At 43.9% G+C, this 215,586-nt stretch overlaps 3 protein-coding genes and 1 long non-coding RNA gene across 8 annotated transcripts; 1 reads left to right on the top strand and 3 right to left on the bottom strand.

Moving 5' to 3' along the window:
* Window positions 1-37,258: 37,258 nt before the first annotated feature.
* On the top strand, window positions 37,259-67,993 carry TMEM45B (transmembrane protein 45B). Its single transcript, XM_082476247.1, has 6 exons — window positions 37,259-37,350; window positions 61,799-61,995; window positions 64,171-64,377; window positions 65,193-65,377; window positions 65,873-66,018; window positions 67,113-67,993. The coding sequence occupies exons 2-6, from the start codon at window positions 61,815-61,817 to the stop codon at window positions 67,222-67,224; spliced, it is 831 nt and encodes a 276-aa protein (XP_082332373.1). The 5' UTR covers window positions 37,259-37,350; window positions 61,799-61,814; the 3' UTR covers window positions 67,225-67,993.
* On the bottom strand, window positions 53,353-63,807 carry LOC309667639. Its single transcript, XR_014267869.1, has 2 exons — window positions 63,035-63,807; window positions 53,353-60,601 (listed from the first exon to the last, which is right to left on the bottom strand). It is a non-coding gene; the product is annotated as an uncharacterized lncRNA (long non-coding RNA).
* A 2,676-nt stretch (window positions 67,994-70,669) lies between the features above and the next one.
* NFRKB (nuclear factor related to kappaB binding protein) lies at window positions 70,670-105,980 on the bottom strand. 3 transcript variants are annotated; one of them, XM_082476193.1, is made up of 27 exons: window positions 105,878-105,980; window positions 104,672-104,825; window positions 103,297-103,452; window positions 101,112-101,313; window positions 94,727-94,854; window positions 93,918-94,092; window positions 93,315-93,416; window positions 92,493-92,566; window positions 91,587-91,671; window positions 91,046-91,226; window positions 90,358-90,466; window positions 90,029-90,155; window positions 89,716-89,781; window positions 86,448-86,527; window positions 86,295-86,341; window positions 82,450-82,510; window positions 81,861-82,035; window positions 80,646-80,752; window positions 80,039-80,162; window positions 79,775-79,854; window positions 79,461-79,681; window positions 79,094-79,361; window positions 78,284-78,496; window positions 75,542-76,309; window positions 72,689-72,795; window positions 71,819-71,954; window positions 70,670-71,706 (listed from the first exon to the last, which is right to left on the bottom strand). In XM_082476193.1, the coding sequence occupies exons 3-27, from the start codon at window positions 103,429-103,431 to the stop codon at window positions 71,581-71,583; spliced, it is 3,897 nt and encodes a 1,298-aa protein (XP_082332319.1). In that variant the 5' UTR covers window positions 103,432-103,452; window positions 104,672-104,825; window positions 105,878-105,980; the 3' UTR covers window positions 70,670-71,580. The 3 variants fall into 3 exon arrangements, with proteins under 3 accessions (XP_082332319.1, XP_082332320.1, XP_082332321.1); XM_082476194.1 differs by having other exon boundaries at window positions 82,450-82,507; XM_082476195.1 differs by lacking the exons at window positions 70,670-71,706; window positions 71,819-71,954 and adding an exon at window positions 71,961-72,201.
* A 952-nt stretch (window positions 105,981-106,932) lies between these two features.
* Window positions 106,933-212,301, bottom strand: PRDM10 (PR/SET domain 10). 3 transcript variants are annotated; one of them, XM_082476196.1, is made up of 23 exons: window positions 193,228-212,301; window positions 164,377-164,558; window positions 161,830-161,994; window positions 159,476-159,535; window positions 152,829-152,900; window positions 148,527-148,752; window positions 146,513-146,754; window positions 144,597-144,800; window positions 140,297-140,369; window positions 137,967-138,084; window positions 134,882-135,011; window positions 134,130-134,372; window positions 128,291-128,638; window positions 125,736-125,891; window positions 123,837-124,016; window positions 122,872-122,982; window positions 121,640-121,840; window positions 120,847-120,990; window positions 120,209-120,379; window positions 118,833-118,973; window positions 116,439-116,607; window positions 112,674-112,777; window positions 106,933-109,989 (listed from the first exon to the last, which is right to left on the bottom strand). In XM_082476196.1, exons 2-23 carry the CDS (start codon window positions 164,443-164,445, stop codon window positions 109,792-109,794), a joined length of 3,525 nt encoding a protein of 1,174 aa, XP_082332322.1. In that variant the 5' UTR covers window positions 164,446-164,558; window positions 193,228-212,301; the 3' UTR covers window positions 106,933-109,791. The 3 variants fall into 3 exon arrangements, with proteins under 3 accessions (XP_082332322.1, XP_082332323.1, XP_082332324.1); XM_082476197.1 differs by having other exon boundaries at window positions 194,090-212,301; XM_082476198.1 differs by lacking the exon at window positions 152,829-152,900.
* Window positions 212,302-215,586: the final 3,285 nt, after the last annotated feature.

Below are 215,586 nucleotides of genomic sequence, written 5' to 3'. Positions count from 1 at the left end.
TTGTACAAGGAAGAGGATTCCTTGTGTCCTCTTTGTGTAGTTTTAATTTGCATTGTTCATATTATGAGTGAGGTTGAACATCATTTTCATATACTTAGGGGTCATTTCTGTTTTCCACCCTATGAACTATCTGTTCATATCCTTCACCCAATTTCCTTTGGGGTTTCTGGTCTTTTGCTGATTGGTAACTATGAATTCTTTATCCATTAGGAAGACTAGCCTTTTTCTGCAATATGAGTTGCAAATCTTTTTCCTAGTTTATCATACTTACAAGTGATGTTTTGCCAGGCAGAATTTTTTATATTGTTAAATTTGTCAATCTTCTATGATTTCTATAGTCTTGTGATTTCTGGATTTTGAATCAGAGTTAGAAACATATTACTCACCTCGAGGTTATAAAGGTTTTAACCCAGAAATTTTCCCAGGTTCTTGTTTGTACTTACTTGGATTTTTTAAAAAAAAAACATTTAAATCTTTTGTCTGTTTGAAGTTTTTTTTTTCAACTTCTTCTCGCACAGGGAAGAGGATTCCTTGCGTCCTCTCTCTCCATGCAGCCCCCCTAGACTCCTCTTCTATCCTAACCTGAACTTGGCCCTGGCACCACCTTTAGACATTACAGCAGCTGCCAGCAATGCAGACTTCAGGGGAAGGCAGCAGCCCTCAGGCCCCTCCCAGAGGGATCAGAATTTCCACATGAGTCCGAGCTGTCTGGGATCAAACAAGGTTTGGGGGGATTGAAGGAACCCAATAGCAGGGACCCCAAAGTTGGTTGCCTCAGTCACTTAAAATTCTTGGAGGCACTGAACAGCGTCACTTGGAAAGGGAGAGAAACGGACTTAAAAGCAATTCCAGTGTCTCGACGTGTGTTCTTCGCTGGCAGAGTTCAGGATGAGGATTTGAAGGGCCCTGTGGGAGTATCCTCTCACGGCTCGCCCCTAATCCTGTCCAAATCACCCGGGCTCTACAGCTGTTGGTTAGCCAGATAAACTATTTGTTCAATTATTCTTGGCCTCGATGGGGCGGCTTGCCTCAAAGGCTTTGGGCTTCATAATTCGGGCCACTTCAATCAGCCTGGGGCCCTCCCAGGGCTGCGGACAGGAGACAGGGCCTGTTTGAAGACGGCAGTGGTCCCCGTAGCCTCTGCTTCCACGGGCCTTTCATCTCCACCCAGACGGGGCTGGGGCGCTGACACCTCCCCACGGACCCCAGTGTCGGGGAGCAGAGTTCGCTTTGGGAACGATGCCAAAGCAGAGAATCAAGGCGATAAAATAATTACAAACGAAAAGAAGGATTAGCTGGCACTGTTGGGACAACTGCTTCCAGAATGGTCCCTGAAATCTCAGGCGGCACATTCTCAAAGGAGACGCTGCTGCAGCTGCTGTCTCCATGGCAATGGGGGCAACAGACGCCCGGCTGGGAGCGCTGGCCGCAAATGTCAGACCCAACAAAACCCCAGCCCCGGGGAGGGAGGTGGCAGACCGGGTCACCTTTCCATCATGGAAATGGACTGGTAATTAACACAGTTTTATTTTCTCCATTTGTCTGCTCTCCCTCCGCCTTCCCTTGGCTTCAGTAGAGACCCACTAATAAATGGTTGACAGCTGCTGAGAGGTGGGTCCAGTCTGGCGGTTGCTGTGAGAAACCCTCTCGTCTTGGGTTTGAGCCTCCAGGCTGCTGCAGGGTCCGGGCAGCGCAGCTCGTACGCTGGCTCCTCAGCTGCGCTCTCGTCTCCAGCCCTCTGCCCGGTCTTTATTTCGGTTTCTCAGGACGTCCCGAGGCAGCACTGACAAGTGGCTTGGGATAGCTGTACACATCTCCACCCCATAATCTCCATCATCTCCCTGAGACCCAGTCTAACAAAATCTAAGCAACGGGAATGGAATCGCTGTATGAGCCCCCAGGCTTCATCCTTCCAAAGACATGGCTACTCCTCAGCACTTTGTCTATAAAAATTCTAGAATTATAGAGACTTCTCTGGCAGTCCAGTGGTTAAGGCTTCACCTTCCAATTCAGGGGGTGCGGGTTCGATCCCTGGTTGGGGAGCTAAAATCCCACATGCCTCAGGGCCAAAAAACCAAAAGATAAAACAGAAGCAGTATTGTAACAAACTCAATAAAAAGACTTTCAAAATGGTCCACATCAAAAAATCTTTAAAAAAAATTTCTAGAATTACTACCAATAGTGCCTCTCTACCTAAGATGATTATAAACTCAGACGCCCTCCTTCACATCGCATACCAACTCAGGCTTCCCTATGGGATCCCTTCCCTAGAAACCAGGCATCTCAGCGATGTGAGCACAGGGTATGGAGAGGTACTTTCTAAATACGCACTGAGAGACCCTTCTTTAAAAAAATGAAGTTACTGACTTGAGTCAAATAAACCAGACACAATCTCAGCTCCACCTACTGTGTACAAGTGTAAACCATAAGCTCCCAGAGAGTAGGGATCACACAGATTTTTGGTGTATCTCCAATGCCTAGCAGAACGCTCAGTGCAAGCCTCAACAAAACATAAAAGTTCTATTAGGCAGGATATTCCAAACTTTTGAAATCATGTACCCTTATCAGTAAGTTTTTAACAGGCATCCCCAATATAGATGTGTTTATTTAAATAACACGACCTAGTCTCATAATAAAATGAGCATTACGGAACATACAGAAAAATAGAAACTTGAAAGGGGTAAAGATTAAAAATAAGTAGAAGTTCTAATATTTTCTTCTTATACTACAATGGATCTTCTTGTTCTTCCACTTTAGAGAGCGCCATTGAGGAGGATATACAGTTCCTACATTCAACAGACTTATGGTCTAGTTGAGAAGACTTGAAAAAAAACAACACTGGAACTTCTGGAAAAAATATAAAATAAAATGAAAGTTTAGAGGGGGAAGTGATCGCCAAACTCATGGATGGCCTTCATGGAGCCCAAGAACCCCACTAAAATTGAATGCCAGAGTTTACAGGTGTGTGCATATTTTTCTAAGAAAAGATCCAAAGCTTTCATATGATTCCCAAATGGATCTGGAAGACACAAAAATTACAGAACAAGTGGCTTACAGGGAGAAAGGAAACAAGGGAAGACAGAAGCCTCCTGTCCAAAGTTGTCTTGCTTTTGCAGATAGAACAAGCTAGACCTGATGGCATCCTGCTCCAAAAGTTACCTGAGGAGACTGTGTTGTTTCCAAGGACTGAAACTTTGTCTCCAGGTTAGAGACTTTTTTCATTTCTTTTAGCAGTGCCCACTAAACGAAGTCTGACATGGAAGCCACATATATAAAAGTAGATCAGCGTGAAGATGCTCTGGGTGAAGCAGGGTTGATCCCAAACCACCATCCCCTCATCATCCCCAACCTCAGCATCCCCACATTGGTGAGTCCAGAGGACTGGGGGTCTCCTTCAAATACAGCTGGAAACCCCTGTACCTGGCATTCTTGAGCCTGTGAGCTGACAGTTTTCCATAATGAATATGCTCTTCACTCTGTTCAGAATCACTCCTTTGCTACAGGGTCCACCTTTGGCTACTTTACTTCCTTTGTTTCCTTTGACAGAGTCCCCATTGGCTGCAGCTGGAGGATGGCCCATGACCTACCCTCACCAGAATTACTGGCTTGCTTGTTAAAGACGCAGGTTCCTGGCCATCACCCCAGGCCTACTGACTCAGAACCACCGGGCATGACCTCCCATCCTGTGCAGCTTCCACCAGCTCCTCACACACCGCTCACGCGGCCTTGAGTTTGGGATCTACCACAGGGCTCTCGCCAGCACTCCCACCAAAAGCACTCAGCGTCACCTGAGCCCACCCGAAAGCTAAAGATAGAGCCAGAAGGAGATGAAAACCTCAGGCCCGGGTGTCTGTGGCTCCAGGGGAACAATAGCTGAGTGTCCTCTGAGGTGACAATCCTCTTTCTCCAGTCTGGACACACAGTGGCAGGGATTTTCCTTTAAATGTAGTGTATAATGCCCTGCAGGCTTCTGCAGGGAACCAGGGCAGCTCAGAGGCCTGGGATTTACCCACCAGGAGGTCAGTCACCTGCAGCTGTGACTCGGTGGGATGGCAGAGCCCCTGAACCTTTGCACTTTTCCCACAGTTAAAAAGACAGCAGTGGGCTTCCCTAGTGGCGCAGTGGTTAAGAATCCGCCTGCCAATGCAGGGGACACGGGTTCAAGCCCTGGTCTGGGAAGATCCCACATGTTGCGGAGCAGCTAAGCCCCTGAGCCACAACTACTGAGCCCGCGCGCCTAGAGCCCGTGCTCCGCAACAAGAGAAGACACCGCAATGAGAAGCCCACGCACCACAACAAAGAGTAGCCCCCGCTCACCGCAACTGGAGAAAGCCCGCGCGCAGCAACGAAGACCCAAAGCAGCCAAAAAAAAAAAGACAGCAGTGGCCTAAGGCCATGACTAAGCTACCTGGTAAAGTGGCATCATGGGAATTTCCCTGAGTGAAGCAGTTTTGCAGTGCTGACTCGGAAGCAAGGACCATTCAGAGAGCTGTGAGTGGCAGCGTGTAAAGTCATAAAACTAATTCTCCATATTCTGCCCTTCTTTAGACCCAGATCCAGTTCTGCTTCTTCCACGAAGCCTTCAGCTCACACCACTCTCTCCTAAACTCCTCACACGTGTGTATCAGCAGCACACATTTTAGCACAAACTAATTCATCATGTTCAGTATTTTGCTTTTGTCTCCACCTCTCCACATGGTAAGCCCTGAGCGCAGAGACCACATCTGACCTCAGCACCTGCCTCTGCCTGAGACAGCATCAGAGTCCCTGCTGAACAGAGAGACCACAGCAAAGGGGAAATAACAGTGACAGCCAGTGTTTACTGAGTACCAATCATTTACTGATGTGCCCGCACTGCTGTATGGACTTAACACATATTAATCTACTTAATTTTCACAACACCCTTTTGAGGTGAACCCCACATTACAGACGAGATGATAAATCATCATCATTACAGAGAAGTTAAGCGAATGGCCCAAGGGCACACAGTTACTAAGAAGAAAGGCCAGGATTTGAAGGCAGGAAGCCTAGTTCCAGAGCCCACGCTCTCATACACACCCCAATACTGCAGGAGGAGAGCGAACCCCTACGGACTCGTGAGAATCATAATAGATGAGGTCAGAGAAATGGAGAAGGTACATGCTTCCCAGAAAAAAGAAACCAGACCCCAGCACCTTGACCCCAACTCAATCTGTAACAACCAACAGCAAAACGGCAAGGAGCCTTTTTCCAGTGACTCAGCTCTGCTTCCAGCTCCTGACAGGTCTACCCAGAGGGCGGCTCTTCCCTCTGCCCATGGACGGCAGCCTCCCACTCCCCACCTCCCAGAGGTCCTCCTGCCTCTGCATGGATGGGGGGTGGTCGGGGGAGAGGGTGGCACCTGTCAGTGGAGAGTGGCTCCAGGTCAGAGCCCCAGCTGGCTCCCTGGAGTCACCTGGTGGGGACAATCCCCAACCGGGCTGCACCAGGAGACCCCTCAGCGCCCTAGAAAAGCAGCCCCAATTTAAAACAATCCCTCACCCACCTCCTGCCCCTTGCCACAGACTTTCTTTCAAACCCTCTAACGCTGAGTAGTGGGATGGCCCTGCATCCCACCCCTACCGCCCACCTCAGCTGGCCACGTCCCAACCCACCAGGGCCACTCGCCACCAGGAGACAAGGTGGCATCTACGCCTCACGAGAAAGGACCCTGCCGCGTGGAGCCAGAGAAGAAACTTCCAGTGAGGTGGGGAAGCCTTTCCTTTGAAGGCAGTGACTATATGAAGGTTTTAATATATGAATATATGAAGTAAAAGTGAACTTCTGGCTCTGGTAGCAATTTAAACATATCCCTGAATAGATTTATCAACATGGATAAAGCATCAGACCAACTGTCCAAGGCATAAAATATCAGTACAGTTCAAAGAGACACTGGCTTGGTTTGGTTTTTATGGAAATCTGTGTGTGTAAATTCTTTCTAAATACAAAGTGAAGAGTGCTTTTATTCCTTCGTTCATTCACTCAGCAAACCCCTACTGGCGTCTAGCAGGCTGGGCTCTTCCCGGGCTGTCTGCTGCAGCTGGGGATGGGCTACGCCCTCAAGGAGCTGACAGCCCAGAAGACGCGAATGGAGAAGTGAAGGCTCGGGTTTCTGGGGTGGATGTCTACAAAGGGACTTGATCCTGAAGGCCTCAAGGCGGGGACAGTAAGAGCTGCAAAGGGCCTTGGGAAGGGCGCTATGGAGAAGGCGCTGCCGGAAATCGCGGGAGATGCAGGCACCCACCCGGCACAGGTCAGGGGACTGCAAGGCGGGCAGCAGGGGTAAAGATGGGGGAGCACGGGGACTGGAGAGGTGGGCGGGAGGCAGGTCACGGATTTACAGAATTATTCCAGTAATTCAGCTCCTGTAAGCACGTCCATCTGAAGTAGCCAAGGACCTGATTCGAAGTCCTTCTCTGTAAATCATCTGGACTTTTTTTTTTCTTTTTGGCTGTGCTGCGGGGCGTGTGGGATCCTAGTTCCCCCACTGGGGATCGAACCCGTGCCCCCTGCAGTGAAAGCGCAGAGTCTTAACCTCTGGACCGCCAGGGAAGTCCCTGGACATCTTCAAGGGAGGGAACAACCTTCCACTCTCACAGAGGGAGGCCTGGTCACAGTGGACGGGCCGCAGGGGACTGGCCAGGGTGTGGCACGAAGGATCCAGGGAGCTGGTGCCCTCACCGTCCCCGGGGAAGTAGGCGCGCCTTGCGGTCCTGGCTGCTTCACACACTTGATTTTGCCTAAAGTTCAAGGATTTCCAATACTTTTCACACCATAAATATTAACTGGCCCAAAAGTTTTGTGTTTCTTTTTTTATGTGATCGCTTTTGGACAGTAGGCCACGTTTTCTCTGTATTAGTTCTATATGGCTGAGCAAAGGTACTGACTGAGGGCAGAGAAATACACTGGTCACCACTATTTACTGTCAACCACCTGCCAGGCCCTGTACGTTTATATACATATATATAATATATAGTATATATTGAGATATATTATATATTATATAATATATATAATATATATTATATATAATATATATTTATATCTATATAATATTTATATTATACATAAATTATAATTTATATCGATATATAATTTATATATTATATAATATATAAATATATTCTACCCATATTCTGCACATAAAGAAAGCCAGCTCAGTCTGTAGTCAAAGCCCCGTAAAAGGCAGGTCAGGGATTCAAACTCAGGTGTGCTTGGCCTGGGCTCTGTCCCCTCCATTACCTACACCCTGGGCTGGCTGTGGGGCTCACACAGGGCCCACAAGCTTTCAGCCAAGGGTCTAAGACGTGAGTTCAGTGAATACTGCATTCTTCCCCTTCTTGGCCTTCTTACATCACTCCTGGAAACAGAGCAAAGGTCTCGGAAAGACACCACTGTCTTTGGGTCCTCTCAATCCAAAATTTCATCCACTCTTCTTTTTTTTTTTTTTGCAGTGCGGCATGCAGGATCTTAGTTCCCCAACCAGGGATCGAACCCGCACCCCCTGCAGTGGAAGCGCTGAGTCTTAACCACTGGACCACCAGGGAAATCCCTCCTCTAACGTTCTGATTGGCCCAATTCCTACCAGGTTCACATCCTTCCGTTTCCCATGTTGGATTTTCCCTCTTCCCTCCTGCCCCTGCCTGAGAGAGAGGAAACTCCTAGAAGTCAACACATGTGCAGGTAAATGAAAGACTTCTGGACTCCAGGAAATTGCTGACTGCACAGCTGGGATAACTTGAGGGGGTTAGACGCCTCAAAGCCTGCAGTCTTCTGCCCTCTGCCCAGGGCCAGTGGAGAAGAGGCTTTGGGAAGGATGAGGCAGGCTTGCAGCATTCACCTCTGACTGAGGTCACGCAGCCTCCCCGGTCTCATGTTCCCACTCGCTCTGATGAAACTCCAGGTGCTAACAGGGCAAGATCAGGACAAGGAGATGTGCTCCTTTCACCCTGGAAAACAAAGACTTGCCACAGAAATTTCTATTTGCCTTAAGTGACAGTGTGTTAACAGAATCCAGGTTTGTGTCTCAACGGCAGGCTTCTGCTGACGGACAAACGCCAAGGCGGAGCTGGGACACCTCTATCCATCACTGTGTCTGCTTGTTCAGAACACCCATTCATGCCTCTCACCTTTCACAGTGATACAAGCCTAAGAAGCCAGGATAGAATACTGTTGTGAAACTGTCTTGGACCTGGGATGTGTAGGATCAAAACTATATCTTGGCCACTAGAGATTACCACACTAAGTGAAGTAAGTCAGATAGAGAAAGACAAATGCCATACGAGGTCATGTATATGTGGAATCTAAAATATGACATGAATGAACCTATCTATGAAACAGAAACAGAATCACAGACATAGAGAACAGACTGGCGGTTGCCAAGGGGGAGGGAGTTGGGGGAGGGATGGAGTGGGAGGGTGGGATCAGCAGATGTAAACTATTATATACGGAATGGATAAACAACAAGGTCCTACTGTATAGCACAGAGAATTATGTTCAAAATCCTATGATAAACCATAATGGAAAAGAATATTATTTAAAAAAGGTGTGTATATGTATAACTGAGTCACTTTGCTGTACAGCAGAAATTAACATTGTAAATCAACTATACCTCAATTAAAAATTGATTTAAAGAAAACTATATCTTGGAAGATAACAGGATAAGAAAAGAGGAGATGGACCCAGTGGCTGGTGCAGCGAGTTCTGCACGGTTTCATACTTCTCTAGGAGAGTTGAACATAAGCCTGTCTCGTGGGTTAAACTTGGTCCAGAAGCCTATTAACATTAGAGCTCTGGCTGGAGACACGGGGAGATGGGACTGTGGGGTCCCACGCTGGAGAAGAGAATACACTGAGATCGCTCCAGGGCTCTGGTCCCAGCTGCAGGGAGGAAGAATGGACCGCGCTCTCAGCAGTGACACTTCTCCGGGTAGCACAGCACCCCCTGGTGGCAGGATGGGTGTGCACGTCATCGCAATAGCAAGGAAACAGCGCCACCTGCTGAGCACTTGGCAGCATGCTGACTTGCCAACTCAAGTTTTCTGCAGGTACTATGAATTTGCTGGCTTAAATGAGGCAGTATTGGGCCTATTGGGCGTGTACTGGTGAAATCTAAAAAGAAAGTGAAAATACAACATAGTTTGTTTACTGGAACAATGGGAATCAAGGGAAATGGGGCAACAATTATTTCCATAGTATGTGCTGCCCATCCGACCTGAGGTGTGAATATAAAGCAGCACCTTACAGTGAAAAAAGCATGAATTTTGGAGTCAGACAACTGAGATCAAATTTTCATTAGCTTTGTGAACTTGGGAAAGTAACTTAACGTCTCTGAGCTTCAGTTTTCCTTATCTTTAAAGGGGGGGAGGGGCTTACCTTGCAGTGTGACAACAAAATTTAAATGAGATAATGTACATAAGTTAAAAAGGAAATGTGTATAAAGTAAATCAGATAATATGTATAATAATTAGGTTTTAAAAGTATAACATACAATTTTAACATAGAAATTTTCCCCTAACTGTTAGAACTGTGAAATATTCCTGAAATGGATGTATCAAATGAGAAGACGATCTCTGAGGTGTTTTTTTTTAATAGTCTAGATTTTCTTTTCTCTAGAAAGATTAAGTCTGACCCTTCTCCAAAAACCAGTCTATTTCTGGTCACTGGGCCTAGAAACAGAACTCTATCAAACTGAGATTCCACTAACATTTATCGAATGTCTGCCACTTTCAGAGCCGCTCTTTCATTTTCACCAGTAAAATCTAGAGCATCAAGACACATCCCTTTTTTCCACCAGAAAAGTCTTTGCCAAGAATATTAGAACCTCCTGCTTTCACACTCTCTCAAGTACTTTCAAGATTACTCAGAAAAGCCCAACACTGGAAACAGCCCAAATGTCCATTAATAGAGGGCTAGATTGTAGTCTATCCATACAACGAAGTACAAATGCACAATAGAAAAGACAAACAACCAGATAAACACAACAATATGGGTGAATCTCAAATCTCAGCCAAAAAAAAAAAGACAGACCAAAAAATATGTATACTGCATTTTTATGAGGTTCTAGAATATCTAATCTGTGGTGATAGAAATCAGAATAGTAGTTTGCTCAGAGTCGGGGTGAGAATTGACTCCAAGAGTGCACTAGGTAACTGGTGGGGGGATGGAAATGTTCTAAGTCTTGATTTGGGTGATGGTCACACAGGTGTATACAGGCAGGGGTGCGCTGCAGCCCGCTGGAACCACCAGCAGTACTGATGGTTCACTTTTCAGGAAGTTTGCAAGCCAGCTGACAATCACATTGGTGGCTTGGAATCCACTATGGTGAACGTATTTATACCACAGAGCTGCTCGCAGAACTCAGGGAAACATTTTGCTCACTAGGTCATCGTTTATTATAAATGGATATAACTCAGGAACAGCCAGATGGATGCAAGGGCAAGGTATGCGGGAAGGGGGCGGAGAGGTGTTCCTATCCAACACCTGGAACCCCGTCCTTTTGGGGTTTTCAAAAAGGCTTCATTACAGAGGCATGGTGGATGACTTCATCGGCCACTGGGGACTGATCTCAACCTCCAGCCTCTCTCCCCTCCCCGACGTAGGGGTGGGACTGAAAGTGCCAACCTTCTAAGCACGTGGTTGGATCCCCTGGCAACCAGCCCCCATACCTAGATGACCTAGGGGCTTTCCTAAAAGCTTTTCATTAACATAACAGAAGACACCTTTATCACTCTGGTCACAAGAAATTCCAAGAGTTTTAGGAGCTCTGTGCCAGGCAGGGGGACGAAGACCAAATATATATAATATTTCTTATCATAAATCACACGTCACAGGATCTCAGACACTTGGAGCAGACTTTGAAGGGGCTAGAGATTCTGTGAGATCCTGGCGGTACAAGAACCAGTGAAACGGAAGTTTTTAACTCATGATATGCTGTTTCCACAGGCCTGTGAAGTCAAGAGAAAGTGTAAATAGAAAGGAGAATTTCACCATTGTCCCTTTAAAACTCACCTGCCCCTCTCCTCCATCACAACACCTTTGAGATCTGTTCGGCCCACCCTCTCTGCTGAGCTGGAGGCTCTGGGGTAGTGTGACCCCAGTCACACTGCTAAAGCTGGCAGGTGTCACCTGACTCAACATCAAGCTGGTAGTCATTATGCCCCCTTGCGCTCCGCTTACTTTTCTATCATCCCGTGGACGAGTTCTCCAGGCCACAGAAATCACTCTCCAAACAATATGTGCCCTCGACACCATTGTCTCTTCCCTCCCTTTCCTCTGTGAACCACCTTCCTCTTCTGCCCCTTCCTCCAGCTCAGATAATAGCTTCCCTCCAACCTACACCCAATCCTCCCCATCCTTTCTCCTCCCTCTGTCCCAATTCCCCCCGCCAAGATCGAACACTTGCCAGAAACCATGCTACCCCGGGCCGCTCGGAAGCTTGGAAGCTCGTGCAGCCCAGCGCCCCATGACTTCCTATCTGCCCTCGGCTCCCTGTTGTCCCTGGGCCTCCCGACAGCTGGGCCCTTCCTGGATCCCCTCACATCACCAGCCTAAGCCAATGTTCCAAAACGGCCTCCCGAACAATGATGACAACTGCACAGTTATTCTGGAAGGTCTTGTGTGGCCAAGACTCGGGACAATGGAGAAAAGACAGGTCCCTACAGCTCCCATCCCTTAAATACACAAGGACTGTAAAAACAGGGGGATAGCTTCCCTTAAAATGCTGTACTGTTCTCACAGGATGACCAGAATCCGGGGCCTGGATCACAGCAAGTCAGGGCCTATTCTAAGCACAAGCACTGTTCAAACTCAGTTTCCAAAGTCACCAAAATAGCCCAGGATGGAATCCAATTATACATGGCAATACAGTTCTTGTTTATTTTTCGCGAGTTTTGTAAAACATGCATACAGAAACATACGTTTAAGTCATGAAGTCACCAGGTGAGCACATCTGTAAAACCAGCATCCAAGCCCCTATGGAAAACAGCATGCAAGTTCCTTAAAAATAAAAATAGAGCTACCATATGATCCAGCAATCCCACTCCTGGACATATATCCAGAAAAAAATGAAAACCCTAATTCGAAAAGATACATGCACCCCTATATTCAGAGCAGCACTCTTTATGATAGCCAAGACATGGAAGCCACCTGAGTGTCTATCAACAGATGAAAGGATAAAGAAGATACGGTACATATATACAGTGGAATATTACTCAGCCATAAAAGAAGAATGAAATAATGCCATTTGCAGCAACATGGATGGACCTAGAGATTATCATACTAAATGAAATAAGTCAGACAGAGAAAGACAAATAGCATATGATAACACTTATATGTGGAATCTAAAAAGCAATACAAATGAACTTATTTATAAAACCGAAACAGACTCACAGACATAGAAACAAACTTATGGTTACCAGTGGGGAAAGGGGGGAGAGATAAATTAGGAGTATGGGATTAACAGATACACACCAATATATGTAAAACTGATAAACAACAGCGATTTACTATGTAGCACAGGGAACTATATTCAATAACCTCTAATGGAAAAGAATCTGAAAATATATATTTATATATGTGTGTATGTATAACCAAATCACTTTGCTGTACACCTGAAACTAATACAATATTGTAAGTCAACTACTTCAATTAAAAAAAAAAATAGCACCCAAATCAAGAAACAGAATATTACAACCCACCCCCACCCCCACCCCCACCCCCGCCGCCAGAAGCTCCCAACCCCACTTCCAGTCACTACTGTACCACCAACCCCAGGGCAACCTCTGTCCTGACTTCTAACATAGTAGATCAGTTTTCCTGTTTTTTGAAATGTATATAGTAACATCACAGAATGTGTACACTTTGGTGCCTGGCTTTTTTCACTCAACTATAAGTCTGTGCAATTCACCCTTCTCCCGTGTAGTTGAGGTTAATTCATTCTCACTGTGGTGCAGTCTTCCAAGGAATAAATACACCACTGTCCATTCTCCATCCTGCTGCTGGGCATTTGGGTGGTTTCCAGTTTGGAGACACGAGTAATAAAGCATCGTGAACATCCCAGAACATGTTTTTTTGGTAAACATACGCATGCAGTTCTGCTGGGTATATATCTTGGAGTGGGATTGCAGTTCCCAGAAACATAGCTCAAAGAGAAGAAAACAAATTCAACTTTGATATAGAGTTGAAATGGATTCCGTGATTGCAGTGGACCCAAGCTGGCCAAGAGCAGGGCTTGGTAAAGGACAACTATCACATTCGGAGGCACACAGATCCCCAGGAGTTGTTCAGAGAAGCACCCGATTTATTTAAGATGAAAGGAAAGAGCTCTGAAAAAAGATCGTAGAATCGTTCAGGGAAATAAGGCTGGTGGGTGGGGCCCATAACTACCTTCAGAGAATCTGTGTGAGATCATACAGTTAATGCTTCATTCTTATGTGCAGAACTTTCTGACAGTGAGAGCTGCAAGTCACTGAAAAAGGAGACAAACAGGGTGGGGCGAGGGGGGGGGGGTGGTCCGATATGGGCACATGGGTTCTAAAAACTCTGCCCTGGGAGTATTTTTAATAATCCTGGGACTTCCCTGGCGGTCCAGTCGTTAAGACTCCGTGCTTCCACTACAGGGGGCGCAGGTTTGATCCCTGGTCTGGGAAGTTCAGCATGCCAAGCTGAGCAAAAAAAAAAAAAAAATCCTGGACCGAGGTAAGGAGGCCAGTGAGATTGTTATCTTAAGGAAAGAAGATTCCATGTCACCATTCTCTGTCCTGAGCCCTCCGACTGTGTGTGAGGGAAAGAACTTATTAATGCTGTCAGATCCCCTCACTGAGACTCGCAAAATATTTATGTCATCCTCACTGTCTTGTAAGGGGCAAAATTAATCTTCCCATTTTAAAAATAGAAAAATGAAGTCCCACGGGGATCTGCGTTTTCTAAGTTCAGTTTTAGTCAACCATCCTGGAAGTTCTGTCCTAGTAACTGAAGGACGCAGCCTGTGAACGATTCGGGGCCAGGCTCACCTTTCCACCTGCGAGGCAGCGAGGCCGAGCCGACAGCGCCACCTGGTGTTCACGACGAGGCAGCTACCTTTCTTGCCCCTATTCTATCGAGTATTATTCAGTATTGAGTACTGAGTATGTAAGTACTATGCCTCCCTCATTACCTTAGATGCAGGACATTCAGAATGAGTAAGACAGTTTTAGAGTTCAAGTTTTAATCGTCATATAGCTTTGCGCAACTTATTTTACCTCACTGTGCTTCAATTTCCTAAACCTGAAAATGGAGATAAAACAAAGAAACTCCTACAATTTCTCAGACGAGTATATAAGTTAAGCAACATAAGGCATATAAAATGTTTATCAACTTAGTAATCACTCCACACGTGGTAACTACAAAGCATGATCCCTTAAAGAGTTGATATTCTTGTGGAGACGGGGGCAGACAAGAAAATGGAACAAAGAAAACACATGATGAAAAATGAAATAGAAATAGAAAAATTTTCCATGAATATTCCATCCACATAGACAAGGATCAAAGTGAATATTGCTCTCACATGTGACCTTTAGGCATGTGGTAAATTTCTTTGATCTCAGTCAAAAAATAAGTACGTACTAAAATGACAGGGGACCTCCTGTGTGACCTCTGCAGCCTGTAGACACTACCTACAACTTCTCTGCAAGCAGCTCCCCTCCTCTGGCCAGTTGGTTCTTCCTCTCTTTGATTTAGCTGCTTTCCTCTCTCTCTCCATGGCTCACTTTATTGACACTAAACCTCTCCCCTAATTGCACTTGAGCTCTGCTGGGTCCTGTGGCTGGGAACACTACCCTTCCCATAAACCCTTCTTTCCTAGTCACCATCACTGCTTCTGGCCTGAACCTCAGACCCTCTGGGAGCCTCGGTCCAGAGTGGGGACTGGAGGAGCTGCTCCTGGAGAGGGTGGCCACTTCTCGCCTTTCCTGGCTGCGTCCACAAGAGGGAGCCTCATGCCAGCTTCTCCAGCCAGGCTAGCAGCCAGCAGGACACTTGTTCTACTCTCTTTTAGGTGCAGCACCCAATAAGGTAAAATTTACGATGTCATGCATCCAGTCAAAAATTATCAGGCATGCAAAAAACAAGAAAAAGAAAAAGAAACAGGAAAATACCATCCATAATGAAGAGAAAACCAAACATGAAACCAACCCAGAAATGACACAGATTACAGAATTAGTGGACAAGGACATTAAAAGAGTTATTATAACTATATCCTACACATTCCAGAAGTTAGAGGAAAGATGAACATATTGATAGAGAAGTGGTAGATATTTTGAACTTCTGAGAATAAAACTAAAATGTCTGAGATGAAAACACACTAGATGAGATTAACAGCAGCTTAGACACTCAAAAAGAAAAGACTAGTGAACTTGAACACATAGCAATGTAAACCATCCACAATGAAACACAGAGAGAAAAAACACTGAAAAAAAGGAAAAGAGCACCTGTGCACTGTGGGATGACTTCAAGCGTCTAATTGTGAAAAGACAGACATTAAAAAGCTTCCAAATGTAAAAAGGAATCTTCTAAAGCAGCAGTCCCCAACCTTTTTGGCACCAGGGACCGGTTTTGTGGAAGACAATTTTTCCACGGATGGAGGGCGGGGGCGGGGATGGTTCAGGCGGTAATGCGAGCGATGGGGAGAGATGGGGAGCGATGGGGAGTGATGGGCAGCGGCAGATGAAGCTTCGCTCGCTCGCGCACCCGCTGCTCACCTCCCGCTCTGCGGCCCGGTTCTTCAGCCCGGGGGTTGGGGACTCCTGGTCTAAAATGCCAGGGAGCCCGTTTTTTGTTTTTTTTTTTTTTAAACGTAGTTGTCAGTCATATTGTTCTTCCCCCCCACCCCAGCTTATGTATTTATTTATTTATTTTTATATTTATTTTTGACTGTGTTGGGTCTTCGTTTCTGTGCGAGGGCTTTCTCTAGTTGTGGCAAGTGGGGGCCACTCTTCATCGCGGTGCGCGGGCCTCTCACTATCGCGGCCTCTCTTGTTGCCGTTCACAGGCTCCAGACGCGCAGGTTCACGGGCCTAGTTGCTCCGCGGCATGTGGGATCTTCCCGGACCAGGGCTCGAACCCGTGTCCCCTGAATTGGCAGGCAGATTCTCAACCACTGCGCCACCAGGGAAGCCCCCAGGGAGCCCATTTTTAAATACAGATCTTCCTCATCCTACAATGGAGTTACATGCCAATAAACCCATCATAAATTGAAAATATTGTAAGCTGATAATGCATTTACTACACCTAACCTACTGAACGTCATAGCTCAGCCTAGCCGACCTTAAACATGCTCAGAACACTTACATTAGCCTAAAGCTGGGCAAAATCATCTAACACAAAGCCCATTTTGTAATAAAGTGTTGAATATCTCATGTCACTGAATTCTGTACTGAAAGTGGAAAACATAATGGTTGTTAAGTGTTTGCCCTCGTGATGGCAGAGCTGATGAGGAGCTGCAGCTCACCGCCCTGCCCGGCATCATGAGACTCGTATCTCACGTTGCTAGCCCTGCAAAAGATCAAAATTTGAAATTTGGAATACAGTTTCTACTGAATGCATATCACTCCAGCATCATCCTGAAGTCAAGAAATTGTAAGTCAAACCGTCGTAAGTCGGGGACTGTCTGTAGCTTTATTGGAGAAAAAACTTTATTTTGCCGCCCAAGATCCTAACATGTAAATCTTTGTGATGCACTCTCTTAGGTTTCACCGATCCAGGCACTCTGCTCTTATGCTGACACAGCCGTCATTCCAGGACTTACTTACCATCACATTGTTCATTTAGTAACATTTTAAAATAATATAAAAATAATACAGCTATATATAAAATAGATAACTAATAAAGACCTACTGTATACTACAGGGAACTCTACTCAATACTCTGCAATGACCTAGATGGAAAGAGAATCTAAAAAAGAGGGGATATATGTATATGTATAACTGATCCACTTTGCTGTACAGCAGAAACTAACACAACATTGTAAATCAACTATACTCCAATAAAAATTTTAAAATAACAGTAATAATAATACATGACCAAGAAGGGCTCATTCCAGGAATGAGCAAAAGTTGTTCAACAATGGAAATCCTACCAACATAAATCATTAGGTTTATATACTAAAGCAAAAAGCTCACATGATTTTATTGCAAAGAAAGTTTTTTCCTACTATTTAATATCATTTCTAATAAAAAAACAAATAACATTCATTAAAATAGGAATATAGAGAAACTACTTAAACATGATGAAGAAAGACTGTTTACCAAAAACCAACATTAGACGTCTGCTTTCAATCCTGATGCCATAACAGAGTCTGGATTTACCCTCCCTCTTTAAGCAACTAACTATATGAAACAAAAGATCTCATCGCCTGAGATCCACAGGTGATGCAGGATCTCAGCGATCCCTGAGAGAAGGAAACAAATGAAGTGAGCCCTAAGAGTGCCCCAGCTCACCACCAGGCTGAACGAAGAAAGGGGAAACTAAAACAGAGCCCAGGGACTTCCCTGGTGGTGCAGTGGATAAGACTCCGCACTCCTAATGCAGCGGGCCTGGGTTCAATCCCTGGTCAGGGAACTAGATCCCACATGCATGCCACAACTAAGTACACATGCCACAACTAAGGAGCCCAGGAGCTGCAACTGAGGAGCCCGCTTGCCACAACTAAGACCTGGTGCAACCAAATAAAGGAATAAATAAATATTAAAAGAAAAAAAAAACAGAGCCCAAGGTTCTCACTGGGTTGAGGAGACAGGTGCAGAGCTCAAGGAGGGCAAGGTGGTGACAAGGTGTGAGGCAAAGCATTCAGAGAAGAGCCGCTGAGAGACGGGGCTCCCAAGATCTGCAGGGGGTCCCTCAAGTCTTCGGCTGAGAGCTGCAGTGGGCGTGTGTGAGGACATCTCCAAGGCCGCGGAAGGAGCGTCAGAAAGGGGGAGGCGGAGCCAGCCTAGGAGCTCACAGGAGGCCAGGAACAGCGCTCCCACTAACCAGGGGGGAAAGACCGCCTAACGCCCGGGGCACTGGGCACAGTTCTCAGAAGCATGTTCCCTCCGTTGGGCCAAGTTAGTCCTCGATGAAAAGTTCTGTTAGACCTGTCCCATCAGGGCTTAAAAGCAAGCCCCTAGAGAATCAAACTGATTCCAAGGAACTTACTGCATCCTAAACCAAGCCCATAAAAGTCTAAAGGAATTCCAAAAATCCAGCCTTCGATAGCGTAAAATGTACAGTGTCCGGCATCCAAGCAAACATTACCAGGTATGCAAATAAACAGGAACAATGACCTTAACCAGGAAAAGACATCAAAATCAATCCGTTGATCCAAAAAAATCAACTCCAAGGAGCACAGAGAACACCCATTAACCATGTCGTGGCCACGATTTCACACTCTTGCCTCACAAAGCTTTTAGCGGTAGATGCTGACTCAAACATTACAGCAACATGCATGGACCTAAAGAATATTACACTTAGTGAAGTAAGTCAGACAGAGAAGGACAAATATTATATATCACTTACATGTGGAATCTAAAAACAATACAAATGAATCTATATACAAAACAGAAACAGACTCACAGACGTAGAAAACAAACTTACGGTTACCAAAGGGGAAAGGGGGTAATAAATTAGGAGTATGGGATTAACAGATACAACTACTGCACATAAAATAGATAAGCAACAAGGATTTACTCTATAGCCAGGGAATTATATTCAATGTCTTGTAATAACCGATAATGGAAAAGAATCTGAAAAAATATATACATACATATTTAACTGAATCACTTTGCTTTACACCTGAAACTAACACAATATTGTAAATGAACTACTTCAATTTAAAAAATTACAAAAGTGATAATTTCCTTTCCCAAACTTTTGGTGTTAATAAACCAAAAAGTTATTAAGAAGAAAGAAAAACAAAAGCCGTACTGACATAGGTTATTTCCTCAGAATTCTCTGATCTTCAAAATTTCAAACCCTGCTTCACTCTCAGCTCCTTTTCATTCTTTCTGCTTTCAGTTTATTCCTTCCTTCCCTTTGGTAAGTATTTTCCCACTTTATTTTTAATAAAAAATATTTCAAAAACAAAAATAGTATATATATCAATTTATGCATGTCTACTACTAAACAGATGCTTGTTTTGTCATGCTTGCTTTAGGTCTAATAATAGAAAACACATGTAACACGCTGCTTTGTGCCAAGCACAGAAAGTACCACGTAAATATGTGTATATTCTCAGATAAAATACATACATTTTGGTTGTCACATCAGTCCTATGTGGTAGATATTATCATCTGTCCCATTTTACAGATGAAGAAATTGAGGCGCAGAGAGGTTCAGAAGTTTACACTAAGTCACACAGTTGATAACTGGCAGATTTGGGTTTCAACTCAGATCATCTACCCCAGAGCCCATGATTTTAATCCCGATACTATACTTCCTCTGACTAACACAGAAGCTATAGGATAGATTATTTTAAAAAATAAAACTGCACAGATGGAACTAATACAGCTTCCTCACACTCTTTTTCCTCCCTACATGCCTGCCCCAAAGGAACCACTAATCTGAAGATGTAGGTTGTTCTCACACGTGATTTTCCCTTCTCCTCTCCCCACCTTTGGATCTCAGATGAAAATGACTGAGTGAATGACAATACCCAGTTCTTAGCATAAAACCCCCATGGGTCCACACAAGACCCCCATCTTTTATGTAAATGAATTTATGTGTATCTTTCTATCCCTGTTCTCCATCCCCATTCCCTTCATCTCCATGGTTAACTGGTCTAATGCATTTTGCATGGTTTTTTGTTTTTGTTTTTTGGCTGCGCTGCGCAGCATGTAGGGTCTTAATTCCCCGACCAGGGATGGAACCCACACCCCTTGCATTGGAAGCATGGAGTCTTAACCACTGGACCACCAGGGAAGTCCCTGTATGTATTTTTGAATTTCCATATTTCTTTGTAAAATGCATATTGGTGGTGGTATGTGTGTGTGTTAAATTTATATAAAGGGCATCTTACTATGTAGAGCTTGTGTTGTTTCTTACTATTTTTACTCAGCACTCTTTTTACAACATACGCACGCTGTTGTGTACATTTCACTGTGGTTTTTTTGTCTGTTTTTTTGTTTTTTCTTTGGCTGCTTTGGGTCTCTGTTGCTGTGCGCGGGCTCTCTCCAGTTGTGGCAGCGGCCACCACCCTTGGTTGCAGTGTGCGGGCTCCTCATTGTGGTGGCCTCTCCCTTTCCGGAGCACGGGCTCTAGGCACACGGGTTTCAGTAGTTGTGGCACGCGGGCTCAGCAGTTGTGGCTTGCGGGCTCCAGAGCGCAGGCTGAGCAGCTGTGGTGCACGGGACCAGCTGCTCCGTGGCATATGGGATCCTCCCGGAGTAGGACTCGAACCCATGTCCCCTGCACTGGTAGGCGGACTCCTAACCACTGAGCCACCAGGGAAGCCCCCATTTCACTGTTGCTTCTAATGCTGCACAATAAATGCCTCCCACTCCCTATTACAAATAGAATTGCAATGACCGTTTGTGCACATGCCCTGTTCTGAGCCTGTGTGGGAATTTCTCTGGAACTTATGAATGCTTAATTTAGCCAAATACTTACAACCTACTTTGCAAAAAAAACCCAAAAAAAACAAAAAAAAACTGTACCAGTCAACACTCCGCCAGAAATGCAGGAGGGTTCCTATTTTCCCCAAAGTCCTATGTCCTATACCATCTGATGTTATCCAGTTTCTAATTTTTGCAAATCTGATGTCCAGTGTTTCAATACACTGTACATTTTTAAATTGTAATGAGTTGGTGTATCTCTTTATCTTTTTTTTAATTTAGGTCTCTCCATTTGGAAATTCCTGTTTCTATCACTTGCCCAGTTATCTGTCGTGCTTTTCCGTGTTGATTCACAAGAGTTGTTTGTACCATTCTAGCTAATAGCTACAGACTAATAGTCTCTTGTCTTAACTATTGCAAATGTATTCTCCCAATCTATCACCTGCATGTTGGCCTTGTCTATAGGGTCTTTCATTTAACAGAAATCTATAATTTTGATGCAATGAAATCCATTGAATTTTTTTTTTTTTGCCTTATGCTTTGTGTTTTTGTGGTCTTAAGAAGTCACAACCATATTTTTATATAAGCTTAAAGATGTGCCTTTAGACCTTTAACCCATCTGAAGTCCACCTCTATAAATAAGGTAAAGGATAAGGTAGAGATCCAGTGTTATTTTGCTATTTATGGGCCAATTTCTCCAACATCATCTACTATGCATTGATTAGTGGCACCAAATTTATCATATATCAGATTTATATAAACAGGAGGGTCTACCTCTTAACTCTCGATTCTGTTCCCTTATGCGATTTGTTAATTCTCTTTGAATTGTTTTTGTCTAAAATCAATTGAGCGTGAATGTAAGGGCTTATTTCTTGACGCTCAATTCTGTTCCACTGATCTACATGACTATCCTTATACCAGTTCTGCACTGTCTTCACTAATATATTAAAATTTAAAATCAGACAGTGTAAATCCTCCAACTTTATTCACATGTAACAGAGCTAGCCCTCAATTTTAAAGAACATTTTATTACGTAATTTTTTTAACATACACAAAAGTAGAAGGCATTGTAAAACGAACTTTCATTACCCATGCTGCAGCTTCAACAATCTTGTTTCATCTATACTTCTCCACCTCTTACCTATTGCTAGTTATGATTTTTAACACCTTTATTGAGGTATAACTTATTTACCAAAAAATTCACCCACTGTAACTGCACAATGCAAGGATTTTTAGTAAACTTCTAAACATGTGAAAACGTTACCACAATTCAGTTTTAGAAAACTTCCATTGTCCCAAAATATTCCATCTTGCTCAACTGCTGTCAATACCTACCCCCTCTCCCACTCCAGCAACCATTCTTCAGCTTTCAATCTCTAAGTATTTGTCTTCTCTGAACATTTCTTATAAATGGAATCATACAGTATGTGGTCTTTTCCATCTGGCTTCTTTCACTTACCATAATATTTTTTAGGATTATACATGTTAAGCATATATTAGTTCAATCATTTCTGTTGTTGAATAATATTCCATTTTACAGTTATACTACATTTTGTTTATCCATTCACCAGTTTATGGACATTTGAATTGTTTCCAGTTTTGAATCTTATGTATAATGCTATTATGAACATGTGCATATAAGTCTTTGTGTGGCTACATATTTGCATTTCTCTTGGATACTCGCCTAGGAGTAAAATATCTGGGTCATATAAATTTGTTTAACTTTTTAAGAAACTGCCAGATTGTAATCCAGAGTGGCTAAACCACTTCACATCCCCTGAAGTAATGTATGAGGGTTCCAGTTTATCCATATTGTCCCCAATTCTTATTATTTTCTGTATTTTTTTTTTCGGCCCGACCGAGGCTTGTGAGATCTTAGTTCCCCAACCAGGGATCGAACCCATGCCCCGGCAGTGAAAGCGGCAAGTCCTAACCAGTGGACCGCCCGAGGAGTCCCTCTTTATTTTCTATTATAGTTATTCTAGTGGGTACATCAGTATCTCATGATAGTCTAATTTGCATTTCCTAATACTAGTTTTGTTAACTATTTTTTTCACGTGACTTTCAGATATTAGTATACCTTTGTGCATGAAATGTCTATTCAAATAGTTTGCCCATTTTTTAAAAATTTTATTTATTTATTTTATTTTTGGCTGCGTTGGGTCTTCGTTGCTGCGCGCAGGCTTTCTCTAGTTGCAGCGAGCAGGGGTTACTCTTGGTTGCAGTGCGCAGGCTTCTCATTGCGCTGGCTTCTCTTTTTGCAGAGCACAGGCTCTAGGCACGTGGGCTTCAGTAGTTGGGGCACACGGGCTCAGTAGTTGTGGCTCGCGGGCTCTAGAGTGCAGGCTCAGTAGTTGTGGCACACGGGCTTAGTTGCTCCGTGGCATGTGGGATCTTCCGGACCAGGTCTCGGACCCGTGTCCCCTGCATTGGCAGGTAGATTCTTAACCACTGCACCACCAGGGAAGTCCCTATTTTGCCCATTTTTAATTGGGCCTCCTTATTACTGAGTGGTAAGACTTCTTTGTATATTCTAGATCCAAGTCCTTTTATCAGATATATAACTTGGAAATAGTTTCCTCCAGTCTGTGGCTTGACTTTCCATTTTCTCAGTGGTATCTTCTGAGTTTTTAATTTTGATGATGTACAATTTATCAAATTTTTTTTTCATGGATCGTTCTGTTGGTGTGGATAGCCTAGCTCCTCTCCAGTCTATCCTGTGCAGATGTGTGGAAACTTATCCAGACCCTATGACTGTCTCATATTCCAAATCTTCCTATTAAATTTTTGGCTAACTTTATTGCTTGTTCCAGGCAGGACTGCAACTTCAGGCTAGCTGAGGCACTGGTTTACACGTTTGTTTGCCACTGAGATCACAGCTATTACCTACAGTGCTGCTGGGGTGGGGTTTTCCTGCTCATTCAGAATCAAGTGAGACCCCTCTGGCAGGGAAGGTGTGGATTTTTACAGCTTGAACACCCTGGTAAGACCTCCCACAAACTGAGATGGAGGGTGGGGAAAATGAGAGCAGTCCCAGGTAAGATTGCCACAGACCTATGGTTTTTAGTCAGAGTTCAGTGTTTCATTAATAACCACCTGTAAATTGCTCAGATGGCTTTGGTTGTTTTTGAAATGGTTGTTTTTGACAATTTAGTCCAGTTTTATAGTTTATTTTGGAGGGTAGAATTTGCTGCAGTTTCCTCTTGGCACTGAGCAATGCTGGCGTGGGGGATGGGATGATGCAGGCAAAATGAAGCTTTTCCTCTAAGATGAGGAGTGAGACAAGGGTGGTCGCTCTCATCACTCCTATTCAACATAGTACTGGAAGCATTAGCCAGAACAATAAGGCAAGAAAAAGAAATAAAACGTATTGGAAATTCCCTGGCAGTCCAGTGGTTAGGACTCCGAGCTTTCACTGCCTAGGGCCCGGGTTCTGTCCCTGGACGGGAAACTAAGATCCCTCAAGCCTCGCGGCGCAGCCAGGAAGGTATCAAAATCAGAAAAGAAGTAAATTGTCTTTGTTTGCAGATGATATGATCTTATAGAGAATTCTAAAGACTCCACCAAAAAACTGTTAATAAACAAATTCAGTAAAATTGCAGGATACAAAATCAACATACAGATAACAGCTGCATTTCTATATACTAACAACAGAATATCTGAAAAAGTAGTGAAGAAAACAATCTCATTCAAAAAGGTATCAAAAATGATAAAATACTTAGGAATACAGGCATACCTCAGAAGTACTGCAGGTTCAGTTCCAGGCCATCACAGTAAATCGAATATCGCAACAAAGCGAGTCACAAGAATTATTTGGTTTCCCAGTGCATATAGTATTACGTCTAAATAAACAAGGTACACACCTTAACTTAAAAATAAAGCTGTTAGAAAAATGACACCAGTAGACTTACTCAACACAGGGCTGCCACAAGCCTTCATTTTGTTAAAAAAAAAAAAAAAAAAAAACAACACGCAATGTCTGTAAAGTGCAATAAAGAAAAACTCAATTAAGGAAATCACAATAAAATGAGGACTGCCTTTAAATTTAACCAAGGAGATAAAAGATCTGTACACTGAAAATTACAAGAATTTGATTAAAGAAATTGAAGAAGACACAAAGAAATGGAAAGATAGCTAATGTTCATGTATTGAAAGATTTAATGTTGTTAAAATGTCCATACTACCCAAAGCCATCTCTAAATTCAGTGCAATTCCTATCAAAATTCCAGTGGCATTTTTCACAGAAATAGAGAAAACAATTCTAAAACATGTATGAAATCACAAGACTCTGAATAGCCAAAGCAATCTTGAGAAAGAAGAACAAAGCTGTAGGCATCACACTTCCTGATTTCAAATTATACTACAAAGCTACAGTAATTACAACATATGATATTGTCAAACGGTAAAAATAAAACACATAAAAATAAACACATATACCAATGGAACAGAATCAAGAGCCCAGAAATTAACCATCATACACATGGTCAACTAATATTTGATGGAGAAGTCAAAAATACTCAGTGGGGAAAGGATAGTCTCTTCAATAAATGGTGTTGGGAAAACTAGATAGTCACATGCAAAAGAATGCAATTGGACTGCTGTCTTACACCATTCACAAAAATTAGCTCAAAATGGGCAGAAGAACTAAAGAGACTTAAACACAAGACCTGAAACCATAAAACTCCTAGAAGAAAACACAGGAGGAAAGCTCCTTGAAATTGGTCCTGGCAACAATTTTTTGTACGTTACGTGACACCAAAAGCACAAGCAACACAAGCAAAAATTAATAAGTGGGACTACGTCAAACTAAAACCTTCTGCACAGCAAGAGAAATAATAAACAAAATAAAAAGGCAACCCACTGAATGGGAGGAAATATTTGTATCGTATATCTGATAAGAGGTTCATATCCAAAATATTTAAGGAGCTCATACAACTCAATAACAAAAATAAAACAAAACAAAAAACAGAAAATCTGATTTTAAAGTGGGCAAAGAAATTGGATGGATAGTTTTCCAAAGAAGACATACAAATGGCCAACAGGTGCATGAAATGATGCTTAACATTACTAATCATTGAGGAAATGCAAATCAAAACCACAATGATATATCACCCTACGCCTGTTAGGATGGCTATTATCAAAACGACAACAGATAACAAATGTTGGTGAAGATGTGAAAAAAAGGGAACCTTTGTGCACTGCTGGTGGGAATGTAAGCTGTTACAGGAATCATTATGGAGGTTCCTCAAAAAATTAAAAATAGAACTACCATGTGACCCAGCAATCCCACTTCTGTGTATATATCCAAAAGAAATGAGATCACTATCTTGTACAGATATCTGCCCCTCCATGTTCTTTGAAGCATTATTCACAATAGCCAAGACATGGAAACAACTTACTGATGGATGAATGACTGAAGAAAATAATTCAGGGACTTCCCTGGTGGTGCAGTGGTTAAAAATCCGCCTGGCAATGCAGGGGACACAGGTTCAAGCCATGGTCCAGGGGGATCCCACATGCCGCGGAGCAACTAAGCCCACGTGCCACAACTACTGAGCCTGCGCTCTAGAGCCCGCAAGCCACAACTACGGAACCCAAGTGCCACAAGTACTGAAGCCCATGTGCCTAGAGCCCATGCTCCACAACAAGAGAAGCCACCGCAATGAGAAGCCCACGCACCGCAATGAAGAGTAGCCCTTGCTCACCACAACTAGAGAAAGCCTGCACGCAGCAACGAAGACCCAATGCAGCCAAAAGATATAAATAAATATGAAAATAATTCAGTCGTAAAAAAGAAGGAAATCCTGCCCTTTGTGGCCCTTTGTGACAACAAGGATGCACCTTGAGGGCATTATGATAAGTGAAATAAGTCAGATAGAGAAAGACAAATACTATACGTTCTCACTTATATGTGGAATCCAAACTCAGAAACAGAAGGTAAATTGGCAGTTGCCAGGGTTTGGGGGGTAGGGGAAATGACAAGACTCTGGTCCAAGGGTACAAACTTTCAGTTATAAGTTGAATACGTTCTGGGAATCTAATGTCAGAATAGTGACTATAGTTAACATTACTGTACTGTATAGCTGAAAGCTGCTAAAAAACTAGACCTTAAATGTTCTCACTATAACAACAACCAAAAAACAAACAAACAAACCTGTAATTAGGTGAAGTGAAAGATGCGTTAACTAACCTTATTGTGATAAACATTTCACAATATATACATATATCAAATCATTACATTTTACATCTTAAACTTACACAATGTTATATGTCAAACATATCAAAAAAGCTGGGGTGAGGGGGAGATTGAGAATTTGTACCTATTTTACTGACTATTAGTCCTCTTTGTTAAAGTAGCTATTTAACTTCCTTTGCTTATTTTTTAAATGTGTGGTCTGCCTGTTTCTTACTGGTTTGTAGGGGCTTCTTGTACATTCTGTATATGAATCTTTTATCAGATATGTATTGCAAATATTAATATTTTCTCCCAGTCTGTGGCTTGCCTTTTCGTTTTCTTAATGTTGCCCTTCTATAAACAGAAGTTCTTAATTACAATGAAGTCTCATTTATCAGTCTCTTTTTTATGGTTGGTGCTTTTTTGTGCCCTTTGTAGAAAATATTTTTATTCCCTAGGGTGTAAAAATATTCTTCTATATTGTTTTCTAAAACCTTTGTTGTTTCACCTTTCACACTTAGATCTTATGAATGAAAAATATTGCTGCCATATCAGTAAACAAAGGATGTTGCAGCCTTCAAGCCATCACATTACGGCCTCCCCAGGTGAGCCCTGAGGGAACTCAGGATAGAACAGGATGCCCACCATCAAGTTGTCAACTGCTGCAGCCACCCCAGGCGATGGTTCACCCTGAGGAAACTCAGGATGAGAAAACACAGGATACTGGCCCCAGATAGCTGAGGTGCAGATCAAAGGAATGTTTCAGTGAGCCCAGACTTTGCATCTTCCCATACATAGAAAAGCACTAAATTCCTTAACTTGAGATATCTGGTTTTCTTTCATTAACAGTAAACTTTTTGATGTTCCGACTACCTGGTCTTAGCTGCAAAAACTCCTAATATATCTCCTGGCTTCCCCCTCGCCTCTTCAGAGCAGTCCCTCAGAGTTATCTGAGAGTCCTGTCTCCCGGGCTCCGGGCTTAAAGTCCTCAGAATGTCTGCCTCATAAAACATAACTCTCAACTTTTAGGTTGTGCTTTTTTTTTTCCAGTTAACAATCTACAATCCACTGTAACTGATTTCGTGTACCAGTGAGAGGGATAGATCAATATATAAAAATGTCCATATGGGTGTACAATTGACCCAGCTCTGTTAATTCAAAGACTACCCTCTCCACCCCACCCACTGCACTGCACTGCAAACTTGGCATAAATCAAGTGACTGTATCTGTGTGGGTCAGTTTCTAGACTCCGTTTCCTGTTCTTTTTGTTAATTGGTCTACTCTTGTACCAATTTTCATACTCTCTTGTTTATACAACTTCATAATAAGCCTTGACATCTGATAATGCAAGTCTTTCCGCTTTGTTTTTCAAGTTTGTCTTAGCTATTCTTACCCTTTTTGCATTTCCATGTTTGTTATAAAATCAGTTTATTGTTTTTCGACCACACATGAAAACAATCTTCCAGCGATTGACTGAGATTGCACTGACTATAGATCAATTTGGAGAGGATTAAATCATTAATATACTGAGTCTTTCAATATACGAGCATGGTATACCCCCCTTTTACATAGGTCTTCTTTAAATTCTCTCAGTATTGTTTTATAGGTTTCAGTGTTGAAGCCTTGGATATATTTTGTTAGATCTACTTATTAGTGATTATTACCTGAATCAATCATTTTATTAGAAATCGCCAAATGGTGATTTTCTAATTCTATCATTCATTATGCACTTAGCTAGAATTTTTCTTCAAAGATCTCCTTCATCCTCTAAGACTATCTAATTTCCCTGATGCATAGTTCATACCAGAAAGGCGGGATAAATGCTTCCTCTTCTTTCCATGTAGTTACTAATTTTTAACCTAATGAGTTGGTGTCCCAGCAACCCCCAAAACCATCTCATTAGTTTTGTTTTTGTTGGGAAAAGCAGTCTCATGGGCAGTCTTTCAACCCGTACTTGGCCCCATAAGAATGGGCCATGGGCCTGGACCACTTCTTACCAAAAGACAGAGGGCCCACACCGCTGTGCCGGCCTATGGCCTGTATGGGAATATCTTTCCCTGATTCAGACTCAACCTGTGCTCATCTGTCCTGCTTGCACATGTGCACAACCCCAGGGGGGGAGTCGGGGTCCTTCTGCTCTAGCACGAAAGGGGTGCTTCTAGACCAATTGCCCTGTGATGGCTGCCAGGGTGGAGAGGGACCCGCTGGCCACGGGGGACCAATGCGCGCTACTGAGGCTGATCTCGCTCTATCTCTATGTGAGCACAGCGATGCCCCCCCCCACGGATGTACCGTGTTGTTTTCCTTGGCAACTCTGACACCAAGACGCAGTGGGCAGCATGTCTGGACATCTACTGCTGGTGGCTGGTGGTGTGATGGGCTTTGCTCTCCTCCACGAAGTGGGCGTCCTCCCTGGGACTGGGAACGGGTTCATTGTATTCTACTCGACAAATTTTATTTTTCTCTTTAGAATATCATTATGAATGAATGGTTTTTAATATATCCAATATGCTTTTTATATTGTTGGCATTCTATTGGTTTTTCAAATGGTCCCATCTTTAGAGTGTTCCTTCAAGCTAGCTCCTGTGTCCTTTTAACAAAGCTCCTGCCTTTACGTAGGTTTCTGCAAGTCAGAGCCTGAGAAAAAAGTTTGTGTGCAGGTAGTGTCTCTGGGAAGTTGATTCCAGAGAGCAGGAGTGAGAGATGTAGGGAGTGTCACACGGAAGAAGGGACAGGTCAGCCACCAAGACTTTCTTTCTGACCGGTACTTTTTGAGGAGTTTTTTTTGAAATATGTCTCAGAACTATCTGCCCATGGGACAGAAGAGAAGCATTTATGGATTGGCTACTATTCCCCATTCATGGAAAATGGCCTCATGGGCATTTATTCCCCGCAAACTCCTAGTTGCACATGCATGACCACTAAGTGGGTTTGTGCCAAGAGTCTGCACCCTGTGAGCCTCAGAGAAGTCCCAAGTCAGGAAGAAGAAATCATAGCATAAGCACTCATGTAAATCTCTGACCACACCTGCACAAAGCCTGTCAAAGGTTGCACTGTCACCACAATCATGACTGAATAAGAGGTGGGGCTGAGAGGGTTCTGTAGCGTTGCAGCAGAGGTGCTAGCGCTGTCCACTAGAGCCACTCATGCCTCTCTTAAGTCCAATTCATCACAGAGCCTTCTTCCATGTAGTGGTCAATCAGGATTTCTGCAAGACTCCGTGGAAGAGTGTTAGTGGAAAAAACTACAGTCCTCACAGCTCAGCTGGTCCTGAGACCATGATTGAGACAATCATCACATACAACCCAATCTAGATTCCCTCACTGCCACCAGCACTTCAGCTTGGAACACACTTCTAAAATGGAGTTAACAATCTCACCCCTACCTCTATCCTGTCCAGTGTTATTACTACCATGAGGTAACCAAGGTAGCTTTCCATACCTTCCTTTATGCTCATTCATGTACCAAACACACACACACACACACACCACACACTTGTGTATGTATGTAATATGATCTCATTATTGCAAAACAAAAGAACGGACAAACAAACAAAAAGAAAAGAAAAAATTAACTAGATCTAATAGACATACACACCCAACAGCAACAGAATATAAATTCTTCTCAAGTGCACATGGACCATTCTCTAGGATAGACCATATGTTAGGCCACAAATCAACTCTCAATAGATTTTAAAAGATAAATATCAGATACATGTATATGTATAACTGAATCACTTTGTTGTATACCTGAAACTAACACAACATTGTTAATCAACTATAGTCCAATATAAAATAAAAAGTTAAAAATTAATAAATAAAAGTATCTTCTCTGACCACAACAGGATGAAGTTAGCAATCAATAACCAAAGGAGAACTTGAAAATTCACAAATTAAACATCACACACTTAAACACTCAATGGGTCAAAGAAGAAATCACAAGGGGAATTTAAAAATACTTATACATGAATGAAAATGAAAACACAACATACTAAAATTTATGGGATGCAATAGTAAGAGAAAATTTTATAGCTGTGAATGTTTGCACTAAAATCAAGAAAGATCTCAAATTAACAATCTACCTTTACTACTCAAAGAACTAGGAAAAGAGGAATTCCCTGGCAGTCCAGTGGTTAGGACTCTGCACTTTCACTGCTGAGGGCACAGGTTCAATCACTGGTCAGGCAACTAAGAACCCACAAGCCACACAGCACAGCCAAAAAAAAAGAGAAAAAGGAACTAGAAAAAGAAGAAAAAACTAAACCCAACAGTAGCAAAAGAAAGGAAATAATAAAAGTTATAGCAGAGGTAAGTAAAATCAAGAACAGAAAAACAATAGAAAAAAATCAATGAAACAAAAAGTTGGTTCTTGAAAAAGATTAACAAAATTGAGAAACCTTTAGCTAGACTGACTAATTTAAAAAGAAAGAGAAGACTCCAATTACTAAAATCTGAAATATAAGTGGCGGCATTACTACCAATTCTATAGAAATAAAAAGGATTACAAGAGAAAAACTGTACTATGAACAACTGTATGCCAACAAATCAGATAACCTAGATGAAATGAACAAATTCCTAGAATCACACAACCTACCAGAACTGAATCATGAAGAAACAGAAAATCTGAACAAGCCTAAAACTAGTAAGGAGATTGAATCAAAAATCAAAAACCTCCCAACAAAGAAAAGCCCTGGGCCTAATAAGTTCATGGGTTAATTCTACCAAACATTTAAAGAATTAACACCAATCCTTCTCAAACTTTCAAAAAAATTGAAGAGAAAGGAATACATCCTTACTCATTCTATGAGGTCAGCATTGTCCTGATACCAAAGTCAATAAAACCATTACAAGAAAATTACAAACCAATATTATTTATGAATATTGATGCAAAAATCCTTAACAAAATACTGGTAAAGAGAATTCAACAGCATATCAAAGGGATTATACACCATGACCGAATGGAATTTATTCCTAGAATGCAAGGGTAGCTCAACATATGAAAATCAATTAATGTAATACACTACATTAACAGAATGAAAAGGGGGAAGAAAACTATATGATCATATCAAACAACACAGAAAAACATTTGAAAACAATTCAACAGCTTTTTATGAAAATAACACTCAATAAACAAGGCATAGAAAGAAACTACCCTAAAATAACAAAGTCCATAAATGAAAAACCCACAGCTTACAGAATACTCAGTGGTGAAAGACTAAAAGCTTTTCCTCTAAAAATAGGAACTAGACAAGGATACTCACTTTTTCCAATTCTATTCAACATAGTATTAGAAGTTCTAGCCAGAGTAATAAGGCAAGGAAAAGAAACAAAAGGCATCCAAGTTAGAAAGGAAGAAATAAAATGATCTGTATTCACCGATGACATGATCTTGTATGTAGAAAACCCTATTACACACACAACAACAAAAAACAAAACAAAACAAAAACAAACTTTAGAAATAATAAACAACAAAGTAGCAGAACACAAAATCAACACTCAAAAATCAGTTGTGTTTCTATACACTAACAACAAAAACCTGAAATTAAGAAAATAATTCCATTTACAATAGCACTCAGAAAGAATAAAGCACTTAGGAATTAACTTAACCAAGGGGACTTCCCTGGTGGCGCAGTGGTTAAGAATCTGCCTGCCAATGAAGGGGATGCGAGTTCAATCCCTGGTCTGGGAAGATCCCACATCCCGCAGAGCAACTAAGCCCATGTGCCACAACTACTGAGCCTGCGCTCTAGACCCCATGAGCCACAACTACTGAGCCCGCATGCTGCAACTACTGAAGCCCATGTGCCTAGAGACCGTGCTCTGCAACAAGAGAAGCCACCGCAATAAGAAGCCCACACACTGCAACAAAGAGTAGCCCCCACTCGCCACAACTAGAGAAAGCCCACACGCAGCAACGAAGACCCAACGCAGCCCAAAAAAAAAAAAAAAAAATTTAAAAGAAAAACAAACAAAACAAAACAAACAAAGAAAACCTTAACCAAGGAGGTGAAAGACTTGTACACTGAAAACTGCAAAACATTGCTGAAAGAAATTAAAGAAGACATAAATAAATGGAAGGACACCTTGTGTTCATGGATTAGAAGACTTAATTTTAAAATGTTAATACTACCTGAAGCAATCTACAGAGTCAATGCAAACCCTATCAAAATCCCAAAGATTTTATTTTTGCAGAAATGGAAAAATCCATCTTAAAATTCATATGGAATATCAAAGAACACCACATAGCCAAAGCAATCTTGAAAAAGAAAAACAAATTTGGAAGGCTTACACTTCCTGATTTCAAAATTTACTACAAAGCTGCAATAATGAAAACAGTATGGTTCTGGTAAGACAGATATATAGGCCAATGTAATAAAACAGAGAGCCTAGAAATAAACCCACGCATATATATGGTCAAGTGATCTTTTACAAGGGTGACAAGACAATTCAATGGGGAAAGAACAGTCTTTTCAACAAATAATGCAGGGAAAACTGGATATACACATTCTAAATAGTGAAGTTGGACCCTCACTTAACACCATATACAAAAAATTAACTCAAAATGGATAAAAGGGGGACTTCCCTGGTGGCGCAATGGATAAGACTCCGTGCTTGCAATGCAGGGGGCGTGGTTCGATCCCTGGTCAGGGAACTAGATTCCACGTGCATGCCACAACTAAGGAGCCCGCATGCCACTACTAAGGAGCCCTGGAGCCACAACTAAGGAGCCCACCTGCCACAACTAAGACCCAGAGCAACCAAGTAAATAAATAAATATTTTAAAACTGGATAAAAGATCTAAGCATAAGAGCTAAAACTATAAAACTCTTAGAAGAAGACATAGGGGGAAATCTTCATGGTGTTGGATTTGACAGTGGTTTCTTGGATATGACATGAAAATCCCAGGAACAAAAGCAAAAATAGCAAACTGGACTTTATCAAAATTAAAACTTTTTTGCATCAAAGGACACTATCAACAGAGTAAAAAGGCAGCCCACAGAATGGGAGAAAATATTTGCAGATCACATATCTGATAAGAGATTAATATCCAGAATATTTAGAGACTTTCTAAAACTCAACAACAAAAATCAAAATACCCAATTCAAAAATGGGCAAAGCGTTCAGACATTTCTCCAGAGAAGATATACAAATGGCCAATAAGCACACGAAAAGATGCTCAACAGCACTAATCATTAGAGAGCTGCAAATCAAAACCACAGTGAGATACTACTTCACACCTATTAGGATGGCTATTACCCAAAAACCAAAAACAAGCATTGTCAAGGATGTGGAGAAATTGGAACGCTTGTGCACTGCTGGTGGGAACGTAAAATGGTGCAGCTGCTGTGGAAAACAGTATGGCAGTTCCTCAAAAACTTAAACATAGAATAACCATTTGATCCAGCAATTCCACTTCTGGGTATATACACCAAAGAACTGAAAGCAAGAACCCGAACAGATATTTGTACACCAAATAAAACCAAGATTTATAGCAGCATCATTCACCGTAGCCAAAAGCAGAAACAATACAAATGTCCATCAACAGGTGAATGGATAAACAAAATATAGTATACACGTACAACAGAATCTTATTCAGCCTTAGAAAGCAATGAAATTGTGATACATGCTACAATATGGATGAACCTTGAAGACACTATGCTAAATGAAATAAGTGAGACCTAATAGGACAGATTCTGTATGATTCCACTTAAAAGAGATACCTTGAGTAGTCAGATTCATAGAGAATGTGGAACAGTGGTTACCAGGGGCTTGGGGAGCAAGGAATGGGCAGTTATTGTTTAATAGGTGTACAGTTTCAGTATAGGACAATAAAAAGTTCTGGAGATAGATAGATAGATGGTTGTACAGCAATGTGAACATACTTAATGCCACTGTAGTGTACAATTAAAATGGTTAAAATGTTAATTTTTATGTTATGTATATTTTATCACAAAAAAAAAAAGAAAAACAAAAATCTCTCACCACTCTGCAGACTTAACTTTAACAATACATTATGACTATTTTCCTGGTCAACAAATATAAATCTAATTCACCCTTTTTAATCACTGCACAATATATCATAGAAAGGGCATGCTATACCCTATTTAACTACTCCCATATTGAGAAACACTTGCTGTTATAAATAATGTTGCAGTCAGAATCTTTAAGGTTCTTACGATGTATTTGTTCTGTGCAATGGCGTCTCCAAACTGTGATTCCTGGTGAATGGTATATTTATATCTTTATTTAATCCATTTTCAGTTTTTGTTTGTTCAAGGTATCAAGCAGGAGGGAAGATGTTCTGCATTAGTTAGGTCATGGACTTGGTTGCATGTGACGAAAACCTCCAATAGCTGTGACTTACAGCTGTAATATAATTTTATTTCTCTTTCACATTACAGTCTGGAGATGGGCATTCCAGGACTGGTACAGAGACTACTGAGCGAGATCACCCAAGCATCCAGACTCCTTTTATTCTCTTACTCCACCATTCATTTTCATGGTCCCTGATGGCCCACTGTCATGTCCATATTCCAGTCAGCAGGAGAGGGGAGGGGAGAAGCCCGGCACAAGCCCTTTCTCTCAGGACTCCACCCAGAGGTTGCCTAAACCACTTCCACTCATAGCCTATTTTCCTGAACTTAGTCACGTAACCCATCCTACCTAAAAGGGAGGCTGAGAAAGATAGTGTTCCTGCTGGGTGGCCGTGTGCCCCGTTAGCACCATGATGGCCAAGAGGAGGTGGGATGATGAACAACTCTATGATAAGATCCTCCAAAAGAACAGTCAATTATGTCAGCAATATTTATAAAATAACCATTTCCCACCAAATTAAAATGCCATCCTTGTGTTCATTTAGGCACATACGACCAATCTGTTTCTAAATGCTAATCTGCTCCACTTTTATATTAAATGAACTTTGTAATAATTGTTAGCTGCTCTTATTGTATTACAGTTGTTGATACATTAGTAATTTAGCTTTTGTTAACTGTTTGATTTAAGCTGTTTGATTTATACTATTTCCACAGATCAAGTTAAAGATGGTCAAACTTATTTTGTAAAAACTGGTTTGTCCTGGCTCTTGGACATTATCATTTGAGGCAGAAGTAATTTTCTTAGTTCTAGGTATTCAATGTTAAGAAGCATCTCTACCCACCTTTGACTACAGCTAAGAGGTCACACATTTGTTTCATCATCGTTGCCTTAGAGGAAAAGAGACCATTACCAAAGAGAAAGCCTGACCACAGCAAGGGTCTGTTGAGAGGGACAGCATTTCCCAGGGTAACAGGCATGCAGGACTCCGCCTTACCATCCATTTCACAAACAGTGGGTGTGAGCAAGTGCCAGGATGAGGCCTAATGGTTAAATCAATTCCCACGTTGATGGGAAATTAAAGTGGTACTCTCCAGCTCCTGGCTCTGGCACACTATCCATCTCAAGTATGTGGCTCCATTAGCCTTTTAACTGATAGCACTGTCTCTGGCTTTATCTCCTTCCACCAGGCCTCATGCACTCTATTTATAGAGGAAAATTTTGCTCAGGTTTATGCCTTATGCTCAAAAGTGCCTTCCTTTGACTTTGGCTTTAGAGAAAAGAAAAGCTACGTGATCAAAAGAAGCTGCACTGGGGATCCTGTCCTCTTTCCACCCTGCTTTTGCCTCTCTCTAAAACCTAAATACAGCACCTCTTCCATGAAGCCTTCCTGGTTTCCAGTGCCTACAACAATGGAATAAGCTGGAAGGCATCTTAGAGACCTGGAGGCTCCATTCTCAGCCCTGACTTCCTCTGCTCCCCTGAATCTGCCCGCACTCCTCCCCTAGATTCTGATCAGTGGTCTGAGATGGAGCCGTAGCTCTTGCATTATTTTAACTTCTACAAGCGATTATGAGCAACAGACAGCATGGGAAACTATACAACTAGGCCAACCCCTTAACTTAGAGATGAGAGCATGGAGACCACATGACACTACAAAGTCATGCCTTCCTTCCTAGAAGCAGCTCCTTCAAGGCAGGGACGTTATTTCCTTTGCAGCTGTGTCTCCAGAACCTAGAACTGTGTCTACCTAGCATGTAGATTTGTTGGCAGATTTGTTGAATGAATGAATGAACTAATGAATATGACACCAAGCTTAAACTAGAAAACTGGTCCGGGATATGACACCAGAGCCTTCCTTTGCTGGAGGGTGATCTGTGCCTAGCTGGCAGGCCTGTTCACCACGATTGCTTGGCTTGGTAAACAGTCTTCCTTGAGCCAGCCTCCGCTGTCACCTCCCAAGCTCTGTAATTGCTTTGCATCATAGGAGGTCAAGGTTAGTCACGGCTGGCCTTACGTGTCTGGGAACCGGCCCCCGTTGGAACACACATCTTAGGGAGTGTCTGGAGCGGGAGGGTCAGGGGCGTGGAGGGCAGTGCGGACTTTGAGACGGGCGGCCCAGCCCCCGGGCAGGTGCGGGGAGGGGCGGGCGGGGTTGGGGGAGGGCCGGCTGGCGGCGGGGAGGCGGCCGGGCGGGGAGGGGCGCTCGCACCTGCGGGGCGGCAGCTGCACTCGGCGCGCAAAGCGGCCGCGGACTGACGGCTCGGAGGCGCTCGGCGTAGGTGAGACGCCGGCTGCGGGCAGGGCGCTCGGCCCGGAGGGGTTCCGACGCGGAGGGGCTCGGCCAGGGGAGGGGCTCGGCTGGGGAGGGCAGGGAGGCGCTGGAGGTCCAGGGATGGGGAAGCTGACCCGGGGGCCCCCTCGGGGCTGGAGTTGGGGCCGCACTGGGCGGCTCCCACCGCGCCCGCGCACCTGTGGCCGATCGCCAGCGGCCCTGGGGTGAATATTGGCGCGACCCCGGCCTGGCAGGGCGACCGTGTCGCCCGGTGAGAGGAGCTTCCAATTGTGAAGCCCCTGCCCTCCGTTCCGCCCCGAGGATCGGAAACCCGGCGGTGATGGCTCGTGTCCCGCCCGGAGACCGAAGCTGTCTCGAGTCCGCGGCTCGCAGCGGAGGCACCTCCACCCCGACCCTCCCCGGGCCGGCGCCGCCGCCCCCCCACGAATGCGCCCACCACATACTCTCCTTAGGCCAGCAAGCCTGGAGGCTAATAGCAAGAGGCGACTGACAGATAATGTCCCCCGAGCCATTATTTAGCTTTCACCGACAGGCCAGTGGGCAGAGGGATGCGAGGGGTCAAGGGGGGAAGGTTAGCAGTGGTTGGAGAGGTTTAGTGGGACCTGAAAATAGTTTTAGGTGTCCCCGTCTGGGTCCAGAGTGATAGCCTCTGGAGACAGGAGCTAGCCCTCCATGTAAGAAGGGTTGTGCTGCAGCAAGGGAAGCCCCTTATGAAATAAACCATTTAAAAATTTTAGCCAGAAATGACCACTTCCTTCCTGTTCTCTTCCACCACTGCCCTCGTCTGCCATTTTCCCCACATCCCTGACCGTCTGCCCCGTTGCCCTACCCACCGCTCTGCTGGGCTCATAAAGTGACAAAAGAATTTTACCTGTATTTTTACATTCACTTTAATAAGTAGTATGGCTTATTGTTAAAGGAAACGTGTACTCTTTTTAACCAGATTGCAACCTATTCAATATATTCTGGGTTTTGTACCATGTTGAACACTGCTGGGGAGAAAAATAATACACTCTGAGATAGGGGCGTGCGGCCTGCTTCAGACTGAGCTCTTCCTGACTGAGACTTCCTCTGTAGTTACCCTCTGTTCCTAAAGTTTCTGGAAAAGATATGGAACTGATATGAGGGCTTTGTTGAATAAGGCCCCTTAATTTTACAAGGGGAGAGCACCTGACATAAGCAGAGAAAAAGGCTTTATTTCTGGTTATGCATTATTTGTTCTGGTACTACAGGAGGCAAGCATTCAGTTTTCTTTTTAAAGACCTTTGATTTCCTCTCACTTCTTCCATGGACGGTGGAAACAGTATTACCACTTACCACATACTCTGCATTTTTCCTTATATTCTATGGGTTCCTCCCCGACCCTTCTGGGGCATGTTGGTTGTGATGGACTATGTGAAGTTATTGAATCTCACGTTTGGCACCAGTAATTTTATTTAAAGTATTCCCCAATATATCCTTGGTTATGTGCCTTGCCTAATCTTAGCAAATAGCACTTTGAAATTGTCAGGATTTGGCAAGGGCTGAGGTGAAAGGGGGATAAAGAGGAAGAAATAATTCTGCTTTCTTATCTCCCCACCACCTTCACATTCACTTTGGCTGCCATGCTCAGTTGGTCAAAGTACAGATGTTACCTACGTTGGTTGTAATCAAAAGATTGTCTCTTTCTCTCAAATGCATCTGCTGTTGAAAATGGATACGGGCAATTTTACCGTGTGTAGAACCACTCCCATAGCCAAAGTTCCTGTTACTGCAAAACTTTTTATAATTGTGAGTAAGAGAATGGAAGTCATGACTGCGTCATCAGCTAATGGCTGCATATGTAGACAAATTTCCCATCTACACTTGAGACAGGTTATAAGGCAAAACCCAGATTATTCACAACACTATACAATACTGAATGTGGACAATTAGAGGCCACAGGTAAGTGATGTAATTCCCACACTTCGTTTGAACCCAGCTTCCCTTTTAACCAGCCAGCCCTTTCTCCCAACCTTTACTGGGGCTAGAAACAGAGATGATTTCAGTTTTAGCTGTTCTTGTTTCTCTTGCCTGTTCTCTTATGTAAAAATAAAATGGGCCACAAGGTACACTATGGCAGGCAGAAGGAAACTCAAAAGATCTATCTGCCTCGTGTAATGAAGAATTAAACTGAAAACATCAAAGCACACTCATGTATTCCCCTAGCAGGATTTAGATTTCTAAGCCATTATCAATATCTTGCTGGTATCAAATCATAATGGGGCTTTACAGAGTACCAGGCATTTTCCTTAATAAGCAGCACTTTGAGGTCAGAGTAATAGCCCTATTTTTTTTTTTTAGTATGCTTTTTATTTTTTTTATTTTTTTAATAGATCTTTATTGGAGTATAATTGCTTCATATTTTATAAATGAGGAAATTGAGACTTAGAGACACTGAGTGTCCGTCCCAGGGTTACTCAGCTGTTACGTGGCAGAGCCGGGTCTCAAACCAGAACTCCCTCCAGCGTGTTCTTTTTCCCTTTGTTTGTTTAATTTGGAGTGGGCAGTTGTTTGTGATTTGTTTAATATATCCTCTGACTTGAACTCTTAGAGTCTAAATTTAGAAACACTCTTGTCTGGTATATTTCATGGCCATCTTTGTTCAATGTAATCACAAAATATTTTAGAGCTGAGCCCAATCTTCTTGTTTTTCAAAGAAGAAAAGTGGATTCGGGAAAAATTAAGCCATCACCCCCTGTAGCTTCCCGAAATGTACTTTGCTAATGAATTACAGAGAAAACCTAGGTCTCCCAATGTCCAGACTATTGCTCCTTCTGGCATGTGGTCCCCTGAGGACTTCCTACATACATAAATCAAGTGGTTTATTTCGATTGACTCTGTTGCTTTAGGGTCTGTGACAGCAAACCATAGCCCCTCTGAATCCTGGACTCAGACACCTGTAGATTCTTCTACTCTAACTGTATTCCACATTCCATGGGGGAAAGAGCCTTATTTGTCTGGCCCATTGTATTATTCCTAGCACAGTGCCCAAAGCACTCAAAAAAATGTGTTCAATATACAGTATATCAAATACACATTTGAACAAGTATGAGATGTCATCAGGATTTCATTCAGCTACAAGTCACAGAAGACCCCACTCTGGGGGCTTAATAAGTAAGGAGTTTATTCTTCTCAGAGAACCAGAGGTCTGCAGGTGCAAAGTCCAGGGCCGGAGCAGGCTCCTTCCACCCTTAGCACGCTTTCGTCCTCACTGAAGGACAGGCACCTCTTCTGTGCTTAACAGAAAGAAGGGCAGAAGGCATGTACCAGCTGAGTCTGTCCCTTTTTGATAATACAGTAAGTCCCCTACATACGAACCTTTAAGTTGCGAACTTTCAAAGATGCGAACATGTGTTCGCATGTCCAATCACGTAAGTTAGTTCACGTGAAACTGCAGCTTGCCCTCTGTCTCCTATTGCTGACAGTCCTTCAGCTCTACCATCTCCCACCTCCTCTCCCTCCTCCAGTCAGTAACTCTTCTTGCCTGTTCACTCGATGCCAGACCCTGGATGCCAGCTGTTGGACTGTACTACTGTACTTTTCAAGGTACTGTACTGTAAGATTTAAAATGTTTTATTTTTTGTGTATTATTTGTGTGAAAAGTATTATAAACCTATTACAGTACAGTACTACATAGCTGAACGTGTTAGTTGGGTACTTAGGCTAACTTAGCTGGACTTACAAACAAATTGGACTTAACGAACGTGCTCTCAGAACAGAACTCGTTTATGTAGGGGACTTACTGTAATATTAAGATCTTCCCTGGAAGCTCCACCCAGTAGACCTCTTATACATCTCACTGGTATAAAGACTATGTCACACAACTACCCCAAACTGTAAGGAGCCTGAGAAAATCCAGTGTTTTCGTTGGACATGTTGCCAATACAACAAAATAGGGATTCTGTTAATAAGGAAGAATGGATATCAGGTAAGCAAATAGCAGTGTCTGCCATGGTGCTTTTTATGGGTCACTGACTCTGTTTCTACATCTGTTATTCTTTTTCATTTTATTTTTTGTTGTTTGGTTTACTAAAAAGCAATAGATAATGCAGTGGGTCTAGGGGAACTTTTTGAAATTGTAGGTTCCAAGTCCCGCCCTGAGAAATGCTGATTACTTAGGTCTGGGATGGGTCTCTAAATCTGAATGATAAACTGGCACTGCAGGTAATTTGAATGCAGGTAGTCACAGGACCACAACTTGAAAAACACTGAATTTGGGGTAGTTTAGCAGAGGCACCTTCATTTTATTTCCAACAGCTTTCTGTCTCACTCCTCTTGGGGCATCACTTTCTTTTTTTAATTCTCTATTTTGGTCAAAACAAATAAATGTGTAGTCTTAAAAGTTCTACAAGGTTTTTATGGAGTTTATACAAAGCTGCATCCCCAGAGGCAACTACTTTCCATGCTTTTGGCTACATTTTTCTCATGTTTACCATCATATTCCCAAATAACATGCAAATATTGGCTCTTCCCCCCACCCCCCGGCCACACACACACAGTTCTAGATAATATCTACTGACATTCTACCTTGAAGGATGTGGCTTTAGCTCTCTTATACCCTCATAATTCTACTTCACATTCACTTCCCTTTCTTGCAAGGTCCCAATATATCAAGTTATATCATAATATTTTTCGATATAGTAATGTTTAGTGTTTGCATTATTATGACTATGTAAATATTATTCACAACCGAGCCATATGATAAACCATGATTTTTACACCTCCTCTCTTGTACAACCTTTTCTATTGTCCTGGAGTAAGTCACTGCTACATCTTCAATTACTTAAGTGTTGAGTACTCATTACTAATTCTTGCTCAACCTTTGACAGGATGGTAAAATTCCTCTCAGTAGAGTTAGTCAACGTCAAGTAAGTAGCCAGTTTTCTTTTTTTTTTTTTTTTTTCCTTGGGAAATCCCTGCTCGGCCAGCTCCCCCATTCTCTGGAACTGGTCCTTCTCTGAGCCCCTTGTTACCCTGGGAGCTCCCTCATTGGCATCCTGTGGATTGTACAGGATTCCTGTCCCTTGGAGTCCATGCCTTTTCGTTCCTTGGTTCTGCTGGAGCATAGCTTCCTGAGGAAGGATGCATGGAGGTAGAGGCAGCTTTACCCGGAGCTGATGAAGTCACAGGGCCACTGTGAGGGCTGCAAATCGCTGCAAGCTGTCGGGGGTGTGGGCAGGGAGCCAGGTTGCCTTCGAGAGGCATTTTTGGTCAATTTTCTAAAGAGATTTTAAAAGAAAGAGCCCTGAATCTCCATGGCTCCGGTTTGTTGTGATTTCTTTCCTCAATGTAAATAAATATTCACCTTCACACCCAACTTTGTAATTCAATGATTTTTTTTTTTGTTTTTGAATTTTTGGATTTTATTTTTTATACAGCAGGTTCTTATTAGTCATCAATTTTATACACATCAGTGTATATATATGTCAATCCCAATCTCCTAATTCATCCCACCACCACTCCCACCCCCCTGCTGCTTTCCCCCCTTGGTGTCCATACATTTGTTCTCTACATCTGTGTCTCAATTTCTGCCCTGCAAACCGGTTCATCTGTACCATTTTTCTAGGTTCCACATATATGCGTTAATATACGATATTTGTTTTTCTCTTTCTGACTTACTTCACTCTGTATGACAGTCTCTAGATCCATCCACGACTCCACAAATGACCCAATTTTGCTCCTTTTTATGGTTGAGTAATATTCCATTGTATATATGTACCACATCTTCTTTATCCATTCATCTGTTGATGAGCATTTAGGTTGCTTCCATGACCTGACTATTGTAAATAGTCCTGCAATGAACATTGGGGTGCAAGTGCCTTTTTGAATTATGGTTTTCTCTGGGTATATGCCCAGTAGTGGGATTGCTGGATCATATGGTAATTCTATTTTTAGTTTTTTAAGGAACCTCCATACTGTTCTCCATAGTGGCTGTATCAATTTACATTCCCACCAACAGTGCAAGAGGGTTCCCTTTTCTCCACACCCTCTCCAGCATTTGTTGTTTCTAGATTTTCTGATGATGCCCATTCTAACTGGTGTGAGGTGATATCTCATTGTAGTTTTGATTTGCATTTCTCTAATAATTAGTGATGTTGAGCAGCTTTTCATGTGCTTCTTGGCCATCTGTATGTCTTCTTTGGAGAAATGTCGATTTAGGTCTTCTGCCCATTTTTGGATTGGGTTGTTTGTTTTTTTAATATTGAGCTGCACGAACTGTTTATATATTTTGGAGATTAATCCTTTGTCCATTGATTCGTTTGCAAATATTTTCTCCCATTCTGAGGGCTGTCTTTTCGTCTTGTTTATGGTTTCCTTTGCTGTGCAAAAGCTGTGAAGTTTCATTAGGTCCCATTTGTTTATTTTTGTTTTTATTTCCATTACTCTAGAAGGTGGATAAAAAAATATCTTGCTGTGATTTATGTCAAAGGGTGTTCTTCCTATGTTCTCCTCTAAGAGCTTTATAGTGTCCAGTCTTACATTTAGGTCTCTAATCCATTTTGAGTTTATTTTTGTGTATGGTGTTAGGGAGTGTTCTAATTTCATTCTTTTACATGTAGCTGTCCAGTTTTCCCAGCACCACTTATTGAAGAAACTGTCTTTTCTCCATTGTATATCCTTGCCTCCTTTGTCATAGATTAGCTGACCATAGGTGCGTGGGTTTATCTCTGAGCTTTCTATCTTGTTCCATTGATCTATATTTCTGTTTTTGTGCCAGTACCATATTGTCTTGATTACTGTAGCTTTGTAGTATAGTCTGAAGTCAGGGAGTCTGATTCCTCCAGCTCCGCTTTTTTCCCTCAAGACTGCTTTGGCTATTCTGGGTCTTTTGTGTCTCCGTACAAATTTTAAGATTTTTTGTTCTAGTTCTGTAAAAACTGCCATTGGTAATTTGATAGGGATTGCATTGAATCTGTAGATTGCTTTGGGTAGTATAGTCATTTTCACAATATTGATTCTTCCAATCCAAGAACATGGTATATCTCTCCATCTGTTGGTATCATCTTTAATTTCTTTCATCAGTGTCTTATAGTTTTCTGCATACAGGTCTTTTGTCTCCCTAGGTAGGTTTATTCCTAGGTATTTTATTCTTTTTGTTGCAATGGTAAATGGGAGTGTTTCCTTAATTTCTCTTTCAGATTTTTCATCATTAGTATCTAGGAATGCAAGAGATTTCTGTGCATTAATTTTGTATCCTGCAACTTTACCAAATTCATTGATTAGCTCTAGTAGTTTTCTGGTAGCATCTTCAGGATTCTCTATGTATAGTATCATGTCATCGGCAAACAGTGACAGTTTTACTTCTTCTTTTCCAATTTGTATTCCTTTTATTTCTTTTTCTTCTCTGATTGCCAAGGCTAGGACTTCCAAAACTATGTTGAATAATATTGGCGAGAGTGGACATCCTTGTCTTCTTCCTGATCTTAGAGGAAATGCTTTCAGTTTTTCACCATTGAGAATGATGTTTGCTGTGGGTTTTTCACATATGGCCTTTATTATGTTGAGGTAGGTTCCCTCCAAGCCCACTTTCTGGAGAGTTTTTATCATAAATGGGTGTTGAATTTTGTCAAAAGCTTTTTATGTATCTATTGAGATGATCATACGGTTTTTATTCTTCAATTTGTTAATATGGTGAATCACATTGATTGATTTGTGTATATTGAAGAATCCTTGCATCCCTGGGATAAATCCCACTTAATCATGGTGTATGATCCTTTTAATGTGTTGTTGGATTCTGTTTGCTAGTATTTTGTTGAGGATTTTTGCATCTATATTCATCAGTGATATTTGTCTGTAATTTTCTTTTTTTTGTAGTATCTTTGTCTGGTTTTGGTATTAGGGTGATTGTGGCCTCATAGAGTGAATTTGGAAGTGTTCCTCTGCAATTTTTTGGAAGAGTTTGAGAAGGATGGGTGTTAGCTCTTCTCTAAATGTTTGTTAGAATTCACCTGTGAAGCCATCTGGTCCTGGACTTTTGTTTGTTGGAAGATTTTTAATCAAAGCTTCAACTTCATTACTTGTGATTGGTGTGTTCATATTTTCTACTTCTTCCTGGTTCAGTCTTGGAAGGTTATACCTTTCTAAGAATTTGTCCATTTCTTCCAGGTTGTCCATTTTATTGGCATATAGTTGCTTGTAGTAGTCTCTTAGGATGCTTTGTTATTTCTGCGGTGTCTGTTGTAACTTCTCCTGTTTCATTTTTAATTTTATTGATTTGAGTCCTCTCCCTCTTTTTCTTGATGAGTCTGGCTAATGGTTTATCAATTTTGTTTATCTTCTCAAAGAACCAGCTTTTAGTTTTATTGATCTTTGCTATTGTTTTGTTTCTATTTCATTTATTTCTCTCTGATCTTTATGATGTCTTTCCTTCTGCTAACTTTGGGTTTTGTTTGTTCTTTCTCTAGTTCCTTTAGGTGTAAGGTTAGATTGTTTGAGATTTTTCTTGTTTCTTGAGGTAGGCTTGTATAGCTATAAACTTCCCTCTTAGAACTGCTTTTGCTGCATCCCATAGGTTCTGGATCATCATGTTTTCATTGTCATTTGTCTCTAGGTATTTTTTTATTTCCTCTTTGATTTCTTCAGTGATCTCTTGGCTATTTAGTAACATACTGTTTAGCCTCCATGTGTTTGTGTTTTTTGGGGTTTTCCCTGTAATTCATTTCTAATCTCATAACGTTGTGGTCAGAAAAGATGCTTGATATGATTTCAATTTTCTTAAATTTACTGAGGCTTGATTTGAGACTCAAGATGTGATCTATCCTGGAGAATGTTCCATGTGCACTTGAGAAGAAAGTGTAATCTGCTGTTTTTGGATGGAATGTCCTACAAATATCAATTAAATCTATCTGGTCTATTCTGTCATTTAAAGCTTCTGTTTCCCTATTTATTTTCATTTTGGATGATCTGTCCATTGGTGTGAGGTGTTAAAGTCCCCCACTATTATTGTGTTACTGTCAATTTCCTCTTTTGTAACTGTTAGCAGTTGCCTTATGTATTGAAGTGCTCCTATGTTGGGTGCATATATAATTGTTATATCTTCTTCTTGGATTGATCCTTTAATTATTATGTAGTGTCCTTCCTTGTCTCTTGCAACATTCTTTATTTTAAAGTCTATTTTATCTGATATGAGTATTGCTACTCCAACTTTCTTTTGATTTCCATTTGCATGGAATATCTTTTTCCATCCCCTCACTTTCAGTCTGTATGTGTCCCTAGGTCTGAAGTGGGTCTCTTGTAGACAGCATATATGTGGGTCTTGTTTTTGTATCCATTCAGCAAGCCTGTGTCTTTTGGTTGGAACATTTAATCCATTCACGTTTAAGGTAATTATCGATATGTTGCTCCTATTACCATTTTCTTAATTGTTTTGGGTTTGTTTTTGTAGGTCCTTTTCTTCTCTTGTGTTTCCCACTTAGAGAAGTTCCTTTAGCATTTGTTGTAGAGCTGGTTTGGTGGTGCTGAATTCTCTTAGCTTTTGCTTGTCTGTAAGGCTTTTGATTTCTCCATCAAATCGGAATGAGATCCTTGCTGGGTAGAGTAATCTTGGTTGTAGGTTCTTCCCTTTCATCACTTTAAGTATATCATGCCACTCCCTTCTGGCTTGCAGAGTTTCTGCTGAGAAATCAGCTGTTAACCTTATGGGAGTTCCCTTGTACGTTATTTGTCGTTTTTCCCTTGCTGTTTCTATAATTTTTCTTTGTCTTTAATTTTTGCCAATTTGATTATTATGTGTCTCGGTGTGTTTCTCCTTGGGTTTATCCTGTATGGGAGTCTCTGTGCTTCCTGGACTTGGGTGGCTATTTCCTTTCCCATATTAGGGGAGTTTTCGACTATAATCTCTTCAAGTATTTTCTCGGGTCCTTCCTCTCTCTTTTCTCCTTCTGGGACCCCTATAATGCGAATGTTGTTACATTTAATGTCGTCCCAGAGGTCTCTTAGGCTGTCTTCATTTCTTTTCATTCTTTTTTCTTTATTCTGTTCCACAGCATTGAATTCCACCATTGTGTCTTCCAGGTCACTTATCCGTTCTTCTGCCTCAGTTATTCTGGTATTGATTCCTTCTAGTATAGTTTTCATTTCAGTTATTGTATGTTCATCTCTGTTTGTTTGTTCTTTAATTCTTCTGGGTCTTTGTTAAACATTTCTTTCATCTTCTCAATCTTTGCCTCCTTTCTTTTTCTGAGGTCCTGGATCATCTTCACTATCATTATTCTGAATTCTTTTTCTGGAAGGTTGCCTATCTCCACTTCATTTAGTTGTTTTTCTGGGGTTTTATCTTGTTCCTTCCTCTGGTACATAGCCCTCTGCCTTTTCATCTTGTCTTTCTGTGAATGTGGTTTTTGTTCCATAGGCTGCAGGACTGTAGTTCTTCTTGCTTCTGCTGTTTGTCCTCTGGTGGATGAGGCTATCTAAGAGGATTGTGTAAGTTTCCTAATGGGGACTTTTTCTTAAAGTGGGTAAGATTCAGGCCACACAAGATCTGGTTGGTTTTTGAGACCTTGCGCACTTAAGATGTCATCTTTCTTCCTTCACACTTGACTGATGGTTTGATGAACTGAAAATAATTTCCCCTCAGAATTTTGAAGGCATTGCTCCATTTCCTTCCACCTTCTCATAGTGCTCTTGAGAAGCTAATGCCATTCTGATTTTTGATCCCTTATATTTTGTTTTAATCTCTGGAAGTTTGTAGGGTTTTTTCTTTTTTCCTCATGTCCTGATATTTCACAATGTTGTAAGTTGATGTTGGGCTTTTTTTGGTTTGGTCATTGTTCTAGGTACTTTAAAGACCTTTTCAATCTAAAAATCATATTCTTCAGTTCTTGTGTTATATAATTCCCTCTGTTGTTTCTGAAACTATATTAATTACTTAGATGTTGGATCTCTTGAATCTGTCTTGAATCTTGTCATTTAGTTCTAATAAATCTTCCAACCCTTCTATTAAATTTTTGCATTTCTACCATCATATGTTTAATTCCCAAGGGCTTTAATTTGGGGTGGAGGGGAACTTCCAATTTTTTTTTTTTAATAGCATCCCGTTCTTATTTCATGGATGCAGTATCTCCTCATACTTCTCTGAAAATATTGAATTAACTCTGTATCTTTTCTGCATTTTAAAAGTTTTCTTCAGCTGCCTACAATGTCTGTGTTTATTTTCAAAGTCCCCTTTTCTGTTGTTCTGGTTCTGTCTTTCATGTTGGAAGCAGTATTCAAATGTCCATGTTTAAGAATGTTGTACAAACACGCAGTCTGTGAGCGTGTCTTGTAGATGGGAGAGCCTCATTGCAGGGTGATTAGGCAGAGCAGGCTTTTTTTGATGGCTTATCATTATGTCTCTAGCAGCTTTCTAGTACAATCAGTTTCTCATTAGAAAGCTGTTTATTCTTGTTTGAGAGAAGGCCATTGATAACTTAGACTGATTTATTATGTAATTTGTTTAATAGTAGAGGTTCCTGTTTTGAGGTGGCTCCGTGGTAGTCTAGCATTCAAAACCAGAATTTGTTCTTGACTCCCCCCCCACCGCTTTGAAGTACCTGGTGCTTTTGTGCCCCTCTGTGCATCACCTTCTATCAGCAGCACAGAGACCATCAGAAGCCTTCCAGAGACACAGCTCTTTTCTATTACAAAAAAAAAAAAGTCTGAGATCCTAGGGCAGTGAAAGTCCTGTGAACACGTGTATGAGTAATTGTTTTGTAATAACCATTTGCAAAATATTCATTACCCACCTACAAGGAAATACTTATTAATCCAGGATAAATTAGGGCTTTTGGAGAAGTTCCACATCAGGATAGTGTTTGTCTTAGCAGGTCATTTGGGAGAAGATTTAATTATGATGGAAAAGTATATTAGACTAGTATTTTTCTTTAGGAGGTTATATTGGGAAAATATTTTCCTAATATCTCTGGAGGATGTCTTGGTGATAGATCTGGGGAGAGAGTTTCTGCCCTTGAAGGTCACTCTCCAAATCCGTATCATTTTCCCCTTGTGCAGCCTGACGTGTGACAATCAAAACTTGGGGCAGATTTGTCACTCTTTTTTTTTTGCTGGGAAAGCTTTACAGCACCAGATAACAGAAATGGTACAGGAGTGATTCTTGGTTTATCTTTCAAAGACCTCTTAACTGGAAGGTGAAAGCATTAGATACTGGATTTTCTACTGTTGGCTTTTCCTTCTCAGACACCTTCAAAGAAGCCTGCAAACTCCTTCAAGGCTGGGGCCCAGTCTTACCTCTCTTCCTCCACCCCCAGAACAATGCCTCGTACATAACAGGCACTGAATACACATGGCTTGAATTAAATTGGCTCCGTTATCCATTTTATTTATTTTTTCCTTTGTCAATTTGTTGGGGTTTTTTTCCCATTATCCATTTTAAATTAACCCTTCCTACTTCTCCCCTTGCTGTTTCCTCTGTTCCTTTTGCATCTTTTTATGTCACTCCCTCTGGGAGGATGCTACCTCATTCTCAAATCTGATGTGTGAAACGGCTGTCAGAACCCAGACTGGGAAGATCTCAAACTCAGGACTCCAGGTAGAATTTCCGGGGGTGAAGATGCCCCCTATCACCTTACTAAAGACGTAATCGTTTCTTGGGTTTTTGGCAGACACCCCACCTCCATCCCATCTGTGGCCACAGTTCAGTTTGACTCTTTTCCCTCCTCATGCTCCACGCCTTGCTGTCCTGTCCCTCACTTCCTTCCACTCTCCTTGATCTGGTCCCCACCTTGACCCAAACCTTCTCTTTGTTTGGTTCTAACATTGTTTTCCTGCCTTCCCTCCCCTTCCTTTATCTACCACCTGGCATATTTTGTACAAAGCACGGTGATGTACTAATTTCTGAAGACCTACTCTGCCTGAGGCAGACACCTTTTCAAACCTCACTCAGCCCAGGATGAAAAATCTCTCTTCTGCCTGTTTCTGAGATCGTTTCTATGCTTTGGTCTCACTGGGGTTGTTTATTTTTATATGGAAGGCTCTAGAACAAGAACTAGGCTACAGCGTAATACAGTGCCCTGTAGATTACTGTTTCTCAAACACTACCACTCACCATAGAACGTGTGCTCCCACGACACAGAGGCTTAGCAGGGAACAGCCTGGCATAAGCTGAAGCTTCTCTTAATGCCAACAAAAAACATAGGCTACCTCAAAACACATCTCTTTCCAAAAATCTTTTGGTGAAACTGACTCTCTAGAACGGTACGCCATATTGGACCTGTGAGTTCAGATATTCCTTTGGGAGGAGGGGCTTCCCCACACCAGCCAAAGAGGCACAGCACTTGTAAGATGCTCTTGTAAGGACTTATCTAGGCTGAAAAATTATATGGAAAAGCAATGGTACCAGCAACCTTCTAAATGCCTGGATTAGGAGATAGTTTCCCCATGGTTCAGGATCAAAGCTAGGTTGCATCAGTTCAGTTCAGACCAGGAACTATAATTGTATGTTGAGGCTTGTGCTAAGCCATGGGAAGTTGAAGATGAAGCAGATAAGGTCTCTGCTCTTGAGGAGCTATAGTCTAGTGAGTAAGACATGTAACTGTGTAATTTTAATATGACACGGTAAGTGATAAAAATCAAGATGTCTAAGGTAGTATGGTAGCACAGAGGTGGAGCACATAGCCCGACCTGGAGGTTCCAGAAGGTTTCCAGAGGAGATAAGCCCACCTATTGAAAACTGAGTAAAGGTAAGCCAGGTGAAGAGGAAATGAGAACGACATACTAGGGGGAGGGAATAGCACGGGTGAAGTGCATACTGTAAAGGTCGTGGTGGGAAGAAATGGGTGATGAAGCTGGATACACACACCAACAGCCAAGACCTGGGGACACGCAATGCAAATCCATGAGGTGGTTAGTCAAAGAAATATTCTAAATTCCATCGTGTTGTAGTCAGATTCACACTGTAAGTAGGTGATGGTGGCTGCAGAGTGGAAGGATTTATGGACGGCAGGACTACAGGGGGTGCAGTAGTCCAGGCAAAAGACCACGAGAGCCTAAATGAGATCACTGCTGTAGGAATCAAAGGAAAAGGGAGAACACCAGAAAATTTGGGGAAGCAAAATAAGCAGAATGTCTAGTCTCTCGGGGAACTGGGACACTGCAGGGCAGAGCGAAGGTCAAAGAGGAATCTAGGATGACCGCCCCCTCCCAGGATTCTGGCTTTGAGAGTGACTGGATGCTAAGCCATTACCTGAGTTTGGGATACAGAAGAGAAGCTGATCTGGTGGGGAAGGAAGATGGGGAATTCAGTTTGGGACATGTTGACTCTGCAGCTTTGTGTTTCCATGCATGTCTGTCCATTCAGCAGGTGGTTAGATATGTGAGTCTGAAATTTCAGCAGTCAGGGTCAGAGTCCCGGAGTCATCAGCGTGCACGTGGTAGGTGAACCGTGGGTGGGTGTGAGTTCTTGAGACAAGAAGACACATAAAATGGACCCGAGGCTGCTTGTGTTAAAGGAGAGGAAGAAGGTTATGGCAGATGAACAGAGAGAGCCAGGAGAGATGCATTACAAAAGCCAAAGGGCATAGGTAATCTCAAAGATAAGTGACTAGTTGACAGTGTCAACTACAGAGTAGCCTCGGGAACAGAAGAGAGGTCTATTAGATACTACTTTAGAGATTTCCATTGGATGAAACAATACAGAGGGCATTTGAATACAATTTCAGTGCGGTGGTGAAGAGGGAGGACCAAATGGAGTCAGCAATTGTCTTTCCAGGTTTTTTTCAAGAAACTTAACTGATGTTGACAATATTTGATTGCATTACACAAAACCACCCAAATTCCTTTCTATCCAAAGAAAATGTCATTCAAGTGGTAATTGAGTTCAATAATTAATGACTTCTCAAGTAATTTTTAATATTAAAGATTGTTTTTAATTATCTATAAATAATTATCAAAGTTATTTATTGGCTACTAACTGGGTGAGATGATGAGGAAAAGATCTACATGTTTTCTGTTTTTTTAATTCTTATTGGAGTATAGTTGATTCACAATGTTGTGTTAGTTTCAGGTGTACAGCAAAGTGAATCAGTTATACATATACATATATCCACTCTTTTTTAGTCTTTTCCCATATAGGTCATTACAGAGCATTGAGTAGAGTTCCCTGTGCTATACAGCAGGTCCTTATTAGTTATCTATTTTATATGCAGTAGTGTGGATATGTCAATCCCAATCTCCCAATTTATCCCTCTCCCCAAAGATCCACATATTTTGACTATATAAAGCGTAAAATTTTGCAAAATTATATGCTCTTTGGAGATAATGTACATAGTAAATGTATGCACTATATAGTAAAACAGAAAGAAGTGAATGCTAAACGCACAATTCATGATGATGGTTGCTTCTCAGGGGGAAGTAGGGGGAGATGGTCAAGGAGGGGTCAATGGGGGATTTCTCTGGCAGTCCAGTGGTTAAGACTCCGCGCTTCCAATGCAGGGGGCATGGGTTCAATCCCTGGTTGGGGAACGAAGATCCCACATGCCGCATGGCACGGCCCAAAAAAAAAAAAAAAAAAAAAGAGGGGTGGAAGGGTCAAAGAACAGGAAGCCCCAAGGATGTTAGGAATGTTTTATTTCTTAAGCTGGCTCGTGGGACACAGTTGTTAAGTTATTCTTTGCACCTTTTATATACATTAGATGTATCATTCTTATGATTGAAATAGTAAATAGGAAGAAACACACTGTTGTTCTTTTTCCTTTTTCTGTTATTATTTTGTGTGAAAAAGTCTTGGGCCTGGTCATAGTCAAAGGGGAAAAGGCTATAAAGGGTGAGAGAAGTTCACATCGACAGAACGAGGCCCAGAGGGCACAGGTGAGGATGAAATCGGAAGCACAGATGGAGGACGGTCTGTGAGAGGAGGGGTGAGTCTGAGGAGAAGAATGGGTGTGGGTATGTATGAATTTGTAGGTGAAGGGGAGGAAATTGAGGTGATGATGCCTTAGTCTCAATGATGTTGTCAACAAATATCCACAACCTAGAAGTTGAGAGTTATGTTTTATTCGGCGGGAATTTTTAGCACTTCAAGCCCACGAGGCAGCATCTCAAGTAACCCTGAGAGAACTGCTCCGAGGAGGTGAGGGGGGAGCTAGGATATATAGGAGTTTTGCAACAAAGGGCAGGTAGTCTGAACATCAAACAATTATTGGAAATTAAAGAAAACCAGATATCCCAAGTTAAGGAATTTAGCGCTTTTCTATGTATGGGAAGATGCAAGACTCTGGACTCACTGACATCATTCCTTTGATGTGCACCTCAGCTATCTGGGGCCAGTATCCTGTGTTTTCTCATCCTGAGTCCCCTCAGGGCTCACCAGCTCACTGTCTGGTATCCTTGGCTTACTGACCTGGTAGGAAATATTCCATTTCTCAGTGTTAACAGAATGAGAGAAAAGGTTGACCTGGAGTTGGCTGAACTCAGGTTTGAGGGAAGCTATGAGTTTCCAAAGACTAGTCTACGGGAGATGGAAGGAAAAGCTTGCACATGGCAAGAAGGGCTGCTAGTGAAGCAGAAGGCCCAGCAGCCACATTGTTCACTGAGGCAAGTACTGGACAAGTTCACTGAAAGGAGGGAAGGAAGGGAAATATATTAAACTTTTTTGCTTGTTGCTTGGAAAATAAGCCAACCTTTCAAGTCCAGAGATGCCCCTTTCACTCTAACGTATGCTGAAGCGGCAACTGGTAACTGCCTCTCTGTTGGTGACATCCGTAACCTGAGTTCCATTTTCCCTCGCCATGACTCAACCTGCTCTAATTCCTTTTCATTTTTCATTTCAGAAGAGGGATTTTAGAACTAGGAAGGGCCACGGAGATTACCTCTTCCAAACTATACCCATTTAACAAACAAGGACATTCTGATCCTGAGAGATTACATATCTTGCTCAAGATCAGAGTAAGTTCACAGCAAAACTTGGACTAGAAGCTAGGTCTTCTGACTCAGAGGCCGAAGTTCTTTATTAGAGCTTGAGAAATAATGAAACTTAGCCTAGATTTGTTCTTCAGTCCTTAATTCAAGATTCCAGTAAGATCGCCTAATTCTCATGAGTTTGAAAGAGGCAATCGAGAAACGCCCAGCTCCAATGCCAGCCCCCTCTGTGAAGCCTTCTCAGACTCTCTCGTGAAAGTTATTCACTTTCTACTCATGTCTCCAAGCACTGCTGTCAGTATATCTCATGACGTTCAATTTTTCACAAGTATATAGCTCCCTGCTGGATTATAAACTCCCAGACGGGAGGGATCCCTTCTTATTCATTTGATTATTTACTCAGCATGCAGCATTGACTCTTGTATTTCATAGGTGCACTTGGGGGGGGGGGGAAGCAGAAATGAGAACATCTTTTGTTTAGGAACCCAACCGAGCTGGGAGGTCACTGAGCTCTTGTTCATGGTGATTTTTTCTATGTCATCATGAATTCATGCCAGAACAAGGTTCAGACTCATTCTGGTCTTACTCCTTCTGACCATGCTGTTCGAGGACCTGACCCACAGAGAAAATAAAAATGACACAGTAGCTGTTAAAATCTGAAGACGAGTGATGGACTTCAGAGTTGCTTAAGGCCTCTCAGGCTAGTGTAGAGCAGGGATACACGGTGCCTGAAGTTCAGGGCTAAGCCATGGTCACAGCTGCCTGTTGGAACTTCCAACACTGCACCTTGTGCTTCTTCCACATTTTATTACTAAGCAGCTCATAGAACAAGGAGGGGTATCAACCTTGTTATTTGCAGAGGAACAGAAAGCTGAGTCAGGCACGGTTGGTTGTATTCCAAAGTAAACACAGACCAGAAACCATCTGAGTGTTTCTGTTGGCAAGGACAGATTCAGAAAGTATAAAAACCATGTTCTGCCGTAAAAGAATATGCTATATCCTTCCCATAACCTATTCCCTACTGACCAAACACACTTCCTGTTCCCATTAAAAAAAAAAAAAAATACACTCAACCACCGCCCTCTCCAAGGTGAGGTAAAGGTTCAACAGTGATTTCCCCACTTTAGGGTCAGCCACTCAAAGCAAAGGACAGCAGCTTTGGTTCAATCATTTACTTCTCCTAAGAGAGAAGCCCAGGTTTCTCCCCCATGGACTGCGGGAATGGGTATAAGAGCACCAGAGAAGAGAGGAAACTGACATTTATTACACACTTGTTCTAGTTAGCTGCTGGACATTTTCAGTTAATGCTCACGAGATCCCTGTGAGGTAGACATTAATGTCCCTTTTTAGAAGGACGGGTACTGAGATTCAGCGAGTTTATAGGACTCAGCCAAGGTCTTTGACTTTTTTAAGTAGACTGTCTTTTTCCATTCCCAATCGAAGATGATTTCAAGGCTTAATGCATTCCCCCCAAGGAAGAGAAAGACACCTGGTCTTTTCGGTAAAGACGGTGGGGATGGCAGGGCAGAGACAGTGAGTAGCACCGCCCAGCCCCAGGGGTGACCAGCTGCAGCTGCCGCTCAGCCTTCACATGTGCTGTCTGCTCTGCCTAGAACTCCACGAATACTACCTGTGTTTACCTGTTTTTCAAGGAAGCTTCAGTGACACTTCCCTCTGTAATCTTCCTCCTCTTTCCCTCAGGCTGAATTGGAGTCCTCCCTTTATTGTCCCAACACTCTATTAAAATAGTTAATATATGTGTCACAATAGCTAAATTACTCTTTTTTCACCACAGTTTGACATTATTATAGGCAAAGCCCTCCCCTGAAGATTGATGAAATCCATTTTCAAGAGTAAAAGGGGAGACAAGGCCACCAAGACAATTCAATGGGGGAAAGAAGAATCTTTTCAACAAATGGCTGGGATGACTAGATATGCGAAAGGATAAAGTTGGATCCATACCTAAAAAGTTAATTAAAATGGATCAAAGACATAAACATAAGAGCAAAAATTAGAAGAATATTAGAAGAAAACATAGGAGTGAATCTTCATGATGGTGAGTTAAGCAGTGGTTTCCTAGATATGACACAGAAAGTACAAACAAGGAGGAAAAAAAAAAAAAAAGATAAACTGGATTTCATCAAAATTCAAAGCTTCTGTGCTTCAAAGGACACAATCAAGAAAGTAAAAAGACAACCCACAGAAAGGGAGAAAATATTTTCAAATCATGTATCTGATACAGGACTTGTATCTATAATATATAAAGAACTATGACAACCCAACAATAAAAAGACAAATAACCCAACTTCAGATGAGCAATGGATGTGAATAGGCATTTCTCCAAAGAAGATATACAAATGCCCAATAAGTGCATGAAAAGATGCTCCACCTCACTAATCATTAGGGAAGCAAAATTGAACAAAACAATGAGCTACCACTTCACACCCACTAGGATGGCTGAACTAAAAAAGATGGACATAATAAGTGTTGGTAAGGATGTAGAAAAACTGGAGCCTTCATACATTGTCGGTGGGATTGTAAAGTGGTGCAGCCACTTTGGAAAACAGGGATGAACCTTGAAAACATGCTAAGTGAAAGAGGCCAGCACAAAAGACCACATACCGTATGATTCAATTTATATGAAATGTCCAGAATAGGCAAATCTATAAAGTAGATTAGTGGTTGCCTCGGGCTGTGGGGGACAGGATGGAGGACTGGGGGAAACGGAGTGACTGATGGGTGACAGGTTTCTTTTGGGGGTGATGAAAATGTTATAAAATTGACTGTGGTGATGGTTGCACAACTCAGTGAATATACTCAAAAATCACTGAATTTTACACTTTAGGTAAATTGTATGGTATGTGAATTATATCTCAATAAAGCTGTTATTATAAAAAACAAAAACAAAAAACAAAAGGATATGGACAGCCAAGAAAAAAACTGTTAGGGAAGTGGGCTTACACTCCGTAAAATTCTGAAGGGAGAAGAACACCCTGGCATAAATAACAAAGAAAGGCAGGCAGCCTGATTTCTATTTCCTTCCAGAAAAAAGGAAAATAGGAAGCTGACCTCGAATACAGCAGGGCCTCACAACCCCATCACTAGGAGCTCGGGGCTGCACATCTGTTGCTGTGGGGGACTGTCTTGTGCGCTGTAAGATGTCATGCCTAGTGGCTGGTCTCTGCCCACCAGATGCCAGTAACACCACCACCAGCCGCGCGGTAACCGTCAAAAACATCTGCAGGGCTCCCCAGGTGGCGCAGTGGTTAAGAGAGTCCGCCTGCCAGCACAGGGGACACAGGTCCCAGCCCTGGCCCGGGAAGATCCCACATGCCGCGGAGCAGCTAAGCCCGTGCGCCACAACTACTGAGCCTGCGCTCTACAGCCCGCGAGCCACAGCTACTGAAGCCCACGGGCCACAACTACTGAAGCCCACGGGCCTAGAGCCTGTGCTCCGCAACAAGAGAAGCCACCTCAATGAGAAGCCCGTGCACTGCAACGAAGAGTAGCCCCTGCTCGCCGCAGCTAGAGAAAGCCTGCACGCAGCAATGAAGACCCAACGCAGCCAAAAATAAATAGATAAATAAATAAATATATATATATATCTCTCTCTTCAGACAAACGGTCCCCCACAGAGGACTGCTGGACTTGAGAAATGGACCTCTGGGTTTGCCCTGCAATGTAACAGACCCCTGGGTGCCTGAATTCAAATTAGGTTGTCTTTTTAGGCAGGGCAGTAAGGTGGGGCTGGAAGAACCATTTCAAGAGAGGAAATGCATCTATGTGATATCAGGTAGGAAAGGAGGTGACGAGTCAGGGCAGCTCAGAGAGAATTTACCACAATTGTCTTTGGCACCTTTTTGGTACAATTTCTGCCATTCTTATGGCACCACAACTTCTTCCCTGGATTTAATAAAGATTGTCAATATTTAAAAAAAAAAAACAAAACTATGAAAGCCTGAGTGTCCCACCTGTTAATGTCAGCCTAGAATACAGCTGTATGATTCAGAACAGGATAGGTTCTGCTGGATAATAACAGCCCACAGAGCTCAGTGATGCTTTACCGTTTACTTCTCACGCCACGTGTTCATCGCGGCTGATTTGGGGCTCTGCTCCGTGTCTCCTCACTCTGGGATCTAGGCTGACGGAGGAGCTACCATCATGAACACTGATAGTGATGAGGGAGAGGTGACTGTTCTGGGGGTCTTGAACTGGCAATTACACACGTCAGCCCAGAAGCAACACACGTCACTTACGCTCACAACTCACAAGACCCCACCCAACCGCAAGGGGGCCAGAAAGTGCAACCATACCATGTGCCTAGAAGACAGAGCCAGAAATGCTCAATGAACATGAAATACCCTCGAATTATCTTCCTTACTGCTTTCCCCGTTCATGCAAATCATACACCTGTACACATGTGTATACAGATATGCGGAACGTTCACTGCTGCACAAAACAGGGTCGCATTATAAGCAGTCTTTTCCATCTTTCATGTCTCCCCCAACAGTAACTCGTGCAAAACCTCCCAGAAGAGCAGGTACAGTGCTAATTCATTCTTGTTAGTGGTTACGTAACATTCCATGGTGAAGATAACTTAAGTCACAGGTGTGACTGGAACTAAGCAGAGGTCCAGGCTGTGTAGTTGGTAGTCTATGTATCTGTATCCTGTCCTCACGAATTTGAGGAAATTGGCTTTAACTCTAAAATAGGGGGAAATGTTGGATTTATTAAAAAAGAAAAGGCACCACATCATTTTATTTTTAACTACAGGCAAATGGCACCGACCACGGTTTCTCCTCTCCTCTGCACCATCACCCCCTACTCCTAGAATTCTCCCTTCCTCCTCTTTCCTTGCTCCCCACTCTTCCCCACTCTCACCTCCTTTTTCTCTTTTTGACACCTTCTACCTTGTCTTCCATTTCAATTACTTTAAATGAAAAAAAGGGAATGCAGACTGGGGAAAATGGTTAAAAACTAGGAGTACAAGGAAAGCTGGTGAAACCTTACTCAGACAATGTTCCTTTTCCAGTGATCTCCCCAGACGTGAAATGAAAAGTTGCCTAAACCTCTAGCCTTCTTGGTTTCCAGCTTTAACTCAAAGCTACTACCCCTCAAAACATTTAATCCTCCCTTCATACTCCCATTCCATCTCATGTAATATTAAAAGAGAGTAAACATATTAAAAATAAGGGAATTTGTCTTTGTGGAAGCACTTTCTAATGTTTTCCTATCTGTGGCTTTTCTGTAGATCGACGTATTTTACAGTGCAATGGCCCCACCATTCTGTGTATTCAAGGGCACTCACCCCGTAAATGTTTGCTTTCTTATTTAATATTTTTAAATTATTTTTTAAGCTAGACTTCTCAGGGACTTAGTCTATCTGAATGGTATTATTCAAATTATTGGAAGTCTAAATTTTTATTGTTGTTTGAAGTTACTGTCTTGTTTCTTTTTTAAAACTGGACCCATCCTCTCTCTCTAGACGTTCTATAATGTAGCTAATCTAATAACCTATTAATTTGTTAATGGAAGAAATCTACCTCCCCTGCTCCTCTTCCCCATCAAATCAACGTACTCAGACTTCCAGAAAGTTAAAAGGAGTTAACTTTCTGAGTCTTAACTCAGAAAATTAAAAGGAGTTTCTTCAGACATGCTGCAGGCCCTACGATCCCCTGGCATGAATTTTAAACCAGGTAAAAGGGAAGGGTGAGGCTTGACAAATCGGTATGGACGCCACACAAGCAGACGAGGACCGTGCCTCCACTTAGGGTTCTGCCTCTCAGAAAAAATAGGGAAGGGCAGGGAGAATTTGTAAAGCTGGTTTTTCTGCACTTCTGACTAGGAAAACAAAGTAGTGTAACAGGCTTGACCTGGAAAGGGACCTGTGTTAAACATTAAATGAAAAGTGGAGCTTTTTTTCTTTTTTAATGTTTTTCAGTAGAGGATTAGAAAAGAATGAGAAGGCCTTCCAGTTACAGCAGCATAAAGAGATAGGCAATTCCTTTCTGCAAAACACCACCCCCGCCCCCCGCAAAAATATAAGCACAGCACTAGACAAAATTATCAAAACCAACAATTGCAGGGAACTGGAAATTGACCAAAGGTAGACAACAAATTGAGCCGTGGTGATTGTTAAATTACTTGTTAAATAAGGGTCCTGGAATGTTGGATGTCGCATCGTGAGCCTCAGTCCGACAAAATCCCACAAGAGAACCGAAATAGAGAAGTTGACTACTCACAGTCTTGGAGGAGTACAGGGTGGGAGGTCAAGGCAGGGTGCAGGCAGGAGGAGGCCAGACTGGGACATACGCCTTTATTAAGGTCCACAGACGGAGTGCTTCAGGGTTCCCAGGGAAGCTAGACTGGTCAATTCAAACCAAAAAGATCAGGGTTCTGGTAAGTTCTGCAGGGGGCTCATCCAAGGGGTACACCAGGGGGAAGGCCCCGGGACGTGGAAGAGACTGTTTATCACTATGGCTCTGCAGCTGTTTCAAGGGCATACTCACAGGAAGGGCCCATGTCAGTTCAAGTCCCCTGCAGGCCACGGGCCACACAAAGGGATGCTGAGGCGGCAATATTATGGAGCACTTCAGCTCAACAGTGGAAGGCTGTGGGTTCTGTGGCCACACCCTAATAAGAGTCCCCCTCACTCAGTGACTTTTAAATATGCTGGTACTGGCCATGAAAACAAGTTGCTCGGCTGCCAGGACACAGACACAGGCTCAGGGCAGTGACGGGGGTCAGAAATGCTTGGCTTCACGAGCTAAGCATGGAAATGAACACTCTGGAATGAGCAGGGGAAACGCACAGCTGGGGTGAGTGGCCGACCAACCAGGAATTTAACAGGGAAAAGCCTAGAAATGAGTCATGGAAGGGCTGATACAAGCTCTCCACACATCTCTGGCTGAATAGCCTGTCATTTTACCAAATCTGAATGACTGTATTCATTTATACTTAGAGGGCTGCATAAAAACCCTCAATTTTTCAAATTAGGTGAAAAATAGTTTTCCATTTGCATTATCTTTACAGTGAGATTTATTATCAATTTGTGTTATTTTGTGAATTATGTGGTTTGTGTCTTCTGCCCATTCTTCTACATACAGTCTTTTTCTTATTAACTCGTAAAGGCTCTGTAGCGGAAAATCCATTGATCACAGCTGTTGCGAACGTTTTCCCAAATGGTTTGCCTTTTGATGTGTGTTATATGTAAATTGCTTATGCAGATGACTTTCTCTTTTCTAGTTCCCTCCTTTACCTCTCTGTTTACAAACGCTTTTCTACTCTAAGATCAGGAAGTATTTACCCATCCTCCTTCTCCTCCCTTCTATTTTACCCACGTTTTTAAAGCCTCAGGGCCAGTGGTATTCTCCTGGGCTTGTAACTCACTGAGTGGACAAGACTTCAATGATATAACACAAGCTTATTCTATGAGAATAACGGGCTCCTTCTCAATATGGCTTACAGCTCGGAATCCTTGGTCATGGATTGTGTTTCCTGCCAAGTTATCCATTTATGTCTTCCCCATTCAGCCACCTAACAGCTGTCCCTTTATCGTTTAGGTATCCTGGGACCCTGATGGCAAATTTCAAGGGCCACGCTCTCCCAGGGAGCTTCTTCCTGATAGTTGGACTGTGGTGGTCAGTGAAGTACCCACTGAAGTACTTTCACCAAAAGGGGAAGAGCAGCCGACTGACGCACCACTATCAGCGTCTTGAGATCACTGAGGCCGCCATCAGAACTTTATTTTCAGTCGTCGGTAAGGAGGGGGGTCATTTGGCCCAGGGATCTCCTTGTCATACCCAGAACCCGTAACCCACTTCCTGGACCCTGTGAAAAATGGATGTCTCCACTGGCAGGGATAACATAACAAGAATTTACGGCGCTAAATATTTTACCATCGCATCTATTGTGTACCGAGCTTGGTAACGTTGACAGTTTAATAGCACCTTATATCATAGTTCTAAGTTTCACACTATGAAAAACTACCACATAGACTACAGCATTCTTTGCCCCAGAAGGATACAGGTATAATTTGTAAGAACACAGGCATAAGTTGTAGAAATAGAAGACATACTTTATGAAAAAGACAGAACAGAAAAAGAGAAAAAAAAGAACAAATTAGAGTTAAGCTCAGGTACGTGAGTTATGAGAAAGTACTAAACGGAGCTTAGTTTTAGAAGAGTCATCTTTTCTCCCCCCAGCTGTCTCCCTCCACTAGAAGCTCAGGAGTGGTTAACACCCAGCTCGTACCCTCCATCCCCAAATCTCAAGCGCTTAGAGATGGGGATTCATGCTGGAAGGCTAGTCAGAGAGGCAGTGGAAGAGAGTGAGAAAAGCCAACAGACAGCTGTCTGAGGGGGACTTTCCTTCACTGCGCCCCATTCCAACAAACCCACCCACTCCCATGGCCACCTGACAGCCGTGCAGCCCACTGGCGGCCCTCGTGGAACAAGCGGTGTCAAGCGCAGACAGAATTCCTTGTCAGGACCAGCCCGTCACGCGAGTGAGGAGGGAGCTCACCCTGCAGCTACGTCCTGCCTCCTGTCCCCTTTGGCCTAGTTTCTCCAAGAATGGAAGCAAGGGCAGTAGCTCCCCGTGGAGTGAGCAAAGGTCACAGTCTAGCTGCATGCCCCCTTCACCGGTCACCCAAGCATCGGAAAGGCTTTGTCATCTCTCTGAAGCTGAGAAGCGATAGGGCCCATGTGGCTTAAACGGTAAAGGACAGCATCAACTTGGCCTTAGAAAAGCTAGAAAAATGATATTTGGCCTCCTTCCTATGTGAAAATAATACTCACTCAACAACGGTCTCTTGGGCCTCTGCCACGTGCCAGGAGCTCGCTGTCTGGGTGCCGGGGGTGCACGAGGGGGAACAGACACAGTCCCTGCTCTCGGAGGTCTTCTCTCCTGTCACTGGGAGGTCCTTTTCCTGGGTTGCTTCCACCAGCACCTTCATCCTTTATACATGATTCAGAAAGGGCTGGGGACTTCCCTGATGGTCCAGTGGTTAAGGTTCCGTGCTCCCAATGCACGGGGTCCGGGTCTGACCCCTGGTCGGGGAACTAGATCCCACATGCTGCAACCAAGAGCCCGCACGTGGCAACAAAGACCCCACATGCCGCAACGAAGACCCAGGGCAGCCAAATAAGTAAATAAATATTTAAAAAAAAAACGTGGGGGGGGGATCTGGGTTGAGAAAGAAATGTTTGGGAAACAGGGTCCAGAACGTTGTCACGGAGGACTTATTCTAGGCTCCGAGAACATTCTGGGCACCAGGCAAAAGGCCAATCTTTTGCTTCCGAGAAGTGAGAGCTGCCCTGTGGCACTGCTTCACCTGTGTGCCGGCCCCGTCTCCTGAGCTACAGGGTGGCCAGGATCACCAAGGTGTGGCCTTGCCCTTGTTCTCCCAGCTTCTGGGACAGAGGCCAAGCGCCATGGGAGGGACCCTCAGCTCCGAGCTCGCCCCGGGTGCAGGAAAAGCCCACACCCGGGAGTCGCTGGGCTTGCCACGGCTATGTTCACCAGCAGTGTGTCTCGCTGGGATTGTATCATTTTCCACCGAATTGTTCCTTTCCAGGTTTATTTCACAGCTCGCTCGGCAGAGGGGACCCACAGAGAACACATCAGCCACACTCTCGCTTAGGAGGCGATGCCTTGCTGTCACCTCAACTGCTCGACAAATGTCCTGGGGGCCTGTGTGGCTGCGTTCCTATTGCCGTTTCTCCCCCCTCCCCCAAAGGAACGGCAACAAAGGCAACATGTCTGCACAGGTTCCTCAGCAAATACGTATTTTATCCTGAAACAGCTGCATCTGAGGCAGCAGCGTAGGTCCACAGAGCTGTGGGCCGCCTTCGCCATGACTGGGGGTCACTCCGCCGTCTATTTGTCTCGGAGCTGTTCTTCCCTCCCTAACCTCCACTCCGCCTCCCTGCAGGCATGCTGGCAGAGCAGTTTGTTCCCGACGGGCCCCACCTCCACCTGTCCCACGAGGACCACTGGGTAAAGCTCAGTAACTGGCAGCACAGCACCATGTACCTGTTCTTTGGGGTCTCGGGAGTCGTGGACGTGCTGACCTCCCTCCTCACCCACATCCCCCTGGGGCTGGACAGACTGGTCATGGCTGTGGCAGCTGCCAACGAAGGTGACTGGGAGGTGTGGACGGAGCCTTAGAGGGACTGGGGCGCAGCAGATCAGAAACACTGCAAATTTAATCATCTTCCCCAGAAAACCCCAGTCTCTGAGCTTCAAAATCCTACACAGGACTTGATCCTGTGCTCTGGATGGTACAGGTGGCACAGGAAAAGCACGAGGCTTTTAGCCAGAGCTCTGGCTGACACAGCACCAACTCCCCCTGCCCGCCCAGCGCCCACCCCAGCCCCACCCTCCGCACGAAGACTGGTGGGGTGCCAGCACGCAAGGGGGTGACCCTCTGGTTAGGGGAGAGGTTCTCCGTGCTCCACCCCAACCTTGCGCTGTCACCGTCCGGACTCCCACCCAGTGGCTAGGACACATCTCCCCACGCAACTCACGCTAACTGGATGAGAGAAAGCATGTTGCAATCCAACCCCCTCATCGACTTCTCAACCTCAGAAGAACTGAAAAAAGGTTGAATGAGGGTAAAACTGAATGTCAAGTACACACACACAGCTGGTCACAAATCAACACCATCTCACCTTCCCATCCTGGACTGAACTCTACCACTGATTCGGTAAAGAGATGTTAAGATTCATCCTCTGCTGCTTATATCTGCTTACACACACACACACACACACTATAACCTGCATTGGCTTGTTGCCCTAGATTGTCACATAAACTGATTTCCTAAGTGCCAGAAAATCTAGCTTTGAGGCAGACATTTCCTAATCAGGCTGAAGTTGGGAACGGATCCCCTGGGGCGGGGGACGGGGGTGCGGGGGGGGGGGGGGCGGGCCCGACAGCATCTCCTGCCCCACACAGGCTTCCTCTTGTACCACCACGTCCACCACCGGCCACCGCTGGACCAGCACATCCACTCCCTCCTGCTGTGCGCCGTGTTCGCAGGGGCTGTCAGCCTCACCTTGGAAGTGATCCTCCGGGACAACATCGTGCTGGAACTCTTCCGTACCAGCCTCGTTATTCTTCAGGGCACCTGGTTCTGGCAGGTAATTACTCAAAACCATGCTCCTCACCTGGTGCAAGGACGAAGCAGGCCCGCTGAGCGCGTCCAGGAGATGCAGCACTGACACACCGCTCGAAGGGGGTCAGAAGCCACTTCTGCGCCCATGCCCACCCCTGACCTAGTGACTTTAGCCATCCATATCCTGCTGACGCGTGAACAAGCGTCATCAACAGAGCACAGGTAGCGAGCAGGCTGAGGGTTTGCCTGCCTGCCCCTCCCAGCAGAGCTACTGACACCACTTACAGCCTCTACTTGCTAAAAACTGTTCCTCTGAAATGTGGGCCCTGAAATTTTACGTAAGGCTACACTAAAACCAGAGCTAACAGAGCAATTTCCTGCGCAGAGGCCGTTCGATGCCAACAGAGGCATGGGGGATGAGTTGTCTGGGCAACTACAGACACTCTGGCAGCCACAGGAGGCTCGGGGGCTTCTCAGGCCCACCTAATGACAAGGCTGGCTTCTCTGTATAATCCACCAGATCGGGTTTGTGCTGTTCCCGCTTTTTGGAGCACCCGAATGGGACCAGGAGGATGACGCCAACATCATGTTCATCACCATGTGCTTCTGCTGGCACTACTTGGCCGCCCTCTGCATTGTGGCCGTCAGCTACTCGCTGGTTTACGGGTATGTCCGAGAGAAGATGACTTTTGTCAAGTTTGTCCTAACCCGCCCGGTCCCCGAAATGTATTACACTGCATCCTTTTTACCTCCACGCCCCACCCTTCATAACTAAGCAGTGCTAACGTCTACCACTTAATGAGGGCCAACTATATGCCAAGCTCTGTGCAAGGCACTCTATGCCTGCACGTGAGGGTGATGAAGTCTGAGAAGTTAAAGGACCTGTCTGTCTGGTCACGGCGACCTGACAGACCCAGGTTTCAAATGCAGTTCTGACGGATTTTAAGTCTGCAGTTTGATAGGAAAAAACTCTGCATTAGGCATCAGTACTGAACCGCAGTCCCTGCTGTGTCCCTGGTTCATTCAGAGCCCAACACCTTATTCCTGGATTTGCCCTACTTCCCAGGGACATGTGACGGTCAGGTAAGACACCACAGCAGCAAGCGCTCACGACAGCACTCGCTCTCCCGAGGTTACGAGAGTAGCTAGTAATTCCTAAGCACTGACTGTGTCCCAGCACTGTGGTCAGCACTTAAAGTGTGTAAATTACCCCTCTTAATGCTCACTTTATAAAGGATGCATGCGATGTTTATAGACGGGGAAACCAAGGCTTCAAAAGACTGAGGAACTGGATCAAGGTCACCCAAGGGGTAAACGGCAGAGCCCGGCTCTTCAACCACTGCACACCCGGCCCTGCTAGTTCTGTGTCGTCAGAGCCGCCCCTGTTCTTTCCTAGTTCCCGATTTCCCTACCCAAAGCAGGGATACTTCACCCAGAGAGAGTTCCACACAGACCAAACAGAAGGGAAAGCAGGCCATGGTTTCCTTGAGTTCTACTGCCCAGCCAGTGAAACAACAAATTGTGGGGCGGGGGAACTAAGTTGAGTCTCAGTTACATCACTGACCTTTAAGTGACCGTGAGTCCTTTCACCACCAAAGAGCGTTGTCTAAGAAATCGGAGATGCAGACGAGGCAGCACAGTATTTGATAGAGACATAAAAAACATGCTCTAAGGGCCGGCGGACGCCTTCGCATCCTCGGGTGAGGGAATAAGGCAACTTGGGGCTCACTCCATCTGCAATTATTGTCTCCCCGTTACAGCTTCCTGACACGGGCAAAGAGGCCTGGAGACAGAGAAATCATTGGGATTCAGAAGCTGAAGTCAGATCACACCTACCAGAAGGCCCTCCTGAGCGGCTCTGATGAGGACTAGGGGCGGCCATCGGTCACCAACGGAGGATGGAGTGTCCTCTGGGTGCACAGCTGGTGGTCAATGGGGTAGCTCACTTCCTCCACTGAAACCCTCATTGTGATCCACTCTCAAGGGTCTGTATATTTGCACCTGCTCATTTAACCAACTAAAGTCTGTGCTGGTATGGTACACTTTGTAGAGAAAAACAAAGCAAGCCTTTGTGTCTCAGTGTGAAGAGAACTCAGACTCTGAAAGTTTCAGAACAGGAAGCGACCTCATGGGTGAATTCAGGATATGAATCCAGCAGAATTTACTGCTTTTGATAATTTAGCCCTTTTTCCCTCAAGAAGGCAGGTACTTTCTTATCCGAAAGTGAATGACAGAGCCCTTATTTTAGAGATATAATTCTAATCCGTATTGTTGAAAGTAAAATAATTCACGAGCTTTGGTATTTTAAACATTACTTGCCAAGCATCTCCTAACTAATCAATGTTCCGGAGTACTGCAATACCACGTGCTGTTGATGAGTGACGAAGCTGGGCCAAAGGTGATTTTTTTGGTTAAATCAGGAAGCCAGTGAGTGGTCCAGCTGAGAGCTGGAACCCAGATATTCTGACTTCTCAAAAGTACCCTAGTAAGAGGGTGCTGACAGGAAACCTCTATAATGAGGTAGAGAGAAAAATGTCAGGTTATGGAAGGCCTTGAATTTCAACATAGCTGAAAGCAAAAGATAAGAATCCTGCAAAGGATGTGAATCTTGAACTAGTGACATAAAGTCTTGATACTCGAATCTTGGTTCTGGAACTGTTCTTTTTTTCTTTACGTTTCCTTCAACAAATATTTATTAATCATCTACTTTGCACCAGCACTGAAATGGTTGAAAGGATTAACGAAATATGTGTCCAGCAAAGAATTCACAGTCTAAAGGGAGAGATATAAGCGGTTATGTGCAGGGTGACTGGTGCCCTAAGGGGTAAGTACAGATACCATGGGAAACGAAGGAGGGGAGGAGGTGTTTGGGGGGTGCCCTACAGAAAAGCACATTCCAGGCACAGAGAATCCAGGCACAAAGACAGTGAGAACACGAAAGAACGCGGACAGTTAATCAAGCTCTGTAAACTGATACAAGTGGGTTAGGACAAATCTGAAAGGTCGTAGGGACCCACAGTACCATTCATTTGTACACGATTTCCCAGACCTTAAACTGCATTCTATCTCGTCTTGATTCTCACAACCACCTGTACTGCAAGAACACCAGGGCCCCTCAGAGAACCGGATCAGCCTGAGGCCACACAGCCAGGAAGTCCTAAAGCCAGCCTTCAGTAGGACTCAGAGGCCAGCTTCTCTCCCGCTGTGCCCTCCGCTACTTCACACCAACACGGCAGGGATCACCTGTGTGAAGTGAAGCACGTATGCTCTTTGGAAGGAACGCTGTACTTACACGAAAGGCAACCTCCCACGGTCAGCCAGCATCTCAGGGTCGAAGCCACATCTTAGGGATTAAGAATGAGCTACCTGAAGACACTGAATTTTAAGAAGAGAACCCGGGGGCCCCCTTTCAGGACCCACTTTGGCCTGCCCGCTGAGTAGGAACCCAAATGTTCATTCGGCAAGTCCTGAATGAAGCATGTTCTATTCAGCAAGTTCTACTGTTGGCCTTTAATGTAAAACATGTTCTCGCCACAGGGACTGGAGGTGGGAAGAAGGAACACAGTCGCAGTTTTACTTTCACAGTAAAGATCTCCATTTTAGATTTTAAAAGTGGGGAGGGGACAGAACACTTTTAAGGAAATGCAGCATTTTCTAGACAGTGAGGGGCTGAGGTGTGACAGTCAGATACAAAATATTAAAGTTTGTTCTGATGCCCCTGACACAGCACTGTTTGGGATACCTTCAAGGAAGTGATCAGCCTGCATAAATATTCTCAGATGTGGTGATAAAGTACAAACCGATCACAATGCCATTCACCAAATCTAGTCTCAGATACATGGTCTGAATAACTTCACCAGCCTCTGAGCCTCTGAACCAGGTTCTTCTGGAATTGTTCCCTCCAAAACACCCACCCACTACCATGTCTCTACAAGACCCCTGAGGTCTGCACGCAAGGCACCATGCCTGGTGCAAATGCCGGTGGTGTCACCCAAGCAGCTCCGGCAGGGGATGCCATCCTCTGGGACACAAGGGCAGGCCGGGCAGGAAGCACCAGGTCACACTTACCACCAGCATCCTGAAACTAACCTGCGGGCTAGGATGTAAATATCTGCGGGCACCAAGGAGATAGGCAGAGTCAAGTGACTTCAGCAAATAAAAGTGGAGGTTAGAGTTGAGGCTGAACAAATGATGAAATCATTTGTTAAGTAAATTCAAAAGGGGTTTGTTTTAACCAGCAGTAAATGCCAGAGCCAGGATCCCTCAAGTTTCTACCTCTTTCCCGTTTGGAAACCGGCACACAGGCTTTTCACGTGACATGTGCTCTAGGAAACAATGCCATGCAGACGTGCTCTCCTCCACTCAGGTCAAAAACCAGTCTTTTCCTTCCCTGCAGTCTCCGCCTCTCCCCATTACCAATCTTATTTCTGCACCAGCCCTCTACCACCCACCAAAAGCTCAATCTCACCCCCGCCAATTCAGCTCTGCTCTTTATGATCCAGGCTCACCACTCCCAGCTCCGGACGGTCCCCACGTCTCACCAGGACACATCACAGCCACGTCCGCACAGGAAGGCAGCAGAAAGGGCACTCGAATTAAAAGACTGCACTCACAGCTTGGTTCTCTTTAACTTCAACTCAGGCTTGGATTTTCTCACAGTTACAACAGGGATGGCCATGTCTATTTTACAGAACTGCTTTACGAATCAAATGTCTGTGTACCCAGTGAGCCACTCTTTCTCTGCACCACTGCAACCTGCCTGATCACTCAGCTTCCACCCAGCAACCCCTCCAAAGGAGGCCATTCCAATTCTTTGCCCTCCAACTCCACTTCCTCACAGAGACCCCGTCAAAGATCATCACTAAATTTCCACGAGTCAGGGATACATTTTTAATAATCTGGATACTTTCAAAAGACAGGGAAGCCCTGTCGCTACAGAAAAGCTTCACCACCCAACCCCTGCTCCAATACGAAAGAGGCGTACACTGTCAATCATCAGTGCTTTTAATTACATTTTAAAATATCACTCTGAGTTCTGCCTACAGCTCGACGGAGGCTGAGAACCGTGCAGCAGCCAGGAGCAAATGACTGTAACCCCAGACCCACCTCCTCTGTGGCTGGTGCTGCCTCGTGGCTGCTCCCACCCCCACCCCTTCTCCCCACCTCTACTCCGGAGCAGAAGCGAGCAAAGTCCTCCTTAATAGGGCACGTAAGAAACATTTCAGGCTTGAGGCCGTGTGGTCTCTATGACAACTACTCAGTTCTGCCTCCTAACTGAAAGCAGCCACAGGCAGTACGTAAATGAATGGGCACGGGCTGTGTTTCAATAAAGCTTTATTTACAAAACCGGGTAGCCAGCCCAAGGGGCATGGTTTGCTGACTCTTGCTCTGGAACAAAGCAAAACATATCATCTCTGAACTGCAATAAAGCTTGTGCTGCAAAAGCAGCATCTCTGCTGGCGTCCGCCTGCTCTGTCCACTGGCCCTGGGCTCGCGTGTGAACAGGCTCGATAAGGGGGTCTAAGTCTGCAGGTGAAGGTATGGACCACAGTCAAGATCCTGACAGCCCGTCTTGAAGAGGGGCTGCCAAACTAGTCCCATTTCAGGGGGCCCACGTGACCTCACTTCCCACGTTTCTCCCCCACCTCACGGCCTCTTTGTTACCATGCAGAGATCAAGTCAGCCTCCAACTTACTAAGAATCTTGCTCTTCTCTCATCTGGTCAAAAGAATAAATAATCAGTTCGGGGGGAGGAGGCGTGCTAAGCCCAGGTTTCTACTTGATAAGGATGTACAAGTTGTTCTTTAAAAAAATAAGTTACATAAAAATGTCTGGACACAGAGCTCCTAACTAGACCACCAGCCACAGAGAAGCCCAGAGCTAAACAAAGCCCGCACAGCACGAGCCTCGTCTGCCGTCTGCACACCTTCTCACCGTCCGCCCGTCCTCAGAGCCTCGCTCCAGGAGGCAGCTGGGCTTGCATGGCCACGGCGTGCTCACACGACCCCACCAGAGAAGCTTCTCCTGGACCAGACAGAACAGACCTCGGAACCCCAGCGCAGCTGGTGCAGTGCGCTCCCCGCCGAGCGGCGGCCGGGCCGCCACGGTCCCTCCGCGGGCCTTTCTCAGACAGACGTGCCCGGGGGGCGATGCACCACCCCGCTCTCCCTTTCAGCCAGAAGGCCGACCGGGTGTGGCTTTCGCGGCCACCGTCTTCCTCCCTGAGAATCACTGCTGTTCAGGTGCCTGTTTAGGAGACGGGGCTGTGGTCACGACGACCGTGGAGACGGCTTTGGAGGAACCAGAAGCTGTTCCTTGTTGAAGGTGGGACGCGGGGACGGTCTGGATGCGCACCTGTTTGCAGAAAGAGCGTCTGGTCGGCAGACTGCCCACGGCCCGTCAGCTGAGGACGAGCGGCACGGGCAAGAGGGCCGCCCGACACACGCGGCGGGTGCCCGGACCTCACCTGTGTGGCCTGACCCTGCTGCTGGAGCTGCTGCAACTGCTGGGCGGTGAGGAAGCTAACCGGCTTGTTGCCAGCAATGAGCTTCGTGCCCGCTGGCATGGTGGTGAGGATGATGTTGCGGCCCAGCCCGCCGAGGCTGCGGAGGGGAAGCGGGAGTGAGGCACGGCCGGGCCGGGCCAGCGGAACACCCCGGCACTCTGGACTGAAATGGAAACCGGCTGCCGAGACCTTTCTTCCAGCTTCCATGCTTCCCGTGTCAGAGAAGAGAGCGAGGCCAAAGGCTCCCGGTGCTTTGGATGAAATGGCCCCGTATCCGCTCCGCGACCAGCAGGAGTAAGGGACGGGGCCCCAGCAGGTGTGCGCTCCTGACCAGAAACCCGGCCCTGCCAAGGCAGCCGCCCTGAGACCAGCAGACTCATCTCATCATGCCCTCCATCCCCATCTAAGTCAGAGCCATGGGACGCCCAGGCCCCCAGGAGGCCCTCCCCTCTGAGCCATCATCACAGCCCAGGGCTCAGACATCGAGGCGAGGCCTTCCCTAACGCCCATGCGGGGGACTGCCCCCAGCTGTGTCACCACCCACCCCATCCAGCTCCTCCTGTGCCCTCCCTTGCTTTTCCCTAGAGCGCATCACCGGCCACAGAGTACTTTAACTCACTATTCCTCTCCCCACTCACTCCACAGTGTAAGCCTGAAGGCAGCACCAACTTCCATCTGTTTTAATCGCTGCTGTATCCACAGCACCTACAACAACGCAGGGTGCTCGAGACTCACTGCTGAGCGCAACGAAGGAGCCCGGGAAACCAACCGCCTTCCCCTCCACGTCCAGGCGTCCCACCAGCCGCCCACCCAACCCTCTCCAGCACTTACTTGGCTCCAAGGTTGCCTTTGATGATGGGGGCTGTGACCACACCCTTGCCCTTCATGGGCTGGCTAATGACAGACAGCGGAACCGTGATCCGCGTAGGCAGCTTCCCCTAGAGAGACAAAGCAACTGGGTTTACGGAGGAACGGAAGGAGAGAAGGACCGCCACGCAGCGCCACCCCGCGCCACCCAGCGCCACCCAGCTGCCGTGAGCCTCCTCTCTCCTGCCTCAGGAAGCAGCGCAGCCGCGCGCACCTGCTGTCGTCAGGGCAAGACGTGTGCCTGAACCACCAAGGAAAGCGTGTGTCCGCTTAGGCACAATATGAGCCTGGGCTCCCAGAGGGGAGGGTCTTACTCATCCACGTACCCCCAACACTGGGGACACAGCCAGGCGGAGGAACTGAGCAAGGACAGAGGCACTCAGGAGTGAATACAGCAGGTGCATAACTGCCGCGCTCCTCGAGCAGGCGCACTGCTGGGGAGCACACAGCAGGACACATTCCCCGAGTGCTCTGTTTCTCCCAGAGACAAGGGAGGTTAGTCAGGGGACGCTAGTAAGAAACTCAACCACATGAAAAGTCCAACCCACAGCTAATAAGAAGGCCCAAAGGAACACAAGAGGAGCTGGAAAGACCTGGTATCTTTGGGATTTCAGGATGGCTGGGGTTCGGTCACTACACTAGCCTGTTTTTAGGTTGCCTGGTTTTTAACCCTTGGTTGATGATAAAATTTATATACAGTAGGATCCTGTGTACATACAACTTTAAAAAATGATTCAAGAGGGGCAGCTGACAAGATGCAAAGAAAAGGAATCAACATTTCCTACGGGCAAGCTGGTTCTAAAGAAGCCAGGCCTTCAGGAGGAAAGCTGTATACCAGGGCACCACACTGATCTCCACAGCTGAGCTCAACTGTAGCCCCTTAGAAAGCACGGAAAGATGTCAGTGGGCAAGAGAACACGGCCAGATGGGGCCTCCAGGGGAACCTACTAGGGTTGTATTGTCATCTTAAGAATCCCTAGTGTTGAGAACAAGAGCACTTCAGACCAGCCGTCCACCAGCTTGTGTCCCTCCACGAACTAGCCTACCAGCTGCCTAGACAGACGGGCAGCACCACTCAGTACTTCCTGCCCCACCAAATGCTCTCCGGTTACAGTTACCCTGGTTGATGACAACAGGGTAGATACCGCTGGATTCACCTGTTTCAGAAGGACTCAAGAGAAACAAAAATGGATCAAGTAAGCACCGTCTCCTTGCTTCCTTATTTTAACTTCTCTGACATGAGAACCTAAACAAACATTTCCTTTAAGGCGACACTGCACTTCAGGGTTGGCTGGTTGGCTTTACTACCGTGTAGGTCCTCCTTCCTCCCACTAATCCTCTGGATTTTATCCAAATTAGTGAGGTTTTACTATATTGCCTGCTTAGAAAAGTAAACTGTATTTTATACTGTCCAGATGTACCCATACAGAACAGTGCCCCTTATCTAGAGGTTAAAGAATAAACACATGCACCCAGAAACACACCTGTTGATATGGAAATTTGGTTTATGATAAAGGTAGTACCTCAAGTTAGTGGGGATGAGATATACTAGTCATTGATGTTGGAATAATTTGAAAAATATGAGATCTATACCACATGCCATTCACAAAAATATATTTCAAATGCATTTCTCAATTACAGTTTTTTTAAACTCTAAAAATATTTTATGAAAATGAGGGCTGACATCTTTATAACCCTGGAGTAAGAAAGGCACAAGACAGGAAACCTAGGAGCCATAAAAGAAAATGTTGATGGATCTAATCAGATAAAATACCTGTAGAGCAAAAGGCTTCACATGCAAGGTTAAAAATTGACAGACTGGAAGAAAATATTTTCTACACATACAAGAACTAATATGCAGAAGACACAAAGGCTGGTGCCAGCTCACACAATACGAAAAGGCCAAATCCCCCAGAAGAAAACTGGCAAAGATTTATTCACCCCTGGAGAGCCCAGGCCAACCTCTGGATGAATGGCTGCCCATCCTCACTAAAGATCCAGGAAACAGAAAAAGAACTCTCTTTGTACCAGTAAGATAGGGACATAAAGTTTAAAACAACAGGATACCCAGCACGAGGTTAGGGTACGAGGGAAACAGGAAACGAGCTGATGGAGTGTAGGCTGGTGTGGCCTTTTTGCTAATACAACTGGAGTATGAGAACTTTCAATGTGTACCTCCCAGACCCATGCCAGGAACCTCTGCTCCTGAAATACTGATACATGTTCACATACACAAACATGCACTGTAGCAATGGTTTTTAACGAGATACTAAGTATCGTAGGATCTGGAATGAGGCCCAAGACACTTTTTTAAATATTTAAATAAAGCAAATCACAGATTGAGGTCTCTCATAGGGATTTTACAACCACGTAAATATATACGAAAATGCTCAGAAAAAGAACTAGGAGAATAAATGCCAAAACACGACGAGTGATGAGCCTCACGAAAGGAGAATCAGAGGTGATGAGAGGAACTTCATACTTACTCCGTGTACCTCTGCACCGTTTTACTTTTCTTTTTTTCTTATAACATCTTTATTGGAGTAGAGTTGCTTTACAACCTTGTGTTAGTTTCTGCTGTATAACAAAGTGAATCAGCTATATGCATACGTATATCCCCTGCACTGTTTTACTTTTATGAGAACGTATGCCCGTGCTACACTTTTGTAAATTTGTCTCAGAATTAAACAGGCAAGTATTTTAGTAAATAAGCCTGTTTGGGTCAAAGGAGGAGACAGACAGGGCTTCTAGTCTGCACTCCCAACAAGAGAAGTTTCCCAAGCAGAAGGGCTGGTCTCCACCACCAATGTTACTCACAGCCTGAGACGTGGAAACAACCGTGGTGCTGACGGGGACCTGCCGCACGGCAGGGGCTCCCGTCCCGATGCTGATGGGCGTGCTGGCGGCCCCAGAAGCCACGGCCACAGTCTTGGACACGGCAGCATTCACACTGGGTAAGGACACCGCGGACGTATGGACAGTTCCGGACCCACTGGCCACGGAGGGCCCTTGCTTGGCATGGGCTGCGACGGTGATGGTCTGGCCCGCTTTGGGGGGCATCACCCCCAGGCCCTGCACGATGCGGATGGTGGCGGCTGGTTTGGCTTCAGACGAGGCCACAGTGCTTTTCCCCTTCTGGTCAGCCACACTCACGCCAAGCGCCGGCATCAAGCGAAAAGCTGAACTCGAGGCTTCTGTCGGCTTGAGGTCGGGAGTCACTTTGACCACGGTGGTTCCTGGTGGAGTGGAGGAGGGGGCACTGGCTGCACTGGCCTTGGCAGGGCTGTCAGCTGCGTGGACCGGGTTGGAAGTGACGTGTAAGGTAGCGGAGATGCCTTTGCCCGAGGGGCCGCTGCCTGTCCCAAAGAGGTCCTGTGTCAGTTTGACTGTGGTGACCTGGGACTTGGCCAACGTGGCCATCATGTCTGGAGTGATGCGCAGAACAGTCTGGCCTTTGGCGTCCGTGGTGATGGAGGAGGGCGGTAGCCGCAGCACGTCCTTGCCCTGGATACGGAAGTTAGTGGCTGTGAGTGGGATGCTACCGCCCGTCTGGGGCTTCACGCCAAGCTGCCCGGTGATGGCCACCTGGAGGGGAAGGAGAGCGCTGACAAAGGCGTTCGCGAGGCTGAGCCTCCATGTTCCCCCGGAGCGTGACTGGGGGAACCTCCGCTGCGGGGAATGTGGGCCTCATGTATTTTTCTAACTTTCTATTTTGAAAAATGGAGAACATTCATTCGCCAAAGCAGAAAACAGTCTAACAAATCCATGTACCCATCACGCAATTTCACAAGTCAACACTTGGCCAATTTTATCTATCTTTCCCCACTCTTCAGGGAGCTGGGGTGGGGGGAGGGAGGAGCTGGAATATTTTAAAGTAAACCAATAAGTATCATTCTGCTGATCAACACATTTGTCCCTGGGTATCCAGGGCTGCTCAAGTCCCTGACATAAAATGGCACAGGACAGTCAGCCCTCCGTACCTGCGGGTTCAAAACCAAAATTCAGTCAGTGGTTGGTTGAATCCGTGGAGGTGGAACCCAAGGAAAGAGAGGGCCGACTGGACTCTACATGTCTCTAACCTAGAAGAGGACTTCTAAATGTAAAAGTAATCCCCTATCATCCCCTCGTAATCACCTGTAAATATTATAACACACACTCGCATTTCCCCTACAGACTCAGAAACGCCTCACTGTTGTGCCAACCTCCACTCTGAGGCAGCAGCAGGGCCCGGCACTAAAGGGCATGAGCCCCGGGGCCAGGCTTCCTGGGTTCCCACACCAACTCCTACCTACGGCCAATGTCCACGTGCAACAGGTGCGGTCCTTCTAGGCGGGGGGCTCTGTGTCTCACGAGCCGTCCCCCCTCTACTGGACCACTCACGCCATCAGTCGAGTTCACTCACTATCCACCTCCACTGAGCGGTCACTTCTCAGGCCTCGTCTCACTGCCCTTCACACGCCTGGTGCTGCTACCGACTTCGTGAGCACACTTTCCTCTCAGCCTGTCTCAGTCTCCACACCACAGTGTTTCCTTCTGTCTCAGTGAACGACAGTACCGCCCACCCAGTCACTCAAGCCAAGAGCCACAGCGTCATTCCTGACCCCGTCCTCAAACCACCAGGAAATCACACTGCTCTGCCGCCAGGCCCTTGCTCGAAGCCCGGCCCACCGCCCACCTGCACGGCTGCAACTCCCTCCCACCTGGCTTCCCTGCTTCCACCCTTGGCCCCTAGAGTCCATGCCACGCAAAAGCAGTGAAATGGACTTCAGATTTCTGTAAATGTAAACTAGGTCAAGTCATCCTGGCTCACAATCTTTCGATGGCTCCCATCACATTTAAAGTGAAAGCAAAGTCTGACGTGACTTAACCACTGGCAACCTCGCCTTCTAACACCCGCGCACTTGCTCACGAGCCTCCAACAGCCTTCCTGCCATTCCTCAAGCGTTCCCAACTCGAGGCCTTTTCACATGCTGTTCCCACGCCTGGGATGCTTGACCCCGGACAAGCACGGTTCCACACGCTCTCCAGCCTCGCTCACCGCTCTCACAAGCCTCCTCCCCAGAGAGGTCTTCTCTATGACACTAGGAGCCCCAGGAAGGCAGGGGCCTGGTCTGGGTGATGCACAGACTCAGCCCCCAACACTCTGCACAGTGGCCGGCGCACAAAAAGCACCCAATAAACATCTGATGAAAAAAATAACGTTACTTCATCATTAGTGGTTCCATTTCAACAGTAAAATAGGGATAACAAAAGTGCCTGCCCTGTGGTGTTATGGGAATGACATTCAAGTTATTCTATAGGGTTTTAGCTAAGTAAATTCACGAAGAGTCTACTCCAAATCAAGAAACTCAGCTACTGAATGCTGAATTACGTGGAAAGAAACAGGAAAAAAGCCCACAAACCTCTTTGGCATCTACCAAGCTTGCACTGCCCTTGCTGGAAACTCATGCTTGAAATACCTACGAACTAAGGATCAAAGGTCACAAGCCACTAAGATCTCCAACTACCCTTTGATTCTGGACAAAGGAGCCAGACCCGCCCGGCCAGCCGTGCACCCACCTGCTTGATGATGCTCTGTCCTGTGGCATTCTGAATGACGGCAGCCGCGGGGGTGCTCGGAGCAGAGCCCCCCGCAGAACTGGTGGCCGGCTTGCTCGCAGGGTCGGCTGCCGCAGGGAGACTTGTCACCGTGAGCCCCGCCGGCCCCGGTCCCGGCCGCTGCACGGTGGCCGCCGCAGTCTGAGCTTTGACTGGAACGGTGGCCATTACTGTCTAGTTCAGGGCAGGAGGGCAAGAGCTTAATTAGACACTAAGCCGCAGACCAGCACGTGGAGTGGTCTCCACCTGTCACCACCCTGTAAGAGGGCTTCTAATCTAACAACGCCAAGGGCGCACTACCCTCTAAAATGAACAGTGTGGAGTTCTTATCCTTAGGCAGAACATCTTAACTTTCAGAAATACTTTCTCATTTAATATCTCATTTCACCCCTACACACTGAGGGCAAACGTTATACCCCTTTTACAGCAGAGGGACCTGAGGCAGGAGACCTTTGTCTAAAGCACAGCAGTTAGTGGCCTGGCTAAGGCTAGAGGCACGAGGGAAGGAGGCTGAGACCTAGAATCACAGGCCTGGATTTACATCGCACCTCTATCTACCAGGGTCCTGATGTCACAATCCTGCATAAATCGCTAAACTTCCCAACGTTCTAATTCCCGACACGTATTCAATAAAACACAACTTACAACTTGCTTACCAGGCTTTGAACATTAAATGAGCTGTTGTGATAAACATCATCGTCAGCACAGTAACCTGGGTCCTGGGTCCTGACCCAGACTGCCTGGCAGACTCATCACCCCGGCCCTCCTTACCTGGGGCCCGCCTTTGGTCTGCACGGCCGTGGCCGGCACGCGAATCTGCGGTCCTGCTGTCATCTGCGGCAGCGTCGGTGCCGGCCCCGCCGACTGAGTCACCGCAGGAAGGCTGGGCTGGGCCACCACCCGCACCTGGGGGAGTCCAGCCGAGCCGGAGTGGCTCACGACACGGGCGGCAGCCTGAGAACTCGGTGGAGTCTGGCTGGACGCCGGGGAGAGCATGGTTCCCAGCTGCGGCATCGTCGGCGAAGACACGAGAAGAACACTGTTAAGGAACACACGGGGAAACACAGCAGACAACTTAGGACACGGATTCAAAAGAACCCCGGAGGGAGAAAGCTGGAGAGGAAACGGAAGCGCTCACCCCGAAGTGGACTTCACCGGTTCCGAGACAGTCGTGGGGCCACTTTTGTTCACTGACGGCACGGGCGGGGGGGAGATGGGCGTGGCGGGCAGAGCAGGAGTGGTGGGGGTCACAGGCGTGACCGGGGTGGGGGGCATGCTGGAGTCGCTGAGGCTCAGCTGGCTCTGCTCGGAAGGGCCAGCGCCGAGGACCTTCACCGAACCCTCCTTGCTGCTGGACTTCTGCACAAGGACGGGGTGCGCACGGACGCGGGTGTGAGCAAGGCCCGCGGGGACGCCACAGCCCCTCCACCGCCATCCCGCGGGGTCACTTACCACCTTGGATGGGGGCTTGGGTTTTTGCTGAAGGGCTTTCCTGGCTTTAGCTGCAGCTGCTTGGGCCTGGTGGATCCGCTCTGTGGACAAGAGTGGGAAGCTTCAGCAACAGCTTAACCTCAGCACAGTATGGAGGGTGGTCTCACCGAGAGCCAGGGCGCTAACCCGCCTCCACAGCTCTGTCCTGCCCGCATGCCAGTGAGAAGAAGAGTGGAGCTGGGGCAGGAGGGCAGAGGCAGCCCTCAGCTGGCTGGGCACACACACCGAACTCTTCCTCGCTCCGGTCCCGATGCAGGTAGATCCACAACTTCCGTCCGATGTCGTACTTCACACATGGGTCCTTCTCGTAATGCAGCCGATCCAGGGCACCACTCACCACTGTATTCACCTGAGACCCAGGACAAAGAGGAGGAAGGACCACGCAGGCTCAGACTCGGGGAAAATCCCTGGGTGAGAGGCACAGCCAACACACAGATCCTACCTCCCGATGGCTCACCCCATCACTCGGCAGAACAAGAAACTACGAGTCCCGAGAGATGGAGGTGCTGTGCCCCGAACACGGTGAGCTGAGAGAAGGAGAGCCTCACCAATGGCAAGGTCGAGCGGCAGCACCGCTCACCTTTCTCAAGACGGCCTCCTTTCCTCTCCATCAGTTTTTTTTTTGGCTGCGCCGCACGGCTTGCAGGATCTTAGGTCCCCGATCAGGGACTGAACCTGGACCCTCAGCAGTGAAAGCGCCGAGTCCTAACCACTGGACCACCAGGGAATCCCCATCAGTTTTTTTTATTTTACGTTATTCTCTCTTGTGTCTCCTTGTAAGCTCCCTTAAATCCATCCTGCAACAAAACACGAGCAGCCCTTGCCCTCCTACCTGAGTGCTGGTGACGTCTGGAGCCAGGAACTGGGAGTCCTTGAGCAGCTCACAGATCTCCGCCCGCGTGCCCTCCCCGTTGGGCAGCCGGGCCGCCGCGTCGCGAACTGACACCAGAAACAGCAAAGTCCGAGCGTCAGCGGGGCTCCCGGGGGAACTGTCCCCCAACTGCTGACCAGCAGCACATGGACACGGCCCTCTGTGGGGCTCCCGGGGGAGCTGCCCCCCACTGCTGACCAGCAGCACGTGGACACGGCCCTCTGCGGGGCTCCCGGGGGAGCTGCCCCCCACTGCTGACCAGCAGCACGCGGACACGGCCCTCTGCAGGGCTCCCGGGGGAGCTGCCCCCCACTGCTGACCAGCAGCACGCGGACACGGCCCTCTGCGGGGCTCCCGGGGGAGCTGCCCCCCACTGCTGACCAGCAGCAGGTGGACACGGCCCTCTGCGGGCAGCTTCTTCCACACCCTTCACACTTTCAGCCAAGGCTGAAGACCCAGGACCCCTGAGAGTTCAGTGCGTCCAGGAACTCAGGCAGAAAAAAGTTACAACTTTAACTGAAATTCAGCATTTCCTTCCATTGTGAACCAAGGTTGGCATAACCTTTGTTGACATATGTTGCCAACCATATGATGGCAGTGCCGTGATGCTGTAATGGAAATCAGACGTTTTCTTATCACAGCACAGCTGCTGCGGACAACCCAAAATATCATTTCCACTCATCATTAGCTGGGAATTAGAGGAGTTATAAGACCTGCCACTAGATCTTGTCATTTAATATCGTAATAAAAACATACATTTCTGCACCATAAATCTGTTTTAATATTCTGATAACAATTTCAATATGACTGGTTTCTTTTCTAACTCTGTGCATCTTATTTTAGGCATTTAAAAACTTAATTCTGAGAAGGGGTCCAGAGTTTACCAGACTGCCAGCGACCTGTGGCATAAAAAAGGTTAAAAACCTCACCTTTGAAGGAATCCTAGTCTGGAGGAAGCAAATTCCGACACCTAAGCTAACTGTCTAGCAGCCTGTGAACAGTTCCTGAAGGAAGGCAAACATGAGCCCAGACCCCAGGGAGGAAACACAGATTCTGTGCAGATCTCTGGGGCAGAATCCCTCCTTCCGTGTCCCAAACTGCAAAGCCTCCTGAAGCTACGCTGACCCTCCAGCCTTTGCAATGGGGGCGGGGGGGACAGCAGACAGAGGCACGCACCCAGGGACAAGATGGTGACGTAGGCAGGCCGGTCGGAGCGCAGCAGGGAGTGTTCCCGTGCCTTGTTGAGCGACGTCTCCTTGTCGAACACGCCCTTCACAGGCCCCACCACGGACTCGAAGCCATGCATGCGAAAGGTGAATGCCTTGTGGGGCTGGCTGTACCGGTAACGCTCCTGCCAAGAGAAGGGACGAGGCTCCTGAGTCAGTCACGGGGGCTCTCTCTAGTCACCCCGTGCAGGAAGGGGTTGGCCCGGAGAAACTAAAGCAAAAAGCAAACAGGCTATTCCACTAGGAACACTGAGCCAACCACAGTAGGAAAAGGATGGTCCCCAAAAGCCAGTCACTAGCAAACAGATCAAGAGGTAAATGTGTTGTTTTGTATCTAGAAGACAAACCATCAGAACATTTTTCATTCCCTTCCTCACACCATCTCTGCCCCCCAAAAGCAATCCCAACCCACGGAATAGCAAGGTTAAGGGTGTGAGCTGCTTCCAAGAATTTGGACTCAAGGACAGTCACGCTCAGAGCTTCTCACCTCATGGCCTCACAGATACAGAGATTTACACTGGGTTCCAGCTTTTTCTTACCTGCTCCTGAAAAACTCGCTTCTCCTCTCCCGTGCTGGGCCGCACCACATAGTCAGTTCTTCTGGAACACAAAGACCTTTGGGTCCATCACCCCTTCTCCAGCACCCAGAACCACTGGGTCCATCGCCCCCTCTCCAGGACCCAGAACCACTGGGTCCATCGCCCCCTCTCCAGCACCCAGAACCACTGGGTCCATCGCCCCCTCTCCAGCACCCAGAACCACTGGGTCCATCGCCCCCTCTCCAGCACCCAGAACCACTGGGTCCATCGCCCCCTCTCCAGCACCCAGAACCACTGGGTCCATCGCCCCCTCTCCAGCACCCAGAACCACTGGGTCCATCGCCCCCTCTCCAGCACCCAGAACCACTGGGTCCATCGCCCCCTCTCCAGCACCCAGAACCACGCCCTTTGCAACACGAGTGCTCTATCTGTCCATTAGTGAGTGCTCTTATCTTGCAAAGGTCAGAAGTCCACTTTCCAGATCCTGCCAAGTAGCTCCTGTTGGTTATTTCCAAAATTACTTGATTCTTAGAAATCCAGAAAGGTACTGGCTAGGTGGGAAAGAAACTGATGCCGTGTTTTACCTACTGTTTTCAGTACTGTTGCTAAGTAAGCCTAATCTAAAGGCAACAAAGAATTCAGCTTTAGAGGAACAAAGGACTTCAAATTTGTACGATGACAAGGGTGGTTTTTCTGCTTCCTAGGCAAAAGTACCAAGAAATTGAGATCAGGGAATTCCCTTGCGGTTCAGTGGTTAGGACTCCGCATTTTCAACGTTGGGGCCCGGGTTCGATCCCTGGTTGGGGAACTAAGCTCCCACAAGCCACACAGTGCAGCCAAAAAAAAAAAAGAAATTGCGTTCTATTATGTAAGGCAATGGTTCTGCCACTTTCAGGTTGGTCCTGAGTACTGGTGTTCAGGAATCTAACTAAAGAGCTATACAACAGCATCAAAGCAATAAAACACTTAGAATACATTTAACCAAGGAGGTGGAAGATCTCTACACCGAAAACTACAAGACTTTGATTAAAGAAATTGAAGAAAACACCAGTAAAAAGAAAGATACTCTATGTTCAAGGACTGGAAGAATACTGTTAAAATGCCCATATCACCCAAAGTTATCGATAGATTAATGAAGTCCCTATGAAAATTCCAATGACATTTTTCACAGAAATAGAAGAAAACAATCCTAAAATTTGTATGGAACCACAAAAGACCCCAAACAGCCAAAGCAATCCTGAGAAAGAACAAAGCTGGAAACATCACACTTGCTGATTGCAAACTATGTTACGAAGTTACAGTAATCAAAATAGTATGGTACTCTCATAAAAATCGACACATAAACCAGTGGGACAGAATTGAGAGCCAAGAAATAAACCACTGCATATATCGTCAACTAATACTCGGCAAATGGAGCCAAGAATACTCAATGGGGAAAGAACAGCCTCTTCAATAAATGATGCTGGGAAAACTGGACAACCACAAGCAAAAGAATGGAACTGGACCACTACCTTAAACTATTCACAAAAATTAACTTGAAATGGATTAGACTTCAACGTAACACCTGAAACTAAAACTCCTGGAAGAAAATATAGGGAAGAAGCTCCTGCACAATGATCCTGGCAATGATTTTTTGGAGATGACACCAAAAGCACAAGCAACAAAAGCAAAAATAAACAAGTAGGACTACCTCAAAGAAAAGCTTCTGTACAGGGGCCTTCCCTGGTGGCACAGTGGTTAAGAATTCACCTGCCAATGCAGGGGACACGGATTCAAGCCCTGGTCCGGGAAGATCGGGCAGCTAAGCCCGTGCGCCACAACTACTGAGCCTGCGCTCTAGAGCCCGCGAGCCACAACACTGAGCCTGTGTGCCACAACGACTGAAGCCCGCGTGCCTAGAGCCCATGCTCCACAACAAGAGAAGCCACCGCAATGAGAAGCCTGCGCACCGCAACAAAGAGTAGTCCCAGCTCGCTGCAACTAGAGAAAGCCCGTGCATAGCAATGAAGACCCAACACAGCCAAAAATAAAATAAATAAATTTTTTTTTAAAAAAAGCTTCTATACAAAGAAAACCATCAACAAAATGCAAAGGCAACCTACAGAATGGCAGAAAATATTTGCAAATCATACATATGTAAGAGGTTAATATCCAAAATATTTAAGGAACTCCTACAACTCAAAAGCAAAATACCCAAATAATCCAATTAAAAAACGGGCAAAGGACCTGAACAGACATTTTTCTAAACATACATGAATGACTAACAGGTACACGAAAAGGTGCTCAACGTCACTAATCATCAAGGAAATACAAATCAAAACCACAATGAAATATCACTTCACATCCGTTAGAGTACCTATTACCAGAAAGACAAGAGATAACAAGTGTTGGCGAGGATGCAGAGAAAAGGAAACCCTTGTGCACTATGGTGGGAATGCAAACTGATGCAGCCGCTATGGAAAGCAGTATGGACGTTCCTCAGAAAACTGAAAACAGAACTACCACATGATCCAGCAATCTTACTTCTGGGAACATTTCCGAAGGAAATGAAACCACTATCTCAAAGAGGTATCTGTACCCCCATGTTCACTGCATTATTTACAAGAGCCAAGACATGGAAACCACTGTGATAGGTAAGTGTCCATCAATGGATGAATGGATAAAGAAAATGTGTGTGTACACGTACACACACACACACACAGTGGAATGTTATTCAGTCATTAAAAAAAGTAGGAAATTCTGCCATTTGCAACAACATGGATGGATCTAGAGGGTATTATGCTTAGTGAAATAAGTCAGTGAAAGACAAACACTGTAAGATCTCACTTACATGTGCAACCTAAAAGAAGCGTAACTCACAGAAACAGAGCCTAGAATGGTAGTTACCAGGGGATGGGGGAAATGGGGAGACACTGGTTAAAGTTATAGAAAGTTCTATGGATCTAACAAACAGCATGGTGACTACAGTCAACAATACTGCATCATATCAGCACGGTGCTTTGTGACCGCCTGGGGGGGATGGGATGGGGAGGGTGGGAGGGAGGGAGATGTGGGAGGGAGGAGATATGGGAACGTGTGTATATCTGTAGCTGATTCACTTTGTTATAAAGCAGAAACTAACACACCATTGAGAAGCAATTATACTTCAATAAAGACGTTTAAAAAAGAAAAAAAAAAAAACAATACTGCATCATATACTTGAATGTTGCTAAGAAAGATCTTAAATGTTCTCACTACAAAAAAAGAACTGGTAATTATGTAAGGTGACAGATGGGTTAACTACCCTTACTGTGGTAATCACTTTACTATATATATATATGTACATATGTGTGTGTGTGTGTTTATATATATACATAAATAAAATCAACACACCGTACACCTTAAACTTACACAATGCTTTGTCAAATGTATCTCCACAAAGCTGGGGGGAAAAGGGACCATGACAGACTGGAAACAGTCACATGACATGATACAAAGGCTCAGGACGAGGTCGAGACCTAAATCCCAGCCTGGGTCCTGTCACTCACCCTCACACCTCCATTTCTTTGTGGGTAAAATGAGGAAGATGGGCTGGATGACCCATTCTCCAGCGGGAACCGAAGGGGGGACCGGGGAAGAGCATGCACCTACAGGTGGGTCCCACCTCCTCAGAGACTCACGGGGAAACACTTCCACTGCTGGGAGCGTGCTGCACCTTAGGGAGGCTGAGGCCGACGAGGACCAGGGGATCCCGGCATCTCAAGCCCACTCTGGCTCTAACATACACGGATGTGTCAGCACAACCAGGGCAGCACTTAGATGATGCTTTCTTGGGGCACCACCCTCCGTTAGGGTACTATACTCACACCCGAGGCACAGGCGTTGTGGCGTCTGAGCTGTCTTCATTTTCTTGCTGGAGAGAAGGAAAGCAGGAACAGGTAAATGGACTGAAGGATTCTGGCTAACTCAGGGTTCTGGAAGCCCAACACGAGAGAGCTGGTAGTTCTCAACAACCATACCTTACAGAAGGCCTGGTCTTTAGTTTCCAGCCACAGCTGGAAGAGTGCAGCTAATTCCTTTTCATTATCTTGCGACTGGCCTATTAGAACAAAAAGGCAAAAAGTAATAACATGATCTAAGGATATGACCTAAGGATGCCACTTCCTCCTTACTTGCTGTATCTACACCTGGACCTGTAGCCATGGTCCTGTACACAGAACACCCCTCTGCCTGGACATCCACAGGCAGAGTGAAACTGGACCCCTGTCTGACACCGCTCGCAGAAATTAGCTGGAAGGGATTAAACACTTACCCTGCTGGATTACCGTGAAGGGTCCGCATGGACACCCGTACGCACGGTCCAGCAGCCCCCAAACTCCTCAGTCGTGTGACTTCACTGGCCCCCTCCCCCCACTCCAGCCTCTCACTCCCACTATCACAACTGAACCTTGTCATTCCCCAAAACGGGACTCTTCAAAATGCCTAATCCAGTTTCTTAACCCTGGCTATGCCTAAGAATCACCTGGAAACTTTTAAAACTGCCAAGGCTCGGGCCCCACTCAGCCAATTAATCAGAACCTCTGGGGGTAAGGCCCAGGTACCAGCATTTTTAAAAAGCTTCCCAACTGGCGGCAGTGCACGGCCAGGACTGGGAACCTTCAACTAACCCCGCATCCTGCTCTCTGGCCGCAGCGGCCTCCCCTCCCCTCCCCTCCCCGCTGTCTACCCTCACTCTCCAAAACGTTACCTGGACTGCACAGCACTGCTGGTCCAGACACCCCACTTTCCGGCCCCCTCAGCCCCTCCCTTCACACACCCCCCCACTCGGCTGAGGGCCCACGCCCGTCACTTCAACGACACGCCGAGCAACACAGCAATACCTAACACCTCTCTCTTCCGTCTCTGCATCACTTCCGTCCAGCAAAGCTCACGTCCTAAACCAGCCACACCCTCCACTGGGGCAGCTGCCGGCTGCCGGCGACAAGGCCCGGAGACAGGCAGAGAACGCCTCCATGAAGGAGCGGACAGCCCCCGTCACCGGCCCTCAATCTGCCCGCGAGCCCCGCGCTGGCCGGCCTCCCTGCCCGCTGGACAGCGGCTGCCCCGCCCTTCTCCTCCACCACCCCCCCTCGCCCCCCGCGCACCGCAGGCCTCCCGCCTCCCACAGGAAGGCCACAGACCCACCCCCTCAACCTCCCCGCGGCTCCTCCTCCCCCGCACGGATGTGCTGCCTCCCGCCAGCTGAGGCCGGCCCCTCCCCGCCGGGAATCCACCCTATGACAGGTGTCCCCTTCTCTGCTGTCCCTCTCCACCGACACTTAAGTCCTCTCTGGCCACGAGCCCCGCCTCTTCTGCTCCCCTCCGCCGCCAAACCTCTAGAAAGCGCTGTCCACGCTCACTGTCTCTTTAACCAGGGGGACTGGGAAACGTTTTCCTGCCTGCAGGAAAGGGGGCCTGATCGGTGGCACGTGCAGACCTCTGCGGTGTACGTGAAGGTGAGCAAACCGCTTCTGCAAACGAAGTTTTGTGGCCGTTTGTTTACACCCTGTGTCCGGCTGCTGTGCACAGGGCAGAGCTGAGTAGCCGCAGCGGAAGGCATCTGGCCCACAGGCCTGAGACACTTACTACCTGGTCCTATTAGGGCAGCCTCCTCCGGCCGACTCCCCGCCACCAGCCGGACAGTCGGGAAGAGCTGCAGCCAGCCTCACGAGCGGCCTCGGCTCTCCCCTGCCCGCCACCGGCGTCGCCCCACTAAGGAATCACTCCTCCAAGGGAGTCATCATTTCTTCCATGTCCACAAATCCAGGCTTGACCTTCCTGAACCTTAGGAACAACGAAGGTTAACGACCACTCCCCACCTGCTGACTCTCGGACCGCACAGCGTCCTCCCGACTCTGCGGTCACGGCCTCTCCCGTGTCCCCGCTCAGCCTCCGCCACCTCGGAGCTTATCAAGGCTTAGTCCCAGGCCCTCTTTCCTCCTCATTCTCCCCATGCCTTTGACTGCACTTACTGCACATGTGCCCACAGCTTTCCACCCTGACTGTGGGTCTGGACTCTAAACCCACTGCCTACTTAACGTGTCCACTTCAACACCCCAAAGGCAGCATGTGCACAGCTACACTCACGCGCCTCACCCTCGCCCAGGCCTGGACGTCCTCCCCAGCTGCCTACGTCGATGGCAGACCCCCATCCGCCAGGTGCAAATCTAGCAGGAGTGACACCTGACTGCCCTCCTCCTTCACTCGCCACACCCAATCCACAACCACGTCCCCCCGCTTCTACCACCTACAGCTGTCAAATTCATCCATCCTCTCTACCCAGGTGCAACATCCTCTCTGCGCAGGCCTGTGTGACCTCCGCTGGAACGTCCCTGCGTCACTGACCCACACGGCTCCCCTCCGCCTGCCTGGCTCATCCCTAGTCGTTGTTAAGACCGCTGCTCAAACGACCTTCCCCAGGAAGGCCCTCCCGGACGCCACACGCATGTCACACCAGTGCCTCATTACAAACGCCCACCCCTACCGGCACTTTCCCCTTACAGAATGGCTAAGTTTGTCATTTCATTCGAATGAGTACTTGTTCCCCAAACAAACTCCACGAGGGGAGCACGCTGCCTCCCTCACAAACCATTACACCCCCGGCACCTAACAGTGCGTGACACCTAGAAGGTTAATCCACGCTGTAAGCAATGAACGCATCCACTACTTTCACAACCTTCTCTCCATGTTTCTCTTCATAGACCACTGGACAGAGTGGAGAAAGGTTTGTCCATTTCCACAGGAAATCAACACTGAATCTTCCTCTCATCATTTCAGGTACATGTTACTACAACTTACACAGTAAGTGAGACTTCACAAATTTATAAGAAAAAGAAACTGTTCTTTAGAAATAGCTTACTGAGGGCTGCCCGACACATTATCCTCAATAGCAAAACCCATTTTAGGAAAGAAAAACAATTATATTACTACAAATTAACCTAAAACCATAGATACGGTCGACATAAATGTAGGTGCTATTGTAGAAAAAAAAAACCCACAGATTTCAATTCAGCCAGCCCCAGAGTGCATCGGAATTGAAGGGCAATGTCACCTCAGCCAAATCCCAACGGGGGTGAACTCAGACCCTGAGAACTTCTTGAAGGACTCTTTTACTGAGCAGAATAAGGTTTAATATTGCCTTCTTCAGCATCCTCCTGGCACACACTGACTGCAAGGCACAAGAAGCTCAGAGGAGAAAACGAGAGAAAGAGAACCTACTGTGACAGGTAGGTGATGTACGTTACTCACCAAGCAACTTCCACTGCTGGGTTTTCTCTTTGAAGCCAACAAATGGAGAGAAGCTGGAAGGTACAGCTGCAAGAAATGGATCCCGTGAACAAGCTACACAGGTCAGAGAGATTGCTAAACTCAGAATAACTGACACCCCTGAGCTCCGAGATAACTTCTGTATGTTTATGGTGTATCAGGACAGCAGAGACCTCCAAGGCATGGCATCGCAGCATGCAAAGCCACAACAGATGTAACCAGTAAAGCTGCAGTCTACTATGAGAATTAGACAAAGCGGGGTAAATACTGGGCCCTACAGAACAAAGTACCTTACCACGGCTTTCTCCAGCAAGATACTGCAGGGCTGGTAACACCAACTCTGCCCAGTTGGGGGCCGCAGAGAACCAGCTATTGAGGGAGCTGGCTGGAGACGACTGCCAGTCCAAAACTCGCTCCTCTAGCTGAGGGAGAGTAAAGGCAGAATCCAGTTAGATTTCTATTCCACGCCAGCGATTTCAAGGCTGTGCCAGAACGAACTGGCTATGTCTGTCCAGTCTGCTCAAGTCACAAAGCAAGTCAGCTATGGAGCTTTGCGGGGAACCCAGAGCTGAAGATTTCTACAATATGAAACTGCTACACACTTGGCTTTTCCAGAACTCTTACCATAGGAAGGCTAGCCTGCCCCTCCAGCAACAAGATCTCCAAGAGAAGAGAGAAGAAGCTGGAAGATATTTCATTGATTCCAAGGCAAGGCTTGAGGTCTTCGAGAGGCCTAATGAGGGAAGAAAAATATAAGAACCATCAAAAAGGGCTTCCCTGGTGGCGCAGTGGTTAAGAATCCGCCTGCCAATGCAGGGGACACGGGTTCAAGCCCTGGTCCCGGAAGATCCCACATGCCGTGGAGCAACTAAGCCCGTGCGCCACAGCTACTGAGCCTGCACTCTAGAGCCCGCAAGCCACAACTACTGAGCCCGTACGCCACAAATACTGAAGCCTGCGCACCTAGAGCCCGTGCTCCGCAACAAGAGAAGCCACTGCAATGAGAAGCCCGTGCACCGCAATGAAGAGTAGCCCCTGCTCGCTGCAACTAGAGAAAGCCCGTGTGCAACAACGAAGACCCAACGCAGCCAAAAATAAATAAATTAAAAAAAAAAAAAAAAAAAACCACCAAAAAGACCAAGAACACATGCCTAGGTTGCTTTAGGTCCTCCAAGCCTCCTAGCCGTCATAAAAAAGCTCAGTGAAAGCCCACACCATACACGTTCCCCAGCAGGACCCCTGGGACCTAGGGCTCTCAAGAAGCACCAGCTCTGGGGACAGCCCTGAGCCACGACCCTCGCTGCTCACTTACTCCTCCTTGATAGCGGGTATGGCCAGTGGAGACGGTGCCTGTGAGAGGGGTGGGAGCCCTTCAGTACCGCTTAGGGGTTCCGCCAGATCCTCTGCCTCTGATTTGATCATTTTTATTTTCTTCTTCTTCCTTTCCTCTTTTTCCTTAACCTTTTTTTTAAGGACAGCCAAGTCATATAGTGCTGGGGAAGAAAAGCAACTCAAGTCATAGAACTGCATTTTCTACACCAGGAAATGAGGAGTCTTATCAGGAGTATATTATTTTCCCAAGGCCCACCAGAAAAACAAAGAAAAGTCTCAGTAATAAGACATATAGTTTCATTTTGTTTTTTAAACCAAACTCAATGAGTGCTTTAAAGAGTCAATGATCTGTTGTACTGATTTTATATTCACTCTCCACCTACAAATCCATAAGAAGCAGTAACGATATAAAGGCTATCAGCAAGAAGAATGCTGTGGTTTCCTTTTCTTTTGCAATACGTAGAGAGGCCTGCGTAATCTAACACCACAGTCGATGGCCACCTACAGAGGACGTCACTTACCTGCTAGAGAGCCCTTCCTGCCGGCATTTACTCGAGTCATGATGTCATTGAGAGTCAGGTCCCCCGTCAAAAGGTCTGGGTGATCCTAGACGTGATATTCAGCGATTTGTTATGGAGGTCCAAAAGAGGAGCTATAACTGTTGATTTTCCCAATTTACAGATAAAACTAGAGGTTATGTGTACTTGAGGTACTTGTGTTGAATTTAAAACGTACAGAGATAAAAACTATTGCTCTTCATAATGGGGCAGGGGAGAACCGAGTTCCAACCCTTCACGTGTGGCACTTAGTTTATAAAGCTCTTTTGCGTTCCTTATCTTATATGCTCTTCAGTCTTGCTAAGTGGTATTTTACAAAGACTGAAAACGGGATTCAGAGAAGTTAAGGGATTTGCCCAACATCACAGTAAGTGGAAAAGACAGAGACAGAACTCAGTTCTAACCCCAGCATGAGACTCTTCCCATCTCACCACTCTGCCTTGATGAACTGCCTTTCCTTCCTCCACCATGATCTCTGGCTCAGCGTTACCTCGATTTGGTGGAGCGGAGGAACAGAAACGTAAAACGTGGGAAAAGCACAGGCTCTGACGCTTGGCTCTGCCACTTACTGGCCGTCGGGCGTCAGACAAGCTCCCTGGGCTCTCCAAGCCCTGCTAAACGGACGAAAGGATTCACACAGCAGTGTCGTCCTAAAGACTGGATCAGACACGGCGGTAAGCGTGCCTTATAAAGTCAAAGCATCTGTCTTCTCCGCACATCTTTAGTGTTACTGGGCCTCCCATGCTGCTCCTGTCCCCTAACAAGGATAAGGAAAAGGGACTAATAACGTAGTGACTCCCTGTATCATCCCAGGACAGCTGATCTGGGGAATTAGACTGAAAACCTACTGACCACCCCCTCCAATCTTACTGGTTGGTGTTTCCGCTTCTCATGGTGCTTCTTTAGCATTATCTTCAGGTCACTGTCCCCCAGTTCTATTTTATCTGAGAGAAAAGGAACCAAACCACATGGACGGTCATTCACTTCCACAACGCTCAAATTCACATCTTTCTGGTCACTTGTAATACTGGAAAGTGAGATACTTTCTGCGTTTCCCTTCTGACCTGTGTACTACAAGCACCAACAATCTTGAAACAGTCACAGGCTCTACTCTGCAGCTTTTCTGTACACTCGTCAATAACAACGACCTCAGTACTCAGCTGCTCCTAGAACACCTAGAAGTTTCTTAACATTCTTGACTCCTATCCCAACTAAAAATAGTCTCTAATTTCACAGACATGCCAAGAAACTGCTGTGGCTCTGGTTACCCCTTTTGTTCTATTATTGAATTATCCCTTAGTATTATTTTGGGGGTTTTTTTTGGTTGTTGTTTTTGTTTGTTTTTTGGCTGCGCCAGGCAGCATCTTAGTTCCCCAACCAGGGACCGAACCCGAGCCTCCTGCAGTGGAAGCATGTTGTCTTAACCACTGGACCGCCAGGGAAGTCCCGATATTGTTATTTTAAGATTCTGCTTTCTTGAGGCCAAAATGCCAGCTGATCAGCTCCTAAGAGAAATTTTCAAAACAAAGGACAGAAGGCCAGCTGGCCTACCTACCTGCGGAAAAGTGGAGCTACACAAAACCTTCCCCAAGTCTCCTCATTCTAAGGAACACCGCTCTGCTTTCCTGGCAGGCAGAACCCAGTCTTCCACCCCGAGGCAGTCCTCAGACCCACGCCCAGAGCCCCACTCACCTGCAGTCTTCATGTCCGTGGTGGAAAGCGTGGGCACCACCCTGAGGGGCACCGCAGGGCTAGGAGAGCGCGCTGGAGAGCTCGGGAGCCACGAGCTGAGATCTGCAAAAGAAAAGTTTTCTTGTAAATCCAACCTGCCTGTGGACTCCAGCAGGGGAGACTGGGTAAGTGGCTCCTTGGGCTCAAGAAGGCTAAGCCAACAAGAGGGAGGCCAGGCTCCACCATTCCTTCCTGACCCTTCCCCAGACGGACTGCGGCACTTGAGTCAGTGCAAAGGCTCTTCCGGGAGGACAGACTTCAACAGTGGCGGGTCACACTGCAGAGGTCACAGTCACTATTACTCTCCTGAGGGGAGAGTGGTTCTCTTGAGGAGCCGACTGGACCAGCGCACCTGCTGGGAGGGCCCCGCGTGCGCCTGAGTGCCAAGGGCGGCGAGGTGTGCAGTCACAGCCACCCAACGGCTCTGAGCGTCACCACGCGCCCAGACAAACCACAGGGACGGCCTCCTCGCAGGGAAATGGCTACCACGGCCTCCAACCAGACAAGCAGCTGCAGGTGTGGACCGATGAGATACAGACGGTGCAGGGCACGGAGGACACATACCCTCCTCGTCCGACGACAGGGCCGAGTCCCCACACTCCTCCTTCACTTCCCGCAGGACCTTCAAGTAGCGCTGCTGGGTGCGCCACTCCCGCTCCTCGGGGGTGCGGGACGGTGAGGGGCGCTTCTGCCGGGAGGGGAGGGCGGGACCGCTCCGCCGGGCCATCTCCAGCAGGTCCTGGGAGAGATCGGATGGGATGGGGGCATGGCCTCAGCCACAGCTTGTCCTGCCACGCTCCCCGAGTCTACACGTTCTTCTCTTCTTTGTTAGCAAGCTCAGTTCCCTCCTTCCAAATCAAAGGGGCCTGTGCTGATTATGACGGAAAGTCCCCAATCTGAGCGCTGCGCTGCTCCATCGAGAATGAATACTTACACCCGACACCGAAGTATCTCCGTACCGAAGCTTAAAGGACCACTAAGAGCCAGAACTACTCTGCCCCAAGGCATCCCAAGGCTGGTCCAGACCCAGAGCCGCTGAGCCTGGCACCCATCAGGCATCCAAACATGAACTTGAGGGCAAGCTGGTTCTCCTGCACGACCCACCATGGATCTGAAAGCTACCTCTTTTTCTGGGTAAATACAGAAGCTACAATATTTCATCAATTTTAAGATGTATCCTTCTTCTGTTCCTGTTCTAACGTATCTGAAATCAGGATACATCTTAAAACGTATCATAAGAAGAAAGGATGCACTTGGTCGTGTCGGGGCTTGATGGGCAGCTTCCTTCCTCGGTGGTATCTTTTGTTCTTGCCCCTGATCCGCCCCTTTGGGTCACCAGGAGTGAGTCCCACGCAGCTCCCAGGGGCACTTACGCTCCGCGAGGCCAGGATCTGCTTCAGCAGCCGGTGGAAGTACTGCTGCTGGGAGCTGAGGTAGCGTTTGTACTGCGACCGGAAGCACAGCTGCCTGTACTTGACCACCTCGGGGTTGAAGTGTCCGTCTGCAAAGAAGAGGCACAGCCACGCGTATCTGTCAGCCACCCATCAGCGAGGGCGGGGGAGGCGGCCAGCTCTGCACCGATGGGAGGATAGCGTGGGGAAAGGGGAGCCTACGGTCCAGGGGGAGAGACAGAAAGCACGTAAGCCAGTACTCGACTCTCTGACGTGCTGCCAGGAAACCAACCTAAAACAACCGAAGAGAGCGAGAAGAGTGACACCAGGAAAGGAGCCCCTAAGGAAGGCGACATAAAATGAGGCCCGATCAGAGCAACTGTGGGAAGACGTTAACAACTGACAAACATAGGTAAGCTTTACGGACGTGCATCATACGTTATTAGTTTTCAACTTTTCTGTATGTTTAAAAAATTTCAGGGCTTCCCTGGTGGCGCAGTGGTTGAGAATCTGCCTGCCAATGCAGGGGACACGGGTTCGAGCCCTCGTCTGGGAAGATCCCACATGCCACGGAGCAACTGGGCCCATGAGCCACAATTATTGAGCCTGCGCATCTGGAGCCTGTGCTCCGCAACAAGAGAGGCCGCGACAGTGAAAAGCCCGCGCACCGCGATGAAGAGTGGCCCCCGCTTGCCACAACTAGAGAAAGCCCTCGCACAGAAACGAAGACCCAACACAGCCATAAATTTAAAAAAAATTTTCAAAACGAAAAATTGGGAGGAAAATTAAGTAAGTAGGAATTTTTAAAATAAAAATAGGGAAAAGGCAGAAGGAACAGAATGTGCTAAGGCAGGCCCTGAAGCAAGGAAGAATGTGCCCACTCCAACCCCTGAAGAAATGTTGGTGTGAAGAAAGCAGAGGTAAAGAAGATGTGGCACATATATACAATGGAATATTACTCAGTCATAAAAAGAAATGAAATGGAGGTATTTGTAATGAGGTGGATGGAGTTAGAGTCTGTCATACAGAGTGAAGTAAGTCAGAAAGAGAAAAACAAATACAGTATGCTAACACATATATACGGAATCTAAGGAAAAAAAAAAAGGCCATGAAGAACCTAGTGGCAAGACGGGAATAAAGACACAGACCTCCTAGAGAATGGACTTGAGGATATGGGGAGGGGGTGGGGTGAGATGTGACAGGGTAAGAGAGTGTCATGGACATATATACACTACCAAATGTAAAATAGATAACTAGTGGGAAGCAGCCGCATAGCACAAGGAGATCAGCTCGGTGCTTTGTGACCACCTAGAGGGGTGGGATAGGGAGGGTGGGAGGGAGGGAGATGCAAGAGGGAAGAGAAATGGGAACATATTGTATATGTATAACTGATTCACTTTGTTATAAAGCAGAAGCTAACACACCATTGTAAGGCAATTATACTTCAATAAAGATGTTTAAAAAAAAAAAAAAAAAAAAGAAAGCAGAGGGCTTAGCCGAGGAGGGGCCGAGATGACATGTGAAACTGGGCAGACGTCACACCACACAGAAACCACAGCACAGTCTGGACTTTATCCTGAGTGTAGTGGAAATCAGCTGAAGGGTTTAAAGCAGGAGAATAACACGGCCGAGAGCAAAAGAGAAAGAAGAAAACCACTGCAGTGATCTAGGAGAGGGACGACAGTGGCCTGGTCGGACCTCTGCCCCCATAACCCAGGGTAGAGCCAAGGCGCCAGGAGGCCTGCAGGGTCCTTCCTTGCGGGTCCCGTGTATCTCGGCCTCATCCTCCAACAGCCTCCCTTTTGCTCACTCCACCGCGGCCCACGCTGTTTCCTGAAGTACCGTACTTTTCGCAAAGCCTTTGTCCTTAAAGTCCCCTCTGCCTGCAAGGCTTCCTACTAACACCCAGTACTTCACGGCTTGCTCGTCGTACCTTCACTGAGTCTCTGTCCGAACGCACGTCCACAGAGAAGCCCGGCCCAACCACCAGCTCTGAACCAGCTCCCTCCCGTCACTTCCAGACCCATTACCCTTCCTGCGTGACAACAACAAACACTTGCTTGTCTATTATCTTGTTTTCCCCTATTAGAATGTAAGGTCATGACTGTATCTCCGGAGCCTTGAAGAATGTCTGGTACATATTAGCTGATCAGTGAGTAGTGGTTATGTGAATGGCAGTAGAGAGACTTCAGATATATTTCGAGGGAGAAAGATTAGACCTGCTGTTAGTTTGGATGCTGGGGCAGGAAGGGGAACATGGTACCTAGATCACCAGACACGAGCAACTCGTACCATTGCGGGAGCCGCAATGAGAGAGGTCCGTTTTGGAATATTAGATTTGAGTAGGTTGCTACGAAGTGAACTAAGGGGAAAGATGGAGAAGCTAACCTCAGAAGGCTAAAATGAGGCATTGAAATACACGATGTTTCCTTTTTTTTTTTTTAATTCCAACCACTTTAATGATATTCCAAGGTAACGAAAAACAGCAAACACTTAGAACAGGACCTGACACGGAACTGTCACCACATAAGGAGGGCCTTGCATATATTAACTCACTTCATCTTCACAACCACCCCACAAAGAAGTAATACTGCATCCTCATTTTACTGAAGAGCCTGAAGCACGGAGAAATTAAATAACTTGCGCAAGGTAACACAGCTAATGAAAGGGGAAATTAGGTCTGAACCCGGGCAGTCCAGCTCCAGAGCCACTCCCAGCCACCACATTACACTGCCTGTTGCAGGGAAATAGGGAATTTGACCTTCAAGAAAAGAGGCAAGAGTTCAAATTGGATGAAAGTTCTACTTCTTTGCCTCTGTACTTCTCCAAAGTCACCTTCCTTCAGTCTTTAGTTTCCCCCACCAAGACAGTCAAATGCTCTATTAAAATAACATTTTGAGGGACCTCCTGGTGGCGCAGTGGTTAAGAATCCTCCTGCCAATGCAGGGGACACGGGTTCAAGCCCTGGTCCAGTAAGATCCCACAAGCCATGGAGCAACTAAGCCCGTGCACCACAACTACTGAGCCTGCGCACTAGAGCCCATGAGCCACAACTACTGAGCCCACGTGCCTAGAGCCCATGCTCCGCAACAAGAGAAGCCATCACAATGAGAAGCCCGCGCACCGCAACGAAGAGTAGCCCCTGCTCACCACAACCAGAGAAAGCCCGTGTGCAGCAATGAAGACCCAATGCAGCCAAAAATAAATAAATTAAATACATAAATTTATTTTTAAAAATAAATAACATTTCGAGTACATCAACTTAAAGAAAATAATTATTAAAATTAAACTGCTTTTACTATTCTTAATGTGGGTACTGGAAATTTTTTAATTGAACGTGTGGCTCACGTAACATTTCTATTGGCGGCACTGGGCCCGAGAGCAGCGGCAAAAGAGAATGCAGCACCAGGGGAAGTTGGTAAACCGGGGGCAACAGAGCCTGGTAGGCTGTGAATTTTATTCCAAGTGAAGGCAACTGGTAAACACTCTGAAAAGCAAAGTTTTGAGATGCTCACGCTGGTGGCTGTGTGGAGATGGTGGCTGGAGCAGCCCCGGCGAGAGCCCCCAGAGAAGAGCTGGTGGGTGAGAGCAGGCAGGCGGGGAGGGAGAGGGGCCCTAATGGCAGCAGCAGAGGCAGGACTAGCGAGCGGATGAGGGCTCAGCAGAGAGGAGGGTGAGGGGAGGGCGTCTGAGGCACGGCAGGAAGCCAGGGCGGGGAGGGCCACAGCTGCAAAGTGGGGGAGTCTCACGATGGAGGTCAAGGCATCAAACGCTACAGACGGGTCAAGGAGAGACCAGAAGAGCCATATGCTGGTTTGCAAATTACACATTCACTGAAAAGAAATGGAGCAGAGGAAAAAGCAAGCACTGGAACAACCAGCAAAATAGGAATTTGGACCACACATTCGAAAACAACACGTCAGTGTTAAATTTTATACTGAAATACAGAACTTAAGTACAGAATTTAAATTAAATACAGTATTTTCTAATTTCTGAATTTGATCATTTCTGGCTACCTAAGAGAATGTTCTTGTTCTTCAAAGATGAATGCTGAAAAATTAGGAGTCTTAGGTCTGCAATACTCTCAAGTGGTTCAGCAAAAATAAAAATAGTGGTAATAGGTACAATAATGACAAGAAAACAATGTGGCAAAATATTCACAGTTGGTGAACTTGGTAAGGAATATGCGGGTGTCAATTATAAATTCTTGCAACTTTTCTGTAGGTTTGAAATTTAAAACTTAGAAAGTCGAAGGTGTTGGCAGGCATAGGGAACAGCCACCAGGGGGCGGCGGCTATGGATGCCTTTCAAGAAGTTCCGAGAAAAGGGAAAATGACAGAGGACAACGAATGGGACAGATGGTTAAGGACTTTTTTAGTGTGAGACCCTTGACCACATCTACAGGCTGAAAAAGAAGGAGTGGAGTAAATACACGTGGTAGAACGGTTCACTGAGAAACGAGGTCCCGGAGGACATAAAACATGAGAGGATCAAGAGCAGAGGTTAACCTTAAACAGACGAAAAAATCCTTCCTCCGAGACAAGTAAAAGTAGGTCAGGAGGGAAACGACTACAGTGTGCTGGGGGGAGGCTGGAAGTGGGAAGCTGGAGCTCATGACGACGACCCTTTCCTGTAGGAAACAGAAGGCAAGGGAGCTCGACAAGCACTTGGAACTTATGGAAAAGGTGAGTTTTTAAAACAGAACAAGATAAGCAAAAGTAAAAGCACACCGAAAGCAATGCCAGCTCAGTCAAGACACATAACCACAATAACCATGGTAACGCAACTGTCCGCAACACCAAGGGACCTGAAACATGACACCGGACATCGCAGAACTCCTGCCTTGCGTTCCTTGTTTGCATCCTTACCTGACCATCACACTGTTTTGGAAGGAAACGTGCCAACGTTACAGACAGTCCCTGATACGGCCTCTACTACCAACCAGGCCTACCAGCTTATCCCACCTGAGACCCTGGCTTCAGTGACATAAAACACTGGCCAACCAGAAGGGAAATCCTCCTTAATGATCCACCAAAGGAGGGAATGCTCAGTTTAAACCCGAAGATAATGCGGTTTGAAATGATAAGCTTATTCCCTCCAGTCTTTTTGCAGCTGTCAAGCTGTCCAGTTTCACAAATTCAAGATGTGCTGTCTTTCAGGGCCTCCAGCCAACGCAAAGTCACCCCAGAAAGCGGGAAGGGAAGAGGCATCCTCTGCTCCTCTCCACTGGACAGAGAGCAAACTGTGACTGAAGAGTGGCCCCAAACCATTCTGGAATCCCCAATGTAATGACCGGTTCAGGCAAGGGTCAGTGGATGCTAAAACCGCTGGGTAAAACAAATGCTTTTGGAAAATAAGATTATCACATGGTCCCTAAATATCATCCTAAATATCACCCTACAGATTGCTTCTTAATTATAGGGGAAAAAAGGTGCCCTTGCAGTTAGTAGCTCTGGCAGATACCACAAAGCCAAGTGATCGAAAGCCTCCCTAACAACAATGCAAGACTGACATCACATATCCCCTGAGTGGAGGGATGAGAAAGAAATGACATTTCCCATCTCCTTTCTGGGCAAAATGTTTAACCCAAAACGAATTATAAGGAAGCAAGACGACAACTCCCCAGAAAGCAAGACATTTTACAATTCAAGTGTCCTGGGCTCTTCACAAGTGTATTTTCAAAGACAAGGGAAAAAAGGCAGAGGGCCCTAGATTCAGGGAGCTGAGAGACGGAAGATCCAAACACAACACATGAATCTTGAGTGGATCCTGGATTTAAAAGCCAACTATAAAGGACATTGGGAACAACTGAGAAAATCTGAATATGGGATATTCTACGCTATCACTTGTTCAATGTAAAGTTTCTTGGGTGTGAATTTAAGACTGTGATTATGTGGAAGGATGTCTTTGCTAAGAGATACACACACGCTGAAGTGCTTGGTGGTAAAGTGTCAGGTTTTCTGCAGAAAAAAATGTGTCTGTGCATCACACACACATACATCCATGCGATAAACCAAATGGTAAACTGTTTTTAATAATTTTTGAACACTAGTCATAAAGGGTGCCTCTAAGACGCTAATAATGTTTTACTTCTTGATCTGGGTGGTGGTTACCCAGCTGAGTTTATATAACACATCAATGAGCAATACAATTATGATTTATATGTTTCCTATGTAAGTTAAAAATTTTTATTAAAAAAAAGACAAAAAAAAAAAAAGAACGGCCTAGGCAGCAAAGTGTTGCATGAAAGCACTTGGAGTCAGTGTCTACACATAAAAATAGAATAAAACGAAGAAAGGAGTACGCACAGAAGTGGGTGTGTTCCCACCCTCCACTCCTCTCAAAACAAGAACGCTGAGCTACACACCTCGGAAAAGCTTCTGGGCGATGTGCAGAGGGTTTCCAAAGCGGAAGTTCTCCCCACTGAACAGGGCGAGGACGAGCTCATCCTGCTGGTCGATACCGTCCTCCGGAAAGCGCGGCAGAAACTGCTGGAGGTGCTCACGCTGCGAGTCGCTCAGTACTTCCCGCCACGTTGAGAAGCTGACTACGTCAAAGAAGATCTCGGGCTGGGAGAATCAGGAAAAGCAGGAGGAAAGTGAGCAAGAAAAAAATGAAGTTTTTAAGTTTTTTGTGCATAAGTGGGTAACATATGCATAACATAAAATCTACCATTTTGTCCATTTTTGAGTGTATGGTTCAGTGGCATTAAGTACAATCACAAAGTTGTGCAAAAATCACTGTCATCCAAGTTTTTACGTTTTTTAAACAAACTAAAATTCCACTGATCTTTACTCAATTCTCAAAACTTGAGAGATCAGGGCTTCCCTGGTGGTGCAGTGCTTAGGAATCCACCTGCCAATGCAGGGGACACGGGTTCGAGCCCTGGTCTGGGAAGATCCCACATGCCGCGGAGCAACTAAGCCCGCACGCCACAACTACTGAGCCCACGTACTGCAACTACTGAAGCCCGCGTGCCTAGAGTCCATGCTCCGCAACAAGAGAAGCCACCGCAATGAGAAGCCCGCGCACCGTAACGAAGAGCAGCCCCCGCTCGCCACAGCTAGAGAAAGCCCGCGCGCAGCAACAAATACCCAACGCAGCCAAAAATAAAATAAACAAATAAATAAACTTAAAAAAAACTTGAGAGATCTGTTGGGAATTCCCTGATGGTCCAGTGGTTAGGACTTCACTGCCAGGGCTCAAGTTCAATCCCTGGTCGGGGAACTAAGATCCCACGTGCTACAAGACAACTAAGCCCACGTGCTGTAACTACTAAGCCTGCCCGTTCTAGAGCCCGTGCAATGCAACAGAAAAGCCTGCATGCTGAAACGAAGGTCCTGCGTGCCACCACTAAGACCCGATGCAGCCAAATAAATAAATAAATATTTTAAAAAATAAATAAATGAAATAAAAAACAAAAAAAGAGTTCAGGCAACGTCTGGCTAGCTCAACAACAGGGAGGGAAAGGGAAGCAGCAGACAGCAGAGAGAGGAGCAAGGGACCTATAAGCATGTTAAGTACTTGTGACTTTATCCTAAGGACAATGGGGAGCCACTGAAGGGTTTAAGCAGGAGAGAACCCAGAAACCAACCACCTGCCAGGCGTCTCAGCAAGCAGGCACCAAAGCTCCTCTGGCTCCCTGTCCGAGATCTCCCCCTGCAAACCTATTTCTGCATACCACTTTATTCCTGGCATCTCAGTGTCTGGCAAAGTAGGTACTTCAATAAAACAAGTATTTGCTGACTGAATGAAGGACATGAAGAGGTTTACTTGAAAGAGCATGCAAAGAAAACATGAATGGGAAAGATATACACCAAGTTCAGTACCTGTTACTTCGGGTAGGAGAGGGAATAAGGGCAAAACGGTGGCTTTAATTTTATCTACAATTTTTGACATATTATGAAAGAAAAATCTGAACCAAATATGACTAAATGAAATTATCTCCCAAAACTGAACGATGCACAGATGTTCGCCGTATGATACTCTACGCCTGTCCATATGTTTGAACTATGGCAAAATAAACAAGATGATAAACACGTTTCAGCAAACCTAGTGCCTTGCACATAATAAGCACTAAATAAATGCCACCATAATAATCATGATGACTGCCTGTGAAAAGTGGTCAAAAGCACACTATTAATGCTATCCCAGGGAAGGTACTATTAACTGACTAGCAAGTTGGTCACCTTATGGACAGAGATAATATGTTTGTGTTTTGTTTCATGATTCACAACATGGGTAAACATTCTAATGTAAAGATATACACAATTCTACCCTTAAATATAAAACTTTTGCTAACCGCTGAAAATTATCTTGTCAAAATATGGCGTATGTCATTATCAAGTTACATGTTATTAAACATGCAGAATGTAGCTTATACTTTCTTCCTTAATCAGACTATTAAACAGACTTAAACTTTAAAAAAAAAAGATCACTCTGGTTGCAATGTAGAAAATCAGAAAGAAGGGAGCACAAAAGACCGAAAACTTGCAGAGAAGGCTGAGAGGAAGTGCTAGAAAGGAAAAGATGGTGCCACTGTCACTACTCACATCCTCCAGAAGGTCCTCGGGCAGACTAACCCTAGTGCCCCCCAGGAGGCAGTCCTCCATGATCCGCGTGCCGTGGCCATCTCCACATGGGCCCAGCTCCAAGGGATCCGTCAGCATATGGTCCAAGGAATCCATTGCTTATGTTCCACGGGTAGCCTAGACAAATAAATGCAGTCAGACCTCGAGACAGAAAGGCAGAAGTCCCAGGGATCTGTTGATACTAACGCTCTTTCACAAAATATTCTGGCCCAGGAAATATTCAATCTCAAATCTATTCTTCTACCTTATCCATACACCCTAACGACAGCTAGACAGCTCTTCTCCCTCCCTTCCACCACTGCATCCTCATCTGAATTTCAGACCTCAGCCAGCAGGTCTCTCATTACTCAGAATACTTCTACAGTGACTCCCCAATTTATAGAATTTCTTTTTTTTTTTTTTTTTTTTTTTTTTTTTTTTTTTTTTTTTTTTTATAGAATTTCTTACACCTTCATTTTACACAAGAGTACAACGAGACTCAAAGATTAAATAACTAGATCACAGCCCATAATTTAGACTTCCCAGGCCAGTAATCTCTCACTCTAATATATTTAATTTTTATTTTTTTAGCAAGTAATTCTTTGTTGTTCCTTCACAAAAGAAATTTCACTGAAAATCCACAGAGTAGTAAAATTCAGACAGTAACACTAAGTTATTTAATGAGGGCCTGTTAAGTGCCAGGCCTTTCATACACCTGATTTAATTCTTATAAGTGTTCAAGATAGGCTTATTACATCTATTCTACAGATACTAAAACCTAGGATCAAAATAGATAAGCAACTTGCCCAACCCCAGAAGTAGGACTGAAACTCAAGCCTGCATGACTGCAAACCCATGTTCTTAACACTACATACAATACCTCCTCGATAAACTCTCAGTTTAAATCAGGAAAAGCAAGCATCTTAATATGACTTTATCAGTCCGCATAAACTCTGGAGGATCCAAGCACCTGACCAGGACAGCCAGCAAAGTCAGTGGCCAACCCACTTTAGTTGGTCCAGCTGATACTTATAACCATGTAGATGAAATGCTATTTTTCTCCTTCCTGTAATAACTGAACACTGCTGGCTACCTTTAGAAAAGTACACAGGAAAACTTTTTCAGAGAGCATCTCATAAGGCTGATGGCTGGAATCAGGTGCACAGCTGAAGCCACAGTTAACAGGCCCACAGGGAGGCTGAACTCAACCACTCCACAAACATTTGCTAAAACCATTCTCTCTCTCTGATTTCTACCAAATAGAAAGGAGAAAAAAAAAAAAAAAAACACACAAAAGATTTAACAGTTAAAACACCAAACTCCTAGCCTCATCTCAGTGACTTTGGGCAAATCTTACCTCACAGGCTGTCAATTTCCTTATCTATATAAGATGAAGGAGAGCTGGACCCGGTCCTCTCTACTGTTATTTCCAACCCTGGAATCCTGCAATGAATAACCTCCAGGTGGATGCATTTATGTAACTTCACGTAGTCATGTAATGACTTCTCATCCTGAAACTCTCAAATGATAAAGAGTAGACTTGTAATACTACTGCTAAAATAAGCACGTTTGCACTGATTATTTCAAGTTATCTGGAAGAGATGTCATATCTACGTAAAGGTACAGTGGAAAGATTAGTGTTCAAAGCAGCTGCGTGGTCGCCAAGCAACTGTGTCCCATCGCCCTTCAGCACATGATGAACTACCTCATCCTGAACACCCCGGCTGCCTAAATAACTGACTGCAGGTAAGAAAGCACATGGCATTTGCATTTAACAAAACTTTTAAAAAGAAAAGAAGTGTAGATGCAACCTGATGCTCAGAATAAAGTCCTCTTATAAGCCAGAACTGGCACAGAATAGGGTAACAGCTACAAAGCCAGTGTTTTACCTGACTCTCAGGAGGATAACCTGTTTCACAACTTGCTCACAAGTTTCTTCAATTAGCTTCACTTCAATTAGTGAAGCTAGTTTCTTCAATTAGCTTCACTTCAATTCAGTTCAATTAGTGAACGTGTAGCTAAATTTAATCCATTCGAGTGGCAACCTGTGCCCTGCTACTATTCTGAAGAGGATCTCAAAATACAAAAAGCAGGCAGCTTCCAAAGGGTTGAAAACAGGAAGCCAAGGACTTCTAAGTCTTTCGGCGTCCTAGACCAAAGAGGCCCATCTTTACTAGACCGGGAAGGCCTCTCCCAATGGCCCTTCCTCTGCACCTGGGATAACCTTCCCTCCTGGACCCTCCCCAACTCAGAAGCCAAACCCCAGACTCCTTCCGGAGCAACCGCCGGCTCCAAACTGCAAACCCCTCCCTAGCCGGCCTCTCACAAGCCCGAGGCCCGGGTCCCGCCCCGCTAACAGGCACCTCCGCGCCCACGGCCCCTCCCCCCACACCGTGCCTAACTCTAACCCCCACCCACCCGGGCCGCCCGCCTCCCGACACGCCCGCTCCCCTGTCCCGTGCCCACAGGGGCAGCGACCCTCGGAGACCCAGACACTCGCTCGCTCCCTCCCTCCGCTCCCCGGCAACACTTTAACCCTTTCGCCGCCCCGGCCCGCCCTCACCTGCGCCGCGGACGCTGGTCTCCGAACCCGCTGCGCCTCTCGGCCCGCGGGTTCCCGGACGCGCTCGCTCCCGCAAGGCGTCTCGGTGCGTGCACGCTCCGGGCTCGGGCGGCGGAAGGGGCAGGGCTGTGCAGGGCGGGGCCTTGAGCTGCATGGGGCGGGGCCTGGAAGTGCCGGCGGCGGGGCGGGGCCTGGAAGTGCCGGGGGCGGGGCGGGGCGGGGAGGGGCTCGCGGGGCATAACCTAGAGAGTGGCGTGAGCCCGCGGGGCTGGGCCTTGGGATGCAGTTTGCAGGCGTCTCGTTGGTCTCACCTGGCTTAGAAGCTTCCGGAGGGCGGTGTCGCTAGTCACCTGGCTCCGGAGCCCATGAGTGAGTGAATGCCGTTTTATTAGCTAACGTTTGCATATCTCATAGCCTGCTCCAGGCACTAGGCTGAGAGCACTTTCCATCATTGTCTTTGTACCACAGCTGTGTGCACTATTAGTTCCCATTTTGCGATTTCTCGAGTTTCGTTGAGGAGAACAAGAACCAGAGCCTGTGCCGCGCGACCCACCCGGGCGTGGCCCCACTTCTCTCTCCCGTCTCTCTCCTCTCCCTGGACCCTCGACGTCCGGAAAGACAGTACACACATCGAAGAAACACATTTTCTTAATCAAACTCGATTAATCTTCCTCTCGTTAAGAATCTAGGCCGCTTTCTTCTTATAAACTAGGTTTTACTTAGAACCGCTTCAAACTTCTTTCACAGCTACTTCCAACCTGTCGTGCAGAGAGCATCCTCAGTTCTCTCCACTAGATGGAAACATGTCAGTCAAGCTGGTGTTCCTCCCTGGTTGGCAAATAGTGGTTTCCAAATAAAGCCAATCGCTCTACCCTAGCTGGCTGAGTGCCTGCCCCTAGTTCCTGTTAGATTGTTGGGAGGGGTCTCGAATTAGAAACCACTAAGGGGAGGGGAACATCATTCCATATTACCATCCATGAATTCCCTGACCTTACGTCTCTGACCACACCAGAGTGAACCAAAGAGTCAAAACAATGTAAGTTGTATTATTTAAAAAAAAAAAAAAAAAAAAGTAATGATCGCAGAAGCTCTTGTAACTTGTACACATACAAACAAGAAAGATGTTTATTAAAAAAAAATATTTATTAATTTTTACACCTGCTGAGTAGCACAAGACTATTAACACTATAACTCACTGAATGTACAGTAAATGTTCACATTTAAATAACAGGATAAGGTCAACATTTTCAACCTGTGGGTCAGCTTCAGCATCTCATGAAGTGCTTTTTAGCCCTACATATCTTAAGAGTTTTTTGAAAGGATAATTCCAAATCAGAAAACAATTCCAGAAGATCAAAACAATAGGTTTCTCCGGAATAACAGGAATTTTACATGATGAAATATCCGTTTATGTGGGCACAAATGAAACAGTAAAAATGTAAAATCTCTATGTAACCTACTCCAAAATGCTCACACTGCACTGATCCAAGTATACAGTGCCAGTGTGTCTTAGGCGAGGCCACAGTATAAACATTGGCTACAGACATTTTTTCCAAATTGGGTCTTCAGATGGCTTATAATCTGCCATCTCTTCAAATCCAAGTCCTTTTGAAAAGCCATTATCTTAGAATAAATATACAGAATACCTGATCTTAAAGCAATGTTGTTTGGCTTGACTGCCACACCTGCATCTCTGGTTGATAATATACAAATTAGTTTTAGAGTCTTTACTTATTCCACATAAGGACAAAAAAACAAAAGGGAAAAAAAAGAACTTAGATGGGAAAGAAACAGAGGTCCTTCCGCAATACTTTTTCTCTTCTGTGTATTTTAAAACTTGAAATAACTGGCATAAAATGAACATTCCATTCAGTGATAGTTTTCCATTTTAATCAGTAAGTTATTCCTGAGGGGAGGGAGGAATACCTTGCTGGTTCAAATTAAAAAGGAACCAACAGGACCAAATTTAAGTTATAAAAACTAAACTGGACCTTTGGGAAAGTCTAATATGCTCTACCTAGCAAGTCTCTCTAGACTGGACACTAGGATATTTATAATCATCACATTGTAGGACTTTGGGACTCAAAAATCTCTATATTGTGACACAGAGTCAATATTTTCTATTGAAAACATCAGCATTACCTCTGTTACCAAAGATATAGAGTCCATTTTCATTTTCTACACAATTAGCAAGTAACTCTCAAGTTCTCTTAGTGCCTAAATTGTCAGGGATAACTAAATGACTGAGGTCTCAATAATAAAGTGCAAAGTCTACGTATTAGTAAAGTTACTTTACAGAATTGTTTACTTTTCAAAAAGGTGTCTTTACCATAAAGAAGCTACTATACTTCTTAATTTATAGAGCCAGTTTTTACCCAGAAATGTCAATAAAAAAATTATTTAACTTCATTTGAAACTGAAGGTAGGTCTTTCTGTTCTGGAATGATAAATTCTACCATGCCATAATTATTCTAAAAATGTATTAGTATGTCACAAAAAGTTGTTAAACTACATACTGATTTCTGCAGTGTTTTATGTGCACAACTGGAATGTACAGTAAAAAGAAGGGAAATATTTTCCCCATTGAATTCACAGCTAATAAGACTCCCAAACAGGAACAATGATAAGAAAAACTATCACTGAGGCAGTTTTTCTCCCTCTCCCAACTGACAATGTAATATTAAGATTGGATTCCTTCCAGATCCCTTATAATTACTCTAACATATTATAAATGGTCCCCACATTTTTATTTTTCCCCTAGGTGTGAAGTTGGTCATCTTACCAAAAGGTCCAGATGAATTGCAATATATTTAAAGTTGAAAGTGTTAAGAAATAAGGAGGACCACCTTTGCATCCAACCTGAAAGAATGTTCATTTTAAGACAGAATTAGAAGTACTAAAATACACTGCATGCTGTGAGCGAGGGTTGCAGGTACACCTAGTACGAGCAAGGATTCACCCTTTACCAATGAGTGGTAAATGGATCCTGAAAGGCAGGACAAGGTCTCAGTGCTTTTTACGCTCTATATAGTTGTTTCAGTATCAATAATTTTTCTTGGTACTGTCATCTCCAATATCTCCTTCTTCATACAAGTACAACCAGAGAATGGGAGGCCAACCTGTAACCTGGGAGTCTAAATTCTGTTGACACCAAGCATCCTTTTCTTGTACAGGGAGTCCACAGTTGTGGAGTAATAAAGTAAGATCTATCAGAACATGAGGTTCTGGCCTAGTCCACTGAGGGCCAGGGTCTGTGGAAAGCACTACCAATAGCCCAACAACGGTTTTCCAAAAAAGGCAAGTTTTTTAAAAATCAGCAATAAGAAAAATTTAGGTAACAGTTTTTCCTTCAGACCATCACTGATGAAACCTTTGCTTCATCATTTTCATTTTCATATTCAATGGGCTCCCTTTGTTAAGTTACTGAGAATGCAAACTCTCAAGATGAAGCAGTTCCGACCTAATACACACCCATAAAATGCCCCTTCGCCTTTGGTGCCATGGCTTGGAATCAACAAGTCCAGTGGCCATGGACTTGGCACATCCTTTATCCACCTTTGGTACAAACACAATACACTGCTTAATATTTCCACAAAGGAAAAGTAAGGCTTATCTATGTGTTAAAAAACCAACTCAAGAGCAAGGCAAGGTTTCTCTGTCTTGAAATCTACTTTCCCCTGAAAGATCTCCATTCCGTGGCAGAAACTCCTAGGGTTTGAAGAGTCCATTTGGTAAAGATGACCTTGATAAAATAAGCCCCAGTGTATGTATAAGCGTCAAAAGTGTGATTTCCAAACTCTTGAGTGATAAATCTTAAAAAAAGAGTTCTAAGTGTCAGAAGCTTCCAGACGTTCCAGACGTATGAATAAGAAAAGACATGATGTGACTGTTTGATTCTGGCTCAAGGATGGAAGTTAAGGTTTAGTGATGTGCACTTCGCTGCTCCCATTCCCGTTGGTGGTGGTTGTAATGATGTACTGGGTGGGCTGTTGGCTGGTGGTCTGGGGGTCCAAGTCACCATGCGCAGTTGGCTGAACCTGGACTCCACCAGTGAGAGCAGAAGCTTGCTTTTCCTCCAATTCTGATTGACTTTCTGATAGCACATAATGACCCTAGAGCAGGAAGAAAAGGATCTTTAGAAATCTGAGGCCTAAAGTGGGGGGTAGAGTTATGGGGGCACGGTGGGGAGAAGGAATATGCAAAGAAATGTTACATGGGGAACCAAACTAGGCACCTATGGGAGATGCTTTGCCTAATTCCTTTAGAGAAGTAGACTACAGAGGTAACTTAAGGGAGCACCTTGGTCGTCATACCAAATGATACAGTGAGGAAGTTCAGGGACAGAAATTTGCATCATGATGGTAACCTACCTGGCAAAGAAAATGTGCTATGGTATTGTCCCTGAGAATTTAGAAATTCATAAAATAAGGTGACTATCTGTCAGTTAATATTTAAGATTAATACAAAATGGATCAAAGGAGAGATATTTAAATTCTCCTTAAAGAGGCAGAATGATGCCCAAGTCAAGATCAATGGTTCCCAGACTTCAGAATTTCAAAGACCAGCAAAATTAAAGTAAGAATCAATGTTCCCAAATTTTATTTTGCCAAGTAAAATCATTTTTTAAATGCTACTGTCAAACGAGAGACATTTTAACACTCAAAAGCATAGGAAGAACACAATCTTAGAATGAAAGTCTTTTGCATTGAATAAATTTAACTTTATGAAAACATATGTTGTCTTAATTTTTCTTCATTTTCCCTCTGATCATGAAAAAAACGTCTCCATAGACCTGCAGCTAACTCTGTCCCTACATTAACATTTTTAAAGACAGAATGTGTCTGTAAGGGGGAGAACTGGTCAGCTACACAGGCTGAGAAAAGAAGGAGTCGCAGAGGAAAACGTGGGCAGCATCCTTTCCAAGCACTGTCCAGAGAGAAAGCCACAGCCAAATACCCATTTGATTTATCGAGGGCCGTATGTTCTGAGTCCACACTCATCAAGCCACTCTTTGATCAGGATTTGGTTTCCTGTGTGGGTCCTTCTCTAGCAGGAGGGGCCTGGTTCTCAACCAAGGGTCCATGGACTCCTAGGCAGTTCATAGGTAGGCTTCAGAGAATCTATAAACAAAACTGTGCGTCAAATTTGTATGTATACTGTGGCAGATGGAAGGGAACATCCTTGGCTATATAATCGGTTTCCCAAATGGGTTCCTGGCCGAAAAAGGGTAGAATCAGTGAGTCCCCACAAAGAGCAAAAAATTTCACTGATTATGCCAATGAGACTATTCCATTTTATATTAGTTATTGTTTCCATTGCCAATAGTGTTACTCTGGATTTATACATCTCTCCTAAGTCTAGTTAATGTGAATTCATGTGCTGAGAAATGGGTGAGCTCTCAGTGTGCTTTGAAAAATAAATAAATAAATAAATAAATCAGGTTTCTGAGGCCACTAGACTACCCTGCTACTCTTTGAGGCCTCTTGGGAAATAGTCTTCCCCTGGGAACATCTCAATATCCCTAGTCACTTAAGAGTATTTTTCTTAATTTACATACTCTGTCTTCCAGAGGCAGGCCAGAAGAAACCAGTGAAGATAAAAACAGAGGTAGCAGATATAATCAACATTGACAGGCCTAACCTAAATATAACAAAATAATTTATGGCAATGTTTTTCACCTGGGGTGGGTGAATTGTTTAAAATAATTTAAAAGAGCTCCATAATAGATTCATCATATTATTTTCTTCCAACCTAGTTGAGGACCAATAGTCATGAAGACTCATATACTTTCTAAGAAGCACATTAAAAAGATGATTATCTACATGTATATATATGTATACGGATCTAGGAGGTTCATTATAGTTATTAATTGAATAGATCTTTATTGAGCATTTGCTATAGCCCAGCCTCCTGTGCAAAAGCACTGAGGATAAAGAGATAAAGACAAAGACCTAGGTTTCAAGGAATTAATTGCCTACTGGGAAAAGATAGTAAACCAATAATTAAAATAAACTGTGCTACCCCCTATGTTCATAGCAGCACTATTCACAATAGCCAAGACATGGAAACAGCCTAAATGTCCATAGACAGAGGAATGGATGGAGAAGATGTGGTACATATATACAATGGAATACTACTCAGCCATAAACAAAGAATGAAATAATGCCATTTGCAGCAACATGGATACAACTAGAGATTATCACACTAAGTGAAGTAAGTCAGAAAGAGAAAGACAAATACCATATGATATCACTTACGTGTGGAATCTAAAATATGGCACAAACGAACCTATCTACAAAACAGAAACAGACCGACAGACGTAGAGAACAGACTTGTGGTTGCCAAGGGGGCTGGGGAGGGAGAGAGACAGATTGAGAGTTTGGGGTTAGCAGATGCAAACTATCACATTTAGAATGGAGAAACAACAAGGTTCTTCTGGATAGCACAGGGAACTATATCTAATCTCCTGGGATAAACCATAATGGAAAAGAATATTTTTAAAAATACAGAAATTTTTAATGTAAAGAAGAATGTATATATGTGTAAAATTGAGTCACTTTGCTGTATAGCTGAGATTGGCACACCATTGTATATCAACTACACTTCAAAGAAAAAAGTAAAAAAGAAATAAAATTTTAAAAAAAATAAACTGTGCTATAATATAGCACCACAAGAAATTATAGGAATACAGAGGAGGTGCCTCTAACTCAGATGTGAAGAGTTTGGGAGAAGATGGGGGAGGGCGAGGGTGGTGCAGCGTGGGGAACAGGAAAACCCTCCAAGCAGCACAGCTTACTGGAGTCACCGCCTTCACTTGGCCAGTGGTGACCGGAGTTGCCACGCCACTGTCTGTAATCACAAACTGACCCGGGGGGAGCGTCATCATCTGAATCTCCGATGCTGAAAAACAGGAAGGAGCCATAGTTCAGTGGTCTCAGATTTTAATACAAGTTGTAGAAACAAATACCTAACCAGTGACCACATTCCCTGCTGAGTCACTTTCCATGGATTTGCTTGCTCTGAGAGTCTTATGTTGATATGATTTCTTGATACAGCGAAAGAACCTCTGATTAAGAATTGATCACATGAGGCTAGTAGAGAGTTACCAAATGTCGGAAACAATCAATGCATCTCCTTCAAAATGTGGCTTCTGAATATCCAGAAAGACAAATACTCAAAAATTTTAAAACCTTGAGATAAGTTACAAAGATTCACCTGTTAGCTCAATATTTTTATCTTTTACAGTCACATTTGATTACTGGCACAATGTATCCACTATTGCCTAGCAATCACAACTTAGTCTAACATGAATTTTACTTCACTACCGTGTTATTAAAGCCAATTAAAAACAGAGTTCACCCTAGCACCCAGTTGACAGCCTCTAAATCACATCCTCTACTCATAGGAACCAGGACTTCTTGGGAAAATGGCTGATTCCAAACCTGGGTCAGAAATGTACAAGGTGAGCCTGGAATCTGGTGTCATACCAGCGTGTAAGACACTATAAAAGACTGCAGAGTCATGTGGGAAAGATACAGAAAGATGTTCCCACTAGCCAAAGATGGGATAATCTGAGCATCAACAAGGATAATGACTGCAATGTGTTTTTTTAAAAAAAAATAAATTTATTTATTTATTTATTTATTTAATATTTGGCTGCGTTGGGTCTTCGTTGCTGCGTGCAGGCTTTCGCTAGTTGCTGCAAGCAGGTGCTACTCTTCGTTGCAGTGCACGGGCTTCTCATTGCAGTGGCTTCTCTTGTTGCGAAGCACGGGCTCTAGGCACACGGGCTTCAGTAGTTGTGGCTCACGTGCTCTAGAGCACAGGTTCAGTAGTTGTGGTGCACGGGCTTAGTTGCTCCACGGCATGTGGGATCTTCCCGGACCAGGGCTCGAACCCCTGTCCCCTGCATTGACAGGTGGATTCTTAACCACTGCGCCACCAGGGAAGCCCTGACTACAATGGTTTGAAACACATCCAGTGGGTTGAAATTCACAAGTACCCAGCGATACTAAGACACACACACGCCCAGCATCGGTCACCTTGGATAATACTAGGAAACAACTCACTATTTTGAAAACTGGTAAATAAAGGAGATGAGCCGAGTATTTAAAGCATCTCTTCTGCCGTTCCTGTACAAATTGTACCTCAGAGTAACCTGATGGTTAAGGTGAAATTGTTTTCGTTATGGAAGTTTTCTAGCAATAAGTATATAAAGAATGATAGAATATGACAACTTTGCAATCCCTATTGAAATAGTGGAGCAAAGGAAAAAGACAGACAAGCATTATGTGCCTCCCGATGGAACTACACACCAACAGCTATGGAGTGTTTTTGGGGAAAAAAACTGAACCTGAATCTGATCAAGCCTCTAGGTTTAACTGCCCATCTATAGGAAATAAAAGGGACAGAGGAAAGCATCTTAAATGACAGTACAGGGATGTCAACAGCAAAACCCAGAATGTGGGGAACTCTACAAACAAATGACCCAGTTTCTTCAACATGTTAATTGCAACTTAAAAGAGAGAAGGAGAGCACATGTATTAAAAGAAACTCAAAAGGTATAATCGATTGCAATGTATGGCCCTTATTTGGAACCCAATTTGAAAACCCAACTATTAAAAAGACATTTATGGGACTTCCCCGATGGCGCAGTGGTTAAGACTCCGCACTCCCAATGCAGGGGGCCTGGGTTCAATCCCTGGGCAGGGAACTAGATCCCACATGCCGCAACTAAGAGTTCGCATGCCACAACTAAGGAGCCCACCTGCCGCAACTAAGGAGCCCGCCTGCCGCAACGAAGACCCAGCGCGACCAAATAAACAAATAAATAAAATATTTTTTTAAAAAGACATTTATGAGGTAATCACAGAAATATGAACACTGGATATTTGATGGTATTAAAGAATTACTGTAATTTATTTTTAGGTGTGATAACGACACTTACAGTTGTGGGGTTTTTTAAAAAATATTTATGGATGAAATGATATGAATTATTATATAGTTGGAGGACTGGGAGAGGATGACAGCATGTACGTATCAGATGAGACTGGCCATGATAACTGCTGAAGCTGGATAATGGGTACAGGCGCGCTCATTATACTGTTCTATTTTGTGTGTGTGTGTGTGTGTGTGTATATATACACACACACACACACACACACACACACACATATATTTTTTTGGCCGTGCCGCGCAACTTGCAGGATCTTAGTTCCCCCACCAGCGATTGAACCCGGGCCCTCAGCTGTGAAAGCACGGACTCCTAACAACTGGACCGCCAGGGAATTCCCTATTTTTGTATATTTTAAACTTTTTTCCTAATAAAAATTTTCAGATTGTTTCATCAAGTTAGAATGCTAGTTCTTACTATTATTACAGTGGCTGTCAGCATCATTTCCACGTTCCTCTCACAGGAATTAAACTGAGTATAAATGTCTATCTATTTACCAGGATTCTACTGGGATTTATCATGAGGAGGAATCCTTCCCTGACAGAAACTAGACTCAGCTCTCATTGTGACCACCAGTATTCAGGAGAATAGATGGTAAAGATAACTAAATGGTAGCGTTTGAGCCTGGTCTCCACACCAAATCTACATAACACAGCCAAAGATCAATCACAGCAGAGACGGACCCAAAAAAAGAAATCAGTAGTAGTAGGAGAGAGATCAACACAGCCCTTATTCCTCCTAGCTCCCACTACTGAGCTCTAACTGTTACTGTTTCTTCCAGATCTTCAATGATAAGGTCTCAAACTTTTCAGCTCATACCCAAGGCTGTTGTCCCCACCAAGATTTTTTACCTGTTTGACCTTTGGCAGCCAGGCTAAACTGCTTCTGGTAGCACTAACCTCAGGATTTTTGAAATCAGCTACTCATATATCTATCTCCACGAGATAATGGTCTCTTTGAGCCCAAGACTGTCTCGTTGGGAAGGGCAGCACAGTGGGCTGGTTTACAGTGTAAACTCTGGAGCCAGACTGCCTGGGTTCCAGGACTCCGTTTAGTAGCTATGTTCCTTGGACGAGTTTCGCTGTGTCTAAATTGTCTTATCTGTAAAATGCAAGTAACGATTGTACTTTCCTAGGAGGTTGTTGTGAATACTGGATGTGATATGGATGCAGTTTAGAATCATTCCTGGCACATGGTAAGAGCCTGATGAAAGTTAGCTAACATTATTATTGCGTGGTGTTACTTATACGAATGTCAGTATTAATCTTTCGTACACGCAGGGTCTAGCACAGTGATATTCAGTAAATATTGGTGGAAGAGGTGAATCATGACCTCATACCCTCAATCCACCTACTCTATTACTTAAACCACCTGCCTACACGTCCTCCAGCAATATTCCTGAAGTCTTGGAAAAATGTCATTTCAGGGTGGCCCTGAATCAGACGCCACCTTGAATTGTGTCATGAAACTCACTGAAGTACAAGCTCTACAGAGTGTAGAAAATGGCCAATGACCCTTTAAGCCAGAAAATGGATGATAAAGCTGATGAAATTCCTCCCCGTGGCTGCAGGTTCCCCACCCGCACCCAGGAGGGCCACCCTCACTTACAGTAGCCGCGGAAGGAATTCCAGGCATTGGGGAGGTACGTGTGCTGGACCGTGGTGCTCTGGGGCTGCTGCTGGAGGGCCTGGCCCTGCGAGGAGCTGCCTGCAACCTGGGAGGGGCTGAGCCCCTGCTGAGACTGCTGCGGGGAGGGGCTCAGCGGCTGCCCTGCCACCTCGAGAGAAAAGAGACCAGGATGCGTTAAACTGTCAACTAGCCACTGAAGAAAGTACATCGTGATCATGGGGACTGTAACACTGAAGGTAGCGCTGCTAAAATAGTAATATTTTAAATAAGAACAGAATTAATGGCAAGCAATCATAACTAGGAAATCCTAATTAGTTTCCAAAGGATTATCTACAAGGGTATCCAAAAACTTAATTTCCGTATGCTTGTTATAAAAGTAAATGAATGAAAGTATAATTATCTTCATGACATTAAAAAAACCTGAGAAGCCCAATAACTTGCCGGTGTCACAAAGCTAACCTGTAACACAAACTGAAGTAGAACCCGGAAGTCAGAATCCCCATTGATGTGCACTGGATACTCCCCCAGTTAGTGGAGATAAACACAGGGATACATCCCACCTACAGGATAAAGCCCCCGCCCCACTATCTGCCATTCAAGCCCTCCACGCTCCAGCTCCGGTGCTGTTTGCAAACACCATCTCCTGTCACTAACCTACACAGTCTTTACAAATACACCTCAATTTCCCACCTCTGTGTCTTTACTCACAGTGAGCGCATGTTCAGATCATAATGCTTCCCCATCTACCATATCAAAATCATACCCCTCCTTCAAGACCTAATTCAAACACCACTTCTACAAAATTTTCCTTGATTCCCTGCTAAACAGCGTCTTGCCCTCACCTGAACTCCGCTAACCTAATGACACATCCACATGGTCCTCAGACCCAGGCCAGAGGGACCCCTGCAGGGATCTTGGCTGGCCCTTCTCCAGCTGTGCCCTTCTCACGTGAGGCCTCACAGACCTTGGAAATGGCCCTGCACCCACTTCTGGGACCCGCACAAGTCTCTTCCCTAGGCTTGGCCTCCTGCAGGGGTCCTGTCTCCTGGATGTGGCCCCTCTAACGGTATTCGGGCACCTGGGACCAAAGGGGTGGCCATGGATCGCCATTTGCAGGGTTGTGGATGGAGCTGAGACACATGGGATGGGGTGTCCACGTGGTACACAGGCCCTGTGAGTGCGGGAAGGAGCCTGAGTGAGGAGAAAGGGGAAGCAGGCTTGGGGACGGCTGTCCCTGGGCCACCTCATCCTGACAAGGAACTCTGAGTCTGTCCTGGCCCTCCAGCCTCGGCTTCCTTTGAGAAACTTAGAAGTGTGAAGCTAGTGGGCGTGGGAAACTCACAGCCCCTTGTGGATAGAGGCTGCCTGTCCTGGGCTGGGAGAAGTCACCAGAAACCTTACTGGGGGAGTGGGAAGGAGGGGCAATCAGATGTCAAGCCTCCCCCCACCCCCCAAGAAATAGGAAGGCAGAGAAAGTGCATGTTTATCCTATGGATTCCACAGCAACTGGAGCCCGCAAAAGAGAGAGAGACATCCTTTCTCCTGCATTCCTCCCACCCCTACCGGGCCGCTGCCAGCGCCAGCCATGTGTTCGGCAGAAAAACGCATTGAATTTTGAATTGGCACCATCCATGTTATTTAGTATCCATTGTTACTTTATGTATATTTTTCAATTTTATCATTATGAAAGTACCTATGTCAAGCAGGGAAGATAGAACATGTTTATTTAATGATTTGTGAACTTGATTGAAACTTTTAACTACTCAGGATGATGGTATGCCGGCCTTCATTTGTGCTCTGGAACCTGGGAATGTCAGGGGTGGGTCTACAGGCATCCTTTATGGCTCAGACACCTTCATTTCATGCCCTATTTACTTATATATAGGTGTTATATCCCTACTAGACTCTAAGCTCCTTGAGGGCAAGACCTAGAAAAGTTTCCTGCAAAGACTAAGAATTTAATAAACGTTTTTTGAATGGATGTGTAGCTCTGCTATCTCAATGATAGTCTCTATCACACAAACACAGTAATACTCCACAAAGTCACTGTTCCAAAATTATAGAAACAACCTAGCAATTGCCGACTGTCGTGTAGCCATTTAGAACAGGAAGCAAAGACCAATGTTGTCTCTAGGAGATCAGAGCCCAGGGCTCCATCTGGACAGGGGAAGCTAAGCACTTAATGGAAGTGTGTCCCTAATACCAACAGAAAAATTGGAGGCAGAGATAAGAGTCTTTAAAGGCCCGCAAAATAATGATATCATTTCCATAGTCAAGGAGACCAGGTATGAAGATCACATGTCTTCGCTCTTAGTACATCTTCAGGGTCCCTGAGGCCACGTGAACCTGAGACTAGTACCTGGAGCAGCGTACCTGGGAGGCGGGCGCAGCCGGGGCAGGGGGCTCCGTGACCTGGATGTGTTGCACCTGGATGGCGTGCTGCGTGTAGGTCTGAGGGTCGTGGAGCTGGGCGACGTCCACCGTGGACTGCTGAGACTGGTGAGGGGAAGTGGCCTGCGGGAGGAGAAACCCAGACCCACGCCGATTAAAGTTAAAGGAAAGCCTTCCAGAGCAAAGGTGTAGCTAAAACAACATCCCAGCAGCAGAACAGGCAGGGCTTCAGAGCCAGGGCTCGCTCCCGGAGGGCCCACACCGGGGCCAAGCTGGCAAGCATCAGGGGAGAAAATAGTTTTAAAACTTATGCTTATTAACCATAAGACAGTAACGCGATTTCATTCTGGAAGAGGAGGAGATGAGGGACTATAGCTCCTAATAAGAAGCTGAATGGGAAGCTCTCAGGAATCAAAAATCTTTTTTCCCTTAAGTTTCAATTAATTTTAATGGCCTACCCTTTATCAGTTAAAAGAGATCAAAGGAGAAAATTTGCTTTCGGCTTGTCACACTTAACCACTAGAACAGTGGTTCCTAACCTTTTAGGTATCACAGACATCTCTGAGAATCTGGTGAAAGTACAGACCCTTTTTCTAAAATAATGTACATATATATCATAATTTACAGACAACTTCAGCGATTCATAGATTCCTCCAAAGCCTAAAATTAAGAACCCTCCTATTAAAAAAAAAAAAAAAAAGATAAAGATAGTCAATGACCGTGGCAACTTCCTCTTTCCTGCTTTCATATTAGTTTTAAATTTTCAGAGTCCAATTTATTTCAAAGCAAAACGTTTGTTTATGTGTGCCTTGAGTACATTTCCTTAGTATAACTAAATGAAACAATAGTTCTGGGAGGACTCTTTTCTTTTAGCTCCTGAATCAGTAAGAATGAGGTATTAATTACCTTGCAGAAGGAGCAGTTACAACTTGCTACTAATAAGGTACTAATCGATATTCAAAATTCACAGTTATTCCTTACAACCTCCCACTGATAGATGTCATTCGATGCCTGGGTAGGGGCTGATCAGACAGGCTCCTCACCAGGTAGCCCACCTGGGGCCCAGTGTAAGGGTTCAGAAGAGGCTCAGTGCTGGCCTGCAGTAGGGCAGGATAGTGGTATACACTGGAGCCGAAAATCTCTGGATACTACTGACAGAAATCTCTCACACTGCTGAGTCCAGAGCCCTTGACAGCCAGGGCTTTACAAATGCCTTAGACTCCAAGCTGACATGCACAGTGTGTAGGGCCCAGTCCCAGCTCTGAGAATTAGGTGTTTTAGTTGACCCCAGCTGCTGTGTTGGCTGGTGGCAATATGGGCATTCACGCAGGTAAAGAGAAATAAACGCAGGACAGTACCGGGGCCACCTGCACCACTTGAAGCTGTATGTGCTGAGGCTGCTGTAGACCAGATGTAGACTGCGACACAGGAATGTACTGGATTCTCTGGTAGTCCCCTTGCGGCGTTCGGTAATCTGTCGTTAAGGTCTGGGACAGTTCCGTCATAGCCTGGGTTAGCAAGTCCGTTGTCTGCAAAAATCACAAAAAAGCACATCAGCTGATAACACTGCTGCTTGTAGCTATTTCGGTGCTCTGAAATCCTACAAAAAGTTGGTTTGTCTAACTGGTGGGATCATGGGACCACAAATAAGCCCTGAGCTCAGATAGAAAAATACCCAGAGTTAAGAAGGTGTTGGAAGATTACCTATATACCTCTAGCTGTCTGTCTGTGTCAGGCCCAGGGAGTTACCCCGGAGGTGCTGACAATCTTGCAGTGAACAAGCAGCACTGAGAATTTCCTGCTACTCCTTTTACAGAGAGCTTTGGAAAGCACCGACTGGGAGACCCAATCGTTAAGCATCATGCCTGGTACAGAACCCTGAAGGGTGGTGGGCTACATCTGCAGCCAATTAAACACCAAGACAGACATGGCCTTGGCACTGAAGCTGTGATGGGCAGCGGAGGACAGGAGTCGCTCTTACCGGTCACGCACTTACCACCACAGTCTCTCCGGTAGCACTGTCTGTAGTTAGAACAGCTGGAGCCGCACTGATCACGGCTGTTGTCAGAGGTGTGTGTATGGTGTTGGGGAGCTGGGCGTACTCTGGATGCTTCTTTCGAATGTGCTGTACCATCTTGGTCTGAAAAGTGATGGCAACAACCAAGAAGAATTACTAGAATAGGTTATTTTCGATCTTTCTCAAAGGCAAGCCCTCCAATGGTTGCTAGAGTCCTTCATGTTACGTTTTAAAAAAAAAAAGAGCGACACTGGCTCTGCCTGCCCTTCCTGAAGCGGGACAATGGTAATGAAAGGGAAAAAAGAAGACGCTGGAAAGAAAGTAAAGACTCGTGTGACCCCCACGCTCTCAGGCAAGGTCAGAACACCTCACAGCATCCCCTGATCCCAGCAATACCTGCAGCAGTCAATGACAAGCCCCGCAGCAGAAATGACCCCCTTTTCAAGAACCATCATTTAAGTTCTTATGTAGCGCTGCTGCAAGCCTGAGCTCATAAACCACGAGCAGAGAATATTCAAATTGGAGACCCACCTCGGGCCAAGGGAAAAGGAAACCATTCAAGAGCTCAGATGGCACTAATTCCCGGGAAGGTCCACCGTATTCTCTTCCCGTTCTGTGCTATGCTCCCTGTTCTCAGGAAGCAGCTCCTTTAGCTCCCCCCATCAATTCAGAAGACGCCATGACGGCATCTGGATAAGTACCATCTTCTCTTAAGCAATGTTCCCTTAAACCATGACCTGGGTTCCGACGTGGCCCGAAGCCTTCCCCGTACCTTGCTGCTGTACTGTTTGGAGCAGTGAGGGCAGCACACGGGCGGGGTAGCTATAGTGCCTGTGAGCTGGGTGTGGGTGCTAAGCATGGGGTCTGGTTCTCCAGGGCCAGCAGGACGAAGTTTCCGAATGCTTGGTGGGAGCTCAGCCCCAGGATGGTTCTTCAGAATATGGGCTTTTCGCTTGCTGGCACTTTTATAAACCTGCAAAATTCAAAAGCTTTGCCATGAAAGCAGTATATACTTCCACTTTCTTGCTTAAGGCAATCTAACAATTTCATTACAAGGAAATGAGAAAAAGTATTCACGTAGTCCAAAATAAAATATATTAACAGATATATTGAAGGATAATGAGGATATAACATAAATCAGAATAACGTAAGAACATAACATAGATATGTGAGGCATCTGCCTTGAATTTATACATCTAAGCTAGGATTAGTAAAAACACCTTTACCTTTACCCTAAAGTTTAAGAGGTGAATATATAGTCATAGAAACAATTTCTTTTTTTTTTTGAAACAATTTCTTTTAAGGCCAGTTCACCCTTTAGTCTTTCTGTGAAAGCTCTCATGTGATGTACATAGTTGACTACTAGATGCCAAAGAATCTTCCAAAATGGCAAGTCTAATAGCAACTAGAACCTGTAGTGGTGAATCTGTGCTTAAAAAATGTTTCTTACTTTTAAGTTGACACTACTTATACACAGCTTATAACCGATACAGCTGACATTGTATAAGGAAACAATATTACAACGAAACAATAAATGTATATTCTATTCCTGTGTTTTTTGTAACTATGCAAAAATCAAGAATGGAATAGTACAAACAGAGTATTCCACCACAAGACTTTTTCACATCCTACTCAATCTCCTAGAAATCCAAAATCTACTCTATATTTTACAAGTAGGATGACAAACACCCTCATTTTAGAGCTTAGGAATTTAAAACGAATTCATATACTAAGCTCTTGGTAATAAGCCTCTTCTTTAACAGCAAAAATCACAGAGAGAAGGAACAAGAAAAACACAGTTGACTAATTCTTAAGAAAAAAATTTTGGCTTAAAATGAGGCTGCACTTCTAGCCCTTTCTTGTCTGAATGGAAGACTACTGAGAGACAGGGAACCATCTGTTAAGAGAAACTGCGAGATCCTACTATATATTTATACATGCAGACAAACTGGCCCTGAGTGGGGCTCCCACAGAGGTATCCTCCTATGGACGGTTTCCTTTTACCTTATCACAATACTGACAAAAGTAGTCACGGTTGGGCTTTATGATGGGTAGAGTTAACTCTGGCACCTCTTCTATCTTCATGTCTGGGTGCCTCTTTGATAAGTGATTTACCTAAAAGGAAAAAAAGCAAATGAGAAGAGGAGACCCCGTGACAAGCAGACGCTGAACAAATACCTCCGATACCGACTGTGAGCAGCTGAAATTATCTGAAGCAGCACCCCAAAACATAAGGCCTTTGGCCAGGACCAGCACTGCCAGGTCCCTCTGACACCGACGCAGTAACAGGAGTTAACAGTAATTCAGCAAATTACTGAAGGTGAATTGGGTTGCTGTGGATTCCACCGATAGCCTTTGACTGAAAGAGCTGCTGGTGGAAAAAAGGAAAATCACACTAGCAGGAATTTCTTTCAAGAATTCTCCTGATGCAAGCCTCTCTTTCGTTATTTAGTGCCCTGGCCTTACCGAGGACGTTGAATGAGATACAGATATATTCTGCAAAAACTGTCATCAGGGCCAAATGAGTCGAGAGCGGAGACCCGGCTCTCCTGGTGCTTCAGCTAACCCGGTTCGCATACCCTGCCTTGGCGGAAAGTTCCCTCCTATTGCTGTGTCATATCTGGAACAACTGGTGTGGGGGGCTGCAAGGCAACGACCCCGCCAGAGAATACGTTCGGGAACACAGAAGAGAACAGGAAGAGGAAGCACAGAGCAGAGCCGGAGAGGAGCAAAGCAAAGCAAAACGAGCAACGAAAAGTGATCAACAGACCTCTTCCAAGAGACAACAGAAATGAACCATGGCAAAGGCGGCAAGGGGCGACCGGCGGGGAGAGAAGCCCCAAGCTGGGAACTGTTTGCCTCTGCTTTGTCCCCGGCCAGGGACGAAACCCAGGGACAGATTTAGTGCAGAATACTGTGCCAGAGCCATCGCCTGAGCAGGGGCAGGCGGTCCGGAGCCTGGCACTGACCAGCATGCCTCGTCTCCGGAAGCCCATCATGCACAGGCGGCACTTGAACGTGAAGCTGTCGTAGTCGGTGGACGTGATGCGCGGCTTGAACGTCTTGGAGCGGCTGATGCGGTCGGCTTTCTTGGCCTCCCTCTCAGGGTTGTGCATCCTCTGCATGTGTTCCCGTAGTTTGTCTTTTCGCTGTTTACAGAGAATTTTTGAGAAGGCAGAGGGGTGGGGAGTGGGAGTAGAAGATTTTTAATTGAAGGGGTAAAAAAAAAAAATCAATACAACTTAGCAGTAACACAACCCACCAGGCTACATCCGAGGACACGGCAACCCTGGCTGGGAATTACTCTGTTCGCTAGCAAGTAAGTGCATTCCAATGAGCCTTGCTTGAAAATGACCATTCAGTTTGAAAGCTACACAATGATTTTTGAGAAGAAAGGTTTTGCATTTATGTAGAAGTGATCAAAGGGCACATGGAATAAGTTTGGTATTAAGAACTACAAGACAGGGACTTCCCTGGCAGTCCAGCGGTTAAGATTCCACACTTCCACTGCAGGGGGTGCGGCTTCCATCCCTGGTCGGGGGGACTAAGATCCCACATGCCTTGCAGTGCAGCCAAAAAGTTAAAAAAAAAAAAAAGAACTACAAGACAAATTGATAATGAATGGTAGGTAATACTGGATTTACAAAGCCATGTGTGTTCTCAATTACCACACGTTTTAACACACACAATGACATTCCTCTAAATCCCAAATGAATTCAAGTAAGTATCTCTCATCATATAAATTTAGCAGTTCAAGTTAGCAGTTAACACTGCCTGCTATGGATGGGGCACACGGTCTAGGTCACAGCTCTTAGTCTGATCATCTAATCTTCTAGTGATACATGTTGATGTGAGTCCACAGACAGAAAATGAAGCAGAGCCCGTCCTGAATAATAACAAATTCCAAAAATGCCAGCTCCCTTATCCAGTGAGGCTCTGCTCGTGGACATACGATTTCACTGCTATTGGTCATAAAGATTTTGAACCTTTCTACCAGACCAGTTCTTTCCACATTTTGGTACGAGGATGTTTCTGTAACTACTTCATTTTTCAGCACATTTATTTAACAAACATTTCTTGAATGACCACCGTGTATCTGGAACCATGCTGAGTTCAGAGGTGCCATGCCAGGCATCCCCACCACCTCCACATTCTACACAAATGCCTCCTTTTAAAATTAGTTCTCCCCTCCTGAATCCATTTCAGATTCTTTTCCAGTTTCTATGACAGCATGACCTACTCACATTCTGCAGAGTGTCTCTCAGTGACATCATTGCAGAATCATCTGGTTTCCCAACGAAGCATATTTTACCATTTTCACATTTATTTGTTTAACTCTTATCTCTGAGTCTCCCGTGGGTTTTTGCGTTGCTTTCTTCTAAATTCCAGGCACGTTTCTGATACTTATTATTTTTTATCTTAATTCTGGAAGTCATTAACATTCCCCAAAATAGTCTAAGCCCTCTCAGCATCCCACAGATTTCCCACCTCTGTTGGATGACAGTCCTCATGCCCCAGGGCTCAGTTATCAGGCTCTTCCACTTAATAAGTGCTCAGTAAAAAATTTGGTGGGTAAATGTATTGTCCTCTTAGGAGTTCCTCGATAGCAGTTTAGTTCTATTCATTATACACTTGCATTCTTGTAAAAGGTGCATTAGTGCTCTGGGGATTTGAATTAATTATTTTGGGAAATTAAGGTGAGTTTTCCCCTTAATTTTATCTTAACAGCTAAGTCAAACATGAGGCGCAAAGTACATCTCAAGTCCGTTCTTTGAGCATCGATGATACACCCATGAAATGGGCAGGCGCATCCTCAGCTTGTCAATCTCCGTGGCCCGAGAACACCCAGGCTGCCTGCTGGTTCCTACCTTAAACTGCTTCCCACACGTAGAACACAGGAAGTCCTTACGGTCTGAGTGCCGGAGCATATGCAGCCGCAGCTTGTCGGGGCGGCAGAAGGCCTTGTCGCACTCCGTACACTGGTAGATCTTTTCCGAGTGGAAGCTTCGCACGTGTTTTTTCACCTGGCAGTGAGGACACAGAAAGTCAGGGGAAATGACCAAAGGCAGCTCAGCGACGCTAGAGGGAGCCAAACGCTGTGCCGTGGAGCTTCATCAACCTGGCCTGGGCGCCAATCAGGTGTGACTGATAACGGGCCTCAGTAACGCTATCCCCGTCACAGAGGCCAGGAAGCCTTACCAACCTCCATCTCCCACAGGACTTGAAGAGGAAGAAGAAAATGTTTGCTTAGTCCAAGCCCTGATCATGTGGAACCCATTTTTCTGTCCTTTTTTTTTTTAAGATTAAAAGCAAGAGTTGAGTTCCCTTGGATTTAAATGAATCTTGGTAAAAATTACCTATAAGAGGACAAAAAATAATTCTTTCTCACTTTTTCCTGCTTCCAACATGTATAGAAGCAACTTAGCCCCTTGTAGTAATTGGTCCTTTTACATCTTTCTATCAAATCAGGTTCTGAAGAATTAAAGACATGAATTAGACGAGAGAAAACACATTACCCATATATGAGAACAATACAACACCACCATCATTTCTCCTTAATTGGGACTTATTCCCTATACTTTTAGATAACTTAAACAAAGGAATATGGCCTCTGAACTCTCTTTGCCATACATACCCAGTGAAGAAGAGTTATGGATGGGAGCTAAGTAGTGAGTCACATCAAACCACTCCTGCAAGACATTTTCCTTCATTATTTTTGGAGTCTCTTTTGCCATTAAGTTCCACCTTAAAGCAACTTCTCTAATTGTCTGTGTAAAGTGAGAAAATTACCAAGACTCCCAACACTAACAGAACTATGATTAAATCCTAGTCTCCTTTTGCTTTGGTAATTTAAAAAAAAAAAAGAGAGACACACAATATTTTTACTAGATATTTAGACTTGTTCATTCACTAGCATGTAACAATATTATCACTTGAAGTCCAAATGAAATCATGAATATTCTGGAATTTATCCTCACCCCATTTTGCTCCAGAATATAATACAGGGGAGGAGGTCAGTGCTTAATACAGAAGTATATTAGAGCCAAAACATGGAAGCGACCTAAATGTCTATTGACAGAGGAATGGATAAAGGAGGTGTGGTACATATATACAATGGAATATTACTCAGCCATTAAAAAGAATGAAATAACACCATTTGCAGCAACATGGATGGATCTAGAGGTTGTCATACTGAGTCAAGTAAGTCAGACAGAGAAAGAGAAATCATTTATATGCAGAATCTTAAAAAAAAAAAAAAGATACAAATGAACTTATTTACAAAACAGAAACAGACTCACAGACTTAGAGAACGAACTTATGGTTACCAGGGGGAAGGGTGGCGCAGGGAGGGATAGATTGGGAGTTTGGGATTGACAAGTACACACTGCTATATTTAAAAATGGATAACCTGGGCTTCCCTGGTGCCCCAGTGGTTAAGAATCCGCCTGCCAATGCAGGGTACACGGGTTTGATCCCTGGTCCGGGAAGATCCCACATGCCACGGAGCAACTAAGCCCGTGCGCCACAACTACTGAGCCTGCGCTCTAGAGCCTGTGAGCCACAACTACTGAGCCTGCGTGCCACAACTACTGAGCCCACGTGCCTAGAGCCCGTGCTCCGCAACAAGAGGAGCCACCACAGTGAGAAGCCCACACACTGCGAACGAAGAATAGCCCCCGCTCGCTGCAACTAGAGAAAGCCTGCGTGCAGCAACGAAGACCCAACACAGCCAAAAATAAAATAAATAAATAAATAATAAAAAATAAATAAAATAAAATGGATAACCAACAAGGACCTACTGTATAGCACAGAGAACTCTGCTCAATATTATGTAACAACCTAAATGGGAAAAGAATTTGAAAAAGAATAGATACATGTATATATATAACTGAGTCACTTTGCTGTACACCTGAAACTAACACAACATTGTTAACCAACTATACTCCAATATATAATAAAAAGTTAAAAAAAAACAGTATGTTATATACCAACTTTCTCTTTGTTTCCTTCCAAAATGCACCACCTTAGTAGCACAAGACAGGAAACCAAAGTGATGGGGAGAAAATGTTTCCAAGCCAGGAAATGGGAGTATGTCTTCTACATGCGCCATATATTTTATGAGTAGTGGGTATTGACAAGGATTAAGAAAAACTTTTTAAAGATTATAACCAGATCTGGGTGTTTATTACTTGTAATACAACTTAAATGTTTAAATGCCAATGTCTTATTTGGACAATTAAGGGTCATAGTAATCTTTTGCTTATGAAAAGTAGGTTGACTGAAGAAATATCATGCTCAATTAAGAAGATGCTGCAAAGAAGGGATGGAAATGCAGATGACAGGCTGTCTCAGTCTTCCAAAACTCGAAGTTTCTTTTACCTAGAAGAGGAAGTGTTCAGGCATCGCGGTAGCAGACACTCACCTGGATAAAATCTGGGAACCGTTTCTTACAAGTTGGGCAGGTGAAGTAGCCATCACTGATATGAATGGCCACGTGATCTTTCAACAAATCAAGGCGGTCAAAGGATTCTGGGCAAAAAATGCAAGAGTAAGTCTTCTGGTCCGAGTGGAGCTTCATGTGGCTCTCCAAGGACGCACTGCTGATGAAGCCCTTGTTACAGAGGTCACAGGTCAACGGGCAGCTCCCCTCCCGCCCATGGAAGCGCAAGTGTTGGTCCAGTTTGTCCTTTTCACGGAAGGCCTTCCCACACTGCAAACATTTAAAAGGCCGGAAGGACTTCCGAATAAACAGATGCTGAAGAGCTGCATTCTGAAAGACACACACAAATGAGATTATTTAGTGAGTTAAGTGTGTAAGCAGCTCGCACATTTATAGGAAAAGAGGACAATCTCTGCAATCACAGACTTTCTACAGAAATTAAACTCTAGGACACACAGTTGAAAGATTTTTCTGGTAAAGACATTAAAAATGAAGCCATCCCCAAAGAAGTTCATCTTGAAAAGACAAACTTTTGTGTGCTGTTTTACGTCTATGTGTGTGGGTTTTCTTTTGAAAGGATCTAAGTAACGTTCAAAAAATAGAGGACTTATATTGGGTTGGCCAAAAAGTTCATTTGGGTTTTTCCATAAGATGTTACAGGAAAAACCCAAATAAACTTTTTGGCCAACTCAATAGAGTAAAACAAACCCCAGGTTCAAGTAGAATAAAAATTGAAGATTTGGAAGAAATGACTTGGGTTGAGTCACACATGCATGATGACGTTGGAGTGAGTCAGCCAAACGTTACTTGTTGAAGTCCTTGAGAAAAAGAACTTGAAGCTTGATTCAAATGCTTAGCAAAAATAAAGATAATAAAAAGAACTGAAGCGCAGTAAGTACCAAGGGCTGGGGGAAGGAGGCAGCGGATATGGGGTTCCTTTCGCGGGTGATGAAAATGTCCTGGAATTAGTGGTGATGGTTGTGCAACTTTGGGACTATTCTAAAAACCACTACAAAAAAAGTGAATTTTATGGTAAGTGAATTATATCTCAATTTATGAAAAAGAACTGAAAGAGAACGAAGATACAGATTTACATGAACGTGTTTGCAGCTGAGACAAGCTATGTGAGCACACGTTCTAAATGGAATATGTGCCTTAATCCCTTCCTACTCAGGAAATGCACAGGACAGCTTCTCAGTGTAGCTGGTTAGTTCCATTGGTTAGAATGCCTTGCTAATTGGGTTAAGCTTATTGCTTTGTTCCCTGTCTAGACCAGTCAATTTCGCTCTTTTTTGTTTTTCAGTCACAGATTGCACTTCTAATGCTGATTAGCCATCTTGTAAATTCATGCAATTGTTATAGGGAATCCCAGTGAGGGAAGATGGTTACTTAGTGCAAATTCATCACCACCACTGAGAAAACAACTCATGTTCTACTGAGAGCAAACCAACACAATCATCTTTCACACAGAGAATACAGAATCAATATTTTAGTTCTACTATAATGAAAACTCATTCATAAATTCCTCAAAACACCAGGGGGAAAGTTCTAGATAGCTATGAGGTGGGGGGAAAAAAATCCCTCAAAAAAATATATCTGGGGCTTCCCTGGTGGCGCAGTGGTTGAGAGTCTGCCTGCCAATGCAGGGAGCGCGGGTTCCAGCCCTGGTCTGGGAAGATCCCGTGTGCCGCGGAGCAGCTAGGCCCGTGAGCCACAACTGCTGAGCCTGTGCGTCTGGAGCCTGTTCTCCGCAACAGGAGAGGCCGCGATGGTGAGAGGCCCACGCACCGCGATGAGGAGTGGCCCCCACTTGCCGCAACTGGAGAGGGCCCTCGCACAGAAGCGAAGACCCAACACAGCCAAAAATAAATAAATAAATATTTCAAAAATATATATATATATATCTGTGAATGGGTATGCTTATGTAACTATAAGAGACTAGTAATTAAAGAATTAATGGAGGTCTTAATGCGTTATTTGTGCAATGAAAGAAGTACAATGAACAATGCTTAAACCCTTAATTTCAGATTATTCACAAGCAGCAACTCCTGAAGTAACTTTAATGTGAAATAATCATTTAGGGAAAAAGCAAAATAATTATTGTTGACTTAGTGAAAATTCTGAACATAGTTCCTATGTAGCAGAGAACATCTTTCTCAGGGCTTCTCTAATAGGGTTGGGAGAGAGATTTTACCTACTCATTTATCTTGAGTAAATATTTTGCAATTCCATCATCTTCCCAGGTTGACTGGGGTTGCATCATATTTTATTCTCCTTTCTATCTAGATCTCTTAAAAAATAGCTGAGCTCATAGGAAGTGTCAATAAAAGTTTGCAAATTAATGAAATGTATTTAATATGAAAATCAAAAAGAATTATTTCAAGATCTTTTCTGTACCACCTGAAGAGATCATAAACAACAGACCTTTTTCAAATCAGCCACAGAGCTTTCTTTCACTTCATTGTACGGTTTAGCGGTCACCTAATCTTTCTACCTTATCTGGACAGATACTTATTTCACATACAAGCTCTCACGATTCTGGCTACTTTCCAAGCTTTACGGAAATATTGCAAAAGAACAGATGCTATCCTGAGGTTCAGAGATTCAAGACTTACAGTGCTCGGGGAATGTAAGCATCATTTCCTTTACCCAAGTTCAGTGACGTTTCCAAGGGCAGACATAACGCACAACAACTGATCTTGGTCCCACGGAGATTCCACTTCCCCTTGGGCACCAAATCTGGATGGTGGTTTTGTTTCGGTCCGTTATGCTAATAAGTCTCCTGTCATCTCTGTTTAGTGTGAGTGCCCTCAGACCCTTGATCTAAACCCAGCAGCCGCCAGGCTCCACTTTCTTAGCTCTATCGACAAACCTTGTTCTTACTGTCTTTTTGATTTCCATGGAACACTGAACTAAGTACTCAAGAACTAGATTGTTTCTCTGATCGAATGATCCTAATGTAACCCTCTCATTACAAGGTAGTGGAAGTGCTGAAACTGTCCGCCCCCCCACCCCCAACCCACTTGCAGGCCATTTCAACCCTATGGTATCTTCTGCAGTTCAGAGCTGCAATTGGTACACATTTTCTAGAAGCAATCATGAGAAAGGGCGGAAGCAGCACAGATGGGTCGCGGAGCTGCCGTTGGCCAACCACTCTGTACCGGATGGAACATAAGCTCCTCGAAAGGTGACAAAACGGTATCGTTGCTAAAACCTGTGACAAGGGATTCAACTCACACTGAGATGAATTCTGAGTCAACAGAGTCTTTGCAGACAAAACCATAAAATGTTTCTGAAGTCTGATGTTAATAGCTAAAGGAACCTAAATTGACTAATTTTCATATTATTTTGATCCTAACACTGAAAGGAAATCAATCATGTTTGTTGGCTTTTTTTTTTTTTTAAACAACTTTTCTCTGGCCTGTTTTCTGCCCAGTTTTCAAAACCTCTAATGGGCTAGCTTTGCCCGGTATGTGCTACTCTCCACTACCCTCCAGGTGGTACCTGTGCTCAGGTCCGGCCAGCAACCACACCAAACAGTTCCTGGGTGTCGGCCTTTGATGCTATGGCTGCCGTCCTCTGAAACCATCTCCCTTCTTCCTGTCTCTCTTTCAAGGACCAGATTAACTCTCACTTCATCTACGAATTATTCCCCAACTCCAGCTTTCTTTGGCCTTTCACTCTTCCAACTTCTGATAGCAATTATAGGCTCTACCTTTACGTGTAGCACTTAACTGTGACCCACCTTACATTAGCATTGCCTCCCTAATTAGACTGGAAGATCCCAGAGGACAGGACACCAGTGAAAATTCTACTGCGTACCTAGGCGGTGCTGAACATACAGTCAGAACTCGGTGCCACTGCAGAAGTCATTCAGTTGTTTCAGAGCTGGAAGGGACCTTGGAGATCACTTAGTCCTACCCTTCATTTTGTGAATGAGCAAACTGCAGCCCACTCACTTACTATTTGAAAATAAATTATCATTATTCATTAACTAATTTGCATGGACTGTAGCAACCAAACTGTCGTTTCCACCAGGATTTAGTAAGTACAGGTTGCAAAGAACAGCAGGTCAGGCAAACACTTAAATAACATTCTGTTATGTGAGTGAAACACAGGAAACAAACGTACCTGCAGCTCCAACTGAGCAGGCAGCATTAGAGGAGAGAAAAATAGTTACATTACCAATGGGGTTGGAAGGCTTCCCTTCAGTTGGTCATTACCAACCTGGATAGAAAAGATGAAAAAATACATAGCCCCTGCTTTTTAGAATGTGTGAGAGGAAAAAAAAAAAAAATCGCTCACCTAAGACTGACCTCCAAAAGCCACATACACATGGCTTTTGCTTTGACACAAGGAACCTTGTTCCAAAACCAGTAACCCAGCTCATTCCAGAACACAAGTACGATCATGGCTACACTATGCTTACACATCCACACCTCACGAAACACGTGGGCTTTAGTTTTTTCCTTCAAAAAATTAAATCTACAAAGCATTTCTATGGACCTAGTGAAAAATCAGAATGGCCAAAGCAGAAAAGATAGTAATTGCCCAAGAAAGAGTGAAATGCAGATTGGGAATCATGTGGCATGACAGATGGAAGGTATGCATAGCCTTTTGCCTTTCTGGTCTATATTTATGTAGGTTTACATATTCTTTTGAAAGAATATACATGGAGCCATAAGTTTTATAAGTTTCCATTTCAGGACCCTTATAAAGTCTATTTAGCCTGATTGCTCAGAGTTCTTCCACAGTGTCATACAGAACAAACATTTAAATGTATTTTTAAATGAAGGCACGGACTAGACTATTGTTCAAGGTCCCTTCTAGCCTATAGGCAAATAAGACCAAAAGAAACATAAGCTAAAATGATCGTCCACCTAGAAACTGTAAAGCCTGGGAAGTTATACAAAAAGTCTCTTTCATCCACATAAAGGATTAAGAAAAGTCTTTAAACGTCCTGCTACCACAAACACGGGTTTAAGTCATTGTTTTCTGGATGTCAATTGTCCGCACAGACACTGATCTCACAAAACCACGGTGCTCTCCACATGCATCCCCCGCAGGTCCTAACGCACACTCAACGCTGTGAAATAGGGATAAAACACACCCAGCCAGACAGCCGTGGAGGCCCTGCAGCCGCATGGCCTGAAGTCAAGTCGCGGGTCACGCGGGTGAGACAGTGCCCTACCGCCGAACCTGGAGCTTAGCTCCGAGCTGTCCCCGTGTGTGGGCTGCACCTGCCAGATCAACTTGGACTCAGGTCCCTGTGCACTGACGCGTCCTGGCATTTGCCAGTCTCCCCTTGGAAACCGTTGATAAACAAATTCGAAACCCCAAACTGACTTGAGAGCTATGATTAGGCACAGATTAGCCCGGCTTCAATGTAAGTAACTATTACAACTCAGTGTACTTATCTCTCCATTTCCAACCTGTGAGTTTAGGGATCCAGAGAGTTATCCTACTCTAACTACGCTAGTCCGGCTGCTGCCAAGAGCCAGGCTTCTGAGTCGCTGCTCAATCGATGGAATCTAGGACCGGCCATGCCAGCCTGCCCCGGGACCCAGAGACCCAGAGAAACAGTTCATACTTTCTTCCAAAACAAGGGGCTTGAGCCTGTGATAGGCTGGAGGCCAGCAAGCCTTAGAAGTGCTGGTGAACGGCCGGGCACCTTCGCGGCTGGCCGCCTGGAGAGAGGTCAGCGCCCGCGGGGCGGAGGGCTGGGAGAGGGCGGGGTGGAGGGCTGGGAGAGGGCGGGGCGGAGGGCTGGGAGAGGGCGGGGCGGAGGGCTGGGAGAGGGCGGGGCGGGCATCCCGCTTACCCGGATGCGCTTGGCCCTGCGCATGTCGTCGGCCGTCAGGGTGCTCTGCGCGGGCAGCGCGCTCTCCTCGTGCTGGGGCTGCAGGTGCAGCTCGTGCGTTTCCGTCTCGTGCTCCAGAGAAGACTGGGCTTCCGGCGGCAGCTGAGCGACTGCGAGCGCGGGCTGCTCCGGCTGGTCCAGGCCATTCAGAGTTGCAGGTTCAGCCTCATCGAACTGCTCCTTGGTGGGAAAGTGCAGCAAGTCCTGAAATTGCAATCACCAGCCATTATTTCCCTACCTAGATAGACATCAGTGCTAGGATTTAGAATTGCTGCTTTATTTTTTAAATGACTAGCGTCGTTATGCTCAGAAAAGAATATTTTCCTTCTGAGAAAATTAATTAGGTAACCATCCACAGGATGTAAAAACCGTGAGACATTTCCAGATCATTTTGTGAGTAAAAGACTATGACAGGACTCTTCTTGAATATCATCATTTTAATTGTTTAAACTAATTAAACAGAGTCCCCCAGTAATGTCTCTGGACAATTTCAAACCTATAGGGCAGCAGAGTTGGGTTTCTGTTGTAAGTAACGTTTGAAAAAACGTTCTTTTTAGTCTTTCTCTAGTCAGACTTTAATAAACAGGCAGCACAGCACTGACAGGCAGGAATGTCACCCTCTGAAAGGCGTTTGTATTTGAGTCCAGTAACGCTTCTCGTAAGTTCTCTAATCAAGCATCCAAGAAGAGCTCTTGCTTTCCCATCCCCCATACCTGTGTCCCATCATCACACTTTTCCCCATTTTCACTGGTTATTTCCAAGCGGATAAATTTGGGAGGGCGTCCCGGCCGTCGACCTGGGCCAAACCGCCTCTTGCCTCGCCCCCTTCCTCTGCCTCTTGTTCTGGGGACAAGACATTGGGTTATAGATAGTCCTGGTTACACAATACTGCACAACAAATATTTCCCTGAATGATACGGGTTCACCCCAAATCTTGATTTCCTCTCACTTTATTTCTTTTCCAGATTCTTTTTTTCTAATGGAAGCAATCACTTTGCTAATACACGCTTTCCAAATTTCTCATCTTTGTCATCTATACAGCTCAAAGAGATGTCTTAAATTATTCAGAATAAAAGGAGCTTTAAAAAGTCAAAGCACTGACACCATTTTGCTACCGAAAATTCTGAAAGCTCGCACACATCTCTGCGATCCTGTGAGAAACGCAGACAGGACACAACACGCCTCGTGTGTGTCCTGGAGACAAGATTCCAGTCTTCCCCTTGCTCACCTCATGTTCCTTCCATGGAATGTGGCTATAGAGTCAAAGGAACGCCCTTGTCTTACTATACTCTTCTGGAAGGTCAGAACAAATTTCTAATTCACCGGTTCCATAGCGCATCCAGTAAACACCATTCTTTATTATGGGAAATTCTGAACCTCGGCAAATGTGGAGAATACAAGGAGCCCAGTGTACCCGCTACCTCATTTCAATACTTATCAACTCATGGCCAGTTTTATCCCATCTACAGCCTCACCACTTCTCCCACACACATACCCATTAGGCTATTTTGAAATAAATCCCAGACATCATTTCATCTGTAAATATTTCAATATGTATCTCTAAAACATAAGGACATATATATGTATATATAATACACATATCTCCACAACAACTTTATTGCACCTAAAAAATAAGTGATAGTTGCTCAACATTTATTAAATCTAGCCAAAGTTCAAATTTGCCTAATTGTCTTAAATTTCTTTTAACAGCTGGCTAACAAACATTTTTATCTACAATGTGTCATGCATGGAGCTTGACACTAAAGACAGTAAGTTATATGCAACAGTTTTTACCCTCAGATGTCCAGTAGAGGCAGCAGGCATATAAACCAAACCTCACAATAGAATATAAAAAGTGCTATAGGGACTTCCCTGGTGGCGCAGTGGTTGAGAATCTGCCTGCCAATGCAGGGGACACGGGTTCGAGCCCTGGTCTGGGAAGATCCCACGTGCCGCAGAGCAACTAGGCCCGTGAGCCACAACTACTGAGCCTGTGCGTCTGGAGCCTGTGCTCCGCAACAAGAGAGGCCGCGATAATGAGAGGCCCGCGCACCGCCATGAGGAGTGGCCCCGCTTGCCGCAACTAGAGAAAGCCCTCGCACAGAAACGAAGACCCAACGCAGCCAAAAATAAATAAATTAGTAAATAAAATAAAATTTTTAAAAAGTGCTATAACAGAGCCATGGTCGGAGTTTTCGGGATACACAGGAGCGAGCAACGGAACTCCTGCTGTGTCCTCCACGCACCCCAGACGTTTGCTCCCGTGGTCACACCCTCAGCCTTGTCATCCTTGGTAGGTGCAGAACCCCACTGCCCTGATGCCATGCCTCGCCTGCTGCTACACCGTGTCCTGACTTTCCAGCTCACCCCCTCAGGCGCCTGGACTCAGCGATCCTTCCCCCTCACCACCAGCTCCACTCCAGTCCTGTCCCCTGTCTGCAGTCCTGCGTCCTCTTCATGTTTCCTCTCCGTTCTTCCGCTCATAAGCTCCAAGGTCCTTCACGGGAGTCACTCCCTTGCACATGCTCTTCCCTCCCCACTGCTGCTTCATCACTCTCGCTGCGTTGCACGCGCTTGGTGAAACCGACTCCCTGCCGGCTCTGCACCGGCACCCTCACAGTAAAAGACGCTTGGCGACGACACAGCCGTGACTCACGTGAGCCCTCACTCACGCTGCAGGCAATCACACCGGACTTCCCTGGAATATTTACTCTCCCACTTCCCTAAATGCCATTTCACACCATCTCCTCTCTTTTCAAATCCCATAAAAGCTGGCAACCCTACATCTGTCCCACTGGGACTACTCTTCCCGGAACCACTCTCATTTTTCATCTGAACTGTTGAAATAGCTTCTAATAGACTCCCTGCCTTCACTCTTACTGCAATACAAGCTACGGTGATGTTTTTATTTTTATCAACAGTGATGTTTAGAAATGTAACTGACATCACAATATTCCTTGATCAGCAGACTCTAAAGACTTCTTATCACACATAGAATTAAATTCAAATTTCCTACCACTACCCATCAGGCCTATGTGATCCAGCTGCTGCCTACCCCATCCTGTGGAATTCTCCTTCACCTACCTTTCTTATATAGTGGGAATTAAACATAGGATTGGGCTTCCCTGGTGGCGCAGTGGTTGAGAGTCTGCCTGCCAATGCAGGGGACGCGGGTTCGAGCCCTGGTCTGGAAAGATCCCACATGCCGCGGAGCAACTGGGCCCGTGAGCCACAGCTACTGGGCCTGCGTGTCTGGAGCCTGTGCTCCGCAACAAGAGAGGCTGCGATAGTGAGAGGCCCACGCACCGCGATGAAGAGTGGCCCCCACTTGCCGCAACTAGAGAAAGCTCTTGCACAGAAACGAAGACCCAACACAGCTCAAAATAAATAAATAAATAAATAATAAAAATAAAAGGAATTCCTTAAAAAAAATAAAAATAAAAATAAAATAAACATAGGACTTAGTCTGATGAAGGAATCCTACTACTGAAAAGAGTTTGAAAATCAGAAGAATTCCTATTTCAGAATCTCTAGTTAGGGGAGATTTTACTAAGGTGAAAAGATGTCCTATTGCTGGGTATTGGTTATGCCGGAAAAGACACAAGTAGTAATGAGGACCAGGGGAAAAAAGCAAATGACGGATAAGAAATGTCCTTCAGCAGCCTACCTGGTTACCTGTCTACACACAAGCGCGCGTGTGCGCGCACACACACAGACTCATAAATTCACAGATGATACAGAAACGACCCTGGAACTTTAAAAACTAAGTTTTTGAAATCTTCCCCCTTATTATTGTACCTGCTAAACACATCCAGTTTCTCATCATGCGAGTTGAGATGCTGTTGCAGCTGCTCTGAGCTTACAAATCGGCGGTTACATTCGTAGCAGGGCCAATTCTTCTCTTGCTCTCGAAGAACTGCAGTCGTGGGAGAGAAACCACGGAGGCTGGGGATCAGCAGGCACCAGTAAAACTCAGATGCCCCGGACCCACACCATTCCCACCTCAGCATAGCCCGGCGTTCATAAATACCCAGTGTCTGCTGTTCTGCTATAAAACCAAAGGCTAAAGTTTGACAGAGAATAATTTTTAGGATCTTGTTTTCTGCTATATTTGCATAAGACATCAAAGGAACGAACACCCTTGTGCTACCCTCTCCCACCCCGCAATACATACACACACACACACACACACACACACACACACACACGACCTTACCACACTGGAAAGCCAAGGAGTGCTACAATGGAAATCTGTATGCAGATAACCCAGTGATTCAGATCCAAGTTTCATAATCAGATGGTATATTGTATCACAAATAATTTGAAAATCAATGCCCAATGTAATCACTTTAGCAAAACGTTCAGAAGTACCCATTAAAGCTGATTATGTGTATACCCCATGACCCAGGAATCCACTCCTAGTTGTGCATGCAACAGAAATACGCACATATGTTCACTAAAAGACATGCAAGAATGTGCACAGTGGCACCCTCATATCTTTGTTTCTATGGCATTTTTTCTAGTAAATTCTCTTTAATTTTCAAAAATATTTTGTCTAATTCCACATTAAAAATATCCAACCAATAAAGCAAAAAAAACAAAACAACAAAAAAAGAAAGAAAGGAGTCATCTTAGTTCTCTTAGTTTTTAGCCAGAAACTGGAAACGACCCTGCTGTATAATGAAGAATTTTGCTGGCATTTGTCCCCCCGGTCCCTGGGAAATAGCCTCTAAATCTTTGGAATCTCCAAGTAACAGGCACGTCTTTGTTATTCCTGGTGATCTGTGTCCATACCTGAGTTTATGCTCATGAGATGGCTCAGGATGGGGCTGGCTGTGTCAGGAAGACCAACCCTCTGACTACAGGGTTGGGGCTTTGAGCCAGGTGGTATCAGCCAGGGAGGGGAGCAGGGGCTGGAGAGCAAGTTCAATCACAGGCCAAGGAGCCAATCAATCACACCTATGTGAGGATGCCTTGATACAAACTCTGGACACAGGTGCTCAGGTGAGCCTTCTAAGCTGGTAATCATACGTCAGTGCTCCAGGGTCGTGACACGGCCTAAGGACGTGGGAGTTTCACATTTGGGGTCCTCCCAAAATTTGCCCTAAGTGTCTCTTCATTTGGCTGGTTCCGACCTGCATCCTTTATAATACAATGGTACTCATAAGTACAGCGCTTTTCTGAGTCCCATGAATTGTTCTAGGGAATTATCAGACATAAGGGGGTTAGCAGGAACTCCCTAAATTGTAGCTAGTTGGTCAGAAGTGCAGGGGGCGTGGGACCCCCAGGGCTTGAGGCTGCTGTCTGAAGTCGGGAAAGTCTTGTGGAGGACCCTGCCCTTGACCTGCAGAATGTGACCTAACTCCAGCTAGTCAATGTGACGATTGCATTATGCAGGCCACATTTCAACAGTAGAAATAGACCAATGAATTGTGGTACATTCAAACAATAGAAACCCAAATGGCAATGAGAATAAACGAATTACAATAATACACAACAGTATGGAAGAATCTCACAAACAAAAGATTCCCAGACACCAGAAGTGTACATATCACATAATTCCATTTATAAAAAGTTCAGTAACAAGCACATCATCATATCTGTGGTGTTGAAGTCGGGAGATTAGTTACACTTGGGAGTGAGGAGGAATTACAAGGCTCAGGGGAGTCCTGGGGCCACGGCCACGCTCTGTGTCTTGATCTGGGTGCAGGTTGCCCAGGTGTCCCCACGTTGTGAAAATTCACTGGGCCATTACTTAGGATTTGCGCACTTTTCTGTATGTAGGTTGTACTTCAGTGACATTACTTTGAAAACAAAGTCAATGCCTACCTTGCCGTGTTCAGAGATGATTACATCTCGATAGGGATCGTCCTCTGATCTAGGTCCTAATTTAGTATTTGGAGGTTTTCATTATATTAAATACTATTTTTCAGCACCCATGAAAGAAATGTAAATATGTCATTGTCATTTGACCCTAGAATTAGACAGGGATGTGCGGCTCTAAAGAACCTATTAGAATATCTTAAATACAGAGAGATAGAAAAATTAGACGTTGCATAAAGATGTAAGTAATATATACAATTTAGAATCAATATATGAAATACAAAAAAATGAAAAAGTCCAAGCACCTTTCCTTTCTTCCTCGGAAATGTCATGAATCTTCCGGTTCACAAACTCGGCATAGGAAGCAGCATACCACACCTGCAAGAGCCAAGTACAACATCAAGGACTAAGGGCATCACCGGATGTGCTTCCCGTGCTTCAATTCCTCCTCCTGCTCACAGGAAACAATTCAGGATTTTCTACAGCCCACGGAAAACAAACAAACAAACAAAAGAAGCCGAACTGTGAGGTGACCCCGTTAGCGCAGACGGTCAGTCAGGAAGTTCGTCTGCCAAGACACACTGTGTGTTTTCTTTTTCCTTTGTAAAAACCTGTGGGACTTCCCTGGCAGTCCAGTGGTTAGGACTCCACGCCTCCACTGCAGGGGGCACGGGTTCGATCCCTGGTCGGGGCACTGAGATCCCACATGCCGCGCGGTGAGGCCAAAAAAATCAATAAATAAAATTTAAAAAATAAAAAGATAGAAAACTGGTTTTGTTATTAGACAACTTCACGAGAGATAACATCAATAGTCTCTTGATCTGCATGAAGCAGAGCCTCTTCCAATTCTTTTATCTATATTTAAACACAGGTTTCTCCACAGCTGTGACCATGGTGGCTCCACCCCGACACTGCTGGGTCACCAGAGCTGCCCCACCTTCCCGAGCCTCTTCCTCCGTCCTAGCCGCGGGCTGTTTCTGCTCAGTCTCCCTGCCTGGCTCTCCTTCCCCTCCTGCACCCCTGAACAGTGCTGTTCCTCGAAGCGTAGTTCAAGTCCAGGGCCTTCTGATTTCTCCCTGAGGCGATCGCATCCATTGCAGCCAACTCTGTGCTAATGACTCCCCAGCCACTGCCTCTACCCCAGACCCTCCCCTCCTGCCCTCTACCTACATTCTACTGCCTGCCTGACGGCGCTTGTCCAGAACTGACTTCCAGATGCTCCCCTCCTCGCCCCCCACCCCTGCCTACCTTTCCCATCTCAATAAATACCCCACCTTCCACACAGTTGCTCAGACTTGAAATCTAAAAGCTAACCCTTTTTTAAATATATTTATTTATTTGGCTGCACTGGGTCTTAGTTGCGGCAGGTGGGATCTTTAGTTGTGGCATGCAAACTCTTAGTTGTGGCATGTGGGATCTAGTTCACTGACCAGGGATCGAACCTGGGCCCCCTGCATTGGGAGCGCGGAGCCTTAGCCCCTGGACCACCGTATTTCTGTTTTCTTCTGTCATGCCTCAGTAAGAACTCTCGGCCGCTCAGATGTCCTCCGTCTGCTCCGTCCACCTAGACGCATGCCAAGATGAGCTCTTGCCTGGTTTTCTAACGAGCCTCTGCTTTTCCACTCTTGCTCCCTGCATTCCAGTTCCCACACAGGAGCCCGCGTGGTCTTCTGGAAACACAGTCTGATTTCATCACTCACTCCCCTGCTTAATGGCCTGCAACAGCTGCTTGGTTCTCAGTAAACCTCAAGTGCTTGATGCTGGTCTGCAAAGGGCTCCCACCACTCTCCTCTACCCACCTTCAGTTCCTCCAGCATGTAGAGTTCCTGCCCTTGCTGTTCCACCACCAGGAATGTTGGGTTCTTCACTGTCACCTCCTCAGCAAGGCCTGCCCTCTCCCGTCACACCTAAATTGGGGCCTTTCCTGTTACCTGCTCCTTTCACACCTTTTGTGTCCTTCACAGCACTTCCCACTATTTGATATTATTTGCTTATTTACACCTTTCTGCCCACCTCCCCTCTAGAGGACAAGTTCCTTGAACGCAGGGCACCAGTCTGTCTTCTCCTAGTGTCTGGAACATAGTACAAGCTCCATGTGTTGGTCACTAAATGAATTCATCATATACAATTGTTGTGGAACATTATTTTAACCATATGGAAATAATCACACTGAGAGACTTCATTTTCAACTGTGGAATAATATTCTACAGAGTCTGTATTCTATACTTTACTTGACCATGACCCTGTGGTTGGACTTTTAGGTAGTTTATCATTCTGCTGTTATAAATTCTACCTTGTTCATCAATTCCAAGAGGTATGTTTCTCATATTCTCTGATTCAGAAATCAGAGTGTGCCTCCCAATCCATGGCATTCTGTGGTCACTGCCCTGACGTAGCTGTGACCACCTGCATTTGCTCCTGCACAAACCTGGCCGAGATCTTTCTATTCTCACCTCATTCCGGTATGTGTCCCACTGGCACTCCGTGAGGTGCTACACTTGCCAAGCAATGCAAATGAAGGCCAAAAAAAATTGCCATCTCCCTCAGAATAAACAAAAGAAATTTCAAAGCAATGCAAGGCTGGTGTGATCATACCGGAGGAACTCTCATTAAGGTATCAAACATCGAGTGATCAGAAACTTCCCACTGACTTGATCAAAAAACTCTCAACTTCCAAGGACATGTGTTTCAATTGAGGAAAAAGACACATATGGGTTCAGTCAATGGGAAAGCACAGCATCAAAACTTACAGAAAAGCTATCAGTGGCTTGGAAAAATATCCCAGAGGTGACAGCGGAGCACTTATTCTAAAAACACTGCATCATCATCAACACCTTGATGGCACGGAAGATGACAGATATACAAAAGCACAACATCCATGATAAAGTAAAACAATGATCCAGTTAAAGAAAAAAAGAAGTCAGACTGCACAGAAAGCAGTTTATACCTTAACCAATTTATTTTGCTTATAGTGTGCCTTTTTAAATATGCATAAGTGTGATGTGATTTCAAAATTATGTCTAAATAAGTCCAAAATAGCTCCTGCAATAAATATAAAATAACTACTTCTGTTGATTAAAATAAGCACTGTAGCATAGCTCAGCTGGCAGTGTATTTTTTTTCTTAATGGTGTGTAAAATAATGGTGCATCTTAATGTCTGAGTCAGTAAAAAAATTACAAAATTCTAATGTATCTAGCTCTATCTTTGTTTATAATTATTTCCTCAGACTTATTTTCAAGGACTGGGTTTACTCAGCCAAGAACATTTTTGCTGCCTACTGTCAGAAATATTCTATAAAATATTGCAATTCTGAAACAAACATCCCTATTTTTTAAACCCTCACATTCCTTGTATTATATCTGTTTATTTTTGCTAGTTTAAATTAACAAAAATATTAACTCATACTTGCTTTAAGGGTTTTTAAATTATCAACATTTAAAAATATTTTTTAACATTTCTTTACTATTTGAGTCCTCCCCAAATAAAGTCTATTCCCAATACTTATTTATTGTCCATCTGGATGCAGTGAGGTTAGAGGCACACAACTTTCTCTCAGTTTGTATACTCAAACCTTTTAACATGTATTACAAATATTTCTCCCATTCTGTTGCTTTCTTTTTATCTGTTGTTTTGGTTGTTCATTATATTGAACTATTATATTCTTATTTAATTGTATCTGTCTGCCTTCTACTGCATTAAAAGAGAAAATAATCTCCCCTCCACAGTTAGAAAGTATTCATTCAGTGTCAAGAATTTATTGGAATACAGGTGTGAGATGTGAATCTCCTTCTACACATTTTCTTTGGAGGTTATGGACTATCTACTTGACGGTTTCAAAGACGCAGGGTTTGTACAGCTTTTAAACAAAGTCTAGGTCTTTGTTCCCCCCAAAGAAGTATCTATTTCTCACTTTACCACACTGAGACACAGTGCTATTCAGTGTTCATGTACCAAAGCAATCATTTCTAACATATTTTTCATTTATAACTTTAATATTTTGACCCCCTCTTTTTACCATGTTCCTAACATAGCTTTAAAAACGGGGGGGTGGGGGAGGGTGGAGGGGATTTTCCCTTAGAATCATAGCAGAATTTTCATTAATCATCAAGAGTTAATATTTAGACAAATTCCTACAGAGCGTTATCCCCAAAAAATATATTCCTAAAATCAGACGTCAGTGCATAGAATTCTTTGGGTAAAATGAGTCTTCAGATAAAGGAATCTTGCCCATACATCTGAATTCCATTTTACAAGATCTCCTGTTTCCCAACTAACTCTTCCTTAGAATGTGTAAATGATGTGAAGTAAGCCCATCTTTAATCACACAGACCTGTCTGTGCCCCCAAAACAACTACTTCCTCACCCCTGGGCCTAATACCTTCATGAATGCCTGTGATAGAGCTCAAAAGTCATATACTTTTCATTCTGTTTTATTGGTGGGATTATTAGACGTGTACAGTACACAGCAAGTGCTCAGTAAGTAAGTGAATTCCAAGAAGAGGACCATTTTTTAAAGAATCCCTCTTCAAAGGGAAAAAAAACATAGGGAAAGCATGAAGCAATTGCAATTCCTAGCGAAGGCGCCACTGACCCAGCACCGTACCTTAAGCTCTTGCTTGGGCTCCACGTTCTTGATCGTTGTGTAGTACACGTGGTGGCCGTACTGATAAGCCACCAGGTTCTGCTCCAGGTGATTCTGGGCCGGGCGTACAAACATCATCCAGTTACAGAGGGTCTCGTCAGACAACTCAAACCACAGGTCTTCATGCAAATCCCTGTCTTTTCTGTCACCTTTATCCAGAGAAACCTGCAACCAGGGTGAAAGTAAAAAGACACACATACACGAAACCTCTAATATGATAGATATTCATGGAATGATATACAAGATATTGTTCCTGAAATTAACCAGACATGTTGATTCTCCCCTTTGTATCCAGAAAGATACTGGAATTGTGTCTTGCCGAATGGAACAGGAAAAAGATACTTTCTGAAGACTCACCTACAGGAGGATTACTCAGCAAAATCTAAAAGTTAGCACCCTGAGTGTACAGCTTCGGTTGATATTTCACCATTAACTAACACATCAAAAAATGCTACTAATAAGCCAGAAAAATGCAAGCAAAATACTCTCCAGTTCGTTACAAGTTACTTCCTTTGGGGATTCAACTGCATTTCATTTATAATGTGTAGCCTGGTGATAGGTATTTCTCTTTACAAAGTTACATTCTTTCTAGGACACCTTGAGCACTCACCAAGAAAATCTCCCCATGACAGCTGCTGATTTCTCAAAAACACACCACCAAAATTCTCCCTCCCCACTGCCCTTTCTTGGTTCTACAGAGTGGCTCTCCAAGAAGCAGACTGCAGAGGGGTTGGATAGAAGCAAAAGCATCAAAAGTGAAGAACAGACATCAGTGTAAATATACCGTAACACACCGTGAACTATTCTTCAACAAAAGATTCAACAGGATAGACCTGTTTCAAAAACTGAAAAGAGGTTTTCCTAAAAACATCATGGCCACTTAACAGATAACATGAGTCGACGTAATTCTCTCTGTGTTCCAGTCAAAGTTAATTTGAAAAAAAAAGCTGTCGTGGGCTTCCCTGGTGGCGCAGTGGTTGAGAATCTGCCTGCCAATGCAGGGGACACGGGTTCGAGCCCTGGTCTGGGAGGATCCCACATGCTGCGGAGCAGCTGGGCCCGTGAGCCACAATTGCTGAGCCTGCGCGTCTGCAGCCTGTGCTCCACAACAAGAGAGGCCGCGATAGTGAGAGGCCCGCTCACTGCGATGAAGAGTGGCCCCCACTTGCCACAGCTGGAGAAAGCCCTTGCACAGAAACGAAGACCCAACACAGCCATAAATAAATAAATAAATAAAATTTAAAAAAAAAAAAGCTGTCGAGTCCCTTTTATGGGATGAACTGTGTCCCCCCAAAATTCGTATGTTGAAGCCCTAGCCCCCCAGTAGCTCAGAATGTAACTGCATTCGGAGACAGGGCTTTGAAAAAGTGGGTCCCAATCCCATCTGACTGGTGTCTTCATAGGAAGGGGAGATCAGGACACACAGAGAAGCTCCAGAGGCACCTTGCAGACAGGGACAGCCCTGTGCAAAGGCAGCCGCAGGGCGGCCACCTGCAAGCCAAGGAGCGCAGCCTCACAGGGGGTCAGCCTTGCCTGCACCTTGGCCTTGGACTTCCAGCCTCCAGGACTGTGAGAAAACAAACATCAGTTCTTTAAGCTCCCCCGGTCTGTTGTGTTTGATTCTGGCAGCCCTCCCAGACTAATCCAGCCCCTGAGAACTACACCTCTCAGAATTATTCACATAAGACTTCGGGGACTGAAACTGTACCCTCTGTGTCATTGGTGAGAGAGAAAACGTCTCCATTTGAAACAAGTCAAGCATAGAAAGAAAAATACTAGCGGACTGCTATGAGACTGCATTAAGAGGCTTGGTGGGAACATGCGTGCCCCTTAAATATCATCGGAACGAGACGGGACTCTGGTGAAGCACAAAGTACCTTGAGGTGGATGTAACGGTCCTTCAGTTCCGACTCCCTGACCAGCGGCCCCTCCACGGGGCCGAACTGGGTGCGCTTGGGGATACGCCTTTTGGAGAACACACCGCCCAGGAACCTGTCGATGTACAGCACCAGGGGGAGGCTGGCCCGCGCCCGAGTCAGCACCGGCCGGTTGGGGATCGGATGCAGGGGACCGTGCTTCGGGCACACGGAAGAGTGTGCGTTATTACACTCCTCGCACCCTGCACGAGAAGGAAATCCTCAACGTGACAGTCTCAGGGAAAAAGTTCCAACCTGAAAAATCCCCAAAGCTAAATTTCCCAGCCCAAACTCAATGAGCTCCTACAACCGCAATACCCATTCCATTGGAATACATCACTCCTCAGAGACCACTAAAACCCTGTACTTTTCTTCTAAAATCAGGCAGAATTAGCTTGCGGCCTGCCGGAAATAATTTGCAGGCCGTGATTTATTCTTCTATTGGATATTCATTCAAATAGTGGCATTAAACTTACAAATCAATTATAACATGTCTGAAAAGAGAAAAGAAGAGCTTATTAGGCTAAATGTTGCAAAATCTGATGAGAATTTTATAATATGTAAATTAGGTGAATTTTACAGTATGTAAATTATATCACAATAAAGCTGTTTTTTAAAAACCTGACAATAATGTTTAATCAGTTTCCTCAAAGGGAGTTAATAGAAGCCTTATTGTCTGGGCATGTCTAAATCAACAGAAAAAGCGCTGTTGAGTTTGAGATTTCCATGTGTACTGTGTGAAGATAATGCTGAAATGAATGAATTTAGCATCCCATCCTTCATTCACCTGGATGACACAACTAGCCCAGCCCTGATATGTACTTTCAGCTCATTCTGCAAGTGATCGGTTGGCACTCAGCATCCACGTTCAGCCCCTTTCCCAGTGTCACCCATCTGTCAGCTCACCGCCAGAATGAGATAGGCACAGCCACAAAACAGAGAAAAGTGACCGGGCCACACAGAGAGCACACTCGTGGCCCTAAACAAATCTAATTAACCAGTTATAGTTTACCCAACTCCGGCTGTGTGATGACCTGACTTAGAAAATGGGTATTTTCAATTTCCACAGTTCTCCAATAATGGAGAGCTACCTTGTATTAATTTTTACAAGATAAAGTGACCTTGTGTGTATTTGACTAAGGAGTTGCCTTGAAAACTTATGAATTCAAAGAAAAGCAAAATGAGGAAGCCCTTCTTTGGGCGTGGAGATGAACACTGGCCCCATGCAAACAGGCCTACCACCACTACACGGAAGGCCCAGGGGAAACACGGTGAGCCCTCAAAGCCCTACAGAGTCTCGTAACTCACAAGAGGAGATAAGGACTTTGCCATCTAGGCACGAAGTTGATGGGCAGCGGCAATGGCTTGGTGGGTGGAAGCAGGACCCGCCCCCCCAAGCAGGCAGGACGGACAGTGGTGTCGGCTGACCGTGGGCACCTGCAGCCAGCAGACACCCGAGTTTGAACCCTGACTCTTGAACAACTGAGCACGACCTTGGGAAAGCTGCCGACCTCACAAGACTGTGGAGAACGTTAGTCGAGTTAGAAGATGCAGCGCTCTGGTGCCTGGGGTGTCTTTTTATAACAGGCGTCTTTTAATAACAGGCATTTTTTAAGGTTGGTATGAAGAGAGGTGAAGCAGGAAAGGAACTTGTGGACTCAGAAATGGCCGGATCTGCCAGGACTGGACAACATCACGGTCTGGCAGCTGGAGCTCTGGGATGAGAGACTGAGGCTCGGTCCTGACCCAGCCCCGGCCCCCTGTGGCGCCGAGCAGGCTGCCCAGCTTCCTCCGGGCTTCAGTCCACTCGTCGGTACGCTCAGAACTCTAGGGACAGCCAGGGCCTCCTTCACAGGCCGCCTGAGGACGGAGCGGGGGGGACACCGAGATCGGGAGCATCGTCCGCCCCAGGAGCCCCTGCAGCGGCCAGCCCGCCCCGCGCCCGCACACGCTCCCGAGCGGCAGCGCCACTTACACAAGTCGTGTGGGTCGAAGGGCCGAGGGGGGTCAGGCTCCCAGTCGTCCAGGTCTGTGTCTTCGCCGTCTTCCTCGTCCTCCTCCTCAGAATCCTCCTCCTCCTCCTCGTCCTCCTCCTCCTTGGCCTCCAGCCTGGCCATGGGGTTCTGCAGGGTCGCCAAAGGGTCCGAGCCATCCACGCCCTCAATTGAAGGCAACACCTGGTTGTGCACCGGCAACGAGGCCTGGACAACGTTTAATCGTGACGTTAGTACGGCCTGTTTGGGGTTAGCTGGGACACACACGCAGAATACAAGGTTTTGGCGCGATACTCTTCTCACCAGCTCCCTTCAAGGCCCTGCAGAAATGACTTTTATTTCCATCTATGGGCTGTAATAAGGAATCTGTTTTCCTTTTTGCTGTTTCTGCCCAACATCTGGGCTCCGCTGGTGCCAGCAGGAGTTTCAGATCCCACAAGGCCCTGACCAGGTGCTGGGGGCTCTCGTGCTGATCCCACCCTTCACCTCAAGTCCCGCTTCCTTGCTCTCTCAGCCTTTCCAAACCTGCGTGAGGGGCCTGCCCTGTCTCCCCGGAGACTTCAAATATGAAAGTAACAAACCCTTCCAAACCCTCCTGGAGCATGTGTCGTATCATCAGCCTCAATTTGGTTTGGGGTGGGGACCCTCCTGCTTTTGCAGGTGGCCACACCATAATGCAGGTAAAGATCTGACCCGCCTTCAACCACGTGGCTTTAAAATTGAACACGTGGTGCAAGACGCAGTTGGTAAAATTCAGTGGGTACCAGCTCTCCTTTCACACACTTCAGAGAGGCCGAGGTTTGTAAGTAACAAGGAAAGAGATGCCTATTTTGTTCATCACGCTGAAATTAGTCTTTTGCAAATAAGACACGGTTTGGGTCATGGATTCGATTAATGCAACTTTACCAAATACACCGGAAGAAAATAATGGTACCTTAAAAGTCCTCACCTCCTAAATAAGCGGCCTCGGGTTATCTACCACTCAGATCCCTCTGATGCAAGCGCATTTCTCCTGCCCCGTTAGCACCATTACTCATACTCAAGCCATGCCCTCCCCCTGTTCAACAAGTAAGACAGGGGTTTTGAAGTGCCTACTCCCTTTTCTTTGTCTTTCCTCGCCTAGAATGCTCTTCCCTCGGCAACTGTCTAAACCCCGCCCTCGTCGCCCGCTTTCTCTGGGAACAGCGTCTGCTCTCTGCTCTGACCTTCTGCAGCCCCTGGAGTCACAGAATCCCACCCAGCGACACCGTCCAGCCTGGGCTTCACGTGTCCTCACGGTGCCCACCAGGCAGCCCGGATGGTTCTGGAACAGCTCAGGGATGTTCCCGTGGAGTCGAGACCTCCCCGACTTCCCTCTCGAGTTACACCGAGTAAGTGCCCCCCCCTGTGCCACATGAAGACAGTTCCTCCAGTACTTCAAGACCAAAACCTCTAATTCACTGACCCATCGCTCACAGCCCTGCTGTGTCCATCCACCCCTCAGCGGATCCCCGTCAGCTTGCACCAGCATTTACTGGAGACCGCCACGTCCTAGTGCTGCCCCATTTGGAAGTGGCAGGTCACTGGGTCCTCTTGTCCGCTCAGACAGCGCTACTGAACCCTTTTTCTCCTGCTCAGGACTTACATAGCTGATTTTTACTTAAATGGCCATGTATCTCTAGTAAATTTCATTTTATTGTCTTTTCTGTTCTTTCAGTCTGCCAAGATCTTTCAGAATCTTGGTTCTGACATGTCACACCTTAGCTGTTCCTCGTAGCTTTGTCTCCATTGCCAATTCGTGTGCATTTTCCTGTGAGCCCAGCTTGCCTCTCTAACTGTACCTCACGCAAGTAGACCACAGGCTTTGGAGTCAGACAGATTTGGATTAAGATTCTGGCAAGTTAACACACTTCTCGGAACCTGTGTCTCTCTATCTGTAAAATGGGCATGGTAATACATACCTCATAGGTTGTTGTGAGGATTAAGTGGAACAATGTGTATATGAGGCCAGTAGTAGAGTGTCTGGCATTTAGTAAGTGCTTAATATTAATAATAATAGATTATTATTATTATCGTTAAGTTCTTTAAGGACCAAAGTGACAGCATGTATTTCCTTTACAACCTTAAAAGGCTGCTGTCCACATAGCAGGTATCCAATGAAGATTAGTTTGTGGAAATACATTTGGCCCTTTGGGAAATGACATTCTGCAGCTCTTCAGAGAAACATCCTTTCTCAGTTGTGCATCTAAGTTTAAGAACCTCTCAAACTCTGTAAAGAAACAACACTATAGAATCTGACCTGCCAAGGCAGTTAAAGGTCACTGCCCAACATGTGAAACCCTCAGGCTGAAGAAAGCAGATAAAATCAGTTACCTCAAATAGCACATGCGTGTTTTAACATGCATTCACTTAACCCAGGAGCCAGACTCTTGCGTGACATTCCATCTGTAGCTCAAGGTCTTTTAGAAGTGTAGACAGGAGGACAAAATTCTGGGAGATGCTTCTGCTTCAACTTCAATAACAACAATAAAATGCCCACTGACATGAGGGGTCAACAAGCAAAAGAGCAGGGACTTCTGGCAACAGAACTGCATCTGCCACCCCCTCTGCACCCTCATCTGATCGGCTCCCACTTGCTGTCTCAGAGCGCAGCTTCGATATCACCCTTTACTCTAAGCCACTCAAAGCTTATGCCAGCCTTAGTGATGAATGTTATCACACACTGAACAAACCAAAGCATATATCCACCTCCACTCCTCATAAATTCTTTATCTCTTTGCAGAGCCAACCTGAAAGAATGGATTCAGCAATTGGGAGTTACTCCCATGAAGCTGAGCTGTATTTTTCCCCAACAGATGCTGCTAGAAAGACTGCGGTCAGGCAAGTTACTGCTGGCTTCTTGCCACTGCTGAGAAAGCTGACATCAAAACAGACCGACAACCTCCTCGTGCCTGCGCTGGAACTCTCCTCAAAGGCTGTGGCAAAGAAAAGGCTTGAAGCCTTCAGCATTTCCTAGAGGGACTGACGCTGAAGCACAGGTGGAACATATACCAGAATCATGCAAGTGACCGTCGAAAAGGGATGGAAAGCGGGGAGGACAATCATTTGTAGGTGAGAACTGTGTATTTCAGATGGCATGGACCTTAACACACAGTAGGCATGCATTACAGGTTTGTTTCATTAATAATTCAAATTCAACTGACATTTACTGCGTGCCAGGCATGTATCTAAACTCCTCTGAGGCCGGATCACTTTACCACCCAGCTCCTAAGTGGCAGAGATGAAATCCACATTCTGACCCTGCCCTGCTTTTCTACTACATCACAATGGCCCCTGGGGACTTGAGTGGATTCAAGGAGAAGGGAAACAGCACACACAGACCGTGAGTACCCGAGCAACAAGGTAACACACCTGCTCCTGAGGCAACAGCAGGGCAGGGAGCCGTGGTGCCAACTTCACTTAGAGGAAAAGATTAGTAACAAAAATAGTTTACGCCCGTGCATTTTGTCACGCACAATAAAGCATGGCGAGAGGAAAAGGGATTTGTTAAACTCGTGGTATACTTTCTCCTTCCCACTTAACATCACTCTCAGTAGTTATTTCTGAAACGACATAATGCACTTCAGGATACAATTTATCCGAGAGTGAAACATGAAACTACACTGGACAGCAGCAAACACAACAGAATGCTCCGGGTTCCTACTGAGACCAATTATGAGGGCAGCATATTTTCCTCTCAGTGTGTGGGGAGCTACACATGTTCCTTTTCAGAAACAAAGCGGAGACTGTGCTTCTAGGTCTGGAGAGTCCCTTGCCTTCCTTACGGACGAGGGAATGCGTATATGAAAAAGGCTTCAAATGGATTTTGCCACCACTACAGACAATTGAAAAAACAGGAACCTTTTTGCTAAGGATTAAAAAAAAAACCACCCATCATCTATGTTAAACCCTCACTCTAACTTTCTATCCAGAATCTATCCAGGTCGTGGAATAAACTGATAATCACTGAGGTGTTATAGCCAGAAATAAAAACCATGCCGGTTGAAAGGAAACTGCAATAAAGACAGATGCTAAGGCAATGGTTGTCCTGCCTGTAATGCCGGGTTCACAGAGCTGTCTGAGGACAACTTTTCTTTTGTACAAAACATAAACAGGCAGATTGTTTCTGGAGACTGGAGAAGATGAAGGGCCCTCTGAGGTGCAAATGGCAATAAAACCTCTAATTAAAATGATACCTTAAAATTAAAGCAACAAAATACCACTTTGCTTATCAGATTGGCAAAATATTCAAAGAATGCAAATACCCAATGTGGCAAGGGCGTGTGGAAATGGGCGATCTCATACACTGTTGGTGAGAATGTAAACTTTTTCAGCATCTGAAAAGCAATTTAGAAAGTCCTATCAAAATGACTTTCCCATTTATAATGACAAATTTCAAACCTATATCAAATAGAGAGAATAGTATAATACATGTTATGTACCCATCACTCGGCTTCAACAATTATCAACTCAGAGCTCACCTTCCTTCAACTGTTCTCCCGCCCACTTTCCCCCTCACTCGATTGTTTTGAAGCAAACTTCAAACATTATATACTTTCATCTCTAAGTAGTTCAGTAGATATCTCTACCAGAAAAGGACTTTTATATTTTATTTATTATCATACCTAAAAAATAATCATTCCTTAACATCATCAAATATCCAGTTATTGTTAGGATCTCCCCAATTGTCTCATAATTTTTTTTTACACTTGGTTTGTTCAAATCAGGACCCAAACAAGGTCTACGTGCTGCATCTGACTGCTATGTCTCTGAAGCCTCTTTTAATCTGTAAGTTCCATTTCTCTTCTTTTCCTCCACAATTTGTCTGCTTCCCGCAGTCTAGATGGTGCTAACTGCATCCTTGTGTGTCTTGTAACTTGTTCCATTTTGTTTACTGTGCTTCCTATTAGTTGGCAGTGAAATCTAGAGACTCGATCAGATTCAGGTTCAATTTTGGGGGAGGAGGAATACCTCTTATGTGGAAAAATACAGTGCTGTATGTCAAGAGGAGGTACACAACACCAGGAACCCTGTAATGAATGTTCTCTCCTTTTAGTGACATTGACAGTGTTCAGAGGGGTAAGTTGATCCATTCATTACAAAGTGCCCCATCAGCTTTTTTCTGATCATAGGAGATGAAAAATGGTGAGACTCTAAGCCAGTCATCCCCCCTTTCTTTATTAGTTGGATGCCTCTATAATGAAATTTCCCTCATCAAGTGATTGTTTACCTGAGGACACTCGGGGGGAAAGGCTGGATTCTTTCCGGCCATTTACCACTTTTCCTTATAATGTGGTGGTCCCCTAGCAGCCTCAAAAAGTGACCAAAGAGTTATTTCTTTTCATATCAGTATGAACTTGTGGATTTTAAATATATTTAGTGTGTTTCAATCTACTGTAGATATTTTTCCTTTTTTATGAGTCAAATTGTCCCATTTTGGCCCCTTCGAGTTAGATCTTGAGTTCCTTCCCAGGACCCCAGAAGAGAAGTTTTTACTCGCTTCCTTGCATTCTGATAAGACAAGATGTTTCAGGCACATCTTGTACATTTTCTGCCCCAGGGCTAGAATCTGTCATTTTTCTAAGTAGCCCTGATTCCTTTTATTGGAAAACTGTATTTAGAGACCACATAGGATCATTGCTACTGGACTGATGACTTCATCTAAACCTTTTCAGTGGCCAGAACTAGAAAACATGTTTTTTAAGGGGAAAAAAAGTCATGAGTTCAAGCTGATATTCTAATTCAAATTTAGGATTCTAACTTTTTATTTAAAGTGTTTGATTTTTATATTTGTATCTTTTTTCACTTTCACAAAAATCTTGGTTCTTAAATAATTTAAAATATGAATACCTTTAGTCTCTATCATTTCTCTTTGGGGAATTTATTCTAAGGAAATAATCTGATACGACATCTGTGAGAATGTTCTTTATAGTAGCAAAAAAGAAAGAAAGAAAGAAAGAACCTACATATAAAACAATAGATGGAGAATATAAATAATAGTACATCCCCATAATAGAATACTATACAGCCAACAAAAATGATGATGTAGCTTTTCAGGATGTTATTAAAAGAAAAAAATATCATCAAGATGAAAGCTACTTTAAAAGAAAAAAAATATCAAATACACTGGCTAAAATACAATGAACTATTGAATAAACATACAAAACCCCAAACAAAATATTAGCAGACCAAATCCAAATCCAGACATATATGAAAAGGATCAAATAGAGTTTATTACAGAATGTGAGGCTGGATTAACTGTTAAATATCAATTAATATAATCCACCTTATTAACAGTAAAGAGAAAAATCTCAACAGATTCAAAAGGAGCATTTGATAAAAATCAACATCCATGAGTAATAATCAACATCAATCAATAATAAACACGCATCAAAAACTATAAACAAAGGGAGCTTTCTTAATCAGTGTGTTCTTTTTATAACAATCCTGCACTAGGGACTTCCCAGCAGTCCAGTGGTTAAGACTCTGCACTTCCACTGCAGACGGCGCGGGTTCGGTCCCTGGTCGGGGAACTAAGATCCGTAGGCCAAGACATACAGTGCAGCCAAAAAAAAGAAAAGAAAATCCTGCACTAAACATCATTCTTCATAGTAAAGTAGTGAAAGTTTTTCCTCTGCGATCAGGAAGGAAAATGAGAAACCTACAAACCTACTAGCACCACCTCTGTTCAATAATGTATTGGAGATCCTAGCCAGCAGACCAAGGGGGGACAAAAGAAGAAATAAAAAATAAAAGATGTAAGTGAGCAAACATAACAAAACAGAAACAGAGTTATAGACAAAGAACAAACAGGTGGTTACCAGAGTATCGGAGGGTGGGGGAAGGAAAGAAATAGGTGAGGCAGATTAAGAGGTACAAACTTCTAGTTGCAAAATAAGTGAGTCATGGGTATGAAATGTACAGTGTGGGGAATACAGTCAGTGAGTAATATCCTTGTATGGTGACATATCATAACTAGACATCGTGGAATGTATGAAATGTATAGAAAAAAATCATTATGTTGTGCAACAGGAACTAACACAGTATTGTAGGTCAATTATACTTCAAAAACGAACATACAAACTCATAGAAAAAGAGATGCTCCTTGTGGTTACCAGAGGTGGTGGATGGGGGAGGGGGGATTGGAGGAAGGTGGTCAAAGGGTAAAACTTCCAGTTACAAGATAAATAAGTCCTAGGGATGTAATGTACAACACGATAGATATAATGAACACTGCTGTGTGCTATGTGTGAAACTTGTTAAGAGAGTAAATCCTAAGAGTTCTCATCAACAACAACAAATTTTTTTTCTATTTGTTTACGTTTGGAGATGACAGATGTTCACTAAACTTATTATGGCAATCATTGCACGATGTAGGTAAGTCAAATCATTATGCCATACACCTTGAACTTATAATACAGTGCTATATGTCAATTATATCTCAATAAAACTGGAAGGAAAAAATCCAGCTTTGGATTTTTTATGCTTATATCAGGAAGAAGGAAAAAATCCAGTTTGGGATTTTTTTCCTTATATTGGAAAGAAGTAAAAATGTCAGTAATCATAGACAACCTGACTATTTATCAAGAAAATCAGAAATAGAACTTAGAAAATAAAATTTAAAAAAATCATACCATAATTTACAATATCATCAAAAGACACCAAATATCTAGGAATAAATCTATCAAAAAACCTCTACCCAGAAGACAATTTTCAACTTTTATTTAAAACTCAAGGATACTGTGATATATAAAATAGATAACCAACAAGGACCTACTGGGACTTCCCTGGTGGTCTAGTGGTTAGGATTTGGAGCTTTCACTGCCGTGGCCTGGGTTCAGTCCCTGATCGGGAAACTGAGATCCCGCAAGTTGAGTGGCAAGGCCAAAATAAAAATTAAAAAAAAAAAAAAAAGACAAAAAGGAAACCATACTAAGGTATTCTGTTCATATAAAGTTCAAAACCATGGAAAACCAGTCTACAGTGCCAGCAGGCAGGAGAGTGTGACCTTTGAGGAGAAGGGAAGGAGAAGTGATTAGGAGAGAGCGTAAGGATGGCTTTTAGGAGACGGTAATGTTCTATTATTTAATCTGGGTGTTGGTTACAGAGTGTGTTCACTTTGTGATATATCATTGCACTATTGCTTATAAGTTTTTGCACTTTTCCATATGTATGTTATAATTTAATTAGAAAGTTTAAAAAACAGTAAGGAAATATGGGGGACATAAAGGACATTACACAAATAACATGGAAAAGAATAGATATAAAAATGATCACAGAGAGAATGTTAGGTATAGAAAGCAGAGTCAATATACTCACACTGATATTCCTGGAAAAGTGAACATATCAAATGAGACTGAATAGATCTTCAAAAACCTAATAGATGAAAATGTTCCCGAAACAGAGTCTTAACCTATACATGAAAAGGACACACCCTGTCCTAGGGAATTCTGATTCATATGCTGGTGAAGTCATTAGACTTCAAAGAAAAACTTCAAGGATAAAGAAAGACTCAAACAGGCATTAAGATAGAAAAGGAATGAGGAAAATAATCAAAATTAGACTCAAGATTTGTATAAATTAAATGCCAGGATATAATGGAGCAAAATTCTAAATAGCTGTGGTTACTGAACAGAACATAAATACATTAGTTACAATAATAATGCAACTAACACCAAACAGTGGGGGAGGGGAGGAGGGGGAGGAAGTGTCAGTGTGCTGATGTCAGGTCATCACAGCAAGAGCTGAGGACACAGGGGACCGGAGCCCAAGGCCGGTTAGGAAACCGTGAGGACTCCAACATCTTTCAGGTTCACCTCCATTCGCTTTCCTTCTACTACACTCAAGCAAATTTAAGTTTAAAGTATTTAGATTAATAACAGCATTTAGGGCACAATTTTCCCCTGCTTGTTTATCTTTGTCTGTTTTATATCTGGAAGGAAGTCTAGAATAATAGTTACCAATTGTAAATTAATGAGGATGCTCCTGGGCAGAATTTGTTTGTTTGGGCTTTTTAATGTACTTCTCTTTTGTTTTGTATTACTTCAACTTTATATGAAAAAAAATCATTACTCCAAATATTAGTGAATGAATTAATCATCTATGAAACACAAAGGCATTTAATTTTATTTTTTTCCTGCCAAGTTGTGAAAATGAATTAAATCTATCCATTGCTTGCTTGGTGGAATCAATAAATATTCACAGAAATGGACATGATTTGTTTTATCAAGTGTAAACTTAAATAGTACAAAATTACTAAAATAAAATAGTAACTCTGCTACAGAACATTTTTGTCTCCCCAAAGTTTATACATATGTCAAAACCTAATCCCCATTGTGACGGTGTTAGGAGGTGGGGCCTCTGAGAGGTGATTAGGTCATGAGGGTAGAGCCCCCATGAATGGGATTAGTGCCCTTATACAAGACCCCAGAGAGCAGCCTCACCCCTTCTGCCATGTGAGGGCACAGCCATCTGTGAACAGGAAGAGGGCTCTCACCAGATAACAAATCTATTGGCACCTTGGTCTTGGACTTCCCAGCCTCCAGAACTGTGAGAAATAAGTTTCTGTTGTTTGTAAGCCACCCAGTGTATGGCACTGTGTTATAGCGGCCCAGATGGGCTAAGACAAGTTCTCATTCAAGACGGCAGACCCACAAAATTGTAGGTCACTACCAATCAGGAATAAATTCAACCATAACTGGTATTAGGAAGACTCCTAATTCTCGCTAGATTTCATAAATAATATCAACACAATTACTGTTCATTTTCCAAATTTTAAATTCAAGTTTCCAAATCACCTACTAAAAAATGTTAAAAGCAGAAAGTGCTTACTAATGAGAATTTACTTGATAATTACTCATGACACTCAGTGGTATAGCTAAATAACAGTCATGCTAGCCAACATGAAAATAAAACTATTTGGATTCACATTCCCTTGAGGGTAAGACTGACAATATCTAGCTTCTGCACCTTCCTTATCACTTTTGCAACCTGGAGGAAAATAACAAAGAAGTCCCTCAAAGTCAAGTAGGATATATTAGAAATATAGATAAAAGGAAAGAAAACCAAGAAGAATCTCAATTCTCTGAAAGTAGAATGAGGAAGGTTGCCACTAAATATATATGTAATTTAAGCAGGAATTTTTCCCTAATATTTAAAAATAGATTGTCATACTAAGTAAGTCAGAAAGAGAAAGACAAATATCATATGATATCACTTGTATGTGGAATCTAAAATATGATACAAATGAACTTATTTACAAAACAGAAACAGATACACAAACATAGAGAACAAACTTATGGTTACCAAAGGGGAAAGGAGGGGGAGAGATAAATTAGAAGTTTGGGATTAGCAGATACAAACTACTATATATAAAATAGATAAACAACAAGGTCCTACTGTATAGCACATGGAACTATATTCAATATCCTGTAATAAACCATAATGGAAAAGAATATGAAAAAAGAATATATATATTATATATTATATATATAACTGAATCACTTTGCTGTACACCAGAAACTAACACAACATTGTATATCAGCTATAATTCAATAATTTTAAAAAAAGACCAAGTACTAAAGTGTTTCCCAGTTTCCATAGACACTTTTGAAACTCAGGATTACTCTTTGGAACTTGAACCAATATCCAGTTGATATGCTTATTTTAATTTAATGCTTAAATTTCCCTGACAAATCATTTTTTTATTACCACGCTATTGCAATATATACTGGTTGGAGTGTGTTAGTGTCATGTTCTGCTTTGTTTTCATTAACGGACATTGAGAATATTCTAAACACATGAGAAATAGACATCCAGAGAATGCACAGTACAGAGGGTTGGGGGCATTCCAGGGAAGGGTAACTTCAGTATTATCCACAATCAACAAAAAGGCAAAAAAGCAACTCATTACCTGTTGAGCTGTAGCATCCTGTTGGACATAAGCTACCTGGCCTGGGTCTGTAAACAGCGTCTAAACAAACAACAACAAAAACTTATCAATAGATCGTTAGACAGCTCATCTACACAGGAAAAATTATACTACTGCTAAGCACCAATTCCTGAGAGAGTTAACTACCAAATAGCTAGTAATAATCTTTCATTAACAAAGAAGATAAAGATAGTAATCTTACATGTTGCTAAAGCCTTTCATTCAGATGGCTCCAAAGAGATTGTAAAAGCTAACCATCTCTATTGGCTAACATACTTCATACTTGTTTAAGGAGTTTACTCTAAAGCAAAGCCTCTCCTGGGACTGAATGTCACAGTTAATTAAAAAGGCATGCCATGAACAAGGGGGCATGCATTCAACACGTAACACTCTATCACAGGGGTAGACTTGCAATTAAATGAAAATAGTTAGAGATATACCGGCAAATAGAAGAGTACTGTACACCCAAGGATTACAACTCTTTCAAATATAAATGCACACTCATTATCACAAGAGAAGTAGAAGGAAAATAAATTGAATTTAATGTTCCACAGATTCTTTTTTGGATAAAAGCCAGTAAAATCATAATTTTAAAAGTTCTGATTATAAACACATTATTTGGGTCGTGGTGCAGCAAAGATAAATAGAGAAGGAAAATCTTCAAAATGATCTTAGCCAGGGTATCACAGAAAATCTCCAGTCCAGAAAAGTATTCTTTCCGAGAGACTTTAATTTGCCCGAGGCTTTAGCAAACCTATGGGCATAAGAACTAAGGTTAAGTGTTGATTCCAGAGAACTGTAAAAGAGAATTTCAGCCAGTGTCAGATTTCTTATATTTGACAATAAAAAAAATTATCATAATTCAGACATTTAGTAACACAGTAATGAACCAAAAGTTGGTCACAGAACATTCTTCACATAATCTATATGCACTTATCTTAATACAGCTAGGGGACTAAAACAAAGAAGGGACATTCCGAAAGTACCATCTGACTATTAGGCAATTTCATCTTTATGTAGATTTGAAAGGTATTTGTTAGGTGGGTCCCATGTCTTCTTGGGAGTGATTTGAGTCTCTTGATTAAATATTGCATGAGGGCAAATTTTTATTACCAGGATCCTACTATAAACCATGGAACTGATTTCTCTTTTAATATGTTTAAAAGTGCTTTGTACACTGTAAAGTGCTAACAATACAAACTAACATTGTTTTTTTTTAAATATTTATTTATTTTGGCTGCGCCAGGTCTTAGTTGTGGCACACAGGATCTTTTCAGTTGCAGCATGCGGACTCTTAGTTGCGGCATGTATGCGGGATCTAGTTCCCTGACCAGGGATCGAACCCGGGCCCCCTGCATTGAGAGTGTGGAGTCTTACCCACTGGACCACCAGGGAAGTCCCATACAAACTAACATTTATATATTGGGGAATATTCGTGTCAGGCATTTGGAAACTAATATTCAGAGTCACTGGCAAAAAAATGAAAGTAGCTGTAATTGTACAGTTTTTACCTGCGCTTCTATTACAGTTCTACACATCAGTAAGTTATTAGTAAATAGCGGTTAATAAGCTAGTAGGATCCCTCGTTTAACTGAAATAATCTGCATGTTTTCACTGATCTGTCTTGATTAAGTTACCATGGTCGGCCTGGTTGTTGATACCTTAGGAAAAGTAAAAGCTGATAATCTTGTTAATAAAATCAATCAGGAACTTCCCTGGTGGCGCAATGGTTAAGAATCCACCTGCCAATGCAGGGGACACAGGTTCGAGCCCTGGTCCAGGAAGATCCCACATGCCGCAGAGCAACTGAGCCCGTGCGCCACAACTATTGAGCCTGGGCTCTAGAGCCCGCGAGCCACAACTACTGAGCCCGCGAGCCACAACTACTGAGCCCGTGAGCCACAACTACTGAAGCCCAAGCACCTAGAGCCCGTGCTCCACAGCAAGAGAAGCCACTGCAATGAGAAGCCCACACACCACAACACAGAGTAGCCCTTGCTGCCTGCAACTAGAGAAATCCCGGGCGCAGCAATGAAGACCCAACGCAGCCAAAAATAAATAAATCTATAATTTAAAAAAAAAAATCAATATCAATGGTCAGTTGGGGAAAGAACTCATTCGAGGTTAGTGCTCTAACTCCTTATTACATTTAATTTAAATAAATAAACCATATCTTCCTCTGCCCAGGTGGTTATAAGCTCCTTGAGAGCATAAATCTTACATGAATATTTCCTGCATCACCAGCAAATAGCACAGTGACTGGCAGACAGTAAACCTAAGTAATTGGCGAATTAACTGATTAACAAACAAACTATAAACCATCGTCCTCCACGTGCCTGCGCAGCTTCCACGGGATGGATGTAGACCAGCGTGTGCTCTGGACCCTCCACTGACGCGTAAGAGGAACCATCTGCCGTGTACACCACCTGCTGAGGCGGACGGACCTGGTCATCGGTGTAGACAATCTGGGCCACAGTTCCAGCGTCTGGAACAAAATGCACCTGGGGCAAAAAAAAATAATAATAATAACCAGCAAGTATGTAGCAACCACCCTTGTGGAACAAAACCTGTCTCACAAAGACGCAGGACTGACCGAGAACATTACACACTTGCATTTCTAAAAGATCCCCACTGAAAGGAGAACTCAACTGATACGCCTTCATCTATGCTGAGTTAGTGACTTGGCAACAGGATCCGAGGACCTTGTCACTGATTTATTGCTCAATATTAGGCAACTGATTTAAAGTTCCCTTTGCCTCAAATGTCCAATGCAGGTATCTCTTTCGGGGAGTACTGACAGGGTGGTTCACTGACCCTGGAAATGTGACAGAAGATGCCTGGTTGACAACATTACCGAACTACAAAATACGAATTGTTTGTAATGTGAAAAAATATGTCAAGACTCAAAAGCCAATTGCTTTCAACACATCATAAGAATTCTACTTTATAACTAACAGTGCCTTTTGGCAAACACATTAAAACAAGGTCACTTTCTTTCCTACAAATTCTTTCATACTCCAAGGCCATTCTGGAGGCGAGCTGGTAAACGTTTGCTGACTCAGTGAACGTAACAGAACTCTTCCTTGCCAGCTAGGTAAAAATACAAAAAATTCTAAGAAAGTACTTTTAAGGGGTTTTGGACAACTATTTCAGGTGTCATCAGGGGAAATAATTTTCTATCTACCAAGAACTAAAGCAGAAACTGGATTCTGTAAAGTGCTTTCTGAGTAGTCAGCTTTGGAGGTTCTTGAAGGCTGGCATACAGCCTAGTATCTGATATTGAAGGTACAAAGCAGATGGTCAAAGAACACATTTGGGAGAGAAATCGTTTATGTGCTGATATTGAAGTTAGACCCTCTTAGGTCAGATTCCTTACTCTTACACTGTCTTGGCTTTAGACCTAACTTTTTTATTTCAGTTTTTTTCCAGTGGAGAATAGTAGATCCCGAAGATGACAGAAGCTAATTCAATCCCCAGAAAGAAAACTGGAGACCCCATGCAGTCAAGCACCACATAAGTAAAACAAACCTCCACTTCTATACTAAGCGCTTAGTGCAGCTTCTACATAAATCTGCTTTGTCCATGAAGATACAGTTTGCATCCATACAAGACTTAGGCTTCTAAGATATTTGCGCAGTTTTAAGTGCTGCAAAATAATTTTGTGAGTTTAGATTTGTTCATTGACATCAAAATCTTGAACTAGTTTCAGTGCTTAAAAAAGAAAAAAAAAAAAATTTCCTTAAGAGTTAGCCAAACTCTTCAACACCCAGTACTCGGCTAAATCAGAATTCCTGGTTGGGAGAAGGAACACTGGGAGGAGGGATGCAATAAAGGATGCTGAGCTCTGCCGTCTACCATCTGGTTACCCACAAATGTGGACCCTATTTATTAACGAACTACATTTTTGTTTATAAACAAAATACACCAAACTATATGGCTACATGAAAGTAGCCTTCCAAATAGTTTCCATGAGAACCAAAACAGCATTCTCAATTATTCTGCTGGAAGCATCTCTGGAACTTTTTTGCTCAGTATTCAAACTCAGACTTTCAAATCATACCAGATGATCAATTTTATGTATTGTAAATTTGTTATATTGCTTAAATTAAATAAAATGTGTATATTTAAAGGTTTCAATGTTAATTTTCTGATTTTGGTAATAATACTATGGTTATATAATTTGACAAAAATTAAATTAAAATTACATATATATTATAATGCTTTAAAATGGAGTTTTATACTTTGGTCACATGTAAACACGGCTCCCTATGAGTGCTGACTCTTCTCAAAATTCTAATGCATACCAAAAATGCAGAGGTTCGCCTTTGCTAAGAATAGTCAAAAGAACGTGTAGCTGGTTAGGATAGCAATTTGAAAGGCAGAGATCACTCATTACAGCAGCATCTGAATAAGCGACTAACCTCCAGAGCTGTGGATTCAGTGGGACAACTTTCAATTAGAGGTTTACATCCTGAATTTGAGAAGAAAAGGAAAAGCCACTCACTTTACAGGCATACCTTTGTACTTCATTACACATGAAGAAACAAAACCCTTTCCAGGATAACATAAAGAAAACCTCCAGTTTGAAGCTTTCAGCACCAATACCATGAAATAAAACGGAGCAGTGAAATGCATTATGACAATAAGATAGGGGACAGGCAGAGAAGCCATGAGTGGTATGTAGCTCCTCAAAATCACAGCGACCCATGTTGCTGGAGCATCCAAAGTGCTGAAACGCTGCCCATTCCTTCGGCACCAGTTCTGCAAGTCAGCTTCCTCCCAGCCACTCATCACTGTACGGGAGCTGCTATTTCTCTAGCTGTCAGCAAACTGTACCAACTAAAAAACTGCTGTCAAGGCCCAGCTGGAAGACCACTCTTCACCTGTGTGGCGTTCTCCTCATGCTCTGCAGCCGGAGGCCACACGTGTGAGCTTTCATCTTTGGAATCCATCCTTTCCTTGCTGGACAACGTCCTGGGCACCTAGAGCAGCTCGGGGTGACAGACAGTCATCTGCCTACCCCGCGAGTGTTCATCAAGGACAAAAAGGCCTCTCTGCAACGTGCCTGAAAAAAGAGAGAAAAGGACCCAAGACTTTAAATAAATGAATGCATTTTAATAAATTACAGTTTCAACCACAAAAAGGAAAAAAAAAAAGCTTTGTGAAAGGTTACACACATGGGCAAAAAGGTAAAAATGAAGAAATTATTTGGAATAATGATGCAATGTACTGCATACTTGCTCTGCTCTGGGCACAAGTTAGGTGGATGGAACCTTCATCACAAATGCTGACGGCAGTCCTCTTAGTTCTCCTGAGGAGGACAAGGCCCCAGATGCTAAATGCAGGCACATGCTGGGTTCACAACCGAGACTCGCTACTGCTCGGCCAGCGCGTCCCTCCCTTGCACACTTGTTTAAAATATTTTATTTATTTATTTATTTATTTATTTAGGTTGTGTCAGATCTTAGTTGCAGGCACACGGGATCTTCATTGAGGCATGCAAGATCTTTTCTTTGTGGCACACAGGCTCTTTGTTGCGGCACTCAGGCTTCTCGCTAGCTGTGGAGTGCAGGTTTTCTCTTCTCTAGTTGTGGTGCGTGGGCTCCGTAGTTTGCGGCACTCGGGCTCTCTAGTTGAGGTGCGAGAGCTCGGTAGTTGTGGCATGCGGGCCTAGTTGCCCCGAGGCATGTGGGATCTTAGTTCCCCAACCAGGGATCGAACCCAAGTTCCCTGCATTGGAAGCTGACTCTTTCCCACTGGACCACCAGGGAAGTCCCTGCACACTTGTTTAGACACTGACTTCCTATACCACCAACTCAAAATGAACAGCAGAATAATAAAAGTCACAAAACGAGGAAAAAATGGCAGGCGGAGGGAGCTGAATTTTCTGGGCCACAATTTGGTGAATACAAATATAAATTTTGTTTCCCATTGGGTCCATACAGGGGTGATGAGTGAGCAAATCAAACATCAACTAAACATCAATGTGCACAAAATCTACATCTCGAAACATTATTATTTTCCTAAATAGATGTTTTAATCAATCTTCCCTTCTGATGATGATAAAACACTGACATTTTAAAGGTCACATGAGATCTGCTGTTTAACAGGGCAGCCAGGCCTGATACACCTCCTCCCACCAGCCCATTAAGTAGCAGAATAGACAGGAAAGGCCAAACTGCTCAGAACACCATTCAACTAAAGGTAAGAAAGACCACTGCCCAGGGACTGTGCTGGTGGTCCCGTGGTTAAGACTCTGCTTTTCAATGCAGGGGGCGCGGGTTCAATCCCTGGTCAGGGAACTAAGATCCCAGATGCCTCGGGGTGTGGCCAAAAATTTTTTAAAATAAATACAAATGAATAAATTGCACATCTCTTCAAAAAAAAAAAAAGAAAAACCACTACCCAGAACCCAGCCAGAATTTTCTCCATTGTTAATGGAAATAAGCTGAGAAACATTCTTAGGCTACACATGCTCCAACCTCTGAACCAGAATAAGGCCCATAGAAGAAAGAAAAGAAACTGGAACACCCAATGTCAGGGCCTAAGTCTGGGATACAGAAAAGCCACGTCCAAACAGCCTGGGAGACTGCTCGGCGGCAACGCTACCATCCTCACCCCGCCCGAAGGCACCCCACCACACACACACTCGCCCTGCACACACCGGAGGGTCCTGGAAAAGACGCCCGTGTCGCCAACAGGTGACTGTATAAGCAAAGGGGCTGGGGGCACACTCTCTGGAGAAATGGAAATGTTCTCTATCCTGCATCTAGACTGGGGGGTGGTTACATGGGGAATTCATGTGTCAAAAGTCATCAACCTATTCAATTAAAATATGTGCATTTCACCATGTGTAAATTATACCCTATAAAGTTGTCTTTAAAAAAAAAAGCATGCCTTCCTATATAACGGTAATGTTTAAGCATACATAAAAAGATGGTCAGGGTGAGTTGTACAGTATGTGAATTATACCTCAACAAAACTTACATTTTTTTAAAAAGGAACAAAAATATTAAGAAACCTAGGAATAAATGTCACCAACAATATAAAGATCTATAGGAAGAAAATCACAAAATTGTACAAAAGGACATAAAAGGCTCAGTATTACAAAATCATAAAATGTTCCACATCAGAAGTGCTTTTTAAATTTTTTTTATTTTTTAATAATTTCAGACAGAAAAGCAGCATAAATAGTACAAAGAATTCCTGTACTTCTTCACTCAGGTTCCCCAAATGGTAACATTTTACCATGCTTACTTTATTATTCTCTCTCCTTCTCTCTCCCTCTCTCTCTTTTGTCTTTTTAACTTGAACTATCTGAGAGTAAGTTGCAGACACAAAGCCCCTTTACTCCTAAATTCTTAAGTGCCTGTTTCCTAAAAACAGGACGTTTTCTCACATAACCACAGTACTATCACAATCAGGACGTTAACATGAAAACAGTACTATTACCTAATTTACAGACCACATTCAACTTCTGCCAATTGTCTGATTACCGTCCTTTGCAGAGAAGGAAACCCCTCTTTTTCTGGCCCAGGATCCAATCTGGCATCGCACACGGTGCATCCCGCGGACACGTCCCGTCTGTCCCCTCGGATCGGGAACAGTCCCCAGTCTCTCCTAGCTCTCCACGACCTTGACATTTTGGAAATGCAGAGGCCATTTGCTTTTCAGAAGGTCCCTCAATTTGAGTTTGTCTGATGTCTCTTCATGGTTAGATTCAGGACATGTATTTTCAACAGGAATTAATACCACAGAAGAGATGTTGTGCTTTTCCCATACAGGAATTTGAGATTTTTTTTTTTCAGCTTAGTTTGTCAATTGCACAATCACTCAAGTGCATACGGGGACGCAGCGAGGATCCAGGCAGGCTCACCCCTCACGCTCTGGAAACACACCAGCCCAGAGTGCCTTTCTTATCTGTTTTCATTTCTAGAAAGGTGCTTATTATTTCTCTCTACCTGGAATCCCTTATCCATTCTTCAGAATCAACCCATACCATCAATTTGTTATCTATTCTTCCAAAGATACTTTATGCATATACAAGCAAAATTCAAACACTCCATGCCTCTTGCAGCCACACACGGCAGCATGCTATTGATTCTATACAAAGCAGCATCTCTTTTAAACCTTATTTATTCCATATAATATCATACCCTTTACATTGTTCCATATCCATATAGCATTTCCTCATTCTTTATTACAGCTGCATCATTTCATTATATGAATATATCATAATGTATTTAATCTTGTGTTGATAAACAGGTTATTTTTAATCTTTTGTGATGAATGCATTTGGACATACAATGTGCTATATCTTGAATTCTTTTGAAGTCTTTTGAGGGATAATTTGGAGTCAGTTACAGTGGCTGTATGACTGTAGAGTAACTATTAGTTTCTGAACTCCAGCACTGGGGCTGTCCTCTCCCTGTGCCTAGCGTGTGAGGGCCCAGGAGACACATCTGTGCAGAGGCAGAAGTCAGTACAAGAGGCAGAGTGGCTACGAGCTTGGGCTCTGGACCCGGATTTCGGTAGCAATTCTGTGACTTAACTGACTTCAGGCAAAGCAAGGACAGTCTCTAAATCCCTCTCCTTCTCTGTAAAATCGGGATCATAAGGTTATTGACAGAACATGAAATAATGCACATTAAATGCTTAGCACAATGCCTGCTCCATGATAAACACTCACATATTAGATTTTAAAAAAAGGTTCGATCATATTGCATTTTTCTGTCTAAATGTCTGCCTCCCCATCTCAACTCGAAGTTCCTTCAGGTCAAGGAATATGAGTAACTCTAGATCTGTCGTGTGGCTCGTCCTTGATCATTTGTACAGATCGGTCGCAGGGGGAAGAGAGAAGAAGACACCTGATCCCAATGGGGGTGTCCAGGGATGACTTCTCAGAGAAGGTGAATCTTCAAGGATGAACAGGAACAAGAAAAAAGAGATGGGAAGGGACAGGATATTTACCCTAGACTGAAATACCTTTTTCCTAATCTTACCAAAATAAGGAAGTACACATTACATGACATAAAATACCAGAGACTGCAGAAGGCAAGGATAAAGGGGGAGAAAAAAAGAAAATAACTACTTGGCAGATGGCAGCAAAATAACAGAACAGTTCATCGACACATAGGAAAGCCTGCTAGTAAAATTTAGCAATATGGATGTGAAATACTGCCCACAGTGTCAGCTCCCAATAATTTTAGAATACTGTTAGCACATAAAGAAGCCCAAGATGGTGAAAACTCTTGGACTTCCCTGGTGGTCCAGTGGCTAAGAATCCACCTGCCAATGCAGGGGACACCGGCTCGAGCAGTGGTCCAGGAAGATCCCACATGCTGCAGGGCAACTAAACCCATGTGCCGCAACTACTGAGCCTGCGCTCTAGAGCACGTGAGCCACAACTACTGAGCCCGCGTGCCACAACTACTGAAGCCCGCGTGCCTAGAGCTCGTGCTCCACAACAAGAGAAGCCACTGCAATAAGAAGCCCGCGCACCGCAACGAAGAGTAGCCCCCGCTAGCCACAACTAGAGAAAGCCCGCGGGCAGCAACGAAGACCCAGCACAGCCAAAAAAAATTAAATTAAATTAAAAGGGCTTCCCTGGTGGCGCAGTGGTTAAGAGTCCATCTGCCAATGCAGGGGACACGGGTTCAAGCCCTGGTCCAGGAAGATCCCACATGCCGTGGAGCAACTAAACCCATGCACCACAACTGCTAAGCCTGCACTCTGGAGCCCACGTGCCGCAACTACTGAAGCCCACACACAGCAACAAAGACCCAACGCAGCCAAAAACTAAATAAATAAATAAATTTATTTTAAAAATACATTATAAAAAAATTAAATTAAAAAAAGATGGTGAAAATTCTTTAATTCAAAAAGTGTCTGGAATCTAAAGCAGTGATACAGAATACCCAGTTCTTGTTCTTTAAGATATATTGATACTTATAAGACCTACTGAGCTTCTGTAACTACTAAACTATTCAAAACAGTGTGACATTCTGCAATTATTTATTGTTTAATAAATTGTTCAAGAAAACTGAATTTTAGGTATGACTCCGCTACTAAGTAAGTCACTTTAAAATCCTCTAGCATCAACTTCCTTATCTGTAAAACGAGAGTATAAAGTGGTTTCTAGCCTTAAGCTTAGATGGGAAGCAGCAGAGTATAGTAGAAAATCCACAGACTCAGAGTTGAACATCCGGGCTTCCCCAGTGACTCAGCTGCTCAGTAGTTACATCCTTCCGCCAAATCACTTAAACTCCCTGAGCCTCGATATTATCCTATGTAAAATGGATATGATAATTACCTACTGGTGTTACAGTGAGGGTTACATGATATATGTAAAAATCCCAGGCACAGATCTAGCACGTGGTAGTGCTCAAATGTGTCAACTTTCATATTTTACTGATGAGCTATAAGAGCTTCAGAATTTTCAAAACATTTCATATTTTTTTATTTTATTTAAAAATTTATTTATTTATTTTTGGCTGCGTTGGGTCTTCGTTGCTGGGCACGGGCTTTCTCTAGTTGCAGCGTGCGGGGGCTACTCTTTGTTGCGGTGCGCGGGCTTCTCGTTGCGGTGGCTTCCCTTATTGCAGAGCACGAGTTCTAGGCGCACGGGCTTCAGCAGTTGTGGCACGCGGGCTCAGTAGTTGCGGCTCACGGGCTCTAGAGCGCAGGCTCAGTAGTTGTGGCGCACGGGCTTAGTTGCTCCGCGGCATGTGGGATCTTCCCGAACCAGGGCTCGAACCCGTGTCCCCTGCATTGGCAGGCGGATTCTTAACCACCGTGCCCCCAGGGAAGTCCTCGTAGTTTTATAAACCTAGCAATTTATCAAATAACCAATGCCCTGTACCTGAACTTTCTTCATGGCAAGGCTTGTCATATTTGACTTCCTTTTTTATTACTACTTTTTTAACTGCCCAATTTATAGAACCCTGTTGATCTTGATTTACAGGCGAGGCGGAAGGATGATTCCAGGAAATACCTTAGCGCTGTCCAGCAGGCAAGTGCTGACAGGCTCTGTGAGCTAGGGACAGACTTCCTCCACTCCTCTTCTTGACCTGAAAGAACCCGAGATCCACAAGCTGGACCTTGTCTAGAAAATGGCCACCTACCTTCCTTCTCTCACCCACTGTCTAAAATGTTAGAGGCTTCACTTCCAGGAGGAGAAGCATTTCTATCCTCTCTAATGATTTTATTCAACAAATATTTATTAAATACTTATTAACAACAAATATTTATTAAATGTGCCAGATACTGTTCTAGGTCCTATATATATACATATATAATATATATATACGAATGAATGAATGAATAGTGTTATATAATTGAAAGTAGGAGCTTTAGCATCAGACAAATCTGGGTTCTACGCCCCCAAATCTACCATGGACTTACTAGGTGTGATGTTAGTAAAGTCACAGACTGATTCTCAGTCTCCTTGTTGGAAAATCCAAATTATCTGCCCGGCATGGCTGTTGTTAAGACTTAACAGTCTGCATTTCATCAAGTCTCTAATGCACTTTTTCTCACCTGTTAACATTTCTGAATGAGGCGTCTATTTGACCACACTGGTGTCCCACGGTCGCTCTCACCCAGGTGGCAGGGAGCTGTGGATGCACTGCCTGCTCGTGTGTGACCTTGCTCACAGTCCTTCACTAGTTCTGTCCTCGCTTCACTGAGTCATGGGTGCTGTCAGCACTAGACACCCTGAGTGTAACTGCCATTTTAAATGCAGAAAGATGACACTGTAACTTGGCATTAAAACTGAAAGGCATGGGAACAGCAGCTGGGCACAAATTTGATTAGGGAAGCACTGGAAAAATGACCTTGCCCAACAAACCTATGGGACTTGGGTATAAGAGACAGCGTCGTGAACGATGCTGCTTTGTGCAATGTTATTACTGAGATACGTGGAAAGACAGGCCTGCCACAGGCGGAATAAAAAAACACCGCGATCAGAACTCCCAGAATGGGTACAAGCTGTTTGGAGGAGATTCCTGGTGACAGCAGTGCGCCCTCTTTTCAGAAATGCTGTGTCACCAGCACTCTTGATGGCACAGAGACATCGATGACCCTGAGCCAAAAGTGATTCTGAAGAGTCAGCCTCTGAAAGCGACAACATTTTAGGAATATCTTTAACAATTTATTTCACTTATATTTTCCCTTTTACGTATGCAGGAGTGATGTGATAAAAATCTATGCCTAAATAAGTCTAAAAGAGCTCTTTCAACAAGTATCTAATAAAAATTCTAAGTACCAAAAAGCACTTGAATCAGAGTTGAATTGGCAAGACTTTTTCCTTTTGTAATGATACATAAAATAATTGTTGTTTCTTACCACCAACATCTTAGATTCAAGACAACATGATAGCATTTGGGATCATGTAGCATAATGACGAACATTCGAGAAATGGTAGCAATTCTTTTCATGCTTTGTGAACATCAAGCATAAAAGGTTGAGCAAGAGCTCTGCTCCAATGGAGCTCACAATCTAGTGGGAGGGATGGGCAGCTGGCTTCCCAGCTCACCGGGGATGCCTGCGTGGTAAGAAGGACAGTGAGGAAACGTGAGGGGGAGAAAGAAGGAAAGAGAAATGCCTGCCTTTCCAGCCGCTGCACTAATAAGGCTGGCCCGGAGCCAGACGACGGAGTGGCCCAGTGATCCAGCCTCCACATCGCCCGCCTGCCCTCCTCGTAGTTCCCACCCCAGAGCCGTATCCCCTCACCATCCACCAGCCCGGTTCCCACCATCACCAGCCCTTTTGGGCTGAAAGAAGCCAATTCTCCAGAACCACTCAGGACTTGGAGTCGAGAAGCTCCCGTTTCATCACCTGCACGTAGAGGTGGAAGAAGAGGCCCAGATCCACCTTCAAAGGTAGATGTGCACCCGGGATGACAGGATGAACTATAAATACAATTTCACCTTAAAACGTTGTTATAGATAGTTGTTAAATTCCCCGGGACTATGGCACATTGTTGAACCTCAGAAACACTAAGAATGCAACAGAGGTTTCTGCACTGGTGAGGTGCCTTCCGGATGCGTCATTCTTCACATGGAAAGAAGTGTGCCACAATCTAGACAGTACACTTGCAAATCGACTTTTCTGGCTCATTACAAACTAACCAGCAGAGACTGCTAACTCCTTCCCTGAAATCCTACACGACACACGCCATACAAAGAAGTTAGAGGGAGGCTGATAGACTTGCAAAATGAATATAAAAACTGTGAGAAAGAAAGTGGAGGAGGTGGATTCGCAATCTAGGGAGGGAGCTGTGGGTGAGCTCAGAACAGAAGGGGACCAGCCAGCAGAGCGGGGGTGAGGAGGCAGATTTCCTTCTTGTTCTCTCCCTGAGCTCCTGCTGCCCAGCCTGCAACAACCGTCCCCGCAGTGCAGAAACTCAGCAGCCAGCCCAGCGCGGCCAGCAGTGGGGAGACCTCAGGACACGTGAGAAGGCTGGACGGGGAAACAGACACCAAGGCCAGGAGGCCGGCCAGCCGCCTCCCCTCAGGCCTAGGGCAGCAGTGTGCACAGACAGGAAGGTTCTCCCGGGGCAAACAGGCAATGGCTGGGCCCAGAGGCTCTCTGCCCTGATGTATAAGCAATTGCTTGTTTTTGTTTGCTTCACCTTTCACCTTTCTTGGAATGAACAGGTACAGCTATCTGGTGACTTTTGCTGACCCAAGTATAAAAAGAGCATCCTTCAGGAATACTCACATAGAAATCCGTCTCCATTTAAAGGAATGCTGCTTGAGCTTGCTTTAGGTTAGTTCCACTGGAATAGGAACGCAGCCACTGGAATCGCAGCTTGGATTTGCCGTACTTATATGAGAGCAGGCCTGGGATTCAGACAGCCTGGCTTAAAATCACGGACCTGCCCCGCTTAGCTTTTGACAATTGGTTTACTCTCTCTACGCTTCAGTGTTCTCACCTGTAGGATAAAGAACTGAAGGATATTAGCTGTGTAATAGTAGGAAACAACCGTAACTAATGTACACGATACAAAAACACCTTTATGTCAAGAAACAGAAAGGACACCTTCTGAAGTCATATTTAAGATTAGATTCCACTTGGTAAGAGTGATTTCACTCTATGTAGAGAGGGGGGGGGAAAAAACAAACATGTTCATTAAAGCACTAACATAAAAAGGGAAAAGAAAGATTATGGGGAATCCAATTCTGTGACACAGAATAACAGAACTGCAGAACTAGAAGAGAAATTCCAGGCCCATGGTTCTCAAATATGTTCACAAGACAGGACCACAGTGTTCTTTGCCAAGCACCATGAAATATTAACATATATATTTTTTTACGTCACAAAACAATATTAGCTAACATTTGCATAGCACTTACTATGTGCCAGGCATGTTCTAAGTACTTTACATGTATTGATTCATTTAATCTTCACAATAACCCATGAAGCTGGTACATTATTGTCTCTACTTTATAGGTGAGGGACAGAGAAAGAGAGAGATTAAGTGATTTGCCCAGGGTAACAGAGCTGGTAAGAGCTATCATGTGGCAGAGCTGTGATGCCCAGAAGCCCAGGCCTGTGGCTACCGGGCCCACGTGGTGGCCACCATTCCACCCTGCTTCTCGTTCCGTAAACTAAGATTACTTGACCTGTGTTAAGATTCCAGCATAAATGGCTCCATTATATGAGCTATATAAAAATCACATCCCAGCTCATTTTATGATTTTTTTAAACTATCAGATTAAGCAAGACTAGGTATTCCCAAGTTTTCCACTAACTTTTTTTGCTACTTGTTCATTTGTCACCTCCTAGTGCTGACTAAGGTGATTGGCAGTAATAGCAACAAAGAGTTAATGAAATTTCATGGGACAGAAACTCAAAATAAAGAAAATTCTATCCTTTATTTTTATTTAAATGAAAAAACACCTTGGTCTAGCTCTAGAACACTACTGTTTGGGGGGAGGGTACTTTGGGAACCACTCGTCTCGGGCAGCTTCCATTTTACAGAAGTTATCATCCAGCTCAGCACTCTGGCTCTGGCACTGTGGCCATGGTATGCCCGAGGGAAGACAGTATTCAAAGGCCAAGCTCAGGACAGGATGTGCCACCGTGCGCCAGCACCAGTCTGAGAAGTATCACTCACCAACTCCTTCAGCTGATTTAATGTCACGACAGCCGACAAAGTTGTTTAAACCCATATCCTCATGATTCAGAAGACATAACAGGACAGAATCACAACAAGCGCTCTGCTCTGCACAGCTGATCACCACTGTACAACTGAGGTGCTACAGTAAACGTGAGAGCTGTCAAATCAGACCGAGCAGACTGGAAATAAAGGGCTTCTACTGTATCTAAGTGCCCATCGACAGATCAATGGATAAAGAAGATGTGGTACATATAGACAATGGAATATTACTCAGCCATAAAAAAAGAACTGAAATAATGCCATTTGCAGCAACATGGATGGACCTAGAGATGATCATACTAAGTGAAGTAAGTCAGACAGAGAAAGACAAATACCATATGATATCACTTATATGTGGAATCTAAAATATGACACAAATGAACTTATCTACGAAGCAGAAGCAGACTCATGGACTAGAGAACAGACTTGTGGTTACCAAGGGGGAGGGGCGTGGGAAAGGGATGGAGTGGGAGTTTGGGATTAGCAGATGCAAACTATTATACAGAGAATGGCTAAACAACAAGGTCCTACTGTATAGCACAGGGAACTATATTCAATATCTTATAATAACCTATAATGGAAAAAATATGAAAAAGACTAGATACATATATGCATGATTGAATCACTTTGCTGTACACCAGAAACTAATACAACATTGTAAATCAACCATACTTCAGTTAATTAATTAATTAATTAAATGTGGAAAAAAAGGCTTCCACAATGCTCACTCATTTAGAATGGCAAGCTGAGATTTTACATTTCATTGATTTCTGGAAGAAACAGTTTTGGAACTCAGAAGGGAAAAAAAGCTGAACTTGGTTCTAAATGGTGAACGGGAACTGGTAGAGGAAGTAACAATGGACAAATAACAAACGTATACAGGTTTCAACACAAATTCCCCATTCTTGCTGAAAAGGGGAAGCCCAAAGAATCCATCCCATAGTTTCTCAATTTTAAAAATTCACAACAAATTAGTATTTCCACTGAGAAAAAATGAAAATGAGAAGTGAATACTATCAGCAACACCCTCTCCATGCCCAGCAAGGTGCCCCACGCCCCGGCAGACACTGTTCATTCGAGCTTCACCCCAACCGGGGGCCAGGGGGAGGGCTAGCGCAGGACCGGCCTACAGTTCACAAAGGACGAAGTGACCACAGACAGGGTGATGACTCACCCACAGTCCTGGGTCTGGTCGGCCTGAGGTCCCTCCGTTTGTCGGAGCCCAATTCCATCTTAAGGGGCTACTATGACCCCAGCTAAAGAGCTCCTGGAAACCTACAAGTGAGGGCGGAGTAGTAGGACTAAAATATCATTTTTTAATTCCACGAGGAAATAAAATAAGCACAATTCCAGTGAAGGGACGTACACCTAAGGAACTTAAAGCTTCTGAGAAAATAAATAATCAGGGAACAAGGCTTTCAGAAAGGCTTTCAACAAATTGTTAAAATTATAATAATAAACTTTTGACTAGGTTCCAAATAAAAAAGGGGTTCTTAATTAAGCAGTTATGGATTTGGAATATTTTCGTATAAGCAGAGAGGTCTAAGGGTAAAGATAAAGGATGAAGAAGTGATCATAATGGGGTCCTCCAGGTATTTCTACCGATGCCATTCACATTTCACATTTGTTATAAATGTTGGCAATGAAGCAAATAGTGAAATGCACAAGACTGCAGAAAAACTCCAGATAAAATTTTATGCCACTGGGGAAAAAATTCCAGAAAAAACCTTCAGAAACTGGGTCGTGAGCAGGGGACAATGGCAGATAAGTGTCGGCGTAAGCTGCACTTTTAATATTATGAGACTGAACTATCTGTACAGTCTAAAAACTATTGTAGAGGGACCTCCCTGGCGGTCTAGGGGTTAGGGCTTGGTGCTGTCACTGCCGGGGCCCGGGTTCAATCCTTAGTCAGGGAACGAAGATCCCGCAAGCCGCACGGCGCAGCCAAAAAATAAAAATAAATAAATTAAATTAAATTAAACTAAAATAAAAACTATTGTAGAGTATATCCTAAGTAACTTTTCCTAATTTGTTTCTGGCCATAAACAAGGACAACACTGTGTAACCGGAAGAGAGCTGAACTAAGGTTTTAAAAAAAACACAGAGTAGAAAACACAGGATGACAACAGCAAGCGGGGAATGAGGTGTGTCAAACAGGTCTGCAAGGGTCACCTAGGCCATCTCTGCCTCTCCATTTGTGTCCCTTTGCCTTCCACTTCTCCCACAGAAATCTCCACATTAGGCAATGATTCCTCCTACTTTTCTTGTGCACACAAAGGGCTTCAGAGACTATCAACTAAGGGTTCTCTTCTTTGAAAGAAGGTTATTTTTTCCAGTCAGGGCTGTGGCACTCCTTTCTTCATGCCTCAAAAGAGGCATGCAAGCAAATCTTTCTTTGTGTCAACCCAAGAAACATGGGCTTTATTTTCCTAGTTCAGATAAGAACTTTTCATGCACCAAAAAAAAAACAAAGATTGATCCTCCCATCCCATTTAATAGTTTGTCAGCAATGCATTCGAACCCCATCAAGTCATTCAAAAGAACTCTTACCATTCACTCAAAGAAAAGAAAAACCTAGGCTAAGGACATGCTGGGGGTCTTAGCCTAACAATTCTACATTAATATCTTTGAGAATTCAAAAGGAGCCAGCACTCAGTGGGAGTTCTAAAGAATGATAGACCTTGATGTTCGCCTTTTCCTTTTTACAAAGAATCGCTGGTTGGCTGGTAAAATGCGAAGGCAATTCCAAAGAGGACTCTATCAGGAGTCTTCCATTCTGCTCTTACAAGATTTCAGGTGGAAACCTCAAACCGCGGTGTATCACAGGCCTACAGAGAAGCACACAGATCATTAGTGTCCGACCTGAGGGATGTTCACAAAGTAAATGCATGTGGATCAAGGAACAGAAAGCCACCAGCGTCTGGAAGCCTTGTGGCACCTTTGGGAGAGGCCATCTGCCTCCACCGGCCTCCAGCCTCTGCCCATCCTCCGGCAGGCCGCAGAAGGGCCCTCCACCCCCACCAAGCTGACTCCAGGCTGCTCGGCAGTTTCTGCAGGCCTATAAGACAGAGTCTGCTCCTAGGTTTGACCTTCCGGGAGTGGCAACGGAAATTTCTAGGTAGGTGTTTCCTAGGGAGCCTCTTCCTTGGTGGGCCCGGAATTCCAATGTTTTTCTTCCCAGCAAAGTGAAACTACCAGAATCCCGCTCTGCTGCTCAGCTGCTTTTGGCGTGACTTGTTAGCCTCCTGGCCAGCACAGCCAGGCCAACAAACAGCTTGAGGAGAAAACCAGAGCCGGGCTTCAGGCTGCCTCCTGGCCTCTGGGACCCTGGCCCCTCTGTTCTGATAGCCTTCGCAGCCCTTCACCTGGAATGTCTTATCTCTCCAGCCCCACAAAGTAGCCTAAAGCACTACCTGCTTCTCTTGTCTCTTAGTAGCCCTTTCCAACCAGCTTCCCAGCCTCCTGGGAATCAGAAAATGCTCCGAGGGGAAAAGCAGGTGCAGAAATCCAGGCACGTTTCAATAAGCATCCCCTCTCTCCTGGGTCTGACCGTTCAGAACTGGCTGCCTTGGTAGGAAACTGAGGGCAATCCCAGGGGTATGAGACTGTGAAAACATTTCCCCTTTGACCTTGTGACTGTGTTTATCAAAATCTGAGAACTTGTGGACACCAGTAATGGTAGACCCTGGTAAGAAAAAAACTGTCATATGACACATCTGGTATGACAAAGTATAATCAAGATACACCCAGAATCACTAAATAGGTCATTGCTTTATCAAGGAGCAGAAAAGCAATGAGAAAGCTTCGGAATATAGGCAGTATCTAAAAATATTGTGTTGTTATTAAAATGTGATTCTCCCAACTTTGAAATTAAATATTCCTTCTTCATACACTGCAATGGAGGAAATGTCCCCAGTCTGACCCAAGCCCAGGGCTCTCCACCCGGGCTGCTGGGCAGCCTGTCTGTCCGGTCCCCTCAGGGGCTGCACCGCTGCGCCCGCGTCCCCACACCCACCCCTCTGCAGCGTCACCGCTCCCTCCCTACCGGACGCTCACATCAGCAAATGCGCACAGGATCTCCTATCTTTACTGTGCGCTTTTCTAAACGTGTTATATTTCAATAAAATGTTTACAGTAAAAAAAAACCTTTCCCTTGGGCCCATCTCCCTGCTCACCTACTTCTCTCTGCTGTTCTCACACACAATAAAGAGCTGTCTGGTCCACCTCCACTTCCTCGCCCCACATTCCCTCCCCAGTTGGGTTTCCACCCTTGCCAACACACCACCCTGCCCCCCAACAAGGCTGCACCTTTTAAAAGTCTACAGCCAAACCCCAGGTTCCCTCCAGGTTCTCAGCTCCCTTGACCTCCGGAACATTCACACCCTCCTTGAGCTCTTCTCTCCACCTCCTAACACTAAACTGTCCTGGTTTTCTCCCACCTCTATGGCACCTCCTTCGCGAGCTCACTTGCTGGCCCGACCTCTAAAGGCTGCGCTGGCAGACCTGTCCTCCTTCTAGCTTTACGCACTCCCAGGGCTGAGGCCAGCCTTCAGGGCTTTTGCAGTGGCTCCACCTGGATGCTCCGGCCAGCATTTCCGATGGCCACCTCCTCCTCCCCATTCAGGTTTCAGGGTCAGTGTCACCTCCTCAGCAGGCCTTTCCTGCTCCCCGTCCCCACGTTGCTCTCCTTTCACGCTCTGCTAAGCATGTACCATCAATTAAGTGATGCACGCATTTTGTGCGTCTGTGCCCCCTGCCACCCACCACGGGGAAACGCAGCTGCACGAGAGCGCCCTCGCCCAGTGGGACAACACAGGGCCCTCAGCACCTGGAACCCGGCCGACAGCAGAGGGTCAACAACTGCTTCTGGGATGAACGCATGGTCCAGTCTCCTGCCTTAGGAGGGAACCGCTTTCTTAACAAAAACACTCTTAGGATGAATGCCCATAAATAAAAAAATGTGTCAGCATTAAAATGATGGTGCACAACTACTTCCACAGTTAAGAAATTAAGTATATGTACGATATCAATGTTTATAACTGAACTTTAATGAGCTGGAAAGAAAAAAACATGGAGGGGGAAAAAGCACATTCCTCAAGACATTATCTAGTACCATAAACTAGCAAATCCGAATATTCTGAGGGAACTTGAACCCACGCCGACTATAAGACTGCAAAGGTGCATGGAACTCAGCTGCTCCCCAAATCAAAATCAGTCCTTATAAACACAGAGTACACTGGGCCAAATATGGTATTAAAAGAAATTCTCTGAGAAGTCCACTTATTACAACCCAAGGAATAGATCTTGACGTCTGACTGTAGAATTTCTGAAGTTTCTGTATCCATGACCTGTGTCATGCCCATGACAGCACTGTCACAGTAGGTCAGATATTAAGAGGAGCCAACCTCACAGTGGATAAACCCAGGCTCAAGGTAGCACAGCCAAGGCTGGTGGTAGGGCAGTTTAGGGACTAGACTGTACATCTCTCCCCTCCCCTGGGGCCTCCAACCTGCTTTAGTTGACAGGATGGACAGAGGTTCAGGGGTGACCATCAGAACTGTCGGAAATCACACCTGGACAGTCTTCCCTCATGTAGAGCCATGGTCAGTCCTTACACAATTCCTGGTGCCTTACCAGGACCTTCCGCTAGCCTACTACCACCCCACATCCCCTTCCCCCATCTCTAGCATGGCGGCATGAACTGAGCTCCAGAGTCAGATGGCCTGGGTTCACGATCTTCAGCCACCATCCACTCACTACATGACCAGAGACAAGTCACCTCACTTCCCAAGCCTTAACTCCCTCATCTGTAGAACAGGAACAACAACAAGAGATCCACTTGCTAAAGTAGAACTATGAAATAATAATGTGAAACCATGAAATCAGTGAAACAAAACACCATACCCGGCACTTGGGAAACACTAGCAGACATTCATGGTTGTGGTTGTCCTGGTTACTGATACTAATTATTAATACACCTTAACAATGCATGTTCATTCCTAGGGTTAAGCACCTCTGGCTCTTCACCTGCTGTTGTGTAAGCGGAACATTCTTGAAATTCAAATCATACAGACTGTAAACTCTCCACTAACAGGAAAGGTTTTTCCGACTAAGAAAATCTATAGTATATGGAGCTTCAGAATTATAGTTGAACATAGCTTATGTACCCTCAACTTCAGCAAAATATTAATCTATATCTTTAACACTGGCAACATCTTTTATGCCCACTATCTACACAAAGTTGCCTTTTTTAATGATATCCTAGTTTCTATTATGCTCAGTTTTGTAGTATACTTTAATCTTCTCAATTTCATTCAAAATTCTGAGATAGCAACAGATAATAGCAAGTGTTGGTGAGTAAGCAGAAAAACTGGAACCCTCATATACTGCTGGGTAAGAATGTAAAATGCTGCAGCCACTATGGAAAACAGTCTGGCAATTTCTAAAGGCTAAACGTAGAGTTACCAAATGACCCAGAGATTTGTCACCAAGATATAATAAACCCAAGGGAAATAAAAACATAAGTCCACATAAAAACTTGGACATGAACATTCGTAGCAGCATTATTCATAATAGCCATAAAGTGGAAACAACCTAAACATTCATCAACTGAGGAACAGAGAGATAAAATATGGTACATTCATATAATGGAATATTACTCAGCAAAAAAAAAAAAAAAAAAAAGAAATGAAATACGGATACATGCTACAATAAGAATGAACCTTTAAAACTGTTAAGTGAAAGAAGCTGGTCACAAAGGACCATACATTGAATAATTCCATTTATATGAAATATGCAGAAAAGACAAATCAACAGAGATAGAAAGTGGATAAGTGGTTGCCCAGGGGTTGGGATGAAATGAGGAATTAAGGGGTGATGGCTAAGAGGTGGAGTTCCTTTTGGAATTATGAAAATATTTTAAAATGGATTGTGGTGATAGTTGTATAACTGTGAATAGGCTAAAGCCACTGAATTGTCCGCTTTACCTGAGTGAATTGTATGGTACGTGAATTATAACTCAATTAAGCTGTTGGGTTTTTTTTTAAGAAAAAAAGATGGGCATTTAAATCAATGCAAACCTTCTAGGACGCAATTTGGCAATAAACATCAAGAACCTTTCTATATAGGGAGATAGATACAGAGAGAAAGAGAGAGAATAATACTTGCTACTGGAGCAAACATAAGGGCATTTCTGATGAGAGCAGCTTGAGAAAGTTCCAGAGGCAAGAGAAGTTGAGGATATGCTCAGGGACTGTAAGTATAAGAGAGAAAAGCCTCAAACCATAGTTAGGACAGACCCACAAAAGACTTCAAGTGGAAGAATTACAATTCCCAAAGTTTATACACTGGTTTTATCAGATTCACCTAAGGACCTAGGCAAAAAGACAAGTTCCAGAGTCTCACCCCTGAAATTCTGGATTCTCTCAATTGCAAAGGTAGAAGGGAAGAGCAGGAAGCTTTGTTTATAAACCTCTCCAGATGATTCTGAAGTCAACCAGATCTGGCTAACTCTTGCACAGCAAGGGAAGAAAAATATTTTATCATGGCAATAACACCTTTTGGAAGATCATTCTAGAAGTAACATGAAGGACTGATTATACTGAGGCCAAGAACTGCCTTCTGGAAGCACTGGGCAAAGATTAGAGCTCTGAATTCTTATTCCAACTTCATGATATTAATAGTTATTCATAGACCTTTAGTGCTCAAAGTCACCTTCTAAAAAAGAGATTTTTTTTGTTACTAAGCAAACATTTAGCAAGAATCCTTACACCTTTCTTCAAAATATGCAACTTAGCAGCTTCTCTAATATGTTTGTGGTGTGAATGTCTTAGAATTCGGAAAAGGCTGTGTGGTTGTTAGTTCAGGTGGTCTTCCTTGCCAAGCAGATTACTCTCATGCACATTTGATTTTCCAGCTTCCCTTCACCACATGAGAACAAGCAAATCCATTCCGTGCACTTACCGGGAATATTGGAAATAAGCTTTGTATGCAAATATGGATTTATGGGGAACATCTGAAGACTGAAAGAAAGATTAATACAAATGACTCATCAAATAATATCGAGCATCCATGTTTTCTGACTACGGATAATGGATGGCATAGCTCTGAGCACAATCCTTCCAGCTCCCTTTCTCAACAGTAGCATTTATTCGCAAGAGAACTGGCAAGGGTACAAATACAATCTCTGGCCCGGGCGCACCTATACACAGAAAGCTATCTGGTCCACATATCGCAAGCTCTTTGTTGAATCAGCAGTTGCAGTAACTAAATAGGAGACTTGCAGGTGGGTCTTCTGGGACCCTGAAAGCCTTTCTTACAGAGGGTTCTGGGTGGTAACTATGACTCGACAATCACAAATCCAGGTTAGGATAAAATACTCGATAATGTTAAGAGGCATAATCTCAAGTACTAAGCTGTTTCCTCAATAAATTCAAGCGCTTTAAAATGTTTTAACTGGAAAAAAAAGAATATTAAAATTGCTTAGAAGAAATTATTCTAGGGCACAATTTTCATAATTTAACATTTTGGATATAATACAAGAGAAGACAGTGTAACTACTCGTTCACTCTACCTCAACTCCTGAAACAGGCACAGCCTTTTCTTCAAACACACTGGACCATGGCTCTGCCCCAGGACTAAGAAGCAAACTGACACTGGTTTGAAGTACTTCCCTTTGTATCCAATTCAGTCCCCCTGTGAACAGGTAATATGGGCCTCATCTTCTGTTCATTTTCAAATTCTCATTCCTCAACCTCAGCCCCTTGTTTGCAAAGTTAAATATGAAACACAGACTGGTCAAAAATAAGCATTTAATTAACAAGATGGTGAGCCCAGACAGATGACATAAGTGAGGCAGTTACTGCCTTCATAAAAACTCTATATTAATGGCATATAATTAACATTATAATCTAATTTCAACCTCGTCCATCTTAAAAAAACTACTATAAAAAGCCAGCATCCACCACTGGCCTGGTATTCAGAGGTGTCTTCTACAAGCCAGGACGTTTTTTTGTTTTTTTTTAAATAAATTTATTTATTTTATTTATTTATTTTTGGCTGTGTTGGGTGTTCGTTGCTGCGCACGGGCTTTCTCTAGTTGCGGAGAGCGGGGGCTACTCTTCGTTGCAGTGCGCGGGCTTCTCATTGCAGTGGCTTCTCTCGTTGTGGAGCACGGGCTGTAGGCGCGTGGGCTTCCATAGTTGTGGCACATGGGCTCAGTAGTTGTGGCTCACGGGCTCTAGAGCACAGGCTCAGTAGTTGTGGCTCACGGGCCTAGCTGCTCCGCGGCATGTGGGATCTTCCCAGACCAGGGCTCGAACCCGTGTCCCCTGCATTGGCAGGCGGATTCTCGACCACTGTGCCACCAGGGAAGCCCCCAGGAAGTTTCTTAAAGTGTTTTCTCAGTACAGAGTAGTGGGAAAATACTGGATGTGAGACAAGTAAAAGTTCTTTATCTTGACAACTGGAATAATAACACCTGATTTACCTAACTCAGGCTCACTGTTAAGATAGAGTGGGATGTTTGTTACAGTATACTACAATGGTATAGAGTGTATTCCAAATGTTAGTAACTATTTAACTCATGATGCTTAGTATTAGATCATGAAGGTACCTTATCCAGAAAAGTCTTCTTTCCAAGTAAAAGACAATTTAATACATTTTCATTGTTAAACAATTCATTGGGGAATAAATGTCTTAACTGTAGGCAAGGGTTCTCACAACTAATGTATTTCACTAGATAACATGTGTATTTCAACTTTAAACGGATAGAATTTTAAAACTATGTGATCAGCACTTTCTCCCATAAAGAAAGACATCCCATTCCTGTTTAGAAAGCTCAGCCGTATCTACTCTTTGCAAACACTTACCAGACCACTTCCTTCAGATATAAGCTACACGTCAAATGAGTTAAAACCACAAAATCAGGGGTTTTTTGTTTTTTTATTTATTTATATTTGGCTGCGTTGGGTCTTCGTTGCTGTGCGGGCTTTCTCTAGTTGTTGCGGAGCACAGGCTCTAGGCGTGTGGGCTTCAGCAGTTGTGGCACACGGGCTCAGTAGTTGTGGCTCGCGGGCTCTAGAGCGCAGGCTCAGTAGTTGTGGTGCATGGGCTTAGCTGCTCCGCAGCATGTGGGATCTTCCCGGACCAGGGATCAAACCCATGTGCCCTGCATTGGCAGGCGGATTCTTAACCACTGTGCCACCAGGGAAGTCCAAGACCACAAAATTAGAATCCCCTAACAGATGCAGCTCTTTATTTTAAAAATCAGCATATTCGTAGTTCAACTGATTGAAAACACATACTGTGGAAATTCAATGTTACTTAAGCAAACAACTACTGGCATAGTAACAATTATGGTTATTGCCATTTACTGAGTTCCCATCATAAGCCAGGCATTGTGGCTTATTAAATACTCAATTTCACTTAATCCTCACAACAACCAAAAATTACTACTTGTCCAAGGCCATAGCGCTGGTAAGTGGGATTTGAACCCAGATCCCTTTCACTACAGAGCTTAGACATCTTTCCCCTTCTCTGCTGCACAGCTTTCCTCCCAGCAAAGCTGCCAGAACCCAAGCATGGCTCCACTGTGCTGTCTCCTCGGACTCCCACCAGATGATGCAATCAGTAGGCCAGGCTGGATCTCAAAGGAACCAGGGGAGGTTGTAATTTACCAAACCCGCAAACAGATTTAATTGAGCAAATTAGTCAATAGCCAGAGTTAAGGTAACTACAAAGCTATAGTGAAGGGTACCCACTATAAAAATTGAAATGATAATTTTTTAAAACACAACAGTATTTATTATATGCCTATTCTGTGCCCAGCATTGTTTTAGGAAATGAAGAACATACTAGATATTATGAAAAATACCCAGCAGAGAGGGGAAAAAAATATAAATAATTTATTTACCCTTGTGCCAAAATAAAGCTACCTGTGTATAGAACATAGCAGCCCTCAAATATGAACTGAATCAACTCATATCAGGAAAATTAATTACCCCAAATATTCTTCCTGGTTCTCTCATGTGTATCAACTTCTCTAACAGTGGAATAGCTGGGCTTTGGTGTCTGCATGTCTTTGACTTTCTAGGTAATGCCAAACGGTTTCCCTAAGTAGTCATACCAGTTTCTATTCCTACCAGCCACGTATGACTGTCCTATTGCTCAAAAGCTTTGGGACTTGGTATTGCCGACTTTAAGTCAGGTATACGTTTGCCAACTTGAATTTAGGCTCAAAGTAACATGGCACTATGGCGTAATTTGCATTTCCTTGATTATTAACAAGGTTGAACACCTTCTCATATGTTTATTAGACATCTGGATTTCTCCTTCTCTGAAGTGCCTGTTCTAGACTTTTGCCCATTTTTCCGTTAGTGCAGGTAACATTTTAAATAAAAAACATCTTAAAAAAAAAAAAACCCTTTTTGAGACTGAGGTCATGAACATATTCTCCTATGTCAACTTCTAAAAGTTGTACTGTTTGGCCTTTTATTTGCCATGCTTCCTGGGTCATAAATCAAGTGTCTGAATGTGTGTGAGACTGTTTCCGGTCTCCTTGGGGTGTTCAGTTGGTCTACTGCTCTATCCCGGTGCCAGGATCACACTGTCTTAATTATTTAGCTCTTCTTGATCTCTGGAACAGAAGTGTTTCCAACTTCTTTTTCTTTTTCAAGAGTGTCTTGCCTTTTCTTGGGCCTTGGCAAAAATTTCATCAGCTTGTCTAGTTTTTTCAATTTGCTGGGACTACATTAAATCCATAAGTCAGTTTCCAAAGAATCAATGCCTTACGATATTAAACCTTCCAATCCTCAAACCAGTGTTTAGAGTTTATTTGGACTCACTCAATAAAGTTTCAGAATTTTTTCTGGAAAGGTCTTATACATATTGTGTTAGAATTAAAATATTTCTCCTACAGTTTATAACTGTTGAAAAACCACAAATCAGAAAAAAAGATATGATTTTTAAATGATGTATAAAAAGATATAATTTTTTGATGAGATTCCTAAGGTTTGGGAAAAGTATATATAAATATGAATATCAACTTTCTTAAAATTTTTAAATGAAACGAAGTTCATCAAAGCACAATTACTGCTCCATAATTGAGTTTTAATTCTAGAATTATTGTTTTGTGGTTATGTCATATCTCACTTCAGAGGGTTTAACGTACTTGAGAAAACTTGTGTGTCACATAAACAAGTCCTAAACATCTATTAGTCCTTATATTTATCAAATTATGAAGTACTGGAAATCCAGAATGCTTTTTTTTTTTTTTTTTTGGCCGTGCTGCACGGCTTGTGGGATCTTAGCTCCCCGATCAGGGATCGAACCCAGGCCCTCGGCAGCGAGAGCACCGAGTCCTAACCACTGGACCGCCAGGGAATTCCCCAGAATACTTTTCAATTCATCAACTTCAAGAGAAAAAGAATAAAAGAGATGATGAATAAATGATGAGTAAGAGGCTGAAATCTCATGAAGATACATACCACTGCCTGGGACTGAGGACCCAAACACCCCGTTCCCGCCACTCACATCATTCACTAAACTGCCTCCTTTTTCTCATTTGTAGAGTAGTTACAACACCGTTCCGTCACTGTCGCACAGTAAGGATTCAGTGTAAACAGGTGTCTCGGAAAGGACACTTAAAAAGTCAGTCAAACACAAAGCAATAATTAGGCAAAGGATTATAGTGTTCCTCTATCAGAAGAACATGATAATAAGGTTGCCTATAATCATGGTTTGTGGCAAGACTGAAAATAACCCCTAACGGATTGGCCTCAAAATCTTCAAGCAATGCCAACAAAATGGTGAGATTTGCATCCAAAAATAAGAATTTTGAAGAAAAGGGAGGAAAATTCCAGAGTTCACTTTAATGTTTTATGTTAATTGTACTCACTTCTTTATTCCTCCAAACATTTTAGAGCCCAATAAGTAAAAGGCACTTTTGTACTGCATTCTATATGAGGGGACTAAAAAATATCCAAAGCTTCTAGGAATCTATAATATGTTTAGGAAGCAAGAAATAAGCACAAATAGTTGCTGTTCGATACTAATTAAGCACTCAATAAATGTTACAATTATTACAAAGCAGTAAAAAGATCCTGTAGGGCATTCAGAGACGAGAGGGATCCCTTTCAGGTAAGATGTTCCGCCTCCCTCCCCTCCTCGGCTTTCACCTGGCTCCAGGGCAGGGCACACACACACCTGTTTGTCTGTATGGCCTGTGAACGAAGAATGGTTTTACATTTTTAAATGGTTGAAAAGACAAAAGAAGAATATTTTGTGACACCTGGAAATTATATTACTTCAAATTTCAGGGTCCATAAATAAAGTTTAATTGGAACATGGCCATGCTTTCACACCAGGGGCGGAGAGTAGTTGCTTCTGGGACCATCTGGCCCACAAAGCTGAAAATGTTTACTATCTGGTTTTTTGGTTTGTTTGTTTTTGTTTTTTGGGTTTTTTTTTGGGGGGGGGGAGGGGCCTTGAAGTGCAGCATGAGGGATCTTAGTTCCCTCACCAGGGATCAAACCCGTGCCCCCTGCATTGGGAGTGCTGAGTCTTAACCACTGGACCGCCAGGGAAGTCCCTATTATCTGGTTCTTTACCAAAAAAAGTTTACTGACCACTGCTCTAGAAGGATGGATGGGATTTTGGTGGGCAGAACTGGGGAAGGAGGGAGAAGTGGGCAGAAAGGAACAAACATTCCATTTGAGAAATGAAGGTGTGAAAACATGAAGGAAAACCCCAGAATTGTAGGGACAGTGAGAAGGCTGGTTTGGCTGAAGCAGAAGATCCAAAATCAGTAAACAGTTTCGGAGCCATTTATACCACTGCTGACAGTGATAACAGGCATTCTCACATGGAGTCTTCGAGGTTGCTACTATTATTATCCCCATTAATAATTAAGAAACTAGATTAATAATTTGATAAAGAAACTAAGGCTTACAGAAGTTAACTAATGGGCCCAAGATCACAGCCAGCCAATAAAGCTGAGCTCTAAATCGAGGTTCCTTTGCCCCCAGAGCCCATACTGTTAAATTGGACACCGTATCAAACCCCCATACAGGGTAGTAAAAAGAAACACATCCACAAAGGTACGTAAGGGCAAAACGGCCAATGTTTTCAAATATAGGTATAAAAAGAATATGATTTTATCTGTAGGTTATGATTCTTTGTGCTTAAAAGGATAGTTGTCCCATGAGCTGGTCCAAAGTGTTCCACACTTAGAAGCAAACTATTGCGGCCTTTTCGTTAATCACAGGAGAAAAAAAAATTATGAGCTTGATTTTTTCAATTTCAAGTTTCTCCCAGAAATATTTCTTAAATCTCTGAAAAAAAACAGTATATTGTAAAAATCAGTGAGTACGTGGCAGACCAAGCTGGGGAAAATTCAGCTGATTATGCTTAGCTCAACTTTTTTTTTAATGGATTATGTGCTTAACATGTCATTTCATTATTTTAAGTTCAAATGATTAATTGAATATATATAGTCAGTAACACTTAACTCAATCACCTGGAAATGGTTTTGAGATTAAGGTATTCTTCAAAAGAATAATAATGCTTCTGTGAGAGCTATCATAAGCACTAAAAGAAATCAGACACATCTACATATAAGCAGTATCTATTGGCTGAAACTATAGAAACAAAAAGATAATACCCTGTATGATGACTTACTGCCGCTTGGGAGCACTGCCCCCCACGAGACTAAGCCTGAGGCAGCTGTTCAGTGAACAAATCAGGCAAGCCACGCATGCAACCCATATACATAATTTTACATCTTCCAGCAGCCACATTTGCTAAAAGTAGAAACAGGCAAAATTAATTGCAGTAATGGATTTTATTTAACATGGGATATGCGACATATCATTTCAACGTGTAATCAATATTTTAGATATTGAAACATTTCATTTGTTTTCATACCAAATCTCAAAACCTGGCAGGCGTGTCACACTCACAGCACTAGCCATATTTCAAGTGCTTCACTGCCATATGTGGCTACTGGTAACCATACCGGACAGCACAGGTCTGAGGGACAGCAGGAAACAGGCCAGACCATGAGAGCCAGACCGTGAGAGTGAAGGATGTGGATAAAAAAAGCGAGCATTTAGCTCCAATGTTCTGATGCTGAAATAAATGAGTTCACCTAAGAAATGGATAACAAACAATAATAGACTATTTTCCCAATAGCAATCTATACGTTTGGAGTTCTTAAAGCGTTGCACATTACTGATTTTATAATTTTATAATGAGTGTTTTCATCACATTTGTAACTAGTCTTGCTATAATTGTGACTTGGTGTAATCTATAGCCTCCCACCTCCCTCTCCGTTTCCTCAACCCCAATTCTTTAAAATATTTCAAAGTTATCCAAAAAGAACCTACTTTCAGCTGCTTTCCACAACCTGAACATTCAAAATCTACACAGGTCTAGGCAATGGGAAGCCCAAAGCCACTGATGGACTTTGGAAAGGGAGTGGAAATAATGTTTCAGGACTAATAGTAAAATATCAGTGTCACAGTAGGGCTGCAAGGAAATAAACTGGAAAGGCACCAAGTCCACATAAGTCCTGAACTAGGCTTATAACTTTGAGAATACAAAAAGGAAGGAGGCCAGACACCCTTTAGCAGTAATTCATGTAAACAGTATAAGGCCAGAGAGGGAGAGGAAGGCTTCAACAGAGAATGACCAATATAATAAAGTCAGAAAAAGCTCCCCCCTCACCTTCCTGCCCCTACCCAGTACCGCTGGAGAATCCAGTGGGACCATTCTGCAAAGATTTGGTTGTAGTAAAACACTTCCCTTTTCTTAACTCACCGGCTCCTTCTAGACAAGAGACCAAATGCTCATTTGCTAATCTATTAAAGCACCTATGATAAATTTAAACAATAAATTTATTGTTTAACCAATAAATTCTGCTTGTGAAAACCACACAAAAGGTTGGACAGGGTGTGTCTACACTCTCTGGGACAGAGGTGGGTGGGGGAAGACTGTGTATTTTAGTGGCAATAGGTCAAAGTACATCAGCATTCTATTTTAAAACAAACTCTGGCTAAACAATTCCAACATTGTAATGACAGGGTGTTTAACAGTTTATCATTTGCACCAAATGAAATTATGCAGTTACCATGTGTTCCCCAGTGCTTAAAATGTAAAATTATTAAGGAAACCAAAATTACAGTTCAGTATTTCTCAACTCTTGGAACAGTTCTGCTTGTTACTCAGAAACCTATCCCATTAGGTTACCTATGATAAATTTAAACAGTAATCAATAAATTCTGCTTGTGAAAAACAGAATGAATCAAATTTCATAATTCCTTTAGTGCAGAGGATTTCACGATGCCCCCTTCAAGTAACAGGGAAAACTACTGAAAATGGAAAATCATCAGTGACGTCATTAGGTACCTATTTACATTAAAAAAAACAAAAAAACAAAAAACCTAGATGTGAAAACCACATATCATGTGCCAAGTTTGTAAAAATGTTTATATGCACACACAGAAAAGATTTGAAGCATACCAAAATATCAGTAGAAATTATCTCTGGTAATTGTACTTCAGCTAATTTTTATTTTTTATACTGTTCTGTATTTTCTATGTCTTCTACAATGATCATGTACTACTGTTAAAACTAGAAGAAAAAAATAAATTCAGACAAGTGGCAATTGAGGCAGTGCCAACCAATTTAGGATTACACTGGATTGATAACACTATCCCTTATACCATCATAATCTCTTATCGAAAAGCACTGAGGGCCCTTGAAGACGTGGGCTTTGCCTTATCTATAATACATGCTCGATACGTATCATGCTCGATACATGCTCACATATACAGTACACTATGCACAGATTAACGCGTGGTGGAGCATGCCGCAAAACACTAGAAAACTAAAAATGGCTTATTTAGAAAAAGACAGCGGTTTAGCGCCCTTGCAAAACAAAAGAGCAGAGCCAGGAGTGGGTGCTCAAGGAATAAAATGAGGAAGAGCCACAGGTGGGAAAAAAGTCTTGCTCCAAAATTTTAAAATGCGCATCTATCACTAAATTGTTCTCTTTAAAACGGTTCACTTTGTCAATTTCACTTCATTTAAAAAGTAAACCCAGAAGTCACTTTGTAAACATATCAGATTGCATCAGCACTGCTTGAAGCATGGCTTTGCCCCAACCAAGTTTTCTTTTTTTTTTTAATTTTGCTTTTTCAATTCTAGAGCATCATGTAAGTACGGTTCCTCAAGCTGCGGTGCTGTGGGTGGAGTGGAGGGAAGGATACCAAAAACACGCAATGTACCTTCCTGCCCTCAAAGAGCTTCCAGCAAAAGGTGGAGAGAGAAACAAAGGAGCGGGTCTTAAGCAGAGGCCACAAAGCGTCACGAGTGATTTTGTTTTTAATGAACGTTAAGTGCTTTTGAGTTCAAAGAACTTTTGGGGACGATTAACCAGGCAAGATTTGAACGGGCTTCGGCGCAGATGGCACAGGGCCGCGCTGGGCGGGACTCCTCACACGCCGAACCCTCGACTGCAGACCCCAAACCAGCCCGCTTTGTGCTTAGACCTACACAAACATCGATTGAAAATGGATCGAAACCCAACCAATCCGCCAAGCAAGGCTAAGCACGTACGCACGCACTATTCCAAAGCGCTGCGTACACTTTACTTAGTGGAGGACCTAATTCGTGGTCACGGGCTAAAGTGCCTAAGGAAAGCTGACCCTCGGCTGCCAAGCGTGCACCACCAACCCGCTCCCCAAAGGCCTCGGGCTCGCGCCTCTGCACTCGACCCCGAGCGCAAGTGGACCTCGGCCTGCGCCCTGCCCACAGCGGACACCGTGCACCGCGACTGACCCACACGGGCCACCCCCACGCCCTCCGAGCGGGGCCTCGCCGGGTCCCGGGACGCCAACTTGTGCGTAAGGGACGGGGAACCAGCAATCAATGGCAGGATGATGGCGCGGCCTCCCGAGACAAAGCAGGGCGCCTAGTCCACGGAGCCCGCCGTCCCCGAGCTCCGGGCCCCGCCGCCGCCCCCGCGCCCGCTGGCCAAGACGGCTCGCCGCACCCCGAGCGCCCGCCCAACCGCTGCCGCAGGAGCGCGCAGGGCGCCCAACTGCCGTCCCGGCCCAACCAACGCGGGCAGGGGAGGAGAGGTGCGCGCGGCCGGCGGAGCGTGCGAGCCGCTCGGGGGTCGCAGGGGGGAGGCTGCGCGCAGGGAAGGCAGGGCGAAGAGGCGCCGGAGCCATGGCTGAACGCAGCGCCAGCAGGGGTTCCTTTAGGGATTTTGCCCCTTTCCCCTTGGAAGGTGCAGATGGTTTGACCCCCCACCCCGAGTGAGGTGCCTCGTCCCAGCCCCGACTGGACTGTACCATCGGGCGGTGCCGCCGGGATTTCTCCCCCACCACCACCATCAAGTCCCCCCCCAACCCGGGTCCGCGGTCGGTTGGCCCCGGCCGGGCTCTGAGACGCGGAAAGAGCTTGGCGCCATTTTGGGTGGGACTAAGCAAAGACGAAACACCCTCCCAGTCGATGGGGTACTCTGGACGCTGGCTTATCCGGTTCCCTTAATCCTTTAGGTACTTACACGATGTTGGGTGAGGGGAGCTGGAAGATCAGCGGGTCCCCGATCCTCTCTCCCTAGGGGTGATGGAAATCAAACCCCCCCCGCCACCTCCAGGTGGTTCTTCCCGCCGCAGAGTGGGAGCTGCATAAAAGGCGGAGCCTCATTAGCATAACCTGCCTGGCAACCTGATCTCGGCGTTATGTGATTGGTTGAACTCTGTAAACTCCATGCCTCGCCTAGAGAGGAGTAACGCTGGGGCGAACTGACAGGCCCAGATTTAAGACTCATGACGAAGATCCTGAGACGCTTGTTCAGTCAGCGGAGAAGCTAAAAGGAGATTCACACAGTGGCCCAATGACGGAAGGCCTCTTTATTTCGTGCTCTGCTGTTCGTTTAAAGTCCAATCAAAGAGCGGGTCTCAGGCACCACTCGCCTGCGTTTGTGCTCTAAGCCAATCAGAGAAGCCGACTCTTCGGTTTCAGGGTCAAGACCGCTCGAAAGGACTGGCGGCTGCGGCCCAGGTGGGGAGCCTTCCAGCCTCGGTGCCCAAGGTGGGGAGGAGGAGCTGCTCGTCGGGTGCTGCACGCCCCCCGAGGGCCTGCGTCCTGAGAGCTGCGCCCCGGGACGCGGCGGGCCGAGGGTGCGCGGGCTTGGAGGCGGCTCGGGCCCCGGCAGCGGGCCGGCTTGCGAAGCGCCCAGCAGAGCCCACGCCACGCGCGGAAGCCCTGCGCCTGGGAGCCGGCCCCGACGTCTGACCTCAGCCCGGCAGAATCCCGGAGTGCGGCACTGCGTCTCTCCTCTCCCCTTTACCATGCTGAAAGGAAGTGATTTTCACAAACATGAAGATGTTATTCAACCCTGGTTAACCAAGGGCTTAACTCACTCTTTTCTTAACCTCAGGCTTCCACATCGTACCATCCCTTAAAATTGCCTTCTCACAGCAGCCCAGTGCAGAGAAATGAGCTCGGGCTTTGCGGCAAGACGCCAGCTGTAGTTCCCCGCCCCTAACACTAATGGCAACTAGATCTTGAAGAGACCTTGAGCCTTTGGACCTTCAGGGAGCCGTAATCCTGTCCATGACATCTAACTTGCTACGTTGTTTTGAAGATTAAGTGGGATTTACGTGTAAAATACTTAGGACGCTAGATCTTAAACGGATAAAAGTGTCAATGACGATAAAATATACAAAATTGCTGAACTATTGGCTAACCGAGAAAGTACCACTAAGCAAAAGACCTAAGAATAGAAAACACGGGGCGGTGGGCTAGCGGAGGATGTAAAATTCATTCAACAATATCCTCTTTACTGTTTATTTTAAAAACTGGAAACAAAATTTGGGAAATTTTGGGAAAACATTGTTTTTGGAATTTCAGGACTGTTGACTACCTTGTAAGCAACTTGATGATTAACCCATGCCTTGTTCCACCATAGACTCCTGTGCAGGCTGTCAGTAAACACTTGCTGAATTTAATTGAAAGCACACTTGGGGTCTGATGAGGCAGACCTTAACATTTATAGTAAGAGATGCTATTCACTCTTAGCTGGATATAAAGACACATGAAAGTCAGTTGCCTTAGGAAAGATGATATTAGTTAAGAGAGTCACTGGAATGTTCTCTTTTGGTGCTGTGAGTAGACAATGCCAGAATGGACAGGTCCACGGCCCCTAGAGAGAATTTCCCCCGTTTTGAGATTTAACATTATTACATCCTCTCTGAAGGATTGGGATCATCACAGCTGAAGTCTGCTGACCAGAAATGACCGCAAGGAACACAAAAGGGGAAATTGCCATGAGGAATGGGGCTGTCTGGACTGGAGGGCCCAAGTTGGCCTCATGGACTTGGAGAAATTGTCTAAAACTTTATTGGCCACGGAGCTATGCAGGATCTTAGTTCCCCCACCAGGGACTGAACCCGTGTGTCCCCTGCAGTGGAAGGGCTGAAAGCGCAGAGTCCTAACCACTGGACCGCCAGGGAATTCCCTAGAGCTTAAACTTTAGAGTGCACAAATGTTACAGGTAGACACCACCCCAGAGATTTTGTTACTCAGAAGGTTTGGAATGAGCCTCAGGAATCTGCCTTTTATATAAATGTTTCAATTAATTATTAAATTTGCACACAGTAGAATTCTCTCCCTTCAGTATACAAGTACTGAATATGTACTGTCTACCAGTCACTATTCTAAACAATGAGGATGGAATGGGGAACCAAAACAAAGCCCCTGCTCTCATGGAGCTTACGTTCTAGTGGAGGCAACAGAAGAAAATTGATAAATAAATGAGATGATTTCAGGTAATGATAAGTGCTACGAAGAAAACAAAGCAGAAAAATGCAAAAGGGAGGAGAATGCTGGCAATTTAAATAAAGGTGTCAAAGAAATCCTTTCTAAGATGCTAACATTTGAGCTGAGACTTGATTGATGAAAAAAGTCCACTGTGGTAAGATCTTGGAGAACATTCCAGTCTGAGACCAGCAGATGTAAAGGCATGAGGGGAAAAAGAAAAAAGAAAAAAGCATGCACCTATTCATTCATTCTTCCATAGAATAAATATTCATTGAATGCTTGTGATATGCCAGGCACTGTCCTAGGTGCTTTGAGATTTGTCAATTAACATTATAGACAAAAGGAAAAACACAACACATAAAAATCCCTGCCTTTATGGAGAGCTTTCACTCTAACACACTGAAAAACATAAGAAAGCCTGAGTTGCTAGGACACAGGGCAAGAAATACAGTGATTCAAGAAAACTTGGGGAAACAGGCAAGGGTCAGATCATATATTACTTTGAAGGCTAGAGTATGGGAGTTGTTATTGTATTTTAAGTGCAATTCAAAGTAGAGGTTTTAAGCAAAGTTATGATACAATGTTTTGTTTTGTTTTTAAAGATAACTCAGGCTGCTCTAGGAAGCTTATCATGTTGGCTGAGGGGATGAGAAACGGGAGACAAGGAGGATAGTTAGGGTCTGCTGCAATATGGTCTAAGCAAGAAATGATGGTGATCTTGACTAAAACAGGAGTAGTGTAAATGGGGGAAATGTATGGATACCAAATATATTTTTGAGGTAAAGCCAAAGAACTTGCAAATGAATCAGAGAATGGGTGAGAGTTGGCATTTCTAGTGATGACAAGAGAGTGATCAAGACCGATGCCTAAAGTTGAGACTCAAGTGACCTAGTAAATGTGGATAGCTTAACTGAGGGGAGACCTGGTTAGAAAATTAAGAGTTCTATTATAGTCATGTCAATTTTGAAATATCTTTTAGAAATACAGTTGGACATACTGCAGAAGCAGTTGGAATTCAAGGAGAGATCTGGGCTGCAATACAATTTTAGAATTCATCAGATTATACATTGTATTTTTTTTTTCTTTTTATTGGAGCATAGTTGATTTACAATGTTGTGTTAGTTTCAGGTGTACAGCAAAGTGACTCAGTTATACATATACATATATCTACTCTTTTAGATTCGATTCCCATATACGTCATTACAGAGTATTGAGTAGAGTTCCCTGTGCTATACAGTAGGTTCCTATTAGTTATCTATTTTATATATAGTAGTGTATATGTAAATCTCCCAATCTCCCAATGTATCCCTCCCCCCATAAACTGTATTTCTTTTTTAAAAAAAATAAATTTATTTATTTATTTATTTTTTGACTGCGTTGGGTCTTCGTTGCTGTGCATGGGCTTTCTCTATTTGCAGCAAGCGGGGGCTACTCTTTGTTGCGGTGCGCGGGCTTCTTATTGCAGTGGCTTCTCTTTGTTGCAGAGCACAGGCTCTAGGCACGCGGCTGCAGTAGTTGTGGCACGTGGGTTCAGTAGTTGTGGCTCGTGGGCTCTAGAGTGCAGCCTCAGTAGTTGTGATGCACGGGCTTAGTTGCTTCGTGGCATGTGGGATCTTCCTGGACCAGGACTTGAACCTGTGTCCCCTGCATTGGCAGGCGGATTCTTAACCACTGCACCACCAGGGAAGTCCCTAAATTGTATTTCAATACATAGGATTACATGAAGTCTAATTAGATGAGATCATTTAATGAGGATTAGATGAAGGAGAGAGTGTTTATAGAGAAGACAAGAGGGTCCAGGATTAAGCTCTTAGGAGCTGCTGAGTTTAGAGATGAGAGACAGGAGAGGAACCAGCCAAAGAGACCATGAAGGCCAGTAAAACAGGAGAACAGAGGAGGGTGGTGTCTGAGAAGCCAAGGGAAGAGAGTGCTTGAAGAAGGCTGCAGTCATCAGCTGCAGCTAATGATGCTGAGAGGTAAAGAAAGATAAAGGCAGATAACCTGTGGGCCTGGAAAGATGGAGGGGGAAGTACCTGGTTATTTGTCAATAGCAGCTTCAGGGGAGGGTTAGGAAACTTAGTAGGAATTGTCTGAAGAAAGAGTGGGAGGTGAAGAGTGATATCTGTTGCCAATAGTATAGCAGATAAGATAGGCCAATAAAAACAACTAAAATGCTGTTACATGCTTTCCGTAAAACACTTTTTTTTAATGCACCACAGAGCTGGCAACAGAGTGAGGACTGTACAAAGGGTAAAACCAAAGTCCGTGAGTAAAAAGGGAAGGCTCATCATTACAGAAGAAAACAAACTAATGAGAGAAAAAGGAATGCTGGAAAAAGAAGAGAGATCATTTGGCAGGAACCATAACAACTATTAAATTTTTTCAAGCAAGAATGATCAATGGATGATAAACCTTAATGGATGAAAATTTGATGGTTTGATATCAACGTGGTCTTGCAATAGCTCTACAAAAGATACTTATTAACTACAATGGAAAAAAGAATAACTTTACAGTGGAGAAAGTTGGCAGATACCATCATTGTGATCAAAGCTACTATACTCAGGGATAGGACCCCTGAGACCGAGTGCCTCTGCGTGTGATGCCCTGGGAAGGACACGACTTCTGCAATATGGCTGCCAGAAGTTCTTAACTCAACTCTAGATATAAGGAAACCATGGGCAAACCCAAACTGAGGGATATTCTACAAAATAACTGGCCTATACTCACCTTTAAAATGTTAATGCCATGGGCTTTCCTGGTGCCATATCTGGCAGCTGTGACTGTGACCTTATTTAGAAATAGGGCCTTTGCAGATATGATGAGTTAAGATGAGGTCACACTAGATGGATATGTTGGGCCCTAACCTAATGACTGGTGTCCTTAAAAGAAGAGAAAATATGGAATTCCCTGGTGGTCCAGTGGTTAGGACTCTGTGCTTTCACTGCTGAGGGCGTGGGTTCAGTCCCTGGTCGGGGAACTAAGATCCCGAAAGCTGCGTGGTGTGCGGCCAGAAAAAAAAAAAAAAAGAAGAGAAAATAGAGATACAGACACACAGGGGAGGATATATGAAGACGGGGCAGAGATGGTGCATCTACAAGCCAAGGAAAACCAAAGATTGCCAGCAACCACCAAGGGCTTGAAGAGAAGGATTCTTCCCTAGAACCTTCAGAGGGACCATTGCCCCGCCAACACCTTCATCTCAGACATCTAGCCTCCAGAACTGTGAGAGAATGAATTTCTATTATTTTAAGCCAGCTAGTTTGTGGTACTTTGTTATGACAGCCACAGGAAACTAAGACAACATTATAAAGTAAGGAAGAAACTATAAGGGCGCGAGATCGTGTATGTGTAGGGCATCTCCATGTGGATGGCTGAGATTATGAGCATTTATGAGATAGGAACATTTTGAGGGTTTTTTTGTTTGTTTTTGCTGAGAAGGTTGGCTTTTTAAAATTTATCTCACTGAACTGTAGTTGATTTATAATGTCGTGTTGTACAGCAAAGTGATTCAGTTAGATGTATATATACATTCTTTAAAAAAATTTTTTTTATCTTCTTAATTGAAGTATAGTTGATTTATAATATTGTGTTAGTTTCAGGTGTACAGCACAGTGATTCAGTTATATATATATATATATATATATATATATATATATACACACACACACATATATATATATATATATATGTGTGTATAGTCCTTTTCAGATTCTTTTCCCTTATAGGTTATTACAAAATGTTGAGGGACTTCCCTGGTGGCGCAGTGGTTGAGTCTGCCTGCCACTGCAGGGGACATGGGTTCGAGCCCTGGTCCGGGAAGATCCCACATGCCATGGAGCAACTAAGCCCGTGCGCCACAACTACTGAGCCTGCGCTCTGGAGCCCGCGAGCCACAACTACTGAGCCCGCGTGCCACAACTACTGAAACCTGCGCGCCTACAGCCTGTGCTCTGCAACAAGAGAAGCCACCGCAATGAGAAGCCTGTGCACCACAACGAAGAGTAGCCCCCCCTTACCGCTACTAGAGAAAGCCCGTGGGCAGCAAAGAAGACCCAACACAGCCAAAAAATATATATATATATTGAGTATAGTTCCCTGTGCTATAGTTCCTTGTTGGTTGTATGTTTTTTAAGATGTGAAAGGAAAAAGCCAAGGAATTGAGCAGACAATTATACTAAAATATGATTTTTATATAAAATCGGACACACTTAATTATGGAGTGGAAAATACAAGCAGGTTTTTATCCCTGGCGGTCCAGTGGTTAGGACTCCGTGTTTCTACTGCAGGGGGCCCAGGTTTGATCCCTGGTCGGGGAACTAAGATCTCCCAAGCCGCGCGGTGAGGTCAAAAATTAAAAAATTAAAAAAATAAAAATCAGCTTTTTAAGAAAGATAGATAAGATGGCTGCAGAAGAACTAGCTGTTATGGGGTATCTGCTTTTGTCTGTGTCCCAGACTCCCAGAGATCTTAAGTCACAAGAGTGGATATACCATCTTCAGTTCAAACAGCTAGAGCCACAGATGTTGGAGAAAGAACTGCAAAGGAGGTGATGTCCAGCAGAAGTTAATAAGCAGCGAGAAAAGCAGCAGGAAGACTCTGAGTCAAACTGCATCTTTCTCCCTGAAATACAGTCAAGGAAAAAGAAAATATATGAAGTTGAAAAGTACTTCCTTAAAGAAAAAAAAAAGGAAAAGAAAAGTACTTCCCATCAAACATCGTTCCTTCAAGAAAACAGTTTTATGAATATGGCTCAGTTTGAAAAATTTGGACCACAACTTAGGTTTCAGTATGAGCGAATCTGTGTAAGCAAGAATGATTATGAATATAATGAGTTTCCTATGGTTCCTCCTATGTGTAGTGATCTCATCTAGGGGTAACCATTGTGAGAAGAGTCTTCTCCCAGAAATATAATGTCAGCAGATACCTGAGAATTAATACTACAGAGAAACTGTAGCATTTAAGGAATGTTGGAAAGCCTCTAGCCAAAGCAAATCTCCTTAAGCGTAAAAAAATTCATACTGGAGGAAAAAACTCATGAACATAATGAGTGTGGAAAAACCTTTAGCCTGAAGCAATACCTCAGAGATCATGAGAAAATGCGTCCTGGAGACTGTGCATTCAAGCATGTGCTGGCTGGACTCAAGTGTTCTTTCTCTCTCTCTCTCTTTCAAGTGTTCTCTTTTTTTAAGAAAATAGATTTATTTAATTTATTTATTTATTGGCTATGTTGCGTCTTCCGTGGCTGTGCGCGGGCTTTCTCTAGTTGCCGAGGGGTTCTCATTGTGGTGGCTTCTCTTGTTGCAGAGCACAGGCTCCAGGCACGCAGGCTTCAGTAGTTGTGGCACACGGGCTTAGTTGCCCCGCGGCATGTGGGATCTTCCCAGACCAGGGATCGAACCCGTGTCCCCTGCATTGGCAGGCAGATGCTTAACCAGTGTGCCACCAGGAGAGTCCCTCAAGTGTTCTCTTGAATCTCATCCCTCACTCTACATTTCAGAATCCATACAAGGAGGAAATCATATAAAAGTGATAAAGGTGGAAAAGACTTCCGCTGTCATAGAAAAAGCTCACACGCATCATTATAAGGAGAAGGAAAGCTTGTACTCACATGTCATTTCTCATTAGAAATCAAAGAAGGCATGCTGGAGGGACGCTGTGCATCTAAAGAAAGAGGGCAACCCCCGCTCCAATAGCAAATCACATCTCACAGAGCATGAGAATATCCATACTGGAAACAGCCTCCTGAGTGTAATCAATGTGGAAATGTCTTTACCTAGATGCAATGCCTCATTACGGATCAAAACATCCATACTGGAAAGAAACTCCCTGAATGTAATGAATGTGGAAAATCTGCAGACAAAAGGGAAAACCTCAGTATTCATCAAATCCATGCAAGAGAGAAAGCTTATCAATGTAGTAGGTATGAGAAAGCTTTTGTTCAGAAGTCAAGCCTTATTAGATGCTAGCGAGGTCTTCCTGGAGATAAACCCTATGCATGGGAGGAAGGTGAGAAGGTATTCAATGGCAAGTGAAAATTCTCATTTGAGAGATGCCCTATAAATACAGTGAATGTGCAAAAACCTTCAAGCAGAACCCATGCTTCATTAAATATTACAACATTCGTATAGATGAGACACCCTATGAATGTATTAAGGGTGGAAAAGCCTCTGGAATCCCACTGCTTATTGTATGTGAAGAACCCATCCAGGTAATAAACGTGAATGTAAAATGTGTGGAGAAGCCTACTCTCTACGCATGAGAACCAATGCTGAATGGAATGTCCATTAACAGGTGAGTGGGTAAATATATTGTGGTATATCTGCACAATGGAGTGCTACCCAGCAATAAAAAGAAATAAACTATTGGGCTTCCCTGGTGGCGCAGTGGTTAAGAATCCATCTGCCAATGCAGGGGACACGGGTTCGAGCCCTGGTCCAGGAAGATCCCACATGCCACGGAGCAACTAAGCCCGTGTGCCACAGCTACTGAGCCTGTGCTCTAGAGCCCGCGAGCCACAACTACCGAGCCCACGTGCCACAACTACTGAAGCCCGCGTGCCTAGAGCCCGTGCTCTGCAACAAGAGAAGCCACCGCAATGAGAAGCCCGCGCACGGCAACGAAGAGTAGCCCCCGCTTGCCGCAACTAGAGAAAGCCCGCGTGCAGCGACCAAGGCCCAACGCAACCAAAACTAAATAAATTTATATTAAAAAAAGAAATAAGCTATTGATACATGCCATCATGTAAATTCATCTCAAAATAATTATGCTGAGTAAAATAAGCCAGACAAAAAAAAAAAAAAAAAAAGAGAGGAGAGAGAGTACATACTTCATGATTCCATTTATATAAAATTCTAGACAAAGTCAAACTAACGTGTAGTGATCGGAAGCAGATCTGATTGCCTGTGGGGGAGGGAGGAGGGAGAGGGATTACAAAGGTGCAGAAGGAAACTTTTGAAGGTATGTTCACTTTCTTGACTATGGTGGTGGATTCATGGATGTGTACATTTTTCACAGCTGATTAAGGTACCCACTTTAAACATGTGCAGCTTAATGTCACTTATACCTCAGGAAGGCTGTTCGGATTGTTTTGGGGATTTCTGACAGTTATAGTAAGTCAAGAAATTTTTTTTAATTGGTTATGAATTCGAAAAGGAGAATTTAATCTCCATTTGTTTATAATATGATTAGGATTTACCAAAGTCTCTTAGGTTTTTTGGGTAAACATAATATAAACAAAAAATACTAAAAGACTTAAATATAACAATGAAACAATAAAAGTCTTCTAAGACAATCTAATTCATTATATGTGCCATCTCTTCTAGGAACATTGGCAACCTTCTTCACCAAGACTGGAAACCAAGGAGCTGTAATGGGGGAAAACAACTATAATGGAGACAATAGGCATATTTTAGTTGCATGTAAATAAAAACTTTGGCTATATATACCACAAACAAAGTCAATAAACAATATATTAAAATTTTTGCTATACAGAGCACAAAAAGTAATATCTTATAAATTTATAAGAAAGGGCAAACAACCCAAAAGTAAAATAGACAAGGTGTATTAAAATTTCAAGGCAGACGAGCAAATCCAAATGTCCAAAACTATATAAAACATACTCAAACTTTAAGCATCAGGAAAATGGAAATTAATTATTAGATATTACTTTATTTTTTAAAATATTTATTTATTTATTTGGCTGCGCTGGGTCTTAGTTGTGATGTGCGGGATCTTGGCTGCGGCATGCGTGTGGGATCTAGTTCCCTGGGTTAGGGTAATGTGGGGAGGGCATGGGGGGGAGAAGGGGAGGAGAATGCCAAGCAAAAAAAGCAAAAATACCAAAAGAACAAAAAACAAACAAAAAACCCCCTACAACATTAAAAACATAAAATCCAGGATATCATAGCATCATATTTGTGGATGTATATAAAATAATCTATGTGTATAAAAATATACAAAGACATTAAAAACTAAAATACAAATTTAGCAAGTATTCAACAGATAAAAGAGTACTCATTGTTTGTTTTCTAAAACATAATCAAAGAGAACTGCTCTTCTTAAATATCTGTTTTAAAACACAAACAATATCTGTATTAGTTTTCTAGGAGCAAATTACCATAAACTGGATGGCTTGAAACAATAGACATCTATTCTCTCACAGTTCTGGGGGCTAGAAGTTCAAAGACAAGGTACTGGCAAGGTCATATTCATTCTGAAGGCCCTGGGGAAGAATCCTTCCTTGCCCTCTCCCAGCTTCTGCTGGTGGCTGGCAAGCCTTGGCATTCCTTGGCCTGTAGTGTCATCATTCCAATTTCTGCCTCTGCCATCACATGACTGTCTTCCCTCTGCCTGTATGTGTGTGTCTCCAAATCTCCTTCGCCTGAGAGGACAGCAGTCACTGGATTTAGGGCTCACCTTAACTTGATTACATCAGCAAATAAGGTCAATATTCACAGGTACCAAAAGTTAGGACTTTAACATATCTTTTCGGGGGACACAACTCAACCCACTATAGTATACAACTTATGACAATCAACTAAAACATTTCTATTAAAAGGAGAGAACAACAATGTCACATTTATTGCAAGTATTTAACACTGCCCTGGAAGCTCAAACCACTGCAATAACACAAAAAACAAAAACGAGATAATTATTCGAAAGGAGGAAAAAAGTCAGCATTATGTGCAGAAATCCAGAGCATATGTGTTGATATACAATTGGGTCTGTAAGAGAGTTTGAAATGGTGACCACACACACAATAATTAAATACAAATTAATAGTTTTCCTTAACAGTAACAAGAAGCATAGGAAGCACCATAGAAAAATATGTAGGTATGGAAAGCCTGCTACGCGCTTAGCTTTGTCCTCTAAGAAGTGAGAAGTGCGAGATGGCTCAGTTATTCAGAAGGATTTTCTGGATCCCGGGGCGAGGTTTCTGCTCCAGGCACGCCTGACCTGCTTTACCATGTGGCCTGTGCTCTGCCCACTTGCCAAGGTTACTTCTGACCCTCTCTGCACTCCTCCCTCACAACAGGAAATACAGCTGGGCAATCTACAATTCTCCTTTCTCTGATCCCTCCTGTTTGGTTCCCAAGTGGTTTGTAGGTAGCAGCCCTGAAGCCCCCTCTGTGCTTTCACTTGTGGCTAAACCACTGGAGTTGCTGCCTTGCTGGTTGTTTATGAGAGAAGGTTACTTTCTAGGCAGAAGCCAAAGAGCTGTGTTAAATGTAGACTGTTTTAAACAAAGCTGTGGTCTTTTGCCAACTTTTTCCTCCTGTTCATGATTTGGCTTCCCCTCTAGCTGAATGATCATGGGAGAAAATGACAGAAGGACATGACCGTGGATAGAAGAGAAAGAGAAAGACAACTGCAGATTCTGATGGGAAAAGTAGTATTGGGGAGCAAAATGAAAAAAGAAACAAACAACAAAACCACCAACAACAACAACTTCACTAGAGTAAGCTAAGAAGATGTGAATGACCGGTTTTGGAAAAGCTCCTAGAAAACATTGAAGAAAATACTTTCTAAGAATTTTCACAATGAAACATTCAGAGCAACTTTTTGGTTTACTTAAAGCTTAATTTTAAAAAATAAATGCTGGGCAATTTCTATTTTGAGTTAAGCCCTTCTTTTTGTACCGCTTCAGCTTGCTGTGCCTTTCATGTGGATGGCACCTTTTGATCTAAGTGAGATTGCAAATATATTGGCCAACCAAACAGTTAACTGGGGTTAGTCTTCTGCTGAGTGGGAGAAAGGAAATGGAAAATTTTTTAGAAAACAGAATCCTAAGCCAAATATAGCAAAGATTAAGATCCACAGAAACATTGTTCTGAATATTGATGGGTAATCCATGAATAATCCTCAGAAATAGATATTGCTGATGCAAATCAGATGAAAAAAATTGGGGTGGATTTTTTCCAGCACATATGGCAACAAAGAAGAGTAGAGCAGCGTTACTGTTACCAGGGCCATGAATGCATAATTTTAAAGACTGAGAGGAAGCAAAGTGAGTCCCATTGGTTAGAGAAATAATCTTCTGTTAGTGAGGACAACGTTTCCCTATTAAAAATAGGAGACTGTAAGAAATGAGGGGAAAACTCCATTGTTTTTAATGCCAACCATGATGTGTGGATTTTAAGTTGTTTAAGCTTTTTGCTCCTTCTCAGTAAATATTAACAAGAGACGGGTCCTGCATAGATTTAAATTTAAGTAAGACCTTTCCTGCTCCTTTCCAGTGTTTTCTATTTACTCTACTCCTGTGGTCATGGAATGTAAATATTCTCTTAACTTCTCTTTCTTATCGTATTAAAATAACCACCGGAGAGCTTGAGAATTAAGCAGGATTCTTTCCCCTCAAGGCTGCTTTCAAATTCTAGGCTGGCATCAAATTTCTTTTCATTTCAGTCCAGAAAAAATCAAATTTTTTTTTACGTTTAAAATTTTTTATTTCCTCACCAGGAAGAAACATGAATCACTAATACCTACAAATGCAGTCACTGCTAGTGACTAGGTTTCTAGAAAAAATATTTTTTAGTTTTGTTTGTTCACACAAAAGTCACACACATGGAAGCGTCTCAACTATTCAGATTGTGTTCATGCCCTAGTTAATCAGCCCACTCACATGTCAGTTGTTGGAAAGTGTTCCTCCAGGTTAGAAAAGGAAAATAAGACCCTGACTTTTAGTCTTGAGACTATGAATCTCTCTAAAAACTTTTAGGCAAAGTACCATGTTCAACTTCTTATGTGCATTTCTTCTGAGGGGAGATTTCATAGTTTCCAGCACATTCCAGGGAGTCCAGGATCCCATAAAGACCAATAATCACTCCTCTATAACAGTTACTGAAAACCAAGGGGTTTTTATAATGCATTCCATACACTTTCTTAATTGGTTACATCAGTGCTTCCCAAATTTTAATTCACATACAGATCATGTAGGGATCCTGTTTAAAATGCAGATTGTAATTCAGACGCTCTGGGGTAGGCTCTGAGACTCTGCATTTCTAACAGATGCTGTTCCCACTGGTCCGTGGACCACACTATAAGTAACAGCAAAAAATACAACACACCCTAAGAGTACCCTATGCAGAGCTCAGAAAATTTCACCCATTAAGATGATTCTAATACTGTGTTTATCAATATACCCTAATGTCTGACGAAGACAGGAGAGTAAACACTTACACATTGACTTTTGCCATACTTGGAATAAAGAATATAGTCACGAGATGATGAAAAGTAACACCCTCCCCGCTATTGAGAGGTCTGAATCTGATTTCGCGGTGTCATACATCATGGGAGCTCTCTGATTGAATTCCCTATTTTTGTGTTTCTTCCATCGCCCCAGTCCATAGAATTGGTTCACAGAGTTTCGTAAAATGCTGTCTGTTCCCGCAGTGCAGACATAGATGTAAATTGAGGATGCTCCTTTAAAAAAAAAGTCGTTGTTTTGTTATCATCAAAACTGAAATATTACCCTCTCTTTTTTTCATCCTCAGCCATATAAAGCCTTGTTACAAACAAGTTTAGAAATAAGCAAAACAAATACATTTTATTATTCCGGTGGGGACAGGATTATCACTTTCTCATACATTCACCTTACTTTTCTTCTCCTCTGCGTCTTATGATTGACTCACCCACGATTATCCAATTACCTATCTGGAAGTTTTACCAATACCTGAAACTTAACACAAGAAATTTAACAATTCCCCTTTCTTATTCATATGTATCTCCCATGACCCAAACAACTTGTGATGAAAACCAAAAGATTTTGTTTGACTCTATGTCAAGCTCCATACTTAATCACGTACCAAATCCTATTAAATCATCCTCTCTCTTGTTTCCTGAAACAATATCGAGGATTTCAAATGGGAAAGAAAATGAAGAACTATACCAGTTTTTTTTCCCTCCAGCCCTAACTAAAAACTGCAGCCTCGTCTCTGAGATGTGAGGGGGAAAGACAGCAGCAAAGAGGAAGAGAAGGTGCCAGAGAAGGAAAAGGTGGCACAAAGTGTGTTCCAATCGTTTACACGCCATCTTAAGTGGAGAGCAGGACAAAAGCCATTTTAAAAATAGTGCCGTGTAATGTAAATGGTTAATAACTTGGGCTCTGCTGTCAGACCTACTTCCAACACTGTTTCTAAGCATTCTTACACCTCACTTTCCTCATCTATAATATGAGGATAACTTTGAGGGTTGTTTTCCAAATTATCCATCCTCCTTCTTCCTTATTAACAAAATTTTATTTAGTGATCTCACAGCCTCTTTTGCAACTAGAGGTGATGATAAGACATAGTTCTGACCAAAAAGATGTTGATGGAGGTCCTTGAGAAGAGATATTCATTGTCCTTTCTCTCTGGGAGGCAGATGCAATGTCTGGAGAAGTGTCAGTGATACTATGACCATGAAAATGAAAGACATATGCTGAGAAGAGTGAAGAAAGAAGATAGGATTCTTAGTGATGTCATTGAGTAACACATAAAACTTGACTGGGCTCTTTATTAAATGGAAGAAAAAAAAAAGAGTGGATATCTGTATACGTATAACTGATTCACTTTGCTGTACACCTGAAACTAACACAACATTGTAAATCAACTATACTCCAATAAAATTTTTTTTCCAATAAAATTTCTTAAAAATAAAAAATAAAACAAATTTTTAAAAATGGAAGAAGAAAAAAAACCAACCTGACTTCTTAAACTCTTGTAAAAGTGTTCTCTATTATATGTAACACAATCCTAACTGATACACTATTTCACAGAGTTATTGAGAATATTATTAAGTGTGATAATGAATATAAAAATGGTTCACACAGGGTGTAGCACATAGTAAGCATACAATAAATGTTAATAGTTATTATTGGCATTATATTTATTATTATTATCGATATTATTATTATTCCCCATGGCTTCTTCATTCTTCCCCATCTCTAGCACAAATTTTTTTGCATTCTACTTTATTTCCACACCGTCAGCCAAATCAAGACACTCATTATGTTGCATCTGGATAATAACCAACCCACCAAGTGTTTTAGTTGTATCTTGAAAGATAAATTGTTTTCAATAGGCAGAGAGAAGGGATGAGGGCCTTATTGGTGAGGGAGACAATGGTGTCAACACAGGTGGTGAGGTTGGGAAGCAGACGATAGCAGAAACTCCATGCATTTCTGGAGGATTAATGTGGGATCAGGTAGAAAGAGAGGTTGGAGCCAGATTGTCAAGGGTTTTCTATGACTGGCAAAGAGCAGACCAAGGAATTTGTAGTATATTTTCCTGTGAAAATTTTAGGGCACTGTTTGGTTTGGTTTTGACACAGGAACTAATACAATTAAAGAAGTGAGAAGAGTTCATTCTTTTGCTTACTTGGCTGGCGTTTAGCTTGCTCAATTATCACATGAGGAAGTTAAAACAGACGCTCTCAAAGACCTGTGAATATTCTAGAAGTCTAAAAGATTCATTGGAAACTTCGAGAATATTCTAACAGCTAAGCTTGAGTTCAGAGCCTCCATTTCAATATTAGCCCCGACTTACTCATTTATTCTTTCTTGCAACGAAGTTAATCTATGTTGCGCATTCTGAGTCTGAGGACATTTGCTGCTACCTCAAATCTCACTGGAAGCCAACTTCAATTACCCATAAACATCAGAAAAATCTTCCTCATAAACTTCAAGAATCTCTAGCAGCGACCCTTGGTCCACCCAGCTTTCACATCCCTCTGTCAACTAGCTTCAGTACCAGTGAACTCCATCTCTGCCCTCCCCATCCTTTTACAGCTCACACGTAATGCTAGATCCCAAGGTAAGTGGAATGTTAACTTACAAATCAAATGCAATATAATAGTGCAAATGGTTTACTACCTAATCAATATATTGTGCTTGTTTTTTAAAATAAGTTTACTGTTTTTAAGTTATAGTACAATGCCAATCATAAAAGAAAATAGATGAAAGATTTTTTAAAAGGAAGTAATAACACCACCATCCAAAGGAAAAGGTGTTAACTTTGGGGGGGGGGGGGTCTTGCTTTGCCAGATTTTTGGGTGGCTTTTACATAGTTGTCATTATTTTTAATTTATACAATGTGATTTTATAGCAATGTTTTCCATGTTATTATATTGGCTTTATATGTAACTTTTTGATAGTTACATAATATTTTAAATTGATCATGAAATATTTAATACCAAAAGATATAAGGAATAATAGAATGAAAATCCATGTATCCTCACAGAACTTAAGAAATAAGCCATTGAGAATAAAGAAGATGTGGTATATACATATACAATGGAATACTACTCAGCCATAAAAAAAGAACGAAATAATGCCATTTGCAGCAACATGGAGGCAACTAGAGGTTATCATACTGAGTGAAGTAAGTCAGGGGCTTCCCTGGTGGTGCAGTGGTTAAGAATCCACCTGTCAATGCAGGGAACACGGGTTCAAGCCCTGGTCCGGGAAGATCCCACATGCTGCGGAGCAACTAAGCCCGTGCACCACAACTACTGAGCCTGCGCTCTAGAGCCTGCGAGCCACAACTACTGAGCCCACATGCCATAACTACTGAAGCCCGCGCGCCTAGAGCCCATGCTCCGCAACAAAAGAAGCCACCTCAATGAGAAGCATGCGCACTGCAATGAAGAGTAGCCCCCACTCATCACAACTAGAGAGAGCCTGTGCACAGCAACAAAGACCCATCGCAGCCAAAAATTAAAAAAAAAACAAAACTGGTTGTGTTAATTAAAAAAAAAAAAAAAGAGAAGTAAGTCAGAAAGAGAAAGACAAATACCATATGATATCACTTATATGTGGAATCTAAAATATGACAAAAATGAACCTATCTGCAAAACAGAAACAGAATCAGGGACATAGAGAATAGACTTGTGTTTATCAAGGGGAGGAGGTTGGGGGAAGGATGGATTGGGAGTTTGGGATTAGCAGATGCAAACTGGTATATATAGAATGGATAAACAACAAGGTCCTACTGTATAGCACAGGGAACTACAGTCAATATCCTGTGATAAACCATAATGGAAAAGAGTATGAAAAAGAATGTATATATATGTATAACTGAGTCACTTTGCTGTACAGCAGTGATTAACACAACATTAAATAAATCAACTGTACTTCAATAAATAAATAAATAAATAGAAATAAACCATTGAACAACAATACAATATCTGATGACCTGTTATTGGAAAGAAAGGACAACATAAGGCAATGGACTATTACCGTTAAAATGCTGAAACAAAACAAGTAGGAGGCAGTCATTTAAAAGTAAGTCTAAGAAACTGAGGACAAGATGCTTTCTTGAAGACAAAATCTCTCCCACAACATGATAATAACATGGTAACAGCAGTCACTTCTATCAAAGGCAGAATAAAAAACAACAGGGAACTCACTTTTCACTGAAGGCCCTTCTGTATCTTTCATACCGACTTCTGAATACCAGTCAGCTATTCAAAAACACTAAATATTTTTAAAGCCTAAATAATAAAAAAATTACCTCTTCTATCGGTTATAAAACCTATGTCCCTTTTAATTTGCTATTTCATGCCTAACGATATGGTCAAGAGTTATAAAAATATGCATTCGTAAATCTAGAAGAAATGAACATGAGCACCCAAGAGAAAAGTCAATGAAGTCAGTAAAACTGAGGAGAAAAAAACCAATGCAAGAAAAAACAAGACTGAGCTTCAGAATAAGGAGTGCTTCCATCTGTTATATAAAACTGTTATATAAAAACTATGTTCCTTATGAATTTGCTTTTTCATTCCTAATGAAATGACCCCAAATTAAAATGTATCTTGTTAAATCTAGAAGTAAGGAAAAGAAGCACCCCACAGATAAGTTGAGTCCGCAAAACTGAGGGGGTAAAATGTGACTAAAAACCAGGTCAAGCTTCATGATAGTGAGAGGTGGTCCAGAATTTGGGAGGAAAGCTCAATCTGTATTTAATTTTCACAGTGACTTCCATTTACAGGGTGCTTGATGGACTCAGAAAAAACTTATGATTTCATATTTAAAAGCCACAATTGAATTCTCTGTACTATTTTCCCAGAGAAGCAGCTTAGCATAATGGTTGATAGCACAGTTTTGAGTTGGCCTAAATCACTTCGAATCATGGTTCTGTCACTTATTAGCTATGCACACTTGGATAAATGCTTCAATTTCCTCATCCAGAAAATGGGAAAAATAATAGCACCTATCTGATATAGTTCTTGTAAAGATCAAATGAGGTAGCACAGTACTAAATTGCTTAGGACAGTATATGGCACATAGTAAACAGTCAATAAATGTTTATATGTGTTTATAAATGTGACAGTATTTTAATTAAGCGTTACCAGTGTTAATATAAACTTTGTTGCTTAAAAACCAATTTGTGAAAAATATCTTCAACGATTTTTATTATTCATTTGCATTTGATTAAACTCGATAAGTATAAGCTATTGGAATAATGTACAAAGGTTTTTTAGTTTTAGAATGACTACAACCTGCTGCTCTGGAAAAAGGAAGCTCCCTCGTTACACAGTGCCATGTATACACTCCTCCAGGACTTTTCTAAATGTAAATAAATGCAAAGTGTTTAAAGAAAGGAAAATTAAAAGTGGAGGGAATTCCCTGGCAGACCAGTGGTTAGGACTCCATGCTTCCACTGCAAGGAGCGCGGATTCGATCCCTGGTTGGGGAACTAAGATCCCGCAAAGCTGCTAGGCACAGCCAAAAAAAAAAAATTAAAAGTGGAATTCTATGATTTGTGAATTATATTCCAATAAAGCTGTTGTCAAATTTGCTACACATTTTTCCTAGGTTTTTTGGGGTCCGTGGTGTAGTTTTTAAACAATGCCTATCAGTATAGAATTAAAGGGTTGAATACTTGATTCTATTCTAATGTCAATTTGCTTATGTGGGTGGTCACACATAATAGATAGGATATTTTGACGGTAAAATCATTAATATATCATTAAATTTACAAATGTATATACTAATCTGAAATTGGCTAAATTTTAAGATTCTCTTGGTGGTCTTAAATCAGCCATTTCCTAGAACAGCATTTAGGGTACTGCTGACCCCAATGTGGTTTGTAAAGCATGTACCATCTTTAGTATCTTATGGAGAACTTTCATTTATGTTTTCTTTCCTTTATTTACTTATTTTTGTTTTCCTAAGAAAATAATTAGCAGTTCAAGTTTAAATGACCATTAAATCCTTTCAAATTACATTTCACTAAACCGTCTAATGTTAGGAAACTTAGCTCCCTTGCTATTTATTTACGAATTTCTTCCACTCTGAGAGGTGGGCACTTCTGCGATTTTAAAATAAAAATTTGGCCTTAAAAAAATTTAAGACACAGAGAAACACTAATATTATATAATATCACTTATATGTGGAATCTAAAAAATAATACAAAACAGAAACGGACTCACAAACATAGAAAACAAACTCGAGGTTACCAAAGGGAGGGATAAATTAGGAGTTTGGGATTAACAAATACACACGACTATATATAAAATAAACAACAAGGGTTTACTGTTGTATAGCACAGGGAACATAAATTCAATATCTTGTAATAACCTATAATGGAAAAGAACTGGAAAAATATGTATATAAATATATATCACTGAATCACTTTTCTGTATACCTGAAACTAACACAATATTGTAAATCAACTAAACTTCAATTTAAAAAAATTTAAGACACAGGTTGAAAGAATCAGTGGTTTCACTCTGAAAGGAAGAAGAAATAGTGACATTTATTTACCATTCTTGTACCTCCTCTGTTATGAAGAAAGAATTCCTAGGAATTAGTAGAAGTCTCCTTTGAAGCCTTATAGAATTAATAGAGCTCTTAACAGGCCAAAACAACTATCATCTACTGCACGGTATTTATTGAGCACTGCTTTATGTCCAGGCCTGCCGCAGGTGCTGGGAGATGTAAGGAGAGTGACTAAGAGGTCCTTTCAGGTAAGGCAGAGAAGGAAAGAGAATAGTGAGAATTCCACCTGCAGGTACCAGAGCCAGGATACAAATGGTCTTTTATAACCTCCTAAAGAATATGGATTTTTTCCCGCAGCAACTGACAGCCTTAAAATATATATTTTTTCTTTTGGCCATACCATAAATCAGTGGGCATCTTTAAGTGCACTGCCATGCATGGTGCTACCTTTGCCATATTTGCAACACCATGAATCTAATCAAATGAAAAAAGTCACTATTACTCTTTGAATAAAAAGATGTGTTTTAAAAGATAGTACAGGAGACAGCATGGAAAATGGGCTTCACAGAGGAGATATGGATAGAGGATGACCATTGGGAGACAGACTGCAATAGTCCAGGTGAGATAAGATGAAAGTCTGATGTTACAAGACATCCTGCTAAGGGCTGCAGGGAACAGAAGCTGAGCAAGACACGGCCCCTGCCTCGAAGGATGAATGAAGAAAAATGCCAAACTCCATGCTCATTTACCCCAACATGAGGCTCCTGGAGCCAGTGATGTAGAAAGCTATGAATAAGAGAAGATGGACTTTTATTAAAATCCTGCTGAAGGTAGAGATTATAGAAAGCAGTAATTCTTGCTTGATCTGTTCAATTGCATGCTGTCTCCCTTGTCTTTAGGTAATCGATTTCTACACCCTGCTGTTTGTGTTTTGACCCACCATACAAAACAAGGTAACGGGAACAATGCAGTCAGCAGTTGCCTGGGCGTGTTATCGGATGTGATTTCAGTAACGAACTACTTGCTGACTCAGAGACAAGAGGAAAGCAAAAATCTCTCCCAGTTCTGCGGACAGCCAAGTGATTACAAGACTGTCGACGCTCACCGGGGTGGGCACCCAGCTTGCTCATTTGCTGTATCATCCGTGAAGCAGGACCGAAGTTCCATTCTAAATGGAAAGAATTACATGAGTCATGTAAATCGTTGTCAGGGCTACGTGTCCAGGACCAGGTGGCAAAAAACCCAGACACCTTTCCTGCCCCGAGGCCCCATTACTCACCTGACGTTTCCGGTGGCTCCACAGAGGGAGCCAAGAGCAACGCTACCGCAGCACCTCCCCCATCTCTGCTGGAGAAAACAGACACCCGGCACAGAGCCTTGTCCCACAGTAGAAAAAGGATGGGATGTGGAATCAGATATGGCTGAATGCTGGCTTTGTCAAGGCTGTGTGACTTCCTGCAAGTCAGTTAAGCTCTTTCAGCCTCAGATTTCCCACCTATAACATAGTGCTTACGATAGGACCACACATATCTCTGCAAAATAATATATTTACAACACCTGGCACTCTCATACTTTGCAGGGAGGAATGTAAAATGGTGCCGCCTCTTTGGAAAACAGTTTGGCAGTTTCTTAAAAAGTTAAACATCGATTTACCATACAGCCCAGCGATTCTACTCCTAGGCATCTACCCAAGAGAAACGAAAACATATGTCCACACAAAGACTGATGCGTGAATGTTCATAGCAGCATTATTCATGAGTGAACCACAAAAACATTATGCTAAGTGAAAGAAGCCAGATGAAAAAGATCACATATATTATGAGTCCATTTACATGAGGAAAGGCAAACCCAGAAAAGACAAATCTACAGACTTCCAGCAGGTTAGAGTTGCCTAGGGCTGAGGGAGCGGGGAGGGGAAGAGACTGCAAATGGGCAGGAGGGATCTTTCTGGGGTGATGGAAATGCTCTGAAATTGGATTGTGGTGATGGATGCACAACTCTGTAAATTTACTAAAAGTCACTGAACACACACTGAAAAATGGTGGAATTTTATGATATCTAAATGTCTAATATCTAAATCAGACCTCAATAAAGCTGTTTTTAGAAACCCACCAGACATGTAGTAGATACTCAATACTACAGCAAATCACTAACATTTAATAAGCATTTACTGGTAAGCAACTTTAAACACATTACGTGCCGTAGCTCAATTTAACTCATTTATTTCTAAGGCGTATTTCTTAGTTTCAGTCTTTCAAATACCACTTTCACTATTTTTTCCATATTCACTTACCATCAACACCAATTATCAACCAAATATTGTTCTTTAAACAAAATTACTTACATAAAACTTAGAGAAATAAATTTAAAAATAAAACACTATATCCCTATGGTAAATGC

This window comes from Balaenoptera physalus (assembly GCF_965194825.1).
Source record: "Balaenoptera physalus genome assembly, chromosome: 10".
In the NCBI taxonomy this organism is placed as follows: domain Eukaryota; kingdom Metazoa; phylum Chordata; class Mammalia; order Artiodactyla; family Balaenopteridae; genus Balaenoptera; species Balaenoptera physalus.
The sequence above is the reverse complement of the archived record's forward strand: the minus strand, read 5'-3'. Positions and strand labels throughout refer to the sequence as shown.

Coding starts and splice junctions, on each gene's coding strand:
- PRDM10 (XM_082476196.1), bottom strand. CDS start 164,445: ATGGATTCCAAAGATGAAAGCTCACACGTGTGGCCTCCGGCTGCAGAG. Junction 161,995..164,376: donor ATGAGGAGAACGCCACACAG/GTGAAGAGTGGT, acceptor TTTTTGCCCCAG/GTGCATTTTGTTCCAGACGC. Junction 152,901..159,475: donor AGGATGCTACAGCTCAACAG/GTAATGAGTTGC, acceptor ATTGCTTTTCAG/ATGCTGAAAAAGTTTACATT.
- NFRKB (XM_082476193.1), bottom strand. CDS start 103,431: ATGGATTCCTTGGACCATATGCTGACGGATCCCTTGGAGCTGGGCCCA. Junction 101,314..103,296: donor CCGAGGACCTTCTGGAGGAT/GTGAGTAGTGAC, acceptor TGATTCTCCCAG/CCCGAGATCTTCTTTGACGT. Junction 82,511..86,294: donor ACAACGCCTGTGCCTCGGGT/GTGAGTATAGTA, acceptor TTTGTGTTCCAG/AAGAACTGACTATGTGGTGC.
- TMEM45B (XM_082476247.1), top strand. CDS start 61,815: ATGGCAAATTTCAAGGGCCACGCTCTCCCAGGGAGCTTCTTCCTGATA. Junction 64,378..65,192: donor TGTGGCAGCTGCCAACGAAG/GTGACTGGGAGG, acceptor TGCCCCACACAG/GCTTCCTCTTGTACCACCAC. Junction 66,019..67,112: donor AGCTACTCGCTGGTTTACGG/GTATGTCCGAGA, acceptor TCCCCGTTACAG/CTTCCTGACACGGGCAAAGA.